Genomic DNA, 288358 nt, shown 5'->3' on the forward strand with positions numbered 1-288358 from the left:
ACAAATGGAGAGGAAGCAAAATCAATGGGAGCATCACCCATGCTTTGTATTATTCAAGGTTTATGCTTTGATTAAAGCACTTGTGAGTGCTCCTGAGTACACCAGGAATGTTACACCTGTTTGTATCTCTATTAATAGCTGGGTTTTGAGGTGCATGTAAGGGTTGCTTAGGAAGTTCTGTGTGTCAGGACTGAGCTGCTGCCCAGCAGGTTGTTGTGGGATTATCACAAGCTCAGAGGGGAATCTTCAGCTGGCAAAAGCAGGAAAGCTCTACAGAAAACAAAGGAGCCGTGCTCATTTCTATCGACTGAAAAACTTCTCCGTATTTCTTCTTTCCATTTCTGCCTCCCTGGCTGGGAAGATCACAGAGGTTCTGACTTACCATCCCTTCCCATGGGCAATCAAACAGAAGGGAAGGTGTTTCCAGCCCAAATAATGAACTGTAGCAGAATACTTTGGTTTTATTAGCTGAAATTTTTTTTAAGTGTATGAGTAAGAATAAAGTAAATGGAAAACAAACTGAGCAGGACTATGTGAGTTTTGGCTACAAACAACTTGCAAACTGTGAAGAATTAGAAAAAAAAAGTTGCTGAATTTGGAAGAAAAACACCATCTCCACAGGCACTTCCCCAGCTGTGGGCTTGAAGAGCAGCAGATGAGCAGGAATGAGCAGGAATGACCGTCCATGCTGAGCACACGGGTGCAGCCCAGGTGGGAGAGCTCCAGAGCTGCTCCAGGGCTGTCGCCTGCCCCAGGGCTGGGAACCTTTGGTGTGGAGCAGCCCGTGAGCCACGGATAGACCTGGGAGCTGATTTCACTCAAAATCACTGGAAATGATTGTTCCTGCTTCCCCAGCAGTCTGATGGGCTCCCTCCAAGGAAAAGGAGGTGATCAGAACAGTGTGATCTCCACTCAGGCTGGCTACAGAGAGCTTCAAGTGGGGCTCTGAGAGGTTATTGAACTGGAGAACCCTCTCTGGGGCTACCTGACATTTCTACCATTAATAGAAAACAAGGCTGAAAGCACAAGCCTGAGCTTTAACACATGAATCTGCAAATACAAGGTTGTAACAACCCACATAGGATAATGTTGTTGATCTTCCAATAGTCTGAAGATTTATGAAAATAGCTTCTATTTACTCAGCTGGAGTGAGCCCTATTCTTCTGAGTTTTGTTACCCCATAAAGCATTCAGAGGAGACCCCATAATCGTTTCAAAGTCAGAAACATTAAGTGGAATAACAAGTATAAACCCTCTCCACAGTGACTTTGAAGTGCAAGAAGCATGGCCTTGTAGCCATGGAGCTCTGTTTTGAGCCGAGTGGGAAGAAACAGGTCCCAGGCAGTTGTTTCAGGTGGTGAAAAGTACATATTTTTCCTACCACAAAAGAAGCTGGTCTAAAAGAAGTTAAAGTTGAGCAGGGAAATAAGTGATTAAATTTCCACAGAAATTCACAGGAGTTTTCCCCATGATACTGGTGAGAATTAGACCCAGATCTTGTGACCAGTTCCAACAAGGCCAGCATGGCACTGCATTCTCCAGCCATCAGGAGCAGGGCACAGCCCCAGGGTTTCCTCTTCCCATATCCCAGAGCAAAATCCTCCCTGGAAAATGAGTATTTCTGTTTGCAGGACACTCACCTGAGCACAGCTCTGCCTCTTCCTAAGCTGGGCATGTATCCTTTGAAAGACATTCCTGGGAAAGCAGTCCTCGCCTTTTCAAGGCAGAATCCTCACTTCCAATGAGCACTCTGCTTCCTGTCCCCTGCCTGCTCAGGATCTGAGCAATGCCTGGCTGCTGATGTTAAAATCCACAATCCAAGGCCAAATTTACCAGGAAGGGGCAAAATAGGAGCCGTGGTTGTCACAGCTGCCTCAGCGTGCGGGTGCAGCAGGAGAGGGCTGCTGAGCCAGGGGAGAGAAGGGAGCAAAAATCGCTGGGACAAGACAGCAACAGCTTAAACACAGAACTGACATCAGCAAGAATCACAAAGCAGAGCAGTAACAATATCAGCAGGAACAAGTCCCAAGAGAAGGAGGAGGGAAAAGACAGTAGCTCTGTATCCGGGGATCAGCATTCCCAGCAGCAGCAGCCAGCGTTGCCTGGACTGGAGATGAACTTTGCAGCCAGGACAACTCCTTTTCCCGAGCACCAGCAGCCTCAGACTGAGCCCAGCCAGAGTTCCCAGGGCAGGAGCAAAGCAGGAGGATCTGGGAAAAGCTCCTTTACAAAGTTCCCAGTATGTGAGTGAGGGGACAGGGAGGGACTGGGCTGGGGCTGGGCCAGGGCAGCCAGGAGTAGAGCCCAGCAGACCTGCAGCTGTGGCAACGACCCCACACTGGACCTCCGAGCTGGTTTTGTTCTTTTCCTGGCTGACTGGAAATCCCAGGAGTCCTGAAGAGCTCCTGGAAGATTTGTGTGTTTGCTTTCTACAACAAAGAGGAGAAAGCTGCTAAAACACCTTCCTACTGCACCTATGGGTAAGTGTCTCAGTTGTCATAGCCTCTAGACAGAACAGGAGAACTCCTAGGATTTCATGAGAATCTGTGGGAAGCAGGAGCTAAATCTTATCAGGTTGTGCTAAATCTTATCAGGCCGTGCAAATCCTACCTAGTTCCTTTGCTGATTTAAAGGAGGAATTATTCAGCAACCAAAGAATGTCTCGTACATTTCCCCATTGCAAGGGCAGCAAGGTCAGGTGGTGTTTCTGTGTTGCAGATTTTTTTTTACCCCTTTGTGTCCTGCAAGGATGGCACTTGAGCAGAGAACAGGACTCTGCAGCAGTGTCCCCTTTGGCCTAAGGGTAGGACTGTTCCATAACCCTGACTATTCTGCAGGACATGCACAGCATTTAGTGAACTCGGGAACTGATTCCCTCTGGTTCTGGCTGCCTTTGGAGAGCCCAGCACTGCTGCGGTGAGAACGCCCCGGGCCCTCCTGTGCCACCACCGTGTTGGTGACCTGGTCATTGCTGCGAGGCCCCACGAGGTGGCAATAGCAGGACACGGCTCCCGTCGGGACACGGCTCCGGGGAGCGCTGCTGTCCATCTTTTTGCCCCTGAAAACGGATCCCGTTGAATACTGCGGTGCGAAATTCACGCAGCTGATATTTCCACTTGATCGGTCTCTGACTGTGAAAAAGGTGTTAGGGAAAAAGACACTTAAATTTTACTGAGATTGAGTGTTTGGTGTCAGTCCAGAGGCGCATGTGCTGGTGTCCCAAGGGCTGGCATCTGCCTGGTTGTCACCACTGGCCCTTTCCCTGTAGGTGCAGCTCTGTCCTGCTTTCTTTCCTGGTACCAGAACTGTTCCCAGTGGTTCTGGGGTAGGGCTGAAGAAGAAAGGATGTTAAATGTGCTCTGACACTGCTTTACTGCCTGTAATTTCTCATATTGCTCTTTAACTTACATATTTTCCAAGCCACATGGTTTGTGGCTGATGTTGGTCCTATCACTACACATTGAGAAAACGTGGGTTTTGATTGCTGAATTTCTGTAAAAGTTCAAATGGTTTGATAAAGCTTTGAGGGTAGCTTGGGAACAGCTTGAACATGACAAAAAAGTAGAGTGAGGCAGCAAAAGTCCAGAGCTGTGATCACCTGAGCACATAGGCCTGGGGCTGTTTTGGTTCCACAGGAGAAAAAGGATGTTTTACAGAGCCAGGCTGGGGGGACAGAGGGGCTTGGCTTTGGGGCACAGCCTTTCCCCAGCTCTGTGCCACCATCCAGCAGTGCCTGTGCCTGCAGGACAGCCCTTCCCACCGTGCTTGTCCCCACACTCAGTGGCTGGCTGGGTCCCCCCCTCTCCAGGGGTGGCTGCAGGAGAGCTGCTCCTGTGGTGTGACCCACCTTGGGGCCCCACTGCAGCACTGACGGGGCCCCTGGCCCTGCAGTCCCTGCTCCTGGGGGTAATTGAGTTTTCTGTTTGTTTTGCAAGTGTAATTGGCCAAGATGCTGTGAAGGGAGGAGAGAATGCCCAAGGGAGAGGAGTTAAAGAAATAGGAAAACATGATTAAGAGTGTTTTAAGTCAGCAGTTTCCCTTGTTAGTACTTTCCTGGTGGAGAGCAGCCACTTTAGGTCTGTGCAGTTGGATTGGACCACCTGGTCCAGGCTCCAGTAGCCATCCATGCAGACGGATGAAGTGCCTTGGCATCACCTCTTCTGAGCCATGCATCACCTTCTTGGCGTACAAATCTCCTCCTCTGGCTCCTTGTGTCCTGCTGCAAGGAATATGCAGAGAAGGAGGAGCCTTACATGAAAAATTCGGTTTGGGGGGATGATCCTCATCCAAGGCAGGTGTTGGATACAAAGGGAGATGATTGAGAGGAGATGGGGAACACCAGATGTGGGATATTGTCACTGCCAGGGATGTGGCACCTGCATGAAGGGCTTTGCCTCCAAGCATTCAGAGATTCTGCCTCCACACACACACAAAAAGAATCAATAGCATCATTTTTGAGAAAGGATTATCTTAAACAATTTCATGGTTGGGAACTTCTTCCTTTGTTCCTGGGCAAAATTTGTTCCCTTTAGGCTTCTCCTAGCTCACTTTCCCAGCCTGTCAAGGGGTCAAACACGGAGTTAAATGAGAAATCAATCTCATGATTGCAGGAGCCAAGGTCTGGAGAGGAAAAACCCAAACAAACCATAAATCATAACAAAAAAAAAGTGCTAGCTATTCCCAGGTTCCTGATAACATCATCAGAGGTGGCAACGCTGGACTTCATAAAAAGCCTGGCTGAACTTTGGGGTCAAGCGAGGGCAGCTCTTTGCTTTGTCCTGTGTCCCCGCATGCCTGGGGAGTGACGCGTGGCTGCCCGGGCCGATGGCTATCTGTGCTCGGCCTCCTGGTCCCACTCTGACCTGGGCTAGTCCTGTCTGCGTCTGAAACCCCAGCGTGGCCTGGCCAGAGCTGGGGGTGCACTTACATTTCTGATTTCTCTACACTGAGTGCTGCCTGCCCTGAGGGAGCGGATTCTCCCAGCACCCTCAGTTGTGTTGCTCAGCTGGGAGAATGTTCTCTTATATTCCTGGCTTTGCTCACCTGCTGGGGCCTGTGTGTGGTTATTTTCTGGTCCTGACACTGTTGCAAACTGATCCCTCCAAATCTGCACTGAAGTTCCCTGGAAGGTTTTGCACAGACAGCAGTGGCACCAGGGTGGGAATGGAGCCAGATGTGAAGCAACCTGGAATTTCAGAAGTCCATTCCTCAGCCCCTATCCCACAGGAATATTTTTCTTCTCGTTTCTCAGTATTCTATGGAGGCAGGGTGTTTTTCCCCACTGCAGCTGAATCAGGAGATAGGCAGGGGGGAAGCGTTTGTAGGGAAGATCTTCAGGGAAAACTTCAAGTGATGCACGCACGGTGAGACAGACACAGCTCAGCCAAAGCAAATTCCCTGTGACAAAAGGGACCCTCTGTCAGCCTGTGGATAAAGTTCCCTGCCAGGAGAAAGACAAGGACAGCTCTCCTGCCATGGTCTTAGCTGAATCGGAGCAGGCTGAGTGCTCCACTGAGGACACAGGTGCTGGTGGCTCAGCTCTGTCCCTGGACACCTCCAGGGTCACTGCCACTTCTTTTTCTGCTCTTCTCTTCACAGGAGCTCATGAACAGACTGTCCATTTTGAGCCAGACTTGAGAGGGGTGTCCCAGAGGGAGTTTTTCCCTTGCAAGCTTGGGAGAATTCAGGCAGCTGTAAGGAGAAACCTCCTAAGTGCCTCTGCTGAGGCTCACATGAACAGTACAAGATGTTGGTGACTCCATTTAGAATCGTTTAGGCTGAAAAAGACCCGAAAGATCGTTGAGACCACCTGTAAGAAGTGAGTCCAACATGAAGCAGCACAGCCTGAGACATCGTCCACCCAGAGAAGAGCTTTCATTGAACCTCTGGCACAGAAAGAAAACCACTGTTGGCACCTCCGAAACTGCTTGTATTTATTTGGTTGATGGTTGGAAGTTACAAAAGAGCTTTTGTTGGTCCCTACTTGTCACTAAACTGTCTCTGGCTTCTTTGGGGGGTCATTTGCACAGGTAACAGCAGCACCTGTCAGGTCCGTGCCTGGCCAAGCTCTGCAACCTCCGGAGGGGAGGGAATTCCCAAAGGCTGCAGACAGGGGAGGAGCTGCGGGGAGAGCAGGAAAAGCATCGGAGTGTCCCAGCAAGAGAGCAGCTCTGTGAGGGCGAGGAGAGGACCAGGACAGGAAGGGTTTGGAGAAGGGTGGCTGAAGAGAAGGGAGAAGGCTGAGCAGTGGCCAAGTTAACCCTTCCCATGCTGGCATTTTCCAGGCAGTGAGCCAAGTGACTGCTGGGGAAGATGGCTATAACACATGGCTGCAGTCTCCAAAGGGTTATTAACTCTGCAGTAATGGCCATGAAACTTGGCTTCCTCGACATACGTTTAAAATTGAAAAAAACCCACCCCAACACCAGTTTCAGAGGGGGAGAGGGCTTGTTTCCTGGGAACTGCAGAGCCAAATCCACCTCTGTGATGGTGAGAGGAGAATCCCCCCCTTCCCCACAGGCTGGGAGCAGGGGAGCAATGCAACCACCACAACAGGACCACAGCCCCCTCCTGCCACACACACCTTATCCTTATCAGTAACAATTTCAAGGCGTTTCTGAAAAGCCCGTGGTGTTCAATTAATCAAGTCTGTGTCTCACTGGAACTTTGGGATTTGGATTCAAGAAAACCACCAGTGCTGCTCCTAAGACAGATTGTTGTGTGGGTACCTCTGTAGGGCTTATCCCTTGCTCCTGGTTCCAGCCCTTGGCAACACCGAGGCCTGACTGGGATGTTGCCCCTGTCCTGGGGTTTGCAGCCTCTTGGGCTCCTGTCCAATGCTCTGGAAGTCTGGGATGCTCCATTGGGATTATCCCTACCCCAGTGTAGTCTGTGCCAGCCAGCCCAGCCACTGAGCAAGTCCTTCCATGCAGTAAGTTACAGACTTCTCTTTATTAGTGCCTCTCTTTCCCCACACTATTAAATTTATTCTTTCTCTGTATTGTTATTATTTTTCTGGCAGAGGACTTTGGAAGGTGGGAGAAAGGATCTACTAAAAAGTTAAACAAATCTAAGCCCCCTCGTCAAACCCTTTTGAGGCACCAGCTCCAGTCCCTTAGCAAATGAAGTCAGCTGGTGGTCTGGGTTTAAACGTGGCTGTTGAGGGCTCAGGCCAGGTTTGGCAGCTCACAAATCAAATTGCCTCGTGGTTCTCAGGAGCAGAGGATTGCCACGGGTGGAGGAGCTGTGGGGGAGTTCTGCCCCACTCTGTGCCAGCCCTGGCTCTGGAGGGAGGCACTGAAATCATTGGTTCACCACAGGTCAGGAGGGAAATTCAGGCTCTGAGGTTTTGTTTTCCGTGTTATGTTACACTATTGACACAGAGCAAGGCAGCCCCAAACTGAGATTTTGTCTCACTTGAATGGGTCTGGGCCAGTCCCTTTGCTTTGGTAAATTCTTATTAGGAGCAGAGTGAAACTTGAAAGAGAGAACGGGAAGCACAGAGCTATTAAATCTCACCTGATCTCATGTTAATAAAGAGTTTGAGCCATGGGTCTTGGCTTACTCTGATTTTGTCTGCTGGGAGCTGCTTGCAGCTCCTCTCTTTTGCTCTTGCTTCTGACCACAGGTAACATCCTCCAAGTGCCACCCCACTGGAAGGACGAGGGGCTTTCCTGAGGCCACAGCAGGAGCTGGGACATGCTCTTGTGTCCATAAGGTGCTGCAGAGACCCTGTGCAGGGCAGGTCTTTCTGAGGTGCTACACCAGCCCATGGTGTGCCATGGGGTGTCCCTTGATGCCCGGAAAAAGCACAGCCAGCAGGGTGAAGAGCTGGAGGCAAATCCAATATTCCAGCTCTCATCCAGCCTCTCTCCTTGTACAGAAGCAGCTCGCTAAGAAAAAGTGGCTCTTGCTGCCTGTTCAATGCCTGGAAGAAAGAGAAGGGTGTTAACATGCTCATGTGTTTCACCCGTCCTTTTCCCAGCTCCAAACAGCCCTTATCCCAGCACTGCCCCAGTGCCTGCCCTCCCTAGGATGGGCATCCAAACCTAATTCCACTTGTTTCCAATTCAGAGCCATTCCCGTTGTCAGTATGGCTCCAGACAATTCTCATGGAAGTGCTGCAGGGAGATCTGCCAGAGTCATTCACACCCTTTTATGGGTCTTCCTTCGAATTCTTCTACAATTTCAGGAACAAAGTTGCAGATTTTTGCGGAAGTTTAAACTCTAGGACGCTGCTCTGCTGGGCCACCGCAATTAAAAGCTGCTAACAGGTTGGGTCTTGACTGCTTGCCACGACTCAGCCATGCCAGGAGCACAGAATCCCATCCAAAGGCCACCAAAGGCAGAGGAAACCTTTCTGCTCTTGGAAATAACGCTACTGCTTTCAACAGCCCCTGTCCACACCGAGTTCTGACCCCGCACAGCTAAGCACATGCAGGAGGTGGCCCAGCCAGGTGGGAAGGAACTCCAGTAGCTGCAGGACCTCAGTGAAAATGGGAATTGGTAGCAAAAATCAATTTTTGTATCTCTTAAGCTTTATGCACTTGTTTCTTATTTCCATCCATGCAAAGAGTGCTTCAGGAGTGTGTGGGATCAGTGCCCAAAATCTGTGTTTGTCCATATACTGTGGTCTGGGATGACCCTTCTTGAGCAGGGAGGTTTGACCAGATGTTCCTCTGTGATGCCTTCCAACCTAACCCATTCTATGATATCGCCAACCTAATTTTTTTCCCAGTCTTCCAAGCCCTGGCACCGGTCCTGTGGATGGTTCTGGGAAAGGAATGGGTGACTTTCTCAAGCGAGCTGTCGGAGCACTGTCTAAATTCAATGAGTGATGAGGAAAGGGAGAGGAAGGAGCACGACGGGGCTGCCCAGCGGCGGGACCCGGCCCCGGCCCGGGTGTTCCCGGTGGCCCCGGGGCTCCCTCAGGGGCCGGGCCGGGGCAGGAGAGGGCGCCCCCTGCCGGCCGCCCGCGCCCACGTGCGTTCCCCCCGCGCGGCACGCAGCCAATGGGGAAGCGGGGGGGCGTGTCCCTGCGGGCGCCGCCGCCAATGGGCGCGGGGAGCCGCGGCGGGGGGCGTGGCCGGGCGCGCGCCGCGGCGATCCCCGGTGCCGAGCGCGGGCAGGGCGCACTCGGGCCGCGGTTCTGTGTCTGCGCTGCGCGCTCGGCTCCGCCGCCGCACTACCATGTTTGACGGCTGCCTCCTGCCCCTCGTCGTGCCCTGCCTGCTGCTCTGCGGACTGGACGCCGGCACAGGTAGCGCTCCCCGCCGCTCCGGCTCCCCTTCTCCGGCAGCACTGACGGAGTCCGGTCCCGGGCGGCGGGGTGCAGGCGCGGAGCGGAGGGCACGCACCGCATCCCCTGCGTGGCCGCGGTCCCAGCCCGCGGGATGAATTGCTCCAGGCTTTTGTATTTTCTTTTCCTGTCCTCCCGCTGCTGCTGTAGCGTTCCATGTGGAAAGCTGCTGACTGTCCTTGGCTGCTGTTGCGGCTCACTCTGCTTTTCCCCTTCTCCCTGCAGATTTTTATTGGGGTTGGTGAAATGCGATGCTTATGTCTGAGCTATATATATATATATATTAATGATACAAGTAGCTTTAGCGTTTGCTGTATTGCTCTCTTCCCTGCACGTTTCTGTCTCTAATATATGTGTATAGAGAGAGAAATAAATCGCCGTGCTCCGCTGGCTCCATTGTCTGCGCAGCCCGCTTCCAGCGCGGGGCTGTCTGCGCTGAAACCCGAGCGCGGGGCTGTCCCGGGGAGCGGGGGTGCCGCAGCCCCCGGCCGCCCCGTCGGGCCGCGGCTCCGGGGTGCGAGCGCCTGAGCCTCTCTCCTTCTCGCCTGCAGCTGGCGGAGCGGAGCTGGAAGTGGTGATCCCGGAGCGAGTGCCGCTGGAGAAGATCCACCTGCTGCCGCCCGGAGGGGATCGCGGCGGCCCCCGGCGCCGGCGGGCAGCGCCGGAGGAGGAGGAGGAGGAGGAGGAGGAGGCTGTGCTGCTCCGCCTGCCCGCCGCCGGCGCCGAGCTGTACCTGCACCTCCGCCGCGACCTGCGCTTCCTGGCCCGGGGCTTCGCGGTGGAGCGGCGGCGCGGGGAGGCGCGGCGGCCCCCGCGGGAGCGCCTCTGCTTCTACTCGGGACACGCACTGAACCGCAGCGACTCCTTCGCCTCCCTCAGCACCTGCGCCGGGCTGGTACTGCCATCCCGCCCCGCTCCCCTCCTCAGGGCCGGTACCGCCGTCCCGCCCCGCTCCCCTCCTCAGGGCCGGTACCGCCGTCCCGCCCCGCTCCCCTTCGTGGGCTGGTGCGGTCAGCCCGATGAGGCGGGATACCTGTGCTTCACCTGCCCTCAGCAGTGACCCTCCTGTCCCCTCATCTCCCGGGCCCTGCCGAGCATTGTGCCACCACTGTCCCATGGTGGCTGTTCTGCCCACCCTGGCTCTCCACTGTGGAGCTCCCTCAGCCATCCCTGAGGGCCCTCAGGCCCTGCGGTTCCCTTGTGGGTGGGCGGCAGAACCCGAGGGTGCTGTGAAGGAGCGTCCTGGTGGAGGGAACACCTTGTGTCCCTGTCCCCCAGCCACGGGGGAGGTGGCTGAGTCCCACTGGGGGTGATTTGGTGCCATCCTGGCTTGATCCTGTGGCAGCCCTGCAGCTGGCACTTCCCAGGCTCCTGTCATCGTTGTTGGGGTGTTTGTTCACTGGGAGCTGTGGTCAGGGAACAGCCCACTCAGGGGTGCTTTTCCACCACAAGTATCAAGATTTCTCTGCCCGAGGCTGTAGTTTCAGGTGACTCTGCAGGGTCTGGCTCTCCTCTGAGCATCCTGGTAGGAGCAGGTGATCTTGTGTGGGACAGAAAGTTTCTCCATGGTGGAGAATGAGGGGCTTAAGACGTTGAGTAGTTTGCAATTATTGTTGATAACTTGAAAGTACTTCAGGAAGGGCATTAGGCAGTGATTCCCAGCAGATGGTCCTGGGAAGTGTGCCTGTCAGAACGGACCTGACGATGGAGATTTGTCCTTAAACCGTAGTGAGAAGCAGTTCATGCTCTGCCCTCGGGGCTCCAGCCTTCGTTCCGGGGCCATTTGAGGGCGCTGTGCCTCAGGATTAAGAACCCCCATCAAACAGAGATGCTGAATGAGGCCTGAGTGGCACTGGAAGTTGAGCTGAGTTCCAACAAGGGAAGCTTAAAACTACTATCTCTAGTTCAAGCCTTAAATCACTAACAGCTCTATGCTTTTGTCACCAAGCATGTTTTGTTAATCTTGCTGGGCTTCCAAAGCTGGAAAGCACAAACAAGCAGAGGAGGATCCTTTAAAAAAAGGAATGTAGTTGTAGGCTCAGTATTATTAACTGCCTGAGATCAGGGAATGGAGGAGGGGGCGAAAAAGCTTGGCAAAATTCCCAGTAGAAAAGCTGAAAAAGAGACAAGACTAGTTAGTCTTTGCTCACTACTCAGCAAAAGTAAACAGCAATACTGCAGTACCTGTTTGGATCATGGGGATTCTAAGCAATGGCTAAATTGACATAACTGAGCTGGATCAACCTGGGATCAGTGTCAAAGCTGCTGGTTTCTGCCACCTCTTGGAGACCAAAGCCCCGTATTAGTGACAGTGTTGGTAAAGCTCTGCTTGCCTTTGCCTGTGCACCTGGTCCTGGGAGTGCTGTGGGCAGATGTGTTGAGAGAGAGGTGTTTCTGCATGTTGGGATACCCCTTTTCCTGGCAGAGGAATCCATCCATCTTCATTCACATAATCACCAGGAATGGGAAAGGGCTAAAAGCAGGTGCATGGTACACTTGAGTGAGTTAAAGTTTATAACACCCTTGTGAACTCAAAACTAGAGGACAGAAAACTCCAGTGTCTTGAGGATGAGCCTGAACTTTAGATGGATGAAACTAAATTTAAGGTGAACCTCATTAATTATTGAAATAATTTCACTGAAATAATCCATACCACCATGTAAATGAACCTTCATATTCTAGCTAAGTGGACCATTTCGGTGTCTGAAGTCCATCTTTAAACATGAAACATCTCACATTTTAGGCTGTTTTCAGTGTTCACACAGCCTTTTGCAGTGGCCACACTAAACCAGCATACCTGTAGTGAAAGCTGTGCGGTTTAGTGGTAAGATGTTTTCTGGGACCAGAGGAATCAAAAGTTTGCCCCAAATTTTCTAGGAAGTCTTTAATCTGTCATGAGTTGAACTGAGAGCAGGTGATTCTAGAACCCAAAATTTTTTGCCTTCTAGCCTGGAAATTTAAAATACTAAGACCATGACTTTTTAAATAGATTTTATTTTCCCATTGCTTCCTTGAGCCCTGTTTGCTGCACAAAGAATAAGGCTTTGCTCTCAGCAGCAGCTTCACAGGTGGGACATGGGCCAGACCTGCTGGGCAAGAGGAAAGACCTTGGTAGTGGAAACCTTGCAGCCTGTTTGTCCTGGCATTTGTCTGCTGAGCAGTTCTAGTGCTGCAGTGAGGGATTTCCTGAAAATTCCAGCAGGGGAATGCTCATTGGACTCTAACTGGGTGATCAGGACTTCTCCTTCAGAAAAGCTGGTTGCTAAGAAGTAGAGTGGGCAGTAATGCTGTGTCCTGATCTCCAGCTGGCTCAGGCCTTGCTGTAATCATATTCTCAGCCATGCCATCAATCATAACAAAAGTGATATAAAATGATCAGGGCAAGCGGAGTTCTAGCAAAAACAAAACCCCTGACACAGTGGCATGAAAGCTGAGCTGCAGCCAGGCTGAGCAATTGCTTCCTGGTGATGATATCGGATTCCCAGTGTGGCATCTGAAGGCTGGGGTCTGGTTTTTCTGCTCTGCTCGCAGGTGCTGCTGTTAAGCAGTGTGTGGCTGCTGCAGTTCCCTGCTCTGGGAGGGGAGGCCGTGCTCTCACACGGAGCTGTGTGAGGTCAGAGGGGGAAAGGACTGCTGTACCCAAGGTCTCATCATTCAGGTACAGCTAAAGCACCTCATGTGGGATGCTCCAGTTCCGTGTGACAAGCTGGGAATCCAGCACAGGCAGGAGGCACTGAGTTCCTGGAGAATGCTGCTGCCTTCCTCTGGGGACTGCAGCTGTGCCAGCACTGAGATTCTGCCCACAGCCCAGGGCTGCACTGTCCTTCCCTTCTGCTGGGCACTCACAGGCGGTTCTGCAGCCCCTGGGACCATCACTAGACCACAGCAGCCAGTACAGGAACTTTATTTTTTGGAAAGTTCCAGCTTTGTAAGGCCAGAGTTAAGTCACTGTCAGTTGCTGAAGTGCTGGACTGCAGCATCAGCCCCTTACAGCAGGTGTGAGCTTTTCACGTTTCTTGTACCTGCATTTTGGAAACACAGTTTTAAGAGGGTCATGAGTCCATGTCAAAATAAGCATTATACTTAGAAATGGAAGGAAACTGTTGAAAACTGTTCAAGAACCAAAACGTGAAAATCACTGGGGTGCATTTAGAGGCAGAGGTTTGATTCTAAATAACTTCTCTTCCATTTTAAAATCCAGAGTCTTCGATCTTGGGCTCAAAATTGCTCTTTGTCTTGTCTGTGAATAAAGTGGCTTGTCCTTCTCAGTTGAAGTAAGAGAAGAGTTTGTGCCTCCCTGCTGTTCAGGCTAGGTCATGTAGCATTTTCACACCCCAGTTTTGTCTCCTTTGAACTTCCTTGTGCAGAGTGGATTGGTGGAAATGGATGATGCACATCACAAGGGCTCATGGAGTGAGAACGATGATTTTTCTCATTGTGGGGTGGAATAGACTAACTGAAACTTAATCTTAAGGGATGCACAATGGACATTGGAAAAACTTAAATATTTTGTAGCAATGTCTCATACAATCTACTCAGAGAAGAAAAGGGCTTCTTTTCTTCCAAGCATTGTGTACATTTGCCTTTGTTAAACTTCCTGCATCTCCTGGCGGACAAATCTTCCAGCTTGTTAAAATATTTCTGAATGGTGGCTCTTCATCCTGGTGTGTCCTGTTCACTTGGGACCATCCATAAACTTTGTGAGGGTGTGGATGTAGACAAGTCGATAAGAGATCTGTTTGGGCTTCTTCCTCTAAGTCCTACTGGTTTTCAGGTGGGTGTAAGTGCCTTGCAGGACCTGGATGTCCTGGTGTGGGTTTGGTTCCTGTGTGGAGGGCAAAGAGAACTGAGTGCATTGGACTGCAGCCTCCAGGGAATGAGCAGTAACTCCAGGGACTCCTGGTAAAACAATAAATCTGCTCTGTCCTGGGGAAAAAGAGGGACAAGGATGCAGATGAGGCTGCAGTCTGTCAGGTTTGGCCAGCCTGGTTGTCCAGGGTGAGTGAGTGATAAAGGTGAGCACTTCCCTGGTGGTCCATCCTGTGCCATAGGTGCCTCAGGTTGGTGAATTGTCCCTCTGGAGGAGTTGTCCTTCCTTCCTTCCCTGCAGAGGGAGGTGGTGCTGGCTCGGAGCAGATGCTGCAGCTCGGTGAGCTCCGTCCCTGGCCAGGGAAGTGTTCTCTGTTTGCACCGGGGCGGTGCTGCCCTGCAGGTGACTCAGGAGCTGCAGTGGGAAGCAGGGCAGAGCAGGCGTGTGGGGATTAGAAGATGATACAATTTCCCCTGAGGAAACCTTCAGCTCCGCTGAACTCTCCTGTCTGGGAGAGGAGCTGTCTGGCATTCATCCATAGCTGGGCCATGAGCTGAAAAGTTAAACCTCTTAAAATTACTGTGCTGGGTTTCCTTGTGCTGGGATTTGCTTTCCTCTTCCACAGTGGACAAGAGGCAGAACATGTTGGAGTTTCCTTGTTTATCAGAGTTGGAGGCCAGGACAGATATTCCTGGGTATACTCTGCTCTCAGAACAGAGTGTAAACCTGAAATGACTCTGGAACAAGATTTAATTTAAAGTTCTTCTTTTCAATTTGCTTGAATTGCATTTTTAAATAATATCCAACCAAAGCTGAAACATGGTTAATAAGGGTGGGACTAAAACCCACATGAAGTTTATTAAACTGTATTTGTGGGTTGTTTTGTTCTTCACTTTAAACATTAACTTCCTTTTAACTTTGACGAAATGGTTAAACAACGATTTACAGCGTAACAGTTGAGAAATTGAGAAGGGGATGGAATTTGTCAGATGTTTAAATCTGTTCTCTTTTCAGCATGTTCATATGTATGTAACTAATGAACGCTTAGGAGCAAGAGAAAAATCTGTTAAAGATTCAGCATTTCACAGATCTCCTTCAAAGATGTTGTGAAAATAGAAAGGGCTGGAAAAACAGTGTAACTGTTGGAGAGTACTAACATGTGGGAAGGTCGAGAACCATGTGCAGAGAACACTGAGAATTTGGATCCCTGTTCTGAGCAAGCCCTGGAGCTGCAGTAGCTCCACCAGGGCACAGGGGCAGAGCAGTGAAGCCAGGGAGACAGGATGGGGTCATACAAAGGCTGTGTTACCACTGTCAGTCCAGTGACACTGTGTGGGGACCTTCCTCCTTTCCTGCTGTCATTTAGCCCAAGAAAAGCTCCACTGGAGGGTGATTTGTAGCAGAGGAGTGAACCACTGGTAGTACAAGTGTAGAACAGAGTGAGCAGGTTGCTTGAGTGACCATTGTGTGTGTGAAACCCTGGATAAGAGCACATGGGAATGTTTTGGTGTTGAGCTATGTTGAGCTGACTTCTAAAATAAGGATATGAAATACCCTTAATGTGAAAGATCTTGCCACTGTTGTGCGCAGTGGTGAGTGGGGCTGTAGTGGGGAGCGTGGATTATTGTTTGTTTTATTCAGCTTCTCAGTTGTCCTGCCTTTGGAGGCTGAAATCATTCCAGCCTTTCCTGTTAGTGGAGCTGCAGGGTTCTGTCAGCTGCATGGTCTGGCCATACCAACTGTAAAATTAATGATGGTGAACTCCTGCACTCCTCTGCATTTTTGGGTTCCTGTGTCTCAGGTGCTCCAGGCTGGTGGGGTTGGGCAGCAGCTTCTTTTCCCAAAATTCAGCTATCCCAGGATCTGATACAGCAGCAGGTCCTGGACTCCCACAGGGAGAGAAGGATGGGAGTATCCCAGCTTTTGATATACATCTCCCCAAGCAAGTGGGAATTAGCAGATCCAAAGCATTTCACTTAATTGGAATGATTTCCAGAGATGTGGAAAAAGAAGCTCTGAGGGTTACGTGGTCTTCTGTTTTCCTTCCTTATCTTCAGAATCCAAAGCTTTCTGCAGTCCCTCACCTCACTAGACAAGAAGAAAAGCCCAGAGCTTTTGTCCAGGGCTGATGTCTGATATCTCATGCTGGGATCAGCACAGGGCAGGATCTGGAGGATTTGAGGGATGCAAATGAGGAATGCATTTCTTTTGGAAAAAGCAAAATAATGGCCAGAGTATTCAAGTTACAGGGTCCAAAAGATCTTCTCTGGGCCAACAGGTTTGGGGACTCTTCAGGACCCAACTGGCAAGTCTGGGGGAATTTTTAACTCCCTAGGAATCCTAAGCCAGATCCTGCAAGCCCTTCCTGCTTGAAACTCTATTTGCCTTGTCAGATTGAGCTTCAGATGTTTCCCAACGTATTCCAGGGTGAAGACTCATGGCTCTTTCTCTCCATAGGTTTCACAATTCCACAGCAAATGTGAAACATAAGTCTTTTCCAATGGTTTAAATTATTTTCACTCTTGATGCCAGAAAATTGGGATAATGTAGGGTGGTGATGAAACTGACTTCTTCTTACATATTTTTGGCACCAGCTGAAATGGTTGGCAGTCTGTCAGGAGCTCTGGTGTGGCTTTTAGTACCATGGCACCAGATTTACAACCCTTCTTCTAAATAATTAAAACCTATATTAAAAGGGGGGGCTGGGGCTACCTCCCAGCTGGAAGATTGGAACAAGGAGGGGAAGTAGTGGAGAACATCATAAAGGAGGCTGGAAGAACAAGTCACCAGAGCTTTTGGTGTCTCTGAAGCAATTCTGACAAAGCCCAACTTTGATTTAAGTGAGCAGGCAGCCCTTTGGACACTCCAGGGTAGAGTGGGTCTTGTACACTGGTGAGCATTCTGTAAGGCCTGGGAATAATGTTGGGTTTTCTCTGTATAGAGGAAGTGCCAAGGCATTTTATCCCTAAGCAATTCCCCTGCCCCAAGAGCAAGGTCTCTTTTGGAAGGCCCCCAAAGAGGAGTCTCTGGTCTCCTCAGAGACAGGGCACTGATTGTCTCTGCTGTGCTTTGCAGCCATGGCCAGTGGAGACACCAAATTGTACAGTTTTATTTCTGTCCAAGCACTCTCTGTAAATCAGTGACCCTTTCTGAGACACCCTGGTTTCCCCTCCCTGTCAAAGGAGGAGAGCTCTCACTTCTGCTAGCAGCAATTCCTCCTGCTGCAAATACTGGGCCAAAGGGATTTCCTGGGTGTACGTGAGGACCGAATTTGGCAGGGAGGTGTGGAAATGTACAATATACAGCATGTATGTAATGTATATTATAAATCATACTAGTACAGTCAGCTGTTGAACATACAGCATTTGGATGTACGTGCAGAGCATTTCTTTGGAGAGCTGCCTGCCTGGCACAGAGCGTGGGGAGGGGGGACCAGAAAAGTCTGGCCTCTCTTTTTAAGTGTAGGATGGGTGTTGGAGCTCTCTGGAAGCACCTTTACCTCTCAGGTGCACAATGCTGGCAGACCAGACGAGCCCTTCTGTTGTTAACACAAGTAAAATCAGACCTCAGGACTTCTCTCAAGGGGGAGGTACATGGCAGAGCTGTGTTTTCAGAGTTTTAATTGCAATACAAATGATCACTGGATTAGTACAATGAAAAGTAAGAACCCCTCGTTGTAAATACTCACTTTGTGCAAAGTGTTACAGCCTCGGTGTTGATTACTAAAGCTGGAGTCTTTGTTAAGTTTTAAGGTGATAACTTTGCTTTCACTCTCTTCTTTTCATGCCAGAAAAGGAGTGGAAAAAGCATAAAAGAACCTTAAAAGCTCTGGGTTGTGAGCAGAGGAGGGCTCTCCTGGGGCAGAAGCTGGCTTGCAAAGGTGTTCTTGCCAGCCCTGCTGTAAGGTCTGGACTTGGTGCAGGGAAGGCAGGGATTTAGTGCTCTGCCCTGGACCCTAAGGAGTAATTTAGGCAGGGTCTTTGCCCTCCTAGTGTCATTTATTCCAGGGATGGTGGAAAATCCTGAAACTGGGGCAGTGCAGCAGTCCATTCCTGACTTCACCTCTGAAACCCAACCCGTGGTGTGCAGGGAGAGCAGGGCTGACTATGTGGCCCTTAAAGTTGTCAGGAAGAGGCATTTGGTCCCAAAAAATGTGTGTGGCTCTGCAGGTCGCACTTGCATCCCTTCACTCAGTGTTCCTTGTGAGGGTGGTACTCACAGGGGCCTCCTGTGTGCAGGCAGTGTCACCTCTGCTCTGAGATAGTAAATGTCATTCAATAGCAGGGCAATCCTGGCAGTTGGAGAGGTGATTTTGAAGGGATTTCTGTTAACAGGATTTATTTGTCCTCATGTGAGCTGAGCCTCTCATAAAACACACATATTTGTGGGGCTGTGTCTGGAGGGAGAGGAGGAAGGGAAAGCAAAAGTGTTGACAGGAATCCCCACCTTCCCTTTGTGCATGTACAGTGCATTGTTTCTAAATAGTGCTCAGTGATATAAAAAATAAATAAGAGAAGCAGATGAAGTTCTTTAGTCTGTATCACACAGGCTGAACACAACATTAATCACAACATTTCCTCACGTTGCAAATAACTGCAGTGAAATGACCTGGGTTTCAGACCAGGCTGGATAGACAAGGCTTGGGTACCAAACTGATGGGTTTTGGTTTTTTTTCTTCTATTGTATGGACAGGTTGGCTACATCCAGCTTGGATCAGAGCAGCTGCTGATCCAGCCTGTGAATGCCTCTGAGCCCTCGTTCAGCGGGAAGGAACATTTCATCAGGCGGAGACGCTCCCCCAAGCCCGGCCACCCCAGCAGGGAGCACGGCCCTGAGGAGCACTGCAAGGTCGTGGCAGGTGAGCTCCAGAGAGCAGCCATGGGAATTCTGCTTGTGTTTTGTAATTCTGGTGGTTGGGCAGCTGGAGCTGGCAGGGAGGGCAGGTGTGAGTGGATCCTGGTGCTGCTGCAGGCAGGAGTCACCTCACAGATGTGAAGTTGTCAGGGCGTGTGCTGTGACACTGGAGCTGTCAGGGGATAAATTCTGCTCTAATCTTGCACTGTGACCACTGCTCAGCAAGGGATTCCCTGGGTTCTTAGCAAAGGTTCAGGGTTTTTTTAACTGAAGTCAATGTTGATGGGGGCTCTTCCACCTCTCCTTTCCACTGGAGTTGTGCTGAGCAGGCAGGGATAGAAAGGTGATCCTCACATTTCAGAGAGTGGAAAACATCACTTCAACTACTTTGACATAATTTAATCAGAAGTATCATCTGTGGAGTCCAAGGGATCCTGCTCATAAGAGGATAAAGGGATATCTGGAGGTGGAAGAGATTCACAGTTTGTCTTTCAAAACAATCTGCTTTCTTTTTCAGCTTCTCATGCCATCATTCTTTTTTCTGTCTAGCAGAGCACATGATCATATCAGGGTCAACTGATCAGACTTTGTATTATTTTATGGCATTCAATTGCTTTTGTTAGGGCTTATGTGTGTTTGGAACTGCCTGATGCAGTTCAGCAAGATATTTTTTTTAAACTAGGAGCTTGATTTTGCTTTTTCTATCTATGGGTGTTTGACTCATCAAATTTAAGCTCTCTGATAAAACAGCTGTTATATCATATATTATCATTTGCTATAATTTTTCAAGAGAAAATGGCCAATTCTGTTCATTGATCGTATCCTGTCTTCTCCTTCTCCCACTTTCAAAGCCACACAGTCAAATTGCCAGCTGGTATAAACGATTTTTTGGCTTCTTTGGAGCAACTGAATTTTATCCTTTCTGGAATTCTCTCTGGGTGTGTTGCAGAAGGGTTATTTTTTATGAACTTTGTGAAATCTCTTCATTAGGTTGCAGTGTCCCTGTATTTTCTGTTCCTTTCATTCCTGTCCTGCCTTCTCCTGGCTGGATTGCATAAATGGAACAGTGAGTTGTGCTGGCGGGGCTGCCAAAGGGGCAAAATGTGGAGCAGGGCTGGGAGGTTTTCTGGGTACAGGAGTGAGAATCACTGGTGTGGGAAGAGCTGAGTGCTCAGGGACAGGGGCTGCTGCTGGACATGGAAGGATGTGGCTGCAACAGGAGGCACAAGAAGCTTCCTTGTGGGAGCAGCAGTGGCAGAGGCCCAAGGGAGCTCACTGGAACAGGCAGCCAGGAGCCTGAAGTTTGCCTGTAAGGATTTGTATCTCAGTTTTTGTGCTTAATCAGACCTGTGCACCAGCAAAACAACCTGTGCCTGCTGCTAAGCTGTGTCCTCCCTGGCAGTGCTGCTGGTAAATCCTGCAGCCAGGACCTTTATTTTTCTCCTGTGTGGAGCTGAGCTCTTAATAGTTCAGCAGGTTTATCATTCTCAGGGGTTCAGACTAAGCCAATCTTCTTTCTGATTCTCTGAGAATGAAATCTTGGATCTGGTTACAGTTACAGATCCCTTATGTCTCTTTTCAGAGAAAACATCAGAATTCAGCACCGCTCTGATTTCCCAGCCAAATTCTGTAGGTGCTGCAGCCCTGTGGTCACAGAAAATGCATTTCAGAATTCTTACACTGTAAAACGAGACAGCCATTAGTTAAAATCTGAATTGAACCAGAATCAGTCCAGGAAATCAGCCTCACCCTTTGGCCACTGAACCCTTTGGCCTTTTTTCTAGGGGTAGGATGCTCCCTGTCCTTGGCAGAACTGGAATTCCCTCTCTGAGAAGAGGGACTAGAGGAAGGAAACTGGGGAGACACTGGGTAATAATTACATGGGATCACAAAGGGAAAGGGGAGCTGAGTGAGCATGAAAATACTAAAAGAAGACACTGAAAAAAGAGTGTTTCCAGTGGCACCTCCTGCTTCCTAAAGGCTTCTGGGGACCCACTGCTACAGCTGGGAACAGAATTTCCATCCCTTGGGTGCTGATTCCTTCTGTGCTGAGAGGGGAGCCAAGCTCCTGCAGTGCTGCTTGGCAGTAGCCCTGTCCTAAAATAATTCAATTGCTCATGGGCTTTCCCACTTGAAGGCAGACCCCTGGATGTTTGTCTGTGTTGAGGGACACAAATGTAAGGCATGGCTGTTAATAGGCTCAGCACATTAACGACCCAATTGCCTCCTGTCTGCTTTGGATTAACTTCTGTGCACAAGGAGTTTGGAAATGAAAAAATTAATCCTGTCTGACACACAAAAGGTCCATTTCTAATAAAACTGTGTGGAAGTGACCATCAAGGGATGTGCTTCTGAAATTTCTCCTGGGGAAGGTCTCTTTACAGTGATACTCACCAACATGGGCTGGTCAGATTTGTACTAGAGGTTGTTTTCCATTGGCTTAAAATTTGGCTCACCCAGGCTAAAACTTGGCAGGAAAGGTTGGAGGTTGTAAATACATGGGGATGTTTCTATGCCAGACATCTTAGATACAAACCCTGTATTGTGGAATGACACAGACAGAAAAAGACAGGTCTGTGTAAATACAGTATAAAATGAGTATTTTTCAAGGGCACAGAACTGCCTTGCTTGGGCATTTCCCAGTCTTTACTGCTGTTCTTGTATTTTCTGAACACAGAAGAACCACCTCTAAATGTATTTTCTTCTTAAAATTCTGTAATTCAGGGGTAGCTGGCATAATCTGGGGTTATTTGGGAATCAAAATACAAAACACCAGCTGAATTTTTAATACTAATTATTGATCATGTCATGAAAATTTAAACAGGGCTAAATTGTTCAATGGCAAATTTCCTGTGATAGATGAACTTAATTACTTGTAAAACAAAGGTGCTTGGTGATGTAATGTATGAGTATTTGGAGGAGGAGCAGGAAAGCACTTTAAGAAGGCAAAATGAACTTAATTAGGAAGTGCTGCTGAGGGGACAGAGCACAGCTTTCCAAGGGCATTGCCCTGGGGTTCCACCCAGAAATGTGGGGTTCTCCCAGCCTTGGGAGAGGGAAAGTGGCTTGGGGCCAGGTAATGCCATCAGGCGGGTTTGATAAGGGGTGGTTAAAATCTCTAAAACAATTCCTTTAGTCTGAGTGGTGTTACATGTCCTGCAGCACTCAAAATTATTTTTAGGTCTGCAGGAGAACTTTGTGGGAGCCAAATTTCTCCTGGAATAATCTGTATAAGAGGATTAATCTAGCTGTAGTCAAGAATGGGAAAGTACTTAAGGTTTTGCATGACTGGATCCTTGAGATTTGAACCTGAAAGTGTCTAGTAATGGGTTAAAAAAAAATCCCAAGGCTGATGTTTTAATTCCTTTGTTTAAATTCCAAAGTGCTCCAGCAGCAAAGGAGGGATCCCATCACCATGGGCCAGGTGCTATTGTTAGTCATATGATATGTGAATATGTTTTATTTTTATCACCTGTCATCCAGCAAGAGAGAGAGTTCAAGTCACAATGCACATTTCTGCTCAGGCATGAACATGAGCCCCTGTGAGGCAAACAGAAAACCTATTAAAAGGTTTCCAGGTGCACATGCAATGAGGGGGAAGGAAGGGAAGGTTGGGTTTCACTTGCTGTGGAGCAGGGAGTCGTGAGGAACATGGGAAATAGCCTCACACCAGAGATGGGAAACACTTCCCATCCCTGGGCACTGGGCAGCATCTGCACAAACCTCCTGTCACACCCTGCTCTCGTTTTAAAGACAGGCTCTGACAACTTTCCTGTCAAAGGTTCTGGAGAATGTGTTTGCTATGGAGAGAGTGGAGTCAAAGGGAGTTTGTTTGCAGGTTTTGATCCATACAAGTAAGAATTTCCCCACAGAAGAGCCAGGATAGGAGAGAAAGATCTCTTTTAAGGCATCATACATGATTTTTGCAGTGCCCAATCCCTGAGACAGAGCTTATTTTATTGCCCTGTCTCTGTGACCTTGTGACATACAATAAAGCTTTTTCCATGTGACAATATCTACCACAGCCTCAGCTGCAGTAAATGGATTACTTTTTTTAACTATCATGAAAACTACAACAGTAGTTTAACTATTTACTGAGATTTAGACATGTATTTTGCTTGTTTTCTTTGCCATCAGAGTCTGTGGATGGGAAAATTCTTCAGTTGTTCTTGATTTTGAGAAAATAGCAATGTTCAAGACAGAATCAAACCATGTTGTGAAAGCATAGGAATCTCCTCTAACCATGTCATAAAACTTTCTGTTTCTTTGGGAGAAGTAAGTTCTGTTACAATTTCTCCAAAAGTCTCCAGTGATGTATTAAAGTCTCCTTGCACAGAAAGGATTTGATGAAAATGTGGTCCAGGAGCATGAGAGAGAGCAGCTTGTCTTTGGAGGGAAGGTTGTTATTTCATGTTTATGATATAGACCTCATAAATTACTCTTAAATGTGGGTTTGCTTTAAACCCTTTTGTCAGTTTAAATGAACCAGTTTTCCTTTAATGCAAATGTGCCACATATACAGTGAAATAACAGGAAGATCAATATTTTAATTCACAAAATAACAACGTGTTGCTTCTCTGCATAGTTACTTTGCAACCTGTTTTAACAATTTATCAAAGCTGGTAATAATTTAAGTAAGTGCTGGTGTGCAGGTATCAAATGTAGGGAATGCTTTCCCTGAACAGGTATAAATCTTAAACACATGTTACTGCTATGTTGCATTTCCCCATCTTTAATCATTGTCTCTTAGCTGTATTTTCTCTGCAGGTTTGACTTGGCCTGAAAGAGCAGTTGTTATGGCCAAAAACACGTGCACTAAAAATAGAGAGATGTAATGCAACCTGTATTAGTCCATATTAGGAAGCAGCTGTTGGAGAATTACTGCAGGATTTCAACAATGGGCTCCACAGAAGATGTAATGTGATTAAGTGTTTGCAAGCACAGAAGGATTCCCTGTATCAGGAACTCAGCTCTTTGCCCATGGGAGTGTGTCTCACTTCTGTGGATAAATCCCTTGGTTTTTCCAGGTTCTTTCTCTTCCAAATGGGGAGTTTGGGTTTTCCCTGCAAGCCTGTGATTGTTTCCTCATGGCTGATAAACAGCAGCCTCCTGGAGCAGCCTGATGTTCACAAGTGTCCTTTTCCATCACATGTTTCAAGCCAGGCTTTACTGCAGGTCTGTTCTGGATGATTCCCTCAGTGTGGATCATGAGGAGTGTGAGGGGCTCCAGGTTCTTCTTCCTCTGCTGACAAGGTGAAAAAGAGACCCAAAAAGGGAGTGTAAATACACATAGTGCATGGATTTCTTCCCCTTCCAGAGCAGCTGTGCTGCTCCTTTGCTTGGTTCCTGATAAAGCTGAGTGCTGGTTTCCATTGGAACCCAGTGAAATCCAGCCTGGCAGCTGGTGATGAGCTCAATTGTCAGTGTCCACTGTCCTTGTCTCGGGATGTTCATGGATATTCCATGGTCATTCTGGCTAGAAGAGCAGAGAGATGGTTCCTGGACTAAGGCAGATTGTTTATCTTCTAGATGTCTTTGCTTCTTCCATGCTATCACTGTCCATAGCTCAAGCCATGCTCACTGTGCCTGCTCCTGTTCCACTAAATGGTTTTGTTTATCTGCCAAGAGTCCTTGCTTGTGCCACCAGGAAAGTGTCCTTTCCATGGGAGATGGGTGCACATAATCCAGGAGGTGGGAATCTTTGAGTCCTGGTGACAAATGGAACCACTGAGCAGAGATCACAGTGCTTATCCTGTCCTCTCACAGACCTGCCATTAAAACAAAGCCCTGATGAGCTGTGTTGATGACTGAGTTTGTTTTGCAGAAGAATAAGGTTTTAACCGATGTGTCCAAGCCACAGACTAACTTGGATAACAATCCTTGCAGTAAAATCTCCGTGGTGTTTTGAGATGCAGCTCAGGGTTCATGACTTCTGTCTCAAGTTCTTGTTTGCTGCTGTGCCAGAGAAATAGTCATGAACTTGTGATTTGGTATGAAAGTGGCTGTTTGGGAGAAAAAAAATAAACAAAAAAAAAACCCGCCAAAGCAAAACAAAACCATTTTTGGAAGGTGGGTTAGGGAATAATGGATCATTCTCCTCTGCAGTAATTTTTCCTAGCAGCTGATGCCTGATTTTGTCTGCCATTCCAGTCAGAGAGAAATTGGAGATGCAGTTTTGTAGAACAGGACATTAAAAATGAGAGGACAGCTCTCAGTCTGTAATCAGCTGTTCTTTCAGCGAGCCCCCATTTGTAATTCCTGAACTTCAGTAACCACTGGCATCAGCTGGCTGTGGTAAATCTGAAATTCCAAGGTTTTGTGGAGATATAACAGGCCAGGGCACAGAGATAACTCCTGTGCTGCCTCCTGGCAGAGGCAAAGGGGCTCCATGTCTGGGATTAATCATCTTTTGAGAGGTGCCTCTATCCTGCTGTTGGTACCAGGGACATTTTGTGGCATCTTGTCCCTCTGATAATTCAGCAGTGACAGAGGGGTTTAGGCTGAGTAGGAAGAACACACCTCAAGGACTTCCTTTCTTTCATTTCTAGGCTTGGTTTGTTTGCAGGGTCTCCCTTTTCTTTCTGTTTTGCTTTGGAGAGGTGATGATTTTTACTTTTAGGTGAAGCTAATAAAACCTGCCTAATGTGAGTACCAGTCAGAGGTTCTCTGGAAACTCCTGAGGCTTAGGGAGAATTAATTTTAGCTGTTTGCCCCACTTGGACACCCTCTCTTCCTTTTTATGCTGCTGAAATAACAGGGCATGGTAAAACTGAGCTTGCCCTCCATCGAGGGTATGTGGAGTGTTAGAGGGGTCAGGGGAGAAGGGAAGGGAGCAAAGGGCTCCTGAGGAAGAGCTGGAGAGGGTTTTTAAGGAAGCAATAGAAAAAAGCTTCTAAGGAGGAATCTGGCCTTGCAGAAAGGATTCTGCAGTTTAACTTTTATTTGTGGCTTTTGTTGAACGGCATCCAGAAACTGTCAGTGGGTTTAACAAGAATGAGGTAGCTAAAATTACAAAGGGAAAGATTAGGCAGGAAAAAATAGTGGAAGGCTGTAGGAGAAGGGGTTGCTTTCAGATGAGTCTGGGAAATACAGTTGGAAGGGAGGTAGGAGGAACAAGAAAGGACTCTGCACTTACAGCAAGAATCTGCCAAAAGCCAGACAGTGCTAGACAGTGCTTTGGTGTGTAATAGGAAAAGGTCATTTGGGGCGGTTGCTCTGGAATTGCACATCTGTTGAGTTGCCATAAAAAGCACTGAACATCAGGAGCTTTCTGCAGAGGCCTCAGAAGAGCCTTGTTGTGCTTCTGATCACAGTGGGGACTCTGGTTCTGCCCATCCTGGGGGAGTCTTCAAAGACTGCAGGACGTGCAGTGATCCTGGGGCTTTGAAGGTGGTGAGCCAGGGAGGGCTAAATGAAAGTCACCTAAGGAATTGTGCAGTGTCACAGCCATTTTTTCCTGAGGATCTGGGGGTGTTTCACCCTTCTCCCTTCAGCTCACAGTCCTGAGTTTTGGGGATTTTTTGGCCCAAGAGACTATAACACACTGTCAGAGTGACTGGCCCAAGAGTAATGTCCCCTGTGCCCAGTCACCTGCAGCATGTCTGTGCTGCATTGTTGATTGACTGTTTCAGCTCATATTTCATATGAAATTCTCTGACCTCTTAAGCAGGGAACACCTGACTGCTAAAATCATGTGCTGTGTGCTCCCTGCAATGTAAACTCCTCTGACAGCTCCAGCCCATGGTTTATGGCCTCTTATGCCTTCATACTAACACTTAACATCTGCACCACAAAATTTGTAACATCAGTTTGTTCAAATAAAGAATCCACCAAGCATTTAATCCTTGTTTTAATGGCTGATGTTTATTTTAGTTTGGGGTTTCATGTACTCAGGGAGGGATTCTCTGCCCATGGTCCATAAATCTTGCAGGGCAGGAATGAGACTTCTCTGTGCTGGCTTGTTTCTGAAGTGAGGCTCTAGAGATGGGGTATTTTTATTTCTTGGATACCTCCATAAAACTGACTCACTTTCAGGTATGAGCTGCAAATGCAGTTAATGAGGATTTTTCCTGTTGGTTTTGGATCTTTCTCATCATCAAACATCTGTGATAAAGCACATGTGCATTTCCTTTCTCTTTGTTATGGTTCATCCATGCAAATGCCTTGTTTTCTCCATGTGCTTAATTATTCTGGAAAATTATTTGCATTTGAGGTAGGCAGGAGGATGCAAAGAGAGACCATTGTGAAAGCAGACAGAAAGGATAAAATAATTTACCCTATGGAGGAGCTACAAATTTGAAAAAACACTCCTTTTCTAGGTAGCTGGTGTTGCTGTGCCTGTTCTGGAAGGTCCAGCAGTGACCCCTGAGCTCTTTGTGGGCTCCCTCGAGTCCTGTAGCCTGTTCTAAGTGCAGGTAAATTTACACTTGGGCAGTGAAGCTGAGGGTGAGAGCAAGAGCCCGGATCCTCCCTGTCAGGTCTCCCTGGCTGCGTTTCCAGCAGCCTGTGGGGTGCTGCTGTTCCACACACATCCTCTGATCCCAGCCCCTCTGTGAAAGCAGCCAGTGCACAGGAGGAAAGGGGCCAGAGCTGTGTGTGAACCAAGGCTGCCCAGCCCTTTGCCAGGAGTCCCTGTAGGCTGCTGCTTTCCAGAAGTCACACCTTGCAGAGTTTTGTTCAGCTGCTGAGATGTCCCAGTTCCTTCTGCCTCTGGAGGAGGGACCACACTGGCAGATGACCGTGGCATGACCTCCCTGGAGTGCAAGCTCCAGTCCAGCAGAGTGGGTTCCTCCTCTGACACAAATGCCTTCTTTTCCACCAAAAAAGAGATTTTTAAGTGAAAACCCAGAGAACTCCCATTTTTTCATTTCACTTAAACTTTTTTACACAGCTCATTCACTGCCAGGCTGAGACTTTGTTGAATCTAGGCTTAGCCTCCCATAAGAACAACTTCTGTTACAGGTAAGAGATTTATACCACCTGAAAACATTTATTAGGGGATTACCAAAATAAGAATTTGATGTGGAAAAGCTGCTGTTTTCAGGAAGATTCTGATTGATAGCAGTAAGACCCAAAATGTCAATGTTTTTACTGAAATAATTCACCTTCTTTTCTTTTTTCTTTGATTTCTCCTTGGTATTTAAATGATAATGTTGAGGACCTGTAGCTAAAGATGTGCTGCTGTGCAGAGGGAGGGATGGGAAATGAATGGAATGAAAGAAATAAAATAACACACAAACACTGTGAGCTGTTCCACAGGAGTTTGAAGTTATCTCCATCTCGTAGCTGGCAAATCAAAGGTGCATTCAGCTCTCCTTCTTTCTTGTACAGTCAATCTTTTAAATTTATTTTATTTTATTTTTATTATAGAGATCCTCTGCTGTGGGGCAGCTTTGCCATGATTGTGCACTTTTCTGTAGCTGTCCTGCAGCCCATGTCAAAACAGACCTTGAAACTTGGTTATTTTCATCTTTGCTGCTGGCATGTAGCTTCCATTATTTATGATCACCCCACGTTTTCATTTTTTTTTCTTGTCCATAGACTCCTGTCTGTCTCTTTCAACCCAGGGGGATATTTCCAAACTCTCTTTAAAAAAAAAATCAAATCAAATTTCATGGTTGTTTTCTCAGTTTAAAATATGTACCAGGTGTTGACAGGTGATGCCTTGGGCAGAAAAGCACGTGCAGAGTTGTACCGAGCGACTGCGAGAAAACCAGGAATGAGGAGATGGGATGGACGTGTGGAAATGTGCAGGTTGACAGGGCAGAAAATGCATGAATGGGGGAAGGCAGGGAGTCCATTTCAGGTGGGCTTTGGGGGGGCTTGCAGCTGATGGAGTTTGTCACCCTGAATGCAGCAGGGTCACTCAGGGAAAGCTGATGCTGTGGGAAAGAAGGGAAATTCAGGCTGAATTATGTCAGGGAGCTGGTAAACAGGCTGTGGAAAATCAGGATCAGAGAACACCAGCTCAGCTCTGGCTGCTGCTTTGCTCAGAGAGGGTCTCAGGTTAAATCTAGAGAAAATTAAAAATTCTCTGCTCTGGGGAATGAGCAGCTCGTGTTGTGTGATGTAAGAGGGATTTGTCTGATCATCCATTAGTGTCTGTCCCATGTCAGTTTTCCACTGAATGTTGTCTTTGGGCTGTTTCAGGACTTGTGTGTTCTGTTCCCTTTTCCACAGGAAAAAAATCAATGGTAATAGCAGTGACAGTATTGTATCCATAATATATCACAGGCTGAACAGTAGGCAGAGATAATTTCTGTGAATCTCAGAAGTTTGTTTCTTATTGCAAGAATAAATTTCTTTTAATGACTTCATTTCCTTCTTTATTTTTACAATTGAAAGCATGTACACAGTTTTGTGGGTGCAGTGAAGTGAGTAGGTTTGAATTCATATCTGAACCTAATTTCTCCTTTGGTCATGCCTCAGCTGCTTTGCACGTCTGCCTGTGAAACACAGTCCACCTTTCAGCTTAGAAGAAGACAGATTATTAATACATCACTCCTTTAGTTGGGAGGAAGGGAGGTTTAACTTATCCTTAACATTTTGAATTAGTTAATTTTTTTCCTTTTCTTGAACTTATGTTTTTCCCATCCTCTTCCCTCTTTTCACCTCACCTGCTGCTCTCTGCCCCCAGAGGCACAGATCTGACTGCAGTGGAACCTCTCAGTGGCTTCTTTACCCAGCCAAGAACACTTTAAGGGTTGTTAAAACCTGAATATACACGAGGATGTTTATTCAAAAGGGTGGGAGTGCTTTATGATGATCTGCCAACCTTAAAAGGTATTTTGACTTTCCAGAAAAGAAGAGACAAAAGAAAGTGAAGCCCACGAGTGACTGGCGGGAGAGGAGGAACGCGATTCGCCTCACCAGCGAGTACACGGTGGAGACCCTGGTGGTGGCAGATGCTGACATGGTGCAGTACCACGGGGCAGAGGCTGCCCAAAGGTTCATCCTCACGGTCATGAATATGGTGAGTGGGCACTTTGCTCTCAAAAGAGGAAGCAGGAGTAAGCAGGAAATACCCAGGGTAGGGTATGGTAGGATTTCTGACTTGACAGCAGAAATCGAGAACTGGTGTGACCGTCAGGTATGAGAAAAGGTTTTTGTTTTCTTGTGTTATGTGCCTCTTCTCCATTTGTGTTATTTCTGGTATTTGCCGCAGTAAAACCTCAGTTTTAAAAACTGAAAATGCAAGTTTTCACCTAGGTAACAGTGTTTCCTACTAGGCATTTTCTACCAGGCTTTTGGTGCTGCTGTGGTTTACCTTGGAGGAGGGTAATCCACAGTGGACAGATGGTCTTATCTGACATATTTCTTGGGTTCCTAAAGATTCCTGTGGCACACTTGTTTCACAAGAGTTATGGGTCATTCTTATAGGCAGTTAAAGCCAGCACTCATACTGATTTCCAGCAGAAGACCTGTCTTTAAGTCCAAAATTATTTTTATCTCTGATTTTTGCACAATGAAAATGTCTGCTTCCCTTCATGTAGAAAATGTGGCAAACTTATCACCAGACTGCTGGCTGATCCCACTCTTTTCACCCCAGGACCTCGAGGGCTGCATGAAGTGGTGCTGATCATACCTATGAATAGTTGATGGAGTTGGGCTTGAAAATCATTCTAGAAATCCTAAGGATGTCTATTGGGAGTGAGGGGAACCTTTGGAAATTGCAGGCTCATGGGAAGTGTGGGTGTTAATTTGTGAGCTGTCCCTGTAGTGGGGCCTTCTGTCTCAGCTGATAAGGGAACACAAAGCCTCCCACAGAGAATGTTCACTTAGTTGTTGGCAATGCCAATAAGGAGCTAATGGCTAAATTGGATGCAGATCATGGAAATCTCTGCTCAGAGGCTGCAGGGGTCCTTGCAGAGGCATTTGCACAAGAAAGTCTTGGAGGAAGCTCATATTCCTTTGCCCATGCTATTGTAATATCCAGGAACAGCTCATTCTCCTCACTGTGCCTCTGTTGGTGTTTATGAGCAGCAAATTGGCTTGGGAAAAAATAACAGTCCTGAACAGTAATTGCCTGGTCATGCTTCCCATGCAGAGATGGATGCTCAGCATAAACCAGCTATGGAGCAACAGCTTTTTAAGAGGCCTTGTGTTCCTTCTTCAAGCACTGGTGTGAGGGAGACCTCCTGGAGGCTGGCTGAGTAGGGAGTTTGATTAGTCTTTTCCATTAATGAGCTGCTTTTCTGTGTCCCTTTCTCTACCTTTATTTTGCCTCCCAGTGTGCTCTGATTGTCACAGTTGTGACAATCACAATCATCACTTGGGGCTCCACTGTGGCTCTGCAGTTACTTTTGATGATCCTCATGCCAGTGGGTCAGGGATTTCACTGGTGCCATTGGGGATCTCTTGTGTTGTGCAGCTTTTCCAGCCTGTGAAGATTGTTAGGGATGAACACACTGACAGACCAAGCCTTAAACAAAAGATGGCTGTGGATCTTTGACTCCTGTTGTCTGTCCAGGCTGAGGTACTGCAGAACATCTCAGCAGCATCAGCTTGCCAGGTGTGAATAAATCTGTATGAGGAGGCCCTCACAGATGGGCTGGGTTCTCTAAACCCGTGTATTAAACAAATATTGAAGGTTTGTTTCCAATGGATTAGGCTGATGGGCTTTTAAGCTGGGTTCTGATGCTGTGGTGTGAGCTCACCCCTTTATTAGACACCGGAGAGAGCCCATGGAAGAGGACTCTTGGATGAGGAACACGTTCATGTGACACCTCCTCAGGTGCAAGTCCAGCTGAAACGCTTCCCACTGTGAGGTCATTGCTCCTGGGGGCTCACTGGTGTGAGTTTTTTCTGATGTCTGATAGGATTTGAATTCGTGTTTTGCCTTCTCAGCCTTCAGAGGGGCAATGGGAGAGTCTCTGCCTTGGCCACCTACACTCCCACGCTCTCAGGAACATTCTGCAGGCCTCTGAAGGAAACTGCTGGAGAGGGACTGGCAGGACCAAAGGACAGAGAGGAGTAATAATAGGCAGACACATAGATGGCATCATTGCATAAATCCTTTATTCTGTGGTGATAAAACCAGGGGGAATTCAGGGAAATCAAAGGGGATTTCAATGTGTAATGAAAGCTGACCTTCACCCCAGGAAAAGAAGCTGAAGGATAATTCAGAAAAAGGTATTTCAGAGAGAGAATCATATGGTTTGGGGAGGCCTTAGCCAAGCTCTTGACTGCTTGGGATCTTTGTTTCCTGCCTCCCTGTCAGCCTGGGGTGGCTGTTAGCTGGGGACAGGATTTGCCCCATGATATTAGGCAGTGCTTATTCAGCTATGCTGCAGGATGGCAGGCTGCCTCTAAAAGAAACCAGAATGTTAATTTTGGCTTGGGTGCTTGCATTTAAGCAAATAGAACATTACTGGTCAGGGGTATATTAACTTAACTCCTCTCTGTAAGCCATTACGTTTACTGTCAAACCACAAAACAAGCATTAAGAGGTCTTATTAATGCATTTTATATTTATAGACATTTTAAATAAAGTGATCTGCCTTAAAGTATTTAATATCTATTTATGTTACAAGAATTTCTGAAGGGGAAAAAAGTCAGCATTACAAAATACGGGTTTATTGCTCCCTTGGTAAATGAGAATCTTAGAGAAAAAAACCCCACCACCCTCTTCTAGAATAACAGCTAAAAAGCACACCAAACCCACTTTGGAACCCAGAAATAACAGGTAGCACTTCATGTAGCAAATGCTGTGTTTTTAATGTTATTCTGTAGTCCAATCCCCCTGAACAGAGAATAGATTCACATTAAAAGTACGTGTTTTTTGTGAATGTCACTGTAGGGGTGCAGGCTCTTCCATTTACTAAACTAATACTTGAAATTATAAGACAGATTTTTCCAAGATCATGGAAGAATTTCCCTCTGAGGTTCTCTGTAATGTATGAGTAGGAACAAGCACGGCTCCAGGGATTTGAGTTGGCTTTTTTAAGTCACCACTGCTAAAAAGAAATCTTTTCTTGTTTTCTGGCAAGGTGTTTGATTCAGCAGGATTTTCCAAACAGGTGATAAAGTTGTTGTCAAATGCAGCTTTAGCAAGGCAGTGACTGTGGGCATGAGGAATGGAAGAACAGGGAGAAGAAATACCAGCAGAGCTGTGGAAATGCAAAACCACCTACTTAAATATAGGTGCTGCCTCTTTTTCTGAGTTAAACTCCCTTGTTATTGAGCTTTGTTGCAGTATTTGCATTCCAGTTCTTGTCTCACCTTTGGCTTGAGAGCATCTCCTGTTCATGTCCTTCTTCTGTAGTCACCAGTGTTTGGAACTTCCCTGAATTCCAAACCCAAGTGCCTTTGTGGTAAATCAAGCTTAAAAACATGCTGATTTTGCTCACCCATTCTGTTAATCTGGCAAGGAATTTGTCAGTGCATTTCATCCATGTGGAGCTATTCGGATGGATGTTCTGTTCTTGCAGGAGTTTTATGTTTTTGTTTCCTTTTCATCTGAAAGAAGTGACCAGTATAGGAAAAAGGAGATTCTAGGAACTGCACTGATCTCTGCTATGTCTGGTTTCCATGGCTGAGGTTTTCAGCTTCCTGGAGAGAAGTGATTCAGATGGTTCTGGAGATAACTGGTTCAAATGGAGATAAATGAGGATGAGACCCTTTGGAAGTCCTGTCCATGGCTGCTGTGTTGCTGAGGATGAGGAGTGACTCTTTTCAGCCAGGCCCTGAGCAGTGAGCTGTGGATGTTGGCTCCTTGCAGAGTGCAGAGCTGACTTTGCAAACCAAGTCCCACCCAGACTGACCCTCTGAGCATTTAGAGACAGAGACGTCTGAATTTCTGAATTTCCGAGACCACAACACAGTCATTTAACAGCTGCTTTCTATGGGTTTGAAAACCTAAAAAAAATGTGTTGGGTTGGTTTGGGGTTTTTTTTTTTTTGTCCCCTAAGTATATTTTTTTGGGTTTTGCAATAAATTACAACTGTGGCTTGGTTTGGAGCTTGCCTTTTTCTCTGAGAGTGCAGCATGGAGGGAGAGTTTCTGCAGTGCTCCTGCAGCTGTTGCTAAGCCATGCGATTACTGTGGGAGCTCTGTGCAGCAGCAAGCAGGAACTTGAAGTTAGTGATCTTTTGGATGTCATTAAGAGGGAAAATTCTTATGTTATTCTTTAGGAATGATACTGTTTTACTCTCTGAAGCCTGATTTTACGCTCCACAGATTGTTTTTCATTTTGGATTTCCCCTGTGAGGTTTTTTTTTTTTTTTTCTAATGTTAAAAAAGCAGATAAAATCATTTTTATCATGCTTGCATTGATGGATTTATATGTCAGTGCTCTTGGGGGCTGGCACATTAAGGCTCCAGAGCTGCCACTGATAATCAGCTCCCTTACCCTGGTCTGGAATTTTCATGATGGGAGCAGGGACATAAGGAAACATAAGGGAAAAGGATCTGAGTGTTTCATCACTGTCTACAGATTTCTCTTTTCGCTCCAGCAGCCCCAGGAGAAGGAGTTATGTCAACTGTATCTTATAAAGAGCAATGAATATGTTCTTTTTCATAATGTTTAAAGGAGTAATTTGAAAGCTTGGCTTTAGGTGGGTGTTAGAAATCCTATAGCACTTTTCAAAACAAGAGAAAGACAACCTCAGTAACCTGACTAAGGCTTCTGCTGTCCAAACCTCATCCAGCAGCCAAGGCAGTGGGAAGGCTCCTGCTTGAGTGCAGTACTTAGGGAAGAAAAATGGGGAAAAAAAGTCAATTTACCCTCAGGGTTGCTGTTCTGAACTCCAAAACATCTGAAACACACACGTCTCCCTCCCACCGTCCACCTGCAGAGGAAGCTCTTGAGAATTTAAAAAAAAATCAAAATGATGTAGTTTAGTTCCTCTCTCAGTCCAATTCCTTCTGTCTGTGTTTGCTTTGTGCGTGCTGGGGCAGGCCTGCACAGCTTATGCCAAAACTGCATTTGTTCTGCCCCTTCCATGTCAGAGCTGTGAGGAGACAGAAAGGCAGGAGGAATGCAAACAGAGGAGGATGGTCCAGCCTTCAAGCTTTCCTGTTTTCTTCAGGGCATTCTGTACAGTAAAGCTCTGTCAGAGAAATGCAGATGAAGGGGGAGATGCCAGAGACAGGCTTTATTCTTCTTGTTGTTCTCTGGCTCTTCTCCTTCCATTTTTTCTGTTTGGTGTGGTTCTTTACCATATCTCCTGTTTCCAGAGCTCACTCTACTTTTGATGACTCCTCACAGAGAAGTCAGTACAGAAATGTAGAAGTTCACCTGCAGCAGGGCACCACAACACTTCAGTCACATTCACCACTTTTCCCATCCCTTCCCTCCATCCCAGGGATCCAGAGCCTCTGTTTCTTTTCCATCCAAGCTGCTTTCTGCCACTGGTGCTGATGTCCTAAACAAGTAACCTTTGCATTTGGTTCCATGGCAGTTTCCTCTGACACTGCTGTTCCCAGCTGCCTTATTTTATTAAAAGGTTCTAAACCACCCAAATATTTTTTACTTTTCCCCTGTTGGAAGCTGTCACAGCAGCCTGAAGGGTGTGATGCAATTGCAGGCTTGAGGAAGGGTGGCCCACGGTGGTGGGAGTGGGCAGGGAGGTGTCTGTGAGTCAGTCTGTCTGTCCGTGCAGCAGGAAATCTTGAGAACATCTGCAGTGGGAAATCCCATTCCTCATCCCCTGGTTCCAGTTATCCCAGCCACCTCACTTGGCACAAGCTGCTGGGGCACACTTGGATGTGATGCTGAGCTTGGACACACACAGAGTCTCTGGGGTTTGGTTCTCTCGTTGGCTGGGTGAGAAAGGCAGAAGGTTGTTGGTGCCGTGATGGAATTCCATTCTTAGCAGTGTTTGAATTCTTTTATTTTAAATTCAGCTGGATTCTGTGATGATGCTTCCTTTGGGCACAGCCCACCTGGCACGGCCTGGTTTAACTCCAGCTGGGAGCAGCCTGAGCTGTGTCAAGCTCATATGTTTTTTAGCAAGTCATTTAAAAGTCTGTTTGCCTTCTCCATGGGATTCCTTCTAACCTTAAGGCCGTGACCTGAGAGCAGTTTCCCTGTGAAAGGACAGTGTGTGGGTGCAGCTGGCAGTGGGGCTGAGAGCCAGAGCTGCCCCGTGCCAGACATGGATGGTCCCAGCCCTCACCACAGGGCACAGCAGAGCCTGTCAGGAGAGCTGGGGGTGCCTCTGTGGAAACGTCTTCAAAAGAGGGGAAAAAAGCTGAATAATGGGAAAAAGTGGGGAAAAAATCCATGTGAGCAGCCAGGTCAGAGCAGGAGGAGGAGGAGCTCCAGGTGCTGGAGCAGAGGTTGCCCTCCAGCCCGTGGGGAGACCATGGTGGGGCAGGTGGCTGTTCCCAACACTGTGACCTGAGGAGAGGAGCCTGTGCTGGAGCAGGATCTCTGATGGGAACTGCAGCCCATGGAGAGGATCCCTACTGCAGCAGGGAAAAAGTGTGAGGAGGGAGCAGCAGAGAGAGCTGTTCCAGGCTGAGAACAGTCCCCATTCCCCATCCAGCTGCATGGCTCTGGGTGAGGGGGAAGGGGTCAGGAATGCAGGACTAGAGATGAAGTGAGGGGAAGGTGTTGCTTTAATTTATCTTTTTTTTTCTCTGTATACAAATTATTTTAATTGGCAAATTAAATTTTCTCAAGTCAAGTGTGGGTTGCCTGTAATTGTTAAGTGATCTTAAGTGATCTCTGAGGGAAAGGTTAATGTTCCTTCTAGGCAACACAAACTGCCATCAGTCTGGGGCTCCTTTGGGCTTCATTTAAGAAAATAAACAAACAAAGCTTGAATAAACAAGCAAAGTGGAGCCTCTTGCACTCCCAGTGACTCTTTTTTGGTTTAGTATCCAATTGCTGCTGCTTGAGCTCTTCTGAGATCGCTGGTGGATGGGAATAGAAGTGCAGTCAGAGATATCCTTGGGACAGAGGGCACAAAAGAAAAGGAGGATGGGTTGGAAGCTTTCAAGATGACATCCTGAACTCTCCAGCAGTTGGTGCTTGGTGGGTAAGTTTTGGCAGGGAAAGCAGCCTTTGGAAGTTGGTGGTGTTGGATATGTCCGTGCCGGGTCTGGAGGCAGCTTGGCTGCTCTGGTGGGAGGCCAAGCATCAGCACCCACCAGGCTCAGTGATTAGGACCTGTGTGCTGGATTTATTCTCATTTCATGAGAGGGGACTTCATGGGATGGCCAGAGCTAGTGGAGAGCTGGAGACCAAAGACTTCTGTCCATCCACCCACCCACCCATCCCGGGGAAGTGTTTCCCAGCCTCTGTAGTGGTGCTGCAGGGGTCGATCCCCTCAGCCTCTGCTGCCCCATTGACCCTCCCAGCTGAATGTCCAGGTCTCCACTTACACAGGGCTCATCTGTCAGAGCCCTTCTCTGCAAATGTCAAGTTTATCCCCCCCAGGTCTGTAGTGAGAGGCCTGAGCTGCTCTACCAACACATCCCCAGGCTAAGCAAATAGTGCCAGCCCTTGTGTGCACTTGTGCACCAGCCCCAGGGAAGAGAAATGGCTCATTGTGCTCAGCTGAAGGTCACCGGGTCAAACACTGAGTGGCTCTGTCTTGCAATCTGTGCCTAAATTGTAGGAAACGTTTACGGTGTGCTTAAATCCAACCCCAAACACTGGAGAGCTTCACAGGGCTCTTCCACTGAGCACATTCCTGAGTATTTGCACAAATAGGAAAAATACCAAGCGTTGAAAACATAATGTGCAAGATGTGCTCGTGTCTCGGGTTTGCTGTGGGAAGTTCCTGAGCTGGGTGATGCTTGTAGCCAAACGAGCTGTGAGTAAGGAATATTGCTTACCTGGGGCCAAACCTCCCTCCCATTTATCAGGGTCTCTCTTCACTGGTCTTGATTTTGGTTTTTTTGACTAAGTAGGGGATACAATATTCACCCAAGGCCTTTTATGTGACATTTTACACCATAAACCCTTCACTCACCTTTTTTGATACTGTCTAGTTAAAACATTTGTACACAGAGAAACAAGTGGAATAAAATTCTGGGATCAATTAAGATCTTATATTCTAACCTATAAAAATGAGGTGAAGTATCTGAGCTGGAATGCAAAATCTGGAGAAAGTAGTAAGGTAGTTTCCGGTGCTATTTTTGTATTTCCTGAGGCTTGTGTCATTATGTGCTGCCTTATTACTATTCTCTTATATAAGATATGAAAATAACAGAGGGAAATTGCTTTTCCATTCTATTTCCTGAAGTCTAAAACACACCATTATTTCATCTTGCATTCAGATATCTCTGATATTTAAATGCTGAAGATCCATGTTGGTTGGATGCTTCATAACGTATGTCCACGTTCCCAAGACTTTATCTTTAGAATTCCTTTGGAATATTTTTCTCCTTTCCACTGTGACTCTAAAAAATTCTTTATTTTATTTGGTGTAGTAGCACAATCCATTTGGGAGAGTTTTTAGTGTTAATTTTTTAAAAGGAGAAATGTCTAACTTTAGTCACAATTAATTTCTTCAACTGTTACTAAGTCTTGATATTTCTACTAATAAGCTCTGCATGTTTTCTTTGCTTTTTGACAGGTGTACAACATGTTCCAGCATCAAAGCCTGGGAGTTAAAGTCAACATTCGAGTGACCAAACTAGTCCTGCTTCACAGTCGCCCTGTGAGTTCCAACCCCTCTCTCCCTGCCCCTGGAGCTGCTCTGTGGTGTCCCACAGGGTGGGAGGGGATGTGGGGCATGTCTGGCCTCAGGATCACAATCTGGGAGGAGCTGCCTGTTCCACTTCACCAGGCAGCGTTAAAGGTGGGAAGAACAGGGGCTGTGGGAGTGAAAGGAGCCAGAATTCTTTTATTTATCCTTCCTGGTAAAGCTGTCTTGCTTGTATCTGCAAACCAGCCTGGAGTTAACTGTTACACAGAGCTCTGATGCTTTATCTAAAGACTGAGGCTGATATTTCTCCTTTTATGTCTTTTCTTTTTCCCCCCTCTAAAGGCAAAGTTGTCCATCGGGCATCATGGGGAGAGATCTCTGGAGAGCTTCTGTCAGTGGCAAAATGAAGAATATGGTGGGGCAAAATACCTTGGGAACAACCAGGTTCCTGGTGCCAGGGATGACACCCCTCCTGTGGATGCTGCTGTGTTTGTCACCAGGTATGGGAAGGTCTGGTTCTAATCAATTTACTTCAACCATTAATGCCCACAGTCAGTGATGGGGTTATCTGGTCAAGCAGAAATCTGAGAAAAAGGTGCTGCATTTGCTGCTCAGATGCCTCAGGTGGAAGTGATGTGTCTTGTTCTAGTGCATTCTTCACAAGGTGGTGCAAAAGCATCTCCCCTCTCGAGCCAAAGTGTCACAGCAGTGGTCACTGTTCTGTGGCACAGCCAGGCTCAGGATGTGCCTGGAGCACAGGGACAGCTTCTCCTCACGCCAGCTGCTACGAGTGGAAAAACTGGGGAGGTTTTGGAGCCCTCCTTCCTGGGAGAAAGGAGGTGTGGGACTGAGAACACAGCTGAGCTCAGGTGCTCTGTGTGCAGTTAGGGGTGAATCAGCTGAGCAGTGTGAGAGAGCAGACAGTGTCAGCACTGGGGAGGAGGGAGGGAGTTATCTCCTAAAGAAAGAGGGAGAGAAATACCATAAACTAAATTAATTTTCTCTCTCTTTGCCTGAGGAGATAACCACTTCAACAAGTCTCCTCTATCACAACTGAGATAGTGGAGGGGTGTCATTCTTGATTGGTTTGTGTATTTGAGAACTCCTGCCTTTATTTCAGGAAATGATCTTTGTAGAAATATTTGGTCAAAATTGAAAAGTTTGAAATGATCTCTGTAGAAATATTTGGTCAAAATTCTTTCTGAACTTACTGATGTGTCAAACACATCAGATAAAGCAAGAAAAAAGGAGTTGTAGGGACAACAGTCTTTTTTCCTCTAACCACCTGAGCTCAGCCTCAGAATACAATGTAAGTCCCATGTTCCCCACAGATTTGAGAAGCAAATTCATGGTGTTTTAAGTTTTTTGCATCCTTTGAGATGTAAAAGAAGTATTCATTTTTACAGAAGTGATCTCTGAATAATTAAAGTAAGCACAAAATTATGGTGCAATGTGAATGCTCATTGTGCTAGGAAAACACTACTTCCTACCCACTTCTTCCCCAGTTTGAGACAGGAAATCTCTATATTGCAGTTCAGTATCACTCACCTCTTTCACTTATTTTCTCTGCCAACAGTATAAGTAGAAATACCTGTTTTTGCATAAACTGCCATCCCGATTGTAATAATCTCTTGTGTCAGATTTGTGTTAACAGCCCCACTGCAAACTATCCACGGGATCCTGGTGAGTGTTCAGTGAAAGAGCTGGTGAGCAGGGCATGAGGCCAGCAAAGTTCTGAGAAATCTCCTCCACAGCCGTGTGTGCAGCTCCCCCAAGGCCTGCTCCTCCTCTGGATTCACTGCACTCCACCAGGCACTTGTGCAGATACTCAGCAGTTTAGACAGGGGGACAGTTCCTTTGAAGTCACCAGGCTGCACATCCTGGTTATGGTTAAGCATGTGCTCCACTGGATCGTTGCCTAAATAAATAACTAACATTTTTGTTAAGCTCATCTGGGTATCCAGTTGTCCTGCATGACAAGTGAGGCAGAGAGGATCTCTTCTGATGGGCTCTGAGCACGGGGTGGGGGGAATGTGCAGAGAATTTCATCTCTGCAGCCCTCAAAACTGAATGCAAAATGTCAGGCTAAATGGGTTGGACTCAGGCTTCTGAGGAAGAACTGCAGAAAGAATTTGTAGGAGGAATTGTTCAGTGGATTTGCAGTGGGAATAGGTGGGAAAGGACAGGTTTGGTTGGGTTAGAAACCAGATTCAGCTTTGGTGAGAGGGCTCAGGCCAAGGAGCATGTGGCTGTGCACAGGAGCAGCATTTTTGCTGCTGGACAGGCCAGCAGTGTGTACTTGGAGTCTTTCCTTCCTTCTTGCTGTGTCCTGTCATCCTTAACCCATCCTGCTTCTGCCTCATGGAGGATGCTGCATTGTTTGGAAGACTTCTGGGCCTGCAGCCCCATTCCTGTGTCAGGGAAATGAATTTTTCTCCTTTTGGCTTTGGAAATGTGTGTGTGTGTGTCCCTGGACCCTCCCCAGACTGTACAGATGGACCAGTGGTAGAGGATATGGGAGCAACAGCATGTCCAGCACAAGCAATTGTGCCAGAAAAAGCAGAAGCTGAATTTTCAGCAGCTGCAGCTGCTTTGAGCACTAGAAACAGATTCTTTGGGGTCAAGCTCTGAAGAAATCCCTCTGGTTCCAGTCTGGCTGGATTCATTTGAAACACCAAGGCACGCTTGCCTTTTGAAACTTCACCTCTAAGTGATGTTTCCCATACCCTCATTTGCATGCAGAAGTAGATGACTTAGGTGGCAAATATCCCTCCTGTGGGATTTGAATGGTATCCACCTGAGTTCCAGGTAAGAGACACACTGTGCCTGTGAAATAGGAAGCATTGTCCAGCTCAGTAAATAAGTGAGGCAGTGGGAATAATCTGCCACAGCCCTGAAGGTCTGAATATAGTGTTGTGGTCTCTATAATCATCAGACTTTTCTCATTCAGATTCTGGTTTTGAACTTGCAGAAATTCAAGTCTCTGACATCTTTGGATAGTGTACTTCATATTTTAACAGGCAGCTGACCAGAATAACTTCTGAATCTGTATCTCAGTGATTTTAGAAGCATGTCTCATTTGAAACACATTCCCTCTCTTGATCCCTCTGTATTTTGCATTCCCTGGGAAATCTTCAGGCACACTGATGTTATCCCAGCTCCTGGCTGGAGTGTTTGGGTCACCTATTAGACCATAGGTGATGTGACAGCAGAGCAAAGAATGTCCCAGCACTGACAAGAACAGGATTCAGAGCTGTCTTTAAGCAAAGATTTGTTTTTTACAGTGGTGTAGTTGTTCCATTTGCAGCCTGATCCTCCCTTCCACATTTCTCCAGCTCTTTGCCTTCCCATTAAATGGCCAAATGGAGGAATTCAGTGTGCATGGAGGAAACTGGGCACATAGTGCTGCTGAGTGTACCTATGGATGTGGAAAGTTTGTTTTGGCAGGTTTTGGACTATACCAGTTTCCTCTGTCCTTTAGCTTTATGACCCTGCAGGGTTAGACTGGTCGAAAGATGTCATTTGAAGGATGCTGGGAATGGCCATTTAACAGAATGCTTCTTATTCCTGTTGCACAGTTCAGCTACTGTCCTTCTTTCTCACAGGAAGGACTTGGATTGCAGAGTTTAGCTTAGCACAGTTAGGTATTTTTTTCCAGTTGGTGGGAGCCAGATGGAAGAGTGACTGGAGGAGGAGTTTTGAGCTCTTCTGGCTATTTTTATTGAACAAAACAACTGACTTGTCATTTTTTTGAGAACTGTTGCACTCTGCTAATGGAAACCTCTGCTGGGTACCAGACATGATAATGACTGAGAATTTCACAGGTCACAGGATGAGAACTCCTGTCCTGCTTGATTCAGTCAGTGGCTAAAAGTGCAGAGTAAAACTGGTTCACAGCTAGAGCTGTGATTTCAATATATTATCCAAGACCTCGTGTGATAAGGTCGGATGTTGGATTTGAACTGCAGCTCCTGGAGTAAGAGTTTCATTTCAACACAGCTCTGTAAAAAATTTTGCTAACAGAGCTACATATCTGTGATAAGAGCCCTCTGCACACGCAATAAATATTAAAATATCTTTCCTGCATTTTTGAGTATCGTTATAGTATCACTCATGTCAAGCTCTCACTTCCAAATTACCCATGCAGTTGAGCTCAAAAATGTGCCAGAGAGACACCTGTGATTGAAACCTTTTTAAAGCAGATCAGTCTCAGGTGCCAGGATGGGGCCATTTAAATCACTGGTGTGACTGAGCCACAGGTGAGGCAGATCATTTTAACCCCTTTCCATGCTGTGTTTTCCCTCTGGCTGCCAGGGAAGGACTGTAGGAGTTTCAGCAGTGGGCTTGGTGACGAGGTGTCTCCTTCCTTTGGGAGAAGACTGAGACCCACCAAGCTGGTTTGTGACTAAAAGTCTGGATGTGCTCTTCTGTTGGGCCACAGAGTTTGGGGATAAAACATTTGCAATGATCCAGATGGTTTAAATCCTGGCATTTTTGTACATATATTTGAATAGAAGATGGAGTCTCTTGGTCTTGTTTTTATGACAGTTTTAAGGATGAGCTGGGCAGGTTTTATACTTGAATTGCCAGCAATGTTCAGTTCTGCTGCTGCTGTGGTTCAAGCCCTTCCCTGACCAAACAGCATCACAGGACTCTCCTCATACACAAGGGTTGTTCTGCCTCTGTAGGAGAGTCTGCAAGTTGTGCTGGATCATTTACAGACCCCTTATTTAGTAGCATGGTGATAATTCCTCTGTGGAGCTGCCAGAAAGTGCCAGACACCTTTTGGTGTGGGACAGCACAAGGAGCAGAAATTCTGTGCATTATTTGCAGGGCTGGACAGGCTCTGAAGAGAGAGAGAGAGGCTTTTCTAGCTGTGGCCTCCTGCCATCCACTAATAGTTCAGCTATCTGTTGTCACAAGAAAAGCATCTGTTTGATTTAGCAGTTTATATAACATAATAAGTCCTTAAATAAACCTCTGTCAAGTTGGCTCTGGGAAGTGGAGCAGGCGTGCTGGTGCCAGCTCCATCAGGAGACTGTCATTAGTCTTCCTTGGGAAGGCTGCAATGCCAAGGTGTCCAGACACAGGCTGCAGTGAAAAATGAAAGCTGGGGCCGGTGTGTGGTCGTAGCTTCCGATTTTTGTTTGGTTCCTGTCTGATTTTTTAACGCTTTGATGGTTGTTATGGTTTTTCTGCACTGAAGCATGGTTGGTTTTCAATGTCTGCTGAACAAGAGCTGGTAATGGCTGTTTGTGCTCTCCTTCCAAGCCTTGACAGCTTGATTTGTGGCTTTCAAAGGAGTTTGGTGTGGAGGGTCTGGATTCATCAGCCACAGTCCTGGGCCTTAAATCCCTTTTCCTATAAACCTCAGTTTCATAACTTTCTTCAAGGAAAGAGCACTTCTAATGCTTACCTATTTTTATATTTCTCCTAAATATTTTCTTTTTCTAAGTATTTATCTTTCTCTGTGTATTATTGATCTTCCTCCTGCCAAACTCTTAAACTCCAAATCCCACGGGGACTCGAGCATTTCATATTCACACTCCAAATGTGCTAATAGGATTCCCTTGCCTCCTCCCAGGGTGAGGAAAGCTGTGGTGCTAGAGACTACAGTTCCTCAGCCTCCCTTGGGTTAAGGAACTTCTGAAATGTTTTAGCACATGTGATGTTTCTCTGCAGCTCCTCTTCATTGTGGATTGCACTGCAAAGCAGCCCTGGTGAGGAGAGCTCCCAAAAGTTTGGGTCTAAGTGCTTATTGAAATGTATTCCAGCTATTAATTTGGTTGTAAAACACTTCCCCCCACCCTTGTTTTTCTGTCACAAGGAATCTTATGTGCAAAATATTCTTACATCAAGTGTCAGTGCTTTGAGGGTGAGCCTCAAGCTTTTATTCTGTTTCTGTTTAATACAGCCCCATGGGTCCCTTGTTGATTTGTGGGTGCCACTGGCATCTGTAGTATCTTCTTCTGCCTTGATGAGGTGTGGGGAACCAAAATGAGTCTCTTGAACCTCTCTGTGTTGGATTTAAAGCATAACATGGCAAATCTGACTGTAATAAGTTTAGCTGAAGCCAATTTACCCATTACCAGGAAAATCCTGAAATTCTCTTTCTTCTTCCGTGTCAGCATCTGTCCTTCTCTGTTTAGTCCTACTTCTTTCATGTTCTTTTCTATTCTAGTGAAGAATTGAGACTTTCTGGGTGCAGGTTATTAGTTCTGTGCCCTTGGGCTGTGCCCCACACCTCTGCTACTCCCACTGTCTTTAGGGTGCATCACAGGGTGTCTGCTCCTTATCCTTACAATTCTCTTGTGGAAAGAGCTTCAGTTTTAACCCAGTTGTGGAATAAGTGTGACATCACAGACTGAGGCAGGGCTCTTTTAGGTGCTGAATCTGAAGTCTGTGAAACTGGACTGTGGTATATGGGGCTGGTTCACATAATTTCCTGTAATCTCAGTAGCAGTCAGGGCTGCTGTGTGTGTTGTCATCGTGTAGACTGCACAGCAGCCTCACAAAATCCCCAGACCTCAGCACCCACGAGATGTGAATCATGCACCACTGCTTTTTCCTAGTCTGGAGGCACAGGACAGATTTCACTCTCCTGTTCTGTTTTTCTTTCTAGGACAGATTTCTGCGTGCACAAAGACGAGCCTTGTGACACTGTGGGTAAGTCCAAGGAGCAGGGGAGGGGATTTTGATAGCCACTTCTGTGCTTTCACTCTTTGGTTTGCTGTAATGTTGGTTTTGCTGTTCTGTGTACCTCTGTGATGCAAATATGGATTAGCTGAGCAGGGTATGAGCTATAAATAAGCCCTGAGGGTCTCTGAGTTCAGGAGTTATTCTTGAGTATTTCTGCTTCTTTGGAGTGGATGCAGAAGAAACTGCCTCTTGGTGTGTCTGCATAATGTTCCTTTCAGTTCTCTCTCCCCTCAAACAAGACTTTGCTAACTAAGGAGTGTATTTCCCATTGTAAGAACCTGTGTGACATTCCCAGATCAAGCTGGCACTCAGACACTGGAGAAGAATACCTCATTGTAGGAAAGCCAAGTTAAATCTTCTTTTCAGCCTCCTGCTCCTCCTACTTCCTAACTGCCTTTACTGGTATCCAAAGCCTGCATACACAGGGTCCTTACATCCCACACATTAAATACTTTGTTTATTTATTTCACTCAGGTAGCAGTAACCTTCACTGTGTTCTCCTGGTTGTTTTTTTTTTAATCCCCACAGTGGCAGCAGTGTTTGGAGGCACAGCTCAACATCCTCTCTGTGATGATGGTGTGAATTTTTTTAGACTTGCCTCAAAGTGAAGTGGCCCCTTATCCTCCATTCTGTGTAAACTTGGGATGGATCCTGATTTTCAGCTGTTCTCACACTCCGTTGTCCAGGGAGACACTTGCAGGGGTTAAGGACAGTGGGTGATGCAGAGCAGGGAGGGAAGTGCCTTCAGCAGGAGCCCTGTGGAGGGCTCATCTTGGAATGCAGCTCCTTCACTCCCTGGCGTGGGGACCAGGTGAAAGAGGAAATACAGAGCTGGAGGATGCATGCACACGAGCAAGGACTGGCCTCTGTGTGCAAGGTTTTTCCATTTGGAATCCCTCACAATGTGTTTATTCTGTGTCCAATGGAAAACACACTTCCACTGAGGAAGGTTTTTACATTGTATGCCTGCACCTGGAGGTGGCTGTGGCAAGATACAATAAAGGAGTTAAAAAGAAAAAAGAGATAGAAAAGCTGATGGAAGACACATGCTGACTAAAGTCAGAGCTCTTTGCATATTTAAAGGGAGCATTGTTGAAGATCTCCATTCAGGGAATTATATTACCAGAGACAGCATGACTAAGGAAATATTTTTATGACTTCTTTTCTGTTCTTACAATACCCAAGTTATTTCTTGTGCTGCAACTTGCTGCAGGCTGTGGCTGCAGTGGAGAAAGTAAAAGATCACAGCAATGAAGATTAAACTCACTTGTTACTCTTTCCAGCATAGTTTTCCAAGATATTTAGAAGGTGAATATTCCTGGGACAAAACCAGTCTGGCCTCTTTGCTGTCTTCAGTCCTGCTTTTCCTACCGTCTCCCCTGACAGTTTGATTTGGCAGCAAAGCACTTAAATCTTCTCTTATGCATTTTCTGTGCCCTGTTTGGCCTTGTTGTGCCATTTGCATTTTTTCATGGCAGAGGAAGAATAAATGAGTGAATTTTCTTTCATGACATGCAAGCTGGTTTGAGACAGTGATTAGTGTTGGTAGTACTAAATTTTAACCATGCAAAAGATTCCCTGGTTTTCCTCCTTTGTCAGGATTGGGAAAAGCAGGTGTCAGTTGTAGATAAGCAGGTTTTTAGTGGCCAGACCTCGATGCCATGTGCACACACCTGGGTGACAGGAGCAGCAGTGTGGTGTGGCTTTGACTTGGGCTTAATATGAGTGCAACAACTGAGACAGCTGGATGACCACTGATCCTCCATGCTGGCCTAGGAAGGTTTATCTTGGTGTTTCAACCATCTCTGCTGTTTCCAGATTCCTGTCTCCCACTTCAGCTCCCAGATATTCCTCTCCAAATCAGCAGGACTGCCTGTGGAAGCAAGAAGTGAGTCCAGCGAGTGATGCTGTGTTTGGTCTTACTGGTTATGCTGAGGTTGTTGTGCTCCCCAAAGTTCTCTGCAACAGCAACTTGCTTTCATTTCTTGCTGTACACTTGAACAGATGAAGTCCATGGTCTCAGCAGATGCATCAGGTGTTTTTACACCTGCTTGTGGCTGAGGCTGGCCCTTGCAGTGGCAGTGCTGCCCTCCTGTAAATGCAGCGAGCAGCTGCTCTCCTAAACCAGGAGACCGAGGCTGCTGCTCTATATAAGGCAGAGAATCCGGACTCTGAGACTCCCGATTTCTTTTCCCAGCCCTGGCACTGACTCATTGTGTGACATTTGGCAGGTCACTTGCACTCTGAATGCTTCTGTCTACCTCTGTGAAATGAGGATTTCGAGTGCAAAGCTACAGAAGATTGCATGGCTCAGGGAGGTCTGTAGAGTGTGGGGTTCTTGGGGGTGTGATGCAGTACAAGTCCAGAATCTAATGTTTCTTAGTCATGTTCAAGAGACTCCAAGGAATCTGTTGGATTATATAAAATAAGAGGACTCAGAGTGCTGTAGGTTATGCTATTTTCCCTGACAGTGCCTTGACTTTCTTTACATTTTCAGAAATATGGAAGCAAAACTTAACCCTGGTGGAAGCCTTGAGGCCCAGCTGTTGTTGGGAAGTGGGATTAGGAAATTTAAATGGCTCATAAGAGGTGTTCATTTGTGCTCTGAAAGATCCATATTGAAAAACCTGTCTGCAATCTTTGCCTGCCATGCAGACACAGTGAGAAAACAGCAGCAGGAGGTTTGTATTTGTATTCTGGCAGGAGCCCCTCACTGAAACCAGTTGCTCTGGGGACTTGATTCAGATTTTCTTGGCCCAGCTGCCAGGGTAGTGTGGACGGTTCCATAATGGCAGAAACAAGCTCAAGGATGGGGAAAATGAGTAGGTTTGTCTTGGTGGGGTGATACCCCACTGTCTGCACCACAGAACAGAACCTTTGGGTAAGAAATGGTTTGTTAATGCTCATTGCCCCACTCGGTTGGGTAAGTTGGGCCTGGGAATGGATGGATTCCAAAGGAGGTGGACAGAAGGAGAACAATATTCCCGTGTGGAACAGTTGTGTTCCGACAGCCTCTGCTGTGGGATGTGCTGCTGGGTTTGAGCAGGAAGGTTCTCTCTGTGTGACATAGCCTGGTCACACACCACTCAGAATTCCTGAATCTGCTTCGGGCTCATCCCTCGTGCTGTGACTCCAAGCAGAGCTGCCATTTCCTGCAGAGAAATCCGTGTTCCAACGGAGCTGCCTCCGAGCCAGCCGAATTGCGAGTTTAATGTCTTGCTATTAATATCAGGCTGCAGCTTGGAGCCTTGCACACTGTCAGAATCCAACCTTTCTGTGACATAAGCAGATTGAGAATGCCCCTTTCGTTCAGTATTTCCACTGCCAGTGCCAAATAAGCAGCTTTACGGTTAGTTAGGAATGATCCTGCATATTTCAAGGCAAAGCTTGGCCTTCATTCCTCAGTGTACATGTTACCCCAGATCCAAGCTGAAGCTTCACTGTATTCAGCTAATAATAAAATCGGGGTCAGTGTGGAATTGGGAAATGGAAAATGAGAATGTGTCTTGAATATCCTTAAATTGCCCTGGTTAAAAATGACTTTACCTCTGCTGCAGTCACATGTGCTCCTCTGTGCCTTGATGTCAGGGGAAAGAAAGCAACGTGTGTGCACTGCAGAGGGGCAGGCTGAGCTGGAGGAATAGCTGCCCAGAGAAAACCAAGCACAGAGTGGAGGTGATTGAGGAACACAGTTTTCCAGACTCTTTCCACAAGTGAATCAGTGTTTGGAGAAAAACATTCCCATCTCCTGGCTGTTTATCACACTAAAGTGTTTCAAATTATGCCCAGGTTTGGCAGAAGAGGATCTGTGCTCTGTGTCTCCAAGTAGGCTTTTCTATTCCATGTAAAACACCTGAATAAGGGATTGCACATTTTTACCTTTTCCTTGGCCATTTGCCACCTCTGGCTGGCCTGTCCACAGCAGGGGACAGTTCTGGTCATCCTGCCTGTGCTGTTCACTTAAATCTTCCTCCCTGTGTTGTATTGATTCCAGTGCCCTGCCAGTGTCACAGCAGAGAATTCATCCCCAAGGAAAGGGAAAAGACTAGCTGGTTTGCTCTGAGTGGAAAAGGAATTCTCACATTAAAAACATTTTCCACAGTGGTTCATGTTGAATGTTTCTGTATATTCCAGGGCGGGTTTTTATTTGATGCCAGAATAAATAGAAATACCTGCTGCTTAAAACAATTCATTAGAGCAGCAGTGCCTGGCTTTAGCAAAAGCCTTGCTGGGACTGTCCTTGGGACCAAACCCAAACACAGCTTAATGCATTAAAATGAACATACTGGAGGTTAAAATGTCTCTTAAAGAAACACCACTGAGTTGATATGGTGTTTGGGAACGCAAGGGACCTCACAGCACTGCAAATTTCTGTCCCTTGTGGCTCTGCAGGGCAGTGGAGTTGGGCTCTTGGCTTTAGGAAACCACAGGAGCTGTGGCCCAGTGCAGTGGGAGAGTTTTTCCCTTGCCTTGTGGTTGCTAGGGAATAAATGCTGGGCTGCACAGGGCAGACAGAGCTGAGCTGTGCTGTTGGGTATATTCATCACTACCATCTCCCAGGCCCCACCCTGCACACCACAGCCTTCCAGTTTAATTTCACCAGCTAGCAATCCCTGCTCTTCCAAATTCCCACTAAAAATTCACGTGCCAAGGAGGTGTAACATGAGATTGCATAAATCTCAGAAGAGCCCTGGGATGAGCACAGCCACTCAGGTAACTGGGAATTCCTGCTGCTGTAACCCTTGCTCTGCCTCATTCAGGGTTCTGTCTGTGCTTTTCCTTTTCTTGTTTTGGGGACGTGGCTTCAGCCAGGCTGCCTCACTGTGCACTAAGGCCCAGAGGAAAATCCTGCTTACACCAGACTCAGAATCCTGGTGGTGGCTTCATCTGGGGTCAGAGTCCTGGTCCTGATCTTAGATGTTGCCTGAGACATGCAAATCTCCTGATGCCATCTTACATTTTGCTTTTATTGTTAAGAAAGTAGAGCATTTGATATTTGTTTGCCTTTGGGTTTGTTTTGCAGCTCAGTAGTCTTGTTTAGGTTTGTCTTTATTCATTCCATGTACTGAGAGCATTGGTGGGTTCTTGATCTCCTTGGTTGAAAAAGGCACTGTCCTTAGCTGGGAGCTCACACTGTCCTGCTGCAGGGAGTTTTTGTAGAAAATAGGTGGTTGATCCCTCTTCTCTTTGGGAATTTATCAATGTGTGAGTGCTATCCACTCACAGTTATCTCAGCTTTTTAAATTTTCGCTCTGTTTCATGTCTCGGGTGAAGGAAATAACTTGGGTAATTAAAACAAATGCATGTGTTTAGTGGGGAGAGGATTAGTTGCAGGTTTCCTGTTTTTGTCATTTTTCCCTCTTCCATGTACTTCCAGTTCCCAGCTCCGAGGCCTCGCACACTCTCGGCTGCTCTCATGATTAACTCCCTCCCCTTCCCTTTTTTCCTGTTTCTCTTTGGGGTTGGTTCAGAGCTTGTAGGAGCTCTTGCTCAGTTTTTTCCTTCGTGTTGTCTTTGTTCAGCTGGGCCTGGACAGCCAGGGGCTGCTGTTCCCAAAGGCTCTGCGGGCTCTGTTTTCCATCACTTGGATGTGCCCACCGAGGTCACGGAATTTCCCCACATTTACTCCACTTCAGTCTTCATAAACCTCCAGCAGTTCCTCATTAGTTCTCCTCAATACATCATTCTCCTTTTGCAGCCCCAAAATGTGTTTCAGGCCCTTTTATTTTCCCGTTATTTATCTGTCTGTCATGCTCACCCATCCCAGCAGATCAAGCAGTGGCCTCGCAGTGTGGTGTGTGTTTGAAGCTTGTTCTCAGGGAGCTGGAACTAAACACTGTCAGCAGGGAGGAATAACACACTTCCTGCTCTGTACCTGGCCTTTCATGTCCCCCATCCAACTGCTGTTGGTAATTAATGCTCGTAGATATTTAAGGTAGTTTCTAAAATATGTTCACAGTGGTTGTCAGATGTAGGGCAGCATGTCCAGAATCTTCCCATCAACTTCCCACCCAGCTTTAGTTTGTTACTGTGTCTCTGCTCATCCTAAATCTTGCTTTTCTTATTCATTGCTCCCTCCTGACCTTCAGACTTTGACAAAGCTTTTGTCTTTGTTGTGGCTCACCCCAAAGTTGGTAGTGGATGTTTAAGCTGATTTTAAATTGAAAGGTTTGCCTTCTCCCATGATTTTTTAATGGTTCATGGGGATGTGTTTTGATAAACGCAAGTGAGCAACTGTCTAAAATGCTGTGGAAAGGACCCAGAGTACTCTACCAGGCCTCTAACTACTCTACTCTACTCAATTATTATTGAGTAAATAATCTCCAGGCCATCACATCTCATCATTCTACAGGGTGGTGCTGATTACTGTTTGAATACAATGCATCCTGATGGAATTATCATGGAATTCTTGAATGATTTGGGACCATTAAAGCCCAGCTCATTCCATCCCTCTGCTATGAGACATTTTCCACTAAACCAGGTTGCCCCAGTCCCATCCAGCCTGACTTTCTTCAGGAAATTCAGTGGCTACCAGAACTATGGTCCTTTCCCTTCAGGACTCCAGCCCAAATCCCAGCCTAGGCTCTGACTGGTGGGTTACTAAGCTGCTTTCTGCTGCCTTTATTGAAAGGAGCAAGTCATGAGGGAGAATATTTGCCATGACTTCGTTGATATTTTTTCTGATACTCTGACTTTATTCTTTGATTTCAGCTCCATCTCATAAATCACTTTATGTGCTAAATCATTGTGCAGCTTGACTCTGGTGCAGGTGCAAACACGTCCTGCATTCCACTCCAGGGCCATTTCTGTCTGTGTGAAATTATATAGACATGTACACAAAGCACCTGGGAATTTTGGTCTCATAGCTTAAAGGGCAGATACCTGCATGTGATGTTCCTTTCCCCATCTTTTTACCCCTCACCCTCTTGCTGAATCTGGGGCTTTGACATGCAGTCACTCTGGGGGAAAAGGACTCATTATGACTGTTTGAACTAACAATTCCCAGTGAATTTACAGGATAGTGTCCTCAACAAGCAATTCAGTACATTTCCATGCTGGCATGGAGAAAAAACAATCAGAAGTATAATATTTTGTGTGACAGGCAGGTCTTAGGGTTTTGGTTCTCCTGAATAATATGCAAGAACTTCCGAATTACAGTTTTATTTCCTAGACATCTTTGTGCCTCAGTTGCTTTCTAAATTGGAGATGATTTGTGGGACACTGCTTGAGAACCAAGACTTTGCTTATGGCTAAGCAGCATTTAATGATGATTTAAAGAAATCTCTGCTGTTTATCTCGGGAAGGGGTCATTGTGTTTGCAAACAGAGAAGCAGGAGCCTAATTGATGTCCAGCTAAGCCCACACTGCCAAACAACTGTCAGGAAAAGCTCTGGAACTGCTCCTGGCTACTGTGAGTGTGAGGCTGAGAAGCCTTTGAGGCAGACACGAGCAGAACAAGCTCATTATATTTGGTCTGTGGACAGACCATTAGTGTCTTTTGGGGTTTGTAGTATTTCTACTCTTGTCTCTTGCCTCATCCGTGTAAATGGAGATTTTCCATGCTTGCTGCACTGCTTCACTCCACAGCTTCATTGCTTCTCCTTGCTGAGGGTTTGTTTCTCTGGGGGATTCTCCCCGGAATGATCATAAAACAAATAAAATCATCAATTCTGCTTTCATAGCTCACCCTGCTTCTTGCTTCCCCTTTTGTTATAAAAGGTTGTGGAAAGATAAATGGTGTTTGTTTTCCACGGTGTCAGACCTGCTGTCAGTGCTCTATAAATAACCCCTCTGGGCTGGGAATGCCAACCCCACACTCTCTGCAGCAGAAAGAGGGATTTTCTGCTATGACACGCTTCAGGCCAGGTGGACAGGGGAAAATGGGACTCACAAAAACCCTTTCTCACTGGTTCTCATCCAAGAACATAGAATGATTTTGCACATCCTGATTTCCAGCCTTACCCGTTAATTCCCGGTGCCTCCCTGGCAGGCCCTGAAACAACACACTGAGGGGGTTTGCACTGTATTTTATTGGTAAAAAAAGAATGTGTTGAGAGGAGAAGGAAATGAATTTGTAAACAGGGCCTTTTTTCAGTAAAATCCAAAGCTCTGTACCAAAGAGATGAGAACTGAGATCCCCATGGTGCTGGTGAGATGGGAAGGGACAAGCCCAAGGACGGAGCTGCCGGGGGCTGGGGCTCACTGCAAGCCCCAGCTGCAGACAAGGCTACCAGAGGCAGCTCCACTTCCTTGGGCACCAGCCAGTTCTTCAGGTCAGTAAAACAGGCCAGAGGTTTGTGTTCCTTCTTTCCACTGCCTGGTCCTTATTTCCCACTCTGTTTGCACATTCCTGCTCAGTTTGCTGCGGCGCTTGCAGAAAGCTGACGCGTTCAGAATCGAGGAACCTCGGAGGTTTTTCTTCTCCTGTCAGACATTGATGGCTTTTATCCAGTTGACTGCTTTACAGTGCCTTTATCCTTTGCTGGCTTGAAAACATTTCAGATAGTTCCTATTGTTTTATAGACCCTGTAGCTAGAAAACCAAGCTTGTGTAAAAACATCTGTACATAGCTGTGCAATAGGCTGCAGACATGTAGGGTAATAAGGCATGATTGCATTCATTGTAGCATTTGCTCCACTGGATAATCAAATAGAGGCATTCCAGTTGCACACAGGATATGTAAGAGTAAAGGAAGGAAATGAAGGACAGTTACCTACTGTACTTTCACATTTCTTTTGTTTTGCAGCTGCCAAGGTAAAATGCAATTTTGAGAGCGAGTTTTAAATGACATAGAGATGAGATTTTACTGGTGGTAACCAAGAAAACCGCACTGGGAAGCATGCATAAAACTTTCCCTTCCCCAGGAAGGGAGGTTGATCTGTGCAGATTTTTTTTCATTTGAATTGGTTTTTTCCCAGGTTTGGTTAATCATCTGGTAACATGACCTGGTATTATACCTAACCCATTTTGCAGGGTGTCTGGTCCTGGCAGGATTTTGCTACACCAAGTGCACTCAGTAGACTGAAAGTCACTTTAAATCCTTGGAATGTTGTTGGGTTTTATTTAACAATTCTCCCCCTGCCTCAGCATAAGCTCCAAGCTTTTCAGCTGGGATTGTACTCCACGTAATGCAAATAGGAATTGGCTATCTAACAGTACTTTGCAGCACTGAAAATCTTCCCTGCATTTACCAGTGTGCTGAAAAGGCAGTAGGGAGTGTGCTCCAGCCTGCTGTGATCCACTACAAGCTCATTCCATGGCTGGAAATATTAATGGCAGGTGCTGTGGGCAAGGTGATGAAATTTTGAGCTGACCCAAGAATGCACAGGCACATTCTGGAAATAAATTACTGTCTCTAAATGCATGGCAGAATAGTTTGAATTTTATGCATATGAATTTGACCAGATATTCCTTGTAGAAAATACTGAGGTTTCTTTATCAAATCCTTGCCAGTTTAGATAGGGAGGTGGCTACAGATAATGAAATTTTAGCCAAATTATCACTGGCAGGTGTATATACATATATGTGTGTATTTGTGTATAAACTGTCCCTTGAACAGAAGTGGATTTCCTTGGAATTTTATTTCCAAGGACACAAGGGTTCTGCTATGTAGGTTTTTAAATTTTAGGTTCAGAATCCTGTAATCTGCAAGGGTTTTGCCTGGATTAGTTTGACAAGTCTTTTTACTTTTTACATCAGCTGATAGAAATACACTGAACTTATCAAAATAATAATAGTAAACCCCATAGACTCAACCCATCAAATATCTGTCTCCTCCTGCACTCTTTCAGCATGATTTGTAGAATGTGAAGGATTTCTGTGTTTGCTTAGCTCGGAATTAGCCTTGTATTCCTGCTTTGGTTGCTGGTCATGAGCAGTCAGCAGGTTGAGGGCATTTGTTGGTTTTGTGTGGTTGTTTCAGGCGTTTTTGTGTGGCTGCTTTGCCTGAGCTGTTTGCACTAAGGCCCTCCCTGGCCAGAACTGGGCTGCTGGGTGCACATGAATGTTCTGCTGAGGATCTGCTTGTTGGTTTTAGTAATTCATCCATCAAGCTCCAGCATGTACAGCAATATTTGTGCTGTAGCAGACAAACAGTGTAAACACTGCAGTTATTTGTAAGAAAACTGGCCAGTGAGTTAGGAAACTCTGTGTGGATGTTTTTATTTACTTGAAACGAGTCCATCAGTCTAATCAGACTTCGTTGTTCTTGAAATGACAGGAAAATAGAAGACTGAAGTTAGATTTCTATTTGGAATGAATATTTTAAATCTCTATTTAAGAAACCTGTATGCTCATGTTCCTTGTGTGCTCCAGTTTGCTTTTCTGGCTTTTGTCAGTCAGAGAGCAAATGTTGTCTCCAGCTTGGCCTTGTCCAGGTCCAAGAGTGGATGAAATTCCTGCTGTGGCTCTCTTGACCTGTGTGCTGGCTCCTGGGGAGGTATTGGTGCTCCTTGTAATCCCTTTGATGACTCTTCCAAGTGTCTGTTGGCTTCAGAGGGGCAGCATTGTTCACTGGAGATGCTCTGTCCTTCCACATGAAGGGTTTTCACAGGTTTTCCCTGTGATTCCTGCCTGACCTTCTGTTCCACATCCTTCAGCAGCACCTGAATAGAGATGCTTTCCTCTGAGAATCGTGGGATCCTGCAACACAGGAGTGTTGCTTAAGGGCTACTGAAGCTCTAAACGTCGTAGTTTTCTTTCAGCAGTGCCTGTTACCTCACCAGGGTTCTATAATTATGTTTCAGTTTCACATTCTTCCTCTTGGTATCTTATTCTTTCTTCCATGATATTCTCTGATTTGCCCCAGAGTTCTTTGTGTGGGTTGTCTGTCTCACATTTCCCTTCTCCCTGTGAGGAGCCAAATGAGGGCAGAGGTTCCTGCACAGCCCTCCTGTGTTGGCATTTTCTGGGATCTGCATCTGAGGAGCTGGGAAGGGTGTGATGCTCCTGGCTTGGAGCAAAGGTCTGGACTTTGAGAGCATTTGGCCCTTTCCACGATGAAGAACCCCAGCTCCTGACTGCTGTAGCCAGGATTTTGTTCAATGCACTGATGGGTTTACAGGGGTGCAGGACACCCACCCTTGCACTGGTGTCTGTGAGCCACAGCATGGTCTGAACACACAGGTAAATAAAGCTTCCTGGCTTTACACTTCAGAAAAAAGACAAAGGTCAGCCTGCTGGGGGTGGAAACTGAGTAAAAGAAGCCAGGAAATGATTAAATGCACCTTTTCCAAAGCTGGGGGTTATAATTGGTTGGCTCCAGTGAGACTTTGATTAATCCTGTGCTGATTTTGATAGCTGGTTCTGTTGGAGTGGATGTAATCCACATCCAGCTTGTTCTGTGGGGATGCCATGAAGCTGATTATCTTATCATTATGCTAATGATAACATGCAGATTGTGGTATCATTAATCAGGTGGCTTTGTTGGGAAATGCTTCTCATTACATGGCAGCTGCCAGGAGGCCACTGCCACTGGGCTCCCAGGCAGGCTGGTTCAAAAATACCCAAAAATACTGGGAGGTGCAGCTGTTCCTGCTGCAGATTCCCTCTGGGAGTCCTGAGTGGGGTTTGACAGCTGAGGAGACCCTGCAAGCTGTGCTGTACCCTCAGGACAGAGTTCCCAGCCAGGGACACAGGGATTTGGCTCAGAACTGTCACCCAGGCAGGTATTGAGGAGCTCCTGCATTTCCTGGGGGTGTTTTATTTAGGAACATGTGGGACTAGAAGAGGCAGTTCTCTCCCTGTTGGGAGAACTTCAGCACAAAGTCCTGGAGCAGTAACATGAACACAACGTGCATGAAAACGTCCCCTGGCTCCTGCAGAGTCCTGTGACAATTTTCTTTAGTGCCATCATTGTCAGCCTCTGAGGCTGTCTGAATTCAGTCCATAAAGGCCCCAGGACTGGGACTGTGCCTTGACTTGTGTCTGTGAGGCACCAGGGACTCTCTGGCTGCTGTCAGTCATTGCAAGGAGCTCAGTGGTATTCATCCAAATCTGTGTTTTCTTTCACTGGAGCTCAAGTTTGAACATGAGAGATTTCTTTTATTAAGTGTGAGAAAAGCTCAGGCTGGGCTTTTTCAGAGTGAGAATTTCTCTGTAGCTGGTGTGGCTTTAAAGGTGACATTTTATTTTTGAGGAATTTGGAGAAAGAGGTACTTAAAAAACTAGATTCAGGACATATTAAAAATATCTCCAGCCATGTTACCTTTGAAATTAGCCATTCTCTTCAATCAGGCTGGTGCTGTGATGTGTTTGTGTCTGCATAAACTGCCCTGTGGGGCATTCCCTGGCTGGGGAGGGGAAGCCAGGATGGACAGCTCTGCTTGGGAACCCAGGGGAGAGAGAGGTCCTTTGGGTTAGTAGGAACCCGAATATTTTAACCTGGTTTGGTTAAAATATTTGGTTTATTTTAACCTGGTTTGAGTGTGTCTATGCCCTGTGTGTCTGCCTCCCCCAGTGATGGTTGTTCCCTACTATTTCTATAACCAAATGTCAAATTTGAGCATATGGAGCTCAGAAATATTAGGCTTTCAGAAGTTTTCTGAAAATTAAGAAACTAAGCAGAGGAAGGAGCCATCTCCCTCTGATGCTGCCAGTGAGGGAAAGATTGCATCACCCAAGTGGTAATCTCTAGGAAATCAAGCCATTCATTTTGCAGTAAGTTTAGGCATTTTTTATTTATCCTCACCTCCCTTTCCACCATGCTGTCGTGCTGTGCCAGAACAAATGTGATGCCTGTTGGTAATGTGTGGGGAGAGGAGCAGAGCCATGGCACTGGATCATTTTCACTCCCCAGCCCTGGCAGCAGAGGTATCAGCCAGGGTGGAGGTGCTGGGGACCAACTTTTCAGCCCAAGTTCTGATTTAACAGAATAACTCAACCCTATTAACCTTATCAGGCATAGCCCTCGGGTTTGTCAGCCTTGTCAAGTCAGGCTGTGAGGTTAAATCAGCACTCAGCAAAGAATTAAAACAGAAGGGCTGGATCAAGAATTTCTAAATAAGTTTATCAGTGCTGGCTGGCAGCTCGCCAGAGTGAAGCCAGGAGCTTCAGCAGCCCTGGAAGTCAGGATATGGGAGCTGCAGAGGAGAAATATCACAGGAGCAATTTGGAAAAGCGTCTGTTTGGAGTTTGGTCTCTGTGCATCGTCCCATTTGCTGGCCTGCCTTCCCTGCAGCTCACCTGAGCTGCTCTGGTGTTGCCAGGAGAATAGCTTTGACATGCATACAGCACCTAAAAATAAAACAGACTTTAAATATTAACGTGTTTCAAAGGTATAGATTCATTCATTCATTGCTGAGTCATTCTGTAAGAACACGGGAATAGTGCCATGGGGAGCTGTGGAGGAATGCCATTCATCAGCAGCACAGGTGTTCAGCCATCTCCAAACATTCAGCACACTCCAGACACTGAAATATTGTTCATTGCAAACTACTGAATGTTGTTTAACCAGTGCAGGACTGATCCATGCTCATGAACCCACCCCTGACCAACACCACAGTCCAACACAAGATACTCAAATCCAAATGCCTTTGAGCCTCAGGCAAAGGTGACTTTTGAGGGCCAGGATCCAAATCCTGATTTGCAGCTTGGTTTCACAGTTGTTGGTGGTGTTTTCTTTGAGTTCTCAGTCTCCTGTAGCCCTTCAAAAGCATCAGATCTCTGCTGCCTTCTGCCAGATCTGATTCCTTTCTGGCGTGAGATATCCCTGAACAACGTTTTGCCTCTCTTTCTCTCACTACCTTGTATCTCTCTGATTTCCATCCCTTGTTCCTATACCAATTCCAACTGCTGTCCCTCCTTTATGCTGAGTGCCAGGTTTTGCACACACCTCCCTGCCTGAATAATTCTATGCCCTCAGATTTGTTCAGTAATTCCTCAAGTGAACCCATAATGCCAGAGACTTCTGACCCAGGGGTGTAGATCCATTTTTCTCCAGCACTAAGTACGCACAGACATTCTCAGGGAGCTCATCTTCCCTTCTGATCTTATCTCCTGCCCTCCTTGACCCCTGCCTCCCTCAGAAGTGACTCCCTGCTGCCTACGAGATCAAAGTCATGTTTCCTGAAGCCCTCTGGAAAACCCATACTGTCTCCATTTGCTACTTTTCTGTCCCTGTCTCTTCTCATTCCCCAATCTCTTCCCATTTCTCTTCCTGCCTTGTTCACTAAATTTGAATTATGCCAGGCTTCTGTATTCTTCCCACCACTGTGTGTTAACTCATTCAGTCCAATCCCCAACTGGAATCCCTCTCTCAAACCCACCTGGCCAGCTCTTCCCTGCCTTTCCTCTCAACAGCTGTCCTAATATATCTTACTTTGATTAATTGAGCCCGTGTAATTCCATGTGAGCATGGAGACTTTCAGCACCAGGCAGTGATGTCTGGAAGCAGATGGTGAATTAGCTGCCTGGATTTGGGAATCAGCATTCAGGAATGGTGGTCTGATTTGGACTGAATGTCCCAAACTCCGTATTTAATTAGAGAAACAGGATTGCAGGAAGGAGCTGTGTTTGAGGTCTGCATTCAGCATTCCCTGGGCTCTGGGGAGTGTTGGGGAGAAGCTCTCTGGAATGTGGCTGTTAGCATATCAAAGTAGAGTAAACATGGAGATGATACCCTGCTTCCTCTGCCCCAGTTAATTAAGGCACTCCTCATGTCTCCTTGGATGGAGAGGATTTATTAATGTGCTGTCATCCAGGGAAGTGATGGTTTGCTGAAAGGGAGGAGCCATGAATGGCACGGAGGCTGTCACGCTGAACAAAGAGCAGATGTCAAAGAGACAGGGAATTTCTTTTATCTCCTGCTTTGCTGAGGCCTTAGATCCCGGTGTTTTATCATAAAAGCTTAGAAAATAGGGCTGGAAAGGACTTCAGGTGGGCTTTTAGTGCATTTCCTTGCTGCCAGGCAAGATCAGTGGTGCCTGTGTCACCGATGGATGTCTGCTCCATGAGGCTGAGCAGCTGCTCCTTTCCAGCTTTCCCTGAAATCCAGGGAACACCACACCTCTGCTCACCACAAATCCTGGTGAATGGCACTGGAAAGGAATGTGGTTTCAGAGGTGCCCTTACCAAACCTCTGAGGGTTTCTGAAGGTTGTCTGCTCTTACAATGCAGCATGGATAATGTTTTTGTAGGCCTTGGTTAAAGGGATCTTCTCAGCCAAAAAAAGTATTAGGACATCTCTCAGCTTTCTTATCTTGCTGTATTTGGTGTCTGAAACAGCTTTTGCTGGTGTGGGTGAGGACAGATATCCCTGAAGCTGGGAGAGGTCTCAATCTCTAGAGCTTTTCAATCTCTTTTCAATCCCTAGAGCTCTGGGCAGCCCCCTCTGCCTAAGGCAGTGAATTGGCAGAGTGCAAATCCAATGCAAGAGACACTGGAATAAAGCTCTTGCCATCCTGGGGAATGTCTGTGTGTGGGCAGGTTGGTAAAGGAGCAGATAAATGATTCATCCATTAAACTTGTAACACCTCGGGAGGGTTCCCAAGAAACAGAAAAGCCCTGCAAGAAAGACTGAAAGGTGAAGCTGAGGGTTGGCCCTGCTGGGGAGGGGATTCCACATGTTCCATTAATTGCTGTCCTGCAGGGTAATTAAAGAGAGAAAAGGAAGATAGCAAAAGCACTCCTTTAAGCTCTGATGATTAAATCTTGCTGCCTCTGCAGCTTTACAGACACGAAGAGGTCTGACCTCACAAAGGTATTTTTATCAGGAAGGTACTGAGGAGGGCAGCTGGTTCAGGTGTCAGGGAATTTGGAAATGGGGCACTGCACTCCTGCCTGGGCTCCAGGGAGGGATGAAAGAATTGACTGAGAAGTTCTGTTGAGCTGCAGTGATGCCACAGCTAAAATTTGGGTGTTTCTGCCTGAATCACAGTCCTTTCACAAAGATTAAGGCACGTGGTTAAATCTGGCTTGTTCAGCTAGAGCCCTGGTCTTGTGAAACATTATCCAGGGCACTCATCAGACCCTTGGGTGTTGTATCAATATTCAATGCCAAGTACCTCTAGCTGTTCCTAATAATCAGAAAACTATCTCCTGCCAAAGGTATTGAGCATTTCACTCATTTGTGCTGTGAGGAGTTTATCCTTGTGAGCTCCAGAAACATCAGCTGGTACTGTGAATATCAGGGAGAGATTTGATCTGTTAGTCCTTCAGGGTGAGTGTAATGAAAATCAGGAGATTCAGAAAGTACCTACAGTTAGTGTTTCAGCTGTTTATTCTTCTTGCCGGGCTTTTGGGATTCTGGCAGCAGTTGTGTACACTGGAAATGACAGTGTTTTCAGAGGAAAAAGTTATTTTATTGGGCACTACAGGACGGCTGTCTGAGTTCTGGGAAAGTTGTGCTGTATCCCTGCAGGTCATGGTGACCAGAGTTTTACAGGGGTCATGTTGAAATTCAGGACAGGCTATGTTCTCCAAAGGGAGAAGAGGATTCTGTGCTCATGGGCACATCTGCAACAAGGTACAGAAAGTCAGGATCTGGTGGATATTCCCAGGAGTCATGGTAGCTTCTATCAGATAGTCCATCACATTTTAGAAGCTCTTCCTCTAAAAGGACTTGAGTTCAAAATGTTGTGACTGGCACTGGGGTGATTATTAACCTGTTTTCCTACCTGACTGGAGCTGTGCCTCATGCACTGGATGGTTGCACTGTAATTTCTGTAGTTGTGATTCATAATGAGTGTGTTGTTTCCAGTGTGGTTTTTGTTAAATGCAGTAACAATGAAAATTATTGCTAAGGGAAACAGTTTCCATACATGAACATTAAACTCTAATGGAAACCATGTTGTTACTGTGAGATTAACAGAAATTGGCATCTTGGAGGACTATCCAGCATTAAGCCAAATTAATTTGTACCGCTAAGATTGCATGTCCAGCTTTGAATTAGGACATTCTCATAAAATGAAGGAACAGCTCACCCTGTTCACTCTTCTGGATGATCCCCATAAACCAAACTTGGCCTGGAGGCTCAGTGGTGACAGCCTTAGCCTGTCTGTGAGGGCCCTTCCATGGATACAGTTCTTTTTCACCTGGATACCGCCGACTCTTGAGACCTCTGTTTATTCAGCTGTAGAACAGTGTTAGTACCTATCTTGGAGGCAGTTGAGTGGGTTTCTTCTTGAATGTTTCTTAAATTTTGGAACCTTTTCTATGTAGGCTTTATAGCAAGGGAGAAGTATTTTTCATTTTAAGTATCACAAGCACTGAAAGATTCCCTTGGTGACTGACTCGATGTGTACATACAGGCAGGGCATCTCTGTCAAACATATCAGTGCCATTGAATGGAAAGGCAGAGCATGAATCACTTCAGGGTTTCCTGAATTTACTCGTGTAGGATGTTAAGAGAGGCTGGAGGAATGTAATTGATGGCAATGTGCGAGCTGCACAAATTGAAAATCATGGGAGGATGAGAAAAACATCAGCTCAGCACCAAACTCGTAATGATGGGGAATGAATGGGAGGTTTGCTCTGAGCATGTGGATGTGCAGGGAGGCTCTGTCTGTGCCAAGCAGACTTCAGGACTGGGAGTTTGGCTCCCTTCCCAACAGCAAATACATTGAGCAGGGGGAGAGCCAGCCAAGTTTTAATCAAGTAAAAGTTCTGTATCCAGAGGTGGTTGGCAAAAGAAGAGATTAAAGTATTAGGAGTGCAATGAAAACAAGACATTAGAGAGTTGAAAGCCGGAATACCTGGACAAACCACTTGCTGAGTGAATGCTCCAGAGCCACGAGGAGGGAGCCCCAGGTGTTTGCAGTAGGACAAAACGGGATCCCACACACCAGGACTTGTCTTCTCCTGGCTTTGGCCATCCCTGTGGCGAGTGTGTAATATCCTCATGCCTTGCTGGGCTGGATGGGATCATTCCCCTTGGAGATACTGCTGGTGCAGGGCTCATAGCTGGCACGAGGGCCAACAGCTGCAGGCTGTTTATGTATGACAAGTTTTTGGATAAATGTGAGTTTACACAGTTGCCTGTGTCCCGGGGTTTGCCGTGGAAGTGCAGATAGCTCTGCGTGTCCAAACCCGAGCACAGAAGTTGTGGGCTGTAATTATGTAATTTCTCAGGAGAGAAAGGAAAAAAGCCTCGTGCTTGGTAAGAGTAAAAATAGTAATTGGCTTTCCTTTCCCTCTTCCACTGATGCTCCTGCTTGACCTTTTTTATATATTAAAAATAGATTTGTGGTAATTGCTGACAACAAATCTGAAAGATAAGGACTTTTTTCCCCCAAAGAAAGCCACTATCTCTATATTTGCAGAGGCACATGAGGAGTGTGGGGTGTTCTTAAAAAATAAACAAAAATCCCAATTCAGCCTCCTTCCCTATTTTTCATTTTCACGTGCACACACCTGTCTCACAGACAAGGCCAGAAGCAAAATTACCAAATAAAAGCATTTCCTTTTATATTATTCCCAGCCTGGTAGAACCATGGCACGCCAGGATTTTCACAAACGTGTCTGAGTTCATGGAGTTTTTATTCCAGTTCTGCAGACTTGAAAGGCTCAGATAAAAATCTGGAAGTTTAAGAGACAAACAACAGTTTCCATTCATCCCAGTGAAGACATAAATCATGTCAGTGCAGCTACCAAGGTGTTGGTTAAAGTTGTATTTTTGTCTGTGTTTCAGTTATGTGGATCATTGTACTGGGTTACAAATAATTTGCATTTATGTTAATGGTTCAGATAGATTTACTAAGGAACTGGAGTATGTTTGCAGATCAATAATTTATTTGCTGTTGATATTCTGATGAAAGGAATTAATGCTAAAATGGATTGGTCCAAAAGAAAATTACAGTCTTAGGAAATGGTTTGATCGAAAAAATAGATTTCAGAAACGTTTTTAAGGCAAGCTTTTTCAGGCTTAAAATGTGATATCAATTTGTTATAACTGGCTTGCTGTTCCAGAATGACTCTTATTAATAAGCACTCAGCAGCTCACGAGCTGGACTTCTTACCGAGTTCATTCCATGTACTCCAAAGGTTTTTGCTCTTCCAGGATTATGAATTTCTCTGCCCAGTCCATTTCTGTAATAATAAACTAATTTTAAATGGCTACATTTTTTAATTGATCATTGCAGATATTATAAAATGACCACACAGGATTCACATTAAGCACTGAAAATAGCTAATAAAAAGAGATGACTAAGAGTCTGTAACTGAGCCACAGTCACTACTTCTTTGACCACTGGTGGATGTACAAGTCCTTAATCATTGCTTTTCCACCTTTGAATAATGAGGGGTTTAGCAGAGAGCAAAAGCCAAAATAATAATGTGGATATGCATTGCCAGGTTCAGTGGGGATTAGAGACACTAAACAAAGACTTAAGAATTACTATTTGGGATAATGTATTTGACATTTTAATTGGTATTCAACATATTTTAATATATTGGCAGAATTCTAGACTGTTTTGCTGCACCACACCTCCCAAAAATGGGAATGTTGCCCCCTTCCATCTCCATGATGGCAAACATAGACCCAGCCTCGTTTTATGGAATCTCTCAGAAGGAACTTGGCATGAATAATTTCAAGCAAAACTGACTTGCCTGATTGACCCTCGAGCCTGAAATGCAATTGTTGCTCCTCAGTTAAAACCTTGTGTGTCAGATACAACTGAGAGAGCTGTTGGCACAGGGCAATGGAAGATAAAGGTGGAATAATCAGGTTTAGTAGTAGGAATAAAATACTTTTGGTAAAAGTCCTGCTCTGGTCATTTCTGCCTAAAACTGATGAAAGGGAACCAAAATATCTCTCCCTATTCAGTAAAAGTGTCTTTCAGCTGACCCAAACATTCGGGTTTGGTTTCCCTTTAACCAAAAAGTGGCACATTCACTGGGCCACCACATGTGTGGACTGAGCTTGCAATCTCAAAAATCTTCCCAAAGAAGGCTGTTACCTCCTGAGCAATTCCTTGACATCCTTTGGACTATTCTGCATGTAAGAAGCAAGACAGTCCAAGAAAAGGCTAAAATCCAGCCTTTTATGGCCATTGGTTTAAAAGGTTAAATCTTGATCTCTTTTTTTTTGCATGTGGTGTGAATCTGCCCTTTCACAGTCAGCATTTTTAAAGTAAGCAGGTGTCAGTGCCTGATTTCTGCCTTCACTCTTTGCTGCAAGTGCTGAAGTAAAAGGCTGCTGCCCATCCCTTCATCCCTGGGCAACAAATATCCACATCCTTAGTGTTGTCAAAACTCATAAAAACCAAGCTAGACTTCTTCCAGATCTAAGGTTCTACATTTGCACCCTGATAAACACAGCTTTGTCAACTCTGAGAGGGAAAAAAAGGGAAAACAGGGAGATCATGACTCCACTGCATTGTCAGGGTCTGCTCCTTACAGGCAGCTCCATCCAGGCACCCCTCCATGGAACCAGTGAGGAAATAGATCCCTTGTGTGCTGTTAAATCCAAATAAAAGCAGGTCTATGCACTGTGAGAGCCCGAGCTGGCCTGTGGTGCCATCACAGCAGTCCCAGGTGCGGTGACACTTTGAGCAGGGCACAGCCTGGCTGCAGGGGGACAGATGAGCACTATTGTTTTTCCACAGCAGAAATTTCGTGCTGTAACTTTTGAATTCCTTTTTGGCCTGAGCCTCAAACTGTTCGTGGTGCCCACACAAACAGGAGAATACTGTGCATGGATCAGATCCTAAATTCCACTCAGTAACAGGAGACTTGTGCCACCTACATTGGCTTTGTGAGTCACCATCAGTGCTTTGCCAGCGCTCCTGGCTCTGACACTCTCGCTTTCTTTTAAGCATGAAAAGAAGGGAAAGTGTAAGATCTTTTCAGAGTCTTGCTTTATTGTTTTATTCCTTCTCCCTGACTTTATTCTGAAAACCAAGAGATCTCCATTTAAATGCTTGTTCAGGCTCTTTCACTGCATCTTCTAATGGTGTAGTAGAGGCTCTTAGTAGACAAGTTTAGATGAATTTTTGGGTCAGTGAATATATTTTCCAATAAAAGCAGTGAAGGTGAGTGTGTTTTACTTATTTCCTGTCTGACAAACTCTGGACTGATTCTTCACTAGGGTGGAAAGATTCTTCACTAGAGGAAGAAACAACTCAGATGATTTGGTATGGAAACTGCTCTCGTAGTTTTCATTCTGGTTGCATTTTTGATTGCTTTGGTTGCTCCTGCTGTATGTTGTGAGTGAATGAGCTGTTTCACTGGTTTTGATGGGAACATTCTCTCTGTTTTTGCTGCAGGAATTGCTTACCTAGGAGGTGTCTGCAGTGCCAAGAGAAAATGTGTTCTTGCTGAAGACAACGGTCTCAATCTGGCATTCACAATTGCCCATGAACTTGGGCACAAGTAAGAACTTGTCCTTCTGTTTCCTTCTTTACCTGTGCCACTGCAGGATGCTTTTATTTAAAGCCAGACAAGTGCAATTACTACTGTGGCGTGTTTGTTATGACTTCATAAATGTAGCACATTGATATATAACCTAATTTTCAGGAGGCTTGTGTAAATACCCATTTTAGCACCCATAAACCTTTCTAGCTGACCTTCCCCTGTTTTCAGCTCTCTGTTCTGATTCTGAGTAGCACAAAGAGGCCTCAGTCTCTTAAATGATTGACAGTAATAAAGACAAATTCTACTTTTCTTTACTGTGTAGAATAGATCCACAAAACCAACACGAGCTTCCAAATCTTTGAACTTGCTGAGTTTTCTCTGAAGTTCAGGTGTCTGTGTCAAGGAGTTTAATAGTTAAATAGTTTGGTGATGGTTTCATCTCTGCATGTGAAGTAATCTGCTGTGACTGAAATGGTAAACATCAGTATTTTGGAAATGCCCTTAAGCAGAATTATTTGATCAACAGAAAGAAATCCTATAACTTGATTTATCTGCTCAATCACACCTAAGTAAGACACTTTGAACACTGGAAAAAGCAGGAAAGAACGTGATAAGTCCTAGTCAGACAGAAATTTGCAGAATGAGATTACTGGGTACGTCCTGCAGGTGACTTTGGAGACTCTTTAAAGCTGCCTATAAATATCCCATGGGCAGAAGAAAACAAAATGGACTGGAAGAGTCAGCTGCATCCTCTTAGTGCAGATAATTCCCTGCTCTCCAGGCCCAGTGTCACTGCACTTACCCGTAATACTGAGGAGCTTTTCCCCCTTTCCACTGACATCCCTCTGGCTGCAGTGTCACACTCAGACTGTGGAAGGTCAGAATTAGCCAGGGGCAAAGTTATAAGGGGGCAGGACTGTGCCTGGGGGGTTTTCAAGCTCCTTCAGCCTCTCTGGATGTAAGGTGGGAAATCCACCTTTGATGCTGTAGTAAGAAATTGTGCCTGAGTTCTTTCTGCACCCTTCCTACAGCTCATGTGTCTGCTGTATCTTCCTTTCCTGCAGTGAGAAGTATTTCACAGCTAAGTCAGAGCCAATGGAGCGTGTTCAGGTTCTGGCCAATCTCATTCCATGACAAATAATTACTTTATGGCAATGTATTTCAAGGTTGCATGGAGGATATTTAGGTTACCTACCAAAAATGAATCTCCTGTTCACCCTCCAGTGACACCAAAGGCAGCTGAGCCAAACCGAGGGTGGTTTCAGCAGAAATGAAGGACATTTGGTTTTGGTTTTATTTAGATTGCGTGCCAAGATGTTAAACTGAGCCTAAACTTAATAACAAATTAACCTGTGGGTAATGCTAAGGGAAATTCAGCACTCATCTTTGGATGGGCCAAGAGCAAGAGGGAAAAATACTTGAGCTGCAGAAAATCCAGCTGTGTGAAAGAGTGAGACTGGTCTGCCCTGGTGTTTGCCAAGTTTCTCAGCAGAGCTGACAAGCTTCCTTCTAATAATGCCTTGCACAAAATCCCCATCATAAATAGGGGATGTAATGCTTTCAGATACAGCTCTCCATCTGCGCAGAAAATTGCAAACTCCATTTTCTTTTCTGAGGGCAGTTTTGGTGGTAAGACCGTAACTTCTTTCCTCTGCTGGTTCTCTTTCTTTGCCTTCATCTTGGAAAATTATTTCAAGAGTACTGGAGGGGTGTGGGGGGGTCTGTAAGGGCCAGGTTAGGGACCCCAGGCATCATCTGGGCACAGGAGCCAGCTGAAGGTTGTAGAAGCTGCTGGGAGAATTCTGCTGCCATGAGTGTTTGAGGGCATGTTCCAGGTGATTTTACACCACAAGGAGCTGCAATTCTCTGCCCCCTCTGCCTTGCTACAGCAGCATAATCCGCCCCCAGTGTGGCCAAATCAAAACAGAGAGGGGGAAATGCCATTTGTGTCACCCCCAACCTGAGCATCAAAATCATCCCTCTGTGCTGTCACCACCAGTGGTCTGGCTGCTAATTTCAGCCTCTGAGCAGTTGACTGGTGCCTTATGGAGGCCAGCAGTGATCTTTTCATTGACCTGACTTATTCTGCTGGTGTTGAACTGCAGTAAGATGCTTTGAGCAGTCCTGTTTCAGCACATCTTGTGCAAATTCTTTGCAGACTTTACTTGAAAATCGAGAGTTTTTCAGTGAAATGTGAGGAAACCCATTGCAGACATGAACACAAAGAAGCTGACATGAGCTGTAAAAATGAAAACCAAGGAAAGCTAGGTGCAAGTTTCTTAATTTAAAACCAAATCAAATCAAAGCTTACATCCGTATTGGCAAAAATAGAAATTTTGGAGAGCCATAATTTTGAGCTTTATTGAAGTCTGATTTCCTTATGAGTGTAGAAAAGCTGAGATTTATTATTCTTTCCTTAAAACTAACAAATGTCTGTGGAGATCACAAGCCCAGTTTGGCATTCCCAGATAGTTTCTGATGTGGACTTTGGAAAAAGTGAATGGATTACTAATTGATGTGTCAGATTCCTAATCTGCCACTAATGTCATTTGGACTGGCTGCAAAAAACACTATTCCAGACAGCTGCACTGTGAAAACATGGAGACACCATTAAATAGATCCATTAGGATGAAATAGATCCTATGAAAGTTGAAGGATGAAAGTTCATTTTCAGGTTTAACCTGTGGAGTTGTTGCTTGATGATGGGGTGAGATGGGACTTTTGTATTTAAATCTTTGAGTCTATACTGATGGTTTTGGTCCATGGACACAAAGGGAACATCCATCTGTATTTAGATACAATTTTTTCTACAGAGGATCCAGGAGAAGGGTCTTGTTTCAAAAAGGTAACAGGCAGGGAGCCCAGTGAATGTGTGTTGAGGCTGCAAATCACAAACTTCTTCCCACACAGGAGAAGACCCTCAGCAAGCCTTGTTCCTTCAGTCAGCTGGGTCAATGTCTTTAAAACAGCACACTTGAGTGTAACCACAGTTTGTTGGATTTTATCCAGGGTTTGCTGGGTGGAGTCCTGACCTACACAGAAGGGAAGACCCAGAGAACACAGCGGTCACTGAAGTCTTAAAATGTACGAGCCTGAGGTCTTCACATTATAAACATAATATGAACACTGAGCATTTCTTACTCTCATCTTTCCTCAGAATTGCAGGGCAGGTCCGTCAGTGAAAGCTTAATAGAGCCCTGCTTTTGTACCAGGATCCTGGCTGGTGCTTCCCTCCTCCTCTGCCTCCATGAACTGCACCAATGTGAGGCTGATCTGAGATTCACACCCCAAAGACCACCCTGAACAACTTGGAGAAAAATAGTGCCACTTCCCCCCCTCCTAGTTCTCTCTTTGCCTACAGCAGTGACTTTGTTACCATTTTCAAGTCCTTCTCCAAAGGAAAAGTCAAACCAGTTTTCTGAAACAAAAGCCGGGATTCATCCGTGCATCCGTATAACGGAGCGGGGTGGGCTGCAGCCAGGGCTTTTTCAGGACAACAATGCCAGCGTTGTTGCCATTCCTGTTTCTTTCAACAGCCTCAGCTTTCCTGTTGTGGGACGGGGGCAGGCTTGGGTGAGGAGGGAAGATTCCCATTCATGAGCCAGCAGAACCTGGCACTGCCTGGATGGGGAGAACAGCCCAAGGTGGCGTGGCTGGGAGCCACGCTGGGGCAGATGCCCTTAGGAAAGGGGATTAAAATCAACTGACAATAAGCAAGGAGCTGGCTCTTGCCAAGAGCCTGAAACCACATGGCCTCAAACTTGAAGCTGAAACAGATGAGGACAAAAATGAGTCCAAAGGTAAAAGCCCATAATGCACAAACCAAACAGCTCAGGGCTTGGAATGAGACAAGAGAAGGGTTTGGAACCAGCAGGTTTCTCTCCAGTGTGCTTATTTGCTTTAGATGTTAGGTATTGATAGCTGTAGCTTGGTTAAAATTACTTCAGGGTGCATAATTATTTGCTGCATGATGAAGTATGGCCTTTGTGGTGTGTCTCAAGCATCGTGGTGTTGGAGGTAAAGGAAAAGCACTCTAGATGTTCCCTTTGTAGCCTGGTGTTTGTGCTGATGGACTTGTGAATAACATTGGCCTCCCTGATCTGTGCAGTTCTGCACCCAGCAGAGAGATTCATGCAGATGTGCCAGAATGTGAAAGCCTTGCTGAGGAGGAATGTCCCTGAGCAGATCCCAGAGGTGCAGAATGGTGCCCTGTAACAATTTACACCAGCAGAGCCCAGTCACTGTGGTGCAGCTCATCAGGATTCCTGAGAACCAACCAGGAAATTGTCCCCCTTCTCCCCTGCCCTGCAGTTTGTAAAGAATTGGTCATAATGAATTTTAAAAATTGAAAGTTCCATGTGGAAGCTGAGGGCCGCCCCAGTCCATGTGGCAGATCTGTGCAGACAGGTAAAGCTGCAGAGTGCACACTGTGCTGGTAGAAACCTGTTTCTTTTTTGGGATCCTGCCACTCCAGCCAGAACAGTGCCAGCAGCATCAGAGCCAGACACCCAAATCATGGTGGTGGGGCAAAGATCCTGGAAGCCCTGGAGAAATGGAGGGACCTCTGCTAAAAATTCTCTTCTTTTATCCTGAGGTTATAACACTGAGGTGCAGGATGTGGGAGCTGAGAAGCTGTTTTGAAAGAAAAAATGCCAACAACCCTCTGTCTTTTTCAGAGCAGAGCAGCTCAGCAGTCAACCTTGAACTCAGGGCTATGCCAGTGCAGGCAGCTGAGTGCAGTTTCTGTCCTGGCTGACTTTAAACATTAACCTTGTTTTTTTAAAAAAATCTCTCTCCTGGGCTTCTGATTCTTTTCTGTGTTTCTCTGAGTTAGTCCCACATTTATCAGGCAGGTTCTGCCTGACCCAAATTTCTGTGGAACATTTCTCTTTGTTGCTGTTGCAGAAATACACTGATGTGTCCCCAGGTTACTTCATACCTCCTAAACAACATGAAAACCAACATTACCTAAGCTGTAGAATCAAACATGCAGAAGCACCAACGTCTCAGTTTCAGGGTTATCCAGACAACTCCAGTTACAGCTCTGCTCCCTCTGTGCTGCAATTGAGAGCAAAGTTCTATTCACAGGGTAGGATTTCAGCATGTAGTTAAAGACTCGACTTTAACACGTGCCCACAGGCATCTTATTCACTCCTGGGAATTAATATTTTACTGTAAGACACCCGTGTGTCTGTAGGGTAACATCCAGTGATGGATGGCTCAGGGATGCAGCCTGAGGATCTCTCCAGTGCCTGGATAAACCTCTCCAGTGGCCCTGCTGGCAGTTTGGGTGTGGATCCTGCCTCTGTTGGGGAGCTGTGGTTCCCTTGGTGCCTTCATAAACCTTCTGACCATGCTGAGTGGCAGAACTCTCATCTCTGCATTTGGAGTGGTGGAAAATCAGGCTCAGTTGGATCCCAAGGAGCACTGGAGCCAGAGGCAATCCCGTGCAGGCTTTATTCTAGCAAGCTCAGGTATTAATGACTTTGCTGCACCACGACTTCCTGAGTAGCCAGAGTTGCATTCAGGCAGTGCCTGCCCCAGCTTTATTCTCCCGGTGCCAGAATCCCCACTTGAAATCTCACAGGAGGACGTAGCTGTTCCAGTATTTTGCAGTCTCAGGGGTACTGGGAGTGACTGGCTGCTGTGTACACATACCCTGAGGCTGGCCAAAAATGCTGGCAGCGCTCCGTACCCACCCTGGAGTTGCTAATTTTATTTTCTGCCATTTGTGTTGTAAATCTGTTGAGGAATGTCTCTCTCTCCGTGTTCCCAGGCTCCCTTTTCGTGCTCCCCTCCTCCCAGGTTTCATTCTTCTTCCACAGATAATTGCAAGCACATTTTCACAGTTAAGTTGCCCTTTTCTGTACAACTCCAAAGGACACAATGGAGCACTGCCTATTTCATCCTATGTGCTTGTACATCAGAGTGATCTAACCAAAGCAGTCATTTAATAACAGGTTCTGGTTCAGAGGAAGAATAGGTATATCCTAAAATTTCAGGAGATGCTTCTTCCACTTCTGGTAACACACTGAGGGATCTGTTTTAGATAAAACAGATTATTATTATTATTATTATTAGTCTTAGTAGCTTGATAATAACTTTCTGAAAACCATGTCCTAAGTTAGTCAAAAGAAAGCAGAGATCAAAGACAGGTTTAAATATATTAAAAAAAAATCAGTGGATATTTCTGCCAGCATGGATGATTTAACCTGGGGAGGAGATAGTGGTGGAGCAGCACTGAACAGGAAGTGTGTTGGCCCACTGTAAGACAGTACAGGACACCTGAGTAAGTTAATTTGAGTGCCAGAAATAGAAGATCCCTGTGGTATTGACCTTGTCTGGGCAGGTTGTTTTTGCAATAGCAGTGGGATCACACAGAGAAAATTGAAAAAAAGAAAAAAAAAAGAAAGAAAATTACATACAAAAATCACACAGAGAAAAAGAGTATTAGGGAGGAGAAATGGAAAGGCTTGGTGGTGTCATACTCTGGATGGGCTTGGGGTTGGGTGTGTTTTTTTAATTTTATGTAAAGCTGCAAAATATTTCCAGGTGCATTTACTGTACCTGCTAATTCTGGCACGGTATCAGGATCCCTTCCCTCTGTCAGGATTATCTGTTTCGCCTTTGTACCATCCAAATTTGAAAGTTTATTTACAGTACTGGAATGTAATAACATTGGAACTGGGCGTGGGAATGTCCACGTCCTGTTGCTTTCTGCACTCTTGTGGCAAACATTCGTTCTGGGCAAGGGTTTCTATGGTTTTACTCTCTGCTTTGTGAAGGATCTCTGTGTAATCCCTAGGGAAGCAACATTCCCTTGCACTCCCTCTAATTTCTTTGTTTTTGAGCATCTTGTGCGGCTTTACTCAATAAAACCGCACCCAACAGGCGAACGACAGCCATTTAGAAACACGATTTTTGTTTAATCAATAGCTTTGTAGCTCTGCCAGCTCTGCCTTGCTTTTTGAAGGCTCACTCTGCTGAGTAAGCCAGGGCTGTGTTAAGTAGCTGGGCCGTAATGATTTGGCAAACCTTGCATCTGCTTCCTGCCACGAGGGTTCTGGTTTCATACCCCATTGGCTTTGCTGGCAGCAGCCTGGTGCACCCAGTGACCCAAAACACAGGGACAGCACAAGTCCCCATTGTGCAGCCTCTCACTGCACACCAGCACAGGAAATATTAGGTTTGTAAGCGCCATTTACCAAATAATAATTTGTTTTTATACAAGGGCAGTGATCTAGATGAAATATTTACCTTTCCACTAGCAGTTGGGTTCCAATAGCCTGTAACCCATGCTGTCTGCCTGGCCTGCTGAGTTCAACAGGTTCCAGGTGAAAATGACTTCCCGAGCTGGGGAAGGTGATAAATCCCAGACTGTCACTTGGAAGAGCCTTTGGTAGTAAGTCAGCAGCAGTGAAATGTTGTTGCCTCTAAAAATGTGGTTCCCTTTAGCTGTTACGTCAGTGGAAGGCTGTGCTGGGGTGGAATAGGGTTGGCTGCCTCTTGGCCAATAGTTGTGTTGGGAAATAAAATTCAGCAAAAAAGAGTTTACTGGAGAAATGAAACGAACAGGCCTGCTTTGTTCTCAGTGATCCCTTTCCATTTGTAAAATCCTCTCTGCACTGGATGCTGGGCCTCTTTCCTTTGCTGGATCCAGCCCAGCAGGGAGTTTATCTGTGTCTTTACCTGAACCCCAATTTCCATGAAAAAGAGGAGAATAGCCCACAGTTTGCTGCTTTTGTTTTTGCTTAGGTAAAACAGATCAAAGCAAAAGGAATCTGATCATAATGGTTTGCTCTGACTTGCTTGAAAAGTTTCCTTCCTGTTGGGCTCTAATTAGCTCAGGGCCTTAAAAATGAGTATTTTTCACTGTACCTCCTTTCTCTGCTCCAAAGCCCACTGGGACGCTCATCTTATCCACCACATCTTATCCACATTTGGGACGGTTTGACCTCTCAGAAGTTTCTCATGTCCACCCTGTGGTGCTTTTTCTCACCTGCCAGTGACAGTTCAAATCCTGCCTGGCTCTTCCACCTGCTCCCTGCTGGGCTCCTTTCCTCCACCCTGCTGTTTGCCAGGAGGCAGCTGATGAAGTGGCAGCTTTCTAATCTAGCTTTTAAATATTCATTTTAATTGCACACAGTACAACTGGGCTGCAGGATAAAGAAATGTTCCCTAGAAATAGTTTGCTTCTTAGTTCAGGTGGTGTCTGTACTTAGGGAAAGTGTCTTTCCTTCAGAGGAAAAAGCACAGCTTCCTTTCTTCCTCCACTATATATATATTTTACCTCTTTCTCCACTATTTCACTGTTACTGACACATTTCCAGTACTAATCCAGATCTGATCCTGAGGGTTTTCTACAGTCGAAGAAAATGCCAGCTTGTTTGCTTAGGAAAATATATTCATATTTTCTTCTTATACTCTAAGTACTACCCTCCACACCTGCAGCTCCTTCTGAGCTGTTTGTGGGGTGTGTTGAAGTAACCTCACCAGGTTTGCCAAATGTGTGACTGCAGGAGCCCCTGTGGGCACAGTGAACAGAATGACGTGAGAAAAGCTCAGACACATCTCGAGAAAGCTGTCACCAGATAAATGACACACACCCTGCACCTCTTATCAGCTAGAGACCCTCTAAAACAGTGTCTTCTTATGAAAAAGAAAGACTTTTCTCTTTCTCTGTAATTTGTCTTCACATTAATATGTTCAAGCCAAAGTTATTCAGAGCCAGAGTGTCTTTTCAAGTCGCCTTTTACTTTCCTCATGTCGCTTCCTTAGACAATATGAAAGCAAACTTGACTTTATTAGCATTGAGGTGTGTAGGCAACCAGGCACACCCTCTACCCAAAGAATTTCACTTCAGTATTGGTCTGAACATATAATTTCCAAACTGCTTTGATACCAAGCCATAATTTGCAACATTCCTGTTTGATATTGAGTCTCTCCCTGCTGATAAAATGAGTGAAACTAAGATAACTTGCTGAACTTCTACAATCATTTACGAACAGCCAAGGCCAGGTGGTTCTGGTATTATGAATTATTTGACCAGCTAAACCATTATGAAAAATCCCAGGACTTTAGGGAGCTGGTGTACGGAAGTGCCACTATTGGAAACAAAATTTTAGAATTGAGTCATGCATTTCCTGTGCAGCTTTTGTCCTGGTCAGTTCTGGTGGGTTTTTCTCACTTTTGGAAGTAAAAGCAAGCCCAGAGGTTTGTTACTGTCCACTGCAGTCACTTATTGTGTTGGTGAATCAGTGCAAGAGGGTCACATAAGGATGGATTTCTTCTTGCACTGAATCTGCAAGCCCACAGCGATTGACAACACAGACTAAAAAAGAGGATGAAAAATATTTCTGTGAGGACTTCTGCTGCTCTGAGAGCCATAAAACACATACCCACTGCCTTATCTGGGGACCGCAGAACACTTGATGCTGGTAGAATTTATATATTGCATTTACTTCTCACCTTTTTGCCTTTTGATGTTGGCCATCTCCTCCTTCCCAGCTCCAGGAGGGGAGAATTCATGTGCCAGTGTGGGGCAGGCAGGCAGCATTCCTGACTCCTACAGTGCATTCCCCAGGCTGTCCCGCTTCCCCAGCGCTGGGCTGTGGGTGGCTTCCTGATGGGGCAGGCTGTGGGACATCTGCGTTACTCGTGTTGCACGTATTTGGCAAATACTCCACTCCAGCTCTCCCCTCTCCTTGCTTTCCTTTGAAGGGTGTCTTGTGTTGTAGCTCTGCATTCAGGTTTGGCACTGGGTCATTTAATGCAGTTGACTGGAGGCTTTCAGTGGTTTCACAGGAGTTTTGGAAAAGTGATTGCACACAGAGCTTCCCCTGGGGTTTCTGACACTGTGAGTGACAGGGCCGTCAGTGCTCACTGAGCTTTTGTCTCTCTTCCCTCGTGGGTGGGAAATCCCACCCAGCTATCCCAGAGTTTGGTCTTTTTTCCATCCTACAATTTATATTCCCTTTTCATCTTCTCAGGAAATGCATGTCACATTTTCGGAGGTCTCGTTCTCACCCACTTCAGGCAGTGCTGAAAGCAAACAGCTTGTTACCCTTCAGCTTGTTCCTTCTGCTGTGCCCCGGGGTGCTTTCCGAAAACAAGGAGCCACAGATGGAGCACAGCAGCCTCTGTGCAATGAGCAGTCCTTCTCTGCCCACCACTGGTTCATTCATAGTCATTGTGCTCCTTCTGCAGCAGCTCTGTGTTCTGAAACCAGACTGAAGCAAGTGAGAAAGACAGAATTTTGTGTGTCCAAAAAGTGGATTTAATTGCTTGGAGGACAAGAAAACAGCTTAGTGCAAACATTTTCATGGAGACATCCTCAGATAAATTTATTCTTACTTTAGGGTCACAGCTCAGCTGTGGTCATGACAAACAGCCAGTGTGAGACAAGTGATTCCTGTAGAGAGTCACTGATCTGTGTTGTACAGTGAGTGTTTTTGGATATATTTATATTCAGCTCTTCATCAGGGATTGATTGAAGGAATTAAAGCAATCTTTGACTCCTACTGATGCTGTTGTGTCAGAAATCTGCTGTGTGTTGCTGGCAGGTATGAAGGGATGTGTGAGGGTGTAGAAATGCTCAGCATGTGGTTGGATGCCTGCATGGGGATGAGACAGAGCTTTAAGGAAGAAGACTGGAAAGATTCATGTAAGATGCTAGATGGATCTTGGAAAGGAGGGAGTATTGACATCAGAGGGCAGAAGGGTGTTTTCCTGAGGTAATGTTACTTCTTCAGTTAAAGAGTTTCTGCAAAATTTATTTGTGTCTATATTGCTCAGTGTTAGTATTTTGTAGGATTTTGTGTTTGGTGGAGCACTCGTTTTCCTGTAGCCTCAGAACCTGCCAGCTCTTAGAAGAAACTGTGAAGCTTTTTTCAGGAAAAGGTTGATATGCAGGGCCCACATCCTAGAAATCAGAAGCAGTGGAGGGAGGCCCTTGGAATGGGGGATGTTCAGTTGCTTTGCAGCTGAGTCCTTCATCTCACCAGAGGTGCTGGAATGCATCAGGCAATGCCTGCCCTGCTGTGAATCACCCACTGTGGTTAACAGCAGGGGCTGCTCAGAGAGAATCCCATGGACAAATGTCTGCTGGAGAAAGGAGTCAACAACGTGAGCATGTGATGGTGCTGGGGAGAGGATCCTAAGATGATTCACCCTGTTCTTCAAGGCCTTGCTCAGGCTTCTATCAAACCGTGTAAAGGTCTGGTGTTTATACCAGTGAGCTTTTGAGTGTGAGACCACAGTGTGTGTCCCTGTCATGTCACTCTTGTGTTCCCTGTCCCTGCCATGTCACTCATGTGTTCCCTGTCCCTGCCATGTCACTCATGTGCTCCCTGTCCCTCCCATGTCACTCCCATGTGCTCTTTGTCCCTTGTGGCACAAGCTCGTACTTTGCTGCCTTCCAGATTCTGAGCTCTTCCAAAAGAGCTAATTCTTTTTAAATGAAAACCATATCATAAAGGGCTGGATCTGTCCTGCAGCTGAATAAACCACAGCTTTCCACACTGTTATTCACCATAGGCGTTCGTGTGTTCTCACTCGCTGTTGTTGACTTCTTGGCTGCTTGATGAGTAGATAACCATATAAAATATCTGGTTACTTCATTATTGGAGAGTGACATAAACTTGGTTATGAAAACAAGAGTCCAGTAGTCATGGCTCCCTTTAAATGTTGACTTTCCTGATTAAAAAATCCCGAAAGTACAGCACCCATCCTGAACACCGCTGTTCTAGATAACACTGTGTACACAATGACCAGCCTCGGTTACTTCAAATGCTTTAAGTAGGATCATCTCCCTCTCTTCATCACAGCTCCCCAGAGTGTTCCTGATGTTTCTGGAATAGTCAAAGCATGTCAAAGCATGTTTAAGAAACAGTGTTTGCATGTTTGAAAGGCAAAGGGTGAAAAAGCCTGCCTTCCATTATGGCAACAGCCTCAGTGGCCACTGCCTTTGTAGGAAGGGTGCACAAGATGTTTCCTTGCCTCTTCCCTCAGAGAGGGAGAGAGCTCAGCTCACCTCAGCATTTTCCCAGGATTTGTTAGTTTATCCAAGCCTCTCTTGGCCTCCTCTGACATTTCTGGCAGTCACTGCCTCTCTTAGAGGCATCACCTTCCTGGGTCACCCTCTCAAAGTTACTGTCTTCATTTTGCACTGCAGCTCCTATTACAATTCCAGCTCAAATGAGCACCCCCACTTCACCCCTTCCTCTGTTACACCTTTATTCTCGACTGGATAGAAACCTCATAACTTGCAAGATGATCAGCATTTTATATTGAAACGTTAAACATGTTGAACCAGTTCAGAAGTAGGCATCTTTCCAGTGATGCAGCTTCGATTTCAAATGTTAATAAAAATTCCTGACATTGAACTCAGTTTGGGAGCGGGCAGCTCACAGGCTGGATGGTGTGGGGTGCTGTCTCTCACTCCTGCTTCAAGCCCAGCCCAGGCAGGAAGAACTGCTTAGAACTGCTAAGAACTGTTGATGTACATCCTCTGCTTAGTGACCTGTTTGGATTTGAGTTTAATGGCCGTGTTTAATACCCTCAGCTGCCAGCCACACACCCTGTGTAACCTCCTTCCATACCAGCATCTTCCTTTGTGGTTGACATTGGATGCACTGCAGAGATGAGATTCCCTTCTCAGACTTTCACTGAGACCTGATAGGAGATGGGAAGGGGAGAAGTTTTGTCCTTCATATGGAAAAACAGATGGCATTTGTGCATGTCTAAATAGTTGTCCTTCTGTGGGCACTGTCATCCTGCCCACACTGCCATGCCAGAGCAGATAAATTACAGCTCCCCTTCTCCCTTACCTCTCCCACTCTGTGAGGATGTGGCTCGGTCTGCCCTCCTTTTGCATTTGTTTTTCTCCAGTGGGCTTTAGAAAGAAATCTCATGCTTAGTCCTGGCTCTGCATTTAATGCTGGATTACTTGTGGGTGAGTGATGGCAAGCTGGGTCACAGGGAATGACTTCTCTCATATTCTCTTCTGAGGTCAGTGGTGATGTGCAAGGCTGGTACTGCCTAGCTCAGAGCAACCTTCCCTTGCACAAACAAAGCCTTTAGGAGAACAGGATAAGGCATGTTACAGGTACAGAAAACATACTGTAATCAAGTATCAGCCACAAATGTAAAAACCCTAGTGGTCCCACTGAACTTTTCACTTGGAGCATGAGATATCTCTGCCCTCTCCTGCCCCCCTTTATTTGGGATAAGCTGTAATGGGCTCTGCTCAATTCTCTGAGGCCGTGTTAGTCTGCAGGGCTGGCCCCAAGGAGCTCTTCCTATTTAAAGTGTCGCTGAGCTTACACAGTTCCAGCTCTTTGTGCCTTGGTTCTCTGGAATGACTCCTTTGGATTTCTGTCTGTGGGAGTGAGAGACAGCCTGCTGTCCTCATTTCCTTCTTGGCAGCTGCACATCCTCCCTGCCTTTGCAGAAGTGGTGGCTGAGGTAAGTGCAGTTGTGTGGAGAGCAATCAATTGTTTGTCATGCATGTTTAATAAGCAGCTGGGGTGACAGCCAGGACACCTTGGGTAGCCTTGATAGCCATGAGTTTCTAAAATGATCCAGCATTTGACTCACGCTAAATTATTTGCAGGCAAATGGAATGATTTGACTTTCAGAGGGAGGTGAGGGAGGTGATGGAGGTGGTCTTACTTAATGGTATTTCCACTTCTGGGTGTCTTTTTTTCAGGCTTCCCTTCTTCATATTTCTTTCAGTTGCTACCCTTTCTCTGAAGAAAAGCACTGCTGCTGCTGCTGCTGGTATTTTCTATCAAACTTAACCTCTTGTCCCAGCTTCATATCTCTCCTTGCTAAAGGAAAGTGAATGATAACAGTCCTGGGGATTTCTCCAGTGGTCTCTTACCAGCCAGAGTTGCAGCTGTTGAAAAGATTTTAAGCATCTCAGTTTCTCCAACTCAGATTTGGGTTTTTTACTGAGGATCATAGTGGTTCTGGTGAAGGTTTGTGTACATGACCTCAAGAACCTTGAGGTGCAGCAGTGCATTGGATGCAGTAGGAGGCTTTCCACAGGCTTTGGTGCACTTTGGCTCAGGCTTGTAAAGAATAACAGGAAACCCTGGAAAACGCACTGAGGGTAAACAGAGCAGTTTAGTTACATTAACTGTCTAGAGGAGAAACTCCACTAATGACCCAAACAAACAAAGCAAGTGCATTCGTTCAGCATTGCTGTGGGAAAACAGAGGGCTGATGATTGAGTTTAGCTTAAAAGAGTTACACAAGAAATTGGCCAGCTCGGGCCCAGAGTGTAATTCTGGCATCCTGACCCAGCTCTGATTGCTGCACAGGCTTCGGGGAGGCCAGAGCTCCCAGAGACTGCCTGCTAGTTTTCATTCATAGCAGTGCTACTTTAAAGCCTTGCTCTCCAAAAAAACTGCATCAAAGAGATCTGTTGTTGCTGCCTCCTGTGAGTCCTGATCAGATTTGCCTTGCTGTGACTGTGTTAACAGTCAGGACTCAGACTGGTCAGTCAGCTTGTTTCTGGCCTCACACATGATGAGCACAGTAAATGTGCTGCAGGACTCCTCCAGTGAGGCTGTGGTGTGTCTGACTGGTAAGCAATGCATTATTTATGTTAGGAAAGAAGCTGGAGTGTGAAACCAGAGTCCCAGAGTGCTTACTCTGAGTAAACATTGAATGAAAGGAGTTGAAGAGCTGAAGGACAGTCTGAGCTGCCCTTGCTTGCCTTTGTGGAATCTCATTGTCTTCAGGAGGAGAATGTGATGAGCTGAAGTTTCCCGTGGGGTTAGGATGGAGGAGTGACTGTGCTAGTCACAGCACAAAGGGAAACTGAGTCCTGCTCATCCATAATGGCTCTGCTGGCTTTGTAAAGGGTAACAGGCAGCATCTGTTTGATAAAATGGACATTTATGTCCCAGGGAACACAGAGGGCAGTGGGTTTGCAGGGCAGTGCAGTGTCATTTTGACATTGCTACTTCTAATCTAAGAGCTTTTCTTATCAACTCTTTGTTCAAGATCAGTTTATGTGAGAATAAAACCTCTCAAGGCAGAATATTTCAAGAGACTGATTACCTGCTTCTAATTCCACGTGAATTCTGAATAGCAGGTAAGATTAGATGGTCACAAATGAAATGTAAACTATTGATTGAGTTTGTACTTGTGTTTACTACAAACACACACTGCTCTGTCCCATTTATTTCTGTTAAAAGGAGGGGGACTATTCATTAGTGAAAAGAACCAGCATGGCACTGCATTTACTATGTGTTTAGGAAAACCTGGTCCCTTTGATGTAGCTAGAGACCCTTGAACTTCAGAAAAGAATGTGTTAGCATGCTAGGGTATGCCTTAGTCCTGCAGGTCATTTAATCATTTTCTCAAGTGAGTCATTGTAAGGTAAAGTAGATGCTGAGAAAAGTTCTGCCATGCCAATTAAAACAGGCTCCAAAGGTGTTGCTGGTTTCATTCTACCAGAAACTCATCACTGAGAGGCCAGGGGGGGTTGCCTGTGTACCTTGAGGCCAGATCCCAACCTATTATAAACTGGGAAAGCTCTTTTGCTTTATACCAATAAAGATATTCCTTTCAGGCTCAATTCCTTTATGCTTATGACTTTTAAAAGTATTTCTGTTAAGAAAACAGGAATGATTCAGAAATGGGTAGATTTCCACACATGTAAGAATTTAATGAATTTCAGAAGAAGCCTGTAAATAACTTAAGGTGTGAGTTTTGATTCATTCTTTATAGGCAATATATTTTCTGCCTCAAAACCCCTGCAAAACAAAGCTGAGTAAAGACTGACAGCCTCAACATTTCTCCTAGGCAAGACATCTTCCATGAGATCAGGTTTAAAATAAAGTTAAGGACAAGAATGTACGGATTAGTAAGTGTTTCTTGCCAACAAAATCTCACTTTCAACATACTTGACAAAAAATAATCGAAGCTAATCAGAAAGCTGAAGCGTTTCTTAATTAACAACCCTAGACCAAACACTAGTCTTTTCTGGAAGAGATAAAATCAGGGATCCTAAAGCACTTGGAAGGTCAGGAAGATGATTTGTTTTCAGCCTTTTGAGGTGGAACAGCTGATGTGCTGACCAGAGGACTGTTCAGGAAGCTGCCAGAGCAGGAGGGCCAGATCCCATCCCACAGAAACAGGAGGAACCCAAAAAGGACCCAGCTTTGAGTCTCAGCACTGTGACAGGCACAAGACAGACAATGCTGCAAGAAACCCTGGAAACCTGCCTGGTCTCCCTTAGAAAAGCTAACAGGATTGCTGCATGCCCATGAGCCTTCTAAACTGGCATTTTGGGGCAATCTTTGTCCTGGAGGATTCCTGACAAGCTCACATCCCTTGCTTCATGGTACTGGGCCCTTCCTTTCCTGATTTTTAGGAACACAATCTTTAGATGGGCTTATTTGCATTGGAGAAATACTGCTGGAACTTTCATCCTAGCATGTGAGGAGTTTTCTCTCTTCTGTGTGCAGAAACAACATGGGTAAAATATTTGGAGTGAAACCCAGGCTCCATTGAAGTCAATGGCAAAACTCCCATTCACTTCAGTGGAGCAGGAATTTCACTCTTGACTGTTTTGAAGTTAGAGTTACTAATAGACTGTTAGATTATTCCTGCATGCATCAAACAAAATGTGCTTGATGTTAATGTTTCTGCAGTGTTCAAAAACCACAAAGGTTTAAAAACAAGAATAACTATGAACTTCTCAGTCGAAAAATTTTATTAAATGTAGTTTTGCTAGAAATAATAATAATAATGTCCCTGGAGATAAACCTAAAATAATAGACTCTACCATATAATCTTCACTGTAAGCTAAAAATAGCAGAGATGGTGGTTTAATCTAAGCCATAATTATCAAAGTGCTGAAGTGGGTTTTGGTTCATTGCAACTAGAAATGGATGTCGTGTTTGGGCTCTGAACAGTCGAGTCCCAGGACTGGGGAGAAGCAAAGCCAAGAGCACAGTCAGAAAGCAAACAGGAGCCTCAGATTTGTAGGGAAATAGCACGGATTAAGCAGTGCATATTTAAAGGGACTGCTCCTGGCTTGCTCCAGCCAGCCAGCTGGAGACCCAGGGAGTTCTGTGCTTTCAGCCCCAAATTGGTGATGTTTTGCTAGAAAGGGACACTGGCTGCAGAAGGCACCTTTCTTCTGAAAGTTGTTTTCCATTTCACCTCGGAATTGAAGGAGGAATGTTACTGTTTCAAAGAGCTATTACTGTGATTCTGAAAAAGGGTTTTAATGCTCATTTTGGAGTAGGCTGGGAAATCCTAAACTCACTTTCACTGCCAGGCAGGTTGGTGTGATGGGCTGAGTGTAGGACTGGGTGTAGCAGGTGACCTTGGTCACACCATTTTTCCCTGTTCACAAAGTTTTACCTGCAGCAGAGGAGTCTCACCTTCCTATAGTGGCAGCAGGGATTTATTCTGAACCTGGACCTGCTGTAGCAGCCCGATGTTGAAGATTCCCCTAATGACAGAAGGGTCCTAAGGGGGAAGTTGAGTGGAGGTTGAAGTAACATATTTCTGTTTCTGAGTACTTTTGGAAATCCTCACTGAATGTGTTTGAATTCTTACTATGTATTTATACAACACAATCTGCTGTTTGTTTAGATGGTTTGTTTTGCTGAGTGGGGCACATTCTGTCTGTGCTGAGATGGGCATGGGGCAGTCTTGCTGCTTGTTTGAACAGGGCTTGCAGAAATGGGGCTTGGTTTTGCCTCAGGCTCCAGTCCAAACCCTGCTGTTACAGAGTCAGAGACTAACTGAGGTTGGAAGGGCCACTGGAGATCATCTGATCCCAACACCACTCAAAAACGGATCAGCCTCAAATTAGATGATTGTACAACACCACAAATTTAGAAAAGTGTTTTTCCTAACAGTTTATTCCAAATTCACACTGATGCAAGAACAAAGTAGGCCCATCTCTAGATCGTTCTCTCAGTGTAATTGTAGGGATCCTAGCCACTAGATTTGGGAAAGCAATCCTAAATTTTCAGTAAATATTCCAGCAGATACCCTTCTCTGAGCTACATCACTTTGACAGGTTCACTTCTCATAAACCCTGGGGGTTAAAGTCTGTAAGAGGCACATTTAAAAGTTTCAAACACAAAAATACCAAACACTTTGTGAAATTAAGGCAATGGATAAATTGAAGGAACTTAGTTCGTTTATTTTACAGGTGCCCAGGGCAGTACATGACTGATGGCATGTTGTGTGTGCAGCCTGTTGTCCAGCTGTTAATTGCTGAGAGTGTCATTGCTGGGGGCAGTGGGAAATGAGAAACCCACATCCTAACCTGAGAGGTTTTTTCTCTTGTATTGTCCTAATCCAACAGCATGGGAATGAGCCACGATGACGATCATCAGCCCTGTGCTGGGAGGTCTCACATTATGTCTGGAGAATGGGTGAAGGGCAGGAACCCCAGTGACCTTTCCTGGTCTTCGTGCAGCCGAGACGACCTCGAAAACTTCCTAAAGTAAGGATTGTGCTGAGTGTCAAAAATCCTACCAGGCAAGAATCCACTTTGTTGCTTTAAAGTGAAAGTATTAACAATTTTCCCTTTAAAGAAGTGTACATGTGTCATTAGGGTGTGCAAATTTGAATCTCCATTGCAATATTCCCTTGAAACTGAGGACTGAAGAGAGGCAGAAGAATTATGTGCAGTCAGTGTGCTGATAACAGCTTTAAAAAACCCTCATATCCCCTTCTGTTTACAGAAAGTGCCCTTCAGTTTTGCAATGACAGAAATCTGTGTGTATGGGGCCTGCACAAATCTCTGCTTAAAGATGCTGCAGCTTTATGCTGTGGCTTTTACTGTCTTGTTATTAAATAGCCTTTATTTTATTGAAACTTGACTTTGCCTGGAGGTAATTCTGATGTGTTTTGTCACTCCTCAGTGAGTGTTGGTCTAAAACAGTTCACTGTAAAAAAAAATTGCCTCTGCATCCATGTTTCAGCTCATCATATTCACTTGTTCAGGAAGGATTTCTGTCTTGCTGCTTGTTAAATCTCATGTACTACAGGAAGCACTGGAATTATCTGAACTGTGCAGTTCTAATCTTAAAACCACAGTGCAGCTCTGTTAAACAGTGCCTGGCACAGTGCTTTGTGCTAGGGGTGGGTTCAGCGTGGAAGATTTCCCACTCTGGGGGTTAGAGGTGGGAAAGAAAGGAAAATAATGAAAGAAAATGGGATATTTACCGCCACATTAAAGGCATTAATTAGGAAAGGAAGTTGCATCTGAACTCATCTGGTTGTGTCTGGCCCCTGATATGTCAGTGATATTCCAATTTGCAAAAGATTGTTGTGAAGGCAAAGAGAAAAATCTTCCTTTTATGCCTGTGATGGATAAGAAAAAACGTCAAAGGCTCAGAATTCAGCTGGGGGGATTGAGGTGAGACTGATGGAAGACTTTCCAGCTGTCATTTCAATGCTAGTGAAGCTTTGGGCTGGATTGCCTGAAGGCTGAATTGAGTCTTTGTCAGATTTCTAGGAACAGTTTAGACAAACTTTTAACCCAGAATGTTGTGAATGTCGTCTGCCCTGCCTTGAGGCCTGGGGCCACGAGTGAGTTCCCAGGGCCCTTTCTAGCCATAGTGATTTAGAACACTTCCAGGGAAACCGCACTGAGAGATTCCCCGTTAAAGAGAGGCCAGCGCTGCTCTGCTCGATGTGACCCTGCAGTTCCGAGGTGTTTCCCTAAAGGATTTTTCCCTTTCTCCCTCCTCCTGGCAGGTCCAAGGTGAGCACCTGCCTGCTGGTGACAGACCCGCGGAGCCGATACTCCGTGCGCCTCCCTCACAAGCTGCCCGGCATGCACTACAGCGCCGACGAGCAGTGCCAGATCCTGTTTGGCACCAACGCCACCTTCTGTAAGGACATGGAGGTAAGAGCTCGTGGAAACAAGGTGGGAAGTGGAAATAAAGCTGCCAAGCCCTGGGGGAGGGAAAAGGAGCCTGTGCTTCCCTCAGTTTCAGCGCTGCTGAGGGAAAATCGAGCGGGCCTGGAGCTCCGTGTCAGCTGCTCCTGCTTAGGCCTCATCCTTCTTTCCCCACACTGCCCTTGGTAATCTCCCAGAGCAGGCTCAGAAAAACTGGTGTTTGCACTTTGTTCCCTTTTGACATTGTTTTGCTGAAATGCTCTGTAGAGATTGTTTTCCTGGAAGTTCAGCTGAGGTGAAAGCCTCTCCTCACAAGAGTGTTTGGCCACTTGCACAGTCAGCTTAGCTGGCTGGCTGGGTGTTTCACAGGCTTCACCTTCACACCACTGCAGTGTTCTTAGGAGCTGACTCCTAACCCCGTGCTGAGGAAATGTTGATGTCTGCTTGTTTCATGAGGCCTTCCAGAATTCTGTGTGCTTTCTAAGCAACACAATGTTTTATCAGGATTTGGGTGCAGTGTGGCTTGCATTATGGGGTTGCTTGGCAAAACAGAAAGATTGATTGTTGCTGTCTCTGGAAGTGTAGATTGTATTTGAGATGAGACTATTGGACTCATCCTCTGGAGTTTAGATGGCCAAACTTTTCATAAGGTCTTACACATAATCAGATCTTTTAATTCTGAGCAAATCCTATTCCCTGCTGTAGACAGGGAGTGGGGTAGTGCTTCCAGTGTGGCCTTGGAGATATCAAAAAAAAAAAGGTCACAAAGCTGTGTTGTGTCACCAGCACCAGCTGGCAGCATCCCCTCCTGTACAGACAGACAAGAAGCAGACAGGTTTCTTGCTTTTAATAACTGGCCATTTGTATTTTTTACTTGTCCCTCATTCCCATTCTGAACAAGCTCGGGATCTTAAATCAGTCTTAAGAAAAAAAATAATAATCAGAAATAACTGAGGTTTCTAAGTGCCAAATTACTAAAACTGTTGAACACGTGCAAGTCCTGGGAAAATGCTCTTAGATTCACATTAGCTGCTTTATTTATTTTGGACTTGGAAGCTAGCTAATATAAAACAATAGGAAAAGATCTTGGATAGGTTGTATTTCCCAGCTCCATCAAGAAAATGCAGACCACCAGGACTACTGTACTGGAAGCAAAGCGTTAGAATATAGGTCTGTAAAGAAAGCCTCAGATCTACCCAGCATGACTCAAGTTCTTCCACTTGTGTGGGTGTCACCCAGCTGGACTGCTCTTGGAAGAGATTTTTGCTATTTCCCTTGTTGTGATAAAAACCCATTTTGTTTCTGGATATTCCAGTGCCTGATGAGAATGTCAGCCCGCTGGTAGGTGGTCAGCATTTCTCACTCAGCAGTTGCATGTCCAGTCTGGAATTGCTGCAGGGCCTTGCTGTTTGCCAGAATAAAGTGCCAAGAGGCACCATTCTCTGTGAGATACAGACAGCAGGTGTTTGTGTCTCCCAAGATTTTTCACCAGTCTAATTACTTGACACTTCAGAACACAATGAAAAATGTGCTCTTTTCCTGCCTCTCTCCTTTCTCCCGAAAAAGAAGCATATTTTGTGAGGACATCAGTGCTTCCTAATAAAAAGCCTGGTAGAACTTCAGCAGATTAAAACAAATGTGCAGTCCCTTATTTAGAATTATTTCTGTTGCAGATGTGCATTAAGAATTAGCATTCACCCTGTGAAGCTCTGGATCAGTTATGTCACATGCCATTAATTTAAGCAAATATTTACATCCTGTTATGCTGCTCTGAACTGGTGTTTGATGGCAAGGAAAGGAAATTCTTTAGAGGAAATGATCACTTCTGATTTTTAAACCTCTGAAGTTTGTGTTCTTTTCACCTTTGTGTTCCTCAGGCCTCATCTGCAGAGTACTTGTATCATAAGTCTCAAAGCTGTCTACAAAAATATGAACCAAAAAAAAAATTGGCACTGGTCACTGGCATTAGCTGTAGAAATTATTGGCAAACACAGCTGTCTCCTCTTTTAGCCAATGGTAATGTGGTATTTTTAATTCAATAAAGTATTAAAAAAATCCAAATGTAAAAGCAATAAACATTTGACAGTAAATATTTGTTACGAAAAGGAAATAAACTTCAGGAAATGAGCCTGCTCAATCTTTTTATGATTACATGTGTCTGCTGCCTATTTTCTTATATAATAAAAGAGTTACATTACAATATTTCTTTGGAGATAGTTGAACTACATAATTGTATCAGGCAAACTAGAGGCCCTATACTCAAAAATACCGTGCAATTTGGTTTAGAGCAAACTTCAGAGGTTAGATGATTTCAAAATTTCAGAAAATTTCTGTGCAGTAAGCTCTCTCCTTTAACAGCATCAAAGCCCAGTTTTTTGAAGGAATATAATCTTTGCTTTCACAGAGTCAGGTCCCTCAATGCTTGGTAGTGGCTGGACCTCTGACACCAGTCCAACAAGATAGTTAATCCATGAATATTCACCCTTATCTGAATATTTGAGATTGATCCCCAAAATTCTCCTTCCATTTTGTTTTTAAGGATAACTCAGATGCCTTAGAACAGAACTGTAGCTCTCAGGTTTATCAGTTTGCCAAACCAGCTATCCTGCTGCTGTTCTGCTCCAGATTTACAGAAATTAAAACATGAGGAAGGCTCAGCTTTACATACACCAAACCTCGACATTCCTTTCTCCTTTCCTTCTAAATCTTAATATCCTAAAAAATGAGTTTATGATGGTCAGATGATCCTCAGTCTGTTGTGATCTGTGACCTCCAAGATGTATAATTCAGATCTGGTTCTGTAACATCAGTGTTGGGTGGGATTTTCTAGTGCATGTCACTCTTTAAGGAGCTGTGACTCAGGCTTTTGGCCTGGGTTCCTGTTAGGACAGGGAACAAGTGTCCAAGGCCAGGCTGGACAGGGCTGGGAGTCCCCTGGGCTCGTGGAAGGTGTCCCTGCCCATGGCAGGGGGTTGGAACTGGATGAACTTCAGGATCCCTTCCAACCCAAACTGTTCTGTGATTTCACATATGTTGATGAACCTCTCAAGACCCTTCAGCAGGTTCCCTTTCACATCCAAGTTAAGAGTTTTCTCCTGGAATATGCAAAGGGAACAAAGTGCTTTCCCGTGGTGCTTTCTGTTCATCTTTCCCATTGCAAGTGTCAGGCATTGTCTGATCCATGCAAGTGCTTGTCTAGCAGGATGTGAGTGTGCTCTGCCTGTCTCCAGCTGGGAAGCTGCACGGTGCTGGGAGAGCCTTGGCCCACCTAAGAGCTTACACAGTGGTCTTTGAGGCAGACAGGTTGCTTTTAGCAGAAATTAAATAGATGACTGTGTCATTCCCAAGCCCTGAGCAGCATCATGGTGATTGCAGGGAAAGCTGGACAGAAATGCACCTCTGGCACTGCACAGGGCATTATCAGAGCACCCCAAACACGGAGAGCCCAGTGGGCTGTGGCTGCTGAGTGCTGATGTGAGCCCAGGGCTAGCATGGGAGCACTTGTGCAAATTACAGGCAATTCAACCTGTCTGACCTCTGTCCTTCAGCTCCACACTGGGCCATGAATCAGCTATTGTGAATTCATTTGACCCCTCCTCAGAGGAAGCAGAGAACTTCAACCCCAGCCAGGCGATGATGCCCCAGAGCAGGAGTTAACCCTTTGCTGTCCCTGCTTTTATTCCAAGAAGAATAACATGGGTGGTTTCTGCTGAATCTCCCACGGAGCAGAGATGATGTTTCTCCCTAAGAAATTCATCAAAACACATTTGAAACCTCACATGGAAACATTCTGCGTGTTTAATCTTTATTTTTCAGGCTGGCACGCCTACCAACAGAGGCTTTTGCACTGAAATCATATTTATGGGGGAAAAAAAGAAGTGATTTCTATCTCATGTATCCGTTTGGCTGTTTGTTTTATAAGCCTTTTGGCTTATTTATTATTAACACATTTTTGCGGGTTTTTACGTAACTGTTATCATCCAGCATTGTTTTGAGTCAAAACTGGGCTGAGGCTGGAGTGGCACTTGGAAGGAGATTAGCATTGCTACAAAGAGATTTTTTTCCTGGGACACTGTCAACTCAGCTGTAGCTGGGAATGTGAATTTTGACACAGCACTGTTTTATGAAACACTAAACCAGCTAGAATTGGCTCCACTGTTCTTCTCAGGTTCAGGTTGTTTTTTAACAAATGTAGGTATTTTCCAATATCTACAAGCTACAGAACAAGAGGGCAAAATTGATCACAAGCCAAAGGAGACAAAGTGGAGTTCTTGACTAATATGGAAAAGGAGAGGAACCAAAAAACAAAGTAAAGAAAAACTAGCAATTGTAATGATCAAGTGGATTTTATGCACCCCTTCAGTTTGCATATTTGATGGTGTGGTGGTGAGTATAATTCAGCAATTGTAGGTCTCTCTGTGGTCTTGATCTTGCAAAGAGACTGCTCAAGTGGCCTTTTGGGCTCTGTGCATGGGAATCAATGAGCCTCTGTTTGCTTTTTCTCTGCAGGGCCATTTGTGAGATGCAGGCCATGATAGTGAGCCCTATTATTTAGTAATGTATAAAATATTTACAAGAACGTGGTAATTAGATTGAAAACTGGTTTATCCTGAAAATAATAGGTTGCACTGTCATTTTCTGTACAACCAGAGACTTTGTCTACATGGTAACACTAATAAATCTGGAAGAGGATGGGTTGGGGTTTTTTTGAGGCTTGCAGGATAGAAGCCTGGCAGTTCTAAAATAAAATGAGCGGATTTTTTTTTTTTGAGAAGTAAAGGTAACAATTAACTTAATTGCCATTCTATAGTTTATAGTTTTCCTCATGTAGGTTGTTAGAATTCAGACTTTTTTCACATTGCCTGTTTCTATGAAGCTGAAGTGTCCTATTTCACTGCTTCTGTATGTTGCAAAAATACCTTTTTCTCTTTATTTTCAGTGGAAATACTTTTTGTTTAAGAGAGAGAAAGAACGAGGGAGAAGCAGAGTTCCTGCCTGGGCAGCACAGCCCAGTTTACAATTATTGGAATGCTTCAGAAATTTTTGTACGTGTTTCAGTTTGGAAGGTGGTCAAAACACATTCTGGTGCAGTGGTTTAAAGAAAAATAAAAAGAGAGAAGGGAACCAAAATAAAATTATAAAAATACAACGTGGAAATTTTGGAATATAAACATAATAAACTCTTAACAATAGTAGAGGAAACCTATTAAGAATTAAACACTTGAGCTTGGCAATTCTTCATTTCTTATTAAGACAAGGGGAGGCAGAAAGAATTAGTGTAGCCTTGTGATGTGGCATCTACAGCTGAAGTCTGAACTTTACAAAATTAGCCAGAATACGATTGAGTATCAGCCTGCAAATAGTGTATAACTGTGGAATTGCATTTTATAACAAGCTTGAAGGGCATTCAGGCTTCTCCCACTGGCCTGCTGGGAGCTTCCCATCTGCAAAACACTTCAAGAGAAACTCCATATATTTCACAACCACATCTGAATGGTGTGTGTGCATATTTATATTTATTTTGCTGTCTCTTGCTTCTCCTTTCCCATGGCCAAGAAGCACAATCCCTGATTTCATTCTTTTAATTTTCCTATTTTTTAATGGACAACTCTGCCTGTTGTTCAAAAAAATCAATGTTTTTCATATCTGAGAATCAGATATTAAGGCTTGAGGAGTGCACTGGGAGCTGTTGAGTGAACATTACTCTTAAGAACAGCTCTTTTGGTAATAAGTCACAGTACAAAATTCCAACCATTTAATTCAAAGACTGTGTTCCAGTGCTTTGTTCCATGTGTCTCTGCTTCCAGGTTTGACCATATAAAGACACTTCCATGATTCTTCCAGCTGATATGACATGTACATGTTGTGTTCTCTCATTTAAGATGCTGAAACCTGGACTGAAGAGCTCACACAGTAAGAGTTGTGTGTTGGTAGAAAAATGCATCAAACTTGTCCTTTTCTTCTTGGATTTTTCCATGTCTGTGGATCACTGGAGCTGGTGACATGAGTGCTCTAAAGGCACTGGAAAGATTTGTAGTCAGCATAATGTTTTGCCATAAAATTAGTTTGTGGTCTAATGAATGCTCTCTTTCCAATCTTTCTTTGACTGTTAATTTAATTCCAGGTACATAAAAAATTAAATGAAACTGGTGCTTTGCAAAGAAATACTTTAGACCATGAAGGTTTTTAGTTTTTCTTGAGAGCACCAGAGACAGCTGAAACTAGAGACAGTGTTTTCCTGTTTCATTGTTTGCTTCCCCGTGTACAGCTTAAGAAAACAAAAAGTGTTTCTCTTCCTTTGTGCCTTCCTTGCGGTCTGGGAGTCTTGCACTGCTTGTCTGGTATCAGCTCTAGACACAGGTCAGCAGTTTGGCCACTGAGACATGGATCCGAATTTCACAATTACCTTGTCTGGGTCAGCACGTGGCTCCTTTCCAAAAGTGCCTCCCAGTTTCACAGGATTTGAGTTTGGAACTCTTTTCATCTTGTTTTCAGCACCAAGAAGCTCCATCAAGCAACGCTGCTCACCTTCCATGTGATTGCTGTGGGTTGTTTATGCACCCAAAAGTAAAGACAGGGATGCTGTAGAAATTGGGGACATTGTTTTTGTCACATTGTGTAAGGAATTGCTGCTCAGGAGCAACACTTGCATTGTGTTTTGAACAGGAAAGGAAGAGCAAATTTTGTGTTTATTGTACCTAAGAGGTGTTCATTATGATTCCATTCATAAGCACATTTTCTCTCCTGGTTAGCAATATGCTGAGTGAAAACCTTGGCAAAGTAAGAGAGTTCTGATACTTCATTGAAAGTCACCCTATTTTGAAGCAAGCCTGTGTGTTATGAGGTCTCTTGCTCCTCTCCCTTAAGGGTGTTTACTCTTCCTAAATTCTTATTCATAGTCCCCTCATTTTGACAGAAAAATTGGTTTGATGATGGTTTAATTATGATGCTAGAAATAAGAGGCTCCTCTTTCCAGTGGGCAGCAGAAACAAATTCATCTCCGGGAGAAATCAGTGTTCCTTTCCTTGGATGCAGACAAGGTGAGGGAGAGAATGTGTAGGGAATGAACAAGCTTCTGCAGAGTTGTTCCATGGTGGGAAGGACTTTATTTATTATCTTCATTCATTGAATTCTCGTTATGCTTTGGAGGGTTGGAAGCTCCCTGAGGGTTTGCGGTGGGTGAGTGTCGTGAGCCCTTTCTTGTGAGCCCATGGGAGCTCATGGGGCAGGATCACGCAGATTTCAGCAGCAGTGGTGATGCAATGGCTGCCCCAGGAAGAGCTCCAGACCTGCTGCCTGTGGGCAGGGAGCTGGCTGGATTAACTCTGCCTTCTCCTCATTTCCAGCTGCAGCACTGAGCTAAGGAACCTAAAATAGATCCCTTCGCTGAGCCGCGCCTGAGCTCCGCGCGCTGCGAGTCCGCGTGGGGATGGAGTCCCAGGGAGGGGAAACACCGTCCTGGAAAAGTGTGAAAAGCTGGGAAAGGTGGGAAGGGCCAGAGCCAGAGCCTGGCTTTAGCTGGAGCAGGCAGTGACACAGGAGCCTGTAGCTGTGACACTGAGCAGAGAGCTCTGAGCAGCTCTGGTTCAGCTCGTCTCCCAGCAGACTTTCAGCAAGACATTTAATCCCCTTCTGTTCCTCATCTTTCCACCTAGAACAGGGTGATAAAACTTCCTTTATCCCCAAGCTCCCAGGAGTCTGTTTAGATGGTGAGATGTTTGAGGGAGAGAAAACACCTGGCACAGGGAGGCCCCTTTGTCAGATAGCTGCCATTATAATCGCTGTAATCCGAAGCGCTGCTCACCTGCCGAGCACATCTCTCCCAGCTTGGGAGTTTCCAGATCGTGACCTCTCCCAGGACTGGTTCCTAACAGCTGTGCAGACAAGCTTCCCTATCTCCCAGGAGATTCTGGGAGTCTAACATGTGCACCTTTATAACTATTTTATTTTATTTCAGTTTCTAAATTTATTTTCTGTATAAATTCCTTAAGAATTCAGTTGAAAAAGCATTTCTTTCTTCTTTTTTTTAAAGTAATTTTAAATTTTTATTGAAACTCTACTTCTCAACAGCCATCTCGCTTTCTAAAATTTTATTTTGCTCTTGGATATATTTCAAACTGGGAGCTGATCCAAAGATGACCTTTCCCCACAGACAGTTTCAACAAATCAATATTTTTCCAGTGTGAAATATCTATCATTGGAAAATCCTCACTGGCACTTCTTGAACACTGTAGGGAATGCTTTGCAGGCAGGGACCTGCCATCTGAAAGCTGGTTGCTGAATGCAGAATTAGCACTAATACAGTTCTTTTGATGCCTTCTTCTGTATCAGTGTGAGCTCTGAGCTGCCACTCACATACATCAGCTTCCTTTCAAGCCCTGCCATGTCTCACTTGGATATTTCCCCACAAAGCTGGCTGTTTAACCATTAAAAAGTCACTGCACTGCCTTGCTGTTTAATGGGGGGTTTTGTTTGGGTTCCTATTGTAGCTGAGGAGGACACACGATCTCTTTTGAAAAGAGCTATTAACATGATAAAACATCTTGGGAACACACAGTCTCAGAGCTGAGGGTTTCATCTTCGCTGGGGTATCTGAGCAGTATTGAACGCAGGGACTGGGCTAACGAGGGGCTGGGCTTTGTAGTGGTGTGGCACCAGAACACAGAGCTCAGCACTGTTATAGATTTCTCTATAACTGTTTCCTGAAATATGCTTTGCATTTAGGGTTCTGAATCAAACACGGGGATGCTAAAAAATCCGATGATTTCCATACCTCAAAGATGGGAGATTTCAGAAAGGTTAGTGTTGCTGAGAGAGGTATTTGCTTTGTTTATCTCCCTACAATTATGTGTGTGTATACATGTACATGTAGACATAAACACACACACATATATATATATACACCCACCTGTATGTGAATATTTACACACTCTATCCCTACTCTGGGCTGTTCTGCAGGTGCAAACACACATATTTGAGGTGATCTCTGCCCATTGCTTCCCCGTGCCATGGCTCATACTTGGGCATGTGACCTGGCTTTATCACCTCCCATGTTCTTGTGGACTATGGAGGGATTTTGGTTGCCACCCAAAATTGTAGAAAAAGCTGTTTCATTTTTATGACTTTATTTTTGCCACCACTCACTCTGCCTTCCCAGTTTTACATCAAAGAGCAGAAATTACCATGACACTGGGCTTGCATAATGCACAGATATTTAGCAATGGTGCTCATATGTGTCTAGAACAGCTTCTTTAGGGATGTAGTGAATTCCATCACATCTTCAGCCAGGATGTTCCTCTGACAGAAAACAGAAGCAGGCGGTTTCCTTCTGGGGACAAAGTCTCTGTCTGGGTCATTCAGGAGATCTGGCTGGAGTGTTTCTCCTCCTATTCTGCTCTGAAGCTTTGTGGTTATATGCAAGAGAGGGGCTGAAGACTGGAAAAGTGGCAATACTTGCTGTCTGCATCTTTCATTTCCAAAGCTTCCTTCATTTTACTTATCAATATTTTCCCTAGCCACAGTTTGGAAGGAGGTTTTGCTGGTAGTGCTTTCACACTGTGGTTTATTAACTAGATTTGTGTTCTTCCTGTAATACTTATGGATGGTTAATTGAAGTACTTTTTGATTTTAGTCCTCCCCAGAAGGCAGGGGTTTAGAATCTGGGAGTTACAGGGTGGAACAGTGAATTTCTCAGTAAGCTCTGAAGTCTCTGCCTTGTCAATCCTTCTGCCTCAGCATACCTATCAATAAAACAGTGTGTGGTGTCCTCATGGCTAATTTGTGCTTAAGTGCTTTCAGAGCTGTGGGTAAACCACTAATTAGTCACAGTCATTTAGTCAAAATTACTAAACACTGATATTTTCCCATATGCTCAATTTGTTCAGAGAAAATGTCTTGAAAATTCATTGATTTAGGTTTCCCTGGAGTATTTGCTGTTGTTTGTTTGTTTGACAATGCCTTTCTGCATTGTGCTTAATACAGATGCTGAATTGTGCTGTCTGCTTCCAGTTTTTGTGAATGTTCTTAGGTTTAAATAGTGCAAAATCCTCTTTCCAGAAAGAAATGTGGAAGTGGAGCAGGATGCAGACACTGCTGTGATAACTTTTGTTTCAGTATGTTCTACATCATCACTGGGACTGGGATTTATCTCGTCTGCACCCTCTCTTGTACAGATCTATTTTATAGAGACATGATGTGTTTTATAGGGACATACCAACATGCCTGTACACAAAACACACATGCACCCACAGTCTCTTACATTACATTGGGGAAGAACCATGAGGCTGAGGCGTGTTGACTCAACTATTTAATGAGGTGCAATAAATCTTGACAAGACCAGCTGGCACTAGAGTCAAGTTTCTCATCTTTTTACCATTACATTGAAATGTGAACAATAGTGGAAAGAAATGTAACTCTTCTTTGTAGTACTTTTGGTACTCAGCTATGCAGCGCTGTATTGAAATCATCCCCTTCCATGGAATGCAAAGCATGGTGGATGCTGTGGAAAGTGTTACCAGTGCAAAGGTCCCTTTTCCTGGTGCTTTTTCTTAAACTCTGAAAATGTTTTGATCTGGCAGGTCTCAGATGAGATCAGATTGTGGTCAGCACTGAGCACACACTGGCTGAGCAGAGCAGCAGAGAATGGGGAGAATGATCCCCAGAATATTCCACTCTTCGACCCTCCTGTTACCAAGCTCCTCCTTTGCTGCCCAGCACAACAGGACATCCTTTCCTCTTTCTCATTCCACCCTCTCCCCAGGGACATTGCTGGCTGATTATTGCTACCACCAGCTGCAGTTACTTGAGTATCTTTTTCTAAAAATAGGAGTAATTAAGCATCTTGCACATCTAACATTTGGCATGGTTCCAAAGCACCCAGTGTGGCCTCCCATATAGGATTCCTTTTTAATGGACCAGATTTATTCTTGTGAAAATAAATCTGTTTAAATAGCTCACTTTTTGTTCGGGGTAGGTTTTGTTCCTGTCAGTGGCATCCATCAATCTCTTTCATGTTTCCAGCCTCACCACTTAATGCCAATCAACCCTTAAAAAATAATTGCTCCCAAACCAACTGGATGCCTCTGGATTCACTTGAGAACGACTGCCTGAGCTTTGAAGTGTATCCCATAATGATGGCTGGCATCTCCAGAAGTACTAACTGCACCTCCTGCTTTGTGATTGCAGCATTTGATGTGTGCTGGGCTCTGGTGTCTGGTGGAAGGAGACACATCCTGTAAAACAAAGTTGGACCCCCCTCTGGATGGCACCGAGTGCGGCGCAGACAAGGTAATCACAATGCTCAGCTGCAGGCACTTTTGTTTCTCAGCACTGGCAATAATGTTTCTAAGATGTTCACTATTTACCATAAACCCATAGCTGGTCGCGTTCTGGATTGTATTTGAGGTAGAAAGTGTGCAGAGCATTTAGCCTGACATTTGGGGAGTGGTGGGAGATGGGGAAAGAAAAAGAGACTACTTAAAAACTTCATAGTTTCTACAAGTAGCTCAAAATAATTGAGCTCAAATCCAGTGATGTTCTGTTCTTTTTGAGGTATAATTTGCTGTATTTATTTATATATGTATTTTTTGCAACTTGACTGGTTTGGTAACTCTCAGCCCCCTACTCACTGGTTTTGGATTCTAATTTTTTTTCATCTATGGTATAGTTGGGGAGATAAGGAAGGACAAAATTAAAAAGCTGGTTGCTGAAGTCAGGGATTAGAACCTTTTCTTTGCTTGCAAATAAAGATAAACAATGACAAGAAAAACTGGGTCCTGGAAACCATGACAAGGAAATGAAAAAGGGGTTTAGGCCCATGTTTTTCTAACTGGAGGAGTCCTGGTGACTTTTTTATAAGGTTTTTAGCAGTGCTTACTGTGTCACATCCTGGACAGGCCAAGTTTGCTGCTTGGTCAGGAGCCAGCACAACCTATTAGAATCAGAGGGGTTTGGGGCTTTAGCCAAGTTAGGTCCAAAATACTTCAATCATTTTGCACATACTGGGAACAGTGCTGATGAAGACATTGCTTTGGGGTATAATTTCTTGGACTCCGTTTCTGTGAATTGTGGGGCTTTAAGTCTTAGTACTTAGATAATTATCTGCTTTATAAAGTGAGGGGCTCTGTTCTGTGATTGTTTTTTTAATGACAGAACTCCCTTCAGGGGCTTGTTGAGAGCTACACTTAAATTTCTACATTTCCCCTCCTCCCTTCCTCTTTCTCCTACTGCCATCTCACCAAAGCCTCGAATCCCTAGAAATTTAAGTGTGGACTCGTTGCAGTCCCTCAGACACCCTTTAAAGCTCACCTGTGCAAGGTGAGGGCTTCTCCCCAGGCTGTGCTAACCCGATTGCCTTGCAGTGGTGCCGAGCCGGGGAGTGTGTCAGTAAAACGCCCATCCCTGAGCACGTGGACGGCGACTGGAGCGCGTGGAGCCCGTGGAGCATGTGCAGCCGGACGTGCGGCACAGGCGTGCGCTTCAGGCAGCGCAAATGCGACAACCCCCCGTAAGTGCTCACCCCATCCTGGCCCCCTGGGCCATGCTGGCAGCCTTTTCCATCCTGGGCAGGCCAAGAGTACAGGGGAGAAACGGCAGCAGAGCTGTGCAGAAATCCTCAGAAATTTCTCATTCACAAGCTGCAGTGACCAGGTTGGAATCCTGGAGTGACTTGAAGTAGGTCCTGTGGAAGTGGCTGGAAGGGTGACCTTTGGAAGTTTCCCATTGCAGTGATTCCAAGGTAGATACAGCTGAATTAGATACATTTAGTTTGGCAGAAAAACTGATGCTGTGTTTCCCCTCCAGCAGCACAGTGAATGAGGAGGGGCTGATCTGGATCTGCAGACCAAAGTGAGCCTGTGTGCCTTAGAGAGGAGTTTTGCAGGGAGTGCTTGCTGGGGTCTTGGGGAGCAGTGCTGTAGCTGACAACGATCAGAGTGTCCCTGAGCTGTGTTGGCAAAGCCCCTTGAGATGCTCTGTAGGTCAGGATGTGCTGCATAAGAACAGGAAGGTTTTCATGGTTTCCATGCATGCAGAGAGCCCCAGGTGCTGTTTAATTCCTGCACAGTGACTACAAACAAGTCGATGCTCTCTGCGTGGGCTTGGATTTTTTCTGATTCAGGATGAAATGTAGGTGTTGACCTTCATCCCTCAGGTCAGTTGAGGCCCATCTGGAAGTCTCTTCATCATTTTGGAGTCCTGAAGAGGTTACAATGGTGCCATTTAACTGGCCACCCCAATCATGTTTCTTATAACTTCACAGCCTTGAGAGCAGCCCTTCAAGTGGGATATCTCTGACTTTATTCAGATTTTATGTTTTCTTCTACACACAAAGTACCCAAAGCTTTTCTTGTTAAATTGGGGCTGAAATTCTGCATAGCAACACAGTCACTTCAAAGACATGCCCAGATGATGGATAGGCTCACAATTGCTGCTGTTGACCTGTAATAATGTGAAAAGGATATTTTTGTTTATTCCTCTCCTTATCTGAGCTGCAGTTGCGTGTCTGTAATATCCAGGTTTGATTTTTACCAGCTCACTTTCCTGAAAAGGGAACTGAGCTGGTTTCTTTACTGTCAACTACAGTGCTGACCAAACCTAAATCCATTCATCATCGTTCCTTAAATTACAGGAAATGCTCCTTCCAACACTGCACACTGATTTTAAAATTCTCTTGCTCATATACATTCTTGGCTGGAGATACACACGTGATCTTCTTTTGCTTCAAATTCCTGGCCTCAGCCCACTTCTGCAGCTGGTTTATTCACTGTCCAAAAACATTGGCTAAGGGATTTATCTTTTGTTTTGTATATATTTGGTCTTGGGATTTTTTTTTATAGGAATCTCTGCTCCTGCCAGCTGACTCTTGAGCCTGTGGGACTATCATTAAACCAGTTGCTTCACTGTTTGATTTGGTTTTTCCTCTCTGTAATTTCTTTAAGCATTTACATGCATTGCCCCCCCATGGTTGTAAGGAGTGTGTCATAAGCCAGTTTGCACGTGCAGACTTTTGAGTTGTACTGCCTTGTGTTCTTGTCTAGGCTTTGAGGTGTTGTTGGACAGTTGGACTGAGGAGAAAACCACTGGTTTAACAGAGCATCCTCACTTGTTTAAAAGGGTGACAGCAGCATAAATGGGCTTTGTTTTCTTCAGCTCCATTAGTGGGTGGATTCTCTTGGCACAAGTGCAGTGAAAGGTGGCTGTGGAGTTGCCTAGCAGATCTCACACAGTCACTGTTTCAGACATGGCCCAGGGTGAGCTTGGATTGCACTGTTGGAAATCCCAGGCAGTGCTTGAGCTCATAAGCACAAAGCTTGGGACCTGGAATTCCAGATTCCATGCTTACTTGTGGTTTTTTGTTTGTATTTTATTTTGCAAAGAAAACACAGACTATTGCTGAGAGTTTGAGTTTCCCTTCTTCTCTGGGGATTCATAAATAAAAACAGATAGATTGTGCAGGTGCCTAATTCAGATGTTGCATTAGTGGCCTTTCCTGTATGTTTAAAAAACAACTGTGTGGAATGGCATGGATTTCATGGCTGGGGGTTATCTGCAGCTCAGGTTTGTTTCTGGATACCCTGCTTACAGTGCAGGTTACAGCTGCTTCTCTGGTATTTTAATTGCAAGGAGGACACGTGCTGAAGAGATGTTTGCTGTGTGTTTGAGGCAGGGGCACAGCAAGGGTGGCAGGGGAGGATGGAACATTCCGGGTGTTTGGTGCTGACCCTGGTTCTGTTCCCCGCTGCAGCCCAGGGCCAGGGGGGAAGAACTGCCGGGGGGCCAGCGTGGAGCACACGGTGTGTGAGAACCTGCCCTGCCCCAAAGGGGTGCCCAGCTTCAGGGACCAGCAGTGCCAGGCCCACGACAGGTACAGCAGCAAGAAGAAAAGCCTCCTGACAGCTGTCATCGTGGATGGTGAGCCTTTTTCATCTCCCTCTGTAATTCCTCGCTGTTCTTTCGCTGCAGTTTCTCATCTGCAGGCTCCCATTGTTGGTGAGAGGGCTGCAGTAGGCCCCTTTTAATTACAGTTGAAAGACTAATTACAATTAATTGTTCGTAGTGCTGCCCTGCTGTTCCTTTAGCCTTCTTAATAGAGCAGAGTTGTCAATGCTTTACTCATCTTCTTGAAATGCTAGGAGAGAAGTGCCTTAACTTTATTCCCAGTCTGAAGCTGGGAATTTCAGAGTGGGAATCAGAGATTTGGGGCTTTAAACATTAAAAAGTTCCAATGAGTTTAGAACTGAAAAAAAAATGTGGATACCCTGTGGCATTTTTAAATTTATGTCACTTTGGGGCATCTCAGCATGATTGCCTCTCTCACCTGCATTCCTTTAACGCTTCCTCTGCTGGATCTTGCTGTTCACCTGCTGTTCAACCAGATGTTGGTGGGATATGAAATGGTCTGGAGAACTTGTTCTTCTAAAATCACTGCCTGTAGCCTGAATTTTGTGAAACACAGAGACTTGATCATTCTTATGAGATCATTATGAATGCTCACTGTAACAAACATCTTCCCTTTACAAACAGATACACAAAAGTGTGTTGACTAATTAGTTTTCTGTGCTGTTAAAGGTTTCATCAATGTAAGCCTTTAAACTGTGATATTTTAAAGTGGGGAAATACTGAAAGCCTCATGTTCCTTCAAAGATGAGGTACCCAAATCCATTCATATAGAGAATGCATCACCATTGCCTCAAACACTCGTTTGTGCTGTTCCCAAGGGCGCTCGTTGTATTTCTTTTCCCAGATAAGCCATGTGAGCTCTTCTGCTCCCCTCTGGGCAAGGATTCTCCTGTGCTGGTGACAGACAGAGTCCTGGATGGAACTCCCTGTGGGCCCTACGAGACAGATCTCTGTGTACATGGCAAGTGCCAGGTGGAGTAACCTTTAACCTTCTCTTGTTCCATCTCTGCTGTTGGGTTCAGGCTGGGGCAGCGCCGTGTGGGAGGCTGGGAGTCTTCCCTGAGGGGAGGGACAACCCTGTTTTACACAGCCCACTGCAAGTGCTCCATGGCCCTGAGTATTGGTCTGGGAACAGCTGGGAATGCTCAAAAATCACATTTCCTTGTGTGCATGGCTTGGGTGGGAAGGGACTTCTGTGAGGGGAGCAGATTGGAGGGGAGGTCTGGCCTGCTTAGCTGCTCTTTTTTGGCTGTTAGAGGAATCACTGATAAAAGCACTGATGCTGCAAATCAGCCTACAAATTGTCACTAGCCTGTTACAAGCATTATCTTGCCAGAATCATGATGCTTTCTGGGTCCACCTGGTTCCTTCTTAGAAATATTGAGGAAACTTTTTAGTGTCAGTTGCTCCTTGGCTCCTGTAGCTGCATGAGCTAAAGTCTTCAGATTGAATTCCCTTGTCCTTATAACCATTTCAATGATTATTTCTCTCTAACCAAATTACACACAGACCCAAAATAGGTGTGGGAGATCTCTGCAATAAAACTTCATGGTTTGCTGAGAGAGTTTGTTAAGCATTGAATGCCAAGGAGGGCAGCTCTTAGAGCTGGTGCTTCAGGTTCCTCAAAAATATTATTTTTGTATTTTGGATTTGTATCCTGTGGTAGGAGTTGTTCTTCCTGGGATTAGCCAGCCTGCTGTATCCAGCAGAACAGGTTTTTAGCATCACCCTTTATTCCCACTAACTTCACTGGTTTGCCCTGGGGGCACAGGTCACACCAAATTTGGCATTAATTCTGATTTCTGTGAGTGGTTAAGAAATGCCAATTTTTAATGCTTTGAGCCTTCCAGGCAGGGAGATAAATGAGCACAATACTTAACCTGGGTGTGAGAGAGGCTTTGGGGTCATAAAGCAGCAATGCAAAGAGAGAAGTGAGAAATCTTTGGATGGAATTTTGTGCTGCTGCAGGAGATACTTCCCACTGTTTCTTGACAAATGATGCTGAAGAGGCATTTTTAATTCACTCTAATTTATTCCAATGAAAAATATGAATAGCAGCAGTCTGGGGAGCCAGTACAAATTTGATTCTTTATAATACAAAGTGCTTTGCACATAGAGCCAGGTTCATGGTGCATCCCAAGTTACTTAATTTTTCCCTGTTTTTGGCTATATCTGAAAAAAGCTAAAAAAAGCCTCCATTAATAATCTTTTATAGTCAAGCCAGCTGTGCACCTCCAGCTGTGTGCCATTGACCATTACTCTGGGCTGGCCAGTTTTATTGCTCCAAACCTTCAGAGCTGCCACAAATGGTAAATCAGACATCATGGCAAGGAACGTTTTTTCATGCAGGGAGGATCAGTAGCCAGCTCCCTCCAAATGAATTCCTTTATGAGCACAGAGCACTGGAGGTACATCACGAAAAGCAAATTGCACTCTGAGTCGGGGGCAACTGCCTTTAACTGTGCAGAGAGGTGATGACAGCTGCAGAACATTCAGTCCATTTGCATCTGGCTGAGAAAAAAATGTGAAGTGATCAGTTCAAGGCGAGCAGATTTGAAAGCCCTGTGAACTCATTTATAATACTCCTCTGCCATATATGTATGCAGTGCAGTGCTGAGAATTGCCATATGTGCCTGTGTACCCCATTTGCCACAGATATTTGTCTAACTAGCTGCCTATTAAAGCAATTTAATTGCCATATTCATTTAATTACTCCTCTCCTTGTTTCTCTACCCGGCGCAGACAAAGCCTGGCCATAAGCATTGCAGGGGGCCTGGAGAGGAGAATAAGTGCTGAAATCAGAGGGTGGTATTACTGTTATTTATTTTCTTATGTAATCCTTCTAGTTAGAGGCTCTCAAAGGCAAGAATGATACATTGTCAGTGCAACAGACAAATTAGCAGTAACCATTGCCTGTGAACATCTAGCCCAGGAAATGTAATAGATCTTCTCCCTTCATTAGATGCTCCTAAATGCAGCTCATGAATCGTTCTTGGATGATGAATGAATGTAGATGAACATGGCAGAGGAAAAACCATTGCAAAGAGAGGAGAGTTTTGAGAAGGAAAGCAGAAACAGATTCTCTGAAGCCTCAAAATGCCCCAAATACATTTGGACACTAAGGGAGTTTTCTTTCTGTTGTACTTTGTGAAGTTACTACAGTTTCACTTTAAAGCTGAACTCCAATCTAAAAGGTGTCAATGAAGCCTTTGGTGTCAGGCTCACTATCCCTGAAACAAAATCATCAAAAGCAGTAGCATCTCTGTATTTATCCCTTACAGCTGAAGGCAGCTGGAGTGAGTAAACTTGGTTATTACTTTGATCATGCATAGAAGCACCAAAGAGCAAAGTCAGCCCTAAATTTACCATAGGGGTCCCTAAATCACCTAGACTTTTTCTAGCCTTACTCCTTATTTTGGAGATGAATCATCAGGTCTTAATTCAATTTTTTTCTTGTTTATTTGAGTTGGTTTTGAGGCTGAACATTTCAAATGCACCATTTTTTACCATCCCCTGAGCAAACTAGATCCCTGCTTCAAAGTGTATGTAGGTCTTTGACATTTCTTCTCAAAAGGCACATGGTCTTCTAGGAAGGAGATTTATTTTCTCCAGAGATTTTTCAAAGACAGAAAATCTCTAGCAGGCTGAGAACAAGAGGAGCCTGATGTGTTGGAGGAGGAGGAAGAGGAGGAGGGTCAGTGCTCACTTAGGCTTTGCAGCAGTTTGCTTTCCCTGCCATGGACACTGCAGCCATGGGGAAGGGGGGTAGGGCACTGCAACCTGCACCTCACACTGGGTTCATCTTCTCCTATTTCTCTTCAAGGAACAAATGGCTTTCAAAGGCGAGGATTCCCTGAGGGTTTTGTTCTTCCCTGGGCCTGTGGGGTGTGTGCTTGATGAGAGAACACTCATGAGAGCAGGGCACTTTCTAACCCCTTCCAGTGCTTTGCTCTGTGCTGCTGAGGTTAATTCAAAGCTGCTGGCAGAAGTGGAGCTAAAAAAAGTGTCAGATGTCACAGAGCAGAGGGGTGAGGAGCAGACAGGCTGCTCAGCTGACTGTTCTGATGCACATGACCTTGTGCTGGCTTTTCTCAAAGGGGGATTAGTCTGAGCCTCATGACAGCATGAGAAGTTTCCAGTGGGGACTACAGATTGTGCTTCAGGATGTAATTTAAGGTCTCTGTGAAAAGAGAGACCTCCTGTATAGCAGAACTGGGCTAGAGATCAAGGGCAGTCTTTGCTGTGATTTAACAATTTAAGAGGTGAAGATGTTTTGGCTCTGTCTGCAGTTTTCTCTTGAGTGTTTTGTCATACCACACCTCCTTTCAGCTGGCTGGTGAAGCCACAGTATGTTTAATGATAATAAGCCACATATTAGGCTATCCTGGCACAACAAAATCGTTACAGAACTACTTTCTTCTGAAAGTCATTGTCACACGCTATGAAAGGGGAGCACAATTGGAAAATGGACAGATTTTCAAAAATAGCTTCTGCAAACTGGACAGGCAGAGTGGCAGGAGAGTGTCACAAGCGGCAGAGGAAAATTGAAGTTGTCTACTGGACCTGCTGCTGGCAAACAGTGTTTTACATACTTAGTACCCACTTTTTGCATTTGATTGATGCCTGCACTTCTGGCTTTGTCTCCTCACTTGAGTTTTTTCCATGTATTATTCATATTCCTGCATTACAAACTGTGGTACAAGATGTTCCAGACTGGGTAGCTTGTCTCCATACAACAACTTGGCTTAGCACTGAACTTTGATAAATTATTTAGTGCATGTGCACAAAATCCAGAAGGATTGTCTGAACTACAGAAACCTGTTGTATAATTGTCTTTTTGCCATGTCTGGATCTGTAGCAATGTAATCTGAGGTTAAAAAGAGTATCAGGGACTTTGGTGAGGAAGGCATAGTGACAAAACCAAGTCTTTGCTGATATCCTGCTAGTTTGTGGTGTACTTTGCAGTGGGGTATGAAAAAAAACCCCATCCTATTTCCCCCAGTTTTTCTTCCATGTTATCCCATGGGATGCATATAATAGGACAGAAGCAAAGGAGTTCCTGGGATGGGAAAGAGCTTTGTATTATTTGCATGTTCTCTCGTGAACACAGAGGTTTTGACACATAACCTTCAATATCTCTATGTGAAAAGTCAAGAATTATTGTGTCAACCCCATGAGCTGCTGAGGGATCTACACACAAAGTCAGTGGCAGGTGACATTGCAGATCTACTGCAGATCAGATAATGCTAATTTAAAATAGGAGGTGTCTAACTCCTGATCCAGCAGAGCTGCTCTGATTCAGACAAAACCTGAAGGTTGGGAAACGACAGGAGGATATTTGCTGAACTGACTCCTATGTGGACTCCAATCTTTAGCACAAAATTTGCTCTGGAACAGAAATTGGAGTAACTCAGAGGTGAACTGCTTGATTAGGGACCCTGACTCACCTCACCCAGTCCTGACAGCCCCCACAGCCCTCCACGGGGGCAGACGTGTTTAAAACAACAAAATAAGAATTCTCTTCCCCTCAGATCTGAGTGTCACCTGCTCACATCTGTACATTCCTGTTTCATGTGGTCCATCCCTGGAGGTATCAATGGATATTGAATATTATGGACAAAAGGAATTGGCAGTGAGGTGAATCTGTCATAACCAGCCTGCTCAGTACATGATTAATTTGTAAAGTGGCACATGTTGCATCAATATTTGTATTTGATCCATTGAGACAGCCAGTTAGTTCAGCATATGGGAAGCATTACAGTTTTGTGAGCCTACAATGTCATTTCTTGCTCAGAGTGGGTGTATATAACAAAAATAATTGTGTTTATGTAGCAAAACATACCCTCACAAGCTGTATCAATTGAGCTCTTTCACAGCCATTGAAAATACAAATAAAAATATCATTAAAAATATCCAAGCAATACAGAGAATAGTTCACACAGAAGAATCCAAGTGATATGTATTCAAAAGAGAAGAGTTTTCCTATGCTGGAGCCAGCAATGACTGAAGCTGGAAATACCACCCAACAAGCAGACTTTCAGATGTTTAATTATAAAAATGAGAAGAAGGGGGAGGGAGAGAAGGAAGGGTGGATGGAGATATCGGCTTAAAGAGAATTAATTTCAGGCCTTTGGCTCAGCAAATGTGCAGTTACCTGCCAATTTAAAGGTCAGTGGCTAGTTCCAAAATGTGGTGTCAGAGTAGGAGACTGCCTTAAGAGCCTTAAGAAACCTGTGGACACATTTCTGACTGTCCATGCTGAGGACTTGAAGCCCTAAAAGTCTTATTTTCATGTTTCTTGCCAGCATTCCCATGTTTTAAAGCTGCTTCCCCTCTCACCAGTCCATTCAAGGCTGATGGAACTGAAAGTATCCAGCAATTGCTGGATGGGCTGGTCCATGGACTCAGGCTGCTCATCTGCAGGATAACTCTTGAGTCAGAAAACACACGGGATGTTATTCTTATTTACAAGGTCTTTCTTTCCTCAGCATTTAAAGCTTCCCCTTTGTGCTTCTGAATTTAATAAAACCTCTTGCCCTCATTGGTTGGACTGGACAGGAAGCAACACAAAGCAAGTGAGAGATGGCAAAGATCAAGCAACTCCTTTGAACTATTTAGATTTTAAGAGGCTTTCTGCACTGTGAAAACTTGACTTTTGAGCAGTAAAACTTGGGATTTTCCCTTTGCATTGATGAATTAAGCCTTCACATTTTGGAAAGCTTTCTTCAGGCTGAGGACAGCTCTGTAGATAGAGGATGGGCAGTATAATACACAGAGCATATTGTCAGTGGGAACTGCTGATGTACACACTTGATGGTTTTTCCAGCCAGTGTGGAGTCTCAGGGGCTCTCACACCTTGGAGGAATCTCTCAATTATGAACCCAAGCACTGCTGGCAGGTACTTTGCACCCACAAAGGTGATAGCCACTGTATTCAGCCCTTCCAGTCCTGTCTCTTCCCCTTTGATCCACTTCTTTTAAAAGTGGCCATGGTGCTGGTTTTAAGAGTATTTTCCATGTGGGGAGTTCTCAAAGGATCAGAGTGACCAAGGTGGTCACTGCAATGTGTTTCTAAATGACTTAGCAGCTTTTGGAATCCACTGTCAAATCTTACCCAAAGCTGTTTCATTATAGGCTGTTATTAAATGTACTCTTATTAAATGCACTTTCAGTTTGGAAATGATTGGAAGGCTTGTGGAGAGGAAAACGGGCTCTAATGTTTATGTAGACAACACTAAAATGCTTCCAAGGTATTTTTTCCCCATAAAGTAGCAAGAATGCACCGATTTCATCTTGAAGCCAAGGAAAAAAAAAGTGTTTTATTCTCATTGAGGTATTCCTTTGTAAGAAACCATTTCCTGGCCCAAATGTGATGGGGACTTTAGGTCTCAAGGCCTGGATTGAGGGAGAAGTCTGCCCTGTGGATGGGAGCAATGGTGGCATTGAAGAGGAGGACACAAGGGCCATTCCCAGTTCCTTCACTCACAGGGAATAGGGTGAAGATGAAAGGTGAAAAACACCAAAGATATTGGGAGTTACATTGGTGGGTTCAGCGGGTTCTTCCCATGCCCTTCAGAGAGGGCCTCTCCAGTCGGAGGGTGTCAGTGACTAAGTGAAGGTGTGAGGAAATGGCTTTTCTTGAGCCCCAGTCTCAGACGAGGGGGGATTCAGCCTTCCCAAGCTTTGCTGGCTTGCACTGGTTTCCATTATCTGGGAAACTCCAGCGTAAATGCAAAGCATGTGATTGCCAACTCCCCATTCTTTCCCTGCCTCCGTTAGAGTCCTACAGACTCCTCATGTAGCTCTGGGAATAAGTGTGGTTCAACACTCATTATGTTCCCTTTATTCATCTGTGTGCTCACATAGTGCTAATAACAATGCAGCACAATAAAAGATAGCACCAGAGCCTTAAATTAAACACAGCCTTTCCAGTATCTCAGCAGGGTGGCAGGCAGGCGTTTGTTTCCAGCTGCCTTTCAGCAACCCCATTAATAAATCATCCTGATTTTCCTGGAAGGAGAACTGCTGGGACATCCTTCTGTTCTGGGGGCAGAATCACGTTCAGTATCCCAAAATTATTTGTTGGACATGGGCGCGAAGTTTAGGCTTGAGAATTGCAACTGCCAGAAATTCCACTATCTTCTCCCTACCTCTTTTAGCTCCCATTTATACATTTGTACAGGTTTTTCCCTGCTGTTCCTGTGCACCAGTGTAGGTGCTGTGCCAGTTAATGAGCACCATTTCCCTGGTGTGTGTTTAGGATGCTCAGCCTCTCTCAGCATGTCTGTCCCTAATGATTTACCCAGACCAGCTCTGCCTCAGCACTCCCTGGAACGCTGGCAAGCTTTGATCCCCAAAATACATCTGCACTCAGGCAGTGGCCAGGGTCTTCTGAAACAAGGGGAATGTTGGAGTTCTGATCCAAACTGCATTGCTTACACACAGACAGGCTCAGATAAACAGCCTGAGTTCTCTTAATATTTCCCTGCTTACTCTATTTTTCAAAATGTTTGTTGTTTTGATCATTCCTTAAGATATCTCTCCAGCTTTCCTCTGGCTTCATCATAGGAAGGCAAAAAAGGGAGAGACGCAATAGCCTGATTCAAATAAGTCTTACTAGTGTCAGTCCTGCTACTTCATTTGCCAAGAAACTGTTTATCTATGCAGAATAAATGTTAAACTCATTTTTAATAGTGCAGTCTCTGCTAATAACTTGCATAATGACAACGCTTATTTCAGTAGAAATTCATGTTTTAAGAGCAAATTGCTTCTCATTTTGAGGGTCTTACATGGACAGAATACAATGTATATATATTAATGAGAGTGTTGTCAGCCTCAAGATCTACAAATGTGGAATGTCCACCATCATAACCTGTAAATGTTTTGTGAATAAGGAATATTATGGTGATAGCTACAGGGAGAATATTGTAACTCTTCCCATGTGTGGAAGCAGAACTGTAGGTTTTTATTGGAAAAAAATTAGGTATGTATAGAAAATTATGCAAACATCATTTATAATGAAGCTTTAGGTGAAGCTGTTAGATTTTATAGTTTATTTTTCAATTGAATGTTGATTCTTAATACAGTGCAAGCATGCAGAAAATTTCATAATTACAGAGGCAATCTTGTGGTAGAAATTGGCCAGATAGGAAACTGATCTGCTTCCATTGAACTACTCTTTCATTTCAGGTGTCTTGAGCCATCTGATTAATTAATGAGCTCTTTTTTTAGCTATTTCAGAAGTTTTAATTAAGAGTTCAGTGTTTTCCCCTCATTCAGGTTTTCAGTCTCAACCTCACTGCTTAGGGATGCTCTAACATTGCAAACAAAGTAATGGGGGTCTCTGGTTGTTGTCCTTAGAAAATTGGCTGTGATGGGATCATTGGCTCTGCTGCCAAAGAGGATCGCTGTGGGATCTGCAGTGGTGATGGGAAAACCTGCAAAGTGGTGAAAGGAGACTTCAACCACACCAAGGGCATGGGTGAGTAACGCTCAGTGGGGTTCTCTTACCTGCTGGGGTAGCAGTAACAGCTCTTCTTCCTGGATAGCACTGGAGTCACCAAGCAAAAACAGCTCTGGGAAGCACCTAAGGAACACAAAACAAACCCCAGCTCACTTCAAATGTGATACCCCATCTGCTTCTTACTCAGTTGCCCAGATACCAGCCACTGCCTCTGCCTGAAATTCAGAGTGAAGTTTGTTTCTCATTTTGACTGCTACTGGTGCTGATGATTTTAAATAGGAGACAAAATCACAGAATCTTTCCCAGCGGGAGGGAAGTTGGATTTCAGCACCGTCTTTGAGGTCTCAGAATGATGCATGTTGCGTGTTGTAGATGATTCATGTTACAATCAGAATATCTCAGCTGAAGGAAAGAGCACTGCACTTCCCTCTGAATATTTTACTGATCCCCTGCCAGAAAAAATATCCAGTGTAGGATATGGGAGCTTGGAATTAGGACTTTTCCCTTTCTTCTTAAACATTAATGGATGTACAGTTTGGTGTTTGAATTAGTCTTTGTTCCAGGGTTTCTGTACTACACTCCTGAGAACCCTGTTATCACACATCCCAATTAGCCAAAGGGAGGGAAAGCCATGTCCACAACTTGGAAGCTGCTCCAGGAGGAAACAGTTGTCCAGAAAAAGAATTATTTCCCATTCAGTGAAGACAGAACTGGCATTTCTGTATGGAGAAATACATTCAACATGTGCTGCTCCAGGACTGAGTTCCACAAAGCACATGAAAATCCCCTTTAAGCACACACTGCAACTCAGTTTAGTGGCTGAAGCAGCAGCAGTGCTCAGCAGCTCCCTTTAGTCCAGGTCTGAGGCTCTGATTTTGTTCACTGACCTCCTCCTCTGCATTCTCCTCCTCCTGACCTGTGGGGCCAGCTGGAATTTGTCACCTCCTGTGAGAGGCAGGTAGGATTTCCCACCTGCACCACATCTCTCTGGAGCACATTTGTGTTCTTGGTCAACCTGGTGAATGGTTTCCTGCATTAGTGCCTTTGACTCTTTTGTCCCAATTATTTCCCACCCACTTACATCAAGTCTTTTGCATTTGATGCAAGTGATGGGAAGAGTTCCTCATTTCCATGGGAAAAAACTCAGCTATTCTCCATTTCTGTAGCAGGTTATTCAGCTTTCATGGACTTCTTACATGCTGCTGAAGAGTAGCTATGCTTTATCTCTTCCAATGAGTCTACAAAACGTCTTGTGCAGATAAATATGGAATTTCTGGGTCACTGCCAGGATGTTGCACCCGTTTCCAGCTACACAGACTGCTTGAGGTGGTGACTTTACAAGGCTGTAGGAGCAGAGCAGCTTCAGCCTTAACTGGCTGCCAGGACTCTGCAGGAGGTTTTCACCCCCAGTGCCCTGGAACTTAATCAGAAGGAATTCCTGATGACTTGTGGGCAGTGTTCAAGCGTTCGGATTCTCTGCCCATCATCTCAGACACACAAACCTGTCAGTGTTGCTTTGTCAATGCAGTGTTTCCACCTTTAGCCATCTCACATAATCTAGAAGATAATTGTTTTTACCAGTATAACCTCATAACCATTTATTAGATGTGTTGTTTTATTTTTAATTTAATTTGGAAAGTTAATTGCATTTTATGTGTGCCATCCGTTTCTGCTCACACGCTGCTGTTTTGCAGGATCAGGTCCTCAGGTGAACCCACTGAATTTCATGCAGTAAGCAAAGCTCCAAGTCTGGGGTATCACAAGTGAATGTGGCATTACTCAAGGGAAAAAAAATGGCTTTTTAAAAAAAAATGATAGTTAAGCAAAAAATTCATGGAAGCTGGGCTGGGGCAAAGAAACATCCACAATATTCTGGTGATAACAAGTTCAATGTTTTGGGTGTAAATGATTGCACAGTTCCGTGGCAAATCCCCACAACTTGGCTGTGTTCCAAGTCAAGGCCAAGACCCCGAGTGCAGTGTGCTGATTTCTTATTTCAAAAGAGAATAGACTTCAAACATCAAGACATTGATTGTTTTGGAGTGGTATCTGTTTGGGGAATTGCAGCTGCAGCCTGGGGCCTTGGTGCTGCCCCAGGGACTCTTCTGGTTGCAGGATTGGCCCCTGTGTGTCCTGTGATTGCAAATGCTGTTGTGGAGCCCTGTGAACTGAACTAAACCCGTGCCAACTCCTTTCTGTTTCTTAGTAACCAATAGTCAATGTAAGAAGGTTTCCACATGTGTGATGGCAAAGGCAAAGGCTGTTCCCAAGTGTTTCTCGTGTAAGATACTTGAATGCTGTTTGCAGTGTCACTGGGTGTCGGTGAAATCCTTTGGTGTTGGTTCTTTATCTTTTTTTGTCGGATTAGATGGGGAAATTTGGTATCAAAAGCCATGGATAAACTTCAAGTCCTTTTACTGTTTCACTTGCCTTGTCAGAGATACAAAGTACAGATCCCTTCCTTTTAGGGAACCTGTGTGAAAGGAAGCCAAATCTTCATGCACCAAGCAAAAAGAACCAAGTCTCTTTCTTTTTTTCACCAATTTTAATGTCACAGAGGTTCTGCCACCCTGGTGGGAAAGATGTGGCATTCAAAGTGCCTCATAGGAGGTGCAGCAGTTCAGCTCTTACCACCTGTGATCCAGGGTGATCCAACTGGAAATGGACTCCATTCTTCTGCTGGAGAGGAGGTCAAAAGTCTTTATTTATGATGCTAAAGATCACATACACTTGTGTGCAGCTGGCTTCAGCAGGCCAGCTGAATGCACTGTTTAGACTGAGGTTTCCTTTCAACTGGCAGCGTGCCCTGTACCTATTTCTACAAAATAATTTTTCAAAACCAAGCACAGAGTTATTCTGAAGTCCACCTCTGTCACCCTGCCACTGTGCAGGGGGCCTGGAAATGGAGGACAGCTCTTTGACTCCTTTGCTGGGGAGCTGATTTATCACTGACAGCTTCTCCAAGGCTGTGCCTGTAGTGCCCAGAAACCTGGGTCTGTCTCTCGATTTTCCTCAGCCACATCAAGATTTTCATTTATGATTGTGATCTGAAATAATCTGTGGTTATAATTCAAAAGAATGACCACAGACATTTGGATTTCTTTTTTAATGGCAGCATCTAATAAGGTGAGATATGCCAGTTGTTGTAACTATCATTTTGGGAAAGGAGAAGTATATGTTTGCTAGGAATTTTTCTTTTTAAGATGGTGGAAAAGTCGGGGTTTTATTGCATATGCTGTTTGTCCAGCACTGATCAAAAGAAATTTGAACAGTAGTGCTGTCGTGCTGGCTGGGAGCATTTTTAGCCAACACAAAAATACCTTTTTTTATCAACAGGATGCCCATATAAATTATGAGAAAATTTAACCTTTAACTGAGAGATCCCTTATAAGGGTTTCATCAGAACATGCAAGTTAGAAATCCCAGTAACCAACTTCACAGCAATGGTCAGAGGCTTTGGAATTTATCCATGGCTCTCCAGAGAAATGATTTTCTTACAAATGAGCTATCCCATGGCTGGAAGTGGACAGGTGCCAATGCAGGGTTTATTCTCAAGCTAAAAGCAAAGGAGAATCATCACAGCTGTTCAGGAATAGACACAGAATTTGCTTTCCACTGCAACCAGCAGCACTCAGCAAACCTGCCAGGTGGGAAGGAGATGGAGTCTGAGATGCTCAGCTGATGGTTGTCCCTGGAATCCCGTGGAAGCTATGCTGGCCTTGGCTGGCAGCTAGGCAGGACAGCCTGATCTCCTTGGCCTCTACCCTGAAGTGTTTGTTCAAAGCACTTTTGGGAGGTTTGATAATGGGCTGGGCACTGTTGACTTTCTCACACCAGGTTTTGGTGTGTGCAGGGCTAAGACAGGAAGGTGCAGTGCCCAGGGATTGGTGCTTTTTTCAGCCATGGGATAATTTTTCCTTCTTCTCGGGTCTGTTTTTCACTGCAGTGTGAACCAGAAGAGTTTTGCAGTAGATCAGTGGCACTCTGAAGTTCACACTGAACTCTCTGTTCTTTCTGGGAGTAATAACAATGGCTAACAATGGATTTTTCTGTGTGGGCTGTTTGCCTCTTGCAAATCTCTCCAGCATTTAAATGAAGATACAGTAGCCACTGTTCACATATTAATCTCCTTGATGACAAAGCCACCTCTTTGTTCTGGTGTCTCTCCTAATACGAGTTATACCATAAAATTTGTATCTAGGATTTGCTTCAATCACAGTCTTACATTCCTGAGACACTGATGTAATGCAGATTATCCAGAAAGATTGGTGTGTGCCAAAGTAACTGTTCCCAAGGTGGACTATACTGCACACAGCACTATAAATTATCAAATAATGAAGTTCTCCTGTTGTATTTTCAAAGCTTCATCTTAACAGACTGATTTATGGGTGAAATTACTAAGAATACTGCCTGATAGTTGCCAAATCTCATCAGTCTTTAACCAGTTCCTCATTTAAAGCAGAACTTTAAGCCCAACCTTGCAAACTCCAGCCTTGCAGACAATTATCCTAAGACCTAACAGAGCTTTGCGAGTCCTTGACTCGGGGCCAGCTCTGAGACTCTTTTTGGTCGTTCTAGCTGACACTTGATAATCTTTCTGGCAATCTGCAGTTACAGTTTTCTCAATAAAATGTGCCTGGAAAACACTGGAGGTGTTTCCTGGTGCAGTTATCTCAAAGATCAGGAATCTGTGACCAGAAGCCTCCCACCAGCTCTGAGGACCAGAGTGGAGTGGTGGAGACAATCCAAGTTTGTACCTGTGACAAATTTGCATGGGTGATATCCAGTCTGTTTGTTTGACCACTAACTCACCCAACATTGCTGGAGATAACGAATCAGAGTGTCCAGATGCTCCTGGTGGGACATGCCCAAGGGTTCTGCTTCACCTCTGAGAGGACAGGTCAGATCCAAACCCCTGCAAAGCATTTGGCAGTTCTCAAACAGGAGAGTGAAGGTCAGCAGTCAGCTTTGTGGCACAGCGAGTTAACACAATGTATTTCTTTTTATTCAGGAGCTATGAGTGCAACCCCCCAAAGCCATCAATCAGGATTAGAAATTACACAAGGAGAAAAAATCTGGTGTGAGACCAAACCAAACAGTCTCCAGAATTAATACTCTATTAATAGCTCACACTTCACTATTTACTATTGTAAAAGTAACATAAAAATCACTTTTCCACGTGGTATTGCTCTCATGGCACAGTGATGAAATGAGTGTATTTATGGCTTGAGCTGAGCCTCCAGCACAGCTCCAGAGTTTGCTCACCTCTAAGGCAGTGTGACACACTCCTGGCTGCTGCTGGATCAGGGGACAGATCACAGTTCACTGAACTTACTGACTGCTGTCCACTAAATTCAGAGTAACTTTGTCTCCAACCCCTGCATGATTTAGCTCTGAGCATTTGTATCTGCTTTAATAAGTAAGTAAATAGTCTCTTAGTAGGTGCATTAAATTACCTGAAACTTGGGCATGTTCCAGACTGGCTTCCTAATGGGTGTTCAGGGGTGTCTCAGGAGCTGTTTCCCTGTGGTGGACTGTCACCAGTCACACTTTTGCTGTGTGCTCATGTCTTGAGTAGTTGTTGGTTGGGTTTATATGCAGCTACCTGGGGTGCAGTGAGGATGTTTGAAATCTGAAACATTCTGTATTGACTGATTTGATATCTCAGCTGATGAAAAACCAACTCCTGGCAATGTCTGAGATAAAGCCCAATATCTGTTTGCTCTGATTTCTTAACAGATTTCAGTATTGCCTTTGAAAAATTGTCCCTGGAAGTAATGACTTTTCCTGGTGAAACCCAGGCTGGAACAGCAGCTGGGAGAGCCTCTGCTCTGGCTGCTATGCACAGACAAGGTTTGAGCTCTGCTGCCCCTCTCTCTGGTTTTCCTGCTAGGGATGAGTGACCATTTCTGAGATATCTGAGTAAGGGAGAAGCCAGTGAGGAGGAACAAGTGCAAAGAGAACTGAGCTGAAGGGTCAGATGAAAGTGTCACTCAAATACAGCAAATCAGGGAAAGAGGGAGCCTGTCTGGCCCAAGCCAGACACCCACCCTCTGCACCTGATGAAACCCAAGAGCTCAAGCCTTACTCATGAAATGAATATTCAGGAAATGAATCCACCATCTGAGACCCCAAATCTGTCTCACTCCATGTCACAGAGGCGGGAGAATCACTTAGTCCTGAGGTGCAGGAGGCTGTCACCACACTCCTCTGAGTCCTCCCTGTATCAGCACAGCAAAAGCTGGGCTGGTCATAACTGCACTTTAATCCCTAAAATAGCTCCCTGAACACTGCTGAGTGCTAAAGGCATCACTGCTCCCTGTGCCAGCACTTCTCCAAGTGCTCTAGACAGCCCACAATTCCCATACAGGCATCACTGATACAGAACAGCTTCACAGAGCCCTTTAAAACCAGAAAAGTGGATGAGGGAATATACAGGATAAGCTGCTTAACATCTAAAAGAAAGAGGACAGCGATAACCCCAAAAAGGTGCCAAGTGATACACTGCAAAGTAGACTGGGTGGCCAATTAGAAGGAATCAAGTCATGGTTGTGATGAGATTAGTGTCATCTACAGAGGCCTGATTCAAAGTCCAGTGAAGCCAGTGGAAAAACTCTGCCTGGCTCTTTGAAATGGGCCCTAATGTTCCTCTGCTTTATTATTTAAAGGCACCACTTCCACCCCATGGAGCAAGTCTGTAACTCCACATGTCTCCATAGTGGGGGAAGATAGGCTACATTTCCTTGTAGATCCTGCTTGTTCTTACTGTATTCTGTGAGTCAAAATTGGTCTTCGAAAAATTGTTTAGAGGTGACCAGTGGTCAGTCCTGGAGAAACTTCCAGATCTGTTATTGCATTAAATCTGAGCTGTTGAGTTCTCAGCAGCCCAGTGCAAGGAGATCATTATCTTCTCCAGAATTTTTATACAGAGCTGAAATTTAAGTGAAAACAAGCTTTCCCCCTCATTCGTCCCATTAATTCCCTCTGTTCAGTTTTAGCATCATCAAAAAGTTTTGTGTGAGTCCTTTCTGACACCACAGCCTCAACAGGGAGCACAAAGCAGGAGCATCTGTTGGAAACATCATTTCAAATGTCTGTTCTGTGCAGTGTTGCTCCTGACAGTCACACTTTGCAGTGTCCTTGTGCATCTCTGTCAGCACTGCAGGAAAACCAGGGTGATTTGCAGGGTGCAGATCTAATAAGAGCTAATGAGCAAGCCTGAAGTCACAGCTGAGCAGCACTCATGCATTTCTGCTGAAATGTTGGTCATGACCACGCCTGTCACAGCAGTGAGAACTGGCTGCCAGCTCAGGGATCTCATCTGGAGTGTTTCTCACTCAGTCCCCAGCCTGGAGTTGAGTTTTTCACAGGAGATATGGGATGGCTGATCCTGCTGGCCCTGCCCTGCTTTCATTCACCCCTTTTTTGTTGCTCTAGGTTACATCGAAGCCGCTGTGATCCCTGCGGGTGCCCGGCGGATCAGAGTGGTTGAGGATAAACCTGCTCACAGCTTTCTGGGTAAAAACACAAGAGAAAAAATGTCTTGATTAAAATTCATCTGTTTTCTTTTAAAAAATTACCCTTCTCTAAGCGACTTGTAAGGTTTGTTGTGCCAGGGAGGGGCTGGTGATTTGAGCCTTGCTACAATCTCTGCTTTTGTGGCTTGGTTTCATGATGTTTGTGATGTGATAGTATGTGACACTTACAGGCCCTGTGCAACCTGGAAGGACCAGAGAGCACTTTTATATACAGACAGAAGAGTTCCTGAGCAGAACTTGGCAGTGGCTTGCACAGAGCTGCCAGGAGCACACAGCACTTCAGGAGGGAGTGGGGAAGAGAACAGTGTGTTTAGAGAGGGGAATGGCAGAGGTACTGATAGGAAGGCGCCCAACTCTGTCTGAAGCAGAGGCAGGACAGGGCAGCTGATATCCCTCAGTAACCTGCTGCCATTTCCTACAGCAGCAAATTATTTCCGGTTGTTGTACCCAAGACCTGATCCTGCACTCTGAGATGGGCTTAGCTGCAGCCTCTGGTCCACTTGCCTGTATTTTATCAGCAAAAAAATCTGCTTAATCCTCTCGTCATTTCTACTTCTGCATTCCTTTAGAGGGGAAGAGGCATCCTCTCCTTTTCCTATTGGGAAAAAATGGTTTGCACACAGCTGATAGTTAAGATTTGTATGTGAGGTTGTTGTAGGGCAGAGTCTCTCAATGAATTTATTGTTCAGTTACTCATTGCATAAATTAAAGATCAGAATGGCACTTGTAAAGTGCAGCCAGTCAGTTACACTGAGGATCTGTCAGTCTGGTCTTCTGCCTCTTCCCTCCAATGTTTGGGGCATTTCCTTCTCTGTCATTACTGTGCAATAGATAAAGGGTTTTATCCCCATCTGCTTCTAGGGAGTGCAGGTCACAGAAATCCTAATGCCCCATGGCCCTGAATTTACACTGGAAACCTGTGGCAGAGCAGAGACTTCCAGGAAAATTGCCCAAGATCCAAAAAAGCCCCAACGTGTGAAAGGTCCCAGGCACAATCAGAGGTGCATGGCCATGGAATTGCTTCCAGAGAGGAAGGAGCTCTGAGAGGATTGCAGAGCTGGTCACACTCTGCTTTGTGGAAGAGGAAACTGAGGTGTTGCAGCTGCTCACGGCTATGCAGGGAGTCAGCAAAGCTCAGACCTTGGTTTCTGATTTCCACATCTTTTTGCTTATAATTCTTCATCTCCAGCCAAAAGGAGATGTTAATATCCAGCACTGGAATATTGGATGCTGCTGAAAATGTTTGCACAGTGGTTGTGTGAGGATTTCAGGTCTAGTGCTATTGGTTTTCTGTCTTGAGATGTTGCCACAGTTGGCAATACCACCAGGAAAGATGCTTTTGTTCTCTTTCACTCCAGATTCAGGGGAAAAAGGAGGGCAAATTATGTCATTCAGCTGCCCTTTGATCAAAACCATTGGCATTTGTGCCATTTCTTGGTAGGAAGGAATATCACCAGTGCTCCTATTTCCATAGTGCTTCAGCCAGCCTGCCAGAGGATCCCGCCTACACGTGAGATGTTTGACATAGCAAAGCCTGGTGGAACAATGGGAGCCAGTGTTTCTTTGGGTTTTGCAAGTGCTCTGCCTTCTGCAAACCAGGCTTTTTGTTTGTCTTGGTGGGGTTTGCACAGGGTGTTTGGGCTTTGGCAGATAGCAGAGCACTGAGAGTCTTACATGGAGTTGGAGACTGCCCTTCCTTGGGACAACATAACCTTGACTAAAGCAGATGGTTCCCCTTTGGGTGGTGAAGATTAGGATTGTGTATTTTTGGGAGCAGGAGTTGGCCCTGTTTGCATCACAAAGACAGATAAAAATCTGGCTCTTTTAAGGCTTTGAGTGCTTTCAGCTCTGGTTCATGGTCAGGAGCCAGGAGAACCTCTCTAAGCTTTCCAGGGTTTTCTCTTTCAAGGAACACTCAACACAAAGAGAAGATAGCCAGTGTCTTGCTGAACTGAGATGAGGAATAGCAGCAGGGAGGTTCCAGTAGGACAACAAAGATGACCAAGGAAAAAAAATCACTCTTAAATTCAGGTCCGAGTGTGGAAGGATTTTTATTTCAATAGCACTGACAAAGCTGAGTCAAATCAGGTCCTATTTCTACTCAGAACCAGGTACATTTTGGAAAGAAGCCCAGCATAATTTGGAATCATTATTCCATGTGCTGGGAGCAGTGCCTGAAGAATTTCCCTCCACCTACAGGCAACCCACGCTGGCTGCCTTGGCTGGCTGTAACTCTTAAAAACCACCTTGAACAGGAAATGCCTGGGCAGTTTGTGTCCACAGGCTGGGAAGCAAGGAGGGACCCAAGGTGGAAATAAAGATCTGACTGGATGCCAGGTTTAGAAGTTGATTGTCCAGTTTCTGCCTTCCAGCCAACAAGAAAAACAGGAATCACAGGTTGTTGCTGGGGATCCTATTCCTCCTGCTCTTCTACTGTACAAGTTTCAGTTTAGTTCTGTCACCTCTGGGGCTGGGCAGAGCCAGCCAATGATTGTGTATGACAAAAGGAGTTCCCTGTGTCTGAGACATGGAAGGTTTTGTAGCTGCAGCAGTGATCTTGCTGATGGGGCAATGGAGGCAAACAGCAGGGAGAACACTTCAGCCCAAATGCTCTGCTGAGTCCCCAGTGCAATTCCTGCAGTCCTGGAGGAGCACTTTTGAGAGCAGCTCTGTTTCCAGACTCTCCATCTCCTCAGCCACTAAGGGAGCAGTGCCTGCAGCAATCAAAATCAAACCCTGCCCAGAAAAGAGATTCACAAAGATGAAATGCTGGTTTTCATCAGCAAATTATCTCCCTTTGATGGTAAGCTGGAACCAAAGCATGACTTAAGTCACTCAACCTCTTAGACAGTTTTGAGCACGTGCTGGGATATCGTTCCTAGTCAGCCATGCTGCTTGGAGATGCTTTTATCTCACCCACAGCTTTGATTAGTCGTGTCCATGGCTCCTCAAAGCAGCGTGGAGGCTGCTTTGATCTGCCTGGAAGCCACTAGGCCTTGGCAGAGGAAAGCAATCCTGCCTCAGAATTGTGTCTGGAGCTTGCAGCAGCTACTCTGTGGACTGAGGAACAAAGCAGAAAGAGAAGTGAGCTGCAGGGAGAGACACATTGCTGCAGCATGCAAGTGCCAGGACACCATCGTACCCCGGGCTGTGTGCCAGAGGAAACTTTCCTCAGAAAAAATATTCTCCCACTTCAGTTCCCCTTCACCCTGATTTTGGAGCCTCTGATGGGACTGTGAGAGCTGTCAGGAGGGTTGTGTGCAGCAGGACAGATAATCCAGCTTTTTCCAGGGATTCCCAGTGCACAGGTCCTCGAAAAGGCACATGCAGAGAACATTGTGACCTCCACTTGCTCTGGATTCTCCTAGAGTTTAGACATTACAAATTATATATATATATATATATCTATATATCTATATATCTATATATCTATATATTTGTGTCTTAAGCACACCCAGGAGGGTTTGCTGGCTATGGAGGCTTGATCCAAAGGGATGACAACAGGAAATTTCCTATTGACTTCCAAAGGCTTTAAATAGCTTCTCTTACCTTCTTGCAATGCACTCAGTTAAGTGAGAGCAAAGTTGTGTTTTTTACTGGAAGAGAATAAAATAGGCATGAGACACTAGAGGTTAAAAAAACATCTTGTTAAAGGCTTAGCCAAGAGACACAGTTAACCTTGAACTAAGGCAGCCCAGTAACACGTGGGATATTCTGTCTGTCTGCTGTCAGGGCAGATTTGATCACGGTGAATGGATCTCCACAAAGGGGCCTGGCACTTTCTGCTGCAACAAGATCTGCCAATTCTCTCTTCCCTCAGTGCATCACACCAACATCTGGATAACTCTGCTTCCGTTCGAACACAGAAAACACATCAACCCCTGAATCAGCTTCCACTGATGAGTCAACAGTAATGTGATGCCCTTATGGCTGGAGTTGTCTTTGAGTGCTTGAAGGACATCAGTGATCCTGATGCAATAGTTATGCTGGGAGAAAGGACATACAGCTCCGAGTGTCTTTTCTTCTCAATATTCATCCTCCTTCTGCAGTTGAGCTTTCCATGTTGGCCTTACTGAGACACAGAGGCACAGGATGGGTGTGACCCTCCAGCACCTGACCTTATGCATTTGTGTCCAGCATTTGGACTCTAAAAAGAGGTGTCCAAGTTCACATTTTGCCCACTGACCAGCCCCTGCTTTGTGACTTGACTTCTCTTTACATTCTGACAGCTGAATGTTAATTTGTTCAGTATTTGGTTATGGAGCACGCACAAACACAGCATCAGTTGTATTTTGCACTTGCAAATCTTCATGTGTGTATCAACAAAGATTTGATTGATCTTTTTCTCAAGGAGAGTTTAGGAAAATGTGGTCTCAAAATCTGGTAACTGAAAGAAAATTCTGCTTGGAAACTAAATTGCAGAGTTGTCTTGTTGCATTTGAAAGGAGAGTTTAGAGATAAATCATCTATGAATTTTATGTTAATTCTGTACCTTCATCAACTGAAGTACAGAGTATATCCTAGTTAGAAACATTACAATGAGCCATCTAAAAGTGGAGGGTTTTATTCTTTTAAACTCACTCATCCATTACAAGTTTTCTGCATCTTGTGCTTGAGGTAGCTTGAGACAAAGGCTCAGTAGTCTGTATTTTAATTACAGATTTGCTTGCATTTCATTCCGTCGTGTTTGATTCATTCCAGCTTTAAAAGATTCCAGTAAGAGATCCATTAACAGCGACTGGAAAATTGAGCTTCCTGGTGAGTTCCAGATCGCAGGCACCACTGTCCGGTACGTGCGAAGGGGGCTGTGGGAGAAAATCTCTGCCAAAGGACCAACTAAAATACCACTGCACTTGATGGTAACTTTATATCCTTTGTTTGTGTTTCTTAAGTGATGCAACAGAAAGGATTTATATCCTAGCTGAAAGTTAAATTTTGTTTGTTTGCTTCCTCACCACAGCGTTCTTTTGCAGCATTGCAGGGGCCAGAGAAGCCCAGCTCCCTACTCAAAAAGTGATGCTCCATTCTGGGAGAACAGGCAGTGTCCCTTTCAGCTCCTGTCCAGTGCAGGATATCCCTGTAATGTGTCACAGACAGGTCCATTCTAGAGGATGAGGGTTCCCAAGGACCTTTCTCACTTCCTGGAATCACACACATAATAGCAGATTTGCTGAAATATCTCTTCATCTTATGCCACAGTGTATTCTGTGTTTAAGTACTCTGTTCTCTAAGAGAAGAAGTGCAGATCTAGCATGAACAGACAATATATGTGAATTTGAATCTAAGTAATGGCTTGATTACACACAGAAATATTCATTGTTTTCTCTATATTTTTTTAAATTGTATGTCATTTAAGGTGTTTTTTGACATTTTTCCCTAATGTTCAGCATAGCCTTTCTGTTAACCCAGCTTGGTATTTTATGAACAGCCACGTGGCTGAACATGAATGAGAAGTCCACAGGGGTGAGCAGAGCAGAGCTGTGGGCCCAGAGCTGTCACTGGTGGGTGGTGGGGTGGCCCATGGGCCTGTCCCTTAATGCTGGTGTAACCTTTACATTTGTATCTGTGAGACATCTCTGATAATGCCTGTCTCATATACCTGTTCCTGTTTAAAAGGAAGCTTTACAGGTTCTGTAGCAAGGTTTGCTTAGAAAGTATATTAGTTTTTTCATTGTTTCCTGTAACTTTTTGTTGTATTCCATTTTTTTCTGTGCTGTTTCTTCTCCTTGTGACTTTTTGCCATGTTTGTTCTCTGAAGACTGTCTGTAAGCACTGCTAAAAATCAGCATTCTCTCCCTTCCCTCACCTGATTTTTTTGGCTTGCTGGTGTTCGTTGTGCAACACTTCTGACCCAGTTTGAAAAGCTCCAAAGATGCCTGAACTTTTCACATGCACAAAAAGCTGACAGTAATATCCACTTTGTCAGTGCCTTCTTGGTGTCAAAGTCTGCTGCACAGGAACGTTTTGTCTTTGCTTTCTCAGACAGATGAGTGAGTTTACAGGCTCACAGACCAGTGATTCAGAGAGGTTACAGGTGGAATAGTTGCAGGGTTGGGCACACCAGCACCTTCCTGGCTCACCCATGTAATCCAGGGTGTGCCCTCTCAAAGGGGTATTACAGGCACCTTCTTCACCATCAGAAACATCAGCTTCTGCTTGACTTTGGCCTTAACACAAGCCTTCCCTCCTGAAAACAGGACTCTGAGAAAGTATCTGGTACTGCCAAGGTCTTCCCAAGCTCATGTCAGAAACAGGAGTTGCACAGGTACCGTTTGGGAAGATGCTGTGCAGGGCTCCTTTGGCAGCTCTTGGAACCTTCCAGGGCATTACTTGGTTGAGGTCCACTGCAGTAAAATCAGGTTATTGTCATTTTGTGAACCTCAGCATCAGCAGAGCTTTGTTTTTAAAGAAATACTCAGTTCCCCTTTGTTAAGGAGTAAATAGCTGTAATAGGGAAGGAGTGATTTTGAGCCATGAGTGTCCTGTCCAGATACAGACAGGCCCTTTCAGCAGACATAAGCAGAGGAAATGTTCCTTCTTCACCTTCCTTCACAGAAATGATTAAAAATGAGGAATGTAAAAATTACCAGACTATTAAAAAACATATGGTTTAAAATCACTGCCAGTGGTAAACAAAGCACATTGTGAAGTCTTTGCTTCAGATCAGATACGAATCTTTTCCTTGATACAGGGTGGTAGATTTCATTCTTTCAGCACAAGAAAGGCAGGATGGTTACCAGTTCCCTCTAAATAGAAAACTGTTGTTCAAACAGTGGTGGAATACACTGGACTGACAAAGAGCCAGAAGCTTCAGTCAGTCCATTGTGACCTGCATTTGAAACCAATTATACACACATACACACCCCCCAATTATAGATGGCTACGAAATTGCATGAAATTGGTTTCATATGGCCCTTTAGATTCACTAGTCTTGCACCCATATTGAGATAATAAGGATTTCTTTTTAGGAGCTGGTTTTTAATACTTGAGGCATTTCTCCAAGTGCGTTGCTCTGTGTGTATTTCTTGGAGAAACTGATGTTTGTGTAAGTAGGCCTGTGCTAGTCCTCCTTGTGCAACAGAGGACAACCAAACACTCCCAGGCAGAAGGGGGCTTTAGACAAGGCTGGCTGATCAGTTCTGTAGAACAGGAATTCACATCCCCTGCACTTCAAGAAAGCCAGAGCAGGGCTCGAGCTCCCTGCCTCTGACTGCCTGGTATTTGAATTGTGTTTAAAAAATACAACATTCATCTTTGAAATTGTAGTGATGGCTTGCTGGTTTCAACCCTGGTATTCAGTCCTGGTAGTGAGGCTCCCTCTGTAGCTGAAGCAAAATCATGTCTTTGTTCCCCACATCTTCTGGAAGAGGCTCATGTGCCCAGGGTTCTGCCCTGTGCAGAGCAGCTCATGGGTGCTGGGTTTGTGGAGCCCCTCCAGTGTTCACAGCACAGGCTGCCAGGACCCCTTCTTTCAGCACATTTGTTTGGTTGAATGAGTTCCCAACAGCTTTAGTGAGATTATTGGTTAAGTAGGAATGATTTGTGCAAATCTGAAGGGGAAACAATTATTGTTGGGAGAAAATAGCATTTGCAAATTTCTTTTTTCAAGTGGGCAGCTGCTTGCTCCACTTAGGAGAGTCCTGCTTAAAATACCTATTTGATAAGGCATTGCTCCTATTTCAGTAGGTGACTAAAGCCAGCACAATTCACCTGTCTAATGCTACTCAGATCATGGAATAAGAGGTATAAATAAGTTTAAAGCCACAGCCTGAACGTTACAGTAGTACTTCTATGGCATTTGTTAATACTGAGGTAACTCAGATTCCATGGACCCCGTCCTCCATGGGATGGATATCTTCCAATCAGTTCTGGCTCAAGCCAGGGAAAGTGAGAGCCAAATGAAGTCCAGCATGTAAATCAAAACAGGACCAGTACTCTCATCTGCCTATGGTGAAAACACAAACATTTTTCTCTGTTCCTTTGTTAATAGTCAGGGGATTTTGGAGCAGGACACTGGAGACATCACAAGTGGTTCCATAGAAAGTAGCCTGCTGTTGGAAGCAGGTTTATGTTCCTCTAGCAGTACACAGAGATGATAATACATGTTGCCAGCAGCTGTATGATATGGCTTTTGCTTGTCATCCAGTTTTCTGAGACCTACAACCCTGCTGCTACAGCTTGTCAGCAGGAATAGCCATGCTTGCCCTGAGTGCCACATTCACCAGGAGACAAGGGACTTTTTGTGCAGTAGTTGTTTTGGCTCTGAGAAGCATCACCTTGTTCTTTCAGATATTTAACTCTAGATGCTCTTTAAAATAGTGGTTATATGAAAAGTGTTGATTTAATGCTTTCTGTCGTCTTTCTCTTTGAATAGCCACTGTCCTGCTGATTACACGAGGCTGAAAGTTATGCCTTGAATTCCAGGTTTAGACATCCCTGTGGCTGCTGTAAATATTCACAAATGATAAGCAGTTCTTGCTCCTGCAGCTGCCCTGTTTTACCAGTACTGTTGTAATTTAAGTTTTCTAGATACAGACATGGTTGCCTTTCACAAGGTATTTGTATTTCAGGAATTTTTTCCTGAGCCAGCATTTCCAGCAGTGCTATCTCACAGCTCTGTTGGCTCTCCCAGCACAGTGTGTTGCAACAGCCTCTCTTTTCCTGCCGACCCAGGTGCTGTTATTCCATGACCAGAATTATGGAATTCATTATGAATACACCATCCCTGTAAACTATACTGCTGAAAACAGAAGCGAGCCAGAAAAGCAGCAGGATTCCTTGTACATCTGGACACACAGTGGATGGGAAGGATGCAGTGTGCAGTGTGGAGGAGGTAGGGACATTGGTGGGAATCCCTGTGTGGTGTTTGCAGGCTCCAGCCACAGGAGAGGTGGAAATTGGCCATGAAAATGGACTTGGCCACAATGAATTCAGTGAAAGCTCGTTCTCACAGCCCTCCCAGCTCTGATCCCCGTCTCCACAGTTAATTTCCAGCCAGCCTTTTGGCAGGGACACTGCTCTGTCACCTCAGGCCAGAGCTGCACCTGGGTTGCTGCTGCAAGGGCGGCTCTGGGCGCTGTGTGCAGCCCCTCCAGCCCTGTCACGTTCCTGGAGCAGCTCCTCTGCCAGGGAAAGGCACTTCCCTCCCCAGGGATGGAGCTGGGCTGGGCTGCTGTGAAGCTCCTGGGGATTGGCATCAGCTGCTCCCGTGCTGGCAGCCAGGAGCACAGGGCAAAGCTCCTTCCCCAGAGGATCCCTGGATGTGCCCAGACGGATCCTCTGGAGCCCTGGGGGAGCTGATGCTGTGAAACCAGAGACTGCTTTGTCAGACACTGTCCATTGCATTTTCAGTGCTGGAAGAAGTAGGTTGTTCCCTGAGGAAAATAGATCATTTCCAAGCATTCTGGGCAGTCTGTCTTCACCAGCAGACTCAGTTATTTATGATGTGACATGACAGAAGAGCTCATCTTCACATTTGTAGGCTCACTGCCCTCAGTGCACTGAAATTACTGATTTTTTTTCTGTAAATAGTACTCATTTTAGAATAGACACTTTACTCATGCATTGAAATAATAATTTTTAAGCCATTAAACCCTCACATGAGTGAAAAGGAAATTTATTTATGGCTCTTCTGATTTTTGTTGTAAGCCTGCTACAAATTTGAATTAAACCAGTGTCTGCCAACATGGTTCCCACCAGTAGTAGCTTGATAATTGGTCTTTTATTGTAGTTGTCCAATGCTTTTGCTACTTATCCAAGCTGAGAAGGGCCTTTCTCCTTTCCATACAGATGTTTTCATATTTTTTTATTAACAGAACGTGGGTTATTTTTTATTATCAGCTGCAGATGGTGAATAAACTCAATCTGACGCAGACTCAGGGTTAGAAAGTGAACCTGAGAAACCAAAATAATCAGCAGTAAGGCAAAGTCACACAACGCAGGAGTGGCACTTTCCTTGTCACATCAGTGGCACAGCTTTTCTGAAGGCACTCAGTGGAAGGCTGAACCCTGAGGTCCACACTGGACAAAACTCCTGATGCAGTTTATGTGAGGAATGCTGGCTTCTCCTGAGATGCCTCCTGCCACAAGGATTTTAAAACAGTGTATCTGGAGGAGCAGAAGATGAGAAGTAATTTATTTTGGTGGTTTTATTTTCTCTTTGTGAGATACAAACAAGCCCAGTTAATGACTCTTGAACCTCGGTCACTGCTTTTCATCCTGACTTCCTGCCTGGGGAGCAGCAGGAGGCAGCTGTCCTGTCATTATCAGTCACATTATCAGGGCTGGGAGGTGCTGTGACTTCAGCACATCTGCCCGACGTGATGACAGGGCACAGCTACCTGTGGAGGAGGAACCAGAAATGAAAACAAATTGTTTTAAAGCTCGTTTCCAAGTTAAACACTAGAAGGAGGAAGCCCAACTTGCTGCTCCAGTGAAACAGTCAATTGCATGATTATTGGGGGAAAGATTTGTAGCTTTTCTGGAAAAAAAATGACCCAAAACATGCCAGTACAAAGGTCAGGCAGCAGTGCAGAATAAGATTTCTTGCAGAGGTGGCAGAGTGCATCTGGAAGAGGGAGCAGGGAGCTCCAAGCGTTTGAGTTTAGGTTGGTGATGGTTTTGTTCAGAGTTCTTTCTGATTTGGCTTGCAGGTGAGAGGAGAACCATCGTGTCCTGCACTCGGATCGTTAACAAGACCATGACTGTGGTGAATGACAGTGACTGCCAGCGAGTGACCCGCCCCGAGCCCCAGGTCAGGAAATGTAACACACACCCCTGCCAGTCACGGTAAGAGTTCAACAGCACTAAAAACCAATCTCCCTTCCCTTCAGAAACTGCCCCTTTCCAAAGCCCCCATCTGGTGAGCACAGGGAAAATGGCTCAAAGTATCGGGACACGTTGTTAGCCGCAGTAAGCAGCTGTAATGTTCATTTCCTTTTGTTGAGCAGGTCAGATTTTCATTACCTCAGACAAAGCCCATTTAATTTGTGGTCAGTAAGGCCAGGTTCCATGCAGGCTGCCTTCATGCATTGTTTGGGGATGGTTTTCTTTTCTCCTTGGTTGCCTCCTGGGAACCAGAACAACTTACAGTATAAAGTTAGACAAGAGTACAGTGACTGCATATCTAACCTTTCTTTTTTTGAATCAGCACAGAATGGGATCTAATTAACTGTCAAACTGTACTACAAAAACCCTGAAGTCAGGAAATTAAATTATGATGAAACACATTTTAGATGCTTTCCTCAGTAAGGGTGCTTTTCTTCTCATTAGTTATTTGAGATCTCTAAAAATAATAAAAATATCTTTTTTGTAATTTGGCAAGCACTTTTAGCTGAATTAATTTTGATCTGTGTTATATTAAAGGAAGACATTTCTGGCCAAAATGACAAAAGGCGGGAAGGTAAATTAATTTGTTCAGTTTGTTTGCTAACAAAAAAGTTCTCTCTTGTTCTGTAGTGATGTTTAGCATTGTAGAATAGTGTAGAAACTCCAATTTTGATAGCAGTTAGAATAACACCAGGATCAGGGCTTTGGGCCATTCACTTGTGAATGTGGAACCAGTGATCCTTGTGGGTTTCTTCCGACTCTGAATATTCTGTGACAAAATCAATTTAGATAAACCTGAACAATACCTAAAAAAGCTTCAAACCAATCTGCTGGCTCCTGCATCTTGGATAATCAGACAAGCCAGGGAAATGCACCTACAGAGCTAATCCTGCTGGCAGAAACAATGGGGGAAACAACAAACAGCACACTTCCTTCTAATTAGACCCACACTGTGATTAAGTGCCCTGGAGCAGGGAAATGCAGTGTCAGCTCATCCATCAAGAGGGCTGGTTCAGGTTTCAGTTTCTGTCTGCACTGCCTGTTATTGCTGCTGTACAATCCTGTGGCTGTACAGCTTGCAGCACTGAAAGGTATAATGAGATACCCTGGTGTGTAAGGAGAGCCAAAATCCCCACGGCTTCAAGGAAACAACTGTCATTTCCATGAGGAAGTCCAGTGAGGCTGGGATTTCTGTCATGTCACTCTCTCAGAAAAAACCAAGAAGTTTCTGCTTGTGTTGCTGCCCTGGCAATGAAGGATTTCTCCCAGACCTTTTGGAAATCTGTTGAGAGTAGACTGGAGTGAGCCCAGGCAGATAAAGGAGGGGTTCCAGGTAGCAGAGATGAAGAAAAGCAACTTAAAAAGTTCTGGAAGACATGGGCAGCTTCTGCCTCTAGCAGCAAGGACAGGAGGTCCTGGCCGTGAGCTCTGTCACAGCCCTGAGAGCCACAGTGGGCTCTGAGGGTCTCCATGACCCCGAGCCCCTCGGGAGGTGTCTCTGGTGCCCTCCCACCATGGCATTGCTGCCTGTCCAGGTTAAATCACACAAAACCTCCTGAGAAGGGAGTGCTCTCCTCCTGTATCCAGCCTGTGTTCCTTTGGGGAGTTGTGTCCAGCCCTTAGTGTGATTCCAAGGTCTCTTTTCTGTGTGGAGTCCCAGGCAGCTGCTGGGCTCAGCTCTGCCCAGCTGCAATGAGCTCTGGCACAGGGACACTCTCGTTGGCCCATTTTTTTTTCAGGGCAGTGACAGTAGACACTGAATGTGCTTAGAACCTGGAAAGGCCACAGAATCCTTGCTGATGATCTGATAGACCACACTCCCTCACTCCCTCCGTGTAGACTACACTTTCACACTTAACATGCTTTTAACTGGAAACATTTTCAGAAGCACATTCTCTGTGCCTCTGTAGAATTTAAATTTCCACTTGCGTTTGCCCACCCAGACATTAGAAATGCATGCTTAGCATATTCTCTGACCAAGAACATCTTAAAGAAACCATTCTCTTTCACCATGTCAATGCTTTTTTTATGAGCCCAGAATTTGTTTTAGGGTTTCAAGTAAAATTATTGTAGCATCTTGTTACAATAAGGTCCTTTCCCGTTTCCACTCAGACCTAAGCCCTTCACCTGAGTTCAGAAGGGGGAACAATGCTCTCCTTTCTCTAGTGAACCTGCTCTGTTTTGTGCATTTTGAATTGCATTTGCACTTTCACTCAAAATTTAGGAGAATCACCTTTCAGAGTATTTATCTCTGGAGAGGGGTCTTTTGGCCAGCACAGGACTGGGTCAGAGGACACTCAGTCTCTGTTTCACTTTTGGATGGGCTGTGTGACTTTAATTCACTATCCCACACTGTCCCTTTGTTTCTTTTCTCAATCCATGTATAAGCTAGATTGCAAACTCTTTGGGATGGGGTGAGATCATATTGTTTAAGTGGAGGAAAAGGCTGTTGAGATTGAAATAAAATTTAAAAAAATAGTTACCCGCATTTATAAAGTGATCAGGAGGAAGAAAGGGTATGTTATTAATAACAGTGTCTTTCTTCCAGCACGATCCCAAAGTGCTTTGTAAATTATATATCCCTTTGAACTTCAGCCACCTCTCAGGAGAGCCAAATAATGTAGGGCAGGGGACAGTACGTTCATGAGGCCAAGGAGAAGATTGGAATTCTCCAACTGCAACCCAGCATCTGAGAAAAACAAAGCAGGATTTAAAACTTGATTGGACACACTGACATGTTTTAAAATTAAACGTCAGAGAAGAGAATTTTCTTAAGGATTTTGTTGAAACTGGCAAAAATAAAAGAATCTTTCATTCTTTATTATTGTTACTCTTTCACCTTTTAAAAAAAATGCCTCTTTTTCTTCCTATTTTATTTTTTATGTTCCTTGACCCTCTTTTTCCATTAAATTCTTTACAGCTTCCTTTCCTGTCCCAACTGCACCCTATTAGCACCTCTTTATTCTAATCCTTTGCCTAGCTCTTTAGATATTTTTTACAAAACCCCGCTGTAACCAGATGGAATCTGGATTCCTGCGTATGGGCCGCTTCCAGCACGCCGAGCACCAACCCCAATCCACGGCAGAGCCGGCCCTGGGCTGGCACCAGACTCAGAAATCACAGATCACATCAGCTGTTTTCACTGAAAACACGGCTGGGCCAGTGGCCACACACTCCTGCATGCATGCTTGGGTCTGTGGCTAGGAAACTGCTCCCCTCCAACGCAGGAAAAGCACCAAAACCACAAGAAATTCCCCAACCCTTGGGCTTGTAATGGACTGTGTGCAAATGCTGGTAATTTTTCTCCTCTTTGCTGTAAGAGATTTTAGGAGAGGTTGAGTCCTTTCAGGGGCTTGCAGAATGTTTGGTGACATGGATGCTGAACTGCAGCATAAAGGCCAGAAATCCCTGGCTGCATCTACAAAAAACCAGGAGACCCTGAGCCCTTCATTTCACTGTTCAGGACTTGAAAATATCTCCTGAGCCCAAGGGTTAGTTCTGTGTTACCACCAGCAGCATATCTGAGACTCCTTTCTGTAAGCTGAGCTTTTCCACAGGCCCCTTCCCTCACTAGAAGGCTCTCCTGTGATCTTGATGTTCAGAGTCTTATTTCCAGCCTAAGTTACTCATTGTCATTTTCAGCCCTTTCTTTTTTTGTGCATCAGCTCCGTTGCTTTTCTTACACAGTATTTTCCCTCCCTTCCTCTCTGCCTTGGGCTGTTTGCCACAGGATACAACAAACCATTGTATCTCCTCCTTCCATCATTTTTCTGGGCTAAATCCATTACTTTAGCTTCTTGTTGCTTTTTTCATGGCTGCATCATATTTGTGGCTTGCAGTCATTTGAGATGTTTTCCTCCTCATTCATTTCATTGTATGACCCCTCCTTTAACACAGAAATGCTTGTTATTGGTCCCTGAGCACTCAGCCTTGCACTGTGTGCTGTTTATTTCCATCCTAGCTTTGTTATTGCACTACCCAAGGTTATTCAGTTCTTCCTGTGTGACATCCTAATCCTCTGAGGCATTGACACTGCTTCTAGGCTTTGTATTGTCAGCATTTTCCTCAATTTTTCAGCACTTTTCTTCTTTTCGTGCCAAGGTCATTAATGAGCATACTAAATTAGATCAAATGCAAGATAGATCTTTCAGGAAGCCCCCTAGTAACTGATCTGAATTCCTTTCATACCTGATACTCCTTTGCAGCACTAAAGGTAGATGGCAGGCCAGCTCTCACCTCTGTATGAATTACACAATTATATCTGTGTTTCCCAGCATGTCACCTGTAAGCATTTCCCACACAGCAAAAGGAGCTCTTCACCAAACAGATTAAATCTACCACATTTCCTTTGTCTGGAAAACCAGTTATTTTAGCCAGAGAAATGCAGCCTTGCCTGGAGGAAGCCCATCTTGCATCCTTTTACCACCATGTCCTTGATTATTGTCACCCTCCAAATCAGCTGGCACACTGCTGAGGTCAGCTCTGTGGTTACATGGATCATTTCCTTCTTTCTTTCTTACCTTTCTTCTCTTTCACTTTTCCATCCATGGGCTGGAATCCAGCACCAGGCTCTCCAAGGGCTCACACACCTCAACTGTGCCCACCGGGGAAAAATGAAGCCAGTTCTGAGTCAGTCATGGCCCCAGTTAGTTCAGCACCTCAAAAATGTGTCCAAGGGCTGGGGAGTGCCAAAATAAAGGTGCCTCAGTGTGTGATGGTTGATAGTGCCCATTGCTTTGATTCCTGCTCTGATTTAAACTCAGGGTGTGTATCCATGTGACCTTGCTGACTGAATGTCCCTCTAGACCCCACCATATCCCTGTGACAGGGCTCTGTTTAGCAGCCCAGGAATACAGAAATCAGAATAATACAGAAATCATTCTGTCTCCCTAACTCTGGGCTGTTTGCACCACATTTCTGTGTGTTCTCATCACAGGTAGATGGGAAGCAAGACAATTTTAGATTTATTTTGTGAGGTGGTAGTCTTGCAAATAGTAGAATTTGGGGGGAAAAGTATGATGGAAAACTCTGAGGATGTCAGCAAATTACCCACAGGGCTGCATAGAAATTGCACTAAACTGGAGGGATGTGGGTGTTTGTTAACTGAAGGGGCTGAGCTGGACATTCAGTGGCTCCAAATGGGTCAGTCCTTTCATTAATGCAGTCAGGTTCTTCTGGAACCTCTACAAGTGTTTATCATCCATAAGGTTTAAGCCAACAGGTTCAAATCCTTGTCTGTGCCTTGTGCTGAGAAACATCTTTGATGTGCATTGGATTTGGTTACATGAAAAAAAAAGAAAAGAAGGAGCAGCCGTGGGGAGGGTTCCATTTTAGCCTGGAAATCTGGCATCAGTAGTAATGTTAGCACCCTCTGATCCAAGGAGGCACCACGTAAGAGCTCATTTTGAAGTACTTCCCAAAGCTGGAGTTGGGATCTCCAGAATCAGCTTGAGCTTAATGAATTTGCCAGGACTGTGCTGGACAGGCTGGAGCAGGGAATGCTGCGCTCTGGTGGCAGCTCCTCGGGGGCACTGCCTGCAGTGGGGCTCCCGTGGGCTTTGCAGCAGCAAAAGCCAAAATTCTGCAGACCAGAAAACCTGAAACACTCCTGGCACCTCTGTGAGGGGTGGCTGATGTCCTGCTGTGGGCACATCTGGGGCCCAGGTCCGTCGATGGTGATCCCCATCCACCAAAAGGAGACAGAAACTCCTGTGCTCCAGCTTGTAGGCAAGTCAATCAAGTACCAATCAGTGGCTAATTAGCCACTGAAAGACAATTTGCCTGTATCTTCCAGTAAATCCAGCAACTCAGCTCAATGGAGCAGTTCTGGCAGAGAAGGCTGGGGAACAGACAGTGTAGAATGAAAAGTGCTTGTTGGCTTACAAATGCATTTACCTCAAACCATCCAAGATGAGTTACTAGAGCAGGAGTTAATTTGGCCTTATTTTCCTCATGGAGTCATGAGACAGGGCCCTAGCTTTGCTGTAAACACCCAGGCTGGCTCCCATCGTGTTCTTTCCCAGTGCAATCTTTGACTCACCAACCTTGTGGTTGACCATTGCCTTGTTTTAAAATGTTACATGATCTGTGCTGCTTTGTTTTGAGGCTCTTCAGGCCTCAAAGTGCAGTTCTAACCCACAGAAAAGGATTAGCAGGATAATACAGCAAAACACTTAATTGTGAAATCCCCTCCTCCTGCTGCCTGCTGTGACGATCTTCACAGTTTGCATCCTGTGGTGGGAGCCCAGAAGAAGGCACTGCCCTCCTGGAAATGGAGCTGCAAACCAGTTGTCCCATTAAAGCTACACCTGCCATGGAGGTGGGTAGGGGAAACTCAGTGCAGAGGAGCCCTGAGAATGCTGAAATTCTGTCCCTTGGTGCCAGCCAGCAGGACACCTTCTCACACCAGCCCCACACCCTCTAAAACAGAGATCTGCTCATCTCAGGGAGAAGGAGAGGGAATACAATGGATTCCATTTAAAAAAGAACTTCCCGAGGTGTATGTAGATTATAAAACATTGTTCCATGGCTGATCTTATTGGTGGGGGGAGAAAAAAAGCTGTCAAAATTATAATCACTAAAGAAAAAAGAAACGTGTGTGAGTGAAAGTTGGCAAGTCTGTTAGCAGAATGACTACTGTACTGGAAAATTACTGAGCACTGTTTATAAAGGCAATCAGACAGGAATGTTAGTCTTGGAGTCCTACTTTCGACATCAGCAGCTGTATTATTCTACTAGATTCCTTGTACTTCTCTCAAAAAAAGGAAAAAAAAGCCTTCCAGTGACTGGGTGTGGCACAACCTGTTCCCAAAAGACAAAATTCACCTGATTGTTTTGAGCCCAGTGCAGCAGAGAGGTGGGAGAGAGCTTCAGGAGTGTGTGGGGAGAGGACAGTCCAACAGCAGGGTGTGTTTCATAGAAAACACAATTCCATTTTTAAAGAGACTTTTCTTCTACATAGTTGAGCATGAGCTTGGTTTGACAGCTATAAGTAAAGTATATCTGTCAGTTCCACATGACTGATTCTCAGAAATCTTTTCCAATTCTCCGTGCTAAAATTATCCAGTGTAAAAGCCTGGCCCTGCTGGAAGTTGGTCTGAGTTTTGCCTAAATCAGTAGAGACACAGTTTCATCCAGGTGCCTCAGAACACTAAGAGTGATTTTGACATGATTTTGCATCACAAGCTGGTGCTAAAGACAACCAGTGCTAACTGGGCATGGAGTTGTCCTCACCTGTGGATTAAATCAAAAGGTTTTCAATAAAATCTATTAGAAATAGAACCCTCAGATTACAGGGCTTTAGAAATGTTTCTGTCACAGCACTTTTTCATATATGGTTTGTGCCAAGGTCATTAATGAGCATAACTAAATTAGATCATTAATTAATTAAATCCAATTTCCTCTGATGCTTTACTCAGCAGTAGTACAGGCTCTAAACTGGTTGTAGGTAAGAGCCAGCTCTAAAAAGCAGGTTTCATAACAAAAAAAAAAGTGTTATTGCAAACATGTCTTTGGTCATAGCCAAGCTGTTACTGTGAAAGCAGGGAAATAAATGTCACTGTAGCATTGGGAAAGCAACAAAAGTACCCTGTAGGTAGTGAGGGGTTTGTGAACATGGCATGGATGTGCAGTGGGTGGAAGAGAACACACTGTTCCTCTGCAGGGCTCAGGACAGAAACAACCAGGGAAATTTAATGGGCTGCAATATTTACCCCAGAAGATGTAATGGCTTTATGTTATAAGAGGCTGCAAATCTTTGAAAAGTGACCTCATGTCTTTTGATTGCACTCCCTCACCCCCATCCTTCAGCCTTGATCCATTTTATCCTCCTAACATTTTTTTTTCCCAAATCTTTAGCTACAAGCCCTCATTTGCAGACATTCGTCTCCCCTGGGTTTATGTACATTGTACTGCAATTTTTTTCCTAGAAAATGTGGGAGTCTTAGGCAAGTAGGTAGAGTAGATAATTCAAGGTTAATGACTAATCCAGACCATAGAAAGATCAAATGATGAACTGAATCTCCAAAAGATATTTCAAGTTTGCTCCAGGGGCCTGCCAGATGAGTGTTGCCAAAGCAGATTAGAAGAAGAACTCCCAATTCCTCAGAAGAGATACTGAGAGGTCAGAGGTTGAGGAAGACTCAGAAGACAGAGATTTAGAGGAGCCCTCTCAGATTGCACATCCTGCCCATCCCAGCTTTTTGAAGCTTTTGAAAATCACACCCTTCTGGGCATATTTTAGCTAGAAAGACAGCCACTGACTGGGGTAAAATCTCTGCTTAAAAGCTCCTCACTTTCTTCCTGAACCTAACCACCAGCAGGGATCACTTAGCTCTTGAATCTTCTGTAGAGGTAAGATTACAAAAAGTAATAGCAGGGATGAAAGCATCCCTGTGGTTGTGAGAAAGATGAGTGTGTTTGTCACGTAAATCAGTGCTTGTTGGCAAAATGAGAGGCTCTCCTGGGAGCCCAGCTGGAGCATTCCCGTGGTCCCACAGAACACAGGTTATAACCTGGGAGGGAAAGACCAAACTGCAAAGAACTCTGGTGTCAAGCAATCCCCAAGATCAGTTTACAGGCTTAAAGTGTAACTGGAAGCCAAATGCTTTATATGATATACACAGGGCTTAGTGTACAGCAGTTAATTGGCTTAGTTAATAATACAGAGCCAGCCTGGGGTTTGGAGTTAGAACACTGCAGTTATTTTTGATAATCATAAGAAAAACACCTACCCTTTTTTAAAGAAAATCACCCTCTAAGTAGGTGCTGTTGTTAAACACTCAGGTGTGTTCAGAGGGTGTAATAACAGTGTAGAGACAAAAACCTACCTGTGGTGCAATTTAATAGTTACCATAATGGGATACTATTTGCACATCATACTTTTCTCCCCTCTGTGTGTATTACTTTCAAATAGTAATTCTGCTAATATCTTGCTGCAAATTCCTTCCAAAAATTTTAAACTGGCAGGAATTTTCATCTTTATCCATAAGTTCCTTGTCGTTCCATGCTGGTTGTGAGCATTGTTCAAATATAGTTGCAGTGTTCCTATGAGTTACAGGCACTAAAACAATATTTTCAGTGGCCTGTGAAGGAAAATGTGGGGGAACTGTGGGGGTTCAGGGCACTGCCAGGACTATATGTAAGACTCACTTTTACTTGTTTGTCAGATTGTTTTTACAAGCCATTGATTCAATATTTCGCTGGGAGGATGAACTTTGGTGGTCAAAGTGATCATCCCCTTGGTGCTTTTGAAAATAACCTACTTACATACTAGTATTATTCAGATATTTAATGTCACTCGTATCCTGGATGTGTAACTAAAACCACCACTTTAAAATAGCCTTTAATTTCTAAGTATTTTACTGTCATAGGCAGGGCAGAGTGGGCTGTGAGGTTTCAGAGATCCCTTTCAGCATTGCCCCACCTGATTTGTAAGCACAGGGTTGGGATCAGGAGGGGATGTAGTGGATGGTGGCTGAAGCTGACCTCTCCAGGGAAAAAGCTGGAGATTTTTCACCACAGACACATCTTTGTGTTGGTGCCCTGGGTCTCAGCTTGTTCCCTATGCAATCATTCTTCCCATGATGATAGTACTTTTTTTTTCTGTGCTAATTTTCTAGTTACAGTCTGTCAGGTGGTTTCTTCCCTCCACAAGAACAATAAACAAAAAAAGAGAAAGGAATTCTCCTTCCTAAAAGGAAAACCATAACCTTTCTTCTTAAGGCATCTTGGAAATAGTTGGCATGCTCTGTGCTGCCCATCCTAAATGCAAGCTCACAGCCAGCCTCTGCCAGGAATGTATTTTTATCTTTCTCCTTTGCTTTCAGCCCCTTTCTCTTTTTCTTTTGCCAGTAGCTGTAGATCACAGTGAGAGCACAGTGCTGAAGTGAGCATTAGCTGAGTGGAGCCTGGACAGCCTTTCCCAGCCCTCTGACTCACATTCAGCTCATAAAGCACAGACATTTTGTCCCCTGCAGGCCTTTGTCAAGAGGTTCCTTCCCCCACGTGGATAATTCCCTCATGTTTGCTCCAGCAGGGCAGAGCCCAGCTGATACCAAGGGGGCCTGGCTATTAATTTTCATGAATACTGATTTCTGCACTTCAGGGCTATTTTTGTCAGTCTTTCAGCCCTAGTATTCAATTTCCCAGCTGCCATTCTCCCATTCCATCAGAGAAATACCAAGCCCTGGGCTGCAGAGATGCACCAAAACTGCAGCCTGGAGAAACAGGTTTGGTGTCTCACCAGCTGTTTTAGCCAACAGAAATTCAGAGATGTGTCAGTCAACTGCTTTAATGCACAGAACATTTGAGCAGGGCCCTGTTCCACAAAAGACAGGTGGTCTGTCTGTCCAGTCCTGCTCAAACCAAATGGCTTCTGCCCTCACTGTAAGCACAGTCATGGCATTTACAAATGAATTCATGACAATTGCAGCAGGTGAAGATGTTTCTACAAATGGTGCTGAACTGATTTCCCTCCCTTCAGGAATGGGAAGATGGGAAACAGTTGTTTAATTCATTTCAGAGAAGTAACACCCAGCAGCTTGAAAAGAAAGTGGTGAATACGTTGCTCTACCTGTATTGCAGGAGTCTCCAGCAGAATAAAATAGTATTTCTGAGCAGACCTATTTTTGAGAAGTCTTGTTTGGGCCACTCACCATAATAGACAGCCCAGGATTGGGTGACAAGTAAAAGATTCATGGTGTAAGGATACTAATCTGCATGACAGTCCTGAATAACAGGTTAGAAGGTCAATTGCCTGGTGAGAAAGGCATGAGAGCCTTCTGCTGCTCAGTGGCTGCACAATTATTGCTCCAGCCCCTCACTCCATCCAGGAATTCCTGTAATTACAGAGAACATGCTCCTCACTGACAGATTGCAGGAAGCTAAAGATCGATGCTGCTTTTCTTTTAGGAAAAAATGTCCTTCCCTCCATCCCTCCTCCTTCAGACCCTTCTTGGACACTTTATTCACTGCCCTGGAGCCCTGCTGGGGTGCTCCCAGCACTTGCAGAACAGTCTGCAGACGTGTCTGTCTGAGGGAAAAACCCAGTCCCACTGCAGAGAGTGGGGTTAAAGGGAATAATGCAGAGTTTGGGGGTTTGCCAGGAGGGAATATTCACTTGCACACTGACACTCCTGCTTTACACATGTCAGCTCCCAGAGGGCTCAGGGTGACAACAGCACAGCGCCATCAAAGCACCCACAGATCCAGGAGGAGCCGCCCATTTCTCACTGGTTTGAAGTGAAGCGTAATGTTTTATTCCAACAGTTTGCTAACATTTCTCCTCTGGCTTCTTCCCAGGTGGGTGACTGGCCACTGGAGTCCCTGCTCTGCCACTTGTGAGAAGGGAGTGCAGCACCGCGAGGTCACCTGCGTTTATCAGCTGCAGAACGGCACCTACGTCACCACCAGGGATCTCTACTGCCTGGGCAGCAAACCAGCCACGGTGCAGAGCTGTGAGGGACGGGACTGCCTCTCCATCTGGGAAGCATCAGAGTGGTCAAAGGTGGGAACTTCACTCCAGAAAGGAGCCAGACTGCTCAGAGCTCCAGATACACCGGCCTTAATCCATGGTTCTCGTGGTCATGATCCTCATAGCACTGGAGTGCTGGGCAGGACTCTCATCTGCTGAGATGAGCAGTGAGGAGCTGACATTTGGTTTCCAGACCAGATGGGTTAGTAAGGCAGGGTTTAGATATGCTCTAGTGGCTGTATCTTTCCATCTGAAAACTCTGACCAAGGAGGAAAAACGTTTCACTGACCTGAGGCCAGAAGTGCAGTAACCCAGGGCTCCTGGCTCCATTTAAATGTGGTGTGAAGAAATACCAGGCTTATCAGGCATCTGCATATTACAGAGAATGTTCAGGCTTTGGGTCCTATCCAGCCTTCTTTTGTGTGATTCCACTCAAGAATTCCACTCAACAAGAAAAAGCTGGTTATATTTTGTATAAAAGGTGCATCTCAGAGTTGCAGAGTTCAGAAATTTTCCTCAAGTGTTATGAATGAATTTCTGATGTAAATAATGGGACATCTAGACAGTTACCCTGTGTTTTGTTCAGCAGCAGAGTGATCTGGGAGTGTGCCTGCAGTTCATGAGCAGGACTGAGCCAGTGCAGGTCAGCTTTGTGTGTACCCACAGTCCTTACAGGGTGTCCATGTTCACTCTGATATTGTATTTTCTGGGCTCACCTGAGTGATGAGCTCCTTTCACTCTGGCTGCAGGGCTGCAGCTCTACCAGCCTCATTCCAGCAGCAGCCCTTCCTGTGGGAAGGATTCCTCATTATTCACCTCTATTTGGAACAGGGAGCTCCTGTTTAAAACATTGCTAAAGAACTTTTGCTAAATATTATTGTTAGAAATGTGCTTAAAAGTCACAGAAGCTCAGGATAGAAGAGATCCTGAGGGGCAGTGTCTCCTCACAAACACAATGGGATTTCATTGTGCACCTCCTGGACAGGAAATCTCAGTTTGGCAAGAGAGGTGATGGTAAAGTGAGAGCAGTGTTCCCTTTCAGTGGGGTGCTGGATCCATTCACTGGGGCATGAGAGTCGTGTTCTTTCTGAGTTCTTTCATTACAAAAGATGTGCAGAAGCACACCAAGGTTTTAGGAAGTTGTCTGATGGGTCTTTTGTGTTCCCCTTTCAGGTGATGCCCTCTTTATTTCTTATAGCTAAACCAGCTGAACTGTTTATAGCTGAGATTAGGGTGCAGCTCCTGCCTGGTTTACATGTGGATTTTTTACTTGAGTCTTTTGTTAACAATCCCAGGTACTTCTGTCTCCCTTTTATGGAATAGAGTGAGTCAAGTTACAGATCAGTGGAAATCTTCCATATCCATGACCATGTAACTGCTTTGCAGATACACAACATTTTTAGATAATTTTTTCAATAGCTGGTTTACTTGTCCTTTGATACATTTATTTACTTTTGTTGGGTCTGTAACTGTGCACTTGTGATTTTAAATTTGTTATTGTGGCCCATTTCTGCTGTTACGAAGCACAGTTGACTCCAGGACACGTTTGATGCTCTGTCAGTGTGAACCCTTCTCACACCTAGGACTTTTTTCTGTGGTAATCACTTTGTTCCTTAGCATTTTAATCTGATGTTGAGGAATAAATATCACTAATTTTATCATTTTAAAAATCAAATTTCTGATCTATTTTTTTAACTTCTTGCTTATACAACACAGTTGACCGCACTGATGTCTGGTCCCTGGTCAAAAATGTGTGTTTTCACAGCAAATTCCAATGCAATCTTCATTGTGGAAAAAATTAAGTTCCCCTTGTATTGCCAAACACTTGAGATTGTTTTGGACAAAGTACTGCTCAACCCATTTTTAACGATAAAAATAGAGACTGTCAGGAGAAGGTGAATGTTTCTACTGTTAGAGAACTAGAGTGGAAAAAAATATGGATTTTCTTCAGATAAAGGAGTTGGGTCTTAACTGCAAAGTTGTGTTGCTCCTTTGCAAAGCCTCTTGGGATCTGACAAAGTAATTTGTTAATAAAATAAGACTTATAATGATCTCAAGTGGACACACAGAAACTGTGTATATTAATTTGTGGACTCTCTGTAAAATCTATGTATTAAGAAATTCTTCACAAAAACAGATGACTTGAGGAAAGGAAAAAAACCTCTTAAAGAGGGTGATTTATATGTGACCACCAAAGATCTGTTGGAAACCTTCTTGCTCATGCTGTTTTGTCTAGGAAAGTATATGCAGTATTAATCTGTGAATGACTTAAAAGCTGTGGGAAGAACAAACAGTTGGTGTTTTTCCCAGACTTGCTTGTAAAACCCACCTAGAGATTTCTCCTACTGTGAAAAATACTCCCACTTCAGCTTGATTTACTTCGAGTAATTTGGACCGCTCCAAAGATTTTTATATATTGAGCTTTGTAGTTTGAGATGAACAGTCCACCCTGGGGCCTGAGGAAAATGATACATAATTTAGGGAAGTCTACCCAACTTGGGGCAAATTCATGGTTTTAAGGTACCATTTAGGGAGCTCCAGCCTGGGATCTCTGGCAGGCCTTGCACTCTGAGCAGTCCAGCAAAGCATTTTGAGGAATTCTGCAAAGCTGGGAAGAATTCTGTCTTAGCAGAACTGTGGGTTGTGCTCCTCACAAAGACATTACATCCGTGAGGGGGTCACGCCGTGAGCAGCACACAGTAAATTAAGTGGAAGCTTTCCCAGATTTTCAAGAAGTCACTTTGTAGTGCTGTGAAGTATTTAAAGGCATGTCTGTTTGCTTGCCAGCTCATAAACGCTTGTCATTCATGTCCTTAACAAGGCCAGCAGGTCAGAACTGCCTGGATTGTGTTTTTAAGACGGTTAGACAGGCATGCTGAGATTTGTCCATTTGATGTAATTTATATCAAGCTGACGCTTGTTTCCAGCATAGACCCCCTGGATGGAGAAGCTTCTTGGAACACGTTCAAAAGACCTCACAGAATATCTCATATCTTCACTATTTATTCAGTGTCAAATCAACTGTCTTTTCCCTGCTGGCCCCCCGAAGGGGAGAACTTGACATGCCAGAGGAGGTTAGTTTTTATCTCAGCTGGTACATAGATCATTTTTCCACCCACCTGTCCCCAGTGGCTCTGCAAGACGATTTCTCACTCTTAAGCACTGCAGTGGCATGAGAATGAGGAGCAGGCAGAGTGGCTGTGCTCAGGGGTGGTGACAAGGACACAGGTGGCCGTGACAGCAGGTGCTCTGTTACCAAGCTGGGTATTGAAAACAGAAATTTGGGTTCAGTTCGTGCCAGTGTCCTTTTCCCACCTCATACAGCCAATAAAACCTTGACAAATTCTTCATTAAACAAGAACTTCCAACCATTGGCAAAGATAACAAGTGAATGACCAGATGTCCCTGCTCCTTAGATGCTAATTCCATGCAGCCCAGGCACAAAATCATTTGTGAGTAATTTGTGCTCACTCAATAAATGTTAGCTAGAGTTTTTCAGAATTAAGATAGCGATGGCAAATCAAAAAGTGAACATGATGTGTGTGTTTCACATGAGAATGTGTGAGAATTGTGGCTTTGCCATGATATGCACAAAACGTGTTTATAACGGTGGTCTCATGCTACTGTGATTTAAAATTCCATTTAACACCACCATTTATCCCCCTTGATGGATCCCATGATACATGAAGGGATGTGGCAGTTCTGTGCAGTGAATCTGAGTGTCCTTCAGTATGAATGAGGAGCTCTTCCACACAAGATTTAGTGACACCAATTGTAGCAAAAAGCCAGCTGACATTTTTCAAAGGTTGATTTTCAGAATTGCCATTTTTCAGAAGTAAAATATTTCACAAGCAGTCATCAAGCTTTTCAAATTACTCATGTAAGAGTGACTTAGGTTATTGTAATAAAATCTTACGGATTATCATTTTCCTCAGTGTTCACAAGCCCAGCTTTTCCTCTGAGTTGTGTTACCAACATAAAAGCCATCATTTCTCAGCAGCATGTAACAAAAGCCAAACCCCTGTTTTTTTGCAGTGCTCAGCAGACTGTGGCAGGGGAATTCAGAAAAGAACAGTGACGTGCACAAACTCCCAAGGCAAATGTGATGCAGCCACCAGGCCGAGGGACGAGGAGGAGTGCGAGGATCACACAGGCTGTTACGAGTGGAAAACGGGAGACTGGTCCAAGGTAACTGCAAACACTTTGTGCTGTTTCCTTTCTAAGAGCAAAGGTTCAGGGTGCTGAGCTCCCTTGTGCTGCCTGCAGTCATTTGCAGTTTAAATATTTAGGAAAAAAAGGTTTAACTGGTTTTCAGGGTAATCTTGGACCTACACACTTAGTCCCAGTCCTAGACTCATTCCAACCGCCTGAAATGAAAGAAAAGCTTGAGTTTAAAGGCAGAGACAAAACCTTCAGTCCCTTCCTCAGCACTGAAGCTCACCTTCACTTAGGCCTGTCTGAACTTTATTTCTCCAGTGACATCATGGAATTAGTTCCTGCATGCAGTGGATCAAACCAGAGCAGAGTCTGCTCTGTATTTGCATTCTGATCCTAAAGTAATACGAGGCTTTGCTTGGGATGGAGGCCTGGCAGTGTGAGGAGCTGAACCCTGGCCAGTGTTGTTCAGAAAACATCCTTTACATTACTGACTTCGTGTTTGCATAGAGGACTAAAATTTCCCAGCAAGATGATATTCCAGTTTGGTTTTATCTTATCTTTCTAACTGTGCTGTTCTTCAAACAGAAAACCTGCTTTCTGTTCTGGAATGTACGGCATGTGCAGAAACCACTGGGATACAGTAGTTGCACTTGGCTTTCCAAAAACCCAAACTCCAGCAAGCAAAATCCAGTGAAGCAGAGGCCCAGGATGGGCAAATTGGCTTATCTGTGATTGCATTTTTTTTTAGGAATTACAATTATGTATATACTCTGTCATAGACATATGAATTTAATGGTGTCAGGGCTAGAGAATGCAGGAAGAACCTGCCACATACAGAGTGTCTTATTTATGCTGAGCCAGGAATTTATGTCACAAGATGTTTACAGTATTGAACATTATTTTATTCATAACCTGGCACTCAGAGTCCATGCAAGCTGGCCAAAGCAAACAGTCCCCACGTGTTAACAGGTGAAATAACTTTTTTTTTAAAATTTATTTATTTATTTGTGGAACACCAAAACATTTTGGCATGCAAACAGACCCGGATTCTCGTGATAGGGAGGAATATGAAATAATTTTGTGTTCATCAATTACATGGATGGAAAGTTCAGTGTTGTGTGAACAGTTCCAATCTGATAAAGGCCTTGGCTCACTGCTGGGAGAGCTGCAGTCTTACATGAGTCACAGTAAACAGTGTTTGATGGATTTAATGTCTCCATGTAAGCAGGGCAGGATCAGTGCAGAATCACTTGTTATTTGTGATTCTTAACTCAGGATCAGGAGCATCCCTGTGCAGGAGGGCACAAAAGCTTGTGTGCTGCATATGTGGCCTGCTTCTGTCTGCAGAGAGCCTGTGCCAGCGCTCTGCTTCCCAGGAATTTCACCCTGTGTGAGTCCAGCAGGATGTTCTTGGACTTAGATTTGGTTTGTAATGAGCATTTAAAATTCTAGACATATTGGTTAATTCTGACCGGACACTTAGGTCACACAATTAGATTCTTATTCTCTGAGTAGAGGGATAGAGATTGCTAGAAAAGGGTAGGTACAATTCTTAGAAGAAAATGTGTTGTTCCAGAAACCCAGATAGCTGAAATGTTTGGTGTGGTGGAATTCAATTCTTCACAAATCCTGAGTGAAGGATTTTCATCATGACGATCCAGAAGCTTTAATACAAGGCTTGGACTTAGGAGGGGAGCCTTTACAGCTATCAGCAACTCTGGCTTGAAAGAATTCCTCCTTTAAGGAGAAACACAAAGTCTGTAGCCATTAGATTATAGTGAATGCTTTAAAATTCATCCTTGCAGGGCAAAATTCCACTGTAAAACTTTTGTTCCCAGCCCTGTAAAAGTCACTGGGAGAGAGCTTTGTGCTGACTAAGATGGAAACTTTTTCTCTTAATACAAACTGATCTCAGAACAAGCAACAACTTTGTGCAATTAATGTGTTGTGCATTTGTTGCTTATTGTTGAGAACCATCAGGGAAGCACGATTTAACTAACAGTGGTAATTATCACAGATTAAAATAATGGGTTTTGATGCTTTCTGTGCAAACAGCTTGCCTGGTGACTTGGCCTCTGATCCTTAATTTCCCAAACCAAGATCCTCTTTGAAGATGATGGGAAGTCATGTAAGAGAGAGGGAAAACCTCATTTAAAAAGTCAAGTCCAGATACAACTTGTAAACAGAGCAGGCTGTTTGGGTGGTATGACGGGGTTATTTTTGTGTTAGTAGTGGCAGTATTTGTAGAATACATGGACTCTCTGCATGAGGAGATAGATCAGCCCCCTAAGGAGCTCCCAGCAGCAGTAAAACCTCCACACCTACCCCAGACAAATTGTGGGTTTGAGTTCTCAGCTCCCACGTAGAGGAGGTGAGGGCTGGAGACAAGGCCATGCTGATCTGAGACCTGCACCCACCAGCCAAACCTCATCCACTGGCCTGAGCAACAGCTCTGTAGCCTTTACCCATGCTTGAAAGAAGAGAGATTTTATCCTGTTTTCTGTCAGGTTTATTTGCAGCTGGTCCTTGCTGTGTCCTGTAGCTGTGGAAAACATTTGGACCCAATTGAGCAGATTCAGCAACACAGTCCTGGCTGTCATGTTGTATATTCTTAATATATTTGCAGCATGCTTCAAGTGTCTCACAGGGAACTGATATATCCAGTTCACTTTGCATACACATAAGGCCAGGTTTGTAAAGTTATTTTAAATGGCTCTGAGTTAGCTGAGATTAACAAACTGTACTGGAATTCTAAAGACAGTTGTTCTGCTACTAGACCTCTGTTACCACTGCTGCTAAACTTGCAGCTTCTCTGCACTGCTGCCACTTCTCTTTTAAACCCAATTATCTTAAAGGGTTATAAGTATTATTTTTAGCTTTTAACTCAGCATTGGTGATACTAGTTTCATAACTAAACTGTTCCTGGCTCCAGAGTCTTCAAACATAATAGAAATGTGAACTGCACAACGCAAGACCCACTGAAGGTGTTTACCTGAAATAATTATTTTATTTTTGCCTGGATTCTTCAGCATTGCAATTCATGATATCATCCCTTTTTGTACATGATGCAATATACAAAAGGGAGTCCAAGCCATCTCCCATTCAGTCGTTTCTTCCAAGAGGAAATTCCACATCCAGTTTGCATTCAGTTAAAGAAACAAACATCTCATACACTCGTTCTGCTTTGAAATAGTTCCTCCTTGTTTGAAATCTGAGCTGTAAAATGTTCTAGCGCTGGAAGCATTTTTGCATTTTTGTTGTAGTTGTGCTGGTCAGAGGAACAAACACAGGTTGCTCAGTTTCCCAACACTTGCCTCAGACTCCCAGACTGCTGAAAATGTGCCTCTTGATGCTTTAGCAAGACAGTAGTTCATTCTTTCATGGTGAATTATATTTTTGCTGACAAACTTTACGTTGAGGACTACATTCCTGCAAGCACAGAGCATGTCTTTATGTGTGTGGCTCTCTGGGGAGCTGAGCAGGACACACAGCCCAGCTCCACACCATTCCCTGCTCCAGGCTGTGCTGGAAAGAGCAACTGCAGGACTTGGGTTTGCCATTGGAGTCACTGGAAACGTGTCCCAGATGATGCAGGGAGCTGGAGGGGTTGGTGAGTTGTGGTGGTGACACAGATCTTGTGCTTGAAGGTGAGCAGCTCCAGGGGCTGCTTTTCAGCCACCCAAGGCTCCCCCCCTGTTCTCAGCCCTCTCCCCTTCGCTCCAGCAGAGATGTGGCAGGAAAAGGTGGCCAGGGCCTTGTTGCTCTCCAAAACCATCTCAAAGCAGGTTGTGTTGAGGTGAGGGTCAGGCTCTTCTCCCAGACAACCAGAGATAGCACAAGGGAGGTTCAGGCTGGATATCAGGAAAATGTTCATCACTGAAGGAGTGGTTTAATATTGGAATAGGCTCCCCAGGGAAATGGTGGAGTCCCCATCCCTGGAAGTGCTCAAAAGCCAAGCAGATGTGGCACTCAGTGCTAGGGTTCAGTGGGCAGGGTGATGTTTGGGCAAAGGTTGGGTTTCACCTTGGAGATCTTTCCTAACCTTAACAATTCTTCAATTCTATACAGGCCTAGGCTATATTTTTTGAGTTCCTTTCCTCCAGTTGTCCTTTGGACTCTTCTAAGATATAATTGAGGAGGCAAGGTTATATAGCAGGAGCTATTCTCCACAAGATTTTTATGGATTTTTCTTTATTTCCAATTTCACATGTCTCAAATTCTGTCCTGACCAGAGTTCTGTATTTGGAGCCAATAGTACAGAATAGTTCAGGGCTCCCAGTTTGATTTTTTTTTGCCTATTCTCCATTTCACTGGTGTTCTATCAAGAAAGGTGGAATTACAAGCCAGACACACAAGCTCCATCATTACCTCTGACTTTCACAAGGGGCATTTTCAGCTCTGTGGGTGGAAGTTTAAATATGCAACTTCTGTCCCTCAGGCAACAATTTAGCTCATTAACCTATTATATTACCTAGCCCAATGAAAAGATTTTTAGAAGAAGAAAGACACATAGAGGCCTTGTAGCACGTTGGCTTTGCCATATTTTTTTCTTTGCAGTTACAGTAGGTGCTCTGTAAATACTAAGGCCTGTATTAATCTCAGATAACCCAGTGTAAATCCAGGGTAACTGTCTTTCATTCTTCCCTACAACCCTCTGGCCACGGGCCAGGGATCTCACTCAGCACTCTGGGTCAGATATCAGTCTCTCTTACATGAGGTAAACCCAGATTAATTCAGGCACTTGAGTTAATGCAGGTTTATGCCAATGCCATGCACAGCAGGACCTGACCTGCTGGGCTGGGCAGAATCTTTGGGTTTTGGGTAGAAACCATCACAGATTTGTGCTCTCAGGAGAGAGCAAATCTATGACACGTCAAGCTGGGCTTCAGCTAGCAGAGAAAGTAGAGGGAAAAATCTATTTCTACCACTTCACATCTTGTATAACCACCTGGCACAACCTTCACTGGATTCAGAGAGATTGTACACTCCAGAAACTGGAAAGCACCAGTAAGGATCAGCTTGGCAAAGTGTAAATGTTAAACAATATTCTTGTTGCCAAATAGTGTCAATAGTGATAAAGCACATCTGAAAAATCACCCATAGCCACCTGCCCTCCCTGGGCATCAAGAGCTGCCAATTCCTTTACAGAACTTGCTGAGCCTGAGAAATCCTGGAGATGGGTTCTCATCCCAGGAGAACATTAACAGTAGGGAGAGAAAAAAGAATCTAATTTCCTACAGGAAAAATACTGGCTTTGTGCCAGACATTGAGGTGCTTCACACTGAGGATCAGCAGTCATTCATCACAGTGGGTGGTAACAAAGATTTGTAATTGCAAATTAATTGTTTTGGCAGGATTACAGGAGGTCTTATTCTCTGAGAGATAAACCCCCAGCCTTGCAGTACACCAAAAAATGTGTTGGGTTTTGGGGCTCTTTTTTTCAAAAATACTCTGCAGCAATCTCCCAGTGCCAGGAAGGCATATTTTCCAAGCTCCAAATGATTGGGAACATCAACAAAATCCTCTATGTGCCTCACTTTTAATGATTAATTCATATTACATAATAAGAAGAGTAAATCAACGACAGCTGTGGTTTGAGAGGTGTGTTCAAAGCTGTTATAAATATAGAAGCAAAACTGCCCTTTGTTCTAACATTCATTACAAATTCATGGCTTGACCCGACATCTGTTTATGATAAGCTGTGGACAACTTGGTTATTCTTCATAAAGGTCAGAACTAAGTTCATCTTCTTCTACCTTGGAGAAAATAATTTTTCTTGTTGGATTGAGAGAAAACTCTGCAGGAGGGGTGGTAGCTTAAAACTGCAGTGGCACATTAGGGCTGACAGAGCCTTCCCTGCCACAGAACAACTTGGTGATTTATGGCTGCTGGTGTTCCTTCAGCAGCTCTGGAAGGATGTCCACAGCCTCACTGATGCACATCAGTTGTTCTGCAGGAGGTGATGGAGCTGGGTGGGACAGGAGAGGATCCAACAAGCTTTAATGGTCCTAGACATGGCCAGGAGCCAGAGCATCTGTCCTAAACCTAAGTCTTGCCCCATGGACTGCTCGGAGTTGTGCTTCCCTGTGGTTTGTGGCTCTGGCACACGATCACTGATGTGCAAACCAGAGCCTTTCTTGCCAACAGCTAAATCTCAAAGCACCCCTCCCTACAAGAGATGAGATCAAATGGCCCAAAATTGGTTTTACCAGCCAGGGACACTTGAATTTGAACCAGGCTGGTTCAGTAGATCAGTCCCACCCTTTTGCTCTGTGATTGTCTGTCCCCACATCTGTGGAATGTCTTTAGCTGTGGGCAGAGGTGGAAATGTTGCATAATGGCACTAAAACAAGGTCAAGCCTGTGCCTAGGCTTGGGCTGAGAGCCAGCCCCAGCTCTGGCTGGGAACTGGGCATGGAAAGGGAAGAGGTGCAGACTGCAGTGCTGGCCATGTCCTTCCCCTGGGCACTGCAGGCTCCAGAAGCCAAATCCTGTTTGTGCCTTCCAAGCTGCTCCTTGTTTGCACAACACACTGCACAGCTCCTCTCCACTGGAGTTTCTGGGAACATCCATGGTACAAATTATTGTGAGGGTTCCACAGTAAAGGAGAATGTGCTGCAAAAAGATCAGATTAATCAGTGCTTTGTTTGAAGTGGAGCACGCTCTGCCACAGTGTTATTGTCTCATATTCCAATACAGCCTCCAGTGAGCCTATTAACTGGAAGAGTAATTTCTCTTTTTTGATATTTTTATTTAAAAGCCTGGTCCATTAAGTGCATTTTTTGATGGAGAGTTAAAGCCTTCCACCAAGACCTGTGGATTGGAAATGAAATTACATTGTGATTTTTATACTCTTGTTTTTTAAAGTGAAAAAGAAGAAAGAGTGAAAGACAAGCCTGTTCAAGTATTGGCATTCATTTTCTCTGAGTTACTCTGAGACCTTACAGTGTCCTGGATCACGTTTTTGAAAATATGGGGAGTAGTAATTCACCATGTAAATTCTGTAGTACCTGTCTGAAGAGGATTTTCCCCTTGAATACTTAGAGCACACAGTGTGTACTGCTAGCAGGGACTGCTGGAATTTCAGTCTTCTCAATAACCTTTTGAGATCTATAATGACTGCCAAGGCATTAAGGTGACAATCTCCCAGAACACCTTTCAGGAGGTGACTGACTGTGCAGAGAGATGAGACAGTGTTAGCCAGCATCACACATGTCAGAGATGGGGAGCTCCAGGTCTAGAAAATGCCCAGGCAGGACTGAATGAGAGATGAGCAGCCTCTTGCTGAAATTAAAAAATCCCAAAGGACTCCTTAGTTTAATTGCTTTCTTTAATAAATGGCATTGGGGAGCATTGATCATTAACTGAGGAATAACTAATAGTAACTAATAATGCATTCAGTGAGGCTTCAGTTGCCAGGATATTCTCTCAGGATGACATTGGGGCAGGAGTCAGGGTGGGAATAGAGCTCATGTGAGCCCTGAGAGCCTGGCTCAGCACCAGCAGCTCACAGTGCTGTAGGAGCAGGGGGATTCTCCAGCATCCAGCCTGACCTGAGTTCTGTGATCCCACAGCTGTCCATTACTACCGAGGGTGTTTAAAATTATCTTGATTATGCCTTTTGCATTAGGGGTTTTTCACCATCAGGTGCCTGCAGTTGTCCTGGTGGAGTAACCTCTGCCACAGGTCCAAACACAGCACAAGTGCAGTAGAATATGGTCCCCTGTGGGCAGCACTGGATCACCTCAAAGCTCTGCTCTTGAAACAGAAACCTCATGAGAGGTAAATTCTGCCTGATTGGAATTTTGGATTAAATGGCATTTTCTCATCAGCATCCACCTGGGCTCCACTGCACAAGTACTTTAGGGGCACTGTCACAACCCAGAATATTCATGTGTTCAGCCTTTAATCTCTGAACTCTCTGTACACAGTGGAACTTTTCAGAATAGCAAAGCCAAGCTTAATTATGCAGTGAGACATGCTGGATGTGCTGGTCAGGTCTTGTTCCTCGGGGTCGTGCAGTTTGAAAGTACAGCTGTAGGCAGTTTGCAAAAATTGCTTCTCTTTTCCTGCTAAGATACTGTCACATCAGCCACAAGCATTCGCTGCCATAATTTATTGTTTCTTCCCATACTGAGTCAGAAGGGTATGCGTTTTTTTCTTCTTGGCTAAATTAAACAAATCAGTCATTTCACAAAAGTTTCCAAATGAAAGATTGTTGTAAGCAAGACCAGATATGTTCTTTTACAGATCTGGGGTTCAAAAAGAAAGAAAAAAAAAAGAAAGAAAGAAGAGAAAAGAACAAGGAAGCTTGAAAAACAGCTTACAGTTTGCTTTGGGCTAATTAGATCTTATCACTGAAAAGACAGATATTTCTTTCTTTAGCATGATGCCATGGTGAAAGTTGACCTGGTGTTTATGAAAGCGTATTGCACACTGCTGTTCAGCTAGAACTATGGAGTTTAAATTAGTGATCCTCATAAAAAGCCTGATGTGAAGGTGTGTGGAGCACTGGCTCTCAGAGCACACATGTGTGTGCTATTAAGGTCCCGGGAAGGGAGCAATTACAGGACCTTTGTCATTCATCTCAGATGCTGTGCTAGAATGTTTTTAATAGGAACTTGTCTTGCTTTCTTTCTGACTTTCATAGAGGCAAGAAATAAGACCCCCGAGGGGAAAAACACTCTACCCTAACGCCTTGAATACTTGAACTCTGAAGTCAGTAAAGCATGACTCTATCTCTCAATATTGGAGCTTTAGCCATGGTGTTATCCTTGGCTGCAGCAGCTTCAGCAAACTGGGGACAAACCAGTGTCTTTAAACATCAGATGACTGCAGGCTGATGAGGAAAGAGAAAACCCCATCTTGCCTGCAGCTTAGTTATGACTAAGTCATCTAGAGCTGGATCTCCTCTGACAGATCAGCCCTGTCCCTACTGCAGGGTGCTCAGCACTGGCAGGGGGGATGCTGTGACCTCCTGCTTCTGCTGGGAAAAGTTTCTTACAAAAAAAACAAAAAAAAAGATTTACATCTATTTACATCTATCCCTTGGAGGTTAGAAAAGTGACATTTCTGAAGGTGTCCTGGGGTCTGAAATGTATCCCAGCCTCCCAGGAGCCTTCAGCAATGATCCATTATCCCGTTCAGTCCTGAGCCTGTCTCTGTGCTGGTAAATCTGTACTTTTTCTGCCCCCACTAAGCCTCAGCAGAGGGATTCTTTGGATTCTCTGCTGTGCTGCCCAACAGCAGCCCTGCCCTGGCTCAAGTCATTCTCATTCCTCTCTCTTTCTCTGCCTATCTCCTGTAGACCAGGAGTTGATGAAGGCCCTGACGTTTCTCAGCACTTTCTCTAAATTCGTTCTATTTTAATACCTGATGTTCTCCTGAGGCATTTACTTTCAAAGCAATTAGACATCTGTCAGCACCTTTGCTAGATTTCAAGCTTTCATATCAGTATCCTAAGGTGGAAATAGCATTCCAGTTGAAAAATCATAGCTTGCTCCTAAGGTTGGAGTTTTTCAGTGAGTAAATCTTCTTTAAGCTGTTGAATGCAGCTGCTGCCTTGACAATTTGTGAGTTTATTTCCTTCTGGATATCCCCACTGGCTTGCATGTTACTGCCAAAGAATGTGAATGGAGGCATTTTTGTCTTGCTTTTGCCTTCCTAAGCAGTGCTTGAACTGGGAGTTACAGGGGCTCTCATTAGCTTCACCTTTTGTAGCTGTTCATTAACCACGTCTATTTTACAGTGCTGAACAACCCTTTGATCTTTGCCTGGGGGTGGATTTCCAGTTTACAGTTCTTGTATTGTCAGTTTAGGGTATTCTGGTTAAACTCTGTGCACTTTGCACGTGCATTTTTGTGATAGTGACACCATTGGCCGTGCCTGTGGAAGGGGAAATCCACTTCTTTGTTTGGCACCAGCATCTCTGCTCAACCTCTTGTCCCAGCCCAGCTTCCCAGAGGAGGCAGATTGCTGGTGGGTCTTCTCTGCTGAATCCAGCCCTGAACTTTTTTCTGTGGATGTGGTTCCTTGCTCTGCAACCATTTGGGAACAGAGAGTCCATAGCAGTGCATTTAGCTGTCCAAAGAAGGAGAGAGGTATTTATGGGAATTTGTGCAGTTGGAGTTTCATTTTTATGCCTCTTTTAATGAGATCCTCTTCCCATAGTGCAGCATGAGTAACAATCCCCCCTTTGTATGTATTTTGTATCTATTCCTATTTCCTATTGAAATTCCTAGGAAAGAGACTATCCAAGTACTGAGTTGAAAATTTTGTTCTTAAAATAAGCCAGATGTCCAACCTTCCTTTAGCTGCCAAGCCCTAAAGAGTTCAAGAAAGATGTTAAAATCTGTCTTGCTGGCTGTGAAAAACTAATTGCATAGCATAGGTGATGATCCCAGTCTCCCAGGAGAAGGAATAAAACTGCTTCAGGCAAAAGCTCTGCTGTTATTTGTCTGAGGATTGGAGTTGGCAGCGTTTGTGGAAAAAAGTTTCATTGCTTGCCCTCCTTGCTGGTTAACAAATGCAGAGACAGGAGCACAGACAAAGGCAGGTGAGTGTTTGTGTGTTGGTATCTGAAAATCTAATTCACCTTATGAGGAAAATGCTGTGCTTGTCCTTTTTCCCCTTCTTTCTCTCCATGTCCTCCGTTAAGAGCACAGGGGGTGCTTAAAAGCCAGAGACAGAGGTTTCAGGCTCACTGTTATAATCATGTGAAGGAAACCCAAGCCTGAATTATTTAATGCCTCTGTGATAACAGCCCTTCTGTTTGCAAAATGGATGTACAATTCCCCTCCCAAAGCAAAGAGTTTGGGGAGGATTTAGATTAGTAAAGCACTGTGAAGACTAAAAGTGCCCCTGAAATCCTGAGGATTAAAGGTTGCATTTGACTGGTGAAGTGGAAGGGCCTAATAGTTGCATTTATCAGGATGAAAATAGTTCACTTTAAATCCAGTGGCCATGCCTGACTGGCTTCCAGGCTGGTGGAAGTCACTGAGGGCACTCAGTGCTGGGAAGGAGCTGAGTTACATTACTGATGTAATGCCCAGATCTCACTGCATAAATTCAGATTCTGAAGGGGATTTAAATCAGGGACCTTAATTCCTGATTTTTGGAATGGCTCACTGTAGGGCAAGAGAAGGGTTCATTCAGCATAATCCTAAATACTGTAACCATTGCTGAGGTATTGTTTGACAGTGATCAATTTCTTATGTAAATTCAACACCTGAAAAATCCAAGTTTAAAATTATCTGTCGTAAACTGGTGTGTTGAACCTAAACTGAAATAAGAAGTTTGTAAAGGAGAAATCCCCAACCAGCAGGGGTTTCTTGTGATACTTTCAGACCAGAATGACCGTGGCTGTGCTGTATTCAGCCCCCCTGGATGCAGAGGTGGAGCCCTGTGTGCATCCCCATGCTCTGCCCTTGGATCTGGGTCTCACAAGCAGCCACACTGCACACACAGGATTTGTATCTGGACTTCATCCAACCTCAGTGATGCCCATCCTCTGAACATCTCCAATGTTTGGCATCTCTCTTTTGAGAATTACCTCTGTGAGGTGATGGTGTTTTTCAGGGAGAAAGCTCCAATGCCCTGACTTTGGTGAGAAGCAGCAGAGAACAGAAAACATGACCTTTTTTTCACATCATTCTGTTGATACCTCCTGGGCTTTCCCTCACCTCCTCCTCTCCCCCATCGTTTGCTTGTGTGTGGCTTTAGCAGAAACAGGAATCTTACCCAAGTCTTGCAAGCCATTGTTTCTTTATGTTAAATACAAGGTTCTTTTATTGACTCCAGCTGCTGCACCTCCCTGTGCTCACTGTGTTTGCTTTATTAAAATTGAACAGCGTGCAAGTAGGACATTGTAAATCACAAGTGACTGGGCCAGAGGAAGAGGGAGGGAGAGGGAGGGACTCTGATTGTATGACAACAAAGAGAGCATAGGAACAGGCTGGGCCTCCTGGCTAATAGCAGCCAAAACTCATGAGTACAATTTGCAATTGCTCCCAGGAGGGCAGGCAAGTGCCAGACAGTTAGCAGGGATGGATGGGAGTGAATACTGGAATACCTGATGTGTTCTCTCCAAAACGGAGCTCCTCAGAGGTCTGGGCACGCAGGAGCTGCCAGCCTGTGCTGAAATCCTGGGATTTATCCTATGTCAGTGCTTGGCTGTGCTCATGCTGTCTGTGGAGGAAGCCTTGTTAGACCATGCAAGTCTTGGAGAGGGCTTTTAAACCAAGTGCCACCAGGTCCCCTCACAGACAGGGAGGTGGAAGCTGCTGGTCCATAATTAAGCATTACACATTTTTCAGCTTTGCCTCTTCATGACTGGTGGGGGGAATTGCATTTTTGTCTGCTTGAACCCCATGAGCATCTCCAGGGGACAGTCAGAGTAGGTGATGAACTCAGGGCAGAAAGACGACAGGTTCCTTCCCAGTGCCAGGAGAGTTCCTCTGCTCACAGCACTCCCTGAAGATGCAAAACCACCATGGACAACACAGCAGGCACACGGAGGGTCCCTGCTGCCACGGTGAGCCAGCTGTGAGCCCTCAGCTCCAGCAGCTGCTCCTGTGCTGTGGCAGTGGTTTTTGCAGTGTGCTCTGTGTACTCTGTGTGCTCTCTCAGTGTGCTCAGTGTGCTCAGTGTGCTCTCTCAGTGTGCTCTGTGTGCTCAGTGTGCTCTGTGTGCTCTGTGTGCTCAGCGTGCTCTCTCAGTGTGCTCTGTGTACTCTGTGTGCTCTCTCAGTGTGCTCTGTGTGCTCAGTGTGCTCTCTCAGTGTGCTCTGTGTGCTCAGTGTGCTCTCTCAGTGTGCTCAGTGTGCTCTCTCAGTGTGCTCTGTGTGCTCAGTGTGCTCTGTGTGCTCAGTGTGCTCTCTCAGTGTGCTCTGTGTGCTCAGTGTGCTCTCTCAGTGTGCTCTGTGTGCTCAGTGTGCTCTCTCAGTGTGCTCTGTGTGCTCAGTGTGCTCTGTGTGCTCAGTGTGCTCTCTCAGTGTGCTCTGTGTGCTCAGTGTGCTCTCTCAGTGTGCTCAGTGTGCTCTCTCAGTGTGCTCTGTGTGCTCTCTCAGTGTGCTCTGTGTGCTCAGTGTGCTCTCTCAGTGTGCTCTGTGTGCTCTCTCAGTGTGCTCTCTGTGCTCTCTCAGTGTGCTCTGTGTGCTCTCTCAGTGTGCTCTCTGTGCTCTCTCAGTGTGCTCTGTGTGCTCTCTCAGTGTGCTCTCTCAGTGTGCTCAGTGTGCTCTCTCAGTGTGCTCAGTGTGCTCTCTCAGTGTGCTCAGTGTGCTCTCTCAGTGTGCTCAGTGTGCTCTCTCAGTGTGCTCAGTGTGCTCTCTCAGTGTGCTCTCTGTGCTCTCTCAGTGTGCTCTGTGTGCTCTGTGTGCTCTCTCAGTGTGCTCTGTGTGCTCTCTCAGTGTGCTCTGTGTGCTCTCTGTGCTCTCTCAGTGTGCTCTGTGTGCTCAGTGTGCTCTGTGTGCTCTCTCAGTGTGCTCAGTGTGCTCTGTGTGCTCTCTGTGCTCTCTCAGTGTGCTCTGTGTGCTCTGTGTGCTCTCTCAGTGTGCTCTGTGTGCTCTGTGTGCTCTGTGTGCTCTCTCAGTGTGCTCAGTGTGCTCTCTCAGTGTGCTCTCTGTGCTCTCTCAGTGTGCTCTCTGTGCTCTCTCAGTGTGCTCTCTGTGCTCTCTCAGTGTGCTCAGTGTGCTCAGTGTGCTCTCTGTGCTCTCTCCCGCAGTGCTCCTCGACGTGCGGCAAGGGGCTGCAGTCCCGCGTGGTGCAGTGCATGCACAAGGTCACCGGGCGCCACGGCAGCGAGTGCCCGGCGCTGGCCAAGCCCGCGGCCTACAGGCAGTGCCACCAGGAGGTCTGCAACGACAGGATCAACGTCAACACCATCACCTCGCCCAGGCTGGGTGAGTCTCGGGCCTGGGGGAGGGCGCCGGCTGCCCTGGGTGCCCAGTGAGGGCTGCAGTGACTGTCCAGGGCCACAAACTGGGATAGGCTCAGGCAGGCTCCAGACTAAAGACTCCAGACTGAACTCCCACTCTGCTGTGGGGAGGTCCTGTCTGAGCCCTGCCTCAGGCTGTGCCCTGGTGGCGTGCTTGGCAGGGGATGGAGCTGAGAGAGCACACAGATGGTGGGTGATTGATTGGATTGATTGACTGATTGATTGATGGATTGATCGATCACAGAGGTGAGAGAGCTGGCAGGTGCATCTTTCTCCATCACAAACCCTTCCACAGGCTGCCTGGGCTGCAGTGAGTGTGAGGTAGGATCATTTATTCATCGTGCCCCAAGAAAATGCATGGCCCTGACAGGTGGTTTGATGGATGGATTTGCCCAGGGGGGCAAGGGAACATCCAGCCTCTTCCTATAAACCCTGTGATTTTCTGTCATTGTCCTCCTCCTCACCCTCCTGCATTCCTTGTGTCCCTGTCTGAGATGGGAATATGGTGATAACCATCTGTTTCCTTACACACCATAACACTGTACTTAAGACATGCCACTAGTTAAGAATGCCTCTGTTAATACAAATCTGTGGGGATCTCATGATTTTCCACGTTGTATTTCCTTCATTTATAAGGGGATAAAAATATGAATATACTAAAATCATATTTTTCCAAACTTCAGCCCCGTGTGTTCCACCACAGCTCCAAGAACCAAGTTGGTTTCTTTACATTTCACACATTATCATCAGTAAGATGAAGTGAAATTAAGGCATCAGCTACACTGACACAGCCTCATGGGTGCCTCCTGTCCCCTTTTGATACAAGAGGCTGGGTTGTAAAGAAAAAGAGGTTACCAGAAAGAGCAGCCTCCTCTGTCACAGCTGAGCTGATCTTCCAGGCTGAGAAACCTCTAACACACATGAAAACACAGAGCTGCTAAATAATAGAGAACCATTTTCTAATAGTGCTGTCCAGTATTAAATAACACTTCAACTAGGACTGAACTTGAAGCTTCTGAACTGAAATTGGTTCCCCAAAAGTTTACCAGATGTTTTAAGAGAAAATGGGGACTTTCATTCTTGCAAATGCACTCATGCTGAGGGGCTTCTAACCTCTTCTGGTATGAGAGTGCTTCCCAGATATTTTAGCTGTAAGAGCATAGTGAAAGGAAAACATTTCATTTGAGAAGTAAGCCCTTGAAACACTGATGAGACAAGAAATCCATCCTAATTCACATTTTAGGACAAAGCAATAAAATGTTCATGTGTTTAGAAGACTGAGGAGGCTCAAGTCCCTGCTGAAAGTAATCTGCAAGCAATTTGGAATGCTTTTGTTTCTAAACCAGGCTTGGAATCACCAGGGCCAGAAACAATGATATTTGATATTAGTAGAAAGACATATCATTGAGTGTTTTGCTCTTTTTGCTTATAAACAGTTCTAATTGGATTATCTTTAAACAGAATTTTCTGTTTTCTGCAATGGGAGCATCAGAAAAAAAAAAAAGGCAGAAAAAGATTCCAGTAGTCTACAGACCCCATGCTGCCTTGTCCCTACTTCAGAATGGATTTTTGTCTTTGATAACATTTCCAAAAATGTTATCCAAATCTAAGTGTGGAGTTCACCTCGCCTGACTTCTGTCTCTGGGTTCAATGTCTCTCATTTATGACACATTCAGAGGGATTTATTCTGTCACTTCTTTCCTGTCTTCTTCACAACCTATGAGGGACATTGCACCTCTGAAATATTAGTCCTGGCCTTGTTTGTGGTTTAGTTTCTATTATGTGAACTCTCCCATCTCAGATTCATAAGGTCTGTCCGAGGTGTTCTTGCCAGGTGTGTGATTTATTCATCTGCATCCCATTGACTGTGGTGGGGTTCATGGCCTTAAATCTGGGCTGAATCTTTGGATATTGTGTTCATCCAGGCCTGTTTGCCTCCGAGACAAAATAGCTGCAACATGAGGAGGTTTGCACTGCCCATTCATGCCCAGGGAAGGAGGGAAGCTCTTCCAAGAGCCCGATGCTTTGGTGGAGAGAACATCCCCTGTTCTCCAGTGCCCTCCCTCCCCTCAGGTGCAGGGCTTTGCTCACACCTGCAGTGCTGCCCCTGGCTAACCTGGCAGTTTCTCCTTTCTTGTCTCCTCCAAGCTGCCCTCACCTACAAGTGCACGGGGGACCAGTGGACAGTGTACTGCAGGGTGATCCGCGAGAAGAACCTGTGCCAGGACATGCGGTGGTACCAGCGCTGCTGCCAGACGTGCAGAGACTTTTATGCAAACAAGATGCAGCAGAAGAGTTAATGAACCTGTGCCACTCCTTAGAGTCTTCCAGCTGTTTGTATGCCAATCACAGACTCGTAGGTCTGAGTACTGGAACGTCAGGAGTTGCTACAGCGTGGTGGATCCCAAAGCACACCTAATGAGACTTGAAACGAATCCTACAGACTGGACACCAAAGTCATCCGCTCATCCACCTTAAAAAAAACACAGAAAGGGTCATCTCAAGGAGCCAATCACTTCTGAATATTTTGACATCCTCACATTTTTCGTTAATGCTTTTTTAATATATTAAATCATCGGCCACTGGATGGCTTGCTACCATTAAAGAAAAGGACAGGAGTTGCAAAGTGATTTTGTTGGATAAGGTTATGGGTACCTCCATGGAGGAAGGCCTCTGGCAAAGTAATTCAGCAAAGGTAGAGACATTGCTTAATCTTTTAATCTTGGCTTTTATCTGTTTTCAGTTCCCAGCAGTTATCCCATTGCAGAGTGGGCTTGGAGGGACATGCAAAAATGAAAGACTTACTTTAAAGAGAGGATTTTCTGTAAAAGCTTGTGAAAACTGATAGTAGAGGATGGACATCTCTGAATTTCCTACAGAAAACTCAGTATAATTATATCCAACATTCCAAGTCATATTTTTAGAGCCACTAACACGGAGTGCTTTTCCTTCTAATTTTAAAAGACAATCCTCTCTATCTTTTCCCCAGAATAATAGAGTTTCTTTTATGAAACCTGATTTTTCTCTGAGCTTAATGACATGGAAGCTTATTAACAGCCGTAGATAGTTACTTTTAAACAAGAACCATTTACATGAGATGGGAGAAGCCAGAAATCTTTTCATCCCATAGACCTCACTGAGGGATTGCTTGGCTTAAACCCTCTCCAATTTTTAGAAGTCAATCAGATAATGAGACTGTTGATTCTTCTAAGAGGACTGTGAAACTGGATAGGGTTGGAACAGAAACTGAATTAGGAAAAATCTTTAAGAAAAGGATGTAGTGGGGAGCAGAACAGGTGTTTCCTATCTCTGGCCTCTTTTATACAGCTGAGGTTATGTAGCTTTTGGAGTAACCAGAAGCAGGCAGGGATGCAAGACATTCAACCTGGAGCGTGTGGGAAGCCAGAGGGCTCAGACTTCCATTGCCTTCAGCTGGGAATTTCCTTGCTGTCTTTGAATGCTCCCTGTCACTTCTGCGGTGCTCTCAGCTTTGGTGCTGCCAGGTTTGGTGCTGTCAGAGCATTTCCAGGTGCTGCACACACAGCACTCTCTGCCACGTCTCTGCACTTTAAACCAGACTCCTCTCTGTGATGTGAGACTTGAAACAGGAGCTCTGCCCAGGGCAGGGCTTGTCCCCTCCGTTGTCACACGCGTCAGTGTCTCGCTGTCACATCTTGCTCTGATGAGCATCATTCCCCTTGCCAGGGCACAATGCCGTGGGTGAGTTTCAGCCCCCTCCTCGTGACAGGAACAGAACTCAGAGCCCTTTGGATAATTGCAGCTTTGTACTCGCTCTAGAACTGCCTGTGACTCTTTGACTCTTGGAGCTGAGCACAGAACCAAGCCCAGCTGCTCCCCCAGCCTGGGCCAGGCTGGCCTGGGGCTCTCCTGGCCCCAGGTTGTCTTTGTTGCTGTTGTCTCTTTGTGTCAGTGCAAGGAAGGATAAAGACTCTTAGTACCTAACCTGTCTTAAAAGCAATTTTTTGCGTAGTAGAATTCTTCCATATCCAGGACCTCACTGGAATAACCTATTAGCATTTTACTAAAATTTTCAAGCACAGGGAGATAATGTTCATCAACAGATTAACCCTGTGTGGGCTTCACATTTCCATCTGTGCTTGTCAGTGTGACTGAGTGCGTGTGCACCAGAGCCAGCCTGATGCACAAGGGCACATTTGCACACCTCTTTTTCCTCAAGTGCCTGTCTCAAACAGATCTGCTTTCCAATGCCTCAGATGATTTTCTCTATCAGGGAAATGATTCCAGCTTGGTTTTTGTTATACTGGATTTTTTTTTTTGGCAATTTGTAATCAGGATTAAACATCTTTTTTCTGTTATTCCCACCCTGTTGCCCAGCCCAGAGATTGTGTAAGTACTTGGTAAGTAATCAAGGGAAAATTGTTTGCAGGGGTGGCAGGGAAGATTTAGACAATACCAGGTGATACTCAATTAGGCAAATTAACAGTACAAGAATTACTAATGAGAAAGTTGCAAGAGATCAGACACAGCCCAGAGGACCTGGTTTATGTTTGTAATTCAGAGTGGTGTTTCCCCATTAGCCTGCAGTGACACTGGGACTGTCCTTGCTGCCTCCCTGCCCCCACAGCCACCCCTGAGTCCCCTGGCACCCCTCACTCCGTTTGGAATTTGCTGTTTTTCTTCTCATGGGCAACATTTTCTCTGTTACCTTGGCAGAATTGTGTGAATTATCACTGCTGGGAATCAAAGGTGCTTCTCCACAGCAGGGAACATTTTCCTCCTGGTGCTGATCTGTGACCCTCTCTAGGCAAAAGGTAGGACATAGGAGAGGAAGGGTTTTAGGGTTTGTGTTTTTCAGTAATAATTCACTGCTGGCCACTGTCCAGAGCAGGTGCTAGGCTGGTTACACCTGTGACCTGACCAATCTGCTGGTTCCAAAGGACACTTGGGTCCAAGCTCTGGCTCCAACCTAAGGAAACAGGAATTTACAAGGATTTTTTTCAACTGTATGAGCACTGAGATAAAACCACTTCACTTGCTCTCACAGCTCACAGATTAGCAGGCATCAACCTTTTATTTTTTATCATCAAGCTCCCCAACACTGATTAAGAACTGATGGCAAAACACAGCCCCATTTTATTCAATTCTCTTACTTCACCCGGTGACAACCATCCCATCACATAACAGCCAGAAAAATAATAACAAAAACATTTAATTCTGTTCAATATTCCTGCACTTCTGGTTTTTATCACTTTATAGGAGCTTTACAATGAAGTCACAGCTATGCTCTGCCCTCAGTTCCCACATTCTGGTGAAAAGAAAAGCTGTTTGTTTCAGTGTATCTATGACAATACTTGTTTTAGTTGTTCATAAGAGATTGATGCTCTTTTGATTACAGTGGTGGTATTTCCATATTGTAAACAATACTCTGTACTGTTACTAAAGTACTGTACATTTCTAGTTGCACAATTGTGTTATTGAGTGTAGATTCTCACTATCTCATGTATGGTGCTATTTTTTTGTCGGTGGAAAAGAATCTTAGCAGTCAATTATTGCTTGATATTTTATTATAATACAGGGATATATTCTCCATGGCAATAATATCATTTAAGTTTTCTCATTACAGAGTGAAATGTATATATTTTTTTCCATTAGCTAATTTGCATATGTACTGTATCCATGGTAATTTTCTTCTTGGTGCTGGTTATAAATAGAAAAAGATAAAAAACAGTCAAACTGAATGGAACCAGTTGTAAATGGAAGCCAAAAAAAGAGAAAATAGGATTATTCCATTTTGAACAAATTGAATATGTTGAATAATAAATTTATTTTTTCCATAACAACTTTAATAAGGTTTCTGAACTTGAAACAAAAATACAAAGCAAATCCAACAGCATGAAAATTAAGAGAAAGGAGTGAAGCTGTAAGTGGTACATTATGCATCTGTGTAATACTGGACTGAGACTGGGGTTTGGTTAAATCCAAGCCAACTGTTTAATTGCTGTGGTCGGTGTAAAAGGTCATTTGGCAGTAAAATTCTGGCACCTCAGAGTTCTCAGTGTGCTAACAAACCAAGAAATGATGGCTCTTGTCCTGGTCAGGTTGCAAAACAAAGCGCAGGGATGTTAACACCTGAATAATGCCTTGCCAGGTCTGTGGTCAGTGACACAACAGGAGAAAATTCCTGTCTGGGAAGAGCGTGCCAGGCTGTGTTTGGGATATCTGTGTGTGCCTGGGCAGGCTGTGGGGAGGGGGCAGCTTCTGCTTGGGGAGAGGGACGTTCTGCAAGTGCTTTTGGGGAAGGTTGTTCTTGCTGTGCCAGAGATTGGAGGGAGCAGCAGCTCCCCAGGCACCCCCTGACAATGAACAGCTCTGAGCATGTGGAAATTTGTATTGGAGCAAAGCAATGCCATCCATTGGGAAGGTGTCTGCATAACCTGGCTGCACCCTCCCCTGGTGTGAAATAAATGGAATTACTTCAGTGCCACGTGGTTTGGATGTCTTTGTTGTAGGCACTAGTCAGGATCTTTGTCCTGCTTAGCTCCCCCCAGCATGCTGAAGGTTGTTTTTGCAGTCAGCTGCACACAGGTACACCTGTAGGATCCTCTCCCAGCCTGTCTTACAGAGATGCCATCATCTGTGTCCCACTCCAGCTCAGTTCTTGTTAAAAGGGCTCTTGGAGGTGGGAGCAGCATCTTTCTGAAGCAGCCTTAAAAACCCAGGAATATGGTGGAGTGGTGGACTTGGCAGTGCTGGGTTGGACTTGATGATCTCAAAGGTCTCTTCCAACCCAAACGATTCTATGATTTTATAACAAACCAAGGCAGAGTTGGTGTGAGAGCCCTCCTCCCACAACGATTTCCAGAAATGCAGTTTATACTTCAGTAACAGAGCTCACTCGCTGATCTCACAGCGGGTTCATGGCTCAGCACTGCTGGGCTTCCCGGATTTCCAAGGATTGGGAGGTGCCAGCCCAGCTGCCACCCTGCACAGGACCTTTCACAGCAGCAGCACTGCAGGAACTCCACCCAAGGGGTGCTGTGCATTCACACATCATCGTGTTTGTGCCTTGCCTGCAGTCAACATCTGATTGCAATTGTTGACCTGTTTGAACAATAAAACGTAGCTCAAAGCCTGGGGAAGCCAAAGGGCTTTGCATTAAGCTGGGGTATGGCAGTGGGTGGGAGGGGTGTAAGGAATGCTGTCATACATTTGGCTTGAAATGTTCCTGGTATGTGCCAATATCTCTCCCATAAATCCAGTAGGATTATATACTTACTTTGCCTATTTTGCATGTGGCCGTTTGCTGTTTTTCTCTTATTCCTAATCCCCATTTCTACCCAAGCCATTGCCCTTCCCTGTGAGCTCAGTTGGGTTTTTTTTATTTAAGGCACCTCAGCCAAGGTCACTAAAGGCTGATGGGGTCGGATGGCTCTGGTGCTCTGGCACAGAAGGATCAGGAGGAAAGGAAAATCCCTCCTCCCCTCCTTGGAGGTCACTTCTGCCTCCACCAACCCCACCTGCTCCCTTCACTCTCCTGGTGTCCACAGCAGCCTCAGCTGTCCCTTGCAGCACCCTGCTTGCTCTGGAAGGAATTTTCCTTCCAGAATGTGGAACACTTTATCCCCACGTCAGCCCCATGCTCAGCCAGTACCACTGTTGAGGACTTTGCTCTCTGGTAGAGTGAAAACCAAATGTTCCTTTGTGCTTTCCCCAACACCGCCTGGAGAATTTCCATGGGGAAAGGAATGTTTTCTTCTTGCTGAAGATGTCACTGCAAACACCAGTGTGCTGTGGAGTTCCAGGCAGAGAAGAGCTGTGCCAGATGTGCTCCCATTCCGTGCACTCACACTTGTGATGGTGTCAGGAGGAGTGGGATGGGATGCTGCTCTCCACGTGGCCTGGAATGGAGGAAGACACTCACTTTTCACCAGGAGAGCACTGGTAGCTCACCAGACTGCAGGGCTTGCTCCAGCACCCCACAAAGCACCAGCTGCTGAAGGATCACTGACAGCTTTCTGTCAGGTCACTGCACACTGGAGCATCACTGGAGCCTTTCTGGAGACGGAGTGAAAGTTCTTGGACTGCTGAGGGATCAGGGAAAAAGGGGAATCCTCTAACAGAGTCTTTTGTGTTGCACCAACATCAGTGCAGCCTGTCCAGCAAAACCAGAGAAGCCATTCTTGGGTTGCACTTTATTAATCTTCTTAGAAAAGACATTATTTGAATGTTTTTCAGCTTCCATTTCTTTCCCCAGCTCTGTATTTTTCCCTTTGCTTTTGTCTCTTATGACAAAAGGACCCAATCAGACTGCAGCTTTGTTTGGCACTGAACTTCCCTCCTGAGATGATCACACAAGAAGTCTTTTATCACTCTGGAGGTTCTGAGCCAGAGCTGCCTGTGGTGGAAGTGGCTGGGACTGGAACCCCAGGCTGTGATGGGAAGAGGGTCAAGCTCAGGCTGTCAGCAAGGAGACTGCAGCAGTTCCCTGCCAGGACACATCAGAACTCCTGAGCCTGCCTCCTCCAGCGCTGCTCTCATTAAGGAAAAGGTATGAAATCCACATCTAGATTGAATTTGAAGAATACATGTTGTTTAAAACATAAATCCTGCCCAGAACCATGGTCTGATTCCTCAGAAAATCACATTAATTGAACCTTAATTAACCTTAACCTCCCCTGTTCCTCACTGCTCAATAACAACATTTGGTTTTCTCACAGAGCTGCTGCCACCTGTGCTGCTCTGGCTTCAGCACTATCAGCTCTGCTCCGTGCCCAGGGTTGTGTTGAGGAAGGAGGGCTCTGCTGGAACACTGGAATTCTGCTCTGCTCAGGCATCATCACCCTGGAGCTGCTCTCACTCGTGGCTTCTTCCCCCTTCACATCTCTGGCCAGCAATGCCTTGAGGAGGGGACAGTGACACTGAGCCCAAGAGATGCTGTCAGCCACATTTCCCAGAGGGTAAGGAAGATTCCATCTCTTTTATTCCTAACCATGTTTTGCTGAAAAAACCATTTTAAAGGGGAAAAAAGGAAAACCACATTATTGGGTAAGCAAGATGGAAAAGAGTTTTCTGTGGGTTCCCAGGTATTCATGTGCCATTCTCCCTGCAACAACAGCTCTGCCTGTGGCTGCCTGAGTGCTCAGCACGGGTGGTTCTGCAGCAGCTGTGTGCACAGTACCTTCCACCACAAGCCCTGTTCCCTGGCTGTCCCCATGGCTCAGTTTATTTGTGTGCAAGGCAGCTGAGAGGTTATCGAGGCCTCCCATCAGCTGTACAAACTCACAGCAGCACCAGCTCTGTGTGTGTCCCTTTCTGAGAGTTCTAGTTTGGGGCAATCAGCTCTTGGGCAGCTCCTAGCAAAGATGTGGTCTTCTGATGGGTCTCTCCAGAGGAGTTGCTGCCTGATCTGTAGCCAGATGTGTAAGAAAGAAAAAGCTTATTTACTTGTTTTCATCCTCCCCGTAGAATGGTTCTAAAAGCAGAAGTATCCTTCACTATGGGAAAAAAAAAAGATAAAATCGACAAAAACACCCTCATATTTGTCAGAATTTTTGTAGATGTTTTTCAGGGTATCACTAAGTCTTGCCAGGGACCTCCCTTTCCTCCCCTGCTTTCCCCAAATGCTTCCATTTTTGGCTAAAAAATCCCAAGTTTGGGATTTTTGGACCAACAATGTCAGCCAAAACCCAGGCTCTCTTCTCTAATTTTTCCACTTAATTTTTCAACTATCTTCTGGCAAAGCAGAAGCACTGTTTTGATGGAAAGTTTTTCAACCAGCTCTGCTCATTAATTTCTGCCAGCAGTCACAGAACAGTGCATCTTGCAGGAGAGGAGAGCATCTGAAGGGCCCAGTGTGAGGCAGGAATGAGGAACACTCCTCTCCCAGCTCTGTGCCCCAGCCAGCTCCCTGCTCCTAATGAGAGACATCTTTCTAGAGAGGTTTCCAGCCTCAATCTCTCTTGGCAAGTCAGCTGAGTAATTCAGGTACTTTGCCAGGTTCGAGGAAGATGTGGGTGGGCATAGAAGGATCTCCTCTGAGCACTCAGAGAAGCCACATTGTCCATCTCTTATCTGCTTGGACTGATTTTGGACTCCTCCAGGCAAGCACCAGTTGGCAGGGAGGGATGGGGAGGTGGGGCTGGTCCAGCTCCCTCTCCAGGCGAGTTTCATTGTGCTCTAATGGTGATGTTCAGATGTAGCAGCAGCTGAGCCAGGCACAGCCAGGAGCTGTCTCCAGGTAACCCTGAGATCTGCAGGGACAAGATCCTGAAGTGGCTGCTGGCTGAAGGGACTCCAGCCCATCCCTGCTGTGTGTCTGTTACCATCTGTCCATCAGGAAGGTTTTTTTTTTTACACTGAGCTCAAGGGAAGCCCAGCTCCTCTCATTTTTGGGTTCCTGTGATGACAGGAACCTGGGAGGCAAAGATGTTCTTACAGAGTAGCCAAATTTTTCAGTGTTTGGCCTCAGCAGCCAAAGGAGCATCTGCCCACTGGCTACATGGCCAATCTCCTCAGGGAAAAGCCATCCATGAGCAGTCCTTAACGTTTGCAAAGTGCTCTGAGATCCTTCAGTAAAGACCTTTTAAGATGTGCAAGAGTTTATAGCCCTTCTCTGACCATGCCTGATTTTAGAGAGTTAACTTAGGAACAGGAAATACAGTGACTAAAGGAAAGCCATTAATATTAAATTCTACCCTTTGCCAGATTGTCTTGTGTTATCTTTGCTCTTTCATGAAATATTTTCCAGTTTTCCTCGCAGGGCATTCCTTACAGGGGCAGCAGCTAAGGAGCTGTAACTTGGCACATCTCCACCTGCTTTTCTGTAGCAGTGCACATTTGTGCTCTGGGATTTAAAGCATTTCCTTTGCCTCTAGAACTGATATGCAAACAGTCAGCTGTACAGACATCAATCTGTCCAGTAGACATGCCACGTGACCTAAGGAATAATACAGGTGGTCAGCACCATGCTGGTGACTCCTGAATTTCTGGAGCAAGCAGGATCGTTTTCCTACGTCAAGAATACAGGAGGTCCTGTATACACCCTCGAGTGATCTGCTGTGCTTGACTGATCACAAAACACCCACCAAGATTTCCCTCACAAAGTCCTTCATTTGTGCCAAGGAAAGCAAAGATTTTCAGGAAATGAGAGACGTGACCTTGCCACCTCACAAACAGCTCGGGGCTCTCGAGATGCTCATCCCAGCAGAGGGATGCTCGTGCCAGAGCAAACGTAGAGCCCTGTGTGGTCAGTGCACAGCTCTTCCAGCATCCCTTCCTTTATCAGCTGCATTGTGGTAAAAACAGAAATGAGGAAACTCAGTCTTCTCCTGCCTGTTCACTGCATTGCTGTAAGTTCCACTGTGTCCAGGTGCTGTGTGGGCAGGTGGGCAATAAGGGATGTTAAGACTGGGAGAGATGAGTGTTGATAACCCAGCATAACCCAGGTCAAGCCAGTTCCACTCGTGATTCCATCACAGCCAAAATCTGTGCTTGAGCTGCTGGGCACCCTGTGGGCACCTACAGCCTGAGGGGATTTTTAAGAGAGAAAGAAATTGCTCCAGAGAGCCCCATAACTCTAAGCAAGTTGTTCTCTAGGACAGTCACCATTTCTGTTGAACAATAAGTCTTTCCTTTCCCATTGGTACTTCTCAGGCTGCAAGGAGAGCCATTCTCCTGCTCCTGGAGGCTCTAGCTGCAGACACAGCCTTGGAAGGGAAGCTTGCTCTCATGGCTACGGCAGAGGAATGGGAAGCACGAGATCTGGCATGGAGTCCTGCTCCCATTGAAGCCAGTGGGATGTTTGCCATTGGCTTCAGGGGAAGCCAAGATTTCAGTCTGCAGCCAGAGTTGCTGGTGTGCTGTTCTATCCCGAGAGCAGGAGCAGAGAGGGTTCTTGGTTTCCTGATAAAGCTCTTGCTGCCTCCTCTGCTGCCTTCTCACCTCACACTGGCCCCTCCTTGCTTTCAAATCTTCAGCCTCTTTCAAATCCATGATGAGGAGACTGGTGCATGGCTTGTGCCTGTGGTTTTGTCCCATGATTGGAGCTCTTGGACATCCTGTCCACTGGGGATCATGGACAGTGCTGGAGAGGGGCATAAGGTGATTAGAGCAACAGGACAGGCTAGGGGAAGAGACTCAGATGAGGTAACACGTGTGGGATTTGCTGCAGGTAAATAACTGTGCCTTCTTCTCCAGGCAGTGACTTGGATCAGCTCTAGAACTAACTCTGAGTGGTTCAAGAGAGCCTGGAGAGATTGTAAGGATGGTCCAGGATGGGCTGCCCTGCTTCACTCCTTCACACCCACATGGACTGTTGGGAACCCTGAAAGTCTGAGCAGCCTTTTTCCTCATCTCCCTCTTTCAGGGTTAGGTGGGAGCCAAATTGTGTTAGTGATGAGCTGTGGTGCAGGTACTCATGAGCCTGTTAGTGAACCTTTCCCAAATGACACTGCTCCCCCTGCCAGCCCAAAGGTGACAGAAGTGTCAGTCAGTGCATTGTACAGAGCTCCACAATGTTTGCACACCCAGCACCCACGTCTGGGCAGGGTTGGTGCCCTCCTCTCAAAAGCAGCTGAAGGAAGTGATCACAAAATCAATCAAGATTCTGCCAAGCAGCCCCAGCTTGGCCTGTAGAGGTCCAAGCTGTTTTTATTTGAGTGGACACATGGTGGAGTCTCTGTATGCCAAGGAAAAGAAACATTGCAAATAATTCTTGTTCTTCATTTTTATTTCTCCCTGATCAGGACGGCGGTTTCTGTTCATCGTGTGGGATTGGTCTCTGCTGCCCCTTTCAGGGAACATCTGTAAGCGCATCACATCTGTACAAAAAGGCAGGAAGGTTTATCTGCTGGACCAGGAGGTTGTCCTGAATTTCCTCACCTCTCCAGATGCCTCGTGTTTGACAGCTTCTGCTCCTGGCCAGCCACAGCTTGTGTTCTCTGGCCACCTGGGACCTGGTCTCCTTCCTCTGACACTTCCACAGAGAGCAGCTGGTGGGAGAGTTTCTGGTGAGTTGAAACCATGGTGATGTATTTTATCTCCACAAACAAGGAGTTGTAAATGTTTAAAGCTGAGGTAATGATCACACAGAGGTCCACAGCTCAGAGTTTTACTATGATTTTCTCCAGAAGGTTGAATCAAAGCTACCCAGAAGTTCAGCTCTGGTGCAGGAGCGCACCCCAGTGTTACCTCTTCAGGCACAAAGATTTTTACAGGCAAAAATACTCTGTGTTCTAATAATAAATGGGGAAGAATGAGGAGGAAAGCAAAGAAAAAGCCAAGCCATATTCTCTGCTGACTGCTTGGCTTAACTCTGCAGCACAATTTCCCATCTCTCTTCCACATAGTTCTGAGATTCTTCCCCAAGAGGATCTTATCAGTAGATAAGTGGTTGCCTCTGAGCCAACTCTTTTCTTCTGGTTCAGTGGCTGGCAGATGTTTGCATGAACTCTAAACCATCAACTTGTTGCTTTCCGATTTTCTTTGCTGATATGATCCCCACCAGCTCTCATGTTTCCAAGGACAAGCACAATGAAGCACAATCAAACAAAACTAATCAGAATAAACAGAATTAGTGCTCATTCTTTCTTAACAACATGCCCGTAGGGGTTTTTGTCTCCCTTAGCAAATTCAATCCAGCTCCTTTCTCTCATGTTAATTCACTTTAGCTGCTTCCACAAGCTCTGGGTGACAGGTAACAATGAGAGGAGAGGATTGTGCTTTGCTTTCAGCTCAGCATTTGTGTGGTTTGCATTTTAAGGAATGGGGCAGGTGGGGGTTACTTGATCCACTTCCCACTGATTCTCTGTGGTATTCCCTCTGCTGCTGGTGATGTCCCACCTGGGAACACAAAAGATGACACTTTGCACCTTTCACCTGCTCATGTGTCCCTTTAATTCTTCTAATGGTTCCTCTTCCCCCTTTCTTTGTCTCACATACAGGCTCTGATTTCAGCACTCCAGGCACAGGGTCCTGGGGTGGCTCTCCCAGGGTCCTGGCAGGTTTGGAGGCCAAGCATGGTGGCCAATATTGCTCCCATCCCATGCACCCACAGCCCACCTTGAGGCTGCCCTTGTGAGCGTGACCCTGGAGCCAGCTTCTCATGGAGGAGACCACAGTGAAACTCCCCTCTGGCACCCAGGCCTTGGACCTACAAAGTCTTCCCAGTGTGATTGATGTCTCTGACCATTCCCTGGGAGTGTTTCCCAAAGAGAAAATGAGCATTTGGCCCTTGGCTTTTAGGAGAGTTTCCTAACACCAACCTCAAAACAAATGGAAACAATTTCCTCCCCCTCCAGACCAGGACAGACACTGAGGGTGAGGTTTTAAAGCTCATGAAGCTTCTGATGTGTCTTTTTTCCTTCCTGTCATCTGAGAAGGTCCCTGGCACTGTGATAAAAGCTCCCACTGCCCACTGGGGCTCCTCTCCTTGTGGTGAACGTGCTCCTGAGACACAAAGGTCTCCCCAGAAGCACGTGCCCATTGCATGGCTCCAATTAGAGAAGATTTTCTGTGTTTGTTGCTAACAATGTTCTTCCTTGCCTTTGGCTCAGCAGGAACCCGATTAGTGACATCCCAGGGTCCTTAAAACCCAAGGGAATTAATTTGTCTTTAATTTTGTCCAAGCTGATACTTAGGGGAATGGCTGGGAATGTTGTAAAGCAGCTTCTGGCAGTGAAGAGTCCCAGCAAAGCATTTCCCAGAGCCCTGGTAGTGATGCTCAGCCTGTCCACCTGAAGCCAGCCCGAGCAGGGAGGTGCAGCATAAACGAGTGAAAGACATGGCTCTGCTCCTCTTCCTTTTCCTTACAACAGCTGGATTTGGCCAGCTGTGCTTTGATGGCACCTGGTGACTGTGTTTGTGTCACTTTGCTGCTGTTCACAGCTTTTTTCAGTGTTTATTGACAGCCACACACAGCCTTCATTTCTTGATGGATGCTCATCCCAGCTTCCCAGGATCTGGGCTGTCCTGATGTACCAACACGTTGTGCAGCCTTGGGTGAAGCAGTTTATTGCCCTGTAACTCAGGGAGCCACTGTGCAATAGCAACCACAATAGCACTGCTTGGCTGGGGATTTTTAAAGCACTTTGAGCTCCTTGGAAGGACCAGGGTGGGTGCAAACCTATTCTGTTACTCTGTGGTTAAAGGTTGTCTGGGATGATGGTTTGAAGTGAAGAGAAAACAGCAGCCAGCAGAGCAGATCACACATCCCTAGGAATGGTCACTTCATGGTTTGGGGCATTTTCAGGGGCTGCTTCACTTCCCAGGGTCTGGAAAGGCTGAGCCAGCGTGGGGCTGGGACCCCTCTGCAGGGCACAGGAATTCCATCAGGGCCACGCTTGGCCTTAGCTTTTCTGTAACCATTACAAGTGATAAAAGATCAGTTTTCTCACTTTGCCTCCCCACAAGTTGGTTTAAAGGGAATGAAGGCAGATCCTGCTCTAGCTCAGTGCATTGCAAGCCGACTCAAATGACTCCCCACTGCCTTTTCATCTCCATGAGACTTTTAATGCCCTGAGACTTTGCATGTCCTGGCACACAGCCCAATTGAAGCATGAGCTCCAACAGAAGTTTTACATTTAAAGCTGTTCTTTTGGCTTCAGAAATTTGCAGATTGAGGCTGAGAGAAGCAATTCAGCTGTTTACTTGCAGATCTCCACCAGCCCTGCTGTGCTCTTGCCCTCGCCTCTGTCAGAGTTGTGTTAACAGCACTTTCCAATTAAAGTGGCAGCCTCAGTTACAGAAAATGCTTTTTCTATCTGGGAATTTATCTGATTTTACTCCTTTTAGATTACTTATGGAGCACAGGGGTGTTTTGTTTCCCACCCCTTATTATAATTAATCCATCATCATTTCTGGTGACAAGGTTGGTTTTTGCTGGATTTTTTATTTCTTGCCATTTCCATCAGCTTGTGCCAATATCACTCAGACTCCACATTACTGATGATAGGGAGACTGATGTGAGCAATCAGGAAAATATCAAGTGGACGAGCAATTCCTGAATTTCTGCTCACTGAGAGCAGGAAAAATGGCCCCTATTCTGGGGATAGCCCTGCCAGAAAATCTTAGAGCCATGCTGTGTAAATTGTAGCCATTTCCCTGTCTGAAACAGTCCTACTCTGAAAACTTGGCTTTCAAGACCTTCACAGCCAAGATTAAGGCTATTACCTGAAAATTCCAAGTCTCCAAGAGAGTAAATGGTAGCAGCTGAAACCTTCCTCTTTCTTCACGGTGATGAGGTAAGAGCTGCTTTTTTCACCTCACTGAAAGGGATGTGCTGGGCCCCATCCTGCCTGTGGTGCAACAAGCTCAACAAGGCTTGTCCTGTGGATGCAGTGGGATCTGACTCCGGGATTTTCACTCCAGCCAGTTTTCCATTGTGGACAACATTCTGACTGTCTTCTGGCTGAGCATGCTTTGAACATGGCAATGCTTGGGCTGGGCCTGCAGGAACTGGGGCAGGACCAGATGCAGTGACAAAATCCCGGGATTCAGTGCTGACACCCCGTCCCAGGGGGCCACAAAGCCCCTCTGTCCTACAACATCCTCTCCCAGAGCCTGAGCAGCTGCAGCTTGTGCCCACCACAGTGACCCTCAAAGCTGGGAGCACCTCGGTTCTTCAGGACCCCTACAAGGATGCTCCAACCATAGACTCCAGACAGGGAAGCAAAGCCTTCTGCTGCCCCCACGTGTTACTTGCTCTTTATTGTTGCCACACACCAGTAAAGACCTGGGAACCCTCTTGGGAAGCACAAAGAGGAGCCAGCACAGCCACACAGCTATGGAGGTCAAGGATCTTGCTTTGGAAGACTCTTCTGCTCCTTCTGTTCCTCCCTCAAGCTCAGGGTGTTCCTTACACTCAAAAAATTGCAAAATCAGATTGGACCTGTTTGGAAGTGAGGGATCTGGAGGCAGCAGAGCACAGAGGTGTGCTGGTCCCACCCAGGACATGCGAGCCCTGCCAGCAATGCCGAGCGATCCCGGAGACGGCGCAGAGCATCCAGGAGTCTTGGCTCAGGCCACGAGGAGCACGGAGCAGAGACAGCTCCTGGCAGGCTCAGCTCACATGATAAGGTCACTGGAAAGACAAGTGATGCTTTCATCAACCTGCCTCTCCCCAGAATCAGCACCAGCTCCAGCAAGGGCTCACTCTGTGCTCCTGTAATGTCCCGTGTAGTGCCAAGGATAAAAGCTTCCTCACAAATATATTGAAGCTGCTTTTTCCAACCAGTGTCCCAGCCCCCAGCTCCCATCCTTCCCGGCCCTGTCAGGTTCCAGTTTTGAACCACTGAAGAGCACCCTTGGAAGAGTAATTTTCAGTGGCACCTCTCAAGCTGAAGGGAGAGCAGGCTGTAGTTGCTGGCTCTCTGCTGCTTCCCAGCAGTTACAATTAGGGATCTTGTGGTTTTGTCCTTCGTTGGGGTAGCACATGCTAACTTTTCTGGAGAGCAGCAGTCCCAAAAGCTGCCTGCAGGCTGGGCTGACAGGTTGGCAGTAGCAGCCAGGCTCTCTCATGGAACCAGTCTGTGGCTGGGGGAGGTCCCAGAGCAGCGTTTCTGACCGTCCCTAGCACAGCTCCCTGGAATGGCAGGGCTGGCTCTTTGCCGGGCTTTCACCGAGAACCTTCTTGGCATGGCACCACGAACAGATGGGCCACGGAGCAATTCCTCAGCTCAGATTGTCCACAGGCTGCCCTGGACACTGCCTGCAGCTCTCTGAGAACATCTGAAGGGAACAGCACTCGCTGGCAGGGCTGACGTGCTCCGGCAATTGGGGATTGCAAACACATGCTTCAGCTATGCAAGAAATCTTTGACTTGTTCTGAATGCAATTCTGCCTGGGTTCCTTCCCAGGAACATTCCTGTTCTTCACAATTTACCAGTTGCAGGAAGGGAGAAGGGGGAGGGGGGATTTTAGGAGTAAGGGAGAGGAAAGGGAACAAATCTCACGGTGCTTTCCCTTGCCAGATTTATCCAGAAGGACAGGGTGTGGAGTATGGACTCCAGAGTCTGGGACAGTCCCAAGAAAATACGAACTACAAAATTAAAACCACTTCTAATTAGTCATTTGTTTTTATAGAAAGAATAAGTGTCTGTTTTTCTGAAGTAATTCAGTGCCTGCTATCACACACGCCAGGCATCCCCTGCCAAAGGGATGATAGAAGGCAAGCCCAGAACGAGGGCTCTGAGCAGAGACACGTTATCTCCTCCAGGAGACAGCAGTGCTGCTCAGATCTGCATTCTGCTTCCCCAGATAAAAGTCCCACTCCTGTGTCACAGCATACGTGAGAGAGTTGCAAATGTAGTCCCGTAGGTGGGAGTAATTTGATGTCTGAGATGAATGATGAAGCCGGGCCTTTATTGTCGCACCTGCTCCGTTACAGACAGGAGAGGAAGCGTGACAGGGTGGAGGCAGGAGCTGTGTTTGTGCCCTGGGAGAAGCCAGAGGTGCAGGGTGTGCAGCTCCCCACACCCTGACTCCAGGGTGACAAATCCCTCTTCTCCTGGAGGGACACAGGCCACTGTCCCCTGGGGGGTGGGCTGGGGTCCCTGCGGTGGCTGGGGAAGGCTGGGCCCTGAGCAGGGATGCTCCTGCAGGGAAGGGGTGCAGCTGGCTCTCAGTGCTGCTGTCACATGGGCTCTGTGCTCCTTGCCAGATGTCACCCCCTGAACCAGCTCCTTCCTGCAGCCCAAAACCCTTCCAGGCCAGTCAAGGACAGGGCTTGTGCTCCGTGGCAAAGTCTGGAACCTGCTGAGCTACACAAGCTCCAAGGGGAGAAAGCCTTAAAAGAGTCAAGGTGTAACCTGATGCCACCAAACATGCACTCTGAGTAAACTCCATAGCTCAATTAACTCTATTAAGTATGTACCTATAATTAATTTAATTTAGTTGAGGTTTTCTCCCCTTTGTTGGGTGCCTACTGTGTTGACCTCTTAAAATTATGGCTGTGTGTATAGTTCAGTCAAATGTACATGCAGTACCCATGTAAGCTGAGTCACTCCAGGTACCAGGGAGAGGTTTATTTTGTTGTATTTGGCTCATGCTTCTGACTTAACACAGGGGTAGCTCCACTAAAATTGGTTGTGCTGCATTAGTCCTAAGTCAGAGCAGAGCCCAGCTTTCATTCATTATTTGCAAGAAAGGCATCATAATTTCTATAATTCCATGTCCAGAGTATGGGTGGGGTTTGCTCCAGCTGCCTTCCCAGTCTCCCAGTAGGGAACAATGAAATGAAGGTAAAAAGGAATGCTTATCTTTTTCTCTTTTTGTGTGTATAATTCAGAAATACCAGCAGATTCCTATTGCCTCACAGCGCCTTTCCCACATATCTGCTAAACTAAACAGGAATTATTGGTTGATATTAAGGAGATGCTCAAGAAGTTTTTTTTGAAGTTACTCTTTTCCCGAGGGTGGGGAGCACCTGTCACTGAGAGATCTGAAATCCAAAGAGAAATTTTATTGCACAGCTTAGAATGTAGCTGGAAGAAAAGCAAAGAACGACACAGGGAATGTGTCTGACACTCCTCACACTTCTGAGGGGAGCTGAAGGAAGAGGAACAAATCCCAAGTGAGGAGGAAAACTGCAGTTCTGGGTCTGAATAAGAGCTCCAGGAATCACAGGGACACGAGGAAGGAGCCCTGTTCTAGATTATTTGGAGAGATCAGCCAAGATCTTCATGAAAGTTTTGATTCTTTGTCACAGGGATTAGCTCTGGGAAGCAGCTGGCAGGGATGTGAATTCCAGCTGGTGCCCAGCACCATGGACTCACTGCTCTTTGGATTGAGTGAAAATGAGCAGCCTCTCAGCTCTGTCGCCCTCTGCATTGATCCAAGGGCAGGACGATTCTTCCTGAAATTCAGGGCACGAATGACCCTTGTGTTGGTTGAGTGTAGATAATGACTGAACCATTGAGCTCTCAGACAGACTCTGCTTGTTTGGGGCTGTGCAGCTCTCACAATCTGTCTGCTAACTACAAAAATATTCCAATTATTTGGAATGATGATATCACCCATGCAGTTGACCCAGATCCAACATCAGCACTCCTACAAAACAGTTATTTCTTGTTGAGCACTATTGAGGACAAGTAATCCAGCCCAGACTGAGCCCTGACAGCAAAGCCTTTGATTCCCCCCCATTTCCAGCATTTCCAAGCAGTTTATTTTCCAGGTTCTAGCAGGTTACCCTGAGTAACCTGGATCTGTTTGACAAAACGTGATTATTGCTTGTAACTTTTCAACCTCAGTAGTCACAGAGAGGCTCTAAGTGGCTCAGGAAAGGCATTTCAGCACCTTCATCTACTGCCCATGCTTGTAGAGCCCTCTCCAGCACACTAAATCCATCATCTGTTGGGTCAGAAGGCTGCCTCAGCCCTAAAGTCATCTGCTCGTGGGATAATCTGGCCCAGAGGTGGAGGGAAGGAAATCCTGTGACGTGCTGGGGGATGTGCTGCTGGCTCAGCCACAGTCCTGCCTGGCCACTCTCCCACCAGGGCTTCCAGCCCTGCCAAAATCCCTCAGTCCCACAAAGGTGTGTGGGCAGGTAGGAGCTGTGAAGAACAACTGTTGCCTAAAGAAATTATTGATGCTTGTGGGTCCTTCTTTCCTCTCAGTGTGTCACATTTATAGCTGATGTTGCATCTAATCCAGTGGTGGCCAGAGCTGGAGAGGAAATGCCCTCCCCTCTCCTCTCCAGCACGGGGGAAGGCAAAGGGATGGCCAAGGACTGCACTCAGCTTTAATTTAACTTAAAAGCAGGTTTGTCCACCACCTTTAGGGCACACAGCAGCCAGACCCCAGACTGAGCCAAAGCCCCGGCTGTCCCTGCAGGAGATCTTCACCCTGTGGGCACCTAAAGGAGTGCCTGGTTAATTCTGACAGCTGCAAGGGGGGCATTATTTCTCCTGTCCCTGCACCCCAGAAAAGCTTCAAATTGGAACTTGCTAACCGTGTGTGCTGAGCTTGTGTTTTAAACATAAACCGCGAGTCAGGGTGGGCCAAGGCAAACACGGCAGTGTGGAGCACAGCTGGTCAGCTCTGCCTGCACGGTGGAGAAATATTGACATATTGTAATATTGACATATTGTAATATTGACATTTTGTAATGTCGACATATTGTAATATTGACATGTTGTAATATTGACATGTTGTAATCTGTTATTACATATTGACAATGTAGTAACTGAGATGTTACTGTAAGACAGGGCTGTGCAGGTGTGTGACCTGACCCCTTGTACCCGTGTGTGACGTGTCCGGGGGCAGTGACACCTCACCCATGGTTGTACCCGTGTGTGATATGACCTGTTGTTCAGGTGTGTCACATCACCCCTTGCTCAGGTATGTGACCTGATCTCTGTTCAGGTGTGTGATGTGTCCCTGTGCCCCGTGTCCAGGTGTGTGACCTGATCTCTGTTCAGGTGTGTGATGTGTCCCTGTGCCCCGTGTCCAGGTGTGTGACCTGATCTCTGTTCAGGTGTGTGATGTGTCCCTGTGCCCTGTGTGCAGGTGTGTGACCTGATCTCTGTTCAGGTGTGTGATGTGTCCCTGTGCCCCGTGTCCAGGTGTGTGACCTGATCTCTGTTCAGGTGTGTGATGTGTCCCTGTGCCCCGTGTCCAGGTGTGTGACCTGATCTCTGTTCAGGTGTGTGATGTGTCCCTGTGTTCATGTGTGTGATGTGTCCCTGTGTCCAGGTGTCTCATGTGTCCCTCTGTCCAGGTGTGTGCCCTGATACCCCCGAGCGCTCCGGGCTCGGTCCGCTCTGCCGGGACAGGGGGTGAGGGCCCTTTAAGCGAGGCCCCGCCCCCGGCCCGGCCCGGCCCCGCCCGCTCATCCTCTCCCGTCCCGCCGCCCCTGTCGCGCTCCCATTGGCCGGGCGGCTCTGGGGTCCCGCCCCCCGGCGCCGCCAGCCAATGGGAGGAGCGCTGGGCGAGACCGGGGCCAGGTTGGTGCGGGGCCGATGGCGGCGGGTGCGTGAGGGGGGCGCGGAGAGAGGGACGGGAATCGGGACCGGGACGTCCTGAGGGGAGCGGGGCAGGGCCCGTGAGGGAAGCGCGACACCCTGAGGGGAGCGGGGACCCTGGGGGCGAGCGGGGTCCCATGAAGCGCTGAGGAGAGCGGGGCCCCAGGGGGAGCGGGACGCCCTGAGGGGGTCGGGACCCTCCCCAAGTGCTGAGGGCGTTGGGGTCACCTGAGGTGCTGAGGGCGGCGAGACCCTCTGAGGGGAGCGGGAACCCCTCGAGGTGGCGAGGGGAGCGGTGCGCCCTGAGGGGAGGAGGACTGTGCCGAAATGCCGAGGGAATCGGGGTCCCTTGAGGGCACTGGGATCCCCCGGAGAGCTGACCCGGTCGGGGTCCCCCGAGGAGCTTGGGGAAGAGTTCGGCAGCCGCTGAGCAGGAGCTGTGTCGGGGAGGCCGGGGTGTCCCCCTGCGTGTCGAACCCCTCGGCACAGCTGAGCCCAGCCCGCAGCTGTGGGCGCCGGGCCCGAGGAAATGCCATCAAATCGTAGTGGTTTCACCTGAGGAATCCCTCAGGTGTAGATGGAGAACGTTAAGGTCAGGGTTCCATAACAATGTGGGGTTTTCTTACCTATACCTGACCCTGACAACAAATTGTTTGTGGATCTGAGGATTGAAGAAAAAAAAAAATATAAACCCGAACTTGCAACTGTAGGCTGAGCAATAATTAAAGTGCTCAGGCAGGTTCTAGTCTTCAAGCAGCAAAATGAAACCTTGTCATTCGGGTTGAAGTTAAGTGTAGCATGAGCTGTCCGTATAAAAAAAAAAAAAAGAGAAAAAAAGTGCACTTCCATGAATTTAAAATGTGGATTCCTAAAGTGTAGAGATCTAAGGACTTACGAAAAGGATAACTTTGCTCAGTTTTAAATGTCTGTTAATAGACCTGATACATGTTTTGACCATAATTAAAAACAATTTGCTCAAGTGACTGTGTTGCTTTTTTAATAAAATTATACAACGTAGTATTTAAAATGTTGAGCAACATAGTTATAAGGTGGTTTGTTCACAGATAGACCAAAAAAGAAAATTGGAAAAAAATTACTGATTACTGCAGCTTGAGTACATAACTTTTCTAATATTGCTGTTAGAATGACACTTGTGGGTTTGCCCCTGGGTACAAGAAACCTTTGTGTGTGTGTGTGTGCGTGTGTGTTCACAGCTTTCTGTGCATTCTCTGAGTCTTTCGTGCTAAGAACTCAACGCTGGTCCTGAGGAAACTGAAGGTGTCTGTGTTTTGTTCCAGGCGCTGCCGGTGTGGAAGATGAGGCTGCACGAGGGCCGGGCCAGGCCGTTCCAGGCTCCCGCCTCCGTGCACACCTTCCCGGGCACGCAGGTGTTCGTGTTCCCCGGCGGCCGCTCCGACTCGGAGGAGTCCTCGGAGGAGGAGCTCAACGTGATGGAGCTGCGGCCGCGGGGCCGGGAGCAGCGGCGGGGCAGCGCCCGCGCCAGGCCGGGGGACGTGGTGCTGCTGGAGAGGGAGCTCACGCAGGAGGACAGCCTCAACAAGCTGGCGCTGCAGTACGGCTGTAAGGTGGGTTCGTGGCCTCAGGGCATTCCAGACCGTGTCCTGGGGTCTGGAAGTGCTCACACTGGAAGGGGTTGGCCATGTGTATTGTATGAATGGTCATTGTCTGGGCAGAACTGGAGAAAGGCAAAAAAAACCCCAGACAAGCACAAAAAAAGAGTTGTTCAGCCAACAGCCTGAGCAGCCTGTCAGCCTCACACCCTGCTTGACCTGCTTTCCTGTTTAATTTCAGTCACTAAGTGCAGGTTTGTGCTGAGTTATTTCAGTGAGGGCAAACATTAGGGAGCTGACTGTAGAAATGAGGGCTCTGCTCTCAAGGAACATTGGAGTTTTTGAAGCAAATTGAGCAGTACAAAGAAACACCACAGTTATGGGTGAGGTTTTTTGTTTATTTTTTGAAAGGTATCAGCTTACACTTTGCAAGGAAGGTCTGAGTCTGACAGGGGTGGATGTGGAGAGGAGCCAGAGTTCAGTCCCAAAGTCCAGGTGGTGTCTGTGTGTGGGTTTTGGTTTGTTTGCTGTCATCCCAAAGCAGGCACAGTTCAGGTTCTTGTGGGCAGGAGCAGGGCATGTGCACAATGAGATTTCTGAGTTGGAACAACTGCACAACACGTTTTCTTTGTTCCAAAGAGGAGCAAAACTGCTGGAAAGTTTAATTACCTGCTCTGAGCATTAGAAGCTCCCTGTTGTTCAGCAGTTTGAGCAGTATTTTTAGAGCCCCTTTATCTGCAAGCTGGGCTGTGATTTCAGAGTTCCATGGTGCACACAGTGGCAGTGACTGCAGCGGGATAATGACACGGCTCCGGCTCCAGGGCTGCCAGGCCTTTGCAGCCTGTCTTGCCTAACCACACAGCAGCTGAGTGCTGCAGCTGAGGCAAGAGGCCTTAGAGGGATTGCAGCAATTCCTCCCCTCCCATGCCTTTAGAAACAAAAGCAAAACAGAAAAGGCACCCGTGTAAGTTCTGCTGACGAGCCCGTGTGGAGAAGCGAGTCTGGTAGGACTTGAATAGGCCTTGATTGGCCCCAGGAGAGCCTGGGAAGGCAGAGCTGAGCTTGGGTTGGGTGTGGAGCTGTGAACTCGGAGGAGGGAGATTGTGAGCAGTTCTTTGGTTTGTGGTGTGAAGAGTCGTGCTGTGCCTCTGCACTGTCACCCAGAGTTCTGGGCCTGCCCAGGGGAAAAGCAAGCTGGTGGAAGGGACCACACAGAGTTCTCCTCCCACAGGAAAAGAACTGTCCTGCTGCCTCCCTCCCCTCCAGAAAGGGCACTTCTGACTTGTTCCAGTTAAACTGAACAGGTACAGAATTCCCTGTTGTAGATTTGTCTGTTTGTCTCTTTAAAGACTGGCATGACAGTTTTCATGTGTTTTGTTTTATTTGCATGATTAAACAGCTCCTGAAAGGTCGCCAGGACAGCAGTGAGAGCAGCAGCCACACATACCTAGGCAAATGTGTGTAAAAATCCAGGATGAACTTCTCCTTGAAATCAATGAGAACTTGACATTAGTTTCAGAATCTGCTTGGGGAGGGGTTATTAGGATAGTGCAACAAATAGCTCTGTGTGTGTGCCACAGATAACTTGGCAGAGATGCAAAACACTTCAAAATTCTCATTTTTGCTCTTGACCATTTATAGTCCTGGCTTGCTTTTGGCATTGTTCTTAGCTGGGGCAAGAGGAGCTCACTGCAGCCAAAAAAATGAGTACAGAAAATAAGCCTGAAAGCTCTTGCAGCCCAATCTCTCGCATGCTTCTGTCAGCTTTGTTTGTTGTTTCTGTGTGAGTGCTGCTCCACTTTCTGTTTCTGGAGTCTTAGCACCACACTGCAGTATTTGATTGCAGACACCACGGGGGATATTTACTGTCCCAGTAATTTGTTTTCATTGGAACAAATCCAGAAATTGAAGCAGCACCTCAGTTAGGAGGCTCTGGGTGAGATTGTTATTTCATAACTAAGAAATTTTGCAGGGTTTATGTCCAGAGGTTACGCTCGGGCCACCTGTGAGGAGCCTGAAGCCTGAACTGAGGATTTCTTTTGCCTCAGGGTCCCCAGATCAGGTCCTGGATTAAATGTGCCATTTTCTGAGTTCTCAAGCTTTGCAGAGTAAACATGAGATTCAGGCCTCCATCTCTTCTCAACCTCTGAGCAGAGTGCTTAGGAAGTAAATTGGAGGTTTTTTGTTTTAGCTCCCCAGTTTCCTTGGCAGCCTCAAGCGTGTGAGTGCAGTGAATGCAGGTCGTGCTGTAATTTCTGCAGAGCGGGGCACAGTCCCTGTGCTGTGTCTGCTGTGATGGATGGGAGGTGGTTTACCTGCTTGTGTTGCCTTTCTCTTTGCTTTGGCTCTCGCTGTTGTTTTGTGCCCTCCAGCCTTTTCCTCAAGGTTCTTTCACGTCTCCTTGGCTGCAGTGGAGAGCTCCTGGCACACTCTGACATCCTGTTCCTTTTCTTTGACAGAGGGGTTAGTGCAGATGAGGAGTTGCAGTGTTTACTGGACGGGTGTGAGTGGCTGCTGGACTGAGCATCCTCTTTTATTTCATGTTACACAAGGGATGCTGCCTTGCCTTTGTTTTTGCGCTGGCACCGCCTGTGCCTGTGTCTGGTGCTGCACGTGTGGCGCTTCCTGCTGCTGGGTGGGGATACAGCTCACAGACAGGAGCCCCCAGAGGCGGGGACAGGAGCCCCCAGAGGCGGGGACAGGAGCCCCCAGAGGCGGGGACAGGAGCCCCCAGAGGCGGGGACAGGAGCCCCCAGAGGCGGGGACAGGAGCCCCCAGAGGCGGGGACAGGAGCCCCCAGAGGCGGGGACAGGAGCCCCCAGAGGCGGGGACAGGAGCCCCCAGAGGCGGGGACAGGAGCCCCCAGAGGCGGGGACAGCAACACAGCGCCCCGAGCAGCTCAGGAGGGAGGAGCTGGGTGAGCTGCTGTCCTGCAGAACAGAGGGGCTGCTGGAGCAGAGGATGCTCACCTGCTCTCCAGGCTGTGCCCTTGCTTTCAGAACTGGAGTGCTCCCAGAATGGAGCTCTGATCACTCTGAAATCATTTCCTGAGCAGGAGATGCTCACACTGGTGTGCTCGCACCTTAAGCACTGGTGTGTAAGGTATGAAAATAGTTATTAAAAGATCTGTTTGTTAAAAAGATTCTTCTTGCCTTAACTGAGAATGAGAGAAGGGCAAAGAAAGCAAAGGGAAGGAAAAGCAGCATGGAGCAAAATACAGCAGGTACAGAGGAGGTGTAGACTGGTTTAACAGAGGACTGGCTCTATCCTGCAGGGCCTGGAGCACCCTGGAGCTGTTGGGGAGTCTCTGCAGAACATCAAACCGTGCAGAACATCCTTGCACACTGCTTTCGTGGCTGCCTCCTGCCTCGCTCCGGGGTTGTCCTGCCCTCACTCTTTGTGTCCTTTCTGGGTTCTGTAGGTTGCAGATATCAAACGCGTCAACAACTTCATCCGGGAGCAGGACCTGTACGCGCTCAAGTCCATCAAGATCCCGGTGCGGCCGCACGGGCTCCTCACCGAGAGCGCGGGGGCGCCGCGGCCGCCGGGGCCCGCCCAGCCCTGCCCGACGCACGGGGAGCCGCCCGAGCCCGAGCCCGGCCCCGCGGGCGGCCGCCGCCTCAGCGAGTACTTCAGGGGCATCGACCAGAGCATCCAGGACGCCGCGCAGGTGGAGGTGCAGCTGAGCGCCGAGTACGGCGGGGAGGCGCTGGAGAGGCCCCTGCCCGAGGCGGGCAAGAGGGACACCGGTGACGGTGCGGACTGCGGAATCCAGTGGTGGAACGCCGTGTTCATTATGCTCCTGATAGGAATTGTCCTGCCGGTGTTCTATATCATCTATTTTAAAACACAAGGCCTGGTGGCCCACACCTCTAACTCAACAACCTCAAATGTTTCAGCGGCTGGATTGGAAGGGAAATTACCACAAGGCTCAGTTGTAGGAAAAAAATCCTAAGGGCAAAGGGCAGCCCACTCCAGCCTCTCCAGCAGTGATGCCTGTGTGCTCTTGACTGACTCAAGTGTATCCAAGGGGATACAACAATAGAGATTATTTTTATTTTTATAAGTAGCTGATGATGTAATCCTGAATTTGACTGAAAATGAGGTGGTGATTTTGACAGAAAATGATTTTGACAGAAAAATAAGGATGCTTTGTTGCTTGCAGAGATCATCCCCCAGATGGCTTCAGAGTTGGGAACTCTGTTGAGGGAAAGTATTTTGTAGCAATTTTCTCATTGTGGTTGCTTCAGGTATTTCTTAATGCCGTGTCTAGAAGCAAATCTTGTGCTGCTGAGCTAGAGAGTGAATTTTAAGGAAACACTTTTTGCTGGACTAGAAGGGGGGACGCTTTTTCTCAGAAGTGTCATTTTTGTCTCTTGCAGACCATGGTGGTTTGGCCTGCTTGGCCCTAGTGATGCTGCCTTGTGCTCTAAGCTGGGTGAGCCAGGGCACAGGGACACTGCCAGCAGCCCCCCTTGTCCCCCTGAGCAAACCTTTGAGCTGTGTCCATCAGGATGTGTCAGGCCCACCCCTGGGAAGGGTGAGCCCAGACCCCTTCCCTCAGTGCAATCCTTCAGTGCAGGCCCTGTGCTGTCCCAGGTGCGCTCAGCCCTGCGTGGCCCCGGGTGGGCAGGGGCTGCTGGAAGAGGGCAGCAGAGCAGGAGGGAGCAGTCACAGGCACTTCTCAAGGGCTCGTTTGCTGGCAGGAGGACTAGTCAGTATTATTTGCTATAAAAACTAATAATAGTCTTTAGTGGTGCTTCCCTGAGCCCGGGCTCAGTGATGGAATTATTTCTTGTGTGCAGCCTGAGTGGGAGTGAAGTGCTGAGCTGGGTGCAGGTGTCAAACAGGACAGAAGTCCAAGGAGGAGGAAGGGTGAGGCCTCTCTGGGAGAGAGCTGTGAGGCTGCTGATCCTGGCAGCTCTCTGTGAACTGACCACTGGCATTGAGAAGCTTCACAGGGCAGTGGAGGTGTTGGGCAGCCTGAGGGCTGTGCTTCTCAGGGCCACTCAGCAAACACTGCCTGCTGCAAGGGAGGCCTTGGGAGCTTTGCTAAAGAGAGGAATTTGCCTCAGCCTTTGATTCAGCAAATTCCAGGGCAGAGGTAAAGGCTTTCCTGGAACTGAACACTAAGGATCTTGTGTGGGCAGGTGCCATTGGTGCTGAGGGTGGGGGCAGAGCTGGTGGCAGCTGCAGGGAGCCACCACTTGTGTCCCCACCACGGCCCAGCCCCATCTGCAGCTTCCCAGCTGCCAGCAGGGCCACGGGGCTTTTCCAGCTCCCCCTGGCAGCCCGAGGCTGGAGGGGCTGGCACAGACACCCCTGCCAGGTGTGGCCTCAGCCTGGCAGCGTCTGCCTGGACAGGGAGGATTGCAGAGCAAGGTGAGCACCCACCACACAAGCACAGCCGTGTGCTGTTACAGTGAGAGCTCCCTGCAGCTCTCAGAAGTGCGAACCTAATTCTGTAAACGAGCACTCCGGAGTATCTTATACTGAACAAAACTTGTGTTTTTCTTCTGTGAAGAGCTGTATCTCTTTGTTCTGGGGAGGGGGTGGGAAGGGGTTCTTACATTTTTAAATAAATCCACATGAAATACAAGCACAAGGGGCCCAGCTTGTGCTTTCTTTGCTCCCACACAGCTGAGCACCTGCCTTGGACAGAGGAGCCCCGTGCAGCCTCTCCTGAGCCCCTGCAGCGAGCAGGAGCAGCAGCGGGAAGCGCGGCTGCAGAGGCAGGACTGGCCTTGGGCTCTCCGCTCTGTGGGACCCTGCCTCCCCTGCCACTCTCCAAGTGTTTCGCAGCAGGGCTCTTAGCAGGCATCAGTCCTTGGGCGCAGTAAGAGGCGTCTGTGTCCCTGCTGTGCAGATCCTCAGGGCTGCAGTTCAAAACCAGCACCTCTCACCTGCACTGACCCCGCAGGGCAGGGACGCGCCGAGGGGAGCAGCGCTCTGCAAACACGAGAGAGGCCGGAGTACACAGTAAAAGCCAGTATCTTTACTTTAGTGAATGCAGGATACAAATATTTTACAACAACCTCTAGCATTTTCTTAACCATTTGATAAAAAGTTCACTAGAATATTTATTGTATATTGAAGAAAAAACAACACATTCAGGGAAAAAAATTGAGATTAACTTACTTTTTTTCTTAAAAGATTCGTCTCAAGGATGGCAACAAAGTCCAGCTTGTGCCGCCAAACGGCTTATCAGCATTAAACCGTGAACAGCTTCTTGTGAACTGTTGACTACAAACATTTACCAAATACATAAATCTCTTTTAAAAAAGCCATTTTAAATATAGCAAAGCAGTGTTCTCTTGCACAGCAAAGTGAAGAAAGGTTCTACTAAGATTTAAATGTTTACATTGGTTAAGTCTTTCTTTCACATTCGGATTTAACTTCTGCCCAGGATCAATTGTTAGGAGTTGTTTTGTTCCTTATTTACTATGTATTTCTTGTGCGCACAGTAACTCGCAAGTTTCTGATGCATTAGTGTCCTTGGAGGGAAGGCAAGGCTAAAGCAGTTCTCTCTGACGAGTCCCTGACAACGTGGCGTTCTCAAAACTATCGTGAGAGCTCGAGGATGGAGGTGATTTGTCACAACAGAGATAAAAATCTTAAATCATTCAGACCTGACTGGGTTCAGCCCAGGATTGGATCCACTTGCACTTCAGTCAGCAGAGATAATTTTAAAAAGTTTTTTTTTTTTAACCTGTTGAAATATCTGTGCTATGTCATCTTTTTTTTTTTTTTATAAAACATTTTTACAATTTCTAAAAAAGTATGTTTCAAAGTGAGTTACGTGTTATTAAAAACCAGGATTCCAATGTCCTCGGTGGCAGGAGGTGCTCCCCGAGACCGGAGGGCTGTGGAAGGACATTTCTGTCACGGGGCCGCTCCCTGGCCCAGCTCTTTAGAATTGATTCATTGTTTTTTTAAATTCATTGGTGCAATTTCAATACAAACTCTAACCCTTGTGTAGCTTTGTCTTTAAGAAAACAGTAGTTAAGTACTGTTTAAAAACCTGCATAGAAATAAAGACTATTGAGATACAGTCAGCAAAGCCATCTGATAAGGCACACAAGAAAATAGACAGTAAATGTGAATGCAGAACTCCCACTCGGATGTACAGCAAAGTTCATACAGGTGCATAAATCATGGAACTCACGTCACTGGTCAGAGCAGCAAAAGGTTCCAGGGAGCAGCAAGTGAACGGGGACACGGCAGCCCTGGGGACACGGCAGCCTTGGGGACACGGCAGCCCTGGGGACACGGCAGCCCTGGGGACGCGTCCCGTGCGCCTCCACGCCCCTGCCAGGACCACGGGACAGGGCTGGAGGCCGCAGGGACAGCGCCCTGCTCGCCCCTCCCTTACAGCAGCAAGGGATTTTCTTAACTGCAAAAAAAATAAAGCCCAAGCGAAAACCATCATAAATATCGGGGCAAACTCTGCAGAGTCCGGGCCATCCCAGGCTCTGCAGCTTCCGCCCAGCGCCAGCGGTGCGGGCCGGGAGGGGCCGGGAGCAGCGGCGGGATCCCGGCCCCGCAGCAGCGCCAGCCCCGCTCCCGGCCCCGCCCCGCGGCACACGGGGGCTCTGCCTTCCTCCCTCTCTTGGAGGCAGCGAGTTTTTCCCAAACCACTTGCCAACTCACAAAACCTTTTGTGCTCCTCTGATATGTGTCATTTCCCTATCATGAGAAATTAGGTCAAGTTTTTCCACTGGTTTTATTTTTTCCTCCTCGGGAGAGGCAGCTTTAAAATGATGCCTTAAAATGTGTTGTAACAGATTTTTTATATTTATGCAGGATGAACTTAACACCGGATTTTTTTTGCCACTTTGCTATTTATATACATATATATAAAATGTATAATGAAGCTTAACCATACAGCACAGAGATTACAATTGAACGGCACACATTCACCACCAGTGAGGGGGCCAACCCCTTTATACACCCTCTGAAAAATCTGGATAATAATATTAATAATAATTAAAATCCAAAGAAAGTACAGTATATTTAACAAAATAGTAAATATTAAACAGTGAATACTCTACTTAATAAGGACCTCGCCTTGTTTCAAGTTGGCGTCAATCCACAAAAATATACTTTTTAATCTGGTGACCGTACAATACATAGGTACTTACACCAAAGGTGATAATATATTTAGGATGCTATATACACAAAGAGTTTGGCTCAAATTTAAATTTACATATAAGTGTTCATGGCTTATTTTTCCCCCAAGGTTCCGCCTGCAAGTTTTTCCTTTTCATCTTTGAAAGCAAAAACTAGAAAGTCAAAATAAGATAAAACTATACTCTACAAAAAAGCTACAACATACAGCTTTGGCTTATATAAATAATTCATAGCAGAATGTGTTCAAAAGTACTGTATATAACTTTATATATAGTCTTCAATTCATTAGGGTATTGTTTTCTTTAATATAAAATATACATGAGCTAAAATCCGTTTCTATATTTTTCAAAGGTATGAACGTAAAAACAAATTTGTCAAACATATTCCAATTATAACTTAATATATTAATTTTATTTTGTTAATGTTCTATTTTCTAGGCTAATATTTTTCTGAATATTTCATGCGAGTTCTCTATGTCTCTCTTTCACTCATTAAAAAAATCACTTCTTTGACCCAATACACTATTTTTTTTTTTTGCACGTGCAAAACAGGGTTTTTGTTGGTTTTTTTTTTTTATTTCTTATAGCATCAGCCCTTCTCCATGCACCCTCTGCAATAGAGACCCATGCCAGGTTGGGTAATAAAAGGTCAGTTTATGTACAGTATTGCTTTCTTCTTCCTGCTTTTCTACTGCTCTGCTGCTACAAAGCAATTATTTCTTAACTACGAGTAACCATAGAGCTGACTACACACAGGGACGGTACTAGAGGCGAGCCCTCGCCCGGCGGGTGCGGAGGAGGAGGGGACACTGCGGGGACGCCGCTCTGGGGCCACACACGAGTCCAGGTAAGTGCCAGACTAGAGATCAAACCTACGGGATTGTTCTGTTACTGTTACCAAGGGACAGCTGCAGCTATACAAGAGTTTGTCGTAAGTGCCTGATGATTGGTGTATGCTACACACACTAGCACATATATATGCATGTGAAGATATATATATGCACGTATGTATATACATATAAATATACTTATTCATGTCCTTATGTATAAATTTAGATATGTCAGGACAGTTCATTGGAGAACAGAGCTGGAGGGGCGGCACGGCGGGTTTATGTCACCCACGTGTCCATCCTCATGCGCTTTACCGAGGGGCTCTCGCGGTCCTCGGCGGCGGGCGGCCGGCCCAGCACCACGGGCGAGTGGAAGTCGCTGCGCGGGTCCTCGCGGTCGCTGCCGTCGTAGGAGCTGCTGGAGCTGCTCAGGCTGTCGACCGGGGAGCGCCCCAGCTCCTGGCGCGACGGCGGCGGCGGCGGCTGCGGCTGCTGCGGCTGCTGCGGCGGGAAGCCGGAGGGGGTGACGCGGTCCCGGGGAGGGGAGATGGGTTCCGATTTGATGTTGATGTTTTGGTTGGTGTTGATGGAGAGGTTTGAACCCTGAGATAGCTGGCTGCCAGTGCTGGGGGAGGAAAACAAAAGGCGCAAATAAGGAAGCGCAGAAAGTGAAAAGCAAGTGACAACTCACTTGTCTGTGACGGTGAGGCCTTGGGGCTCAGCACAGAAATAAATGTGCCTTGCTGGCAAGAGCGAAGGTGAAAAAGGCATTAATTAAAGGTCTGAGCTGCTTTTACAGAAGTTCAGAACTAACAGGTATTTTCTACTGCCAAACATTTGTCACCACACAAGCGCCTCCTTGGTGAGAAGCTGAGCCTGCAGGGACACAGCTCATTAGCAGGGGATGACTGAAGGGACAAACACCCCCTGACACAGGGGTGTTCTGCAGCACAGAGAAGAGGTTAAAACGTGCTGAGCATTCCCTGGTGCAGCTGCTCCAGCAGAGGAGCAGAATCCCCCCAGCGCCACCCTGGGACCTGGTACTTACACAAGAGAGCTGAGGGCCGCGGGACCGAGGTGGTGCTGCTGCCAGGCAGACACCTGCCCCAGGGACAGCATTCCCGGGGAGTTAAATCCCTGCAGGGCAGACAGGTCTGCGCTAGTCAAGGAGTAATCTAAGAGGGAAAAACAAGTAAACAACAAAGTAATGTATAGGGGGGTCATATCTAGAATGTACAAATACAAATTAATACAAATACAAAGGCTTTCTGCCCAAAACAAACAAAGGCAGCTGATCCAAAGGAATCCAGACATGAAAACTCTGAAGTCTGGGAGCAATCCTGCCAAGCTTACTGCGAGCTTAACACTACAGAGGCCTCCAAATGATTTTTTTTTTTGCATTCTGCTCTCAGTTCCTCCATGTTGCTGTCTGGGAGCTTGTTCCAAACCCACAGGTACAACACCTGTGCTGTCAGAGACCCACACACATCCCTGCAAGAATCTTCCTGAAGGCCTCAGGAGTCCCAGCTGCTCCTGCCAGGTGAAGCTTCTTAAGCTGCCTTTTTGTTTCTTCTCAGTTGTCACTTCTGCTGGAACTCTGGAAACCCTCACACGTATTTCTGCACAGCTTCAGAAAGCTTTGTCCCAGAATGACTGACCCTAGAAGCCCTTCCTGCAAGACTAAAACTAAATTAAAATAAAGAAAAAACCTGTGACCTGCAGTGACCCAGACATGCACTGAGCCTTCGAAGCAGCTCCGACACCTGCCCAGTGCAGCCCTGGAGATGGATGTGCTGGGCTGATGGGATTTGTCAGAGCAGACCTGAAGGAAACATTGATAGGAATTCAATTCCCTGTAATTTTTTTCCATTGCAATTACAGCTTTTATGACTATGGCCAATTAACTTCTGACACTCCAGACAGAACGTGTCTGGTGACAGGGCTTTGAGGAGGTATTTTTCTGAGGAGCACATATGTCACTGTGCAATTAGCTGCATTACTAATTCCCTAAATAATCACATATCTGCTGGCAGGGACAGAGGACACCCCTGCTGCAGCAGTGACCTGATGTGAGATGTACACACGAGAGCACCACAGAAACCATCACTGCTGTGACCCCCACAGGCAGCACTGGCAGCTTTGTACCTCTGCAAAACAACTGACCTGAAGCAGGACTTTATTCATGGCTTGGTGTGCTCTGCTCAGGTGTCAATTACTAATTAACTGATTGCAGGGGTTTTAATATTCTTTTTAAATGTCTGCTTTTAGAACTCAGTTGGGTCTGGCCCTTCCTCCAACAATCTACAAATACCAAAAGAGATTATTGTGGAAAACTGATATCCAACATTTTAATTAAGGATCCAAGAGCTGAAGCTATCCCTTCCAGTCCTGAAAAAAACCAACCCTATCAATCCAGAGAAACAATTAAGGTATTTAAATTTTATCTTAGTCCTTGAACTGCAAAACTGAAATTGTGCTCTAAGTGGTGACTATCCTGAGAATCCCCAGGCGACAATTTGGTTTCAACATCGAATTTCTTCCTGCAAATCCCCTGAAAGGTTCAATCTAACAGAAACGATTCTAAAGTGTGTGAAAACCACTAAAGGCTGAAAGCTTTGCACAAATTATTTGCATTATCAAAGGAAATGGGCTGGAGTTTAAAATCACACCCCAGTGGTACCAGCAATTGTCCATTACGTAGGACATCAGTTCCCCCTGCCATTGCTGCTTCCTGAGATCCCAGCCCCTCTCAGCTTTTGGGTGTTTCAGCTTTTCAGCTGCCAGCTCAGGTTCCTCTGGGTGAGGGATGCACCCAGCCCTGCTTCTCAAACAGCATCCAGCCAGACAGAGGGGACGTGTCAGGTGAGACTCACTGAACACAAGAGCTGAACCAGCTCCGGGGCAAGACTCAAACCAAGGTCTGCATGTCCGGCTGCTCCCACTTCAGCTGATCACCAAAGCCAGCCCTGCTCTGCCGTGCGCTGCTCCTGCAGCCCAACTGCTGCACTCCCTGCTTCAGACTCCACCCCTCAGCACAGCTGTGCCTGCATCAACTTCTGCAACCGGGCTGGTGCTGCTGCAGGGCAAACACAGCCCCTGGCTGAGCACAGCCCCTGGCTGGGGCTGTGGGGAGTGCAGGCTCCCAGCACAGCCCCTGGCTGAGGCTGTGGGCAGTGCAGGGCACAGCCCCTGGCTGGGGCTGTGGGGAGTGCAGGGCACAGCCCCTGGCTGAGGCTGTGGGCAGTGCAGGGCACAGCCCCTGGCTGAGGCTGTGGGCAGTGCAGGGCACAGCCCCTGGCTGGGGCTGTGGGGAGTGCAGGGCACAGCCCCTGGCTGAGGCTGTGGGCAGTGCAGGGCACAGCCCCTGGCTGGGGCTGTGGGGAGTGCAGGGCACAGCCCCTGGCTGAGGCTGTGGGCAGTGCAGGGCACAGCCCCTGGCTGAGGCTGTGGGCAGTGCAGGGCACAGCCCCTGGCTGGGGCTGTGGGCAGTGCAGGGCACAGCCCCTGGCTGAGGCTGTGGGCAGTGCAGGGCACAGCCCCTGGCTGGGGCTGTGGGGAGTGCAGGGCACAGCCCCTGGCTGAGGCTGTGGGCAGTGCAGGGCACAGCCCCTGGCTGAGGCTGTGGGCAGTGCAGGGCACAGCCCCTGGCTGGGGCTGTGGGCAGTGCAGGGCACAGCCCCTGGCTGGGCACAGTCCCTGTCCTGCACCTTCCTGCTGTGGCACAGCCCAGGGCAGGAGAGGGGCTGGGGCACTGCCAGCTGATGAGCTCAGCAACACAAAAACAAGAGCACGTGAGATGCTTGGCTGGCTAAACTAGAAACTGCAGTCAAGACTTTCAAAGCTAAGTGGGGACAAAATGTATGAAATCCCATCTTTGGGGATTGGAATTCAGCCAGTGCCCTGGTGGTTGTTGGACAACCCTTTTGGTGAAGAAATTTTCCCCAATGCCCAACCTAAACCTCCCCTTGTGCAACTTGGGGCTGCCATTGCCTCATGTTCCATCACTTATTACTTGACTTTCATGAACTGTTTTCCCAACCACTCATCACTTTCACTTTACCAAATGCCTTACATCACACCCAGCTTGGATTAAAAGAGTTTTAAGGTCCTGCAGACAATAAAAGTATCTGAAGAACCGAAGTACTGAAGGATCAGCCATTGCCTAAACGTGGGGCACTCCGGTTCCCGGTGGATTGCTACAGGCTCAGCTGTGATGAGCAAGAGCCTTCATTTGAACTGAGGAGGAAAGCAAAGCTGGGTGTGACAGGAATGTGAATTTCCAGGTTCTGAGCCCGAGCACAGTCCCGACCCCGGCAGGGCTTACCAGTGTTGTAGGCAGTGGGCATGGCCGAGTACACGAGTCCCTGCGGGGGCAGGCTCGGGGTCGTCACCGACACCACGGGGGTGGCCAGGGGCTGCGTGGACTGAGAGCTGCTGATCCTCTGGGTGTTCTGCAGGGAGGGAAACCACAGAGCCTGTGAGACACCGGGGGGAGCTCGGGGAGATGCAGCACCAGTGCAACACAGCATCGCATCCAGCGTGCGCCTCTGCCCTGCCTTTCGGCTCACAACACATCCTGCGTGTCAGCACTGCTTCTCTATAAAAGCTAAAGTATTTCAATGCAACCAAACCGAAATGAAAAATTAATTGAAGGCTCACCGGGCCACTTCCCAAGCATGCAGATTTCAACAGTGTTAGCGTTGTAGGACACACAAAAATAAATGCAATTTCTTAGGGATATTAGGACACAAGAAATCTCAGAAGTTCTTAAGTGATTAAGAGTTTTGAGTCTTATTTTTAAAGAGGTTTTAGTGCAGATGGTGAGGTGCAGTTCCACCAGAAGAGATTCTCCCACTTCACAGTTGTTTATCCAATTTTCCAAATCTCAGCTGCCAGTTTTGACACTGTGCTGACTACACCTGTCCTGAAAGGAACACAGAGATCTTCTAAATAAATTTGTGTTGATAAGACTTCAGTGATAAAATAATCTTGCTGTTCCCATGGTTCCTGAGAAACTGAGAGAGTACTTGTTATAATGCAGATATGTTTCCAAGCAAATGACACCAGAGTTCACAAAGAGCAGTGGTGTTTTTCTGACAGGGAAAATGGGAAAATAGCTAAACTACATTGTCTCAGATAATTTAACTGTGGGCACAGTTTGGCTTTTTAATAACAGCCTTTCTTTCCCATATACTGGAATGAACATCTGCAGCAAACATACCACTCAAGCTCTAACCAAATCTGCTGGTTAGATAATTAATTAACCACTGTGGTGAACAGCACCAGACAGCAAAGCTGCTGCCACAGAACGTTCTGCTCTCCATGGTGGCAACTGCAAATCTTCCTGAAAAATATGAGGTTCACCACCATTTGGCCATGACAAATACTGTCAAGAACAGAAAATACTAGGCTTTTATTTTTCAAGAACAGATACTCACTTTTATCTGCAGAATTCTTAGAAATGGCAGCAGTCCCTACACCCTGTATTTCTACAAGGAGCTCGGTTTCAATCTCCTGGTAATATGTTTTTTTAAAGCAAATTTCTCTCTATTGCTGAAAAAATATTTGCTACAAAAGGAGCAGTTTCTCATCTCTTGGGCAGGGACCCATTTCATAACTTTACAAGACTGAACTTACTACTCCTTTCCCTTATTTCAGACACAGGTATTTCAGGATCTGCAGCATTTAACTTTTTTCTCCCCTCTAATCTTGAGAGAACGAGCAGCATTAAAAATGCATCATTCCCTTAAAAATACCAGAATGAGCAGGTACAGAAATGAGGCTGTATTCAATTTTAAGCTTAAATTTATGAAGATGAATTGAGGGTTATCAATCTTGTATCTTTCCCATTTAAAGAAAGAAATATATATCACAGCTCCCACATTAAAATTAGCCACAGCTGTCACTGGCTGCCAGCTCTGATCTCGCTTGTGTCTGGCTGCTCTGGAATTCCCACCTCTGAGCCTCCCAAGGGTTTGGGGCTCTTTGGCATTTGTTGCCAAACACACACACTGGCAGATGTGCCCTCTCTGCTTCAGAGCTCCCAGGTTTCAAAGCTGCAATTCCCAGAGAAAGCCCCTCTGATTTTCTGTAATTGATCCCTTTAAATCACTTATGCACTTCTAAAAACCTCCCCTAGACCAAGTTTATCTGGCATAAAGAGATGTTATTAGAGCAGATTTTTGTGTCTGTCAGGAATTGACCTTTCTCCAAAGCCTTCTTGGATGGCTGCCTATAAAATTGGGATTACTGCATAATGGAAAAGTAAAGAGGAATATACTGGGAAACAATCCAGACCAAAGGATTTCCTTACGGGATTTTTTTTGAGTGGCTAATAAAGGTGGTTTTCTGAGGTAAATTCTTTCTGAATATAATTCTTGGAACACTCAGCCACATAAAGACACTCAGCAATATTTAGATGAGCCCAGTATTTGTTGTCTTTGGAGATTCACGACAAATTTCAGGATGTCTTTTTTAAACTCTTTTTCACTGGTGCAAATGCAACAGGAAGAATTCAGTATCTTTATTCCGTGCTCTGCTACCGCTGCTCGCTGCTTTCCATACCCAGCGCTCAGCTCCCACACGGAGCCAGCGCTCCCAGCTGGGACCTGGAGCTGCTTCCCAGCGCGGGAAGGAGCCCCAGACAGAGCCCTGCGGTGGATCCTGTGCTCCTCTGCCCCGGCTGAGGCGGGCTCTGCCCCTTTCCCTGGTGCTGCTCCTGCCAGAGCCGGGCCCAGTTTCCGCAGCAGTCACTAGATGGCCCCTGCCGCACACGGGATCCTCCGCGCTGCGCTCCCTCTGCCCGCCCGGCCGCACCTCGGGCAGGGGAATCCCCAGGCCAGGGGCTTCATTCTGATCCCAAAGGCTTCATTCTGATCCCAAAGGCTTCATTCCAACCCCAGGGGATTCACTCCAACCCCAGGGGATTCACTCCGACCCCAGGGGCTTCATTCCAACCCCAGGGGCTTCATTCCAACCCCAGGGGCTTCACTCCAACCCCAAGGGCTTCATTCCAACCCCAGGGGCTTCACTCTGACCCCAGGGGCTTCACTCCAACCCCAGGGGCTTCATTCCGATCCCAGGGGCTTCATTCCAACCCCAGGGGCTTCACTCCAACCCCAGGGGCTTCATTCCGACCCCAGGGGCTTCATTCCGACCCCAGGGGCTTCACTCCGACCCCAAGCACATCTCACTGAGAGCTTCCACACCGATTTCCCTCTGGCACTGAAAGCCAGACACTCCTCTCTGAAGGCGAGGGGAAAGTGGGAGAGCTCTTTAAGTACTCGATGAGCAAAACATACCAGTAACGCTTAAAAAGTTCAATACTGAATTTCAAAAACCATTTTCCCTTTTTTAAATCTATTTCTCATGTTTAAGGTAAAAATCAACCAGCAGCATGCATTCATCATGAAATTTATCTAAATCACTACGTTTTCCATGCTTTCATGCAATGAGAGCCTCATATTAGCAACAGGTCCATGTTCAACACAAGTCAAGGTCTCCAACAGATCAATTTATCTCTCTGTGATTCTGACACAGCATCTTCTGCCTGGTTTGTGCCACAGTAGCCAAACAATTTGGAATTTGTTCTAAAAATAAGTTACAAATTATTTTAGCCTTATGGTAATTTTCCAGACAGAATGCCAAATGTTAAAACCTTTAGGGGAAAAAAAATAGAAAACACACAAATCCCAAGAGCTTCCTTTTAAAAGCAGAATATCTTTCCACTGGAAAAAAAGGTAGAATTATTCATTTGCAATTCTCTGTTCCTTTTGGTAAACAGGGAACACCCCTGTGGTTTGATAATCTCACGCAGGATGAAATAATTCTAACCTCCAAAAAGGTGACCTCACCAGCAATGATGTCATCTCCTTGAAAGGAAGAGAAGTAACACAGGGCTGGTGTTACAATCTGAAGAACTTCACAAGTGAAGCCACTTTCTAAAAATATTCCAATAATTTCAGGGATGGGAAGTGATTATTTGTATTTCATACAGAAGGCAGTACAAATCCTATACACATGGACAGTTACTTTGTAAGGCTCTTTTCCAATGTTCCCTCCAAGAAAAACAGAAACATTTTCAGGAAAAAAAAATAGAGGTTTACAAATGGCAAGCGCTGACTTTGGATGTGTTTTCAACTTGAATTGGTCGTGTTTTGAGTTTGATAAAACAAATGTATTTTTGTCTGCTACCAAGGGAACACTGGAATTATTTAAAATATGTAATGAAATTATAGTTAAAAAGCTGTAGTGAAAGACATTTCCAGCATCTTGCTGTCTCTCAGCAAACAGCAGCCCAAACTCACCAACTCCAATTCATCCTCCTCCGACTGTACTCAGCAAACAAGAGGGATAACACAGTTACTAAAAATAGCATTGCTTTCAAATGAAAGAAAAAGTCACGTTTGTGCTTCAGGATTTTGATTCATTTTAATTAATAATGTGGATTTGCCACCTGATTCTGTAGATAATACTGCCAGAAATGTAACACGTCATGAAATCCGTGTCACATCAAACCTGCTGTGCTTGGGGACATTGGTGCAGCGAGAGCTTGGTGACCCCAAGGACACGGGGATGTGCAGCCCTGAGCCAATAAAGCAGCTCAGCAACAAAGTACTTCTCACACACAACCACCATTCCCTGCCAGCATCTGCCCTGAAACCTCCTAATTCCCCCCAAACACAGACAAACCCAAAGCTGAATGTGATGTTGTTCTTCACAACACAACAATAAATAGGTGCTGTGAACTGCATTATTGCTCCTATTTCTAATTAGAAGTGTAATTGTCACTGTAATGAGCAGCCAGTGCACTTCCTATCTCTCCTACACTTCAGTATTCCTAGAAAAACCTTTTTTTCTTTTTTCAAGAACCATAACTCTGAGGCTAATTATAGCTTTTGTTACTTGGATTAATTTGGTATTATTCATCATGAGTACCAGTAACAAATGTAAGCACTTGTGGTAGCTTAAAGACACATAGGAATTATACTGAGAGTACTTGTGTTGTTTATATCCTGCTCCTCCTGGTCATGGCCCATTCTTCCATACACAGAAAACATCCACAGAGACATTAAAAATTTCTACATGGCAGCGAAAGACTAAGACCAAAGGATTTGGCCAAGTAAATTAAAGGAAAAACAGAGCAACACTTCCTGCAAGACCTGTTCTGGGCTGCAGGCCGGGGTTGCCTCACGGCTGCCACGAAACCCGAGTGCTATTCCCTGTCTGGACAGACCCTGGTGCCCAGCAGAGCACCCCGGGGACAGCCAAGGTGACACTCACGGGGCCACATCACACCAGGGCTGCTCACAGCCCTCCCTCACCACACAAGCTGCACTGCACATCCCACAGCCATTACGAGCCAGGAAAAACAGGTACAAAATGTGCTTTAGGGCACAGTAATAGAGCTCGCATCACCAATAGGATCAGCCATTCTTCCACAGAATAATGGACAGCCCTTTTTAAAACCCACATCCTCCAAACCACTGGAGTTCTCAGTACCAGCTCAGAGGGATGTCAGATCAAAACACCACAGCCCCGGCCCTGTGCCTACAATTGTGTGCTCACCACATTTAGGTCAGACTGCTGTTTTACAGCTGTAGAAATTCCTCACAAGCTGAACTTCTCCCCAGGTCACAACCTGTACTTTTGACTTTCATCAGTGGCATTTCAGACCACCCCTCTGCTCCTGTACCCTACGGTAAGCAGGTGAGAGTTTCTCCCTGTGCACGGGGCAGAAGAGTTCATTCCACAAAGCCAGACCCAGAACAAATGGTTTAACTCACCAGTGGGGGCATCATGCCCTTGCTGGAGGGTGGGATGACAACTCGGAGGTCGGGTTTGCGGTTGTTCATGCCCAGGTTTCCTCCTCCTGGTGGAGGTGGGGACTTTGTAGGCATGACTTTGCCTAGGCCGTTCCCACCACCACTGGTACCAAGTAGACTTGGTGAAGCCCGGGAATTCACAAACCCATTTCCTGGGGAGGAAAAACAAATGGACTGTAAGGCTGAGGAGAAGGACAACACAAAATTTTGGTGCTCATGTACCAGTTATGAGATATTTATTTTGTAAAACTTCCGATAACAAACTTCCCACAAGGGGCTGAGTATTGAACAATCGAACAAACACAAACCACTCTGACCAGAGGATCAATATGGAAAGGGAATATCACTTCAAGGGCATGCTGTGGCAGCTTAAATGCTGAGAAGAGCAAATTGCCAAAGAACTATTTCTAATAACATCCGTTGTGTTTAGTTTGCCCTTTGAAGCTCCTCCAGGCTGAGCCTGCAGAAAAGTGAGAGTTTTGCACAACCCCACTTGGTCCCCACCCCCACAGAGAGAGCATGGTCTGCACTGGATTGTTCCTGTGAGAACCAAAGATCAGCTCTTAAAATCTCTGTTCCTAAAATTTATTCTTCATATACCTCCAAGACCAGTAGGACTAATTCCAGTATCAATATTTACTGTCTGATTATTATATTTATCAACAATAAGGGGAACAAATCCTTTCCCTTCAAATCCATTCCAGATATACACACCATTTATGCCCACAGGTTTATTTATCAGTCTTTATCTTACTCCTGGTACTCATTTTTAGTGGAATTGGACAAGCCAAAGCCTGCATGTCCAGGATTCAGCACCCAAATCTCCAAGAGCTGAATGTGCCCAAGGCAGAGACCTCAGCTTACACTCAGAACTGACCAGAAAACAGGACCAAGGCACTCAATCAGTGAAGTGCCCTGTATTCTATTTTCCCATCCTGACAGAAACACCAATCATGTTAACCAAAATATATTTCTCAGAAAAAATTCTAAAGCCACATTCTAATCACAGAATCGTATTTATAGCAACAATTCCCAAAATACACAAACCTTATTCAGCTGCAAACAGAAAAAAAGTTGTTGAAGAGAATTTTGCAACAGGGAACCCCATAGTTCACCCTACAGAACCTGTGTGTGTGTGTATAAATAAACACAATTCATAGTAAGATTCTGTTTGCACTAACACTGCAGGGCTGAAAGCAGCTTTTATAGGCACAATCAGGGAGAAGTCTATGAGACAAAGTTCACTGTGTGGGAAATTCTCTCCTAATCGCCCATAGCGCCACTCTGGCATGAATTTTGCATTATTATTCTAATTTGAATAGGCCCCTATGCCCAATCCAATTTTATTGCATTAAATACATATTAATCTAAAAGCAATTAAAATAAGGAAGTTGTCAGTGTCACATTCTACCTTCTTTAGCAACATTTTAATGCCTGTAAAAGCACAGCAAGAAGGAAGAACAGCACCATTCAGCAAGGGCACAAAACTTCATGGAGGTGCTGGTGTAACCAAGAATGGGAATTCACCAGGATGCTGCAAGGGAGCCTCCTCTGGATTAATTCATTATCTGCATTTCCCACTGTGCCAAAAGCTTGACCATACATGGATGATCTGATATGTCCCTTGAGTTTTCCAAGGTTAACAGAGCAAAGAGGAGTCACTCTAATTTAGTACTTTCCTGAAGCATTTGCATAGGAGGTATGGGAATATGACTTTTAGCTCAGAACTTATGGGGGAAAGAAGGAACACAACAGAAAGTAAAGTTTTTAATGTCAGCATTCTTCCTTGTGTATTAAAAACCACAGCAAAAACTCGTTTTGTGATTAAAGCACCTACTTTCCTCAGCAGAAAACAGCAGAATTTATTCAGATGCTCCTAGGTTAGTGATAAAATTTAGGTGGAGTGGTTGAAAAGTTGGGCTGAAGCTGAGAATACACACTAGAGCTAAATATAACCTTGACTGGTAGGAGAAAACTCTCCACAGCTGTGTCACATGGAAAAACCAACAAGCCAGGAGGAGAAGTTTAGTTCTGTGCTCTCCTTAAGGTTCCTGAAACAGAGCTGGTTTTCGTAGAACCATGATTTTGTTAACACAGTTATGCATCAATTCCTATCCATTATAGATGAGTGCAGCATGAGTTGCAGCCAGCCTGCCGAGATTGAGAGACATCCTACACAATGGACAGAGGAAAAATTAAATGGATTTGCAAGCACACTAGGGAGGAAAAATATCAGAAAATGGCATCATTTCCACCAAATTATATCTGAAACTTTGTTATGGCACCTCCCATTTTCAGCAAAAATGCCAGAGCATTTAAAGAACTTACTGTTACAAGAGAAGTAAAGCCTGGGCTTTAATGCAATAATAAATAGCATTTTATTACTCACTGGGGCTGTCAGTGTCACCTTTCCACGGCGGGGCTGTGAGTTCTGAGCAGTTTAGGCTGCACAATCCCCCTCTGTACAAACAATGGGGTTCTGTGCAGCACTTTGGGCCATCCTATGATCCCATTTCCTGTCCTCTGCTTCAAGTATTTCGGTAGCCCGTGTGTTAAATCTGGACAGTGTCTCTCTTCCACACCCAATCCAGTCATTTCCTGAGCCCTTATTCCACGGCTCTGCCAATCCTTCAGAAACATTTCATGCTTTTAGTGGTGCTGTCAAAAACAACAAACTGCCTGCCACTGCCTGCTCTGCGCAGCATCAGGCGGCAGCAGGGCAGAGCCAAAGCATTTCTCCTGACAAAGGCTGAGCCCTTCTCAAAGAGACTGCTTAGAATGTGTTAAAATGGGAGAAACAGAAACAAAAAATACCCTAAGTGTGCAATACTGTGGGTATGAATCCAACAGCAGCCCTTGGTGATAAAGAGCTGGCACTGAACACTGAGCAAACACTGGAGTGTCTCTATCGATCATCTGAGGGATCATATGCTGGGGCTGCACTAAGAGTGCAGAATATTCATTTTTAGTATGAAACTTCAAGCCTTTTTCCTTTTAATAATCTAATAAGAAAATCAAATTACCAGTTAAGACTGAAAGGATAACTGAACGTGTGGTATTTCTTAGAGCAAGGTCAGGAGCCAGAAAAAGATAATGAGTACAGGATGATGCAACTACACAGCCCTTTGCCAAACCGAGGCCTTAATAACCCCATAAATTCTACTTACTATTTCATATAATACAGAAATTGTTTCTACCCTGCCCGCTATAGATCTTCCCCAGAGACAATACTTTATATCTAAAAAGGTTTTCAAACTGGAAATGGAAACAGAATAAATCCTACATGTGTGTAAAAATACAATTGTTTTTACTTCCAAAGGAAGAGTTTTAACTCTTAATTCCTTAAAACAGACATGAAAACATGTTTAAAACAGTCTTTTGGAAAACAGACACCAATGCAAATATAAGCTCTCAATTATATGAATCATAATTTAATTAGATTTGATGATAAAAAACCGTGCCAACGTACATTAGCCTACTTCTTGTTTAGTCAGAAAGTGTTTACTTTTGAAGCAACTTCTTTTCTGAAGTGAAATGTTACAACCCACCCCTGCTACCAACTGGATATTCTGCCTTCAGAGACGTAATACAGCTTAATCTCATTTACTGTCCTGCAGCCCAAGACACAGCATTCAATTACATGAGCCAGACTCATATTTCACTATATAAATCACATCAGTTGAAACAATGAACACACGTGGCTGGAAAGTACTCCATGTACTTATTGCTACTCAAGAAATAAATTACAGGCATTGATGCCATTAATCTTTTGGGGACTTTTTTTGGTGGTTCATTTTGGAGAAAAACTGAACAGTTACACAAAGTCCTGGAATAATTGTGGGCAAGCAGCTGAGCCACGTAAAATTAAGCAAAAACAAGGATTGTAGTAAATAAATATTTATGCCTCCAGTGACATCACAAAACCTAACAGACGTCACACAATTAGAAGCAAACTGAAAATTGTGTTTGCAACAAGCCATTGATTCACATGGCACCAGGAGGCCAGATAAGATCTCCTGAAGGAAAACATTCACATGGAGAACCTTGGGCAAGGGGACACATTGCAAGTAAAACCAACAATAGCATTTCTGTGTGCACTCGTTGCTCAATTTGTTTACTTTGGGGTTTAGTATGACAGATTCAAGTGGAAATTAAAAACAGCATATGCCATTCCTACCATTTTCAGCTCTGCACAGCAATCACTGCTGATTCTACCATCGTTTCAAAAAGCTCCAGTTCTGTGTTAGCTTTGGAAAGAATTTACTGTAATATCTCAAGGAATCTGAAATAAATGTATTTCTACTGATCTTTACAAATCAGTATGTCAGATAATAATATAATTAGAATTAAAATATACCTTTGACAGTAATAGAAGGTCTTGAAACATGTCTAACATGTAAGATTTATGCTTTAAGGCACTACTTTAGATGTTAAAAGGCAGCAAAAAAGAAATACACATGACTAAATGTCAAGGGAATGCTTAGTCATGTTACAGAACTTTAAAAAGAGCTCATTTCCCAGGTTGTTGGGAATTTTCTTTTGCCTACAGCTACATAAAAGGAGAAAGAATTTTCACGGATATTTAGAATTTAAAGGGGTGGTTATCATTCAGAATACAACAGCAAACCTAAATAAAGGCATATTGCTCTTGTATCTGAGTGAAACATCACCAATAGCAAGTGGATGTCTTTTAGGTCTTTTGTCAATTAAACAGATTACAGTTATTTACACCAGTTTACTTCCTAAACTTGCTGATTTCTGCGTGTCTATACAAAGCCAATGTAAAGAGTGGCAAAAAAGGAGGAGAGAAATGGTGTTTACAACAACCTGGGATGTGACAGTGTACCCTGGGCAAGGGGACATTATGTAAATATTGAGACTCCCTTTAACCCAGCTGGAGATTAATAATTTGTTCTCTGTATGGCAAATTCTAACCAGAATTGTCATGTACCTCTCAGTAAACCAGAAATTTTGGTAAGATAACAAATACACATTCTGAAACCTAAGGGTAGTTCAGGGGCTGAACTGACCTCATGACATGCAGATGGGTGGTTTCCAAGGAGAAAGAGCTACAGTCCAAAAAAAATCAAATACTTTTTCTCTCCTTACCAGCATATTTTTTATGCTGATTTCAGCCAGTCATTTCTTGTGAGCTGATTTAATCAGAGTAATGGATGGATCAGTCTTTGCTATGTGCTGACAACGTCCAGCAAAGGAAAAGGGTTGAGCTCACACCCTGTGAACAGTGGCTCTGCACTCCCAGAACTCCCTTCCCTTCAGGAGAGCCTGGCAGCTGCAGCAGTCAATGGCTGGGCTGGTCTCTGCTCCTCAGGGACCCCTCAGCCCCTCCCTGGAGAAGCTGCACTGACCTGTGTCCTCCAAAGATCAGAGCAAGGCAAGCCACGATCCTGGGCCCTGCTGACAGCACAGCACAACCTTTGTGTGCTGCATTTAGCAGCAGGTGGACAAACACTCTGAAGCCAGAATTCCCCTTTCCATCCAGATGGGAAGTCAGGAGCTCTGACTAGGGCAAGACCACCGGGGACTGATGCTCTCTGTCACACTGAAGAGGAGGCACAGGCCTGAAACAGCAGCAGGAGAGCACAGCCTGCAGTAGGAACATGCTCAGGTGTTATTTACAGCTGCTTTCCTACCGTGGTCCCTTCCCACAGGGCCAAGGCTTGGAGCTGATGCAGGTTCAGAGGCTGGCAATGGGACATTATGTAAATGTCAGAGTGGGGCAGAGGCAGAAGAAAGCTTCCTTCTCAGGGAAGAGGCAGATAGCATCAATGCAGAACATTTGCCTGAAACTGCAGTTGGTGTTTTTCAGGAGTCAGTTGGATACTCCTGCTGGGGCGTCTCTCATTTCACAAACCAAACACGACTCCAAGGTGTGCACAGAGAGCCTTTCTGTTATTGAAGCCTCCAGATTGCAGCAGATTCAGACTTGTGCAAAACCAAGCTCAGAGATTCTTTTATCCTCACACAAAAAGCTCCCCCATCAGCCAAGCCCTCCAGACAAAGGGAACCATTTACAGGTGTGGCTGTTCACAGTTCTGTCCTGATCCCTTTCTGGCAACTCCAAGCAGTTTACAGGTGTGTGCAAGCTGTCAGTGGCACCTCTGCAAAATCCCTCCTCGGGCCAGGATAAAAGACCACACATGATCTAGACTGACTCTTAGTGGAGATCCAACAGCTCACAAGACACAGCTTTTCCAGCAGATATACCTTCAGTTCTGCTCCACAGAAAATCAGTATTCCTGAGGTTACTTCACATTCTCAGAACCTGAAGATTAATGAGGACATTAGAGAAGATACAGCTCTAAAACAAAGAGGAGAAATTCAGTACCCAAGCAGACCAGGTCTTTTTTATCCATTCTCCTGATGGTAAAAATGTAAGAGGAAAGACAATTTCTTTTTCTTTTTTTTCCAAAAGATTAACTGCGTCCATAATCTGTATTACTGACCAGAAGGGCTATTTCATTGACACAGAAATGTACACACAGAAAATACTGTGTCTTTTTGAAATCATAAACAGCCTCCACTTCCAAAAATTCCTTGAGAATCCCCTGGGAGTGGGAAGAACTTAGGTCTCAAGGTTTCTGGTTTTCATGCAGCCTTGGCAATGAAAACCAGCTCAGGTCCTTGGCATGGTTCTGGCTCAATGCCACTCATGAAAGGTGTGAAAGAGAAAGTGGAGACTGAGTAACTGTGGTGGCACTTCCGAGCTTTCCTGATTCTCAGAGTGTCAAGGATGGCACAGGGTCACTGTAAGTGCATTTCACTGGCAACCTGTGGATGATGCATGGGATGATACCAATCCAGTGGAACACAGCGAAGCAGAACTCATGGCAAACTGGAATGCCATCCATCCATCCATCCATCCATCCATCCATCCATCCATCCATCCATCCATCCATCCATCCCCCCATCCATCCATCCATCCCTCCCTAAGCCAAAGAACCTCTCCCCTGTATCTGGGCATGTGAGGCTCCACTTTGCCTGAGGTGTTCTCCACATCCTGGTGATAATCAACTCCTGGGGCACGTTTGATGCCCATCACCAATTGAACAGGGTTTAATATTGACCAGGAGCAATAAGATCATCGATGTTCCAGCTCAGAAACATTTGATCTAATTAACAGGAAAAATAACTTAGCTCTAGAGCAAACTCCATTGTAATGCTGGACATTTTTTCCCACTCAAAACTGGTATATTTGCCAAGTAAAAATTTTCAGCAAATGTTTTTTATGTGGTGGGTAGAATTTTAAAAATATTACAAAATGAAAATGCTTTTTCAGAGTTATGACAGCTGCGTGTGAAGTAAGCTCTCAGTATTATAAAGTGATCACAAAATTTTCTGTTCTGGATATAAAAAACCACCTACCAATCTTTGCTACAACACGCAGATATTTTTACTCAAAGTTATTTTCCACAGAAAAACTGTTAAGTTGGCAGATTGACTGCTAAAGCAAATCATTTCCATTCCAATCAAGTTACACAGGACTTGAGAAAAAGACTCGTGTGAACTCAATATGAGCCATTTTATGCAACATCTTTGTTTGAACTGGGTCCCAAATAAGCAAGATAACCTTTACTTGCTTGTTACTAAGAGATAAAGGCAAGTAAGTGTCTTTCAAGGAAATGAGAACAGAATCTCAGATGCACGAGAACTTCATAATACTGAAGAAGATGGGTTTTTCCTCTACTTATTTTTAAGAGAATATCTGGGGATATGGATATGCCAGTACTCCATCTTTACCTCTGACATCACTCCTATAAATTGTGAGCTGCAAATTTGGCACGTGACCTTTCACTACATCCATAGGAGAACTCTCCATTCCTGAGGAGATTAAAAAAAAAACCTGGAAGCTAAAAGAAGAAAATAGATTTTTTAAAAGCGAATTCCACAATAAATGCAGCAAGAAACTAAAACCATTATTGTCTGCAGACATAATTAACATGAGATACATTTCAACTGCAGCTGTCAAGCTCAAGTTGACAGCAGATTTAGTCAATCTGGTTACGTATGATTTCTTCATTGTGGTTGTAACTGAGAAGGTTTCTGTGCACCTGTCAATAGTTACAAAGTTTTTATGCCATAACTTACAACAAGTGGAGCTCTGACAACTCCGGGTGCCCCTCTGATTTAATGTTCTGAGGTTAACCAGGTATTTGAGCTCCTCTAGAGGTACTTAAAGAAGTTCCCCTGCTCTTGTACAGTCACAACTCTCACTTGCATGACAAACCTTTCTGGAAGTGAGTGGGTACATGTATAACATCTTGGGTGTGATGTTCTGCAAAGTAACAGATAAGTGATGCATTTTGACTTTTTACATAAACTATTAATAAATGCAAGGAGGCAAACATTTTACTGCATTAAATATGTTCCCCAAGCTGCTGTAACTGGGCATTTCTAGAGTTTGATACCCTATAGCAAGCACTGCAACCACTGTTTTATTTGCTTACTGAAGGAAGGAGTCTTAAATCTGGAGCTGCTCTTAATAAAGCCTGATTTAGGAAAAGAGGCCTGAAACAGCCTGATAATAAACTTATTTAGTTTGACTTGAAAAATTCTATGGAAATCAACATCTGACCTCTCCAGTTTCTAAAAACAGTCATCTTTTTTCAACTGAGGAAGTTTCCTCCATTTAAAATCTTGCTTACCTGGTGGAAACCACTCTTTAATATTTCATATCTTAGCTGCACATAGCGAAGGAATGGATAAAGAGTGGAAAGTCAATCCTGTGCTTTCAGCCTTGGAGAGTTGCAGCATTTTTTATTCATCAATTCAATTGCCTGAGTGGATGTTCAAAGAACTTTTTCCCAGCTGCCACACTGAGTAGCCAGCGGGCAAACACTAAAAGGTCAACAGTTGCTTCTCTAATTCTGTGCTATGAACACTTCCCAAGGGGAGTTAGGTGTGTTTGCAGAACTGACCTTCAGCCAGCACGACTTCCAGTGGCACAGGAGGAACGTGACCAAAGTGGGTGAGCTGTCATTTATTTTGTCTGTCTGTGGCACGACACATTTCAGTGGCTGCCTGCCCCTCTATCAGAGTGCTAGATTTTGTGGAGGGGAGACAAAATATTATTGAAATGAAGAAGTGCTATCATATATTTTTACTGAAGGCCAAAAAATACTGCGGATTTGATTTTTGGCAAGATCTCGGATTTGTTTTCAAAAGAAATTCTGATCCTCATCCAAAACTAAGACAGATCCTTAGCTATCAGTTTCCAAGATTTATTGCTTTCTCCATGTAATTACTAGAAAATGATTAGCAAGATACACATGGCAATACAAACAATAGTCTGTAGTTGCTTCATTCTGATTGGCACCACAACCAGCATCAAACACCCAGGTCCTGCAAATACTGAGGTTGGGAACTGAGCTGAGCTGCCTTTAGTGCAATAGTTCAGATTTGGCAAACATAAGATGTTTTTAGAATGCTGTAATTTCACCTGCAGAGAAACACAAAAGCAGCAGCAGCACGCTACTACTGCAAACCACTAAAATAAAAAAGGCAAATATTATCGAGGTGGAAAGGGCACAGCAGTAAAAAGTTAAATGCCTGATAATAATTTATAAAACTTGACAATAACAGCGCAGCTAAAAAAATTACGACCTTTGTTCTTCCACAGCCACTCTTTCCAAAGAGTCAAAATAAAAAATTGCTTTTGAATAACTGAGAAACTGAAACCACAAGACTGTTTTTTGTAACAAAGACACGATACTGCACTTACCCACTGGACTGGTACCAGCTCCATTTGGCACTGAGAGATCAGTTGTCCCCAGCATTCCACCTAATCAAAGGAAGCCAGAGCATTAAAATGACTTGCCCCATTACAGTATCGTGTTATTCTGTACGTCAAAGCTTCAGCGGTGCAAACGCGCTGAAACCACTGCGAAGCTGCTGCTCGGGAGGGGCTTTGTGGGTTCTGACAGAGGCTGCCTGGGGTGTGGAGGGAAGGGGAAGGGGCGGCAGCAGCAGCAGCGCAGCAGCAGCGCAGCAGCAGAGCAGCAGCAGCAGAGCAGCAGCAGCAGAGCAGCAGCAGCAGCACAGCAGCAGCAGAGCAGCAGCAGCGCAGCAGCAGAGCAGCGGCAGCGCAGCAGCAGTGCAGCAGAGCAGTAGCAGCAGCGCAGCAGCAGCGCAGCAGCAGCGCAGCAGCAGCGCAGCAGCAGCAGCGCAGCAGCAGCGCAGCAGCAGCAGCGCAGCAGCAGCGCAGCAGCAGCGCAGCAGCAGCAGCGCAGCAGCAGCGCAGCAGCAGAGCAGCAGCAGCAGAGCAGCAGCAGCAGAGCAGCAGCAGAGCAGCAGCGCAGCAGCAGCAGAGCAGCAGCAGAGCAGCAGCAGAGCAGCAGAGCAGCAGAGCTCACCTGCGTTGCCGGCGCTGGGCGGCCGCTGCGGCGCCCCCGGGGACACGTTGCGGTGCAGGGCGCCCTGGGGCGGGGACAGCATGGTGGTGTCGGTGAGCGAGGAGCTGGCAGCCAGGGACGGGGACACCAGGGAGCTCCCGGGGTTGCTGTAGGTTAAAGTGTTGGGGTTGGACACCGGCACCGTCACCGACATGGAGAAGTTCTGGGCAGGCAAGCCGGGCTGTGGGAGAGAAGAGGAGGAACAAGACAACGCTGTTAGCATTAACTGTGTTTGCAGAAAAATTCTCAGTGCTGGCAGTTTGTTGGTTTTTATTACAGTTAATTCTGTTAGTTTTTAAACTCTATTAAGCATACAGTTTTAAAACATCCATTTGTTGTAAAGTGTGGTGTTAAATTCTTACACATCACATTATTACAGTTCCAAAGAATTACTCAAACTTCTCAAATATGTAAGGTTCAAACAGAGAAAACTGAAAGTATTCATATGAATTCACAAGCTCATAAATACAACAAAATTAACCATTAATTTGGATTATTACAAAGTAATGACAAGCTAAACATGTCTACAAATCAGTGAATTGTACCTTCAAAATGTAAGCATAAACATGCATGTTACAAACAGTTATCACACAAAAAAGAACAAGTTAGTAATAACATTTTCTAGTAATAAGTTTGTCAATATATTGTTGCTCATCTCTAAGACTTTGTTTTTCAACAGACTAAAAAAACAAACAGATCTTTAGAAAATCACAAAGTTCAATAATTTGAATTTAAACATCTCAGGTTCCCCAAACCCCAGCTTGAATAACCACTCCATCTTTTTTGCAAATCTAATTTTTTAAATTCTATTTTTTACAGCATTATTTAAAAGCCGACTGTTTTTCTGGAGTATATATGTTTGTTACTCAACAGCTATTGAATCAAAAGCTGAGCTGCCTGCCCATCTATGGTACTCATTTGGTCATGACTAACTTCTTTGGCCTTTGTCTCATTCCTATCCTTTGACAGTGATGGGTTTCTGAAACAAAATGGGACTAATTTTTTTCACAACTCTCATAATTACTGGAAACAAAACCATGACAGGTACAATTTAAGGGCAAAAACCAAGTAGTATTTATTGACAGAATAGACAGATGATAGCTGTGATTAAGAGGTCAAAGGCAGATGACCAACACACATGACCTAGCAAGTACACTTTAAAAAAATGCAATTTCATCATGTGTAGCTTAAAAATCACTTAGAGTGATGTTTCCACATGAAAAGTTAGATAATACAAGAAATGTAACAATAACTATACTAATTAGAAGAGCCGAATATACTCTACAAGAAACAAAATCTTTTACTTGTTGAGAGCCAACAACAATGTCCCTGCTAAAGCATTCTAAGAATAATCATCAATTTTTGGCACAGATGGAAGGAAAAAGTAATGAAGCAGAACAACACAAAGCCAGCAAATCATTCAGAGTATCTACAAGCCCCACTGGTGCTTGTTTTCAAGGGAAACTACTTGAAACTACTCGGTATCTACCAAAACCAGGGTGTTTTTACACAGCACGCTGTCAAGCAGCTCAGACTAAACTGGAAATACCTGAAGTGTGCTGAACACACTGCTGGGACATTTTTTCTGCAGGTTTCTCAATACAGAACCAATAAGTGACAGCCTCCCCTCACACCTTACAACAAAGGCTGGCTCTGCCCATCTATGGTGCTCGTTTGGCTACGACCAAATTCTTCACGCTTTGCCTCGCTCGAGAACAAGAGAAACTGTGTTTTACACAGCCCCAGAGGTGCTGCAAACACCAACATAACTGGTCAAATTTGAGTTACAAATGCAGAGCTGTAGAGCTAAAAAATATTGTCCTTTTTATTTACACTGATGTCCAAAAACCCATTTAGCTGCAACATACTGAGAGATAAGGTCTGAGACATCTCAACACAGAAATGTCAGGTATCAAAACCCTCAAAACAAAGAAAACCCAAAATATATTTGGTTTATTCTAGCATAAAGCTCTACCAGAAGTGATGCTGGGTGTCATGACTGTCAGTTTGCTGTTCAGTCCCCAGAGATCTCTAATGCTCTGAAGGATCAAGTGGTTTCCAATATCAGCAGTCATTTGGAGACACTACTCAAGTGCCCCGGGGTCTGTGCAGATTAACCCACCCCGTCCATCTCCTTTAATTGCTACAAGATTTGCATTCTTAAAATATTCAAAGGCTGTGGCAGAGCCCTGTATTAGTTTTCTTAGAAAATACTTAGTAATACTCAACACTAAGTGGTTTTGTAGGTGGAAATTAAATGTCATCATGAACACCTCCACAAAAAACATGCAACATTTCCACTCCTTTTATCCCCAGAATGAATTTCTGGAGCCAAGTCACTTATGGCTGCACACTGGGTTGGCAACTGGGAGAAAATTTTCAAATATCTTTCAGTGTCCATGGAAGTATCTGTTGGAATTTCAGCAGGGGGAATCTTTTGAGGCTCTCATTGTGCAGCAGCCTTGATTTTAAGTATCTTAATAACTTTCTACATCCACACTTGAGCAAAATAAATTCTATTGGTTAGATGACAAAATTAACCCAATTCTATTCACCTGCTTGTCACATACTGTAAAATCTTCATCACCAGACAGATGAAGACCTACAAAGTGTAAATAAATGATCCTACATCCCACAACAAAAACCTATCTTGGTAAATATATTTTAGGTATGATTAGGTAATGCAGTAGGCTCCTGAAATTTTGAGCTGTTGTCTTGTGTTCCAAAGGTATGAAAAACTGGGAGTGCAAAACCGAAGCTAGAAATGATTCCTCTTATTTTTTACAATAAAATATATTTTAACAAGACCAGGTATCACAATCTCATTTTTCCTCAGAAGTATTTTTCCCTTCTCAATTCATTACATCCTCTTGTCTTTGAAGTGGTTTTCAGTGGTAAGCAAACACCATGAAAATTCTCATGCAGGTAAGAGAAGCACAAACCATACTTTAGTACTCACTGCGATTTTATGATTCCGCATCATATTATCAAACTCTTCATTAATTTTTTTATATTTTTCTTCTGTATGTGGCGTGAGCACATATGAAGTGTCAGGGTCCGGGCTGTCGCACCCTCTGTGTTCCTTCTTGTTCAGAGCCTAAATAATGAAGTTAATAAAAAGGATCAACAAATAAAAAGTAGAGATAAAATAAAAGTACTTACAGGGCCTCGCTTGAAAATAAAATCACTATCTTCATTTAGTTTGCTGAATCTGTCCTCCGATAGCGGACTGTGCTCAAAGTAATCGTCAGCATCAGGGCTCTCACAACCATTAAGGCCTTTCTTTCTTAAGGTCTGAAATACAATTGGAAAATTCACATACAAATCATACTAACTTGCCAAGAAGTTTTGTACACTACTGAATCATTCAGAGCCCCTGAGACTACATGAAACTTTCACAGACAAAAGTCACTGTGCAACAGACAGAATCAGTCTTTCAAGATAGTGGCAAAGTACATAAAGAGAAAAGGTTCACCCAGGTGCCATGTCACAGGTAACTCCCCCTGCAACCACCTCACCTCCCCAGCAGTGCATGCAAAATCATTTCCAGACATTGGCTGATGGAGCAAAGGTGCCTGACAAGGAACATTCGAGCTGTGGCAAAGGAGTTCATGTATTCACTGGTAATTAAAAGCCAGTTTACTGGATCTTTAATGAACTGATTTTAGCACCCCAATTTTAATATTCCCATTTTAAAGAGCATACAGTTATACTCTGAAACAGTGGCGAAAATTTCTGATCCAATAAACAAGTGCAGGACATTAATATCTGTAAATTCGGCTTCAGTAGTTGATAAAGGCAGGATCTTCCTGCACTTCTGTCATCCTGCATGATAACAAGAACTGCAAAAAAGAAATTACATAATCCCTCTCTAAAATGACTTAGTTTGATAAATATAAGCTTTTTCAGAGTCCTTTAGACTAACTTTATGGAGCTACTTCCTGTTTTCTGGTGGAGAACTCACATCCCCTGGGAAAAAAAAAAGCAAGCTTGTCTACAATCCAGCCATTAAAGAAAGGATGTGAAACTACAGGTCTCGTGACCAAATTACAAGATATATTTGTATTTCTTGTTTTTCTTTTTCACCCTATTACACAATCAGAACCTTTTCTCTGCAAGTTCTAATTTAAAACAAAACAATATTTTAAACACTACCTGTGGGAAAATCTTTAACGTTTCAAAAAAAAGTTTAAAGAGGAAAGCAATACAAATTTTAAAACAGATATATGCTGTCTGTATACAAGGCAGCAGTAGGACTACACAGGCGTGAGGGAGTTGTGTACTTCCTTTTTGTCAGGAATTGTCTACAGTCTATAAATTTTACATTAAAATCCCTAAAGATCAGAAATCTGCAAACTGTTCCCAGCACCATAAAAAACCCCCATGTTTTCCTATAGAAGCAATTTCCATAACGCACTGAAATTTTGACTTAAAAACCAAAATATTTTAGTATTCATACTCATATGAATATATGAATACTCATAGTATTCACCAGCATTTTTTTTTACTTTCAACTGATTTTTAGTACAATAAAAAGTACACACGACTTCCTCACTATTCATACATATGCAAAATCCTGCTTATTTCTACCACAGTTTTAAAGCAGGAATTGAAAATCCAATTCACCGCCCGGAATTCTTTAATATCACAGTTCACCATAAGCTGCAATTCCTTCTCAGGTTTCCTGGCTTGCTGCGCGTATCCCCCACAGTATCTGGAACTCCCACAAAAACATCACTAAATCAGCGTGTGGGGAAAGCAGGTGTGGGCTCCCCCAGCACCTGTCACGGCCGCGGGGCCGCTCCCCGGCCAATGGGCTGCACACGCCGATGCACTTGGCCATACAAGGCTGCGGCCTCTCAAGGTCGGGGCCTGTTATCCCTCTCGCAGCCCTTCCTAACGAGTCAGCCTGCCAGGCTGCTCCGCTTTGATATCAGCAGGGAAAATGTTAACGCTGTGTAATCTGGATTACACTTAACCCCTGCGGCCCACGGCGCTCTGCAAATAGAGCCCGAATGTCAGCGCGCGGTGCCCGGGACACGATTACAGAGCTGCAGAGGCTCGGCACAGAAAGGGCTTGCAAGGCATGCACAGAGTGCAGCTCCTGCGATAAATGCGCTGAGGCAACTCAAGTCTTGCAGCAAAGGAGTTTCAGCAGAGCTCCTTTCAATAGTCTAAAGCAATCCAGTGAACGCTTTGAAGTGTAATGCTGCCAGTTCATACCCTCAGAACGGTCTGAAAATCATCCTCTGACTTAAACAAAAAGGAAGAGATTTAAATACAAAAGTGCCTCCTTCCTCTCAGTGACTGTGTGTCATTTTTGCTAACAATGGGGTTAACTCTGGTTTGACTCATGAGGAAGGAAAGTGCCTCAGTATCTCCCGTTTCAGGCTCTGGAAGCCGTCACTCCAGATGGGGTTCCTGTCATTGTGGAGGGATTTAAGGCACAGTTCCCTGTCACAGATAATCAGGCTGGGTCCGACAGCCAGAGCTCTGCCTCCTTATCACCAAAACACCAAGTGCCACTTTGACGACTTGACCATAAAAAGCCTGCGAACTTTTATCAGGGCCCAGCGCACAATTGTAAAACATTCCTGCTCCGTGCCCAGGGAATGCTGCGAGCTGTTGGCGGGGGCAGGCGCGGCCGAGGGGGGCCGGCACAGCCCCGCCAGGGCCGGCACAGCCCCGCCAGGGCCGGCACAGCCCCGCCACGGCAAACGAGGAGGGACGCGCCAAAGCCAAACGCCACCAACGAGGGCTCACTCTGCCCTCCAGAGTCTCCAGGGCTAACATTTGTTGTTTCTCCACGTCATGTAAATAACTCGGCTCTCTGAGCGATTTCCATGGTATTATCACAGAGATCAAAATTTTATTGACTCTGAGGTTGTGCAGAGGAAAAAACGCCATTTGGTGAGACCAAGTCATTTGTGTAACATGAGGAGTGTTTTATTTCTCTCCTATGATACGCAACCTAGTTAAGAACAAAATCATTGCATTTGGAATGGAGACTAATAAATATAAGGCATTTTTTTTCTTACCGCAGCAAAAGGGGAAAAGAACATTAAATTTCAGGCTTTGTTATTGGATGCTCACTGCAATTACCTTCTGGTGTGAAGTCTTGTTTTCCAGATCATGTAAGGGAATGTGTAGCCCTCTGAGTAAATCTGTGTTACTTTCCACTTCCTCTAAGACTTAGCCAAAATTACTGGAAATTGTTCCAATGTGTTTGCCAACACACTGTATTGTGCCCCAGTAACTGAGATTGTGCAGCTTTGATCTCAGACTGCACTAACTGATGAGAGAAGAACACTGGTTTTATTCAGAAAATAATGCTTAATACTTACAAGGAACCAATGCAGGTGTGAAATCTTTTTTTAAAGAATGAAGGAAGCACAATGATACATTTGTGACACACAAAGTCACTCCACAAGTGTTCCAGACAGCTCTGGTCAGCTTGATATTGCAGAATGACCCAGGAGCTGTAAACTGCTTCTGTCCCACTATTAATCTAGTATTGATTTATTTTGATTTGAATGGCAGAGCTTAGAAAACGCTGCATGAGAACGGCTGGACCAGCTATGATGGGTTTAAATATTGCAGTCAAGCACATGGTAAAAGAGCCCCAATATTTTCCTGAACTTCCCCACACATATGCAAAGTAGTTTTTAATTGCACTTTGCAATTAAAATTAGCATTTCGCTAATTTAAGAAAAGAATCATGTCTTGGCAAGAAGCATCTAAGGAACAGAAGAAGGGCTTCTTGCAAAACAACAACAGAAAGGAATAATTGGCTTCTCTCTAGGATTCAATATAAATTTTACTGAAACCAATAATACAAATACCAAAGAAATATATAAAAGCACATATAAAAGCACAAAAAAGTCATTTATTGTTTGATCCTACTGCTTCCAGAGACCAAGTGACAACCCCAACTGGCCCCCTCCCATCAAGACCCCGGGCTTCATATCCCACTCCCAAGGGACACAGTGCTAATGATTAAAGAGCACAATCAGCGTGGTTTGTGCTCTGATCAGTGAGTTTGGTTAAAAAGCCAAGACTTCTGATATGGGATCTGGGCTCCTTACCAGCCCTGGCAGAACTGTAAAGAACTTGATTATGTTCATTGTCACGTCAGGAAATGATATTTTTCTGCCTTAAAGCAAGAATGTAGGATGACCTCATGTGTAAAAAGTGTTATGAAGTGTAAAAAAAGTGTCAGGTCATTCAAAACACTCAGTGTTTGGTTTCTTGTAATATTACACAAAAAGGAAATGGTTGTTGCTGTCAAAGCTACCATGTATCATGTTAACAATTCTATTTTTGCACTTACTATTGGAGCCGGCCAGAGAGGATTTTTGTTGGTATTTCATCCCAAATCATTGGGAAAACCATGTCCAAAATTTGACTGAGACTGAAATGAAAAGTGATTTCCTTTGGAAAAGGCAAACCTTTCACTTAAATCCTGTGGCTAGTTCTGCTTCTGCTCTTGCAATCAGAACACGGAAAAGCTGCAAAGCAGCACGAATTTGGAGTAAATATGTTTTAAATATCGTAACTTTTTAAAGTGTAAATATTCCTCAGGCCTGAAGTAATGGAAAACCCTACTAGTACTGCTGAGTATTACTGCTGCTCTGGTAGGCACCTTCACCATGGCTATCAAAAGGATAAATGATTCAAGTTTCCTGATGCTCTGAAGATACCATGCAGTAATGGAGAGTATTTTTCTCTTTCTAAAACGACAAACAATTCTCCTTGTCCATTCTTTATTTAACTTATTTTTGCTGGTTTATACTCAGCCGTAGCAGGAATAGGTGGGTTGCAAACGTGTGGGCTGAGCACCACAGATACAGAGGAGGCAGAAGGACTGGCCCAGCCTCGCTGGCAGCAGCAAACCTCAGCCACCACTGATAATCACATCCTACATGAAAAGCCACACCTTTTTTTTTTCTGTGATAGTCACAGAACGAAGGACAAATAAAGCAGTCACAGCACCAGATTCCCACTCAGTTTTCATTCTTAATACGTGAAAGATCAGTGAGACAAAATGGGGCATATTCCTGCACTGCAGCTCAGCTCCCCTCCCACAGCAGGGAAGGACCACATGCATCACCACAGGCTTCACATGCAGCAGAACGTCCTGCTGAAAGCAAGACAATTGTTCTATTATTTGCTTCCTGATACGTATTATTGCCAAGAAGTTCAGCCTAAAAACCTGCCTGTTTTTCTCTTCTTTTATAACACAAAATATTCCACTTTCATCTAGCTGAACAATAGTAAGGTGTCTCATGCTTTAGATATCCTTATATCTCCCTTATTATGTATAAAACACATTCAAGAACCCGAGGAGTATTCTTAGTCACCAGAAGCTATTTTTAGTTTTTAAACTTCCTGCGGGTCAGTTTGGCTACAGAAGCAGCATCATTGCTCTTTCTTTGCTCTAAATTAACAACACAGCTCTGCAGAGTCAGACCTTGACCCTACAGTGCTGGGTACATGAATTTACCACTGTCTAAAACCCAAGCAGGAGTGAATCCCCAGTGAACATAAACATCAAAAGAGAACAGCCAGAGAAAAAAACAGATAATTCAACTCAGTAATGGTGTTTTGTCTATTTAAGCTCATCAACATTATTTCTGCAGGCTGAAATTTCTTTTTCCACAGACAGATGTAGTGTATTGTTTTATGTGATGTTTACAAACTTGATATATTTTCCTCAGGGTCTATTAATATTCTCAACTTCAACCAGTGAGGCATCTGCAAATTTCCTTATGAAGCTGTTTTCCTGTCCTTTGAGTTGGGAAGCTTCTTACATTTAGCTCTAATACTATTCCTTTCAGTGTCCCTGACACATTTTCAATTACATTTTGCCATGCTATCAGTTCAAATTTCACGTTCTAATTATAGCCACAAACACATCCATCCCAAACCAGCTCAGGGAAGGAGTGGTGACCAGCTTTCAAAACTTCCCTGAAACGCACAGGAGGCCAAATTAGATTATGACAGACATTTCCATGAGCTAAGCAACTTGGAGAGATTAACTTCTTAAAGAACAAGACCTTCCCAATCTTTCTGGCAGCCTCCCCAACCATAATACTGCATACTAAAGAAAATCTGAACTATTGACATACTCTGCTTTCAGCTTACTTAAATAATATTTGCCATACTTGTGCTCAATTAGTAGTGATATTTAAAAAGTAAATAATTGACATTATGTAAAAATACAAGGACATGAAAAATTCTGAGTGCAGTACCTAAAGTTTGCTACAGCTATTGTACTTCTTGGCCAAATACTATAGTTTGCTATTAAAAAAAAAAAATGGGAGGTTTAGGATTAATTACTTAATCCAGGGTTTTACAAATAAAAAAACCTTATAAGCCTGCCCAGCATTATCCATAAAATACAAAGAAAAAGAAGAGCCCTTATAGCAACGCTCTACGTTCAGTTCTAGGCAAAGGTATTCAGCATTTACAGATGAAAAATGTTCATGATTTGAAATTTTATCAGTGTCCCTGCTATAAACCACTCTAAGAAAAGACACCGTCTTGTTTCAAATGTTGGACCACTTCCAGTATCTGGCAAATTTTAACATGTATCCCTGGCTTGCCAAACATGAAAGCTAGCTGTCAAATTCCTCCCAGATATGATAAAGATGGCACTCAGGATTCAAACTCTCATTTATATAAAATAACACATACAAAAGGTTTTTAGACTTGATATGGCATGAAGTTTAAATTCTAGCCTGAAGCATCTTTGCTGTGAAACATTATTTTAAGTAGACAACCACAAGCAATTACTAAAGAATTAGAACTTATAGGCTATAAAATCCACTCTTCACCCCCAGAATATCACCCAGCTCCAGACTAGAAGGTCTGTGATAGGCAGCTGCGTGTTTGTACTGGGGATTTCACACAGACACTATCTGAACCGTGGACTTTATAAAGCAGTTGCTGACCTACAAACAAGCTGGATTGCTTGGTCCTAAATGAACTCCTTGAGACTTAAAATGATTAGTAATCCATTAGCACTGATAATGCTGTTTCCACAGTGACAGCTTAGTCAAGCTTGCAAAGTCCAATTTTTGATGCATTTGTCTTTGTTTCACTTTCTATCCACCTCAGAGTATTAAATTTGGTATCACTGAGCAGGTTTTCATTTCACCTGTTTTATAGAAAGAACCATCACATAGATTTTCCCATTAAAGAGTACTAAAGTGCCAGTTTAACTCAATCTTTTTCTATCTTTTTATTAAAAAACAAGGACAAAATTGACTGATATTAATCTTCAAGAAGCAAAAATTGCTCCTTAGCATATAAATTAAACACATAGTTCTTTCAGGGACTACAAATTTGCAAACAAAATTAATGGTAAAATGGAGCAAAACAGAGCTCTATGTTAGAACACTCAAAGAGATATTTCATGGTACATAAATGCTTTTTTTCAGTCTTTTCCCAAACAACAACACCTAGATGTACAGACACAGCCTCCTAAATACAGATCTTCCTGTACTTGCAACAGTTAAATTATAAATCAGCAGCAGCAGTAGCTGACTGAAGGCCTCCTTTCAGCAACAGTGCACTGCAGATAAGCCATATGGAACATGAAAAGTTTCCAAGTGCAACAATCCATCTGCATAATATCCTTCATAATCTTTTAGAAGTTCTTTAGGAAAAATATTATCTCCTACTCATAGTTTGCCAAGAAAAAAATGGCTTAACTCTGATTAGAATTAGTTTAATAAAAAGAATGGGGTTCTTTAGGTCTACCTGCCCATGTAGTATTGCAATTACAAATACTTCTTGTCCTGAATAGTTCTTTACTGCTTTAAAATTGGAAAGGATAACAGAACTATTTCAGAGTCTTGGTACTCAAGATAGCTTAGTGCTATCAAAACAGTAATTACAACACGAATGGCAACCATTCCCAAAGAAAATGTTTAGGAGATTCCAAGGATTTATGCTATTGTTAAAATACTGTTCACATGTAAGATTATGGGCACTGCCTACATCTCCCAGAACAAGCTCTAATACTTTTAATATTTGTATGGAACCACCACCTTGTTTTACCCACCCCAAAAATAAGCATACTGAATAGGACAACTGAAAGCAGGTATTCGAAAACACCAGCTGAGATCAGTGTGTGCAGCAAAAAGCAGAGAGTCTCCCCAAAAATAGGAAATAAAGTACAAGCAATTACATCTCTGTTTCTACTGAATTAAATACTGAGAATGCGGAACTTCCAGACACAGCTCTCATAACGTCACAATTCACGTTTCAAATACAGAACTTCTCAGCTGTGTCTCAACACAATACATTTAACATGTTTTTTCCTGCATAGCCTCCATTTAGTGCAAATTATTCAAAAGCCAGAGCACCTCTTTGAAGACTGTCCTGACTTAATGTGTAAATGCTGTACAGGAATCAGGGACAGTGAAATTTGAGTAAGCTTTATCGTGTCATTCTTGTCTAGAAACATTGGCTAGAGATTGGCTCTGGAATGCTTGGTTTTTTTTTCTTTTTAAAAAGTCATTGTAATCAACAAGTACTGAATTTTAAGTTATTTGCAAGAAAGAGTAGGGCTTTAAATGGTGCCAGTTTGTTACAGTTATAGAAGAGTTTACAGGGGGACAATGTGCAACAGCTAAAAAATCTTTACAACATTCCCAAAATATTTGGGAGTTGTTAATTAAAAATGTATTATTCACTTCCTGTTAAAATTACCTAGTATTTCCAGTAAAACATAAAATTTAAGTTAAAATTCACCCTACTGCCAATTTTACTAACTTGCCTGGCATTCCACAAGTCTACTCTATGAATTACAAGGCTCCCATATGAAACATCACATCAGTGATATGACATAAGATATCCCAGAAAAACCCTGGTAAGTCAGTGAATGAACTGGATGTGTACTTGTTTACAAGTATTGTGAAGAATGATATTTCACAAGTGTGTCACGTGTCACATGTCAGTGACGTGTGGGTCACACGTCACAGTGAACAAGCCTCAGATCCCTGAGCCTTCTGCTGCACAAGCACCACCAGCTCATGGCCCAAACATGAAGATTATTCAAAAGCAATACACTAAAACTGCAGACCTGCTGAGGTCCAAAGGGCAGGGAGCAGTGAAGCACTGGAGCTGACCCTCCCCTCCTTTGGGCAGTTCATGCTCAGCAGTGCCTGAGGAACAGGGATGATCAAGAAGCAGCACTGCTGCTGTCCCTCCTGCAAGGTGGTTAATCCCTGGCAGAAGACACAACCAAACCCACCAGCCTGGAAGTCAAAAACTGGGATTATGTTAGGTGTCCACTGAAATCAAGCCCACCACATAAAGAACTGTCCTTTATCTAGCTGTAGTTGCAGGAGATGCTTTGTTCTGGGTCTATTCTTTCCATGCACAGCTTGTGTAAAGTCACTCTCTCTTGATTAACAGATGCCATGGGCTTCACTTTGAAATTGCAAAGTAAAAATATACTTTTCTGTCACTACAGAATTTCAAAGGCACCAAATTCTGCAGCAACACAAGGGCTGCAGCATACACGAGACCAGCACAGCTTGAAGAACTTGTTCATACAGTAATTATGTCTTTGTGTGATTGCCTGCATGAACTCCAGCACTAACAAGCAATGAGCTGTTGCGGATTTTCTTGGAGTCAATTTTCAATCCTGCTTAACACGATGTCTCCAGAACAGCTAAACCCAGACCTGAATCTCTGACAAGCATTTCCAGAGCAGGGGGTGTGAGAACTGGACGTTGTGTGTCTGCCCTATAAATTTCAAAAATAAAAACGTTCCATGTTAGGAACACGGAGCAGAATCAGCTGGAAAAACATCGCTTGCGCAGCTGGGAAAAAAACCCAAAGTCTCAGACAAAGGAGAATCCAATCCCTGCCTATTGCAGGGCTGATTCTGCAGAGATTTTTCGTAGACAGAGCACACAAAAGCTCTGTACCCGTATTTGACACGGATTTAGGATTCTGGCCCTCCCAGCAGCACAGCCTCCAGAGGAGCACCCGATCCAATCTGAGATTGTAATGATGCACAGCCAAGTCAGCTGCCACTCATCACTCAGCTTTTTCTGGTAGTTCATTAAAAATGAGAACATCACAGCAAATTTCAGTTCACAGCTTTAAAGTCGTGTCACTGGTGTAACTGTGACAGGGCTGGCATAGGACACAGAGCACCCTGAACTGCAGCTCCATAAAACCACTGCTGGCAATACAGCACTCAAGTACAGTCATTATTAGCAAGACTTCAGAAACTGCTATAAAAAGATGCATTCTAGACAAACTTCAGATATCTATATGCTGTAAGTAGTGACTAAATCTGGAATTCATCAAAATTCAGAATACCAGCAGAGCATGGTAAATTTAAAGCACCGGCACTGTTTTAAAGAGGTAGAAGAAATAACATATTCTAACCCTAAAACACTAAATTTATTCACTGCTTTAGAGAAAAGGGAAGTACAGCTTTGGATTATTTGCAGGCAAACCAAAGCTGCTTAAAAAAAAAAAAAAAAAAAAACCACCAGCAAAAAGTAAGTCTATCTTACTTCTGAAAATTCTTTATATATCACCAAAGAAGGAATGCAAAACAGCATTAACTCAGAACAAAAACTTTTTGCAGTATTGTCAGCTTGCTTAAAGTCACCAATGATCTGACATTTTGAAATAAATAAATAAAGAGGGACATTAGTCATCTGTATGTCCAAAGCAATTTCAGCACAGCCAAAGAATTAAAATAATATTGAGTAAAACAGTATTACCAAATGTGAGATACAGAAACATTAATGATAACAGTAAACAGCTCAAAAAAAATTACTGTGGGAATTTAGTGCTGAATTTAATCTCCCAAACTAAAAAGAGGAGGAGAGAGAAATAAGAGACAAAAACATCATCATGTGTGGCAACTGTTCTGTTCAGCACAAAATACACAGTTGCCTTCTGCCACAATATTGAAAATAAATATTTGCTGCCTTGACCACATTATAAATTTTTCAAGGTAGTTGTTTCTTCCTAAACCATGAGTGGGAACTAAAACCCCTAGCTATAACCTGTTTGTAAGTCAAGTTTATAGCAAACACTTTTACCAGAAAAAAAAAAGATTCAAACCACTGTACACAGACACATAAAAATATACATATACACATATATATACACACATACATAGATATAAAAGCTTTTGATGACTCATTCCAGACCACTTCAGTTTTCAAGCACTTTCCCTCTTTTTAAGGTAAGCTAGAAGAAAATTTTAGTCCTTAACCATACATAAATCCTCCTCAATCACCTCCTTAAAATGCCTCAAAGGTATTTGTGTGCCATCTCAAATTATTTGAAATGTTATATGCAGTATAATTACATTTACATAATCATTTAGCAAATCAAGCCCAATAATGCCTACATTTTCTCAGCATCACAGGCAGATTACCAAGGCTTTTCCTTCCTTCACTGAAATAATTTTTAAGCTTCTTCCTTCTTTTAAATGTGCACCACTTATTCCCACAGTGTTTGGAGACCAAATCAAATGGTTTGAACTACAGGAATACAGAATACCACAACCATTACATGCTCTTCTATCAGCCCAAAGCTTTTTTCTTTTTTCTTTCTTTATTCCTCCATATTTTCCTCACTTCTGGCAGTTCTCCATCTATCAAATACCCAGGAATGCAAAACAATGTTAGCACATCACAGCCTCCCTCCAACCTCCAGTGTGTGTTTAACCATTCCTGGTGCTGCCTCACACTCCTGTAAAGCTGTGCTGATATTTCACGTAAATTTGGAGGTTTTAGTCACCTACATTCAGCATTTTCTTGGTTGCAGGGCATTTTCTTAAAAGTAAACACAAAAACTTACGGTGTAGCTTGTGTTCTAAAACATTTCAAATATTTTTTAAGAATTTGACCCAATTTCCACCATCTTACTTTTGAGCTTTGAATAGCAAAATACGGAAGCCCAAATTGCTTTGCAAATCCTTATCTAGATCGGATACACCAGGTATCCACCAAGGAAGGAAATAAGATCAATTAACTGAAGGTCATTCTCATCTAATTTTGTATGTGTGCATCCAAGTATATATTTAGATACAATTCCCAGATCTTCATTTTCATATGAAGTCAACCCAAATTTAAAAAAAAAAAAAGAAGCAATGAACCAATTCAAGTGCTACCAAAACAAACTACTACACACCAACAACAGTTCAAAATACACATTGGTTATTCCCAGCCTGGAAAAGAAGCAATGCTGGGAGGTGGAGAAAGCTGGATGAAAAACAAAACCAGAGAGCTTTTGGTTTATAAACACAGTGTTTCAACACCAACTTTTCTGTTTATGCTCCCTACACTGTTACACTTGTCTCTTGGCATATGCTCCATCTGGCTGGGGAGATGCATCTGCTTCTTCCTGCTGCAGGCTCTCCACGTGCAGCTGAGCTCTCCGCGCTCACTCGGAGCCAGGAGCCAACAATCCCATCTCTGATCCCAGAGATGCTCCTGACTACACAATGTGCACTGCTCCTCTAACAGCTCTATTAAAATTTTATGAAAAGGCAGAGATGAAGTGTATTTTAATGCAAGAAAACAGCTGATTACAGCAGAAGATTCAACTGGCTTGTGGAGCCAGCTGAAAGCAGCAGCAGGGTCATTTACCTGCTTTGTGTGAACCGTGACTCTCACACCAAGCCATCACAAATGTTACTCCCCATTACAGTCACCAATTCCCAGGGTAAGATATTTAATACAAGCATCCAAATCACTTGCTGGAATTTACACCAGAGCAGAACTTCCACAAGAATGAGTATGATTGCAATAATTACGTGCCATAGTTTAAGAGTGATTTTTTTTTGTGCTGTCTAGTTACAATTTTTATTGCAGATCATTACCTATTTCAAGGACAGCTGTCAATATCTGGGGTATAACCTAAGCCTTATTCAGCACATTGCACTACACTGAAAACAGCATTAAACTACAGCACAGGAGAGGCTCATTAACTGACACCCACCCGGAATTCTCCTGGGCACAGATGCCAACTGGGAAAGTAGGTCACGTTTTACACAGGCTCCTAAAAATCAAATCACCTCAGCCTGATGAGGTGAGATAAGGAACAAGCAAAACTCACCATGGCCAAGTGTAGGTGAAATAAACCCTGGTTTGCTGTATCAGTCAAGGAAAATTAAAACATGGGAAAAAGATAAAAAGCTGAGCTGAACAGGCAGGAAGAGCCATGTTCAGCCCTTGACTCCCAGGAGAAGCGAGGCTGGGAAAGAGGGAACAACTGTGCAACTGCTGCTCTCTGGGGCCTTCTTGAGGGGCACAAGGACCCAAAATGGAAGTGATATCTTATTGTAAATAACCTGCAATAATCTTAACATCCTGCACTAAAGAAAATATACAACTGCCTGTTCATCTCCCTCTTTTCCTTTGGATTTAAAAACAATGAATGCTCAAGGTCTCACATTGTCTTTTACACATTAGAACATTTTGTTGACCATATGGATACAGAATCCTGATAAAACCTGAAATTCTTCCCATTTTACTCTGCAGAAATACTTCTTTCTTCAGGAAAAATAATTACTTGTCAAGAATAATCTGTTACAGAAAAAAAGTCCATGAACATTAAAGCATCAAATCCTTTAACACCTACAGCAAGTTCCTCAAATCACAGACAGCACTTCAGTGTAACAATCTGCAACTGTGCCATTGTAAAACCAAATACATGATCCCAGTATTTCACGAATTCAAAGCACACACTGGATAAAAATTTCCCTCTTTTGAATACCTCTATATGGTCCACCTATGCTGTGCAAGAGCACTACCTTCCACTGCAGTAACCTCATAAAAGAACAGGTACAGGACAGCAACAGATCATTCCCATCTACAGTAACATGTTCAGTGAAAGACATGAGTGCATGCATAAAAAAAAATTCTAATATTCATTTAAGATGCCAGTGCTCTTCCTCCCACTATGTTTTCACAAACATTCCAGAAGCAACAGAAGACACCAAGCTCTGGGCATATGAAAGCAATTCCTATGCCAAAACTGAGCAGGAGACAACTACAAGGGGAAGATGTCTCATCGATTTTACTTAATCATTTACAACATTGCCATCTACCCAATACAAAATAAGCAGCAGCAGATTTGCTTCTTCCCTTACCCAGTTTCTGTGGTATTACCTTTTCCTTCCAGGCCAGGAAAACCCACCCCCCTGTCATGCCCATCAGGACCACAGTGGGTCCACAATGGCTCCACAATGAGCTATGGCACAATAAATGCCATTTGTCACATTCAAGGAGGTAAGTGAATTACTAAAATAAGATCTATACATCAGCTATAACTCCATAAAATGGAATTACTTATTATAATTCAGTTTAGTATGAATTTGACAGATTTTAGGTGCTTTTCTGCAGTAATTTTCATTTGCTCAAATAGAATTTCAATGTCATTACAATAAAGAGAAGTCATTTTACATTGTTCTTTTAGCAAATTTCCAAAATGCTGGTGATGTCACTAAATATCTATCCCACTCCAAGCACCCATCAATCCAGAAAGAAAAAATCCAAAAACATTTCACAACCAGGCTAAAGAGCACACAGGACTAATCAGAAGAGATAGAAGGATGCATTCCTAAATTACACTATATTTGGAAAAATGGGAATAAAGTCCCACATTCCACACTAGCATTAAACATTAAAACCAGAGAGGAAAATTAGGAAGAATCTGCAGATGAGTCCTTGCATGATCCCCCATAGCACATCTGCCCTTGGGTGCTAAGTGCACTTGTAATGTACCTCTCATGGGTCAAGCTCTTGACCCTGGTAAAAAACCCACAAGAACCCAAAAAAGCAGCCTTGCATAGAATTATTCTGGCAGAGGTCCTTAGTCCTTGTGATGTGAAGAAGCACCATTACCACGAGCCACAACACAAAGAGGCCCTGCATGCAGAACAAAACCCAGCTGAACTTGCATCCCTGTCTCAAATCCATGTCTGTCACAATCCAAAGCTCATTCTGCAGGAATTAGGTTTTCCCCTCCTCTCCAGTGGCTATCCCTTATTTATGCTAATCCAATGACTAAGCCTTCAACTCCTCATGCCTTGTATTATCCCTCTCTTTAGAACTCAGTGCTGAAGACAGAATTTGGGGAGGGTTTTTTCTGATCATAAAAGACAGCTGACAAATTAGCAAAGAATTCTCTCAAAGAAATACAGTATCTCCGTTTTGTCAATCTGATTTTTTGCCTGCACACTCATGTACAAGATCAGCCAGTACCATCCCTGTACTCCCATCCCCTTGGCAATAGGCTCTTCAGCTATTCAAGGCTAATCATTATTCTGAAATCATTCCTAAAAAGCAAAGCATTTGTTCAAAGACAACTTCAGAATTTAAATTAAACCCTTAAGTCAGCCACCTGTTTTGGTCTATTTACAGGACTACTGGAGACATGCTCTGAAATGCAGTTACAGTACATCAAGGCTCCAATTGCCAAGAAAATCCTTGAATTCTACTGCACCTAATTTAGAAATTATGTACTGAAAAGAGTTTCTATTTAAAGCTCAAGCATTATAAAAGTAGATGAAACCAATACCTTGGAGTAAATATATTCCTGTTATTCTATTACTGCAGTCATTCTGCTGCTATTTTAATTGACAGTCACTGGACAACAAATTCAATTAAGTTCATTTATTCCACAGATTCTCTTTTTTTGGCTTTTTTTTTTTTTTTGGCTGAACAAGGGGCAGCAGAGGTGGTGGCTGATTTAATCCATATTCAAGATATGACAGGTAAAGTGGCTACTACCTCAGAGGAGAAAAAGGACCAACTATAATTGTCTGTTAGGCTGAGGGCACTCTTCTGACCTTCCTCTCCTACTCAGTCAATTTTTTCTCCCCATTAAAACCTTGAACATTTCTCCCCCTCCTTCCCCAGAAAAACAACCATTTTTCACACCTCTATTTCCACTGCCAAATGTGATTGAAATCAAACATGTTTCCCAGAAACTGGCAGGGGGTGGAGGGCAGATGGGAAAACAACATGGCTGTAAAGACAAGTTATTGCCTTGGAAAAACCAGACTAAAAGCAGTAGTTTACATTTTATAACACAATATTAAATAACTTTAAAACATTTGGTTAAAAGATCTTAAAATACTCTACACTGTTTTATATTTTAATTATGAAGGAGATAGGAAGACAGGCGTGTCTTTTCAAATTGTTACCTCAACGATATCTGAGTTGGTTCTGCTTTCGTGGGGCTCGTTGTATTCTGTGTATTTTAGTAGAACTTTGTCCATGTCAGTGCTGGCATACTGAAAGAGTTTGTTAGAGCTGTTAAAAATGATGAGTGCTATTTCACAGTCACAGAGCACACTCAACTCATAGGCCTTCTTCATTAATCCAAACTTCCTCTTTGTAAAGGTGACCTAGAGAAGAAAGAATAATGATTGATTTATTTTTTTAAAACATGTGACAGGTTTGAAGGAAAATAATCAAGGAATACACCAACTGAGCCTTCACCATTTAGTCCTGCTATCACATGCAGCTTAACACAAGAACTGCCTATAATAAATATCTGGTGCCAATTTTAGAGCCCAATGTTCTCTATTAGACTAAGTTAAACAATTACACATCCCCAACTCTTCCACTGATAAATAACTACCAAGCAGAGCTAAATTTTAGTTAGAGTTTTAGCTGGAATAGGGCAATTCAGCCTTATTTCCTCTGTTCAACAGACTGACTTTCCAGGTATCACAATATTTTCTTCTGTGGTACTTACAACCTTAATTATAATAAAATCAAAGAAAACAGAACAATCAATGGAACTACACTGTTACTAAGCACTAAGATTTCTAACAATGCAAAGCAAAGAAAAACTGCTATTTTGTTGCTATTAAGACTTCTAATCAGATTCACTTATAATTTGACTTGGAAACATCAGGACACAACAGTTCTGTCCAGTCAGAACTGCTGTGGGGAAACAAATCCATTACAGACCATCACACAGGAGCATTTGCCCAGCAGGGAAGGAGCAAACAGTTATGGAAGTTACCACCAGTTATGATTTAAAAAGTTGAAAAAATTATTCCTTTCACATGACAGCAGCTCAGGATACAAAAGTGTCAATGCATTACAATTCCAAGGCTGAGCCTCTGTGACAGGTGAGTGATCCACACACCCCACGTCCAACAGACAACAGAAAATGAGCTTTTGCAAGAGAGGAATGAAGTAAGACACAAGAAACAATCAAACCTGTTTTCTTGGTTTCTGTAGTTTAATTACCAAGTCGTACATCAAGTTTTTGGGAAAATGGATGGGAAACTTCTGTACATCTACACCTGAAGGCTTTTTCCTCCTCATTATCTCACACATATTCCTTTCTTAATACCATTAATAATCCAAAATATATCCCAGTCTTCCCACCACGTTAACAGTCTCAGAGGATACACAGATCCAGTGTTGTTCTTCTGACACACACAAAGGTTATTACCTGAGTATGAGCAGTATGGGGTGGCACTACTGTTTAATGTGTATCAGGAAAAAGGCCTCATAAACAAAATGTGTGTGTGCTGTGTCACCTGGAGAAGTCCTCAGACACAAGAATGAAGGTTTGAATGAAGGTTTATTGCCACTGAGGACCAGCAGCATCCTGGACAAGAGCTCCTCATTTCTTTACTGGAATTTTCTCTTTCTCACCTCCTGCAGGGCTGCCTCACTTGTGAGAGTCTCAGCTGGCTGCAGCTTCTCCCTTGGTGCTTGGACAGTGCTTAGCACAAACCCCTCTACCACAGCACTCCCAGCCTTACTTCAATGCACACAGATTATTTTAAACTCAGTTTTCATTTCAGAACCCAAAAGCAGGCTTGGCTCTGTATATTCCTTCTTTTTTTTCCCTTCCATTTAGGACTACATCAAACCCAAAAAATATGTCTCTTTATTGCAGGTAAATCATTTCCCCAGCATTATTTTAATATTGCTTAGCAAAAAAAAAGTGTGAGGAGGAGACAGCAAAGGCAGCAAGATTGAGCTCCTTTGATATCTAATTTACTGCACTGGAGTCTCTTCAGCTTAATGAAGATAAATGTCCTACAGCTCATTCAAGCTGATAAAGCTGCTTAATTAATAATACAATGACAGTCTCATGACAATCATAATCCCCCCGAGGAATGGTCTATATATTCTGTTTTGAGCTCACATACAATCCCATCAGAAATAAGATGCTTCTAACAAAACAGTAGTTTTCCTTCCCACACAAGTTATGTGAACTTGCTTTGCAGGCAAAGCTCTGTCCCATTCTGCTTATATTTTCAAACAAAAAAGAAATCTAAACCTCCAACTAAGCATCCAACCAGGACATCACAGGCATGACCATGGGTGACCTGCTCACCAGCCATACAAAACCTGACAGGACACAGCTGAACCACACTTTCTGTTCCAAACAAACCCTGAATGCCCTCCTTATCTGGGTCAATTAAAAAAAATCTCCAAGTAAATACTTTATAAATGCCCAGTGCATCAGGGCATTATGATATGTTAAAATTCTATATCCTGGCTACCAAAACCACAGGACACCAGCAAGGATAAAGGCCATTGATACCTTTATATATAAAAAGTAGGATTTCACTAACAAAAACTACTTAATCTCTCTAAAACCTTTAAAAACAAGATGCAGTGTGTTTTCATCTGAGTTTCCAAAAAAAAAGGATAAGATAAGCCTAATTCTACTTTTAAGTTAGAGGCTAAATCCTCTTCCTCATCACCACACAGCCCAAAAAGGTGCTGGCCAAGAACCTGGCAGAAACAAAGCTAGAATCTCCCTATTTTGCTTCAGCCACAGCAATGGTGTAAGTGGTCTAAAATTTTATACAAATGCACTGATTCTCTTCCTTTCCATTGTTTCATTCTGAACAATGGGATGGGGATTCAAAAGAAAAAAACAATTCCTCCTGAAAAAAAAATCCACCTCACCAAAGTCAGGGCAGAAGTGTAATGCTATTTGTTTCTCAAGCAAGGACAAAACCAAGGTTGCCCAACTTAATTCAGATTCATTAAAAAAAAAAAAAGGAATAAGAGGATCAACTGCCACCTCTTCCATGTGCTTTAAGTTGTAGAGCAAGATCTGAAAAGAACTGAAGTCATTAATTCATCTACTTTTACTATGTGTACTTAAGACATTTATCTACATCAAACATAAAGTCACTGGGTGATTAAAGTTGTTCAAACACAATACTTGGCTTTCTCCCAAACTCCAATAATACTTTTCTTGCTATATATAGACTTCTCAGAGTTTACATTGCTTTAAAGCGATACAGGGAGAAAAACAACCCTGATTTCACCAACAAAACAATGGGCTCTGAGCTGATGTGTCAGCAGCAAGAGTCCCATGGAATTCTGACACTACCCCGACGTCAAGCTGCTGCTCAGAGGCTGAAAAAGGAAATCAAACAGCAGGAAGGGAACAGAACAAAACAGCAGTGCACCAATAAGTCCAGATTTTGCCTGCATCCTGAATTCTGGGTCCCTTGGCCATCAAAAGTAATGGAGCAATACTCCAGAAGGTTGAGGGAAAAGGAGCAAAAGGTGTGGAACAAATCCTGTATTAAAACAACTGCGCAAGCAAGGCAGCTATAGCCTGAAAAAAACTTATTTTAAGAGAAAATAAGCAAATGTGGACAGACTCTAGATAGGGAATCACTGTTGCCTCTTCCATAGAAGAGCTAAATAATTGGCAGAACCATAACAAAGGGTAAATAAAATGGTGTTTCTTGAAACAACAGGCAAGAGACCTATAGGAAATTCCAGACAGAAGATGTAAATGCTGCAAAGTTATAAGGGCTCAAAGGATAACTGAACAACTTCACTGGTGAGGGGTGGGGAAAACAAACAAAAAAATCCATTAATGGTTACTAAATATACGGAAACCACATCCAGCTCAGGAAATCCCTGAGCTAAGAATAGTTGAAAGCTGGAAGAGGATTACAGGGTCGTGTACCATGTGCATCTCCAGCCCACACGTATTTGCTCATGACCATCACTGGACAAAAGTTCTTGGCCCAGCAGCACCTTTGGCCTCAGCCACCAGCACTGCTCTTAAAGACCTGAAGTCATTCCTGTAATGATTTGCCTTCAAAATGATAGATAGCTTCCAGTTATCCCACTATATATTTCAGTATCCAATTAAAATTTTATTTTGTATCTCATGTAGCAATTTAGAAATTAAGAGGAAACATTACTACAAGAGTCATCAACTTCTGGCACTTTTCAGGTTTACAGGGCACCTCTCTGCTAGGGCACAAGCAGCCCAGTGAGCAGCTTTCCCCAAAACATTCATTCTGAGCTCTCCTCCCTTCTGACTGACAATTTTTAAAGACTGTTGTGGCAAATAGCTCTTACAAGAAATAGAAATCGATAGAAATCTTTTAAATAGAATGATAACAGAATTTGTTATTATATCCAAAGCACAGTAGATACTACCCACAGCTACCTCAAACTCCTCTGTCAAAGTGCTACAGAAAATGCCTTTCCTAGATCCTTCCTGAATTTCTCATCCTTTCTCTGTCTCCAGTATAAGTGTTTCTAGTAGTTATCAGATCAAGTTGTGTCTGTTTAAAAACACCCCTCCACTCTACTGGTAAGGTACCATTTAACAGCAGTTTTAAATTTTAAGTAGTAAGAGTTATTACTTATAAATAATTTTTTTTCCTCGAACAGTCATAAAATCATTGAGATTTGTTATTCATATTCTGGCAAGGGCACGTGTGGATACATGAAGACAAAGCTCAGCTTTAGAACAGTGAATTAGGATGAATGTATTCAAACTTTCCATTAATTTTTACAATTACTGATGGACCTGTTCATGCAGACTTCTTATTGCTCACCTGCCTATTCCGTTCATCCATTATTCTTGTGATCTGTATTTTCTTCCTCCCCATTTTGCCTCTTCTTTCTTTTGCTTAGCAATCCAGAAATAAACTAATCCAAGAAATGTCTCTCTTCAGTGTTCTAACACATGATACAGTTTTCTTTTACTTTGTCTTCAGCTTGAGAAACGGTTCCTACTTCTTCTTATAAGCACCTAAAAGAAATTGAAAATATTAATGTACAAATTACTAAAAAGGAAGTATCATTAAAAACCCATAGAGCCAAAAAACATGTGCATCATGAAATTCCAGTGAGAAATCAAGTGTTTTTATTAGTAAAGTATTATACTACACACTCTCTTCCAATTCAACTCCAACTGGTTTGCTGCATTCTACCTACAAACCACAGACTTACAATGACCAATAATTTCACACACTTCCAAATTAATGCCTTAAAAAAACAATTGTCAAAAGGGTGGTGCTCATTACTCTAAGTTTTAGGCCTTTAGTTATCTGAGGTTTCACACATTTACAAGTTTTGGTGAACTCTATTCAATATTTTAGGAGACCTTTTAAAGAAACATTTTGTGTTGCTTGTTTCCTCTTGTAAAATTATCACAAAAATAACAAAACAAAGCCATGAGAATATCAAGTTTCTGTTGCTGAGCCAAATTACATCTCCTTTTGTGAGCCAATTCTTGAGGTTCCAGTGGGAAACAAGAGCGAGAAGGAAAGAGGGACTCTCTACTTAAAAAGAGACCAGAGAAAACAGTTTTGCAAGAAAACTATTTCATGGTTACCAAGACACCAAGGAAGGCCTGAGACCTGACAGTTCCTCTCTCTCCATAACCTGTAAATACCATTTGCAGCCCAGTACCTGTTTCATTGTTAAATTGCTCACCAAGACAAATGTGCAGGAAACCTAAAAAGCCAGTGTGCCACCACGTCTAAATCTGCATTCAGCTATCTGATATTTAACAAACTTCAAATGTATTTTCAGTAAAAAAAATTGCTAAGCCATATTTTAGACATACTGCTTGAACTGTAGGATGACATTAGTTGAAGAAAAGCAGAGAACAATTTAAATTCAATGGCCTCTAGAACATAAAGCGTATACTAGGATGTATAAATATGAAATAGGTATACCTTTTTGATCTTATTACCACCCAATATTCATTCAAAGGGGTAAAACCAGCCCCAATATCAGCTGATAACCTCTCTAACTTCCCAACCCAACATATCTTCTGAAGTCAAGCCTTGCATATTTTAATCTGGGTGTCACCACGCCATGTCCTTGAGGCCATGTGTAGAAAGTGGTGCAACCACATCACCCTCAGACAGTTAATGAGCACAGACAGCAAGAGGCGATTAGTCACAGGCTGCACTTCACAATACATTCAATTTACACCGAGGAAACAGACATGATGTTCTTGGGAGAAAAAAAACAGAGGTGGAGGAACATCACAAAATGAAGGGATGTCATTTTCTATTTACCTGACAGCAACAAAGGACTGCTTAAAAAAAAAAAATCACAAAATGCCCAAGAGTATTTAGAAATATTATTTCATAAAATTTAAAATCAAATCAACACACAGTTTGATGTCCAGTGGTCTAAAGAATATGCACTAAACACGGTCTATAAAGGAAAACATTTGGAAAACATCCATCAACACTGCGCTGCTTTTGTTTTCTTCATGGAAAAGGATTTCTTCCAAGGTGCTGCTAAGAAGGTGATTAACAGCCAGTGAAGACCAGATGAACCAGCCTCTACACAACCAGCAGCACACAGGGAATATCTTCCAGGGAAACAACAGTTGGCATATCGATTTATCCCACTTTTGTTTAAAATAAAATTTCTCAGCTCATGCTATGATCACACACTAAATTTAGTTCTGGAAAAATCTGGTTGCATCCCTTGAACATACCTAATCAAGGGATCTCTAACCAGCTCTTAAAATTTGTTTTCTCCTTCATGTGTGGCTTCATTTTTTAAACTTACCAGGTATTACTGAAACAGTTCTTTGAATACAGAATTCCCAGAGTCCTTCCTCTGCTTTTAAAAGCGCCTCCCTATCATCACTAGTACACAGAAATGGCCACCACACGAGGCCAAAGATCCATCTGGATCATCGCTGGCTACTAGCAGATATCACTAGGATGGTCAAGGAAGAACACAGGGATACAATAATAAAAATATAAACCACATATTTAATGGTTTTTGAATCAGGAACTTCTGCAACACATACTCAAAATCAAGTCTACGTGGTGAATAAAATAAGGAACTCCAGAGAAGAGGAAGAGAAGAAGATAAATAGGATATGAGATTATGCAATACATATACTAAAGAAAACAAAATAAGAGATGCACAAATGTTTTGTATGAGCTAACGGAAGGCACAGTAGCAGGGAAGCACTGTTATCTGCTCTGTGCACTGTCACACAAAGTGAAATGGAAACAGTAATTTTCACCAACATCTCATTACAGCTTTAGGGTGTCATTTCAGGTCTTTTACAATGCTCCATTCGGCACAAGAGCCTCAAGCTATTTCCCATTTATGACAGTTCATTGTTCCCTCTCATCGCAGGTCTGACTTTTTTCAACCTTCAACACTTGTATCACTCAGGAATTCCCAATTTCCATTTCCCTGTGTGTCCAGCCCGGGTCTGGGCTCTCCTCCCTCTCCCACAGGTTGCTGTGGACACCAGACCCTGCCTGGGAACTGCATTCTCCAGAGGCAGCCCAGCTCCGGGATGCAGCATCCCTGCCGTTCTCCAGTCCCACACAAGGTGATTTTCAAAGCCCAGAACTGAAACAAGAGTTTGTCTTGAGCTCAGGGCAGAAAGGACCTTAACACAGCTGCAAAATCAGAGAAAACTGAGCAGTAAAAAGGCACTTTCCATGCATGCCAATGGGAAGTTACTGCCAGTGACAAAGGCATGTCACATTTCTAATGAGAAGGATGACTCTTCCTTTTACTCATCCTTGATCATGTCACAGATGTGGTTTTGTTTTCTATCCTGATTAGCAACTAAACTATGTAAGATAAGACATAAGACTGGGTCCAACATAGGGTTCCATCCAAAATGTAACAGTAATGTAAATGTAGCAAAGTTTTCATTTTGTTAAATCATAGTTGCATTACAAACATACATTAGGTGAAGTTCTTCACAAAGCCACTTCATCTAGATTATCAACGTACTTTTGCTCAAATAAAGGAAAACCTGCTGATATACAAATGAAGATCAACCCATATTTATATCTGAGGGTAAATATGAAATTAACACGAAGTAACCTTGATGAAGGTAATGTTCTAGTTCCTTAAGTGACAGAATCCAATCACGGCTACCAATCACATTACTTGCATAGGCACACAGAAGCAAAAATTAGTTTGTCTTAAAGAAGGACCTCAGGCATCTATTAAACAAAATAATTCGAGTAAGAAGAGAAAAAGAAGGAAAAAATCCCACATGCTTCATGATGAGTGTTACACAGAAAATCACTGTAATAACTGCAAATGTCAGCTTGGAACAAAGGCAAGAAAAATTATATCTGTAGCTGTCCAGGTAATAGCCTCTCTTATTGTTTAAAAGTAAATTATTCCAAACTTTCTGGATTTATTCCCTTCCCCAAAACCAGCACACTAATTACTGACAAACAACAGAACCACATGCACAAACATACCCTCACAACTGCACATCTTCAGGAGCTCATTTGATTTGTTTTCAAGATCGCTTTCAGTTTCACAGATTGCTGAGAGAGATGTAACTTTAAAGCAAGGAAACTGTATTTGACCTATTTAAAAAGATTCTTTCAAGGGTTCAGTGGAAACACATTATATCTGTGCAAAACTGCACAAGGTCTGGAAGCCTCCTGGCAGAACAGGTTAGGAAAAACTGTGTCAGAATCATACTCCTTCCATTTAATTTCCTTTTCTTTCCCTCTGACTCTGTTTTCTTGAAACTTCCATTTCACCACCATGGTTACAGGTTACATCTGACAGTCCCCATCTACTCACGGCTCATTTACTGCAATGCACACAAAGGAATGAGTGTCCTGACGTCAGATCATTTGCATGAACACAGATCTGCAGAGATGCATCTTACACAAGCCTTGGCTATGGCTTACTAAATGGCAGAGAGTAATTTTTACTAAACCAAGATTAATAGATTTTTCCTAGTTTTAAAGGAGCCTGAGCAGATATTTTTGTAGATTTGGCCTGTCAGCACGGACTGATGAGCACAGACTGATCCTGGCTGAAGTGCACAGTTGCTGGTTCTCCTGACACTTTGCACACTCACATCAGGATATAAAAACTCCCATTCACAGTACCACAGATGAGCCCCACCACGTGTTGGCTCTTGCACACCAACAAGGCAGATAATACAGGGTATTTCATTTTTCCATGGTACTAATAATGGACAAATGTCAGTGTCCTCTCTCCCTGCCCCACTGCACTGAGTAGAAGCAGCTAGGAAAAAAAAAAGTCAAAGAACGTCTTCACCAAAGTAATTCATCTAAAGGTTAAAGGGCTGTGTGGAGCAAGGTCAAACATGATTCTCAGACTCCATTTCACTGTCCAGAACTGAGAGAGAAGAACATTTTCTTCTTCAGAACCTCAAAGAGATGCAAACCATATAAAGTAAGTATACAACTCCAAACACCTTTTTTTCTAAATCCCATATTAATTACACAAAACATTCACTCAGATGTAACTGCACTGACATGTGCTGAGGTCCATAGGATGTCATTGCTGTGCAATCCCACCAGCCCCACTCCAAAACTCACACTGCTACCACCTGGAAGCTAAATTTGAAAATTAAAATTCCCAGCAAAGGGATTTTCCATACCTTTATGTGTGCACTGAACAGAGACCTCACTCAGATCCCTGCTGGGGTTTTTGCAGAGGTGTGCAAAACCAAAGCAGTTTCCTCCAGCCACACTTCTACAGCCCTGCCGCCGTACACTGCTCTAAGTAATGTCAGATATAACTGTTAAACAATCACACGGCACCCCTTCCAAAACAAGGGTACATGCTGTCATTTATCTCTCCTACTTGCTGCACCACAATCTTAGGAAATAAATCTTTTTCCATCCTCAGTTTAGAAACCATTCTTCTCCATCCAAGCAGAGCCTCACAGTAAATGAGAGGCCTCACAGCTTCAAGGTCCTTAGCCACCAAGTGATACACAAGCATTGTTATAAAACAATAATACAACCCTTAGCCAAAATTACTTTTTTTTTTTTAAGTGGGACAACGTAAAAAAACAGGAAGCCATAAACAATTCTTTATTGATATTCTGGTTTTATGCATCATAAAACACTTGTTTCTGTCAGCTGGGAAGAACGACGCACATCTTTGGTACAGGACAATTTAAATAAACTGTACTTTTAAGATTTGTGGAGTTTTGCAACCAAACATGGTCCTCAGCTTCCACACTAACATCAAATCTATTTTTGAGCTCCTGGTTTGTAAGTAATAGAGCTTCTCAAATTATGTTTTGAAGGCATACTAGAAAAGATCATAAAGTATTTCCAAAAAATATCCTCACTGCAGAACTGCCCCTTCCAAGTGCTACTTAAACCCACTGCTGCTCAACAAGGCTCTTCCTGCCATTCTCCTCCCTGCACTCGGTCCTGCCTAAGATGAAGTGGAAGAACTCCATTTTCTTGCACACAGAACTACAGAAATCTGAACTGTACCAAAAACGGGCTAAGATTCAAATGCCTGTTTTAAAAACAGGTTTTATTACTCCTAGAATGCACTTTTCTAAATTCCATTTTCCTGACCTCATGGACTAGTTTTCCAGGACTACCAGCATCACCTATGCCAGCACGTGCACTCCTGGCCAATGTGACTCATGTGGCCTTGTCCAGGATCAGGACAGCCAGGAATTCTGCTCTGGTCAGTGACTGGCAATTAAATGGGTTAAGTTTTTAATAATACTCAATATTCTGACTATACACTTTTTCATGGCCTGCTCTTCAGTCTGAAAAATCTCTATCATCCTACTCTGAGCATTTACAATTTATACTCCCTAGCACCAAAGCAGGCATTATCAAGATTTCCATTTAAGCATACATATTTACTAAATCTTTTCAAGTAACACTAAATTCTATTTTATTATCCCCATCCATAACTTTGGTCTTTTCTAAACTAATTTATCCTTGCATTCTCAAAAATACATTAGAACAGTTAGAAAGTAAGATCTGGAAACTGCTGAGCTAACAGTGGAGAAAGACCACAGAAAGAGAACTAAACTTTCAATGCTGGATTAAAATCCAATTTTAGATACAAGGAAAATATAAAATATTAAGTAATCACAAGAATTCTGCTGCCAGACTTCTACAAACAGATTAAGAAAACAACTGCATGACTGAATAGCTGTCTGGAAAACATGCTCCAGAGGGTTTCTTAAGAAACTTGCTCCTAATTTATCATGTAATTTGTTGAAAGAAGTGACTTTTCCATGGTATACAAAAATAGCCACAAACAAAGATGATTCAGGACACTGTTAACAAAACAAACCCCAATATTTAAAAGCTGAGGCCAAAAGGACTGATTTCCTAGTGAATGAACCAGAGCTTTTACAACAACTTGTCAGTTTGATCACAATTTTAGATCTTTTGATCAGATAAATTCTCCTTTTTTTTTTCCTTTTACAGCTGTTGGAAAATTAATGAACTAGATGCAGAAATCTAAACTTAAGTTTGGATAGGATTGCTCCATAACAAAAGAACGTTTGCAAGTATTTAATTAGTGTAAAATTGATGTTTGACAGCTTTCACAATGACAAGCTCAAAGTGCAACTCAAAGCATTTAAACGCAGCTTTTAACCCATAGACATCTGTACATTATAAGCCACAGAAGGAAGGTTTCTTTCCTGAAGCAAAATATACATATAAAACACATGAAATGTTTTTCAAGATCAAAAGCATTTGCCTCATTCTTATCAGGAATTTGTAATGGCTGTGGAACTTCACTACCATGTGGCCAAAAAATGGCACAGAGCCACGTTTGTGTTATTACAACTCCTCTTGGGCTCAAGCACAGGGAGCCACCAGATGAACCTTCCAAAATGCTGATAAGAACACGTCTGCCAGAGATGGCTTTAAATTACACACCACTGGACCCACAACAAAAAGCTGCCACAAAACAGCACTCCTTTGTACAGGAGACAAACCCTGTGAAATCCATTTTTTATGTTCTTCTCGGGATGGGGATCACCAAAACCTTGCTGCTGTTCTCAGCAGGGAAAATAAATTTCTATCTTTAAAAAAAGCCTAATAATGAGTGGGTAAGAGTCAGCTGAGCAAGACAGCTTCACATTGCCCTGGCAATTAACTAAAGAGCAAACAACTAACAGTGTGATCAGTTAAAAGATTAATTTTTATATTTTTCTTCATCCTACAGTAAGAGAGAGTAAAATACATATACAGTACTGTTCAATTTCCTATTAATATATTTACCAACCAGAATGGAACTTTCTGGTATTGCAACATCTCAATACTTCATTAATCTTCTTCATGCTCACCGATGCATTTTTAGATAACACTTAACATACCGTTAAGTCATGGCTTTAAGAAAAAATATTATCATTGCGAAATCTCTTTCCAGAAGTCTTCATATTTCATCAGTTACAGCAGTGACACTCAAGCTTTAATTACTGCTACCTTGGCTCATTACTTCTCCCATCTCAATTTAACTTTATCAATAGATCAGAGAATACAGATAATCTTATTTTGCACAGCAACACGCATTTGGCAAAGGTGTAGCTCATTATCTCCGAGTTCTCACAATGGCTCTGCCCCACTTGTCACATCTCTGTTTATCTTTATGGCAATCAGCAGAGCACACAGAACACTGCCATCCCCAGACCTACTCGCTCTACAGAGATAAGAGATGTTTCACAGTTCCTGGAACAGAATTCAGCTGCAAAGTCCTAAATTCACCTGGTCAGATTTCTGTGAAATTCTAGATAAGCGGCATCACTTTTTCTATGGGTGTACATGGTCACTAATTGTTTTCATCCCTTCGTAGAGAATTAAGTTTAAAGGTTTGCTCTTTTTTTTAACATGGTCATGCCAGGCTTTATTCAGTGGGAAGAGCATTTTAAACATAAGCAACAATATGTCAAAGTGAACTTAAATTCTATATGAAAATCTTTACCCACACAGAGCACGGTTCTTCCTTTTGTCTCTGAGAACATAATTTAAGTAGATTATCCTTTATGACAAGTACTGAAGCTTTTTGTATTCATGTTTTGGAGAGGGAATATCATTTTACAACCATTTATAATCTCAACCAATAACCTACATGTAAAGAAAGCAACATTCATAAACCAAAACTAGACAAAAGTATCTATCTATACAAGTTCTGACTTACCATAAGCACATCTCACACTAGATTATTTTGCAGAAAAAATAAACACACAAAAGCAACACAAGAAAAGCACAGATACAGTGCACTACTTTTACACACAGTTCAAAATTAAACAAGGTGCCAACTGTGCTAAATCAAGCAGCATCCTGACATAAGATGTAAAACAGAAATTAAGATAGGCAGAAAAAATACTGAGAACACAACACATAATGTAGGGCAATGTTATGAGATCTATTACCCTTATCCTTCAAATATTCTCTTTAAAATTGCATTCAAATTCTGCAGGCTGCACTTCTCTTTCCTTGCAGCAAATTCCAAAGCAGCAGTTCTGCAGTCAGGTAAAGCAGTGTCTGTGCTCAGTATATTCAAACTGACTGATGTATAACTGGTACTGTTTTCTCAAGGCAGAAGTAGAAACCACAGATTTCTCCCTAGGAACGATGTAAATAAAGGGCATTTGGGTCTGTCTTTTACTTTCTTCTGCTGGGGGAAAAAAAGAGACAAAACAGAACATAAATTATGAGGTAATCTTATTTAAAACAGAATTTCGCTACTGTAGAAAATTGTACCAATTTGGTACTTCAGTGAACTGATTTCTTAAAACTCTGTGACGTCCAAACACTAACTAGTGAGTAAACTTCTAGTAATCCTTTGCTATTATTTACGAAGAGGGAAACTGCCCCCTGTGCCTGCAAAGTACAAACTGTTGAGGTAATACAACAAACAGCACAAAACCAGCAACTTCCACACATGTTCCTGAACAAACGTTAGAGCAATCAAAACCATTTACAGCCAACTTCAGGAATGTAATGGGACACGAAGGCAGCCACAGCACTCTGTGGCTTTGCTTATACCTTATATCCTACAGAGAGCTTCCCCAAGTCAGGCTTCAAACCTAACAATGCCAGAATTTATTGAAGTTCTCAGCAAGGGATAAATGTGAGTAGATGAGAGAATGGAAAATAGAAGGATTATAAACAAGATTCCTCCTTGCACATTGTGCCCTTGCAAGATGGGTTCTGGCTTCCAAGTTTGGCTTCAGTCAACAGTGGCTCTGTGACGCAGAGCGCTCCCGTTCTGTACTTGGGAAACGTCTTCCCAAGGCTTGGCTCATCCTCAGTTATCTGCCTCCTCCTGATGTTAGAGATCAGCTTTTCCTCATGCTCTGCACAAGCCACAGGCTCCAAGCTTCTTGCACAACTCCCATCTGTCTTGGTTTTTTTGTTAGGGGTTTTTTTACCTGCTGTGACAGGCAGTCTCCACACCATTTCTCTTTCTTACCAACTACACACTTCCAGTCCTCCTGAGGACTCCATGTGACACACACCCCCCTTTTAAAGGAAACAGGACAGGAAACCCAAGAAGAAATACAAGAGAGAAAACACATCAGTGATCTATAGAAGCTTTAAATCACTGAACAATTATCCAGAAAGCTTTCTTGATAATTTATTCGATGTCTGATTAAATGACAGCATGCAGTCATATTGTTGAAGTGCAACAATTATAAACCAGACAGACACGACAACATAATGCTTCAAGCAGCCTGCATGCCTCAGAAAGACACTCAGCAAACCATAAAGACGCCTACGTGTTTCTAACAAAGATTAGTGGCAAGTTTCTTACTCTGTGGCTGCCACAGCCTTTGTTCAAAAATCAATCTCTACTTTTAAAATTCAGATACACCACCAGTTCAAACTTCTAACCAAAAAATTTTAAAAGCTACACTAAGTATATACTATATACTTACTATTTCTAAGATATTAAAACCACATTTCAAAGGATTATTCCTGCCTCTGAACTGTTTTAAGCAAACAGTCCCATCATATTTAAATAAAATAAACCACAATTGCTGTTGGTGGGGGAGCTACAGCAGATCACAGAGCAAGTCCTCTCCAGACATGCATGGAGACAGTTTCTTTGTAATCTGAACATTTCAGAATCCAAGGCAGACAGGTAGCAAATAATAAAATTGCATACAAGTGAGATGAATCCACTCAGCTACACCTCAGCTGTGATAATCTGCTAAAGGATTGCACACAGACAACTTAGGCAGCATCAAGGAACTGAGGAAAATCGTGCTGGGCACAACAGGCAAGAAGCTGGCTGACTCCCATGACCTCTCCCATGTCAGCAGCCACTTCTAAAAGCAACCTCGAATGAAACTCCTTACAGTCCAAAACACTTTATCGATCCAAGTACAAGCACTTCATCTTAACGCTGTTACTGCTCCCCATTTGGATGTCCATATTCTGAAAATCAATCACGAGCTGAGTCTGTCCTAAACAAGTACAGAGCAAACCATTAAAACCAGGAGTTCAGTACATTAGTATTTAGTCCATATCCCAACACCTAAACTTACTGTGGTAAACCAAGAATATTATTCAAAATGTATTCTGCTTCTGCATATAAACTTTTGTTTTTTGGCAGGTGATGTCTGGTAGTCTAGGCACTCTTATATCATTAACATTAATAATATAAGAATGCCCAGATAACAGGACATTGACTCTTCAGGTAAGACCTAGTCTCTGAATATAAGGTATTCTCTGAATAAACACCTAATTCTAAAACTAACTTCAAAACTACTGTGTCCTTAGCAAGAAACTAGCATACACTGTCAGTTAATATGGTTTAGTTGATAAGTTGAAATTCAGGATGCTACAGTAACTCTGTTACTTATTACCTGCATGACAGGCAAAATCATTAGATTTTGCCATTTGCTTTTTCTTGCCAATTGCTGCAAATGAAAAAATTAAGTTGTTTGACCCTAAGTAACATTACTGCTTCACAGCAAAGCTATGTGATTCAAGTGGTAGATAGTAACATGTAGTCAAATATCTGATTCAACAGCTTCTGGAGTAAAATATTCCATGACTATAAAAAGAAGTGAGAATTCTCATCCATTTGTTCCCATCATTGTATTAAAAACAGAAATCTTCAAAACTTCAAAAACAACTCAATTTCTCTTCCAGTCAACAAATCCTCACAAACATCTTACATGAAGAGGGCCACTAAAAAGGCGAATTAGAAGATTCAACTGACAGAAGTTAAGGTGAAGGGACAGAAGAACTTTAAGCAAGGTCCCAAGCAAGAACCAGTTAAATGATCCACACAAACATATAAAGTCCTTCTGATGAACTACTAACACGAGTAGTGTATTACACCACTGAGGAGCCCAACAAGAGCACGGAATATTGAGAAAAGAAAGGTACCACAGAAGCTGGCTCTTAATGTATTTGAAAGGCAGCTGGGCTATTTTCACAACTGCATTAAGTAGCCAGGAATCTGAAGCTGAAGCTCAGACAGTTTCAGATTATTGTAGACTTCTCTTACTGAAAACCTCTTTTGTTTAAACAAATATGTATCTTTGACATGAAACATCAGATGCAAATGTGAAACTGTAAGAGAGACATCTCCATCCTCACCACTCAGCTGGCCAAGCAGTATCTGATGCAATGACTGCCTAGACCTGCCAACAACCAGGGTCCATCAGCAATCAGACTGTAACTACAGCTGCCCATCCAGACCCACAATAATGCACTGAAAATGAAAAAACAAACTGGCAGAAACACCAAGAAGCGGCCCTGAAACCATGTCAGAAGAGAAGACTGCAAGATCTCTGGCACCGTTAGACAGAGTGGACATCTCAGCATTTAATTACGGCGTCGCTGATGTAAACGTGCTCGGAGCATCCCCAGAACAGCGCGCATTTCACACACACTGCTGGATCCCTTCCATCCATGCTGCCTCTCTCATCCCTGACAGAATCCCAGCCAGGAGCCCTCAGGAACCTTCTTTGAGTTGCAAAGCAAATACAAAGCAGTTGGCTGTGAATGACTTCTCCAAGGTGTATTGTGGTTAAGAGAAGTTGCATCCCACCATAACACCTGGGTGCTGCCTGCAGCCCTGGCAGCTGAAAGCGTGCAGTGTGTAAGTTCACACACCTCAGTCAACCCATCAGCTGGGAGAAGTGAGAGCAAGCTGTTGTTCAACTCCTCATGTGAAGTGACAAACTTAGACACAGAAATTATTTTCATTTCAGTATCATTACCAGTATGATTAGAGCACACATGAAAGCATCTGCAACCCTTTCTGTTCCTTTCTCATATGATAAGGAATTTTGTCTTTCTGAAAAACCATATGTACTTCTTTATCTGGGGAAAAAAAACCACTCACATATTAGATACTAAATACATTTATTAAAAGTGGATCCTGTATACTAGCATCAGATCCTAACTTAATTATTTTACATTATCTCATTTTACTCGTTCTACACAAATAACATGATTATATGGAGTTATATGAACAAAAAGTAAACCACAGCAAATTGACACAGTTTATACACAGCTTTCAAGAACCTGCTGAGAAGCATTCTTGCACCTGCAAGAAATCTTAACTCCTCTTAAAAAAATTCATTGTTGAGTACTCTGGGCCTTCAGGACATTAAAGCATTTCTCTCTCACATGCTGACTGGAAGCCTTGCAGCAGCTGAAGCAATAAATATTGACAGCAAGCTGGCAAACAGCAGATAGCCGTGCTCTGCTCTCCAATTTCACCTGCCTCAGCAAAGACCCAGCCTGCAAGGGACAGCACACCCAGGGCCTCTGCAGCTCTGTTATTGCTGCTCTGGCCTGTAGTGAAAATGTGTTTTCCCCTCCAATACTGGTGTACCTTTGAACATACCTGCTTTTCTGTACCACCCTGAGAACTTGAATCACCTCATTGCAACACAGATACACAGCAACAAAGCTCTAACTGGCTACAAGTCACACTGCAAGAAACTTCCAGCACCCAGTTCCATTCTGTCCTGCTCTTTCACGATGCTTTCCAAGTCTTGCATGAGGCCACACATTGCTTAATAAAAACTAAACAGCCAGCTCAGAGCAAACACTGGAATAGCCATATGCCAAAATACAAGATACTCCTGACAGCTCAGGAGAACTGGAATTAGTGAAGTAGATTTTAATTAGGAAACTGTATTGATGACTGAGTTCTAGTTTTCCCTCATATCCTCTACTTTGAGGCAGGATTATAGAAGCTGTAAGGCAATGCATTCAGACTTGTGTAAAGAAAATTGAAAACAAAACACTGTGACTACAAAATTCTGTCTTCCCACTGGGAGAAAAGAATCTTTCCAGCAAATCACTCCCTGCATTCAGACAAACTACAGATTGCTAGCTGGTTTTTTAGCAGACTTCATCCTGCTGCCAAGTTAGCAGATCTTTAAACTGAGATTTGAAACAAAGACTTCTTAGTATAACCCAGAAGGTTGAGCACTGAGTTGGACCTAGTTCTCAAAACCTGATCTTATGATTTCATCTGGAACTCATACACTTTTACCCTTGCACAGACACACCTATGATTATGGGCTATGTTTAGATTCGTAAGAATTCACCAACATCCAGTGTCATCATTTTCTCCAGCACACAGCTTCACTGAGGGAGGGGTGGAGTCATCCTCCACACTATAAACATTTGCCTGCTTTCAAAGGAAGATAGGAATCAAAACAAGCTTACCCTGTACTTCTAGTAGACACCACTCCTAACGTGTTACATCAACCAACACTTGTGGAGATTCTTCCTCCTAGCTTCTGGTAGGTTTCCTTCCTCTTTGTCTACCACTGAATGTGCTTCATTTTGATGGTAATATCTGATTAACAACCTCAGCAAGCCTTTCGAGGTGGCAGGCACTCCCCTTTACTTCACTTACCCAAAATAACACAAACCCTTTAGTATTCCACAACAGAAACAGCACCACATAAAATCTCAAGGCCACCATCACTGCACAGTTCAGGAAGAGATCTGCGTGCATGAACCCGATCCATTGCACAGGAATAACAACATTTAAAGCCAGCACTGAGCCTTGGTTTAAACAGAGTAAACCAAGACTTCTGCTCTCACACCCTACTGCTGCCAAATCATTCCATCTGCATTAGCTGCAAGATGTCACTTCGGGCATGGAAAGAAAGAATTATTTGGTGCCTTTAGTGAATCCTCTGATTCAAAAATCTCATTTCAGTTAAACGGGTGCCCTTGCCTAGGTGGAACAGAAGCCACAATATTCCTGAACAGGATGGTTCCATTAAAATTCCCATGCAGAGGAGTGATGCTCTCAAGTCTCAGTGCTTTGTTCTTTTTTGAATGAGTCCAGTTCCTTCAGGGAAAAATCTCCCCATGCACAGCTGGAAGAAAGGCACTAAAGGGAAGAGCAGGTCCTCAAAAGCAGAAGTGTGACAGCAGAAGAAAGAGTTAATAAGTTTGTCTATGACATTTTATGATTTGATGCCACATAGCACAGAACAAAGACACTGACCTGGCTTTTTAAATTTAGTAGATTCGAACAGGCATTAAAGAGAAACTGATTTTCATTCACTTTTGAGGATTTCACCTTTAGGGAAGGTCTTTCAAGGATGCACATTATATTCTTTGGCCTTCTGAAAATTAAATCAATTAAGCACAAGACTCAGCTCTTGTAAAAAAATTATTTAGAACAGCCATGAGGAAAGGAACAGTAAATCATGAAACTAAAGAAATATTTGTCAATAGCACTGACTAACCCACTACAAACAGGCTGCAACTTTTGCTTGAGGTCTGAGTTTCCACTGTGGTTCTGCAGTGTCTCAGATGTAGGCTGCTATGGAAAAACCAAAATGGGAACTCTAAAGGGACCTTGTTTTCATGTTGTTAACTCAGGAGCTTGTGCAGGAAGATTATTGATATTTTCAACCACTTAAAAAGACCAACCATGGCTTCCAACACAACTACACCCTGCAGGGCTAGAAACAGGACGTATGCTAAGGTACATAAAGGAAGCTTTATGGAATAAATTTCAGTTCCCTATAATGTTTAAAATATTTTAGTGCTACTTAAAGTACACAAAATCTACTGTGCTTCTTTGGAATTTTTCTGCAAATGCAGTATCTACCAAAACGACAGGAATCAAGAGACAGTATCTTCAATATTTAAAGGAATTCACTGGTCCATAATGACACTGCATCTAGAATACAGTAAAAACCCAAAATCCAACAGCCAATTATTCAGAAGGAAGTGCCTACATGGACTTCTCAACAGGAAGAGATGAAAAAAGCTGATAGCTGGAAAAGGTACTTTAAAATCACAGCTGGGGAAGGTGGAACCCTTCATTCCTCTGCTTTCAGGCAAGTCTCACTGGCAGGACCCGACCTGGGAAAGAAAGGAACTCCCAAAGCTTTCAGAACCCACTTGAACCTTCCAGCCTGAGGAACACAACCAATCATGAGACTAAGGAAATCCTTCAGCACTGTGTTGGTAGAAATACCATGTCCCACATTCACTACTAAAGCTCCACTTTGCTGCTTGGATCCAGCCCAGAACATTTCTACTCACCTGGGCCCACAGCTGCCATGCAAGAACCACGCTGCTACCAAGGGAAAATGGGATTGTGCAACAAAAAGGGACAATTAGCAAATCACCTCACTCTCTGCTCAGCACAAGATATTAAAAACCCCTAGACTATAAGCCAGCATCAACATCACACTTTCTGCAACGAATCGGCAGGGAAAATACTAAATTTTATTAGGATTTTGCATAAGCGAGATTATATTCCATTAAAGAGATTATCCACTTTTTAACGTTGTCTTGATAGAGGACTTATGTGTGCCACTCTTCCCCTGCTTATCATCTCCCAAATGGTGTCCTGTTAAATCTGCAGAAAGCATGTGACACTTCAGCTTTTAAGCACAGATGATACCAAGACATTCTGACAATATCACAGCACTGCCAAAATTTACATTTGTGGGTTTTCTTAAGGATTAAGTACCTGAAGATCAGATTGCTATTTTCAGATTTCATTTAAAATTTAATCTTTAGAATCATGGCAGCAGAAAACTGAACCATAAGAGCCAAAAAAAACCCAAATAAAACACTCCAAAATTTATGGTGGATTAAAAAAATCCAACTACTTTTGAATTCTGTCTCTCTTACGCTGATATGCAGAGATATTACTGCAGCATTCCAAAATCTGAGTCGGTTACATCCCAGTTACACACTGAGTCTCTTTAAATAGTTTGATAATGTTTTATTTAACTAACAGAACTCTGAAAACATTCAGAGAAATGTTAACTTTTGAGAGCTTCTCTGTTTTATTCACTTGTCTAAGATCACATGGTTACTAGACACATGCATGCTAAATATATTACATGCTACCATGGCAGCAGGTCAGTTCTGCACAAGCTGCTTGTATTAAATTTCTCCTGTAAGTGACATTAGAGTTTAGCTCTGCTCCAGCACATATAGGAAGAGGCTTCACATTCCAAACTGCCATCTGAAGAGGAAAACTATGCCAACACAGTACTAAGTACGCCTGTGCTACTTTAACCCATTTACTATTTTAACACACACATGCGAGCCTTGCATTTATGTTATCTATATTATGAATTTTTCAGATTCAAAACTCCAAAGCTAATGGCTTTGTCATAGTCTTTTGATATGAAAATTTAAGGAAAAGGTCACACAATTATAGTCTGTGTGACATGCTAAGATTGATGAAATTCCCAACATTAAATATAGTTAACTGGGTAGGGTATTCAACGACATTTGAAATCTTTTACTGGTTTATTGAACTGCCTGGGTTCACAGTAACTACTAGAACACATTTAAAATAAGCATCACCCCATATTGTTGTAACAATTTCAGAGCAGATGTTCTCCATAAAAGACAGTGACATATTAAAAAATCCCACATATTGTCTCTACATATATATTGACATCTCTAGAAATACACACACTGGCATATAAAAAGCACAAACAAATCTGAGTTGTCAAAATTAATGAAGCACACCCTCAAAATGTTTCATCATCCTCTGTTACAATGCTTTCCTATGTCATACTACAAGAGGACACCAGTGTGGAGAATGCCAGCCTAGTGGGGAAAGGAAGGCAAACTCTTCCAAAAGCACTCTCTAGACCAACACAGGGACATTACAGATCATGTGTTTCATGGCTTCAGATTGGTGCCTTGGAGAATGCAAAGATAAAAGGGGAATAGATTTGATCACCAGGGTCAAAAGAGTGTATTCTGCTGAAGGAATACGCATTAATACTTCTCCTAAGCACAGAGGAAAGCCTAACTCAAACACTTATCAGCAAGGGGGTAATCACAACAAGCTTCAAGCACTGACGTTGGAGGCAGAGGGATGATACAGAGCTTTGGTAAATATTTAGGCAGCTAGCCCACATAAAAATCCCGGACTGTTGCTACTCCAGTGCAACCATATCCACAGGGGGTAGGTGAAAGCTCTCACAGACCTACTTCAGCTGCAATTGTGTGTTTGCTGCAACCCAGAAGCACATCCTGACACTGCTTCTCTTCAACAGAAATTCTGTGAGATGGTTCATACTTGACTGGTCTTCCATTTCCACTGGCTGGGGACAGCTGGCAGCCACACAGAACCACCAGCAGGTGACCACAGTCAAGATCTGCCGTGGGCACACCAAGAGAACAGGAGAGGCAAAGGGAGAGGGACACCTGGATTTTGAGCAGATGACACTCCAAACTAGCTCATTATTCAGAGTCCTCCCTTAATTACTCTGCAGAGCACACCAGCATCTATCAAATAATACACTGACAGAGAGATACAGAATATCACACTTCTACGGAAGGAAACTTTTATAACACTTTTAATTTTACTCACCCAAAGGTTAAGCACTAAACTATAAAATGTCTGCAGTATGCTCCTGATGTATTGACCAGGTTTCGTTTTGACATTAGAACTTCTGCTCTAAGGGAGCCTCCATGTTGCAGGCACAAAATAATTTCTAATATAGGAGAGATTTATTTTTTTAGCAGGAGAAACACTTCTATTAGCTACAGACAGAATATGTATTCATTTAGTGTCACACATTAGCACATGATGGAGAGCCTTTATCCGGTCAAACAGCGTCACATGAACCAAGTGCTAACACACAGCAGAACTCTGCCTGAAGCTCCAGCATCGAATCTGGGCCATGCTCGCACTTACAGGTTTCTGTGCAGCTGCTGGGAAGAGCTCCCCGCCCCCCGGCCCAGGGGAGCACAGGAGCTGTCGCTGCGAAGAGGAAAGAAAAAAAATCCTCCTCAAGAACCATTCTTCACCTCTGCAGAGCTGTCACAAACATGAGCCCGGCTGAACTGTCACGTTCCGAACTTGGCATTTGACTTGTTACTGCTCGAATATTTAAGCCATTGCTTTCCAATCTGCATCAGAGCTAAACCCATTTTTTCATTACATCTTATTTGATATTTTTCCACACTGGTGACTTAAGAGGTGCAAACCATTCTGACCTGCTACTAGTGAAGTCCCAGCATTGAAGAACAGCACAACAGGAGTATTCAGTAACTCACACATACATTGGATACCTTTCACAAAAAGAACACACAGAACTAAAATCAAGAGCTGCACTGATTAAAAAACCCCACAGAAGTGTCATGAAATAACTGAACCAGTAAACTTCCATATGAAGACAAAACTAGGAAGTGCAGTCTACAAATACAACTTGTCTACAGAAAGCATGTTTTTCATCTTTTTAAAGAACATGTTTCTGACTGCACAATTCAAAAGCAGCTTCCAAGTTTTATCAATACAGTAAAAACTAAATAAACAGCATTTCTCCTGTAAGCAAATAATATTAAGGTGCTACAGAGAAGAGTTAGTCTTACATATCACATGAAACAAGTTTTGACTAGGAATAATAAACGCTCAATATTATACAAAGCACAAAAGATCCCACTGACCTTGGTGAAGGACTTGGAATTAAATTATCTGCAGCTGTGAAGTACTACAGGTTACTCTTACTTCAGAAGCAAACAAAAACCACCAACAACAGGCAGAAATCAAAACCTATCCAACATGATTATCAACCAAAATAGAGCTTGCATAATGTAAAACTATGCAGATGCTCTGACTTTTAGATCAGATAATAATTGTTTTATTTCTCCAAAAGTGTTGCTACCTAATCAGTCAGTTTTGGAACATCTGCTTTTCAAGACCCCAGGTGCAAAGGAGAAACAATAATCTGTTAATGCAATATACCCAGCTGACAGACCTACAACTGTATTCATGAAAACACTAGAAGACATACTGGAAATGGAAGATATTAAGATAAATAAAAGAAGATATACTTGCCAAGAGTAGAATCCACAACACGTGCTTTCTCAGGAGAAAATACACCAGCACTTTAATAGATAAATCTGCCAGAGAACTCACCATCTACCCACCAGGAAGTGAAATGAAAAAAGCTCAAAAAAATAGCAAAGACAGAAGGGGGTGTGGTGGAAATACTTCTCGTTTATTTGCAACTATAGAGAATAAACAACTGAAATCTGACATATTCACTCATCCAGATCATCACACCAAAAATCACAGGCAACACAGCTTCAGCTGCTTACAGCACCTGCTTTTAGCCAGGTCACACATCACACCACACCTCCTGTCACACTGACAGAGGACAGAGCACCAGATTGTTAAACCCACCCAGGCACGGAGATGCAGATTAAGGCATTTACACAGGGGCAGCAAGGAATCCACTATTTCAAAGGCAAGGCACCCATCTTAAATTTTTTCAATGGCAAAAATTCTCAAAACAAGGCAAGGTCTGCCAATGAGGTAATGCTGCTAATCTAATGGATTAGCAGGCAAGTTTGAGGCACTAAAGTCCTCCAAGTCACAATTTGCACTTTTAATTTAACCTACAGATATCAACTAGAGAACTGAAAACAAAAGCAAACCATAGTACCTGCACCAGAAAATTATTCCTAATTTTTCATCTTGCATATTTATAAATAGCAAGAGCTGACGGAAATAATACTTGGCAGAATACAGTGCTCAGTTAAAGCTCTCAGAGTCAGGTATCATTTGGTCAGGTGAAAACACAACAGGTAGAAACTACCACCATCATCATCCAACCATTATCACACCCCAAGACCTGTATGCTGGGCACTTCAGAAACCTCTGTCACACATAGTTACCAAAATTAAATAAAATTGTTAAGTCCCCTGGTTTTCCCAATTTGTTAAAGGCCATCTGAGCCAAAATCTTTCTTAGAACAGAGACATCAATCTAGACCACAGACAAGTTTCAGAACTGCAAATCTTACTGAAAGCCACAAGCTTCATTGTAGTTTAATCACCTAAATTAAATACATAAACAAGATTTCAGTTTTTTAAAAGACGACTGACTTGAATTTGCCACATTAGTCTAGTTTGAAGGCATTTTACACAGCAACACTTGCTAAATCAAAAAACATTACTATGTTCTCACAACACAAAACATGACTAATACACGTTTAATAAAGTAACAAATGGAAAAAGAATAAAAGCTGGTGGGTGCTGTCATTTGCTTTACTGGAACACATCAAATACTTTCAGCACTGTTCCGCCAAAGATGTAAAGAAGAGCTGAGACAGGAATTCACAGCTACAAACCACACGAGCCCACGTGAGATGTATCCACCTCAAAACGCAGGTGCACTGCCATCCACATCTTGCTGGTGCATAATCACAACTGAACATATTAACCCAGTTTCCCAAAGCCTTAATGATGACAAATATGACACTGAAAACATGTTCTTCATCAAGAAACAGGTTTGCCCCATTTAGGTGCTACAACTAACAAGCATTTTGTGAAATGATGGATTTTCAAGCAGTAGGGATAATGAACTAAATGCTTTGTGTGCTATCCTAATATGCCCTGACTAGCACAGCCACATTAAATGAGTTTAAATGTGTACATTTACCTACATATATTTATCAAAACAGAGCTTTACTGTCGACCTAACAGGGGATCTGAGGAATTCTAGCTGAACTGACTATTTCCCCAAATTTGGACTAATCCAGAAGACAGATATAATGAGTAATATTCTTCCTATTGTATTGCCCTTCAGTATAGTGCCCTGCCAAGCCTTTCAAATGACAGTGTTATTAAGATAAGCCCAGGGAGGTTCTGCACAGAGAAACAGGCAAGGCCTGTCTACGGGATAGACAGACCTCAGATCTGGGTGAAGGATCTTCTGGTTTAGGAGATTTCACACAAGAACTGCTGGAGTCCAGCAAAAGAGCTCTAGAACTCAGAAACACTTTTTTTAACAAGTTCTTAAAATGGTATGGATATTGTCATTCCTCATGATCCAAATGACTCTGTGCACCTCCAGATCCAGTGTATCTCCCCACAGGAGGAAGATGAACCCCAGGCAGCAGGAAGGCTGAAACCAGGAATTGCAGAACAGCATCTCAACCCACTGGAAGCTGAGAGCAGCAAACAAAGTGCAGATCTAAAGCTACATTCATCAGACTGAACAGTGAGACTTCAATATTTATTGTACATCTAAAAGAGAAATGTACAGATTCACAAAGAATGACTGCACACATGTTCTCTAAACAGCGCTAATCCAATTAGGTATCACTCATTTAGACAGATACATTGCTTTAATTATGCTCAAATTGTCTCCTATTGCTAAAATAAAAGTTAAATAATTTAATTTTGTATGGGAATACAGCAGAGGAGAAGGAGACAAAGAGTTGGATTCAGAAGTTCATGTGATTGCCAAAAGGGGAAAAAAGACTGTTCCCTACACACTCAGGAACCATTAAAACCCTTCAGCATTTTTTGCCAAACATGGTTTCACGTATTTTTTTACAGCGCTTCAAAAGGTTTTGCTAAGGCAACTTGTGTATTGACAATAATACAGCCACCACGGTGCATTATAAAGAAGACAATAGCAAGATCTGAGTAATGTGTACTAAAGAAAACACATTCACTACCATGGGAACCCTGTCAGAATTCACCACCACTGCAGTCATCCACAGGAAGCTTTTCTGTTAGACCTACACTCCTAATAATCTCTATACTAATACTTCTAAGATATAAACATTAATATTATAGCAGGGAATGAGCACAAAGGCAATGCCATTGGCCTACAACACCTTCATCTAAATAGATCTAACAGACACAAGGAGACAGTAGAAAGAATTCAGAATAAGATCTCCACCACTTACATCATCAGTACAGCCAAGGATTTCGCTGGAACATTGACACTAATTCATTGAAAACTCATTGTAAGCACAGCTAATGAATGTGGGAGAAACCAGGAAAAAAAAGAAAGAAAAAAAACCCAACCCCACACACACAACACAAAAGAACCAGGCATTACAAGAAATATCCCAAATCCCACTGCAAGCTGACTTTATCTCAAGCATCTCAAGTCTAGGAAGTTTCACTGGAGTAAGTGCACCTTGTAAAGTAGTTTGTTACAAAAAACTTAGTAACTAATTACACCACACTAAAATCATGCCCAGACCGAGCTTTTAGGATCCACAACTTAATCAGGAAGAGAGGCAAGTTCCACCTCCCAGCCTCAGTTACAGTGCAACTCTGTCTGCATGCGTAAGAGCACCAGCAACAGCAGCAAAATAAAACCAGAGTTAAACATTAAACTACACCCAGGACTTGCCTGGCTACAGCCACTTACAGGAAAAGCTCAAGGAACACTGCAGTGTCTGTATGACATTAATGTATAGTTAATACTCCTTTTCTAACTTCCTGCATGAAGGTAGAGCATCAAATCCACCTGGAAACAGAACTCAAACACTACCAGGAGAATTTGTTTGTAACTATGCCTTGCTGAGTCCAAATTAGTATTTCAATTAAGGTCTGCAAACTCAAAAGTAACAAAAGCATCTCTTACAAGATTGTTTGCAGGGTTTGAGAGATGAGAATACAGAAACTAAAAGCATAAACATAGAAGTTTCCTTAGACTCCAGAATGAACAGTTAACAATTCAAGAAGAGAATAAACTTTCCCTAAAAAGCATTTTATACACTGAAATAACAGAACTACATTTTCTCCTTGAAGTCCAGAGCAGCCAGTATTGGAGTGCCCCAGCATGAGCCACTGTTTCAACAAACAGTGAGTTGTAAGCTAAACGCTAAAATCCATTTTTAATCAACATAAAAAAGCATGGTAACAGCACATAACTTTAGGGGGTTTATGAATTTCAGAAGAAGCAGTCTTCTACTGAAATCCAAACAAAGGGACATCTTTCAGAAAATACAGAATAAATCACATCACAAGCACCATCCTGAATGTATTGTAGATCAAATTCCTTTCTGTGCACAGTAACAAGAAAAAAAAAAGTACTCTAATCCCCTTGTTAAAGATTGTAGCAACCACAATAGCAACTGCAGCAGAAGCTTTTCCAAGAAAGGCACTTTAAATGCCGTTTACCCTCAGAACTGGTGTACCTACAACAATCTTCATTAACACATGCAATTGTGCCCTTGTCCAAATTCGTATTTGTCTAACGAGATGGAAATGAAGAAAGAAGACAAGACTATTATAGAAAGGATGAAACCCAGAGATACAGTCTCAAGGAAGTATAAATGTTAATGGTCAGACACTTTAAAGGTCTCAGACCTGAAACACTGGCAAGTTTGAAACAAGGCATTTGAGGTAAGATGAGGCTCACTCTCTCTGAAGGGTAAGGGCTGATGAACAGAGCCAGACACTGAAGCTACAAATATAAAAAACAACCCAAGGAAGGGAACTGAACTGGAACTGAACTTTTTTGTTTCCATTCCACTTATATCTTGGTTGAAACCAAGGAGAAGCTGCTTTCTAGTTACTTTATCAGGCTGTTGTCAAATTCCTGAAGGAAAACGTGTAAATCCTACAACAGGTGAGCTGAATCATTCCTGTTCAAGGTCCACTTATATCTTCAAAAGATTTTCACCTACTCCTCCCTTCCTGCTCAGTGGCCCAAACACTGACACATCTCTGTGGCTCACTGCCTGTGTCTGGACTGGGCTGGCTGTCCTGTCACTGTCCCAATACTGCCACCAGATCAGACTATTTTAAGATAAGCTAATTATGCCACTGAAAAATCTTATAAGCCACTAAGACTAAGCAGAGGAGACCATGAAGAATTAAAAGCAGAGAAGCACAGGTAAGACAGAAGCAAGAATTGTGATCTCATCTCTTCCAGATAGAAGCCTGGAGGATTCCTTGTCAGACTGCAACTCTGAATTTTAGTCTGTGCTTACTTTCTCCTGCTTCTAAAAGTCCTAACAAGCACAAAAGGATCTTCACATGAAAGGCTGTTGTTCCTTACACCTTCAGAAAATTAGTCATTCAAGCCTTAGAAAAACAACACACCAAAACCTTTGTGGCTTGCTTGTAGGCATTATCTACATGCATGCAAGACTTAGGTGCCTTAAAACAAACAGATCTGAAGGAAAATCCTCAATTAGGAGTTTTCAAGAAGTTTATCAGATTATCTTCTCATTAACATTTCATCCAAGGACTGAATGATTGGAAAGCAGGTAAAAACTTCTTCTGAGAGTTACTCAACCAGTACCCAGCAATGTTATGGTAGGTTTTATTACAGAACAATTCAGCCCTTAAAAAAAAGTTGTTAAAAAAATTAGATTCAGATAGTCCTACATAAAGCACACATATGAGCATCACATGGGGGAGGAGGTGAGGGCTTTTAGATAAATTTACTAACATATCTTAAGAAGATAGGAAGACCCAAGGAAGAAACTCCAAATATCTTCCAATACACTTACAAGCAGGCCTCATCAAAATGAAGATATATTTTGCTGAATGAATGAATTTTAGCCAAACATGATATTTTGATCAAATCAAATATCATTAAAAACAAAGCAAATTAAGAAACTGAATGCTGTTTTAAATCACTTTTTTATTCTAATAAAATTAAATAAAAAAACTTAAGACCATAAGAGTTTGCTGATATTAGATTAGAACATTATCAATGATGGCATTAAACTCCTGAAGACAGAACTGTCTATTTCTATAGCTTTATAACACACTTTTCAATAAAATGAGGTTTACTTGACCACAGTCTATTCTCCCTCATTAACAGCTTCTGATTATATTGGCCAGTTTCAACCAAGTGCCGGAGCAAACACATTCATTATTTTTGAGATTTCCTAAAAGTGCTGCAGAATTTCTGACGGGGCCTTTGCAGAGAAGGCCCAGGCAGAGCAGAGCCCTGCAGTGACAGGTCCTGGGGGATGCTGGGGCAATCTGCAGACACCTGCAGTGCCTGCTGGCCACAGCTGGCACAGCATTGGAGATGCTTGGAGAACTGAAGAGAAACGCACTGTGAAGAAGGGATACTCTAAAAGATCAGGGAATAACAGAAGAGTTGAAAAATAAGGGAAATGGAAACTCTCCAGGTTTTATTACTTGCAAAATCACTTCTATACTATTACTGTTCAGACTATTTTTAAATTCACTTCCACCATTTCTCCATATTTTAATAACACAAATAAAACAGGCTACAGAATAAAAATTTTCATATACACACTGTCTTTGTTCTTCCCTCTTCCCCATACCATGCTTCACTTGCTCCCCAGCAACCCAGCCATGGAACTGGAATCTTTTTATCTCATGCAATCACACTGGTTATGCTTGCCTAGAGCCAGTGTTAACAGGACAGTCTACAGATCCTTTAATGACTCCATCTCCTCCGAGACAAAAATTAGATGGTGAAAAGAATAAAACAAAAAGGCAGCAAAACCCAACAGCACCCAGGAGTAACACCAGGCTGGCTGAGGCCTCGGCTTGCTCTGAAGTGTTTCCTCAGTGCCGTGGCAGGAGCCGATGGTTTCGCTCACTCGGAGGCTCAGCCAAGCCCCCGGTGCTGCACGGGCACGCCGGGATCACCAGAGGGAGCTGCGGGGGCTCCGAACGGGGCTGCACGGGGGATCCGGGCTCGGATCACAATCTCCTCTCTCGGGGCAAGCCCTTCCCTCAGCTTACAAGAAAAAGCAGTTTTTACTGGAGCCTCTTCCTAGCCGGAACCTGCCGATCCCCTCTCCCATGGCAGCTTCTCCAGGGAATGACTCTGTCACTTCCTGGTGGAACCTGGTGCAAGTTTTACATAAGCACCTTGTGCCAACACACGACTCGCTGTGAACGTGTGTGACAGCAGCGGGGGGCACCGGCCAGTTCCAGCGCATCCTCGGGACAGAACTGTAAAAACAAGGATGTCACCTCTAGGCTTAACGTGAAGGGACGGGAGTCCAACTCCGCAGCAAAAACACAAGGGGGAAATTACAGACAGAGGCACAAGAGGCTGCACCCGCTGAAGCAGAGCCGCTCCCAGCGAGGGCAGGCCGGGGGATCCGCAGGGGATTGACTGCGGAGCAGCCCGGGGACAGAGAACCGCGGGACATCGGGTGACATCGCATCCCACCGGGAATCCAGGGCTCCTCGGGAGATAAACCCTGGAAAACATTCACCCAGAGCCACCAGGAGCATCAGAATGCCATGACAGGAACAGGAGCTGAAATCTGTAACTCTGCCATTACCCTGGTTCACCTCCTCAACAAACCATTAGGCTTTTAAGGTACTTTCCTCCTGTTTTGCATACAGCACCTAGATGACTCCAATATTCAGGAACATTACGTTTTAAAATCGTTTCAACACCACATTTTACTAATTTCTTGAAGATGCTGAATTAGCAGTGATAAACAGAAACATTGACCATTAGCTTTTCCCTTTTTCAGGGAAAAAAAATCAACAATTACGATAATTCTTGTTGTTTCTGCCCTCCTCAAATTTCATCTCATATTAAACCTAATAACAAAGCCTAGAGAGTCTTCTTAAATTTCTCTGTCCTTCACTGAGAACAAGTACTTTCTACATGATTTTGTAGTACAGATTTGATAAAATAGTTTTAAAATTTCAGTTGTTTCAATTGGTAGTTTCCCATTACTTTTTTGACAGCTATTCAGGTTAGCAGTTTTCATATTTGTGACACAAAAAACAACAAGCATTTATTTAAAACTCATTATTATTCTATGACATCCAAAGCCATTACATGTTCCACATACTCCTTTGGAATTATCAAGGCATTTGTGTTAATAATTACAATTTCTGCAAATCACCCATTTTCTGTATCTCCAATATTCAGCAAATTCCTGCTTCCATCAACTGACCACATCTCTCTTCAGCTATCCACGATTTTGCCTCCTTTCCCTGAAGGAGAAGTTCTAATTTAGTGCTTCCTGATGGGGAGAAACCCTTTTAATTAATACTTTTACTGCTGGCACTTTTTTCATAGCCCAACATCTCTCAAAGCAAAGATCTTAATATACATTTAGTGACAAAAAGTTAAGACACCACCATTTGGAATGTTACGAACAAAGATAAGGAGGACAATAAGAAGACAAAACATAAAAAAACCCCAACAACACAAAACCCACAAAACCCCAATACTCCAAAGAAACACAGGAGACTATTAAGGAAGTCTCTCGAAGGAAATCCTTTTTCTGCACTCAAAAGCTTCAAATCCCTTAAGCCAACTATTCAAGTAAATATGTGTATTATTAAACTCAGACTAACAAACATAATTTGACAGCCTATAGGCTCAAAAATTTTAGCAGAAAGTGTTTTTCCTTTTTTGTAGGCATCAAGTGAAACAAATTATCTTGTGCTGCACCTTTGACTTCCCCTTTTTTACCCTGAAACCAAGGGGATTCTGAATATAAATTTAAGACACCTAACTTAATTAAAACCTCATATCATTATACAATAATTTCAACAGCTTGAAGGAAAAATAAAAATTCTGAAAATTTCAGTTTATTACCCTCAGTGCCTGACAAGATAATAAAAGAACAATGATGATGAACATCCCCCTTTTCTCAAACACTCTCAGAAGACTCATTGCTTTGAAAGCTCACACTGGAAGAAGCAACGTTCTTAAATTGCTCTATACAACAAATTATTAGCAGTCATTCTTGTCAGCTTACAGCTTTTAAAACAGGATGCACGCAGTCATATCAGGAAGAGGCAGTTGCTTGTGAAAGAATGATACCAAAAACAAGATGTCCCTAACGCTGATATCCTCACACAATGCTTCTGAGCTATACCATACAAGTTTTGCACATGATGGTGAATTAAATACAATTCAAAACATCTGGAGAAAGATAACAACTTAAAAACAGTCACTGTTTTTGATAGCTGAAGGGGAAAAAAAATTACAACTTTTTTCTCAGCTCTTGGATTCAATTGTTGTACATTTTGTGTGATACAGGGTGTAAAGTCACATTATCCTGACACTTTGCAAAAATTTCTCTAATGGACACTGCCAAGACTCGTCTGCTGTGCCCTTTATGACCCCTCATCTTTAGGACATGTGTATATCTGAGTCCTTGAAGGTTCAATCTCTTGCTTACTCTCTTCTCTTACAACTGTTTGTCATTCTTCCATATGATAAGGGACACTAAAATAATCCCCTCGGAATTCTGTTTCTCAACTCTGTACGCCGCAATCTTCCAGAAAGAAAGGTGTCACAGCACAGCCCCAGCACAGCTCATTTACAGACATGCTTACACAATTATACAGCTAAAACTTTAATAATTTAACCCCCTTGACCTTGCAAACACGAAGTGATCACAGAAAATGAAAAGATCAGGCCTCTGTATATGGGCACAAACCTCAACTCTGGTCCTGACCACAGCCTGCAAGTGTCACTGCAGGTGACAGGTGACACATCTGCTTTACGTATTCTCACAGGTCCATGGTCAGCTTTCAGACAATAAAAATAACACCAGTCCAGTCCATGAAATCCTAAATTACAGTGTTAGAAGCAATCTGGTTTTCAAATGAAACTGAGTTACACAAAAACACTCAAAGGGATTTCAAATAAATAAGAAGGAAAAAAATCCTTCTTCACCTCTGTTATCATCATAAAAGTATCACGAGCACAAACTCATCCATTCTACACACCCACTCTTAGGTGATCTCTGACCATGACACATTTTTCTCTGAGTCAATTAGCTCCTGATTAGAAAAAAAGTAAAAGATGCTTTGTCATCAGTGCCTGGTACACAGACACAGCAAGCACCTTTCCACAGCTCTGCTTGGCTGCTAATTCCTAGCAGCTACTTTTTATCTTACTATACTTAAATAGGCATGCAACAGTCCTCAGTAACTCCTACTGAAATCACAAAGCAATGCAGAACACGTTTTCAAGTTTCCAGGTTGGCCCATAAGGACTTTGCCAGAATTCAAAAGCTCTCCAGGGACAGAGGCAAATATAACTGGGAGACCTACCTAATTAAGCATCACTAACATTTTGAATATAAAGTAGTTAATTCCCTGAAAAATAATTCAATTAATCACACTCTTATTAAGAGGGATGTATTTTCTTCTGATCATAGAGGCATGCTTGTACCTCTACAACACACGGAACAAAAGCAGAGTGCTCCAGTAGAAAAGGTTCTGTATCCCCATGCACTCAAATTTTGAAAAAGACCGGTCACAAAATTTATTCTGCCTTATTCTAATACAATTCCTTCCTAGTTCTTCACTGTAGAGTCAGATTAAAAATAAAAGAAGAAATATATATATACACACATATATATAATTTAAAATATTCCAGCTAGGTGATTGTCTTGGACAGGAGGGGGTGAAATCTCAGGAAGAGAGGGGTCTTACAAGATGTTAATTCCTCTTTAGTGTCAAATGGAAATGAGAGTACACAGCACAGGGACTTATGTTTCCAAAGAAGGTTATATATTAAATACAAAGAAATCTAGAAACACTTGCAGAACCATTAAACAGAAGCCAAAATAATAGTTGATTTAAAAAAATCGGTGCCTTAATATGGAGGAAAAAAATTCTTCTTTTCAACTCCCTAATCAGTAACTTGAATGATCAAGTGTTAAAATAAGAATGCACCATATGAGGGGAGTGGTCAGAGGTAGAAATCTAGATCAGATGCTCACTTTCAAACAAAAGAAGCAAAATATATTATTGCAGACTATGAGCTCATTATTTATTAGCTGGTGCTCCACCACAGAACACATGCTGGGGGAGGGTAACTCACATTATACAGCTGAAGGCTGCTTTGAACTCTCTGTAACACTATTTTGTTCTGTTACACTGGATACTGCACCAATGACCTAAAATGTAGTTTGATCAGCTGTCCAAAAAAATTCCTCAAGTTTTTTACTGGAAGGCCAACAAAGCTAACTCGGGGGAGAAGTGAAAGAATGTCTTGTGTCACCTCCCAAACTTCCCAAGACACCCAAACCACCTTGCAAACATCCAGGGGAAAAACCAGCTACCTTTAGTTATTTCACATCTGACTGCACCTTAAACCAAGGGGATTCTGAGTGTAAACTTCAGACACCTAAATTCAAACCTCCCACCATGACACACCCTCTTTATTCATTTCCCTGGCAGGAGCAAGAGTTAAACTAAGCCCAGCTGAGCAGCACCTCTGTCACAGTGACAAGTCCATTCAGGTAATCCCTGCACGGGCCTTGCAGGGCACAGGGAGGCACACGAGAAAAAAGGGAGTGCTGTGTTTATATTCCCTGGTTGCTTCACCAGAGCTGAAGGAATCAATCCTGAACACAAAGCATCAAGTTCTCCCATATTATCACAGAGATTTGGACTTTTGTTCCATTTGATCCATTGAAGAACACATTATTACACACGTGAAATAATGTCTTTCCAATACAATAAATGTGAAAACTTAAAGCGATTTGTGCATTAAGAAGCACATACATTGCCACATGATGTTCCAGTTAATTCAAAGGAAGATTTGTTGCAATGAGAAGGAAAAGCAGATCCCAGTGCTTTGCACACATTACCAGGCTGCTGTCAGGATTGAGTAGGCCTAAAGCCCAAGGTTTACAGAGAATATTTAATCCTTTAAAAATAAAAAATTAAGAATTCGGTGAGGCGAGTAAAATGTGCTAATGGTAATTTTTAGAAAACATATACTTTTAAAAATTCAACTAAGCCCCACAGACCTCTCTCAAGCAAGGCACAACAAACCACAGCTATAACTAATTCAAGATATTCCTTATTTAGGAAAAAAAAAAGTTGCCAAACTAATACAGATTTGCTCATTACACAGCATTAGACTCCACTTCTTTCAGTGCTGTTGGCGCATTAACCAGCTGTGTTTTGTAAGAAGGGCATGGCTGGGAGCAGGCAAGGTAGCACGGCATTGTTCACAGGGCAGAGTGGTGCCTCCGGGCTCTCTGAAGCAGCACTTGGGCCCAGAATACACAGAATGACATCAACAAGTGATCTGAGAAACGTGGCCAACATTCTAAAATAAACCCATAAAATCTCTGCTGCCCGCATTAACCAGTTTAAGGTGAACCACACACACTTCAGCTCAAAGGTTTCTAAACAAGATGAGCCTTCTGCCACAATAAGCCGTTTTATTCTCCAGAATTATTTCAAGTTTGAATGCAGCCATGTCCTCCTCACCGTGCTAGTCCAACATGACTCAATTTCTCTAAGTTCATAAAATTCAATGTTGGCTTTCTTCTCATCTGTGGTTTCACAGAGAAAGAAACTCATATTATGGGGATTTGCACACACACAGAGCATTCCACGGCCCAGCTCACTCCGAGGTGAGCAGTGACCACACAGGTTTAAACACACACTAAAAAACGGAGCAGGACAAGCAAACTGCAAGCTACAGCTGCTGTATTTCCACCATCATCTCTAAATGCCTGCTCACAAATGTATCACAGAAACGCTGGAATGTTCACACTGGTTCAGATCAGCTCCGGGGGCAGAGAGAAGGAGTTTCCTGCACACCAAAGCTGTCCTGAGGTAGAGCCTCTCTGACATTCAGGGATTCTTCCCTTTCCCCGAAGATCCTCCTCTGCTCCTACACGTGGACCACGTCAGCCACAGATGCACGAAAGAATTATGGAGGAGAAAAAGAACTGACCAGGGCACTGAGTTATTTTCTTTATGAAATTCCAAACTGAATGCCCTCAGTCAAAAATGGCTCATCTCCAGCTGCACAGCACCATCATAATCCCTTAATATCTTGACAATTTGTTCCATTCTCTTATTTTTGATTTTCTGGCTTAACAAGTATAGAATTTTAAAATATCATTTAATAATGATGCTCTTTAGCGAACAAAAGCACCAACGTTATATCCTTTATTATAATTTATTATAATCCTTCTAAATTATGTAATTGAATAACATGTCATTTTGCACATATCCTAGCACCTCAATTAAAAAAAAACCAGTCTAAATGAGGAACTTCACACTTCTCCCCCAAATGCAAATCACCTGTGAGATAGGAGGGAAAAAACCTAAATATTACATTCTTACATGTAAAAGGCATTTAAAATAATTTTAAATACAGACAGAATAGATGACAGGAATGTTGCTCTGATATCTTTTGCACAGGTCATTTAAATACCACATAGCAATAAGAAGACACCAGAATTATCTAACAAAATATAGTTGGCTAGTTCCTAAAAAAAAAAAAAAAAAAAAAAACAACCAAAAAAAACTTGCATAAGGAACAATTGTGTGCAGACAGTTCACATAATTAAGCCTGAAAGCTCATAGTCTTCCTCATGCTATACAAAAATTTCCCAAACTGTAAAAAAGGTTTAAAATAAATACATCTACATTACCAATTCCATACCAAATCACTTTATTTTCCCTACTACTGTTTACAAATGATTCCTTTTCCTTCCTCCTTTGTACTTCCCAGAACCCCTTTCCTCCACTGCTCATATTAATTTCATTCGTTGTATGGCTATGGGACACAATGTTTCTACACTAAACAATTTTTAAAACCCTCTTCTTAAATCATCTTTTTTCCCCCTACAGAACTCCAGTTTCTCAACTCTGAAATTCATCACCTGTCAAAGAAGGCACTATGGTCAGTTTTTCTGAGCAATTCCACTCTCCTTGCCGCTTAGCATCTCAAAAGCACACAAAAATTTATTGCAAAATACAGCTCCATAAACTTAAAAAATTTAGTCTCTCCAGTCAGAAGCGGACCAGTCCTTTTTCCTCACGACTTCTGCCGCTGAACACAAAATCCTGCTGGCAGCACAACCCCGCTGTACCTTCATCCTTCTCCCTCTGGACAAAACACCCTCCGGTTCACGCATCAGGAGCGCTTCTCCCCTGCCATTCCCAGCACACCTTCCTGCGGCGCACAACTCCTTGAACCATTCCCACCTCCCCCTGCCGACCCGGGCCGCTCCCGCCGGCGCATTCCGCGGACGGGCTCCCGGGGAGCCTTTTCCTGTCGGTTCGCTGCTCGCTGCGATGTCGCCTTCCCCAGCGACACCCAGCACAAAGGGTCCTTTCCCCGCACCCCGGGCGCTCCAGGGCCGCGCACCCCACCCTCCTTCGCTCCCTCCCGCCCGGTCCCCGGGCAGATCTGCCGGCCTGGCCCATAAATGTCCATCCTCTCCCGCAGGAAGTTCTGGGGAGGCCCCGGGAACTCGCCCACCCCGGGACCCCGCCGGCTCCCCCCGCTCCGCTCCCTCAGAGCGGGATGGGGCCGGCGGGGGGGGACCCTCCTTCCTTTTCCCCTTCCCCCTCCCGCCACCCCTTCGGCCGCTGCCCCCGACCCTCCCCGACCGCCGGGCTGAGGGAACACGCCCCGCCGGCCGCGCGGAGCCGGGACCCCGGGACCCCTCGCTCACCGCCGCTCCCCACTCGCTCCGCTCCCGCCGCGGCTCCTCAGGAGACACTGACACCGGCGCACGGATACCGCGCCGCGCTATTTTTGGGAAACAAGGCCCGACCGCGGCCGGAACTACAGCTTCTGTCACACTCTCCTTCAGTATCCTTCCGCACTTTTCTCTGCGCAGCTCCGGCGGGGCCGAGGGCGCTCAGCGGCGCCGGGCAGGGGCGGAACAGAACGGGAAAGGCGGGGAGGAGCGCGGTGTCCCCGCGGCGGGCGGTGGGACGGGCACGGCCGCGCTCCGCACTCGAGGCATCTCCGGATTACTTTGTTGGGCCGGGGAGCGGCCGGGCCTACATTCCTGCCCGCCGACCCGCCCCGGAGTGACGGCGCGCACAGCCAATCGCAGCGCCCGCATGGGACAGTTGGTGGGCGGGGCGTAGCGAAACGTGGACGCCTTGAGTGACAGCGGTGAGCTTAATCAGAAATGCGGGGAGGGACAACACAGCCAATCAGAGATGAGTGGGGGCGGAGCCATTGGGAAGGGAACGCCCCGCCGCCCGAACTCAGCGCGCGCATGCGCAGAGCGCCGGGCCGGGTGCGCCGGCGGTGACGCAGCGGGCTGGGCCCGCCCCGAGCGGCGCCTGCGCCCGGGCCGGGCCTTGGGGCCGGAGCGGGGCTTGGGGGGATCAAACACCTCCCGTGAGGGTCCCCCCGTCCTGAGCGTGCGGCACGGGACTACAGCAGTCACCCCCAGAAACAGCTCAGCTGCCCGTGTGTGTCACCCTCAGAAACCACCACCGCCTCCCCAACACACATATATATAGTGTGTGTGTCTATATATATATATATATATATATATAAATACAACTATGTAGATACATTTTTATATATAGTGTATCTCTGAGCAGTGTGTCTAGTATATACAATATATATACAATATATAAATTATGTGTATTATGTGTATAAACACTAGTATATATTATATAATTGTGTGAAATAGCCACTGGTAAAATTGAACAAGGACAAGGTTGCAAAAGCAGAACTTAAAATGAAGTCATTATACTATTAAATATATATATATATTTTTATAGTATATATATATATATAACATGCACTATAATTACGTGTAGGGTATACAGTACATATACACTGTATTAAGTCTACCATTAATTATATCCAACATATCTAACTGCATGTATAGTGACTACTGTATAGATATAGATTAAAAAATGAATATTTTTCTGCCTGCCTTTCTGTGAAACTCCAGGCTCTGAGGACACGAGCTGTGTGTCCACATTGTTCAGACAAAGGTGACAAGTCCACCTCAGTTCCACCTCCGTCCATCCATCCCCACCTCACGTTATCTCTGCCAGAGCTCCCATTAATTCTGCTCTAAGTAGGAAAGACTACTCGGGAATACATAATAAAAGGCATGAAATGGGCGTCTTTCTCCTTCACAGAAGGCGGCAGCTGAAGAGCGACCCAAAAATAAAATTTTGATGATAAAATGATACTTGCCAAAAATCATCTGCGCTCTGCAGCTCTTCCAGATTTATCCTGTGAGATACCCACAGCCTCAGAGCAGAGCGACAGGAGCCATTTCACAGCTCTGAACCACTGAAAAGGGCACATCTCTAATCAGAACCAAAGGTGGTGGCTCTGAAAAACAGAGATCAGGGGATGTTCTTTGTGTTTTAAACCGGTGTCATTAACTGAACACAAAAAGGTAGCTCCACAAAAGATCAGGGAATTATGACAGAAACTCCCATCTGGCAGTGTGGTGACCACGCCATGGGATGGGAAAAGGTGGATCCTCTGTGATCATTCCCAAAAAGTTAATGTGAATTTCTGTTGTCTGTTTCCAGAAGTTTAGCTCCAATGGAAGCAGTAATTCACAGCTCCTAGAAATGTTTGATTTAGTCTGGATTTGAAAGTGCAGCCAGTAAATAAGTTGGACAGCTTCTGAAACGTCCACCTTTGTTCAAAAGAGAAGAGCAAGAATAGAGACTTCTTCCTGTGGATCTAAGAAAAAGATTACAAGTGAGAAAGACAACAAAATATAAATATTTGCCATCTACAATCATATTTCCATACTTGTTGCTGATCTGTAATAAATCAGGAAGATATTTAAATACACACAGTTTTCTTTCAATTTCAACATGAACAGTCCAAATGTCATTGATTTTCCTATGAATATGATTTATTCTCTTTTTCCTCACTATACCTATCATCCATAATACCTGTAAGGTCTATTACTAGAATCTAATGATTAATATCATGAAATCTTCTCATGACAGCAATATGCTGAGAAGATGTTAAGATAAAATACTGAATATTGAAGTTATAAAAGTCAGCGGGAATCTGAGTAAGACACTGAAGCAAGGCCTGAGCAAGGACTTCTGGATATACTCATGAATTATTTTCAGTAGATATTATTCCAAGCTGGCAAAAAATAGAGCAGGAAGCCAAAGAGATAAATAATTGGTTCTAATCTGTCCTTTTCAGTGGCACCACAAGAACAAGCAGAGCACGTGTTGCTCGAGGGATTTCTCTCTGAGCCTTGCAAACAATACTTCAGGGGCACAGAGCACTGCAATGCTTTCCTGCCCCGATGGGAACACTGCCCTGTGTAACAATTGAGAAAAGGAAGTGCAAGATTCAGGCTGCAGTGGAAATTGCAGATGTTGTTTTCCACGTGTGATGATGTGCTGCCACATCTGCTCCTGCAGAACCCTCGTGGGATGGGTGGGGAAGGAGCACGGGTGATGGGGAGGGCACAGATGTCCTGATGTGTCACCGTGAGGGAAAAATGTCACCCTCAGGCTGACACAAAGTCACCGAAGAATTGGTGCATCAAAATCACTGAAATCACTGCCTGACCTGATGGTGCTGCATTGGGTTTCATTTCCAGGACAACTGCAAAGGCCAAATTCACCTGGATAATACAAAGGGCGCAAAACTGTAGATAATAAAAAACAATATACACTGCAGAGGAAGAATTGCACTCTTTGTAGGACTGCAGAAGCAGCAATGTAAGAAAGCCCCAGAGAACATCACATGGAGTGTCAGTATGACAAGGGAAGAATTACCACAAGCATCTGCCAGGATCACTCCTGAGAGGAAAGGGAACAACCACTGCCTGCATTTCTGCCCATCTTATGTACAACCCAGAGACTAAAAAGAGCCCCTTGAAATCTCTTCCCTTGGCCAAATAGCAGGCACTGCAATTTCCATGATACCCAAAGAGAAATAAACCCAGAGCAATAGCAAATATAAAGAAAGATATGGGGGAAAGATAGCAGTATTCTTGATTTTAACTAAATAGCCTCAGAGTTGAATAAAGTCATCATCCAGCAGTTGTTATGGCAATAAAGCTTTCCCTTGCATCTCTATTCCAGTGCATTTCCACCCACCCATTCAAGGTATTTTGGAGGCACTACCACCAAAATCATGTCTCTACTAACTTTCAACTTACATTTCAGGACCTTCTTACAATTCACTCTAGAGATGTACCAAGGCTTTTCCTCCTTTCAAATGCTCCTTATATTCCAGAAATCAGCTTTTTCATCTTGTGTCCTGGAGAAGAGGATCTGAGCCTCATGCTTCTAGAGGTGAACATTATATAAAACCAAAATGCAGGACTTTTAAAATCATAGCTAAGAGGGGTAGGAGATGTTATGTAGCTTTTGCATGTTTGCCAAACAATTAAGTTACCCTTCAAAGGAAAGGGGGGTGTCTAAGAACAAGGTTTTCAGAACAAGGTTCCTACAAATCACAGGCCAGATTAATTCCTAACATTGTTCCACTTACAATGGGGGAAACACTCTGTGAATGAAGATTTTGTAAGGGACTACTGATTGCAACAAAACCGAATTGTACTCACAGCATTTCAGGATGGGAACTCACATTAGAAACAAAGGAGAGGGGCAGGGGGGACTCCCACCTAGGGAGCAGGAAATCAGAGAGGAGCAGATAATGGCTCTTGGCCATTAAGGCTTTGGGTAACCCTGTTAACCCCGTGGTCACCTCAGCACAAACGCTGCCTGTCCTCTCGGGGACATGGCTGGGAACAAACTCCCCTGAGCTCCCTGTCTGTGCTCAGGAGTGCTGCTCTTACACTCTTTGGCTCTTATGTTCCACTACACACAGATAAAATCAAGATTTCCTTATTTTCCTGAAGTCCAAGTTGCCTGACAATGCATGAATTAAATTCACTCAATCCATCCCATAAACTGCTCTCTGTAAACCACTAGTATTTCCACATCATTATATGCTATATTCACTAATCTGATTGCCTTGGGTATATTTGTTTTTCCAAAACTTGTGGCCAAGGTACATAAGATTAGATCAGACACAGCTTGTCTAAGAATGCTGTTATGTGGGTGTACAGTGTATTTGCTGGTTTTGAGTTACAGGTAAAAGTACTCTTTCAAACTCTTCCAGCCAGGGGTGCGAGCTCAGCTCCCTGAAGTTTTCTGCTGCAGCACTTGGAACTTTACATTTTGCTTTGCTCTTGTGTTCTAACGCTGGAGGATCAACAGGGAGATGTTGGTATTGCCTCACCGAGGGCACGCCTGGCCCATACCTCAGCAAAATCTGTGATATTTTATAGGTCCTCACAAGTCTCTGTGGGATTCACGCTCTTCTGGCGGGATTTTCTCACCATTCTGCATGTTAACATGAACCAACAGCTGGGTTTAGGAGATGTGATATAAATAGCAACATCACGCTGCGAGCAAGCTTCTTGGAAAGTAAAGAAAATACGTTATTTAATGCACTCTGACATTTGCCTTTCCTCCCCTCATTCCGGAGCTGCACTTCTGTAAACACCCATAATGACAAATGCAAGAAGTTGACTTGTTCACATCGACATAACAAGTGGTGCCTTGAGCCCAGGAGATGATATCCAGAGCTTTTACCTCTCCCCTCAGCTGGCAAACCCTGCACAGCGGGGAAGGGAGGCACAGCCTGGATGGAAATTCCTGCTTCCAACAGCACTCGAGATTACAACCTTTGGTATTTTATTTTCATGGTTGCTCCATGTTGCTTCAGAAACTTCCTGCTTTTGCCATATCTTTCCATTCATTAAAGTTGCAGCTTGCAATTAAACATTCTGACATAACATAGCTGAGATTTTTTGGCAGCAGCCTTAACCAGAGGTTTTCAGAGTTTCCTGCAGACGGCTTTAAATTTTCATATCCTCATGAACGCTTGCCACCTTCTTTTAATAACTTGAAAAAATAAGCCTCTCTCAGGAACTTCATTGTTGCTGTATTTCCCCAGCACTCGCTTGCTGCTGTTAGCAATGTGTCGTGCACATGTATATTTATAGAGGGAGCAAAGTCTTCATATGCACTCTGTAGTTTGACATCTCGTAGGGAACACACAGATTGCTTAGCAGATCTAAAGAAAAAGTTATGTTCAATATTTTCATTATTAAAATGTAATTTTCTCTTCTGACGGCATTGTGTTATTTCACCCCTCAAAAATAATCATATTTACTGCATTATTCAAAACTTACAGGCCCTCATCTGTTAATAATTTTGTAGCTTTATACATATTATGACTGTATATATTGCAACACTAAACTATATGTATTATTTTTATGCAACAAAGTATTTCTTAGGATAAATCTTGACCTTTTTCCAAGGAGCTGGAAATCACTTAAAAAGATTTTAAAGCTATTTGCATTTTTAAGGTGTAGAATATATCTTATAATTTGGAGAGCTGTTCAAATACTGCTTGCCATTATCTCCAATATATATTTGAAATTTATTTTAAAGGAGGTCTTTTTAATGTTCAAAATGACCTTAAAGCCTTTTTTCTTCTAACATTACCTGGCAAATAAATTCTTAAAGGGATATTATCAATTTAAGAACTGCTTTAGTCTGGAAAAATTTCCAAGAGATTAAAGAAAAAATGGCTCCTTTTTTCTGTAAGTTTAATTTCTATATTTGACAGCAGCATGTGTGGTCAGTATCTCATGCTGTTAGGAAACAAAAGGGACAGAAATAGATATAGGAGACCATAATACCTGAAAGGTTTTTGAACTACTTTTTTAAAGTAGATTTGAAGTTGATGGGGTCTCTTCAAGTGACAAAGGACTTGTGGAACTCTTAAAAGCCAGATAAGTTTCTCCTGACTTGTGCAGAGCACTCTCAGCTCCCTCAGCAATCAGCTAAAGCTGCCCTTAAAATCCAAGTTTAAGTGTTATTTTTTCTGCATTTTGTCTGCTTCACTTCAGACTCACTAACCAAACTGCAGTACAAAAAGGCACATTTTTCATCCTGGTCTGGTAGCCTTCATATCCAGAGCCCACAGTGGCTCTGCAGGATCTGTTAAGAGTGTACAAGGCACAACAAAGAAACTTCTAAAGCAGTTAACTTATGGGATAAAGTTTAATGCTTAAACTTGGGCAGTTTACAAGGTACATTTTGGGGGTTTATAATAGTGAACAGACTCCTCATTACAAATATATCATTGGTGCACATCCCATTGATTTCTTTGGGGGCACATGTAGGATGGTTGGTCCCACAGGATAAAGAGCACCCAGCAGCTTCTCTCCTCCCCTGGCCCTTCCAGGTAAAGGCAAAAAAGTCATGGATTCTCTCTCGGAGTTTGGAAAAATAAACTTAAAAATTTCCCTGGAGCGTTAACGTGGATCAACTGGTGCACGTTTCTGAGCTCTGAATCCCAACAGGCATTTGTTACGGGGTTTGTGGTTTTCTTGGCTGTGATTTAGGATTATTGCATACTTTCTCAACCCTTTACTAAAAATATGCTCGGTTCTTACCATGAAATGCGGCAGCACATTTGTTGCAATCTCTGAGGATGGTTTCTTATCTGTCAAACAGTTTAGAAGACAAACTGGCACAGAGACAGCTCACCTGTTTTCTGCGGGCACTCGATGATAAACTGAGTCTCAGACCCCATTGTGGCACCGAGGACAAGTGTTCGGACACAAAGCTCATGCAGACAGGTCACCTCTCACTAAAATGCCATTTCATTCCCAAGCCAAGCCAGCTGGCTTTGGACAGAAAGTTCTTTTCTCCTTGCGTGGGCAAACTTCATCGCCTTCCCATCCTTTTTCTCTTGCTGTCACATTACTGCAGAGGTGGCGGTGGCTGATAGCAGAGTGAGAAGCAGTGTTCAAAATGTGTCCAAGATAATAATGCCTGGTCCTGCAGCCATGTGGTGAATCCATCCATGTGATCTCACATAACCTAATCAAATGTCTTCCCTTTCGTTATAGGAAAGTAAAGATGAACTGAGATTGAATTCAAGTTTCTGAGTTAAAAAGAAGAGTAACCCAAAGTTTTGGTGTTTGAGTCTGTGTTTCATTGGTCTCAGTCACAGTTTCAAAGGGTCCAAAAGCACATACTGTGTTTAGAGCTTTTGAAACTTGAATTTCAATTCAGCAAATCCTATTGTGTTCCTTGCTGGAAAGAAGCAAATTTCTTCTTAGAAAGCATGACCCCCTCCCACAGGGCAGAGTAAGAAACAGAGTTATTTGGGAGGAAGGCTGAAAGTTTGGGATTGTGGGATTTCTCTTTGTTGTCTTGTGGTTGGTTTGTTAAGATGCAAGCCCGTCTTTAGATTCTAAAATGAAAGGCCTTCAAACTTCTCCATAAAACACTGCTCTAGATCGTCAGTAGAAAGTCTCTTATTGATTCAAAGATCTGACCAGCACAACTGCACCATTCGAGCAAATGGGTAAAATACACAGTAAGTGCAGTTTAACAGGAGTAAAAGTGGCTTACATCTGTTTTACTACGCTTTAGCCAAGCTGAACTGTTCTAAACTAGGTTAAACCCATCACTGCCGAGGAAGCCAGGCTCTGAATTTGCCATGCCTGAGCTGTACCTTCCCCCCGGGGAGAGGAGGAGAGGCTACCTCAGCTCACCCGCTGTCGGGCAGGTATGGGAACAGCTGACACATAAAGGCTCCTTATCCCCACACCAATTTGTCCTCGTGTCCACAGCCATAGTTGCACTTGTTTATATAACAGCAGTTTAAAAAGACACTTTCAGGGGCTGAATCCATGAATGAGTGATCTCATTCACGTCCTGACGTGCCTGACAACTCACCGCGCATCAGCTCAGCCTCGCTAATTGACCGTGTGTGTTTGCTCTTAGCCCGTGGCCATGGGCGATGGAAGAAACCCGCCCAGGCTTCTCTTTTTCTTGGCCTGAGGTCACGCTGACACATCGAGCTCACGTTTGCTGCGGGCTAAGGACAGCAATGCTGCCACTGATGTGCGGTGACTCCTTACGGTGCTGGCACCCAACAGCATCCCCCGGCTCTTGGTCAAAATAGGATAACTGAGAGCATAAATCTGATCTCTGAGAGCATAAATCTGATCTCTGAGAGCATAAATCGGATATCTGAGAGCATAAATCAGGTGTTAGCTCAGGTCAGTGCAAGGCAGTTGTGGATGGATTTAAAGGAAATTGACCCAGCTGAACTAAATTCAATACAGCTGAATCTAACATATATGGAAAGACTTTAATCATAAAAAGCCAAAAAATCTTATGTTCCTTGCTTTAGGGCGTGTGCATTCACTTCAAACAACAAACACAACAGGACACATCAAGCAAGTGAGTCAAATTCGCAGCTATCCCTGCAGACAACAATCAGAGAGGGACAGAGGGAGCTGTGGAAGCAGCAGAACCTTCTCTGGCTCTCCTGGCAGGTCTGTGACACTCGTTTTGGGTTGTAACCTGCTGAAAGTGAGGGTGAATATTGTGTGCTGGCTCAGAAGTGTGTGCTCTGCCATCTCTTAATAACAAGTATGTAACAACCCTAACACAGGCCTGGTAAAAGTCAGTTGTGAACAAACACAAAACAGCTGAGTTTGTTTTCATTCCCTGAGTGTGATGAAAAGTATTAAGGATCAGAAGATGATACAGAGGCTGAAAAGTAAATCTAGGTTTCATAAATTTTAATAACCAGAGCGTTATTAGTAATTTGATCTAGCAGAAAATTCTCTAATTAATAAAAAGCAAATAAAGCTTGATTTCCTCAAATGGCTTTACCCTTCATCTCCAGAAACTGTTGCTTCCCTAGAATTTAGGGAAGTATAGCTGGGATTAGTCATATAGGGACAATTTTTTAAATCCTTTACCAAAGGGAGATGGATTTGAATGAAGGAATTCGGCCCCCTAGTTCCCATTTCCTGGCTGAGTTATCTCTTCTAAGAAATTCTTTCATGGAGAGTGTCCGTGGGAAACTAGTCTGAATTCTTTGTGTTGTGTGAGATTTTAGAAGACTCTGTTATGGATCATCATCCCACCAGGGAGGAGACAAGATGCAAATGCACAGTAAAATGAGAGTCTTGCCCCTCCAACATGCTACGCAGTCCTGGCTGCAGTCTGTGCTCCAGATTTATTCCTCTGTGGCTGTTGAGAACCAAGGAGTTGTCCTGCAGCCTGTGGGAAGGAATGCAGCCCTTTCTCATGGTGGTTACTCAGCTCATTGACAGTCAAAATCCACGGCCCTGCACACTCTGGGACTGTGCTGTCAGTGCCCTTTGCCGTGGAGTCAGTCTCGCTCCCTGATTTTTCCCCCTCCGTACAGCACTGTACTCACACCGCACAGTTGCAGCAGACCACACATTTTGAACACAGGAAAGAAATAAGCATATTATTATCAGGATAATTGAGTGTTGGAAAGAAAGTTGCCTCCAGCACTCTGTCCAGATTAAAATCTCAATCAGCACCATTATCTGGGAAGTATCTGCAGTGACACGTGCATGCTCTGCATCTCAGTCAGCAATCTGGCCCAAGCATTTGCAGAAGCTTTAGCAATTTCTTTAATGACCCTTACAAGTCCTCCATCTATTCAAAAGCTGAAATGCCAGTCTAAGTAAGACAAAAACTCCTAAAACAGCAGATTGAAGTACTCCATGTAAATTGAGCAATTTCTGTTAACACATGTCGACTAAACCAGAGCTGCCAATCAGCCAAGCTGCTCCTCTGTGACAACAAACATCTGAGGTACTGGAGCTTGAAGTTAATCGAAGTTATTTATTTTATCATGCAGAACTAAGCCATCAGCCATTGCTCTCACAGACATGGTTTTCATCTTCTCCCTTAACCAAGGTACACATGCTTTCTTCAGAAGAAGATAAATATTATATACTTAGCCTCAATTTTAACCTTAAAAATTCAGCTATTAAGAGCTGATGTTTATTCTGCCTCTAGTACCAGATTATTCAGGCAGGCATAATTTGGGGATCACTGAAAGAAGAAAACCTAAACCACAGCTATTGTTCATTCAAGACCAAGCACTTTTGTGTGTATCAACATGGAGCAACCACGAATATAAGAACTGTAGCTAAAACTGGTTTCCCCTCACCATGTCAGTGATCTGAAAGGCTCCTTCAGAGGATTATTGTTTAAGAACTGGTTCAGTGGAAGAGTAAATACCTACAGCAAGCAAAGCAAAGCCATTTCCACAGCACCATTGCTATACCCAACCATCGGTTTATTTCTTTTTTTCTGGTGCACAGCTTTGCTCCTCCGTCATCACGAGTGAAATTATCATTCAGTAACATTTCTCTGCCTTTGGACTGATTCCACGGACTGTTGATAGTGGTTGCCTCCAAAGGCCCTGGGGATGCATGTTATCCTGCATGCTCTGTGAGGCTCCTTCTGAACAATGCAGAGCTGATCCCTCTCTCCGTGCCAGCTCTCGTGAGCCATGCGCTGGGGTAACAGTTCCAACTTCCTTCTGTGTCCTGGAGATTTTGGCTCCAGCTTTGCTTGTTTGCCATGAGAAGGTTCCAAAATAAGAAGCACATTCATTCCTGCTCTCTTCTTTTCACATGGTTACATTTAGCCTTTCTTTTAGTGCTTTCTTCCCATCACAAGGCTGGGAGTATTCACTGTCTTACAGCTTATGGAAATCATAATTTATGTACTGTCCCAATGATTTGCTTGTATTTGAGCTGCTCTCAGCCGATCTGACTTTATAGCCTATAGCTTTAGGTGCATCTGATGATTCCCCTTTTTCCCCTTCATTGTTTTGGTTCGTTAGTTTTAGCACTGCTGACACAAACAGTGCATTTCAAAAGGCATCTTTCCTGTGGGCTCTGTTTACTCGTTAATGTGGCTAAGTGTCATCTCAAGTCCTGGGTGACAGCTCACTTTGCTTTCCATTGTGGCATTCCCATGTAAGATTTATTGTGTCTGAAGGAAAACACAGCTACATCTGTAGGAAAGGGAAGAAGAGTCATGGGAAAAGGGGAGTTGCTGGAGTTCTGGCTGTGAGGGGGACTGGGGAACTTGACATTTAGGTTCCTGCACAAGATGTAATTTCCAGCTGAACAGCTCAGGCACTCACACAGCTTCACTTTGGCCCCAGCTGTGCACTAAGTGCAGCCGACATCTCTCTTAAGAGCCACTCACAGCAACCTGACTCGATGTGACTGTTTTGTTTTCAGTAAAAGGCAGGGGGAAAGTTGCTTTAGCAAAGTAGCTGATAGCCCACATGAACTGGATTGGAGCATTTCGTCCAGGCCACTCAGAAGGGAACCAAAGTCGCTGGGAAAATGGCAGATGAATCTGACAGCTTGCAAATAAAGTTTTCCTGGAAACGTTGCACACTGAGTTGATGGCTGTGTAGCTTCTGGTACTGAATTATTGGTACAATCCCAGTTCTTTCCAACGAATCGCATTTTCCTCACTTCAGGATTAATCAACATGTCATTTAGATGTACTCTCAGACAATAAGCACTATGATATGGATGTCAAACTATTTTAGGTCAGGCGGTTTTCCATTTTTAGCTTACATATTCTGTTCGAGGACTAATGCCTCAGATTCAGAAAAGGCAAATGTCACAAGATCTGAGCAAAATCCTGATTCCTTGAAGGATCAGTCAGAGTTGTGCCATTGACCGTGATAGGGCCAGGATTTCACCTGATGGGTCTGTTTTAATTAAAGCTTTTTCCTGCTCAAATTATAGTTCTATCCTCAGTGACTGAGACAGCTACTCAAATTCCTGCTTCTAAAATGCTTCACTGCACCATGACACTGCCTAGCACACAGAGTTTTTTTGCTGTGAATCCTCAATATCTTTATGTATCATTCTAAGATAACCAAGACTGAATTTTGGGTGTGCACTTACATATAACCATCCCTGTTTTCTTGCATACTGCATGGGTACATATACACATATGTACACACACACAGAGTTCCTCCTCCATTAACATTAAACAGTAATACATGGTGAAATTTCTCATGCAAAGCAGTCTCCAAAATTGAGACAAGTTAAAAAATTTAGGAATAAAAAAATATCTGCTAATCCATCTAGTTAATATATGCATTTAAAATTGAGACAGCCTTTCATCTTAGTTCAAACTGGACACATGTAGGTGCCTGTCCACCTTCAGAGCTCAGAACTCAACGTGGTCCATCAGGTGTCACATTGAACAAACATTTTCCTGCAGAAACTCACAGAGCCAGTGAGGATGGAATTCAAACCCTCCCTGTCCACAGCGAGTCCCTGCCATCCAAAACAGAAGAGAAACGCTGGGTATGCCTACGACAGGGAGAGCCAACTGGAGGCCCACAGAATTTGGATGCAGCTCCCAAGGCAGTTTTCCTTGGCCAGGAGGAGCTGGCTGGCTCTGAGGCCAGCCATGTGGTGCTCTCTTTGTGCTTGGGGCAGGGTGCACAGGGAGTTGTGTCTGCCTGATCTTCCTGGGCTCAGCTAACCTGCCCGAGCCGGTGTGAAAATGGCTTTCTGAGTCCTATACAAGTTGTCTGTCCTTGTCTCCATGCTTTTCTGCACACAGAGGAAAACTTATTTCACTCATGGTCTGAGCTGGCCAGAGCCCTGAGCTCAAGCTAATATCCTGCCTCTCAGCAGGCCACAGTCATTTGGGCATGTAGCACATTAGCTGCAGCTCCATGGCTTCTGGTTCTCTTGGCCAGCAGCCAGAGTAAGCTCGTATCTGCCTACAAAAGCCCATGTAGACATCACTTAGGAGCCTGGTAGTCAGAAGACCTGTGACAGGAGTGGAAAAATACTGCTCCTGCTCAGTGGGAAGCAGGAGTGTAGATTGTGCTTTACAATCTCTCAGTGACTTTTCCTTGTGCTGGGGACCTTCACGTCTGAGCACGGTTGCCCAGTCTGACCAGTCAGGCCTAAAGCTCAGTGAGTCCTGCCTTTGCCAGTGTGTGCTGAACATGCAGATGCCCACCCAGCAGTTCATGAAGTACCTGCCTACTTGAGAGTCGATCACTCTCAAAACCCTGCCTAATTTCTCCCATTAAGTCTCCTAATCTCCAGGCTATCATTCCTTTTTAAACTGCCCCATTGATTTAGTAGCCTCTTTAAAAGGAGCATTAAAATTATTCCCCCTCTGCAGCACTGCTCTGGTTCATTAATTACTTCACATTACCAACATAAAACTTGTAAAGCAAAAGAAAATTGCAGCTCTGATTTGCAAGTGCCCTCCCAGTTGCTGCTCCCAGGTCTGGGCACTGGGTGCACTGGGCAGTTCCAGCCCCTGCCCTCAACACTGCCCAGACACACCTGGAGCCTTTCACTGCTCCAAAAATCCTGACAGCACCACTGTGTGGATCAGGGCTCTCTGCACTTCACTCATATGAAAGCTGCAACTATCTGAGTGAGAATCAGCTTTTGGGGTCATTTTGGATTCTGCTAACACATTTTCCTTCCTCTTTTTCTCAGAGAGGAAGAAATTACGTGGCCCTCTGGTCCCTCTCCTCAGCCCTGCAGAATCACTCTCCTGTGTACACAATGGGTAAAAAGATGTATTTTCTCTGAGAAATCTGCAGATAATACAGATTCAGTGACGGCTCTCCTCATTTGTCAAGAATAATGAGCTGAGCAAGAGATAACAAACATCAGAGCTACATCCCCATTGATTGTACCTAACTGCCCACAGGGGAGCAGGGTGACAACTCTCCCAAGTGACATTTCTGCCAGGTGACACCTCTCCCATGTGACATCTCTGCCAGGTGACACCTGTCCCAGCTGGCACGCTCCAAGTCTGGCTCCGAGGAGTTTGTGTGCTCGTTGGGAGCAGCAGTGCTGGCAGCACCTGAGCCTTGACCCTGCAGCAAAGAGAGCACAAACAGCTCTGGCAGACCCAGTGCCCAGCCTGGCTGCAGGAGCGGAGCCTCTGCTCCACACCCAGCCCATGCACGGGGAATTCTCCCCTCCAGCTGCTGCACGGAGCCTCAGCAGCACCACCAGCTGCAGGCTGTGCTCCAGGGCTCACCCCTGCCTCCCACTGCAGCGCTTCATGGGCTCCAGCTCCCCCCTTCTACACCTCACCCTCTAACCCGGGAGCTTGCAGAATAAAGTTGTGTTGACTGACTATTCCTCAGCCTTAGCAGAAAGGGAACAGCAGAGTGATCATCTTCCCAGTGAGTCAGTGCTTGCTGGAGGATGCATGAGTCACTAGTCCCCACACGGGCTGCCTCCCTCCTCCCCCATCGCTGTGCCTCACCTCCAGCCTCTCCTGTTCCAATCCCACCTTTACAAAAATCATCTTTATTCATCCTTCCTGCCCTTACCTTCTTTGCTATGAGAAGCCTGGGGACAGGGAAACCTTAGCAGTACTCCTTAGAAAAAGGTGCTACTCATTTTCAGCACTCAGGTGGGTCCTCTGGCCTCTCTGGACACGCACACAAACTGTGCAGCCACAAACCTGGCTGCAAAGGGACTTTCCAGGGAAGCCCATTAGAAACAGCAATTCCCTGCTCAATACACCCTTCTGGGATGCAGGCAAGATCCCAGCGTTCTTCAGCTTCCCCTCCAGCCTGTTGTTATGATTTCTCAGGGGTATTTCTGTTAAGAACCCGCTCCACTAAGAAGTTATGGACCTGGATTAAGGAGAAGCAGTAACTGCTGATTGAACCAAGAGGAGAATCAATGAGCCAGTGTTAGAAATCAAGGAACAGAGTGCTTTTCCCCCATCAGTTCCAGTGCAGTGCTGTTCACTTCTTGCTTCCTGACTTTACAGAGGCCTACTTATTCTCATCTTATCCCACTGAGCTAATTTTCCTCCCAGAAACAAAATCCTGGGATCACAGCAGGAAGGAGTCAGGATCTTATACCATGGAAAAGACATTGGCTGTAATGCAGAAATGGGGATGGGAGAAGCTGGTGACCTTTAAAAAGGGAAGAAAATGGAAGGTTCTCTTACCTCTTGGGACCTGCAGAAAATAAAAGCGTGGAACTTCTGCAAATACAAGCTCGTGGAGTAGTGCTGGGTGCCAGATTTGCAGCACAGACATGCCAAGCATGGACTCCAGCCCAAGCAGGGCTGCAGCAGCAGCAGTGAAATCTTTTGCAGCAATTGTTGTGTGCATCTGCTGGGTGGAGTGGGAAGAAGAGCCTTTACCCCTTTGTGGTGGGGTCCTTAATGGATGTGCTGAGCTGCAAAAAGGTCCAGGGAGAGTTCAAGCTCCTGCTCCTGCCTCCAGGTGTGACTGCCATGCAGACAGTGATGAAGGTGATAATTTGCTCAGCTATGAAGGTGATCTCTCCACAGGGAGGGACTTGCCCTGCCTCAGCCCATGCTGTGTTTTCCTAGGAAAAAAGGCAGCTCAGCATCCTGTACTCTTTGGAACATAATATCTTTTGCTGATAATAATCACACATTGTCATCATGAAGGACAAAACTTCATTAGCCAGCCAGGCCTGTAGAAAATAATCAGAAAACAGCTAAAACCCAAAAGCCCCAGCATATCTGTGTGACTTTACAGTGAGATTTTGTGACAGCCTGAAGCTGGATGGCTCATGCCAGTTCCAGCTCCTACCACAACACCCGACAGGGCAGAGCCTGCTGGGGGACCTATAAGGGGACAAAAGCCACAAAATCAACTCATCCAACCCCAAACCTGGGGTGAGGTTGCACAGGGAGGGCATCGGGTGGGTAGAGTGATTCAGAGAAAATTCTTCAGCTTTTTAAAACCGTCCCTGCCCAATGGAAATGCCAAAAGAGTAGCAATTCTGCTTGTTTCTGTCTTGCAGTGAAATCCTTTGCCTGGAGCAGATCGGGATGAGCTCGTTACAGGGCAGCATGTATGACACATCCTGGCCACAGCCTGAGTGAGCAGAGGCTGCTCTCCTCGGGGCAATCCCTGCCTCTCCCTCAATCTTCTACAGCTCCACACACATGGAATAAGGCTTGGTATAAATAACAGCTCTGTCTCCCCTCCTGCTCTCAAATGCAAGTAATTTAAATCAGAAGCCTTTCTTTCTGCGAAGAGCAGAAAGCCAGTGTTTTGAAGCCACTTTCTTCTCACTTGTTAACATTAAGCCCAGCCTTCTGCTCATAAATAATGCATATAGCTCTTTTTCCTCAATTACACAGTAGTGTCAGATTCCACACTCTGCCTTCCCAGAGTTACTTTCTGTCTCTTCTGGAGACAGCAAGGCCCACTTGGATGTCTGCAAGAGCCACAGACTCATTAGACTTGAGGAGGATCCTTTCCATCCACCAGTAAAAAGATCCACAACACCTTTGTCCCGGAGTTTCGGTAATTATCCCTCGCTGGACTGAAGTGCTGGGGAGAATGTGTTTACAGTAAACAGGTTTTGCCTTCTCCCAGCATTCGTGGTGCAGTCTAAGTGCACTCCGGGATGCCAAGATGAGCTGGGCAAGAGGGTCACTGCACAGCTCATGGGCTGGAGTGCATGGAGAGGAGAGAGGAATTAATGCTCCCGTGGGCCGAGCAGGGAGGCAGAAAAATCATGGGGAATTCAGTTTGTCAGGTGTGTCAAAAATGTGAAAACAAAAGAAAACAACCCCTCTTCTTCTCCTGCCCACCATCTTTTTTGATTAATTTAAACTTGCTGAGATGAGAAGCCAAGATTTCTGCTTTGCTATCAACAGCTTGCTCTCTATAGATACTGACTCATTACTGAGAGGCTGCCTGTCTTTATGCCTTAAACTAGGCAGCCAGAAAATGTTACACTGAAGTATTGCGTGTTATAGATTGACAACATTTAAAACCTAGATGGCCAAGCTACTGATATAATTTCCATACTCATTAACCATGACATCTCCAGTTCTCCCCCACAGCATTCTGTCAGATTTAGCCAGACCCAAAACCTGTCTTAGCTGCCAGAAATCATTTCTTTACTCCTCCACGGATTGGCATCGCCTGAATGTGCTCTTCCCCCTCGGAGCAGAAGTTTACAGAAATCCCTCTCCCGTTTCCCAGCTGTGCATCCTGCCTGCCCCGCACACGCTCTGTGAGCTGTCCGCAGCCGTGCCCTGTCTCTCTGGCGAGCTGCCTGCTCACAGGCTGCTCCAGCAATCGCCCTTGAGCAGCAGCCAGAGCCGAGTCCCCTCGCAGGAGTTCACGCTCCGAGCGAGCTCGAACTCGATCCTGCTGGATGGCTTCACCCGCACGCCGACATCGACCTCTTAGGGACCCCAGGTTTGCTGATGGCAACGAGCTCCTGAGTGTTTTCCAGGCTGAGATTTGCCAGGTTGTATTGTCACAGCCGTCTCACAGACCGGCAATCTGTCAATAGCGGGCTCGGGTTTACAAATGCTGTGTGACACGGGAATGCAGAGCCCTCGGAGTTGTTGGTATGAAAGGCTGTTTCACACATGATGTGACACTGGAGAGCAAGCACAGCCACAGGGACACAAGGTGGGTGCTGGGCTGGGCCAGGAAGCCTTATGTGGGCATTTTGAAAGGGAAGAAGTTTAACTGGTGGGCACTAAAAGGGTGAGAGGCCACGTTTCCAAATAACTTCTCTTACAAGGAGAGTAACTTTAGCCAGTAACAAATCCTGCCTGTGAGCGGGAAGAGCTTCCCAGGCTGCTGCTGCACACAACCAGGGCAAATGCCAGAGTGTCCGAGGGCAGGTCACCCCCTGTGCTTCACAGCTGAAGCACCACTTGTGTAAAAATTCCATAAAGACTGAGAAAGAAAAGAGAGGAAGAAAAACAACCTCTGTGCTACCAGGCTGGGGCATTCACCTGCAAAAGGACACAACTAAGCCTTGGCCCTGGCACCACAAGCATTTGATGAATGCCACCAAATGCCACGGCATCAACGGGAAACCCATGTTCTCACCCACCTTGTATCTGAGAGGAGAACAAGTCACGTCAGCCCCGAGCACAGAGCTCCCAGAGCTCCCAGAGCTCCCACGTGCCCGGGGTGAAGCCCGGGCTGTGCTGCCTCACAAGGCATGTTCCTGCCCCAGGGGAGCAATGTGCTCCTGGCACCTCTCACGTACCCCTGATAACTCGTCCCAGGTCAAATTACTTCTGCCAGTGTCAATGTGCTCTGCTCATGTCCAGCAGGAAACAGGGGAAAGATGCTTTGCTCTGCATTCTAAAGCTGGAAGAATGAAAATACGTGTTCAGCTTAAAAATCTCGCTTAAAATATGGAACTGGTCCAAATGCTTCAGATTGGAGCAGCTCAGAGGAACAAAGAGAAGTCTTTCCAACAGACTCGGAACCCAGTCAGGAACAATGGGGCTCAGATTTAAAACACAACCCAGAACTGAGTTCTTGCAGTTCCTGGAAAATATGAGTGCTGGACTGATGCATTTTTTCATTCATTATTATTATCTCCCATGGACATTCATCCTGATCTTAACATCTTTATTGTCCACATAGAGCAAGTTTCCTCTCAAACAGAAATGAATGTTCCAGTAAATTTCCTTGGACAAAAACACAGAAATTAAACAACAAAAAAAGACCCCTTTATAACTTTTTAAAAACCATACACTTCATGTTGTGATTCAAAGTGCTCTTTGTTTCAGTAAGTATAAATACTGAATTTTACAAAGAAAAAAAAGCAAAAGTGAGAGGAACAAAACCCTTGTGTCATAGGCGGGTTAGGTAACAATTGCAGTGTTAGTTCCAGACTGATTACACCAAGAGGCAGATACTAGGTAAAGTCAGGGTTGTTATTTTGCCTCAAGGACAACAGATCTTTGTCCTGAACCCTGCAGTCAATACCTATAAATATTCTGAGTGTTGTCATAAAATTTTGAAAAACCTCTCCATCAGGGACACGAATATAAGATCTGCTTCAGAATTATAGCACAGTTCAGTCAGAAGCTACAATTCACTCCCTAGAAGTGTAAGAATCATTTTGCATGCAATTCAGCTGATGTAAAAGATCTTTTTGTCTGTATCAATCTTAAATCCTTTTAGCTGAACTCATTAGCAGTGGGGACAGGGAGGACCAGTGTCATCTCAGAGCCCTCTGCAAGGGAAGTTAGACCTTCTCTCAGAGAGGG

At 44.4% G+C, this 288358-nt stretch overlaps 3 protein-coding genes across 9 annotated transcripts; 2 read left to right on the top strand and 1 right to left on the bottom strand.

The window, feature by feature from the left end:
- Positions 1-9104: 9104 nt before the first annotated feature.
- Positions 9105-165179, top strand: ADAMTS17 (ADAM metallopeptidase with thrombospondin type 1 motif 17). Of its 2 annotated transcripts, XM_063412718.1 has the most exons (24): positions 9105-9258; positions 9849-10192; positions 18800-18965; positions 29761-29933; positions 38491-38574; positions 38905-39062; positions 45185-45228; positions 66462-66567; positions 84893-85033; positions 86293-86443; positions 97622-97723; positions 98797-98942; positions 101181-101347; positions 102180-102307; positions 110695-110815; positions 113004-113078; positions 118235-118315; positions 123037-123194; positions 127009-127168; positions 128988-129123; positions 140464-140668; positions 144671-144823; positions 158512-158689; positions 160873-165179. In XM_063412718.1, exons 1-24 carry the CDS (start codon positions 9189-9191, stop codon positions 161022-161024), a joined length of 3399 nt encoding a protein of 1132 aa, XP_063268788.1. In that variant the 5' UTR covers positions 9105-9188; the 3' UTR covers positions 161025-165179. The 2 variants fall into 2 exon arrangements, with proteins under 2 accessions (XP_063268788.1, XP_063268789.1); XM_063412719.1 differs by lacking the exon at positions 113004-113078.
- Positions 165180-180582: 15403 nt separating this feature from the next.
- LYSMD4 (LysM domain containing 4) lies at positions 180583-188982 on the top strand. Of its 3 annotated transcripts, none has more exons than XM_063412977.1 (3): positions 180583-180644; positions 181961-182248; positions 185655-188982. In XM_063412977.1, the coding sequence occupies exons 2-3, from the start codon at positions 181979-181981 to the stop codon at positions 186186-186188; spliced, it is 804 nt and encodes a 267-aa protein (XP_063269047.1). In that variant the 5' UTR covers positions 180583-180644; positions 181961-181978; the 3' UTR covers positions 186189-188982. The 3 variants fall into 3 exon arrangements, with proteins under 3 accessions (XP_063269047.1, XP_063269045.1, XP_063269046.1); XM_063412975.1 differs by having other exon boundaries at positions 180589-180669; XM_063412976.1 differs by lacking the exon at positions 180583-180644 and adding an exon at positions 180707-181254.
- On the bottom strand, positions 188207-269275 carry MEF2A (myocyte enhancer factor 2A). 4 transcript variants are annotated; one of them, XM_063412974.1, is made up of 11 exons: positions 269122-269272; positions 235286-235482; positions 230630-230833; positions 214591-214722; positions 214388-214525; positions 211390-211609; positions 210759-210818; positions 200978-201168; positions 195517-195643; positions 192241-192367; positions 188207-191817 (listed from the first exon to the last, which is right to left on the bottom strand). In XM_063412974.1, the coding sequence occupies exons 2-11, from the start codon at positions 235337-235339 to the stop codon at positions 191472-191474; spliced, it is 1599 nt and encodes a 532-aa protein (XP_063269044.1). In that variant the 5' UTR covers positions 235340-235482; positions 269122-269272; the 3' UTR covers positions 188207-191471. The 4 variants fall into 4 exon arrangements, with proteins under 4 accessions (XP_063269044.1, XP_063269041.1, XP_063269042.1 ...); XM_063412971.1 differs by lacking the exon at positions 214591-214722 and having other exon boundaries at positions 269122-269271; XM_063412972.1 differs by lacking the exon at positions 214388-214525 and having other exon boundaries at positions 269122-269271.
- Positions 269276-288358: the final 19083 nt, after the last annotated feature.

The sequence above is a fragment of the Prinia subflava genome, chromosome 15, assembly GCF_021018805.1.
Source record: "Prinia subflava isolate CZ2003 ecotype Zambia chromosome 15, Cam_Psub_1.2, whole genome shotgun sequence".
Classification (NCBI taxonomy): Eukaryota; Metazoa; Chordata; class Aves; order Passeriformes; family Cisticolidae; genus Prinia; species Prinia subflava.

Bases quoted from the DNA above. Each gene is read 5' to 3' on its own strand.
- ADAMTS17 (XM_063412718.1), top strand. From the start codon at position 9,189: ATGTTTGACGGCTGCCTCCTGCCCCTCGTCGTGCCCTGCCTGCTGCTC. The intron at 10,193-18,799 runs GTACTGCCATCC...TTGTATGGACAG, and splicing joins TCAGCACCTGCGCCGGGCTG to GTTGGCTACATCCAGCTTGG. The intron at 123,195-127,008 runs GTAACTTTATAT...CTGCCGACCCAG, and splicing joins AAATACCACTGCACTTGATG to GTGCTGTTATTCCATGACCA.
- LYSMD4 (XM_063412975.1), top strand. From the start codon at position 180,613: ATGGGAGGAGCGCTGGGCGAGACCGGGGCCAGGTTGGTGCGGGGCCGA. The intron at 180,670-181,960 runs GTGCGTGAGGGG...GTTTTGTTCCAG, and splicing joins TGCGGGGCCGATGGCGGCGG to GCGCTGCCGGTGTGGAAGAT. The intron at 182,249-185,654 runs GTGGGTTCGTGG...TGGGTTCTGTAG, and splicing joins CGCTGCAGTACGGCTGTAAG to GTTGCAGATATCAAACGCGT.
- MEF2A (XM_063412974.1), bottom strand. From the start codon at position 235,339: ATGGGGAGGAAGAAAATACAGATCACAAGAATAATGGATGAACGGAAT. The intron at 214,526-214,590 runs GTAAGTACTTTT...TTCATTATTTAG, and splicing joins TTATTTTCAAGCGAGGCCCT to GCTCTGAACAAGAAGGAACA. The intron at 195,644-200,977 runs GTGAGTTAAACC...CCCTCCCTGCAG, and splicing joins AGGGCATGATGCCCCCACTG to AACACCCAGAGGATCAGCAG.